The sequence below is a fragment of the Lynx rufus genome, unplaced genomic scaffold (assembly GCF_022079265.1).
Source record: "Lynx rufus isolate CCGP_SWC_20201006 ecotype Redwood Valley unplaced genomic scaffold, mLynRuf1.p SCAF_15, whole genome shotgun sequence".
In the NCBI taxonomy this organism is placed as follows: Eukaryota; Metazoa; Chordata; class Mammalia; order Carnivora; family Felidae; genus Lynx; species Lynx rufus.
Window position 1 is genome coordinate 52,847,981 of NW_025814829.1, and position 229,889 is coordinate 53,077,869.

At 42.1% G+C, this 229,889-nt stretch overlaps 3 protein-coding genes across 4 annotated transcripts; 2 read left to right on the forward strand and 1 right to left on the reverse strand.

The window, feature by feature from the left end:
• Positions 1–208: 208 nt before the first annotated feature.
• Positions 209–49,075, forward strand: GPR161 (G protein-coupled receptor 161). The gene is made up of 7 exons (XM_047077333.1): positions 209–317; positions 468–594; positions 27,603–28,020; positions 37,803–38,527; positions 43,450–43,554; positions 45,834–45,953; positions 47,777–49,075. The coding sequence occupies exons 2-7, from the start codon at positions 579–581 to the stop codon at positions 48,040–48,042; spliced, it is 1,650 nt and encodes a 549-aa protein (XP_046933289.1). The 5' UTR covers positions 209–317; positions 468–578; the 3' UTR covers positions 48,043–49,075.
• A 6,405-nt stretch (positions 49,076–55,480) lies between these two features.
• DCAF6 (DDB1 and CUL4 associated factor 6) lies at positions 55,481–189,916 on the reverse strand. 2 transcript variants are annotated; one of them, XM_047077056.1, is made up of 20 exons: positions 189,591–189,916; positions 173,827–173,888; positions 165,270–165,362; positions 155,474–155,659; positions 144,249–144,362; positions 143,482–143,617; positions 140,670–140,884; positions 134,863–134,956; positions 133,462–133,581; positions 130,904–131,164; positions 111,798–111,857; positions 97,348–97,465; positions 92,804–92,916; positions 89,929–90,015; positions 89,381–89,708; positions 67,888–68,026; positions 66,032–66,188; positions 65,307–65,395; positions 63,096–63,201; positions 55,481–55,941 (listed from the first exon to the last, which is right to left on the reverse strand). In XM_047077056.1, the coding sequence occupies exons 1-20, from the start codon at positions 189,685–189,687 to the stop codon at positions 55,877–55,879; spliced, it is 2,640 nt and encodes an 879-aa protein (XP_046933012.1). In that variant the 5' UTR covers positions 189,688–189,916; the 3' UTR covers positions 55,481–55,876. The 2 variants fall into 2 exon arrangements, with proteins under 2 accessions (XP_046933012.1, XP_046933013.1); XM_047077057.1 differs by lacking the exon at positions 111,798–111,857.
• Positions 189,917–190,565: 649 nt separating this feature from the next.
• On the forward strand, positions 190,566–220,447 carry MPC2 (mitochondrial pyruvate carrier 2). Its single transcript, XM_047077058.1, has 5 exons — positions 190,566–190,865; positions 204,906–204,946; positions 215,490–215,574; positions 216,056–216,167; positions 220,253–220,447. Exons 1-5 carry the CDS (start codon positions 190,757–190,759, stop codon positions 220,287–220,289), a joined length of 384 nt encoding a protein of 127 aa, XP_046933014.1. The 5' UTR covers positions 190,566–190,756; the 3' UTR covers positions 220,290–220,447.
• Positions 220,448–229,889: the final 9,442 nt, after the last annotated feature.

Genomic DNA, 229,889 nt, shown 5'->3' on the forward strand with positions numbered 1-229,889 from the left:
ACACAGCCACGGGCTCTCCATCCACCTTTCTTTAACTGGGATTTGTGTCACCCCTTTCTGTCACTTCTCCCACAGCTCCCCTCTTGTTCTGTTCCACACCTATCTTATTTTGTAGTTGTAAGCTGTTTATAAGCACGATCGTATACACTTTTTTAAAATTTCATTCACTTAACAGCCCTGTGAAGTGCTATCAGCCCATTTTATAGGTGGAGAAACAGACTCGAGAGAGCTAAGTACTTGGCCCAGCAATAAGGAGCCAGAATCAAACTCAGGTTTTTTGACTTGGCGGTACTTTTAACGTCGACTCCGTCATCCAGGTGGGTCCTCGAACTCAGGACTTCTCCCTGTCCCAAAGCTCCACCGCCACGGCGAGGAGATGAGGGACCCCCTCAAAGAGAGACCCGCTTGGCATTTTAGGAGCTAAATCCACGACCTCATGTACTCCTATCCTTCTCTTTGCGTTGCAGCCCTGCATGGTGGGAGTATCAGAGACGAAGGAGGACCGTGTCGTCAGAGGGGTTGAGCTCTTTGTTTGGGTTCCGTGAAAGACAGAATGGGCTGAACCGGAACTGACCTACATGTCCGCCAAAGGAGGTACGGTTCTGTAGTATAAACTCTGCTGCGGGCTGGGCCAGTCAGGAGGCCTGCCTGTAGAGGAGGGCAGGCAGGCAGGCGGGCTGGTGGGGGGCACGCCTCCCTGGGAAGAGACAGCTCCAGCCCCTTGTTGCTTGACCTGAATGTTGGGGGGGAAGCTGTAAATTGTTATGGAAAAGGATCTCATGCTTTTAAAGCTAGTAACGAATTCAAACCCCTTTTCAAAATACGCAGGGCAAGCAGATTATAGGTGCCGGCTGGTCGTTGCCTGCAGACTGCCAGCCGACAGCCTCTGGGTTGGACCTTAGGAAGAAGTTGCTGTCATTCTAAGAAGTGATGAAGCGTGGCTGGAGTGGGGGGGGGGGGGGGTGGTGTCTTCTAGCTGTTTTCCTTTGAGAACCAAAAAAAGAAACGACAACAGAACTGGAGGTAGCCAGCAGTGCTGGCTGGAGTTCGGAGGGAGGACTGACTTAATGACTCAGCCCCTCATTCGTTCAGCCAGTGTCAGTCTCCTTGGAGTCTAGTCTTACGCCAAGAGAATGCTTGCAACTTGCTCGCTACCTGTATCTGTGGCCAGTTATGGGCGCAGCAGGCGTTCAGGGCAGATGCGTTCGGGGAAGCTGGGAGCCTAAAGGAAGGCGTTTTCTCTGTGATGGGGGGTAAGACATGAAGGGGGCACGTTCGGTGGTGTGTGTGTGTGTTTTTCACTCAAGTAACCGGTGAGAGAGCCCTGGATCCAGAGCACAATCTGAAGTCAGCCTGCAACTTACAAACCGGCGTCCCTGGGTGAATAATAGAAAGCATATCGGGGCGCCTGGGTGGCTCCGTCGGTTGCGCGTCCGACTTCGGCTCAGGTTACGATCTCGCGGTCCGGGAGTTCGAGCCCCGCCTCGGGCTCTGGGCTGATGGCTCGGAGCCTGGAGCCTGCTTCCCATTCTGTGTCTCCCTCTCTCTCTGCCCCTCACCCGTTCATGCTCTGTCTCTCTCTGTCCCAAAAATAAATAAACGTTGAAAAAAAAAAAAATTTAAAAAAAAATTTTTTTTTAAAAATAGAAAGCATATCTAGAGTGTGGTAGCTTTTTCATAAACATGAGTCATTATGAAAGATTTTTTAAAATACAGACATGTATAGGAAAATAAAATACAGGACGTGTATAGGAAAATAAAGTTCCCTCCACTCCCTCTCCTCACCTCAGAGGTAACCACCGCAAATGTATTATTTTCTAGGCCTTCTTCAGGGCCTAAGTCTATGCCCTCCGAGTCTGGAAATCCGGGTGAATATGCAATATTGTTTATTGATACTTATATATTTTTTTAAGTTTATTTATTTTGAGAGACAGAGAGCAGGAGAGACGGAGAGGGAGAGAGAATCCCAGGCGGGCTCGAGGCAGGGATCGGACTCATGAACTGTCAGACTGTGGCCTGAGCCGAACCGAGAGTCAGACGCTTAACTGACTGAGCTACCCAGGCGCCCCCCACGCATGTCTGTCCCCGAGTGCAGCGTGAGCCCCACCCCCCGCCCCCCACTTCCTGGAGGGAGCTCGGTCCCTCCCGGCTGGGTCCCGGGCACGCACCAGGGGTTGTACAAGGGGGCTGCGGGCAGCGCTGGAGAAATGGGGCCGGCCGGGAGAAGGGCCTGTCAAAGCCTCTGGCCGCAGGGCAGGGATGCCACCCCCAAGATCTTGTGTACACGGGAGTATTTCTGGATAAAACCTATTCCTACAAGTGAAGCTGGTGAAAGTATGTTACTTTATTTTTTTTTTAAGTTGTTTTTTTTTTTAATGTTTATTTATTTTTGGGACAGAGAGAGACAGAGCATGAACGGGGGAGGGGCAGAGAGAGAGGGAGACACAGAATTGGAAGCAGGCTCCAGGCTCTGAGCCATCAGCCCAGAGCCCGACACAGGGCTCGAACTCACGGACCGCGAGATCGTGACCTGGCTGAAGTCGGACGCTTAACCGACTGAGCCACCCAGGCGCCCCGAAAGTATGTTACTTTAAACATTTATTTAAGCAAAATTCCCTTTGTTTATTGGGATCTGGAGATGGTGCAGACAAGAGATTGAATTTATTTACTAACTTTTAGGTTTACTCGTTTGGGGATGGGTAGTATTTGGGGTACTGTATTTGGGGATAGGTAGTATTTCTAAAGCACGACATTCAAAGGGTATAAAAGGTAATATCTCCTTCCTATCTCAGCCCTCTCTTTCCCTATTTTGGATATAATGAATTTTGCCAGTTTTTGTGTATTCATCTAGAGTTAGCCTATGCATCTGTAGGCAAATAAAATGTGTCTTCTGTTTTCTCCCTCTAAAAGAAAAAAATACGGTAGCATACAATATACCCTATTCTGTTTATGGACTGAAAACAAAGCAGAACAAAACCTATGTCTTCGAGATCATTCCGTACCAAAGTTCTGTGCATTTTAGGTTTTCCCAAGCTTACACTGAAAAAAAGCTTAGTCAATTTACACTCCTTCAAACTGCCCATGAAATCCTTTTCAGTTTTTCTGTTGAATTGTTTGTGATCGCATCAGTTTTTGAGGCTGTCTCTAAATCCTGGACTTTCTTTTCTTGTTAATAAATCAGATATTTTGCCTTTTATGTTTTCCTCCCTAGCTTTACTTAACTGTACCTTTGTGCAGAAGCGATAATTTTTGACATGATTGGGTATGAATCGCTTTTCTGTGACCCCCCCCAAGTTTTTTGTTTTGCTTAGGAAGTCCTCTCCAATCGCAAGACTAACTTCTTACGTTTTCTCTTTCCTCTCTGTTCTCTTTGCTTTTTTTTTTTCTCATTTAACACTATTTTAAAGTATTGTGTCTTTCCTATTCCCTTTTTTTCAGGTTCCCTCCTCACTGACACCAGGGAAGACAGGGTTTGAATTTGCCTGTGAGCCTCGTTGGCCAATGTGGCATCCCTCTTGTCTTTCGTTTTTAGAGGGATTATTTTCATCGAGCGTGAAGGACGAGCTCTTCACTAGGCGGGGGAAGAGGGAGAATGGGCATTCCGACAGCGGACACGTTTCCGTGCAAAATCAGGGGAGTGAGGTACAGCAGTGGGTATATTTGGAGAACCGGGAGCGAGCGATTCAGGAGGGCCGCAGTGGAGGGCGTGTCCGTGATAGGTTCTGCCGGTGGCCCAGCCTGGCATGGCGTGACCAGGCTGGTTAGGAGTCAGCCGGTCCAGCAACACTGGAGGGTGGGAAGGAGATGAGATAGAAATGTCCGGTAGTCATCGAGGGCAAAGATAGCGAGGCCCTGGGCCGGGGTAATGACAGTGGCCGATGAAGTTGTGAGTCAGAATTTAGGGAGGCACTAGGTGTCCGTGACGGGGAACGGAAGTGACCAGCACGCGTTGCTTTACATACGGCATCTCACTGACACCTAGCAAGCCCGTATAAAAGAAGATCCAAGGCTCAGAAATGTTCATGAATCTCCCCCAGGTCCCCTGGCTCGTGTCAGTCGGGGCCTTAGCCCCATCAGGACTACCTAGCAAGAGTACTCTCTGATGCCCTGGGTTTCTGTCTCGAGTGCTTGGGGTGGGTGGTGATGTTTTTTTCTAGGGTAGTGAAAAACACGGGGAATAGCATATTGAGATGGTAGAAATGCTAGGAGCAGAGAGGACGAATTCCATTTTGCACATGTTCTAGCTGAGGTGCCTGGGTGTGGCAGGAAGGGAGTATGGGAGGAAAGTATGGGAGGAAACACCTACTAGGCGGGTGGATATGAATCTGGAGCTCTGAAGAGCGATATAGATGGAGATTTCGGAGTCATCCCTGTTTACGGGGGTATAGAGAGCGCGTACAGAGAGAGAGGAGGTCTCAGGCGGGACTCTTCCTTCTACAAGTGGTGGAAAATCCAGTTCACACTGGCTTAAGCAGAAAGGAAAGTTATTGGCTCACATCACCAAAAAGCTCAAGAGTGGGGGCGCCTGGCTGGCTCAGTTGGTCGAGCATCTGACCCTTGATTTTGGCGCAGGTCATGATCCCGGGGTTGTGGGATTGAGCCCCATGTTGGGCTCCCTGCTGAGCGTGGAGTCTGCTTCGGGTTCTGTCTCTCTCTCTGTCCTCCCCTGCCCTCAAAACAAACAAACAAACTTAAAAAAAGCTCCAGAGTGTATCTGACTTCAGGCCTGGGTTCCAGGTTCAAATGATTTCATCAGGACTCACTTTCTTACCTGCTCTGGTCTCAGGCTCCCCACTCATGAAGGCTAGGGGGTGATGCCAGTGCGAATCCCGCGGGAGAGGGGAGCCGTCTGTCTCCCAGCTACCCCACCACCAGGCCCGTACGTCTCACAAACCGAGTCATAAAGTGGGTCAGAGGGGTTTGGAATGTGCTGATGGGCGAGGCATAAATCATGTGTCACGTCCATGAAGACACATGAACTCCGGGTCTGGAAAGGGTGACTCTGCAGAGGAAACTCAGGGGCAACCCCCGGAGCAAAGGAAGCAGTTGATTTCCTCTACAGACGGAGAAGGAGTGGCCCCTGGGCAGTAGTAGTGACACGGGCAGGGCGACTGCAGGTCAGTAAGCCTGGAAAGGAATGGAAGGAGGGAGAAGCAGGAGAGAGCTGCGGCGGGGGGAGGGGGGCGTCTCAGAGGAAAATGACTTAGTCGAAGGCATCAGGTGCTGGGGGAGTTCAAGGAAGGACCCGTTGGATTTGGCGAGGAGGTCATCCTTGTCCAAAGCAAGACAGTCATTTATTTTTGTATTTTATTTTTATTTTTGAGACAGAGAGAGAGAGAGAGAGAGAGAGAGAGAGTGAGTGGGGGAGGGGCAGAGAGAGAGAGAGAGAGAGGGAGACACAGACTCTGAAGCAGGCTCCAGGCTCTGAGCTGTCAGCACAGAGCCCAAGCAGGGCTCGAACTCCAGAATGGCGAGATTCCATGACCTAGGCAGAAGTCAGACGCTCAACTGACTGACTGAGCCACCCAGGCGCCCCAAGACAGTCATTTATTTTACACTTGACTGCGCCTGCCTTCTAGAGGATTCCTATTCCTGCCTGTCTCCTGCACTCCCCACCCAGTCCCGGGACGGCCAGGAAGGGCAGAGGTGTGGTGAGGGCAGTCGGGACATCCGGGCTCTGCCAGTAATTACATATGTGACTGAGCTTTGGTTTCATCGTCTGTAAGATAACACGGCTGTGCCGGGTTGCTCCTGTGGCCGCTCCTAGCTCTGAAAGGTTGGAGATAAACGCATCTGCTCATTTCAGACCGCTTCGTTACCATAACCCTTGTCCAAGCCTTCACCTGTTACTTGGGCTAACTGGTGTCCCTGCCTCTGCGCTCGCCCTACATCTGTTCTTTACCCTGTAGCAAGGGTGGTCCTTTAAAACAGGTCGGTCACATCCCTCCAGGGGCCTCCGTCACACATGGGCTCTCATCCATAGTCCTCACCACGGCCACGGAGTCCTCAGTAGTCTGCCCCTTACTGGGAAGTCTGCATGCCTTAAAGCTCATTCCGCCTCAGGGCCTTTGCACAGGCTCTTCCCTAGCCTGAAATTCCTTTGCACTGTTTTCTGTTCTGATCAGATGTCACCTGGAGAGACTTTCTGACTACCCACTCCCAGCCCACTCACCCATTCTTTCTTCTTTCCCCTGGTAGCTTTCTTCATAGCACCTGGCACCATCTGGAATTATTTTGTATATTCATTGTCTATTTGTTTACTGTTTGTGTCCCCTTCCCTGTGAAGCTCGCACAAAGCTATACCCCACACAAAGCTCCAGGAGAGGAGAGATTTTGGTACCTTGCTCTGTGCTGTGTCCCAGTGCTGTGTCCCAGCTTGGCACAGAGTAGGTATTCAGGAAACCTTCTTAGGGGTGGCTGAGTGAGGGCTGGGAAGGGGGAAGCAGGGAGTGCCCAGGAACCAGCAGCAGCGTGGTAAGGGTGGGAGGGGACATCCTTTATTCAGCAGGGCTATCTGTGACGGCATGTGTCTCAGATATGGTCAGCAGAAAAAAAGGATTCAGAAGTGATACTACTAAAACATGTAAAAATAGGGGCACCTGGGTGGCTCAGTCAGTTCAGGGTCTGACTTCAGCTCAGGTCACGATCTTGCTGTTTCCGAGTTCGAGCCCCGCGTCGGGCTCTGTGCTACAGCTCGGAGCCCGGATCCTGCTTCGGGTTCGGTGTCTCCCTCTCTCTCTGCCCCTCCCCTGCTCACGCTCTGTCTCCCTCAAAAATAAGTAAACATCAAAAATTTTTTTTACACGTTCAGAAATAACATTCTCAATTTTAGCGGTATGAGTTTAGCTAGTGTGCTGGGCTCCGGGAGGATTACGAATAAAACAAATGATCGAGAGTAAAAACCAATTAACATGATAACCATTGTTTCTCTTGTGATGGAAGTAATCTTACCCTTATTCCCTGCATAGTTTTCATCTCTTCTTCTTGGAGCACACACGTGTGTGTGTGTGTGTGTGTGTGTGTGTGTGTGTGTGTTTTAGGGAGAGAGTTGTTTTATTTTCCTTCGATCTGTTCGTCAAGTACATGCAGTAAACCCAAAGTACTGTGGTGGAACAGGATTTCTCAGGCTCCGTGCTGTCGACGTCTTGGGCTGGGTAATTCTTTATTGTGGGGGCTGTCCTCTGCATCAGGGGGTCTTCAGCAGTGTCCTTGGCCTTACATGCCAGAGCTGTCCCCTGAGATGTGACACCCAAAAATGTCCCTGGGCATTTCCAGAGACTCCTCCCTGGGGTGGGAGGGGAGGCAGAGCGCCCTTCCTTTGAGAAACACTGATGTAAAATATTGGGGTAGTGATTGCGTTTGATTGTTACCTAGAGTCTTCTGTGTGGGCATTTTCAGACCTTCCCCAGCCATCCTGACACTCCCTTAAAAAAATGAGATTTTCTCTTTCAGGGTAGGGTGCTGCGCATGGAACCTCAGCTGAGGGCCCGCCACCCCGACTCAGCCGGGGCACTCGCATTGCTAGTCACTGAAGCGACTCCGGCTGGGCGGGAGCCCCCCTTCTGCAGTGATGGAGCAGTCAGGTTCAAGTCCTGAAGCCCTGAGCACCGTCCCCGTGGAGCCCCAGCCATTTCCATTTGCAGTGCATCCTTTCTCCTGTGTGTCATCCACTTAAGTGGTCAAGTGAAATGTCTTAGGCGGTCCTTAAAATTTGAAAGGGAGAGAAAAGAATGGAGTCTTCTTTTCGTATTTTAAGTAGCGTAAACATTTTTTGAGTTTTATTCCCTGACAGCCAGGCCACTACCTGCTTTTGCATGTTTCCACGTACATTGCTTTTTCCTGGTACAAAATGACCCCCCACAATAAGTCCAGTGACTATCCGTCACCACACACAGTTACTCACTATATTCCCTATGCTGCACATTACATCTCTGTGACTTACTTCTTCTATGACTAGAAGTTTGTGCCCCTTAATCCCCTTCGCCTGTTTTGCCGGCCCCTCCAGCCTCCCTGCCCTGATAACCCACGGTTTCCCGGTTTCCCGTCTGAGTCTGTTTCTGCTTCGTGGGTGTGTGTTGTTTTGCTTTTAGATTGCACGTAGAAGTGAAGTTCTGTGACATTTTCTTTCTCTGACTTACTTCATGTAGCGTAATGCCCTCTGGGTCCATCCATGTTGTCTCAAATGGCAAGACGTCATTCTTTTTTAAAAAAAAAATTTTTTTTAACGTTTATTTATTTTTGAGACAGAGAGAAACAGAGCATGAATGGGGGAGGGTCAGAGAGAGAGGGAGACACAGAATCCGAAACAGGCTCCAGGCTCTGAGCTGACAGCACAGAGCCCATTTCGGGGCTCGAACTCACGGAGCGCGAGATCGTGACCTGAGCCGAAGTCAGACGCTTAACCAACTGAGCCACCCAGGTGCCCCAGATGTCATTCTTTTTTATGGCGGAGCACTCTTCCGTTATTTCTGCGTGTGCTGTATCTTCCTTACCCCATTCATCGGTGGGTGGCCGCTTGGGCGCTTCTGTATCTTGCCTCTTGCAAATAATGCTACAGTCAACGTAAAGGTGTGCAGTTCTCTTTGAATTGGTGTTTTCATCTTCTTCAGATAAATGCCCAAAAGTGGAATTGCTGGATCATGTAGTAGTGCAATTTTTATTTTTTGAGGACCCCCCCCCCCCACTGCTGCCCCATACTGTTTTCCATAGTGGCCGCATCAGTTCATATTCCCACCACCAGGGTGCGAGGTTTCCCGTATTTCCACATTCCTCGCCAGCGCCTGTTTTTGTCTTCTTTTTTTTTTTTTTTAATTTTTTTTCAATGTTTATTTATTTTTGGGACAGAGAGAGACAGAGCATGAACGGGGGAGGGGCAGAGAGAGAGGGAGACACAGAATCGGAAACAGGCTCCAGGCTCTGAGCCATCAGCCCAGAGCCTGACGCGGGGCTCGAACTCACAGACCGCGAGATCGTGACCTGGCCGAAGTCGGACGCTTAACCGACTGCGCCACCCAGGCGCCCCTGTTTTTGTCTTCTTGATACTAACCGTTCTGACGGGTGTGAGGTGATCGCTCCTTGTGGTTTTGATTTGCTCTGATGCTGAGTGACGCTGAGCATCTTTTCACATGCCTCTTGCCGTCCGGATGTCATCTGCAGAATAATGTCTACTCGAGTCCTTTGCCCGTTTTTTAATCAGGCTGTTTGGTTTTTTGACGTTAAGGTGTGTCTGTGTATTTCGGATATGAACCCCTTAATGATTTGCAACTAGGATTGCTGTGGGTTGCCTTGTTGATGGTTTCCTTCCCTGTGCAGAAGCTTTTTAGTGTGATGTAGCCCCATGTAGTAAACTTTAGTTGTTCTTGCCTGAGGTGACTGGTTTAGGAAGATACTGCTTATTATATGTAGGGGATGAATCACTGGATTCTACTCCTGAAATCATTATTGCACTATATGCTAACTAACTTGGATGTAAATTAAAAAATTAATAAATTATGGGGCGCCTGAGTGGCTCAGCCGGTTGAGCGTCCGACTTCGTTCGGCTCACGTCATGATCTCACGGTTCGTGAGTTCGAGCCCCCACGTCGGGCTCTGGGCTAACAGCTCAGAGCCTGGAGCCCTCTTCAGATTCTGTGTCTCCCTCTGTCTGCCCCTCCGCTGCTTGCACTCTGTCTCTCGCATTGTCTCAAAAGTAAATAAACATTAAAAAAAAAAATTAAAAAAAAAAAGATACTGCTTAGACTAGCGTGAAAGAACTTACTGCCTGTGTTTCCTTCTAAGAGTTTTACATTTCAGTTTTAGGTTTCGGTTCTTACATTTATGTCCTTAATCCGTTTCGAGTTCATTTTTGTGTATGGTGTAGGCAAGTGGTCCAGTTTCCTTCTTCTGCATGTCGTGGTCCAGTTTCCCCAACACCATTTGTTGAAGATTCCACTGGATATTCTTGTCTACTTTGTCGACGATTACTCGACCGTACAGTTGTGGGTCCATTTCTGGGTTTGCTATTCTGTTCCATTGATCTCTGTATCTGTTTTCATACCAGTACCATACTATTTTGATTACTACAACTTTATAGTATAGTGTGAAGTCAGGGAGGGTGATACCTTCGGCTTTCTTCTTTCTCAAGATTTCTTTGGCTATTAGGGGTATTTTGTGGCCCCATACAAATTTTAGGATTTGTTGTTTTAGTTCTGTGAAAGATGACATTGCTTTTTTTTCTTTTTCTGTAGTATTTAGATGGAGATTGCATTGAATCTCTAGATTGTTTGGGTGGCATGGACGTTTTAACGGTGTTTAACAATGGAAGTGTTAATTCTTCCAGTCCACGAGCATGGTACATTTCTACATTTATTTGTGTCATCTGAAGATTATTCTTTCATCAGTGTTTTATCGTTTTCAGGGTAAAAGGTCTTTCAGCTCCTTGGTTAAATTTATTCTGAGGTATTTTATTGTTTTTGATGCAATTATAAATGGGATTTTGTTTTTAAATGTTTTATTTATTTTTGAGAGAGAGAGAGAGTGCAAGCAGGGGAGGGGCAGAGAGAGAGAGGGAGACCCAGAATCCAAAGCAGGCTTCAGGCTCTGAGCTGTCAGCACAGAGCCTGACGTGGGGCTCAAACCCACGAACTGTGAGATCATGACCCGAGCCGAAGTCGGACGCTCAACCGACTGAGCCACTCAGGCGTCCCTAAATGGGATTTTTAAAAAATTTCCCTCTTTGATAACTCATTATTAGTGTATAGAAATGCACCTGACTTCTGTATGTTTATTTGTATCCTGCGAATTTACTGAATTTATTAGTTTTAATATTTTTTTTAAACATTTATTTATTTTTGAGACAGAGAGAGAGAGAGAGAGAGAGCATGAACAGGGGAGGGTCAGAGAAAGAGGGAGACATAGAATCTGAAACAGGCTCCAGGCTCTGAGCTGTCAGCACAGAGCCCGACGCGGGGCTCGAACCCATGGACTGCGAGATCATGACTTGAGCCGAAGTCGGATGCTTAACCGACTGAGCCACCCAGGCGCCCCTAGTTTTTTGGTGGAGGGGTGCCTGGGTGGCTCAGTCGGTTAAGCATCTGACTTTGGCTCAGGTCAGGATCTCATGGTTTGTGAATTCAAGCCCTGCATCAGGCTCTGCGCTGATAGCTCAGAGCCTGCTTGGGCTTCTCTCTCTCTCCCTCTCTCTGCCCTTCCCTGACTTGTGCTTTCTCTCTCTTTCTCAAAATAAACAAATAAACTTAAAAAAATATTTTTTTTGGTGGAGACTTAAGAGCTTTCCATATATAGTATCATGTCATCTGCTAATAGTGACGGTTTTACTTTTTCCTTTTTAATTTGAATGCCTTTTATTTCTTTCCATTGCCTAGCTGCTGTGGCTAGGTCATACATTCCTCTGGACGATCACATTGTAGGTTAATTCTACTGTCTCTTTTCTCATGGAGAATTTCAGGCTCAGAGAGGTTAGGAGACATGCACAAGGTCATGTGAAATTCAAACCTAGGTTTCGTCAGGATTCCAGAAACGATTTTTTCTATTGAATATCAGATCGAAGTAGATATTAAAGAGTAGGGGGCGTATAAAATATTTTCTCCCACATGCAAAGTGCTGTTGGGAATACAAAGGGGAAACTGAAGAAGAATTAATAAGCTTCCTGGAGGAGGAAGTCTCCTTACCTAAAATGAAAACTCGTGCTAAGACATGCATGTCTGAGAGGATAACGAACATGTAAAAGGAAAACTTGACATGGTAAGAGGTAGGAAGGGTCACTGTGAGGGTGGAATGTTCCAGAAAGTTTTTTTCAGAATTTTGCTCTTGATGAGATGGACCTTGAGCTAGATGTTATTCACGTAAGTGGCAGTGAGGAGGTCAGGGGCCTGGAATGGGTTACGGTAGTTATCTCCAAGCTTTTCCAGGGTGCGTGGATCCACCTCCTCTGCCCCCACCTAAAAAAAAAAAAAAGTTTATTATTTTGAGAGAGAGGGAGAGAGAATCCCACTGACCCAGGGCTCGATCCCAAGAACTGTGAGATCTTGACCTGAGCTGAAATCAAGAGTCAGACGCCTGAGCCACCCAGGAGCCCCGATCTGCCTCCCCTTTTAATATCACTTCAGCTGGAGAACACGTGTTGCTTCAAATACAAAAAGTTGCTTTGAATCAATAACTGTGTGAAAACGACTTTTAATTGTATTGACCACAGTAGCACCTATAGACATTTGAAGAATAATAGTTCACGTGTGTGCGAGACATTATTTATTTGGTCCACAGTTAACTGCCACCTGCAGTTTGGGAATTCATGACTTAGAGGATGTGTGGCCAAGAACAAGTAACACTCTGCCTTGTTTTACAGGCCCGTGCAGATATCTTCTGCACATGTACCTTAGTCTCTTCAAAAAGTTCCTACTTTCTAGGCGTGGCCTTTTGGAAATTGTTAGACGTCCAGTATACATTTAACTGCTATATCCAGCTTTCTGGTGGCATAAAATTCAATGGGGCTCAACAACCTTAGCTTTTAAATTCAGCAGTTTCCCTCTTACTACTTAAAAAATACTAAAATTAGATACCGAGCTCTGAGCTGTTTCAGGGGTCCCTGTTTTTCTGGAACATGCTACAGTTACCTAAGCCATATACATACAGTTCTTATGTTACTTACACGGCAGAGTGTTGAGAAGTAGAAAATCACCTGTCCCCAAAGGCACAGGAGGAAATGACGTATATGTATGACAGAGGCCATAGTTGGAGATCTTTGCACTGACGCGCTCCCCCGAGATGTTATTTGCTCTTGCAGAATATTCGCAGACTTTTCATAAGCTAGACGAGGAAAACTGTAGTTAAGTATACTTTGTGTAGGAAAAGGGGAAGCAGAAAGTTGAAAAAAGTTGCAGAGAAAGTGTAAGAAGGAAGTAGAGAATTTAAAGGCGCATCGGGTGTGAGAGGATGTACCCTTACCTCATCTAACTGGAGGGAATCACTGTATCTCTGATCCTGCGTCGATGGCTCACGGTGGAAATTCACCTGCTGAGTAACCGGGCGAGCGTAACAGTCTTCCCGGAGGTTTCAGAAGAAGGCAGTTGCATTACAATTGATCTCTAAGGTCTTTTCCAAATCAAAATTCCATTTATCTTGGTACTTAACGGCCTTGAGCCATCGTCATGAAAATTACTATGTTTCGTATCCTTTGTTTTAAAATATACAGAAACGTATGCTAGATTTTCACAATTTTGCTTAAAGGTTTAAAATAAAGAGTTTTGCTATTTTAAGGTGAAAAAAAACCCCACCAATTCATAAAACTCAGCTATCCAACATGAGGCATTTCCAAGGATGAGCTCAGCTTTTAGTGCCCTTTTGGAAGAGAACTTTTTAGTGGAGACCCTCTCTTCCTACTGCTTAGAGTCTTTGATTCTGTGTAGAGTTACCATGGAAAAGGGCGAACGAGTTAGGATCACTGTGGGGCCGAGGGGGAGGGGACGGGGCAGGTGGGAGAAGAAGACGGACAGATGGACAAAGACCCCACGGCACCAGTTCTTACCAGCAATCGGATTGCACCATAACATTCACGCACAGCAGGGTTTGCCTTCCTCTACGTCTCTCTTCTCACCTTTGACCTACGTGTCAAGTTGGCGTTGCTCTACGTGGCGTGCAGGGGAGACTGTACTACAAGGACTTAACCAAAAAGTGGTCGACTGGCATGCCTGGGCACGGAGGCCTCGCAGTTCGGGATGTGGTTTGGGCCACAAACTGATTGCATTGGGACTTCCAGCTACCTGGTCAGAAGGTGGCTGCCTCACTTGTGAGCATCGGGTTTGAGTTCCAGTAGGGAGGGAGGGGAAAGGAAAAAGAGCGGGAGCCATAGCTGGGTCTGTCCCCCAGGAAGTGGATAGCCTTTGGCCACGTTGTAGACATTTGTTGATTGAAACTGGGTCTGATGGCCGCTCAGGCTCTGTACAGGGAGTTTGTTTTCGTGGGCACGTTTAGTGCCCCGTGTCAAGTGAGAGTTGTGTTGAGAGGGGAAAGGGGGTATCGACTGGATAATGAACAGTGGCTGCTGTGTCTGCAGAGCCAGAAATGCCTGCTATGCCAGGATGCCCAGTGTCCCGTGGCTCATTCATATGTTCAGTTATTTATCACGTATATTGTGTACCTGTTCGTTGTCAGTCACTGTTCTGGGTGGCAGTGAAGAAATTTGTAGGCCAGAATTCCTTGCACTCGTGGAGCATACGGTTTCATGGGAGAGAAAGGCATTAACAGATTAACGAGTATGTACATGTGCACTAAGGAGAAAAAGTAAGGAAGAGAATGGGGCCACAGAGTATGGGAGAGGGGTATGAAAGGTAGTGTGGGGGTGGGAATGCCATGCCTAAAAGGTGATTTAAGTTAAGACTTAGACTGGGAGAGCAACCTACAAAGAACTCTGGGCTGAGGGCATTCCGGGCATAGAAAGCAGCAAGTACAAAGGCCCTGAGGTAGATGCATGCTTGATGTGTCTGTGAAATAGTGAGGAAGCCAGTGTGGTTGCAGTGGGTGTAAAAAGCGATTTTTATTATGAGGTTGGAGCAGTAAGGGAGAGCCAGATCACGTAGGAAACTGCGGGGCATGTTCTGAGTGATCTGGGGATCCTTTTTGGGGTTCTGAGTAAAGCCGTGGCTTGTTCATTTGTTCTGACCTCTGTTTGAACAGGCTCATCTGGGGACTGTGTTGAGAATGGGGGCAGTGGCAGACGCAGGTAGGCCAGCGAGGAAGCTATTTTAGTAATCCCGAGAAGATACAACAAAGCCTGGGCCGGAGTGATGGTAGCAGCGGTAGTCAGACATAGTTGAATTCTAGAAACATTTCAAAATTAGAGCCCGTAGATTTGTTCATGAACCAGATAGGAGAAGCGAGAGAAGGTGAGGAGTCAGGAGAGACTCCCAGGTTTAGGGCCTGGGAGGATGGGGGAACCATGACAGGAGATGAGGAAGAATGTGGAACCGGCAGGCCTGAGAGATCTGAAGTCCGGTTTCGGACGTGCTAGGCTTGCCGTGTCCGTGACGTCCGACTGGAGCCGTCGAGTAGCCAGTTGGGTGTATTGAGTCGGGAGCTCTGGGGAGTGGCATTGGCGCCTCTCTGCCCGAGCAGGGGATCGTGACCAGACCCTTGGCCCAGCACAGCCACCTTTGGCCTCAGCATCAGGTAAGAGGAGCAGCCTCGGGTGTCCTGACCTGGGGTGACCCAGCTTCGCCTCCCGGAGCTGCCGGGATCCCAGCTCCAGGCAGGGTGGCCGTGGGCCGGTGCCGTGGAGGCTTTCCCGAGCCTGCCCTGGAAAAGCTGGCGTGTCTGCCCTTGTTTCCCGCCCCCTCCGGGGAATCTTGTGGTGCAGGCCCGGGTGGCCGGTGGTCTGGCAGAGGAGAGACAGCTGCCTTGTGTACAGCTGGGCGTCTCTCTGGTCGGGTCGTGCTCCACCTTCAGGCTGCTGAATGTTTTGCCCAGAGCTGTGGTGAAACCGCTGCTGCTTCCTCTCCCTAAAGCGCTTTTCTCTCGGGACCTAGGACTCTCCCCTGGTGAGTTGTCTTCGTCGCGGCTTCACCTGGTTGTTGGCCAACTTTCCGGGAGGCTGCGATGGACCGTCCCCCGTCCGTGTTGACCGGGAGATGCTGGCGGCGTTCGGGGTTGCCGACGGCGGCCCGGGAGGGAGGCCAGTGGCCCTTTGAAAGAACTCAGCTGACAGTGTGTGGCTCCGAGTCCAAGTTGGCTTAGAACGCGGTGTGCCTCACAGTCTCCAACGTGCGCAACCCAGACGGCCGCAGAGGGGTCTGAGGAGCACGAAGCTGAGTTTTGTTTCACCGTGTGCTCTGGGGAGGGTGCAGCGCGATGGGCGCGTGCCTTTACTGCATCCGGCCGCGGAAGTGGCCGCCGGAAGTGGCCGCCGGGGCGAGGAGCTCGTGAGGAGTCACCCGCCCACGCCCCACACGGCCCGTGCCCCCTGCTGTCTGGAGGCTACTCTGGACGCCGCCTACGGCCCTCCTCCTCGTCACCGTCATCATCACCGGGTGAAGATAGCCGCTGCCTCCTTCGCTCGTGACTCTCCACACCCTGTGGGGAGAGGAGTTCAAGAGAAGGTTCTTCCGTGTCTTTATTGTGCTAAGTACATCTCCCATGCACGTGCCGTCGTGGCCATTTTCAAGTGCGCGATTGAGCGGTATTGACTGCCAGTCACGGTGGGCACCCGTTCCTGCCACCCGTCCCCAGAACGCTCCTCATCTTGTAAAACTAACCCCATTCACCAGCTTCCTCCCTCCCCCGGCTCCTGGCATCCGCCATTCTGCCCTCTGCCTGTAATTGCAACTACTGCGAGCACCTCGTGTAAGTGGAACCATGCGTATTTGCCCTTGCGTGACTGACTGGCTTCTTTCACTCAGCAGAGGGCCCTCCAGGTTCCCCCGTGCGGGAGCCTGTGTCAGAGCCTCCTTCGGGAGGCTAACAGTCCATCATGTGGGTATACCCACATGGGCTTACCCATGTGGGTTGCTTGTCAAGTCATCAGTCAGGGCCGACTTGGGCTGCTTCACGTTTTAGCTGGTGTGCATCATGCTGCTAGGAACACAGGTGTACGAGTATCTCTTCGAGACCTTGCTTTTTTTAATTTTTTTTTTAGCATTTATTTATTTTTGAGAAGAGAGAGACAGAGCATATGCGGGGGAGGAGAGAGAAAGAAGGAGACACAGAATCTGAAACGGGCTCCAGGTTCTGAGCCGTCAGCACAGAGCCCCGCGCGGGGCTCGAACTCAGGGACCGCGAGATCATGACCTGAGCGGAAGTCGGACGCTTAACCGACCGAGCCACCCAGGCGCCCTGAGACCTTGCTTTTAATTATTTGAGGTTTATCACCAGAAGCGGGACTGCTGGATTGTATGATAATTCCATATTTAACTTTTTGAGAAAACTTCATGCTGTTTTCCACAGTGGCTTTATCAATTTTTTTAAAGTTTTATTATTTATTTTTGAGAGAGAGCGAGCGCACAAGCAGGGGAGGGCCAGAGAGAGAGACACACACACACACAGAATCCAAAGCAGGCTCCAGGCTCCAAGCTGTCAGCACAGAGCCTGACGCGGGGCTCGAACTCACGAACCGCGAGGTCATGCCCTGAGCTGAAGTTGGTCGCTTAACCAACTGAGCCACCCAGGCACCCCTATCATTTTACATTCCCACCAGTGGTGCAGAAGGGCTCTAATTTCTCCATGTCCTCACCCAGACTTGTTATTTTCTGTTTTTGGGTTTTTTTCCCCCTTATAGTAGCCATTTTATGAGTATGAGATGGTATCTCCTTGTAGTTTTATTTACTCTTCCTGATGCTCAGTGGTGCTGAGCATCTTTCATGTGCCTGTTGGCCATTTATATATCTTCTTTGGACATGGGATGTTTTTGGTTGTGGCTGAATTTTAGGAGTTCTTAATATAGTCTAGATGTTAATCCCTAATCAGATACGTGATTTGCGAATGTTTTGTCTCATTCCGTGGGTTGCCTTTTTATTTTGTGGACAGTATCCTTGGATGTACAGATTTTTAAATCGTCATGAAGTCCAGTTTGTCTGTTTTTTTCTTTCTTTTTTTAATGTTTATTTATTTTTGAGACAGAGAGAGACACAGCATGGATGGGGGAGGGGCAGAGAGAGAGAGGGAGACACAGAATCTGAAGCAGGCTCCAGGCTCTGAGCGGTCAGCACAGAGCCCGACGTGGGGCTTAAACTCACGGACTGTGAGATCATGACCTGAGCCGAAGTCGGATGCTTAACCGACTGAGCCACCCAGGCGCCCCTGTTTTTTTCTTTCTGCCTGTGCCTTTGATGTCGCATCTGAGAAATCATTGCCAAATTCCATGTCGTGACTTGGTATATTTTTTGTTTGTTCTTTAGGCTTCAGTCTCCCGCTGCCCCATTTACCTGTTTGTTTCCTTTCCTCTTTCAGTAAAGTTATTAGACCAGTAGATCAGGAACATATCTTAGATTTAGTACATCTTTATTCATCCGTACCACAAACGGGGAGAGCATTCCGTGTAGAGGACAGGCAGAAGCAAAGAGGATGGGAAACGAGAGCACACAGCATAGCTGGCTGGAACGGAAGGCCCGTGAAGGGGTTGGTGGGTCAGAAATCTGGAATGTAGATGAGGCCACGCCATGCCGAAGCTTCTCCTGTGCTAAGTGGCTGGATGGAAGACAGTCTCACACCACAGGACCAAGTTTACTACTTACTGTTCTCTTGAACTAGGCCCTTAACCTTTCTGAGCCTCAGTTTCCCCATTTTATCTATTTAACAAATACTGATGTGGTTCCGGACACTATTCTAAGCACCGTACAAATATTAACTCATTGACTTCTCCCACCAAGCTTGTGAGGCAGATGCCTGAGCAAGAGTATTATCCCCATTTTACAGAAGGGGAAGCCGGTGCCCAGAGAGTTTAAGTAACATGTCAAGGTCACGGAGCCAGTAAGTAGTGGAGCTGGGATTTGAACCCAGGCCCTCTAGTTCCAGAGTTCATGCTTTTAACCATATGTTTCGCTGCCTCTCTGAAATGGGGAGAAGAGTAATTCCTCCCTCTAAAAGTTACCCAGGAGATCTAAAGAGATGATGCAGGTGAGGATACATTGTATGTTGCACAGGGTTTTGCAAACACTATTTATTATTAGTTAAAAATAAGCAACACTCTGGGAATGGATGTGATTCTCAAGGGTATTGGGAGAAAGGGACGGATCAAGGACCAAGCCTCGGGGAAGGTCTATGCTGAGGAACAAGAAATTGGTTTTGGAAAGACATCAGGCAGACTCATCGTTGACCCCTGTGGACAGGATCATAGTCGGTGAAGAACCCCAGCTCCAGCCTTCCAGTCTCTATAGAAGGCTGTTGTGAAGGACAGTGAGGTGCTCAGGGGGATAATGTCCATGCAGAGGGGACCAAAGCCAGGTCTTTCCCGCTGGCAAACCCAGAGCTCGGTCGGGGACTGAGAACGTAAGGTCGTTTGGGGTTCTGACTGTAGCTTTTTTTTCCCCCTTCTGCTGGTGCAGAAAAAGGGCTCGTGCATTTTCCCAAGCAGACCACAGCTCAGGCCTGCTCTACATGCGAAGTGAGAGATGTTGAACCAGGACATTCCTGGGTTTGTGGTGCCCTTGTGGGGACAAGGGCCGAGTGCCCTGTGCGTGGTAATAAGACTCTGGGCTGGCTGTGCGGGCATCCCTGTCCCCACAGAGGCCAAGTTGCTGCACCTGCCGTGTTTGGGACACTTTTCATGTGAGTGCCAGGGAGGGGAGGAGGAGACCCCGGGATCTTGTGATGTCTCTCTGGCTCTCAGCGAGGTGTGTGGTCTGGTTTATAGGTTGGAGGGGTGGGGGCTTACTGTCTATCTCAGTTACTTTGTGCACCACAAGGTAGTTATTAGAACCTTCTTCCCGTCTCCCCCTCCGGCTGGTGATTGATGTGTAAAAAGCGCTGGGAGGTGCTGATCTGAAGAGCCCCTGAGAGAGCTGCCGAAATAGCACGACAGTGACCTCGCCTGGGCTTGTTTGAAGTGGTGTTTAGGAAATACTCCTTTGTTGTTGTTTTTTAAAATTTTTTTGATGTTTGTTTATTTCTGAGAGAGAGAGAAACAGAGCGTGGGCGGGGGAGGGGCAGAGAGGGAGGGAGACACAGCATCCGAAGCCGGCTCTGAGCTCCCCTGAGCCGTCAGCACCGACCCCGACGCGGCTCGAACTCGCAACCCGTGAGCTCATGACCCGAGGCGGAGTTGGGCGCTCAATCCACTGAGCCCCCCCGGTGCCCCAGCATTGAATTTCTTTAGGAGAGGGCATCTGGCGGTCCCAGCTTCCAGGGTGCTCAGGCTCTTCATAAAGGTGGGTGGCTGTGGAGGAGAGCGGGAACCACTCCCGCTCGGGTATATTTAAGAATGTCAGAAGAGAACCTTCTGCCTTATGCTGAAAGAAACTATCTTTCTAGAGAAGACTTCTGGGGAGGACGGATGTGTCTTGTCATGTCCAGCAGCCCCTTGTTAGACAGGTGTCAAGAGAACCGCCACCTTCCGATCACCATGGTCTCCCAGCACCCACCTGAGCCTGGGCCCGTTGTCTGCGGGCTCTCGGGTGTCCCTTTGGTGGCCTCACTTCTAAGCGGCGCTGGGGGGGGGGGGGCAGGGAAGGCCTCCCTTTCTTTGTAGCGGCTTGTGGACTAGGCCACAGATCTCCTGATCCCAAAGAGGCGGCATGCTGGGGTGCCCTACAACAGTCCACGGCACCGGTGGCCGCGGGGCTGCAGCAGGAAGGAAAGGATAAGGTGTTAAGAAGGAGGCTGAGGTAGGCAGAGCTGTGCCTGAGGAGTCGGCCTAACCTTGAAGAAGAGAAGGTTCCTGGTACCGATGTCCAAAAAGGTGGGGGTCTTGCCATTTTGTGTGCGGATCATGTCGGATCAGAGTATTAGTTGGGATTCTCGAAGTTGCAGGTGTCAGAAACCCAGCCCACTTAGCCTCACGGGAGGAGAAAGGGCACCCGAGGGAAGGAGAGGATTTGGAATCTCAGGTTACTGGGCCAGCACGCGTGGCCGGGCTCACGGCGTTCTCTCCCCCCCCTTCCCCGTGCCTCCCTCTCTTGCTGTCATTCCCTCAGCTCTGCTCACGGTGCCACACGCGGCCGCCACCGCAGCCGCCCCGGCCCGCGTTCTGTCAGCCTCCCAACCCGTGGGAGCGAGTCTGTCCTTGAGCTGTTCCAGCCAGAGTCCTGGGCCACGTGGCCGTGGCCAAAACGTGCAGGAAGGGTCCTTTCCCACAGTGAAATCGGCAAGCTCCTCGGGCGCTCCCACGAGCGCGCGGCCAGACCTCGCTCGTCCACATGCTGCTCCGGGCGCTTGGTAGAAATCGGCGGAAACTCGCCCGGACCTCGCCGTAACCGTGAGGAAGATCGTCTTCTTATAGATGAGGAACAGAAGTCGACTGAGCTCATGAGCCTAAGAAGTAGAGTTGCCGGGCTTCAAACCCAGGCAGTTTGGCTTAGTGTCTATACACTTGACCCCCAGGCCACGTCGTCTTTTTCTGGCAAGTTCAGGGCGACTGCAGTCTGGGCAGGAAGGACGCCCACTGCAAGTTGATGAAAATCAAGAGTTCTAGGTAAGAAACTGAGGGGAGACCGTCAACCTCCTAACTTGCACTGGGGCGCCTGGGTGGCTCAGTCGGTTGGGCATCCGACTTCGGCTCAGGTCATGATCTCACCGCTCATGAGTTCGAGCCCCGCGTCGGGCTCTGTGCTGACAGCTCGCGGAGCCTGGAGCCCGCTTCGGATTCCGTCTCCATCTCTGTGCCCCTCCCCTGCTCGCACTCTGCTCTCTCTCACTCTCTCTCTCTCTCTAATATAAAAAATGAAACATAAAAAAATTTAAATATCCAAATTTGCACAAACAAGAGAGAACCCACCCTTACATTGTAGTAATTCTGTTTTTGCAAATCAAGGTACTTCTAGAATTCCTTCGTGGAAATTACCATGCAAACCAGTTTATAAAACACAATAGATACCTGACTCAGTATTCTGTGAGGTTGCCTTGTTGTTGTTTTTTAATATTTTTCACATTTATTTTGAGAGAGAGAACGAGTGCGTGCACAAGTGGGGGAAGGGCAGAGAGAGAGGGAGACACAGAATCTGAAGTGGGTTCCAGGCTCCGAGCTGTCAGCACAGAGCCCGACGTGGGGCTCCAACCCACGAGCAGTGAGATCATGACCTGAGCCGAAGTCGGACAGTTAACCGACTGAGCCGCCCAGATTTGGTTGCCTTGTGTTTAAAAAAAAACTTTTTTTTTTTAGTGTTTATTTATTATTGACAGAGAGAGAGAGACAGAGCGTGAGTAGGAGAGGGGCAGAGAGATGGAGGGAGACACAGAATCCGAAACAGGTTCCAGGCTCCGAGCTGTCAGCACAGAGCCCGACGGGGGGCTCGAACTCACAGACCGTGAGATCATGACCTGAGCTGAAGTCGGAACGCTCAACCGACTGAGCCACCCAGGCGCCCCCCGGTTGCCTGTTTTTTAAGCCGAAATGACACTGATCGCTCGCCTCAGTGTCAAGATCTGGCTTTGAATGACCCGAAGCCGTTGCCAGCAGTCTAGTCCACTAGGCCGTTCACCGTCCCCGGGAATGGCCAAGAGGACCGAGGCGGTTCCGAAGGAGGAAGGGCCGTGCCGCACTGAGCCACGGCGGAGGAGACAGGTGAGCCTTCCCTGGTGACCTGAGAGGGCGAGCTCTCAGCCCGGAGTAACCTCTGACAGGTTTGATAGAACCCCAGTCACGTGACGCTCGGGCTGTCTCTGGGAGTCGCAGCACAGGGCAGGACACAGGGAGTGTGGGAGTGCTGATGCCCCCGTGGGTCTGGCGGCAGAGGGGCCCCGCAGAGCCGAAATGTGAGTCACACGCGCATTTCCTTCCATTCCATGGGCCCCGGCTTGTCAGGCCCTGGGTAAGCCGGCTGCCTGCCAGGACGCCCTCTCTCTGGGTCGTGAAAGGTGCCCCCCTGGGAGATTTGCCGGGGCTTGTGCCTCCCCACTGCGGCTTGGGCCCCGCAGCCCTTCTCTGGGCCTCTGGTTCACTAGTGAGCCAGCCTGGGGCCACTGGGGGGGAACAAGGGCAAGTGGAACTTCATTCGCTTCTTCCCTTATCTTTTGGATCGGAACTTTTGCGTCCTGTTTTTATGCTTTTAGTGGTTACCTTCGCATTGTTGGCACTCGTATTTGACCTAACGATAACAGAACTTCAGCAGCTAGTCATTCGTGTACCGACAATGATGGAGTTTCCCTACCATGTGCCAGGCACTTGTCCGGGTGCTGGGGAGACAGCCGGAACCAAAATTTCCGCCCCGAGTACCTACCCACCTGGACTATTTCTACTCTAACCATGCCTTTAAGAGCTTCCATTTTGCTTTGTATTTTCATTTCAGCCTGTTTTCAAATTAGCTGTTTGTATAAGATTTATTGTTGCTGTTTGACTTTTTAAATTAAAAAAAAAATTTTTTTTTTTTTTGCAGTTGTTATTTAGATTTAGCCGTATAGTTACCAGTTTCTTTTCTAACAGTTAGTTGCTTCTTGCGCCCTGCCCCTTAGTTTTGGATTTGGGTTCCTTCATGAAATGTGTCTTTAAGTGGATCTTTCAGTCAGGGACTATTAGTAAACATTCAGGTTTTGTTTGCTTCAAAGTAGATTGTGCCCTCTCTTGCATGATAATGTAGAACTTTAGCACAAGAGTTCTTTTCCTCAGCACTTTACAGAGAGCGTTTCATGGTTTTCTGGCCTCTATTTTCTGTTTTCTTCAAAAGAAGAGGCTGCTGTTTATCTAGTTGGTATTCTTTAAATTTTTTCAATGTTTATTTTTGAGAGAGAGAGAGACCAAATGCAAGCAGGGGAGGGGCAGAGGGAGAGAGGGAGACACAGAATCCGAAACAGGCTCCAGGCTCTGAGCTGTCAGCACAGAGCCGGACGTAGGACCCGAACTCTGGAACGGCGAGATCATGATCCTGGGCGAAGTTGGACGCTTAACAGACTGAGCCACGCAGGTGCCCCTAATTGTTTGCTTTTACTGTTTTTCTCTGTATCTTGGTGTTTGACATTTTTCATTGTGATGTGCCTTGTGCAGACTTTTGTCTGATTTACTCTTGGAATTTGATATGCCCTTTCATTCTGAGGACTTGTATGTTTCTTTAACCCTAGAAAATGTTCAGTCATATCTTTAAATACTGTGTAGACCCAACCCACTGTAAATTGGATGCTTTTGACTCAAGTAACGGAAGCCTCAATGAAAATAGGTCTCAAAGTCATTTTAAGAAATATGTTATTTCACATTAAGTAGATTAAGATATAGTATTAAAATGTGTATTTCACATAACAAGAGGCCAGGATGCAGTGACTTGAGCATCTGTTAATCCAGCAGCCCAAGGATCCAGCTCTCTGCTGACTTAGCATCTAAGGATGCCAAGATGGCTGCCTTTGCCCTGTCTGTGCCTTCTTTGCCGTTAGGGCCATTAGGAAAAGATTTTTCTTCCCAATGTCTTTGTGAGATCAAAGCAGCTTTTCCTAGATATCCCCTTCTCCACCCTGTTTATCCCCAGACATCTCTTTCCGACTTCTTTGCCAGAATTGCAAGGAGAAAGGACACAGTGATTACTTTAGACTTACCGGGATCTAGCTCCCCAAACTGGGGATGGGATCAACCTTCAGAGTCACTGGGAGAAGGATTGGACACCAAAACGAAGTAAGAGGTCTGCCAGTCAGGAGAAAAACCAGAGTGATTGTTGGGTAGGCACCCAGCAGTGTTTGCCACCCGTGTTCTCGTTAATGTCTCTTGCTGCCACTTCTGTTGAACATGTGTTGTATCTTTTTATCCTGTCCTTCATGAATCTTGACTTTTATTTCCTATTTTCAGTTTCTTAATCTTTTGATTGCATTCTGGGTAATTTCCTCAGAGCTGTCTTCTAGTTTACTATCTTTCTCTTTAGCTAAATCTGCTGTGCAGCATGACCATTGAGTTTTCAATGTTAACAACTAAAATTTTAATTTCTGTAATTTCTGTTTGGTTCTGTTTCATGTCTTATTCTTTCATTATGGTTCTTACCTCTTTTCTTTTTAAAGATTTTAATTGTGTGTATAGTCTCGTTCATCTTTTTCTATTAATTTAAGTTCTTGGAATGTCAATTCTGTTTTTGTATGTTTGTTTGTTTTGTTGACGCTCCCTCATTGTGAATTGTATGCACTCACTTTCACTGAGTGTTTATTTTGAGAATGTGGAAATTCACTACAGAGCCATTTTATATTTACTTCTACAGCATTAATTAAAAAAAATTTTTTTTAACGTTTAGTTATTTTTGAGACCGAGCATGAACGGGGGAGGGTCAGAGAGAGAGGGAGACACAGAATCTGAAACAGGCTACATGCATATGTAGCTTTGTTAGATATCGCTACCTTCCCCTCCACTGGGCTTTGCCCCTTTGCACGCACATCTGGAACAGAGGGGAATGCCCCTCTCCCCGCAGCCTCGCCACCAGAACGTGAAAGGAAAGAAACGGTGTCTTTGTGTAGTTTTGTGTGCATTTCTCTTATTTTCATTGCAACTGGGCATCTTTTCGTACGTTTGAGTACGATTGGTCTATCGCTTCCTGTGAACCATTTACGTCTTTTCATGCCCAGTTTTATTGAGATATAAATTGACACATTAACATCGTGAACGTCTATGGTATACAACTTAACGATCTGAGGATGTATGTGCTGTGAAATGCCCACAAAAGTCTAGTTAACACTGAACTCCTCAGAGAGCTCCATGTTTCTGTTTATATCTTTTGCTCACGTTTCTGGTTTTTCACCTTTTCTATTTTTTTGGCATTATTTGTAAATTAGAATGATTAGTCCTTTCTCTGTGACAGAAGTGATATTTTCTCCCAGTTCATTTGTCTAATGACTCGAAGTCTGTTTTCTTTACCACCATGTTATCCCTTGTACAGTTAAGAATAATAAGCTTATGTAGGACTTTGGTTTCGAGACATCAATCAATAATTTACTTATAAGAGTTAACAAACATCCAGTTGGTTAAGTGTCTGACTTTGGCCCAGGTCACGATCTCACGGTTTGTGAGTTTGAGCCCCAGATCGGGCTCTCTGCTGTCAGCACAGAGCCCGCTTCCCATCCTCTGTCCTCCTCTCTCTCTCTGCCCCTCCCCTGCTCATGCTTTCTTTATCTCAAAAATAAATAATAAACATTAAAAAAAAAGGAGTTGGGGTGCCTGGGTGGCTCAGTCGGTTGGGCATCCAACTTTGGCTCAGGTTCGCGATCTCATAGCTCATGGGTTCGAGCCCTGCGCTGGGCTCTGTGCTGACAGCTCAGAGCCTGGATCCTTCTTCGGATTCTGTGTCTCCTTCTGTCTCTGCCTCTCCTCCCTCCTCTCTCAAAAATGGATAAACGTTAAAAAAAAAATTAAAAAAAAAACAAAAGAATTATCTGGTGCCGCTCCAGCCAGCAGGCCTCGGGTTTGTGGTTCTGACCCACCGCCGTCAGGCTCACTGAAAAGGGAAGCTTTCTAGCCAGCACTTAGGACTGCTGGAAAGAGAAGAAAGGCTGCCTCTTCTGCTGGAAACAGAAGAAGGGCCCCCTCCCTGTGGCCAGAGGTGTTTGGACAGAGGCGTCGGTCCCGGCGGCTGCGGGGAAGGCTCTGTGCTGTGTGTGGGCAGTTCAGGCCCCAGGGTCCTTGTCGTCTGGCTCATGGAAAGGAAATCTTTCCTTCTGGTGTCTTCTGTTTGTTGGGATCCAGAGCCGCTGGAGGAAGTGATCTGTGGGATTTTCTGGCTGATCAGAGTAGATGGCAGTTTTGGGGAAACAGGCATCTGTAGGATTTAATGTTCACCTGTTAACCTTGAGCTTTAGCCGAGATTCTGAGCCGGTGTCTCGGAGCAGGGACTGTGCCTTGTAGAGCATGGTGTCTGTGGGCCGGGAGCTCAAACTGTGCCTGCACCTACCTATTTATAATTGGTGCTTGGCTCCTTGCCCTCCTTCACCACCGCTCACAAGAAGAGTGATGCTGTCTCAATATGAGTTGTGCTTGTTGAAACCCTGCTCGGGGAACTCAGAATAGTTCCTATGATAATCTTTTTCAAAAAGTGTTCAGTTGTTTATTTTGGGAGAGAGACAACCCATGTGTGTGAGCAGGGCAGGGTCAGAGCGAGAGGGAGAAAGAATCTTTTCTTTTTAATGTTTATTTTTGCTCGTGCAAGCGGGGAGGGCAGAGAGGGCGACAGAGGATCTGAAACGGGCTCTGTGCTGACAGCCCAGAGCCCAACGTGGGGCTTGAACTCACGGACCGAACGATCGTGACCTGAGCCGAAGCAGGATGCTCAACTGACTGAGCCACCCAGGTGCCCCAGCGAGAGAGAGAATCTTAAGCAGGCTCCGCGTGCGGCAGGGAGCCCCCGTGCGGGTCTCGACGTGGGTCTCAATCCCTCAACTGTGAGATCACGACCTGAGCCGAGATCAAGAGTTAGACGCTCAACTGACTGAGCCCCCCCGCGCGCCCTCCTGTGATAATCTTATTGTCAGACGTTAGTGGGCACGCGAATCAGCTGGGGTGAGAATGCAGATTCTGATTCAGGAAGTCAGAGGCGTGCCTGAGCCGTGGGCTGCCGTGATGCCGGTGCTGCGGTTCAGGGACCTCCCTGAGTTGCGGGGGCCCCGAAGCAGCAGTCCACAGCGCGTTTGAAACAGAATCACCTGTCCCCTGCTCGTTTCAAACGCAGACTCCTAGGTTGGACCTCGGGTCTCTGGGACCAGCCTGTCTCGGCTGGGGCCTGAGGATCGGCTCTCTGGCTGGCGCCGCTTCCTAAGTGACGTCACAGGTTTTGAACCGCTGGCCCTGGGGAAAACGAATAGGATGGTTTAGGTTGGACGAGCCCATCGTTCAAGGAGGCAGACACGTGGAGCCGCACGGAAAGTCGGTTGTAGAAAGCAGGCCGGTGGGGAAGACTGGCTGAGAGCCTCGGGACTGGCAGGAGAACGGGGGCCTCTGCTGCTCTTCTCTCCAGTGCGTAGGATGCGATTTGACGAGTCTTTCCCCGTCCCCTGGTCTCACCTTCTTTTTCTAGTCGTCCGGCATGCTCTGCCCACCGCACGCCGAGGTGCCCTGACCATGAGCCTCAACTCCTCCCTCGGCCACGGGAAGGAGCTGAGTAACCTCACAGAGGAGGAGGGTGGCGGAGAGGGGGTCGTCGTCACCAGCTTCGTTGCCATCATCATCATCACCGTGTTCGTCTGCCTGGGCAACCTGGTCATCGTGGTCACCTTGTACAAGAAGTCCTACCTCCTCACCCTCAGCAACAAGTTCGTCTTCAGCCTGACCCTGTCCAACTTCCTGCTGTCCGTGCTGGTGCTGCCTTTCGTGGCCACCAGCTCCATCCGGAGGGAATGGATCTTCGGCGTGGTCTGGTGCAACTTCTCCGCCCTTCTGTACCTGCTGATCAGCTCGGCCAGCATGCTCACGCTGGGGGTCATAGCTGTCGACCGGTAAGCTTGCCGCAGACGTCGAGAATGGAAGAGTTAAGGAGCGTGTGCAGAGCGGGAACGGGAGACATCATCTCGTTTTAGCTCCTTGGGAGGATGTCAGGGGCCTCTGCCGGGGAGGGTGAGAAAGCCTCTTCCATCCCTTCAACCAGAGCATCTCTGATTTCAGCTGACCGACACTGCATATAGGTTTAGTCTTTAAAAGAAGTTCCATTGCTTACAAAGAAAGTTCTTGAAATCTCTGGCCCGCGCTTTAAGGATGAGAAAAAGAAGCCGGGGAGGGTGATGCGTCAGAGATGTTGGTTTCCCAGAGGGCTGCCTGCCGTCTGCTGCTTTGGTTGGGCCCCGGGATTCATCTTGCTTATTAGGATTTTGCTCTGATGGTCAGTCCGTTCACCACAGGCCAGTGTGTGACTTCAGAGAGAGAGTAGATTCGGCTTGCGGGACGGGGGAGGAAGCTAGCAATGGAGTCAGAGGAGACTGGCCAGGGTTCTGGTCACTTGGTGACACAGTCCCTGAGCTCCCTCGGGGACCGTCAGTATTTTAGCGGACGAGTGGTAGCTGGATGGTCCATTCTGAGCTCAGGCCTCCTCTAGGCCCAAGGCCGAACCCTGTCGGCTCTCGGCGGCCGTGGGGGATGTAAAATGAAGGAAGCGACTGGTCAGAACTAATCAGTTGGCTTCTCTGAATATCTTTTTTTCTCCAGTAATGTAAATGTTACAGAAAATGTAAAGAATAAAATAAGAAATGTCCACAGTCTCACCACTGTTTCGTTTTTAGTATATTTGCCCCCAGTAATTTTTGGTTGCATACAGTACATTTTTTTTTTTACAGTACATTTTTTAAATAGGCTTTATGGCCCATGTGGTTTTTGTGAGCTGCTTTTTTACTTAACAAGTGATGGGGAGCATTTCCTTCCTCCGGCGGTTGTCACGTGCCCTTTAAGAACATGATTTTTTTTTTTCAATATATGAAGTTTATTGTCAAATTGGTTTCCATACAACACCCAGTGCTCATCCCAAAAGGTGCCCTCCTCAATACCCATCACCCACCCTCCCCTCCCTCCCACCCCCCATCAACCCTCAGTTTGTTCTCAGTTTTTAACAGTCTCTTATGCTTTCGCTCTCTCCCACTTTCATTTTTTTTCCCTTCCCCTCCCCCATGGGTTTCTCTTAAGTTTCTCAGGATCCACATAAGAGTGAAACCATATGGTATCTGTCTTTCTCTGTATGGCTTATTTCACTTAGCATCACACTCTCCAGTTCCATCCACGTTGCTACAAAGGGCCATATTTCGTTCTTTCTCATTGCCACGTAGTACTCCATTGTGTATATAAACCACAATTTCTTTATCCATTCATCAGTTGATGGACATTTAGGCTCTTTCCATAATTTGGCTCTTGTTGAGAGTGTTGCTATAAACATTGGGGTACAAGTGCCCCTATGCATCAGCACTCCTGTATCCCTTGGGTAAATTCCTAGCAGTGCTATTGCTGGGTCATAGGGTAGGTCTGTTTTTAATTTTCTGAGGAACCTCCACACTGTTTTCCAGAGCGGCTGCACCAATTTGCATTCCCACCAACAGTGCAAGAGGGTTCCCGTTTCTCCACATCCTCGCCAGCATCTGTAGTCTCCTGATTTGTTCATTTTGGCCACTCTGACTGGCGTGAGGTGATATCTGAGTGCGGTTTTGATTTGTATTTCCCTGATGAGGAGCGATGTTGAGCATCTTTTCATGTGCCTGTTGGTCATCTGGATGTCTTCTTTAGAGAAGTGTCTATTCATGTTTTCTGCCCATTTCTTCACTGGGTTAATTGTTTTTTGGGTAGAGTTTGGTGAGCTCTTTATAGATTTTGGATACTAGCTCTTTGTCTGATATGTCATTTGCAAATATCTTTTCCCATTCTGTTGGTTGCCTTTTAGTTTTGTTTGTTGTTTCCTTTGCTGTGCAGAAGCTTTTTATCTTCATAAGGTCCCAGTAGTTCATTTTTGCTTTTAATTCCCTTGCCTTTGGGGATGTGTCAAGTAAGAAATTGCTACGGCTGAGGTCACAGAGGTCTTTTCCTGCTTTCTCCTCTAGGGTTTTGATGGTTTCCTGTCTCACATTCAGGTCCTTTATCCATTTTGAGTTTATTTTTGTGAATAGTGTGAGAAAGTGGTCTAGTTTCAATCTTCTGCATGTTGCTGTCCAGTTCTCCCAGCACCATTTGTTAAGGAGACTTTTTTTCATTGGATGTTCTTTCCTGCTTTGTCAAAGATGAGTTGGCCATACGTTTGTGGGTCTAGTTCTGGGGTTTCTATTCTATTCCATTGGTCTATGTGTCTGTTTTTGTGCCAATACCATGCTGTCTTGATGATTACAGCTTTGTAGTAGAGGCTAAAGTCTGGGATTGTGATGCCTCCTGCTTTGGTCTTCTTCTTCAAAATTACTTTGGCTATTCAGGGCCTTTTGTGGTTCCATATGAATTTTAGGATTGCTTGTTCTAGTTTCGAGAAGAATGCTGGTGCAATTTTGATTGGGATTGCATTGAATGTGTAGATAGCTTTGGGTAGTATTGACATTTTGACAATATTTATTCTTCCAATCCATGAGCACGGAATGTTTTTCCATTTTTTTATATCTTCTTCAGTTTCCTTCCTAAGCTTTCTATAGTTTTCAGCATACAGATCTTTTACATCTTTGGTTAGATTTATTCCTAGGTATTTTATGCTTCTTGGTGCAATTATGAATGGAATCAGTTTCTTTATTTGTCTTTCTGTTGCTTCATTATTAGTGTATAAGAATGCAACTGATTTCTGTACATTGATTTTGTATCCTGCAACTTTGCTAAATTCATGTATCAGAAGAACATGATTTTTAATGGTTCCATATTGTGCCATCCCGTGGAGGTAGAATTTATTTTTACAGTCCCTTTGTAGCTTCCTACTTGGAGGAACATGTGTGTGGTGAAATTGTGGTTTTGGTAAGAAGAAACACACATTCGCGATTCTTCGTGTGTAAAAGGCAGGTTGTTTTCCAGAAGACTGGATAGACTTTTACTCCAGTAGCTGTTCATTGGCATCCTATCAAGACTGATTATGTAACAGTAAAAAAAGTAATTGGGGGACGCCTGGGTGGCTTAGTTGGTTGAGCATCGGACTTCGGCCCAGGTCATGATCTCACGACCTGTGAGTTCGAGCCCCGCATCAGGCTCTGTGCCGACAGCTCGGAGCCTGCTTCAGATTCTGTGTCTCCCTCTCTCTCTGCCCCTCCCCGCTCATGCTCTGTCTCTCTCTGTGTCAAAATAAATAAAACATTAAAAAAAAAAAGTAATTTGAACTTTGTTGGCAGTGGGGAGACATGGGATCTTGCCATTGTTCCAATTTCCATGTTTTTAAAAAATTGTTGATTTTTTAAATGTTTATTTGTGAGAGAGAGAAAAATCCTAAGTAGGCTCTGGGCCGGCAGCACGGAGCCTAATTTGGGGCTTGAACTCACCAACCAACTGTGAGATCATGCCCTGAGACAAAATCAAGAGTTTTAACGGACTGAGCCACCCTGGCGCCCCCAAATTACTGTTCTTTGAATTTCCTTTCCTGGGCCCTGGGTCCTGTGGGACATGGGGTGAGGGCAAACCCTAGAGGAGAGATGAGGATTTTTTTTTAAGTTTATTTATTTAGAGGGAGAGAGAGCAGGGGAGGGGCAGAGACAGAGGGAGAGAGAATCATAAGTAGGCTTCATGGTGTCAGTGCAGAGCCCAAGGTGGGGCTGGATCTCAGGAACCGTGCGAACCAAGAGCTGAACCCGTTGCTTAAGGGGCTGAGCTTAAGCCCCCTGGGGAACTGGTTTTTAAGTGCCTCTCTTGGAGCCATCTGTATATGGATGTTGGGAAATCGTACCCGCTGGGCAGGGGCAGGTGGGGGAGACTCAGTTGCTCGCTGAGATTTAGGGTTCCCAGCAAGCATGACAGCTCCTCCAGTCATGCTGTCAGACGGCACCATCCCAGAGAGGGGTGACCTCTTTTGGTGCCTTATTCTCTCCTGTGGGGGTGCTGGCCGGATGGCTATGTAGGAAGGGCTCTGGGCCTGGTCCTTAGGGCGGCAGGATACCAGTGGGCACAGCACACAGACCTTGCCCACGTGTTTACACATAGGCGGCAGAGGCCTGCCAGCGAGGGTGGGTGTGGACACAAAGCATAGGGAACTAGCGCGGCCCAGTCCTGCTTGGGGTGGCAGGGCCTGGAGGGCTCCCCGGAAGAGGTGCCACTTGAGTAAGTCCTAACCGCGAGTAGGATGGCACAGGCCTGGAAGAGCTGGGAAAGACCCTTCGATGGAAGGAACAGCCTCCAGCAGGTAGTGCGGGGAATGCATGACTAAGATGAACAGATGAGCAGAGGAACTCACAGCGGAGGGGAGGGGAAGGACCATGGAGTATGCGGTAGTGCTGGGCGGGGCCTCAAGCGGGGAGGAGGAGCCCGGGGCCGTGCAGGGGAGGTGTGGGCGTGCATCCTATGTGGCTGGAGACCCTCTCCGGCTGTTGGTGGTGGCTGGAAACACGGTGACACACACGTGTCACATTTACCCGCTGGAGCTTTGATCCACACGGCCTGACTCCACACCACCCCGTGACAGAGCCGGTCCAGAAGGGACCTGTGCTTCCCCTTGGTGACCGTTACCTCCCCACCACGAGGTGCAGCCAGGCAGGGTCTTGGCCGGTTCTGGTGATTACAGCGTACCGACCGCTGTCATCGTGTTTTCAAGTAACTTGGTGGCAGATGCAATTTACTTTTTATTGGTCATTTATTATTGGTCATGTGGCATAAAGATACAAATTGACTGGGCCAGTTTACGTGATCTGGCCCTTCTAAGTGACATAATATACTCCTTCTGCCTGCTTCATTTTAGTACATTAATTTTACTCTATCTTGCTAATTTTGGAGGTCACATATTTGTCCCAGTCTATTGGAAACCTAGAGATGCAACTCTGTGTGTGTGTGCGTGTGTGAGAGAAAGAGAGAGAGAGGCGTGGAGGGGGAGGGAGGGAGGATGAGGGAGAGAGAAAAAACAGCAATAGGACAGGAGGGAAGAAGAACAGAGAACAGGACTAGAGGAGAGAGCTGGAAACGTCTCTAAGAAAGTGGAAGGGGGTGGGGGGACGCCTGGGTGGTTCAGTCAGTTAAGCGTCCGACTTCGGCTCAGGTCATGATCCCGTGGCTTGTGAGTTCGAGCCCTGAGTTGGGCTCTGTGATGACAGCTCGGAGCCTGGATCCCGCTTCGGATTCTGTGTCTCCCTCTCTCTCTGCCCCTCCCCCACTTGTGCTCTGTCTCTGTCTCTCAAAAATGAATAAATGTTAAAAAAGAAAAAAAAAAAAAGAAAAGTGGAAGCAGAGAACCCGCCGGGGCAGGTGTCGTGACCTCCACTGAAAGGGGTTGCTCTTAATACACAGTCCTCCCAGCAAATCCTTGCAACTGGGGGCTGGCTCCCATTCTGCAGGTGAGCAGAGTGAGGCTTTGTGAACCTGCCCAAGCTCACGTGGCTGGTAGACAGCTCGTCGGGTTCCCAGGAGGCGAAGGCGGGACTCAGAGCAGACTGCAGAGGGAGCCACCCATCAAGTCCAGCAACCGGCTAGTTTGGCCGAGGGTTTCTCAAGCTGGCACTGCTGACGTTGTGGGTTGGGTCACACTTTGTGGGGATGGGGGGCCGCCCTGGGCAGCATCCCTGGCCTCTGCTCACTAGATGCCGGTGGCTCCTCCCCAGTCGTCACCACCCAGAATGTCTCCAGACATCGCCACGCGTCCCCGGGGGGACACGTCGTCCCCACCGAGAACCCCAGCTAGAGAACTCCGCAAACTAAGTTGGCAGATGAGCCAAAAGAGAACAGACCGCGTAAGAAGAATGGCTGACTGGAGGGAGATTCGGTGGGAATGTCGGTGTCCGAAACCGGCCACATGGGGAACGTCATGTGACCCGGGGAGAACTGTATCCCGAGTGAGGGTGTGACATGGTCGCTTAACCCGGCAGCTCATCGGGTTTTCGCGGCACGTGCGGGTGGACGCGGCCCCGGCTCCGAAAACGGGGTTCGGTGAGGGAAAGCGGCTGGCTCTGGGGGGCGGGTGGTTACGGTGCAGGGTCACCAGTGCCACCGGGAGAGCATCCGTCCGTGGTAGCGCACTGTCCCCGAGGTGGCTGGAGTCGGCCTCGGCTCCATCCTGTTTGCAGTGGAGGCGTCTTAGCCACACGGACCGACGTCGCTATCTTAGGGGCCGGTCTTGCAGCAGGACAGCTAAGTGAGCTTAGCTTAGCTAAGCTAAGGGCTAAGGAGCCCCTGTGTGCGTAATGAGTTTTCGGTTACACGAGATGTCGTGGGAGGCTCTTCTGGGACCTGGGGTCGTGCTTGGGCTCATGCCTGAAAATGAGCTGCTGGGGAAAAGACAGAGCTTCAGAAGCCAGTTAAGAGCACGGAAGGCAAAAGAAGCCCCTCTGTTCGGTCCTCTAGTGACGTGCAGGGACACAGGGAGCTGCTGTCATTCTGTATTTTCCTTTGAACCTGCAGCAGGCCTCAGTGAGGCTAAGTTTAAAACATGAGGTTTCAAATCTACAAAATCCGTGTCTTTCCTTGGGCAGATGGGGGATGTTCTGTATCTTGATAGAGCCGTAGATTTGTGCGTTTCATCGTATATAAGTTTTACAAAAAATGAAATGGAGGGTAACTGGGCAGCACCCTGGCCCGTGGCGGCCTCTCTGACTCTGGGAGACTGACCCCTCGGGAGCCGGCCTCCGGCCCCCAGCATCCCGGTGGGACTCGGGGCTCAGCTGGGAGAGGTTATGGTCACGTCCCACTGGAATTGCTCGTGGCCGGGACCTTAGTCAGCGGGTGAAACAAATCCCATTTATTATAGAAAAGGAGGAGTCTTGCCATAAAATAATAATAATACCTGGATGTTGAGAATAGCCAGAAGGATTACGTGTGGAGGACCGCTTATTAATTGTAATTATTTTTACAACCGCCAGAACAGGGCTGGTCAAAGGAGCCTGGGGCAGTTAACATTCCCTGGCCCGGCTTTGCTGCGCTGCTGCCCCTGGGGTGTCTTGAGGTCAGAGCGCCTGCACACGGTTTAAAAGGGCAGAGAAAAATAGAAATCTCTGCCTTGTTTCTTTTTAAGAGTGAAGGAAACCTCCTAGGCAGCCCTCAATCCCACCCTAGCAGACCCCCTCACGTTTCGTTGGCTGGGATGGTGCCACACAGGTCAGTGTCTTGGCCATGACTTGGCAAGAGGCAGGAGACCACCAGAATGGCCCGATTCATCTCTCGGGACTCAGAAGGGCCCAGTGTCCCCATTCAGTCATAGCAGTTGGGAGCAGCACGAACGATCTGGGTTCCCGTTTTCAGGAAGGAAGGGGGAAAGGTCGGTGGACAGGCAGAGACCAAGCTCCACCCCCGCCATGTGAAGAGGAGGCACGACGCAGGCCTTTCCCTCAGTCTGGCCCCCGAGTTCTTGGGGCCAGGGCTTCTGTGCTTCCCACGTTACAGATGAAGGCCACCCAAGGTCACACAGCTTGTAGACGGGAGAGCTGCCCTCTGGACCCAGGGATCCTAGCTCCAAAGGCATGCCTCTTTCCCTGGGCTGCTCGGACTTTGCAAGATGCAAACCCAGGTACCAGCGTAAGACACTGATTGTTTCATCCCAGGCCACGTGCAATAATAGATAGCCGTGACCCATCCCAGGGTCCCCACGAGATCCTCTTTTCAGATCCCACACCCGGGGAGCGTGTAGCCGGACAGCAGCAGCCCCTGGCTCACCTCCGGTTAGGAAGGCCCTTCAGGGGCGCCTGGCTGGCTCAGTCGGTGGAGCATGCAACTCTTGATATCAGGGTTGTGAGTTCAAGTCTCATGTGGGGTGTAGAGATTATTTAAAAATCTTTTTTTTTTCATTTTATTTTTTAATGTTTATTTATTTTTGAGAGAGAGAGACAGAGCATGAGCAGGGCAGGGGCAGAGAGAGAGGGAGACACAGAATCTGAAGCAGGCTCCAGTCTCTGAGCTGAGAACACAGAGCCCGACACGGGGCTCGAACTCATGAACGGTGAGATCATGACCTGAGCTGACGTCGGACACCCAACCGACTTGAGTTACCCAGGTGCCCCCCAGTTGTTTTTTTTTTTTTTTTTTTTTTTTTAGAGAAGCAGGGACACCTGGGTGGCTCAGTGGGTTAAGCGTCCGACTTTGGCTCAGGTCATGATCTCACGGTACGTGGGTTCGAGCCCCGCGTCGGGCTCTGTGCTGACAGCTCGGAGCCTGGATCCTGCTTCGGATTCTGTGTCTCCCTCTCTCTCTGCCCCTCCCCTGCTCGCGTGCTCTTGCTCTCTCTCTCTCTCTCTCTCTCTCAAATATAAATAAACGTTTAAAAAAATTTTTAAAAAAGGGAAAGTCTTTCACAAAGGGTGTAGATGGGGGAAGCCTTCCCTCCAAGAGAGTGGGCAAGCAGCATGTGGCAGGCCGTGGGCCCTGTCCCTGCGCTGCTGGTGCCCCGGGGTGACTCAGGACGGGAGATGTGGGATCCTTGGCCCCGTTCGTTTTCTGCCATCCTGTCTGTACCAGGTGGCATCAGCATGGCCACCCCTGTCTTTTCCACAGGCTGCCCTCATGGGGAAACCCTAGTATTCATTAAACAGCGTTTCCTTTGGGTAAAATGTCTGGGTGGGGAGGGTGTGGTTTACTTTCAACCCCATGATCTAAATCCTCCCTGGCTTCCCCCCCCCTCCCCCGGCGCCTCCGTGCGGTGCTGAGCTCCGTGCAGGTTTCCCACGGGGCGGGCGCTGGCTCACACCTCCCCGCACCCGAGAGCTGCCTTCCTCCTCAGCGACTCCTGGGCCAGTGCCTCCGATCTCTTAAGACCTAGGTGTATGTGCATCTCCCGCAGGAAGCCTGGGCTGACCCGCCTTCTGGAACAGGTGCCCCGCCAGTGTGAACCTGGAGCCCTCCAGGCCTCCCTCCTCTGCTCAGGGCCGCGGGATTAAAAATCACCCCTGTTGTGTGGACTCCGGGACAAGACAGTTTGCGAGGAGTCGCTGGCGTGTCACTGGGGGCTGTGGGGCCAGATCGTCTGGGTTTACGTCTTGTCTCTTCCCCTTATCTTGGGCAGGCTGCTTATTCTTCCTCTGCCTTAGTGCCCTCGTGTGGAAAATGAGGGGGATGATAACACCCACCGCGTCAAGCAGTCGTTGGTGAGGATTCCATTTAGCTCTTACACCCCAGACTCATACTCTGCCCACGGGTCTGTCTCTCGCCACGTCTTCTCACTGCCTTTCCTGTACGTAGCACAGGCGTTCAGCAGGCCTTCAGTAAATGTCCATCGATTGAATGAACCCCCTAGTCCGTCAATTATTATTCTGGCTTTGTCATGACCCTCTGGAAACGAATCAATCTCAGGTTGATGTCAGCAACACAGAAGTGATCTGGCTTCATGCACGATGCCTTAGGACTCCTGTAGGTGCCCGAGATGACCCACAGCCCCGAAAATGATTGGGCTCTGGCATCGCGACTCGGAAACAGGACCGCCTGAGCCCTGGGTTCATCCTGGCCTCCAGCTCCTGGCCGATGACGGGTCGTACAAAGCGGGGTAACACGGCAGAGTCCGTGACTTGTCCGGGAAAAGTTGGGAGAAGGGACCGTCTTCAGAGCCCCGTGACTGGGTTGGATGGAGAAATTCAACAAAGCTCCCTACCTTGGAGAGCACGGGGTGCCCGTTCAGGTGCGTTTTCTCTATTTTGACTCCTCTCTCTCGCCCCCTCCGTCCTTTCCCTAGCTACTATGCTGTCCTGTACCCCATGGTGTACCCCATGAAGATCACGGGGAACCGCGCCGTGATGGCGCTTGTCTACATATGGCTTCACTCCCTCATCGGCTGCCTGCCGCCTCTCTTTGGTTGGTCGTCGGTGGAGTTTGACGAGTTCAAGTGGATGTGTGTGGCTGCGTGGCACCGGGAGCCCGGCTATACCGCCTTCTGGCAGATCTGGTGTGCCCTCTTCCCCTTTCTGGTCATGCTGGTGTGCTATGGCTTTATCTTCCGCGTGGCCAGGGTCAAGGCGCGCAAGGTGCACTGTGGCACCGTGGTCATCGTGGAGGAGGACCCCCAGAGGGATGGGAGGAAGAACTCCAGCACCTCCACCTCCTCGTCCGGCAGTAGGAGGAACGCCTTTCAGGGCGTGGTCTATTCGGCCAACCAGTGCAAAGCCCTCATCACCATCCTGGTGGTCGTCGGTGCCTTCATGGTCACCTGGGGCCCCTACATGGTTGTCATCACCTCTGAGGCCCTCTGGGGGAAGAACTACGTCTCCCCGACCCTGGAGACCTGGGCCACGTGGCTGTCCTTTACCAGCGCCATCTGCCACCCCCTGATCTATGGGCTCTGGAACAAGACGGTTCGCAAGGAGCTGCTGGGCATGTGCTTTGGGGATCGGTATTACCGGGAGCCGTTCGTGCAGCGGCAGAGGACTTCCAGGCTCTTCAGCATTTCCAACAGGATCACAGGTAACCTGGGGACTTGCGGGGAGGGGGAGGCCCACCTCGGGCGGGAGGCCCTCTGCCGTGTTGACGGGTGAGCTCTCAGACCGACGGCGGCCTCGAGGCTCCAAGCACGGTGTGCGTCGGGGGAGGAACGTCCCGGCGCGTCCCCCGTGATTCCCAGGCGGCTTTCGGCAGGGGACACCAGAGTTCAGAAGTCCGTTTTCGGCGTCCCCAGCCACGGCACGCTGGCCTTTCTACAGACGAAAGAACCCAAGCATTGGACCGGGCTCCCCTCTGCTGTTGGCCAGTCCCTTCGTGTCGGTGTTCTGTAAAGCAGAGTCCACCTTCAGGCACCCCCGCCCCTCCTCGGCTCCACCTCCCCGATCGTGCTCCTCCCCCCCATCGCGCTCTTCCCCCCTCCTATCGCGCTCCTCCCCCCTCCCATCGCGCTCCTCCTCCCTCCCTCGGCTCCTCCCCCCATCGCGCTCCTCCCCCCCATTGCGCTCCTCCCCCCCATCACGCTCCTCCCCCCCATCGCGCTCCTCCCCCCCATCGCGCTCTTCCCCCCTCCTATCGCTCTCTTCCCCCCTCCTATCGCGCTCCTCCCCCCTCCCATCGCGCTCCTCCCCCCTCCCATCGCGCTCCTCCCCCCTCCCATCCCGCTCCTCCCCCCTCCCATCCCGCTCCTCCCCCCTCCCATCCCGCTCCTCCCCCCTCCCATCCCACTCCTCCTCCCCTCCTCGGCTGCTCCTCCCTGATCGCGCTCCTCCTCGGGCCTCTCATGCTGGTCAGCGGTTTCCTCCTGCCGATGCCAGTAATTCACGTGTGTCAGCGCCAAACCCCAGCCCTCCGCCCTGCCGCCTTGAAATGGCACTGTCCCCTGTGTGTAAAGCTGCTCCATCCGGTAACTGATCTGGGAGCTAACAAGCTTCTGGAGGTGATCCTCTCACCTTTGGTGAGACCCAGAGGACTCGCTCTAGGCAGGGATAGATTTTTTTTTTTTTTTAACCCTTTTTATTTGGAAATAATTGTAGACTTGGAGAAGAGCTGGGAAGAGAGGACAGAGACTTCCCACCCACCCCGCTTCTCCTGGCGTTCACATCTGGCCGAATCATAGCAGTTACCAAACCAAGATACTAACATTGGGGCAGTGCTGTTAACTATGCACTGCTTGAGGCAGATTTCCCCTGTGTTCCCAGTCAGGTCCTTTTGCTGTTCCAGGATCCGGTTCGCGATCAGGTCATGGCTCCCTTTGTCTTCTTGAAGCTTTGACAAGTCTTTGCTCTTCCCCTGTCTTCTGTGACATTGGCACTTTTTTAGAGTACTGCTAAGGGGGTTTTTAGGATGCCCTTGGTTTGTGTTCAGCTGATGTGTTGTCAGGATTAGAATGAGGTTCTACGTCTTTGGCAGGAATGCTGGGGGAGGGGGGGTGCTGTGGTCTTCTCCGTGATCACATCAGGGGCACATATGTCATTATGTCTTATTACTGGTTTAGGTTGCCTTGACGTCTCGGTTGATGCCTTGGCTCAGGCTGCTATCACCAAACACCATAGACTAGGGGGCTTAAACCATAGACCTGTATTTCTCACATTTCGGGCGACTGGAAGTCTGAGATCAAGGTGCCACGTGGTTGGAGCCCGGTGAGACCACACTTCCTAGCTGTCCCCTTGCTGCGTCCTCACGTGGATATGGGGAGATGGGACAGGGCAAGCCCTGTGGTCTCTTCTTATGAGGCCCCCACCCTCATGACCTCATCTGCTCCGGATTACCTCCTGAAGTTCCTACTTCTGGATACCATCATACCGGGGTTAGGGCTTCAATGTATGAATTTTGGGGGGAACACACTGTGTCCGCACAGTTCACGAGGCATCTGCCAGGTTTCTCCGTCGTAAAGTCACTGTTTTTTCCACTGTAATTAAGAAATACACTGGGGGAGAGCCTTTGAGGCTCTGCAAATACCCTGTCTCTCCCTCAGCCTTCACCCACTACTCTTAGCATCCACTGGTGGATCTTGCCTCCAGCGGTTATTACCGTGTTGTTCTGATGGGGAAGTAGCCGGATTTTTAGGGCCATGTTTGAGGGAGATTATCACCCGGATGAGCCGTTGGAAGAGAGATTTGAGGGCTCTTGGATCGACTGGAAAAAGCTAGTTCAGGTTACAGTTCTCTTCTTTTTCTGGGTGACTTTGGGCAGCTCAGACCACTCGAGAGAAAGGTTCCTGTTCGTGGAATAGAGAGGCCTTCCACCTTCCCTCTCAAGAACGAATCCCCCGGGGTTGTGCGTACTCAGTGGTAGTATTGTTGGGAGATCTTTTCCACGAGGCAGTAAGAAACCAACATCACTGATTTATTTCGTGGGCTGATGGAGTGTTACTTCTTGAGAGAGGAAGGAAGTCGCGGACTTTTTCTTCTTCTTTTTCTCCTTTTTTTTTTTTTTTTTTTTTGTAAGTAGGCTCCATGCCCAACATGGTGCTTGAATTCATGACCCTGAGATCAAGAGAGGGAGTTTTCATTCTGAGCAGAGGAGGAGAAGAACCTTTCCGTATCCCAGTATTGTAACCACCGAAATGCCCATTGCCTGCCCCTGCAAGTCCCTGTTGCCAAGTACGACTTGTGAGCCAGGACTGCATTCACGGTCTGGCTTCATTTCTCTGAGTAACTTACTCAGATTTGGTAAAATCGCTCCTCTTTTAGGCAAAAAGTGTATGTTTTGCCCTCCATTGAAGTGAAGAGTGGGGAAAGAGAAAGAAAGAGGGAAGAGAATAGAGGAGGGAGAGGGTAGCCAGCACCAAAACAAACATCGGCTTTTGGCCAGCATTTTCCACGCAGGTCGCCTGTGGTGGTGCCGGCAGAGGCCGTGGGGCCGGGAGAACGCCGGGACGCCCGCTGTGGTTTGGTGGGCAGGTCCGTGGCAGCTGGTGGCCTCCTCCTCGCTGAGGGACGAGCAGTCTTGTGGGAGGCTTTTGGGTTACAGAGTGTGTGGGCCGATGGGCTCTATGTACTTGGCCTTCCCCAGCTCCTGAATGTTGGACAAGGAGCAGAACTCGGCCGCCCTCGCTCCACGCCCTTCTGGGCCGAAGAGGGAGGCCCGGCCTCCACCTCTGGGCCTCTGTCCCTCTGGCCGAGCCAGGGAGCGCGGACCCTCCTCTGACGCCCCCTGTGGGCCTGGCTTGCATCCGCCCAGACTCCTGAAAGCCAAATCCGCTTTCCGTCCCTGGAGCCTGCATTCTGGGCCACCTCCCTCACCTCCGGGAGTGCTGAGCTCGGTGGTAGCAGAGGGAAAGAGGGGGGTAAGACCCCTTCCAAAGGAGCAACAGAGGTCTGGAGGGTCTGTCTTGTTCCTCTCCGTTTGCGGGGCCACCTGGCTGCTGCTCGCTCGCAGGCGGTCAGCCCGGCCACGGCCACGGCCACGGCGGTCTGGCCCCCGTGACTCCTCACACTGCCGGAGACCAGGGCACGTTCCGGCTTTCACCACAGCCTCAGAGATGGTGTCCAAACCCCACCGCGGCCTCGGCCAGCCCACTTGGCAGTAGACTGTCCCCCACGGGCCCCTCCCCGAGCCAGGCTTCCCACGGAGACATGGCCACATTCTGAGGCTGGGGCCCTGGACCGGACGAGCATGTCTGGGCCCTTCCCTGGTGCCCCTCTCTACAGCAGCACCCAGCAGGGCCCTCTGCACCAGTGTGGTTCCCGAGTTCGTGAAGGGGTGGTCCTGAGAGAAGCCCCCGCCCCCCCCCCCCCCAGTCGTGTCCTCCTTAGCTCCAGCGAAGGCAAGAGAGCGCTTTCTCCATCACCTCGCACCCTCTGAAAACTCAGGACGGAAGTAAAGATCCGAGCCAGTAAAGATCCGAGCCATCTCCTGTCTGTAAGGGGACCGTGGGGGTGGGTAGCAGCGGTCTCTTCGGCCTGCTAGGCTGTAGGTGTTCCTCGCGTGGCCAGAGGACTTTGACTTTGTGTGCTGCCTTGTTAATTGCTAAGAGCTCCTTCTCGCGACCTCCGTGGTCTCCGGAGCGTCCGGCTCTTTTGTTCCTGGAGTCGTCATTCTCCCGGTGTTCTCTGGGGACCCGCGCAGAATTCTTTGTTTTCTTAAGCTCCCTCCACGGCCTCCGCTGAGATCCGTTTCTTTCCCTTCTTCCTCCGGTATTCCTTCTTCTCCTTCTCTCAAGCTGGGGCCTCTCCTGGAGTGTCCAGTGACGAGGCCCTGGGCGCGGGTGGAGGCCCCGCAACGGGAGCAGGAGGTGCTCGGCCCCCCGGGGAGGGTGGTCCCACTGTTACCTCCGCAGCCTGGCACCGTGCTCTCGCTTTCTCCGGCGATGCCTCGGCCCCGGCGAGGCGCCCGGGCTGGGCGGAGCCGGAGGAGGGGACCCGCCCCTGCCCAGAGACACTTTCCCTCCGGCCCCACCTGCCGCGGGGGCTCCTGGCCTCCGGTTCCTCAGCTTCCGGGCCCAGTGCGAGAACCGGCCTCCCCCCAGGCCTCCCCGGCCGCCGGCCTCCGCTCCCTGGGTCCGGCCCGCGGTCCTCGTCGGCACCTTCCCGTTGGCGGGCACTCTCTCCCGCTTGGCGCTTCACGCCTCCGGAACGCAGATTCCCCTCTGCCGCTCGGACCTCAGGAGGTCGCGGCGCGTCCACGTTGCGCGTTTAACCGGAAGATGGTCTCCCAAGACCGCTGCCTCGCGTTCTCCCTGCCACCCGCCTTGTTGGGGTGTGTCGTTGTTGGGAGAGCTTCCTCTTTGGGGGAGCCACGCCCCCGGGGCAGGAACGAGGGGCAGAGGGGGAGAGGGCGGCCGGGGGCTCCCCGTCTTGCGGTGGGTTGACGGCACGGCTTGCGAGTGACAGAGGGGACAGGAGAGCAGGAGGGGGGGCCGGTGGGGACCGCTGGAGTGGGAGGGACGGGGGCTGCCCTGGCGGGACCTGGACCGTGCTGACGGCGCCGACTCTGCCTTCCAGACCTGGGCCTGTCCCCACACCTCACGGCGCTCATGGCAGGCGGACAGCCCCTGGGGAACAGCAGCAGCACCGGGGACACCGGCTTCAGCTGCTCCCAGGACTCAGGTAAGCCTCCCGCGCGTCACATGCCCTGGGGCCCGCTTAGCAGCCGGTGGGAGGGACCTCCCCACGCAGGTGCCTTTCCAGTTGCGGCTTTCAGCTCGCCAGCGTCTCCGGGCCTCGGTTTCTGCCCGTATCAAACCGGGATTTCCGTTCCTCTTCTCTCCGCCACACGGGGTTGTTGTGAGATCCAAATGAAGCGAGCCCCTTTGAGAAGCTGAAGGCCGCGTGCCCGTGAGTTGTTACCCTGAGTGTGACTCCCTCGGCCGTCACGGGCTCTGGGGTCCAGCTGCCTGGTGTTCAGTGTCTCATTGGCCTTTTCTGAGCTGTGCCATCTGGGGCAAGTTGCTTAATCTCTAAGCCTTGGAGCACCCCAGCTGTGAACTGGGGGTAGCTGGCCCCCATCACGGCAGCTCCCCTGAGGCCACATCCCTGGCTCACCACCCTGGCCTGCTTTGTGCCCTGCCTTTGAAAAACTCGGTCTCCCCAAAGGGACACGTCCCCGGCACAGATGCTCCCCGTCCCCCGTGGCTGCCCCCAGGGGACCCTGCGGGCCGAGCTCCTCCTTCAGGAAGTCCGCCTAGCATGCCGCTGGGCACCTCACCAGGCCCTGGTGAGAGGCGGTGGGCAGAGGCGTCTGCTCCCCATCCTGGGGCTGTAGGGAGTGGGGCTGAGCTGGAAGGAGGTGCAGAGGGCTGGGCATTGGGGGGGGGGTGCTCCATCCCCGCTGCCCAGAGCTTGTGAAAACTCCTCTCTGCCTTGACCTGAGTCTCCCCCTACCTCAGCCTGGGACCTCGACGCTGGGGTGGGCCGTGGGCAGGGACCGAGACCAGGCCTTCTGGCGCGGACAGTTTTCCCCGGAGGCAGAATATTCCCTGAGAATGTTCTTTCACCCGTCAGCCAGCGGGTTGAACCACCGTCACACCGTCTCCTCTTGCCCTGCGTCCCTCGTGTGATTTGAAGGAAGGGAAGGTCTGTGGGTCACTCCCCAGGCTCTTTGCCCATTCGCAGACGACCAGCAGGGGTCCGGAGGCAGTGTGACATCCATTCATTCAACAAATGTTTATGTGCCCAGCCCTCGCTCTGGCCAGACTCTGTACTAGGTTCCAGAGATCCAGTGGTGAGCTGTACTCATGGAACTTTCTGTGGACCTGGGAAGACGGCCCGTCATCCCACGTGCTTTCAGTAATTCTGCTATTAAAGATTATAACTGGGAGGGCAGCTTTGGAAGGGAGAATTAGAGCAGCTTCTCGGAGAGTGGCATTGAACCCCGAAGAGCAAGGAGGTGGCCAGGCAGAAGGCATAGGCGTCGTAGCCGGAGGAGCATGGCCCGGGCCGTCACACGGACCCAAGCGTGCGTGACTTCCAGCCCCGCCGTTTATCGGCTATAGTCGTGCCTCCCCGATTAGCTCCTGCCGTGTGCCGAGCACTGTGCCACATATTTCCACGTCTCAGCTCACGGTCCTCAGCCAATCCGTGAGGTGGACCGAACTACCATCCCCGCGTCGCAGCCTTGAGGACGCTGAGGGATTCGGCACCTGCCCGAGATCCTAGGTCCTCGTGGAGCACGAACTGGTGCTCTGACTCCCAGGGAATGATCTTTCTGGAGGCCAGGCGGTGATGCCTCTGCGGCTTGCTCTGAAGCAGCAAGAGGACCCCGGGGCTGCCCTGTCTCCCTCATTTCCCCAGCACTGAGGCCTTGAAGGATTGAAAGCTGGAGACCGGGATGGAGCGAGGCTGGGGACGGTGTCAGGCCAGGGTCCCGGCTCAGCCCAGCCCTCTCTAGTATGACCCGCTGCCTCCCTGCCTTTGTTTCCCTGCTCTTTTAGGGGGTATATTTTTCAATTCTTTTTTGATCCTCAAAGAACTCTACCTTTTCCAGTTTGAAATGTTGATTTAGCACAACATATTTTAACAGTGACGGGAATTCAGACCGTAAGAAGGATCCTCAGAACACAGAGCTCCGAGGGCCCTGCCCCGCACTGAGCCCTGCCCCCGCCCCTCCCACCCAGGCCCGGCCGACTTCACACTGTGTGTGTGTGTGTGTGTGTGTGTGTGTGTGTGTGTGTGTGTGTGTGGCAGCCCCACGGGCCCGCTGTAGACTCCCCGGGATGACACCATGCACACGGTGTCCCTCGGGCACCTGCACATGCTGTGGGGCCATGGTCGCACCTGTTGGTGGGATTGAATATGTGGGGACGAGGAGGCGAGAGAGGTAGAGAAGGAGGCGGCGAGGAGGACCTCGCACCCCTGGTTCCGTGTGCACAATCCACCCTTGGTTTCAGGGACAGATGTGATGCTGCTCGAGGACTACACGTCGGATGACAACCCTCCCTCCCACTGTACTTGCCCCCCCAAGAGGAGGAGCTCGGTGACATTTGAGGATGAAGTGGAACAAATGAAAGGTTGGTCTGTGGCTCACTGCTTTGGGACAGCCCGAGGCGGGGCGGGGTGGGGCGGGGGGGGGGGGCAGCAGAGGGAAAGGATCGGGGAAGATTCCTTGGCTCAGCCCTGCTCGCACCCCCAGCGTTCCAGGGCTCCCCGCTGTGCCGGCCACCGTGACCGCTCCCGACCCTGACCCTGCCGGCCTCACTTGTCCCCGGGCCTCCCCTTGTTGGGGCATGCGGCCCCCGGGCTGGGAAGGTGGGGCTGTCGGACTCTAGATAGATGCGCACACGCACACACAGCCCCCATCCTGATTCCCGTCTCCTCCCTCGGGAAGCCGCCGGACTGGAGAAAACTTTCTGAGCCCTCCACAGTCTGTCCCCTTTGCCGACGCGGTGTGGGTATAAATTTGAACTTGTCCTCTCTGAGCCTCCGCTTCCTCACGGGGAAAATGGAAGCAGTGGCGCCACGAGTGCTCCCCCCTGAGCAGAGGCTGTCGCCTCGACCATCTGTCGTCCCTGGGGTCGATGAGGGCGTGTGAGCCTGTGAGGGGAGTGGGCTCCCGCATTTCGTCTCCCGCGTGTCCTTGTCGCCTCTGGGACGTAGGGTCTGGTTTCCCATACGGACAAGCGTGTTAGAAGAGCGACAGGGGACCATCCAGACCGCCCACGATGTAAGACCCTGTCCTCTGGATCCCCGCACGCGAGGGCGGCCGCCAGAACCACTGGGTGGGATGTGGGAGAGTCAGGGGATCGGGACAGCGGACTGTGGCCGTCGACGTGGGTCCCGTCAGAGCTTTAGGATCGTAGGGAATCCCACCTCTTCTCCTGCCCCCCTCCCTGACTCCTGCCCGACTGGGGCGGTCGCAGAGCTCAGGAGGCAGATGGGCCACTCTGCCGGCAGAGTAGACTCAGGAACAGAGGACGTCCTGCAGCCTCATGGGCTCTGTGATATGTTAGCCCAGAACCAAAGCATGAAGGACTCCCCCCCCCCCACCCCCAGACCGCCCAGCCCACGGGGGCCAGTCTGGCCCCTTCAGACCCACTTAGTGGGGATGGCGGTTCTGAGGGCCTGTCTGCCGGCAGGGAGGAACAGGGCCGCCCTCGGGTCGCAAGTGAGAGGGGCAGGGAGAGGCGACGTGTGCCCCCCCACTCTTTGCTTCATTCTTGTGTCCGGCTGCAGACTCCCTGAGACGGGGTGATGGGTGGATGTTGCCTCCTCTCCGGAAGAACATGAGGGGTAGGAGACACGCCGTCGGGAAAGCCGGCAGTGAGGGCAGTGGTGATGAGCGGCGCTGGGCGTGATGTTGCAGACTCACCTCTCCCTGTTTTTAGTTGTTGGGGGTCCTGATCCTGGGTGGGGCGCGCGGACCTCTGTGTTCCTTCCGACCCGAAGGCTCTGGGGGGTCTGAGCCTGTGTGGCCGGGAGAGAGCCCACGCTCAGGATCGTGGAAGCTTGTAGCGTAGACGTTGTGTGGTCCTCGGGAGCTGGAACACCAGAGAACTCGTTCAGAGATGGAGAATTTTGAATACCCTCACCCGGGAGTATTTATCAAGCCTTTCTTACGGGCCAGACCCGAACATCTCAGAAGGACCTGTTTACCGATCGCAGAAACCTCCTGGAGAGGAGCGCCGGGGCCTTCTCGCTACAGATGGGGAAGCGTCGGTTGGGATACTTCCAGGCGTCCCCTGCTAGTAAATGGGGAGTCGAGGATTTCGGCCCCGGGGGATCTGACCGCAAAAGCTACGCCCTCAACCCCCTCGGCGGTGAGGCGTCAGCCGGAATATTCCCGCTAGCCCTCGGTCCCAGCCCTCCGCTAACCGTGTCTCTGCTTCTCCCTCAGATGCTGCCAGGAACCCTATTTTGCACGTGAAAGCCGAAGTGCACGAGTCCCTGGACAGTTACGCAGCCAGCTTGGCCAGAGTCATCGAGGCCGAAGCCAAAATCAACCTGTTCGGGGAGGAGGCTTTGCCAGGGGTCCTGGCGGCCGCGCGGACCGTCCCGGGGGCCGGCTTCGGGGGCCGCCGAGGCAGCAGGACTCCGGCGAGTCAGAGGCTGCAGCTGCAGAGCATCGAAGAAGGGAACGTTTTAGCTGCGGAACAGAGATGAGAGCCCGGGGTGGACCGTCTGTCCCGCGGGGTCGCCCGGGGACAGAACACCTGAGGTGCGGCCAGCAGGAAACACCGAACGGAGTGTCTCGTGAGGCCGCGCGTGAGCTCGTTGGAGGTCCTGGCGATGGGACCAGCGGCGTCCGAGGCACGAAGGAAAGCGGACGGAGGTGTGGCCAGGACTTTCCGGGAGGTGGGGCGTAGAAGGGACTAGAGACCAGGGCTGGGAAGGAAACCACCAGGTGGCTGACTCCCTCTTCCTGACCTGGGCACCCGGCAGGGATCTCAGGAGGTGAGCCCTTCCCAGCGCGCTTCGGGGGACCGCATGTCCTAACCACATGAGACCAGCCCCCGGCGTCTGCGTGGTTGATGTGGCTCCCGTGGGACTGGGGTTCTGCACTGAATAGTCCCCAGAGGAGACCCTGGAGCAGGGCCGGTCAGATGGGAGTTCCCACACTTCCATCCCGGTTGTGACCTTGCAGCCCGCATGGAGCCACCTGCTGGTGCCAGTAGGGACGATCCACAGGCCCCCCCCTCCGCCCCGGGGCGCGGAAGCAGCAGGCCTGAGGCTGCTGTTGCTGAGAATGGGGGCCGTTCTGCCCGCCTCTCTATTGACTGATTCTTTCAAAAGAAGGGAAAAACCACTGTCAAAGCCACGAGGAAGGAGCAGGTGCCAGATGTTTCATTTCCAGAATTTAACAAAAATGCGTTCGGTTAGGACAGGCCATGCTCCTCCCAAGCCGGAATGGGGCTGTGGTGCCCAGCACGGCGGGGACACACAGACACCGTAGTCACATAGGACAGCCTCCTCTGACAGGCTGTGGTGGCCCCGTGACCAGTCAGAATTGCAGCTTCTAGCTGCACAGGGACAGTCCCCCCGCCCCATGCAACGGCTGCTGGTCCCCTGGCCCCGGGGCGTGAGGCAGGATGGAGTGCAGACGTCGCTGCACCTGTGCCCCTCGAAGCCGTCCATCCGGAAAGTGGGATAAAGGGGGCCGGAAGTGGGATTTGAATGGTCTCCAAGGTCATTTCCAGCTGTGATCTTTGACGTTCTCTATCTGTAGGTTAGAGGTGGGGGCCGGGGGGGGGGGGAAGTGGACCCTCCCACGGGCGCAGGCACATCTTTCCAGATGGTTTCTGATGGGTGTATGAAGCCCTGCGGGGCGGGCGCGGTGTGTGGGCTCGTCAGACCTGTTTCGAGCAGGGTCCTGAGCGACCACCCAGGTGTAGGCGGAGGAAGAGGTGGAAGGGGAGCGTCGGGAATGTGATTCGTCTGGTTAGAGCGCGCCCGCCTCCCCCTTCGATCTGGGACATTTGTTGACGTGCGGGCTGGCAGTAGTGCTGTGGTGACTTGGGAAGCCTTCGAACCGCCTGGGTCATCAGCCGAGTGCCAGACTTTCCCCGCCCTCGCAATTCTAGGCGGGCCGCAGGGGGCAGATTCGCGGAGATCCAGCCGCCCCAGGAAGCACACTCCGTTGTGGTGTTTTCTTTGGGGCCTAGCCAGCTCCTGGTGACGCATCGTCCTTTGTCCTTTGGCTGCGCGGTCCCCGGCGCGCAGGTTCCTAAAGCCCTCTCCCGAGGTGAGGGCTCGCTGCCTTCCTGGTGACCGAGCCCATCGGCAGTGCTCTGGGTCAGCAGGGTGCCGGGGCACCGGTCTAGGTTCTGGACGGGGTGGGAAGGAGCAGGTGGCTTTTCCAGAGGAGCGGAGGGCACATACGCCTGTGGGATCTGCCCAGACGTGCAGGTCACACGGACTCTGCTCCCACTACTGGGCGTCATTCCTGAATCTTAGGGCCTCTTACGTTTTCTGTGTGTCTTTTTTCCCACCCTTGTCTAGTAAGGGGACCGTGTTCCCGAGAAACCAGTGTGCACGGAGATGACCTTTAATCTCTAGGCCGGAATAACCTGGGATGGCTTGCCCACGAGGCCGTTTTGAGAGCAGCATGCCGGCTTGGAACCCAGGGGTTGAAGAGCGCTTCCCCTGGGCTGCGCTCGGCTGGGCTCGGCTGGGCTCTAAGGGAAGAGTCTTGGGACCCCAAGTCCCCGCTGGCGGATCCCAGACTGGCTGCGATTTGCTAGGGTTTCACCTGCGCCTGGCTTTACAGGGTCTGTTTCCATTTTTTCTGTTGACACTCCTAGGCACCGCGTACCTACTGTGTGCAAAGCACCAGGCTGGCCTCTGGGCGGTGCCTTTAAAGTGTCTTCCTTCACTCGTTATGATACAGGGAGAGACTCGGGTGATACCGAAGATAATGGCAAAGTCAAGTACTTATTCGTTCACCGGAGGGAGGTGGATATTTCCGGGTAGGGCAGCTGGGGATGGCTCCGTGAGGTGGGTGACGACCTCAGAGGACGCGTGGCAGCTAGAACCGTATTTTGCATATTCGGGGACCCAGAGATCTGGATCCAGCCTGAGTGAGAGCAAGAGCCGGTGAGGAAAGAGGTGGGCGAGGAGAGGAAAAGCCCACAATTTGCACACACTCTGGAGTTTCCGAGAGGCATTTTGGAGGACACCGGTTCTCGGTGCAGAAGGTCAAAACCCCAGCTGCCCCCACTCCCCCCGGGCCTGTCAGCGTCATACTGCTGTGTGGTGGCAGCTTGATACCTTCCTAGGGGACCACAGGGAGAGTGGCAGGGTGGACATTTGGGCACACAGTTGCTTAAAAACCTCACTCCCATGTCTTCCTGTTTAAGGCTGCTGTCCATCTCTGCCGCTTTCGTCGAGATTGTCATTTGACTGGGTCCCTGCGCTGTGCTGGGGACGCCAGGTCTGGGGGCTCTGGTGGCGCACGATACAGGGCACACCTAGGCCGCTCCCCCGGCCAGAGGCACGGAGCTCAGGCGCTTGGGGCCCTGGCCACTAGGTGGCAGCAGCGTGGCTGTGATGCCGCCCGCAGTTCTAGAAAACCCGAAGGGCAAAGCTGAAGGCTCGTCTGCTTCCAGCAGGGCCGGTGCTCAGAACGCTTCGTCCCCTGCCGCCCTCGGCCTTCAAGGCCCCCTGCTTCCCCGGTAGACCCTCCCGGGGCGGATCCTGCTTCTGCTCCGCTGTGTATGTTACCCGACGTTACCCGGTCGTGCAGGGGAGGTGGGCTCGCGGCTGTAAGACCAGGGCCCCCGGCGCTTTTTCCCCGTCCTCATGCCCGGGGCTGCCAAGTAGTCTGCATGGACCTGAGCCACCCGCGAGACTGACTCTGCATTCGTATGGGTCGAGGCCTTCGGGTGGGGCCGAAGAGGGAGGAGACGTGCTTTGATACGGGGAGATCTTGTAAGTCCGCTCGCACTTCACCCGCGAGCACGTGTCCATCCTGACGGCGTGGCCCTGAGACGCTTGCGCCTTTGAGTTCCGTCTCCGGAGGGACCGCAGGGCGTGCTCATGATGGTGGTCGGCCTTGAGCCCGGCTGCCTCCCGTCCGAGGCCCCGGGAGGGGGACGTGGCTGCCGATGGGTGAGGCGGGGCACCGGCGCGTAGCCGGTGGGTGACGCGCGTGGGCGCGCCCCGTCGCCCGTCGAGCTGCTGCGCCGGCGCTGCGGAGGCGCCCGGCTGAGGCTGTGGTGTGTGCCGCGTCCTGGGGGCCGAGCCCCCGCTGCCCCTCGCGAGCGGGCGTTCTTAGGCCCTTCGGTCTTTCCACGTCGCAGTTGTGATACTTCTCTGGGGGGACGCGGATTCCAGGTGGGTCCCCTCCCAGGTGACGGTGTGGATTGAAGCGCCCTGCACGGGACCGGGCGTGGCTGGTGCCTAGCCCTACGGTGACTTCCCAGTGACCGTGGGTGGGTGCGTCAGGCCGGTTTTACAGGGGCTTCTCCGGGACAGGAAGTGAGAATCTTGGCAACTGTGATCCTGGGCGGGAGGTGCTGGGGGCTGCTGCTGCGGGAATCATGTTGCGTACATAGCACAGGAGGGTCTTCTGGGAAGAGACACACGGTGAGGAAGGGGAAGGCAATGGACAGGAGGGAGGAGAGAGAGGCAGGTAGCATCTGGAACTCGAGTCTGAAAGGAGCAAAGTGAGCTTTTCTGTTGTAGAGTCCTGAACCACAGCACAAGCTCAGCCTTGACCTCCCTTACAGCTTGAGTCGTGACCTGGGCGCTAAGGACAGCTGTCTTGCAGTGACAGTGACTGCTTGGCCATGGGTCTTGGGCTCACAGGATCTTTGGTCCTCTAAGTCCCTGATGGGAGAGGTGGCCCAGGGACAGGAGTCCGTGCTACTATGCCAGGGGAATCCCGTGGGAGACAGAAGGGACCTCACCCTGAAGTAAAGGACAGTGGCTGTCGTATGTGACTACAAGAGGGGACAGAGTCTGACCCCCCCCTTCTGGGTTGGGGAGAGGGAACACAGAATCCAGGGAGCCCTAGGGAAGCCTAGGAATTGTCCGAGGTCCCAGAGTGCATTAAGCCAGAGTCTGGGTCAAATGCCAGGTCTTGGCCATGTCGCTGAGCGAAGGAGCCAGCTTTGCAGCTGGAGGAGGTTGGGGGGGGGGGCGTGAGGTGAGGTGGGGGGAGAAAGTAAAAGTCCTCGTTATCAGACTAGGCCAGCTGCCCTTAGAAGGTAGAAACCATTGTAAACCGAGGAGCTTGGGAGCCTGGAATACCGGCTCGCCAGACCTAAAAAAACCTGCGACCCAAGGAAAGTGGGTTCCTTCGAAAGATTTCAAAGCACAAACTCAAGTCTGCATAAGGTTACCAAGAGCACAGTTTTGCTTAATGATATTTCTAGAATATAATATGCAAAGCTGCGTTCATTTCCCTCAGAATTTTCCTGAATAGTATGAATAGCTTAGGAGTTCGAAGACATTTCTGTTTTTCCTTTTCACACCACCATTCTGAAACATCCCAAGTCCCGGGCAAGTGGCCACTCCCGATGAAGACAGCCCTGCGGAGGACGGGCAGCCTGGGCCTGCGTGGCCACAGAGTGTGGTGGAAAGAGCGGGTTTGCCTGGAAACAGGTCTGTCCCTCTGTGATGTGTGTGTGTTCTAGGAGGCGGAGCTGCGCCGTGTTCTGATAACGGACCCCCGGATGCAAAACTTGTTAAAAACCTTCAGAGCAAAACAAAAACAAAGCTAGTCCTGAAATAAATTGCACTTGAAGTTTTGGGATGATTTTTTTTTTTTTTAAGGTAAGAAAAACGTTTAGGGTTCTTATAAATCACAATATTTATAAACAAGTAAAAGTAGATTTAGAGTAGCTTTGTTTACCCAGTTGGTTAAATATCCGTTTCGGTACGTGTCTGTGGAGACCGTGGATCTGTACTTGGACTTCTGGGGCCGGGGACTTTCTGAGAGCCTCCACCGTTACCTACTGTGTGCAGCCACACCCCTGTCCGCAGCCTCCCTCCCCCGGGGCTCACGAGAGGAAGGAGACCGCACAGGAAGGGGCCGACTGCCGTAGGATTAGGAAGCGTCGACACCCCACGGTCACCTTGCTGCATCCATCCGTGTGCTTTTCATAAGTTCTTCAAGACGTCGTCTCTACACCCGATGTGGGGCTCAGACTCAAAATCCCAAGATCAAGAGTCACGTGCTCTACTGACCGAGCCGGCCGGAAGCCCCAGTGCAGGGTTCTTAAAGGAGGTTTGACGAACGGCCATGCGCCGTCTCTAAGCCTGTCCCGTAACCAGAGTCAGAGGGCGGCTGGCAGGTTGCCACTGAGACTCAGCAACCCCCAGGCACGGGACCTCCCACCTTCGCCCAGCTCCCTCACCTGCCACCACCGCAGCCTTAATCCTGTGTTGGAGCAGCACGTGGGCCCTGCGGACCGGGTCCCCAACATGCAGTGAGTCATGGAAGTGACCACGGAGGTGTCCCCTGTGCCTCCGTAGAATGTTTTCTCTTCGCGGCCTCCTTGACTGCTGGTCTGGCCCACCTGCTCCTTTGTAACATAAGGTACCAGATGCTGCAGAATTTAACAGGGTGGGGGGATAACTCCTTTGACAAGTACTGTTACATTTAAAAAGTTTGAAGGTTCCTAGCAAAAGTGAACAGGAAGTTCAGAGTTCCCATATGCCCCCTGCCCACCCCCCAGGCTCCCCTCCTACCGACAGTCTGTGCCAGAGTGGACAATTGCGATTTTATTTTCATTTTTTAAAATTTTATCGAGAGAGGGAGAGGGAAAGAGAGAGGATCTTACGCAGGTTCCACGCTCGGTACGGAGCCCGACGAGGGGCTCGATCCCATGACCCTGGGTCATGACCTGAGCTGAAGTCAAGGGTCGGTTGCTCAACTGACTGAGACACCCAGGCAGCCCTTGATTGTCTTCTATGCTCTTCCAGCCAAAGAGCTTCCTTGACCTCCCCCTCGAGCCTTCTAGTAGCCTCTGCCCCATGAGCCTTGCAGCACCTCTCTAGAGCATATCCGGCACGGTTTCGTTACAGTGCAAGGAACGACGTCGGTTTTTGTGCTTGTGGTAGTCACTTCAGTTGTTCTGTCAGGCCCTTCAACCTCCGTGGTTTCGTGTGGTCCCCACACAGCCCCTGGGACACAGGTGGTACCATAGGAATACGTCCATCTTACGGAGGAGGAGGCCAGCCCAGAGAAGTCAGATGGCTTAAACAGGTCACACAACTAATTGGGAATCAGAAGCGAAGACCTTTGTACTTCCCAGAAATCATGCAATTGTCCTGTTCGGCTACAGCTCGAATTCCTTTTCCCTTTACCATTCGCCACATCTCCTGACGTGAGAACGTGTCTGTCCCGTCCAGGGCAAGAGCTAGATGTTGAAGTCTACCTGAAGTTGCTGAGCCAGCAGAAGAGTTACTTTTCTTCCGTCCAAAAAGCCAGTCTGCCTTCTCTTGGTCGGTGTCCCTGGGCTTCCCGCCATCTTCTGCCGCCAGGCGAAGGGGCGATGCCTGGTCGCCGCGAGGGAGAGGGTGCTTCGCCCGCTACACCCGCGAGTCCATTCATGGCCCAGCCGGAGGAAGCGGCACGAAGGGGAGAGGAGGGAGGATGACAGCAGGGTGGCCTCTGCAGGGGTGGTTTCGGCTCAGAAGGTGCAGGCCTGGGTGGAGACGGCCTAAGGGGGGTGGAGTTGGACACCAGAGTTGAGGGGGACCCAGAATTACAAGACTGGACGGTCGACAGCTCGTGGCTGAAACCGAGAAGTTGGAGAGAAGAAGCCGGGGGGCCAGCGCTTTCGGGACGAGCTTGCGCTGGTCCGTCACATGAGCTACCCGTGATGCTCTGGGCCTGTTGCCGGCAGCCTAACTCCTGTACTTGGGTGAAGAGGGATCACGAACCATGAAAGATGGAGATTAGAGGTGAAGGTAACGTGCTCTGGAAGGAGAAATGAGAAAAGCTCCTCTATGTGATTCTAGCACACAGAAGTCACAACAGAAAAGGTTATCAGATCTAGAAAAGAATAGAGAAAGAGCCTTATGTTATAGAGAAGACTGGAGAATGTGGGTCGGGGTAGTAAGGCATTCAATGAAAAGTCAAATTCAGGACATCTTAAAACAACCAACTTCTTTTATTAGAAAGCAACAAACATGCAAATGGCAAGTGTAGAAATTTATCTGAACCAACATTTTCACTATAATGAAAATTACTCTCCACGTTGACCCAAGCTCTCCTATCCGAAGGTTAGGGAAAATATTGCACTTTGCATTTTCTAGCACTCCTCATACATGGCAAAAAGTTTTAAAAACATTTTGCTAGTTTTGTTTTACACGCTCTCCCAAATTCATGCACACAGTCATTCCAAACCAATGTCAGGTTATCCCCAAAAAAGGGAGAAACTCCAAAACACCATAACCTTAGAATTGCACTAAAGCTCCGTAAAGAGAAAATATAATCAATGTCTTATACAAATTTCAGACCATCTAAGTGCTTGCCAATAAGAGCTGGTTATTCCTCATCCTCATTTTCATTCTCCTGACCAGAACCTTCTGATCGGTCACCCTCCAGCCGGTCTGGAAAACACACAGAGGAGACGCACAAATAGAAACACTTTTAGAATTACGATTAAGATAATTTTCAATACCTTCTATTTGAAACCGATGAAAATGTATACATATGAACATATCATCGTGTAAACATCAGTTCACCTCCGTGTGTAGGGAAGCTATTTTTTGCCGCTAGAAGCAAATAAGAGAGTCCGGGAAACAGCACTATACCTTTGAACATGCATGTAATTCTAACCGTAATACAAATTAAAAAGAAAAACCCTAAGGATCCGGATATATCCCGGTCTACTGCGGAGTTTTCCAGATCGTGTTCCTTGGAGTCCAGGAGCCTAAGGAGGTGTCTCGTGACACCAGTAGACCGAGGGGGGCTGTGGGGGAACCCGGGGAACATTCCTAAGGATCTGTGTATTCTGTTGATAAAAAACATTTTTTCAGTTAAATATCTGCTATGTTCCAGGCGTCGTGCTAAGGATACAATGGTGACCAAAACAGACCCGCGGTCTCTGCCCTCGAGGGAATACGGGATGGTGAACTGGCGCGTGACACGGCCCGCTGTCCCCAACCGTCACGGTTTGCGCGTCTTGCTCCTCTGCTTGGGACCCTCGCCCCGTCCTGCAGCCGTAGAGCTTCTGCGCACCCACTCAGTGCGACCGTTATCCCGTGTGAAACGTTTCTGGGACTTTTCCAAACCCCCACTTGCAGAATGAGGAACTCCTTCCTCTACGTTCCATACTATCCCGTGTGTCCCGTATAAAGATGACCTAACTGCGGAGACAGGTCGTGTGTGTCTTCTTACAGACTAGACTTGAAGGGCTCTGAGCTCCTGGGAGGGTAGGAACTTTTTCTTTTTTCTTCTGTCCTCAGAGCCTGGTACAGCAATCCATGCATATAGGTTTTACTAGGATATGTTACGTTAGGTTATGTGAAGAAGGCCACTTTAAAAGCCCCTGTCACCACTAGCATGGAGCCCATTCTGTCACAGGAACACTCCCCCCAGGGCAGCGTGGAAAACACGGAGATCAGACGTGGGGGAGAGGTTCAGTCCCGGCTGTCAACAGCAAGGAGACTGAAGCCTGAGCTTTTACTTAGGACCTCCAGAGGTGTAAACTCTCCCACTGGGTCACTGGGTCCTAGGTCAACACCACCAAGAGCAGTGTACAGAGGGACTGTGTGCTTTCTGTCCAAGTGAATGAGACTAAATCCCCTCTGTGCTGACTCCATTTTGAAATCAAACTAATGAGATGATGTATATGATCTATAATCTGAACTACACAAGTTTTAGCTATTATTATATAGTACGTGTTCCATACACATTTGCAAAATAAATGAACCAAAATAAGGTTTGGATTGACCTTCGTGTATCAACCACTAAGGAATCCAAGCACAGTGGAAGAATTTCCGGTCAGTACTAACGAATGTTAGTATAAAAGAGATTATAATCTTTACATCGTGATACACTTTCACGAGGGAGCGAAACACGAAGTCGCTATCTGCCTCGGTAGATTGCCGTGAGTGGGAATCCTGGACACGGCTGACTATGTTCAACAAACCTATTCCTGTCCCACTGGAAGCACGAGGAAGGAGTGTCCGCCTGTTTCAAAGTGCGCCGGTTCTTACCCACATTCCTTTCGCTCGTCACACTATGCGTGAAGATGGGGAAACGGAGGGTCAACAAGAATTGTCACAGTCTTTAACTCAGGGAGTTTACGGTAGACAACAGACTTCTGCAGAGTCCAGAGCAAGCCGCAGAGTCAAGCGAGGGCCAAGAGAGTCTAGCACAGGCCAGCGAATGACTGAGCGTGGCTCCCGGAATGAGAAGAGGGCAGAACGGTGGTTCTTTTTTCAAGTCCATCACAGTCACTGCAGAGTCCTCTCTCAGAACATAAGCCCAATTTCTAAGAATAAAGGAAACCTTCTGTTCGTGAAGTCCCACCTCTCCGAGGCAGGGAAACCGCACCGCGGCTCAATGTTTACACCGACCTCTGGTTGGCAGTTACAGACCGGGGAGGCCTGACAAACCCTGTTCTTTGAAATGAAAACTGAAAATAATCGCTTCTAAATCCACTGTTTTTAAATGCAGACAGTACTGTGATAGGAAAAGGCAGGATAAAACGGTGGAGAGGGACAGGTTAGGTAGGACCCGGAGGCTCTGGGCAGGGAGGACCGAGTATTTTGGAACAGCGCTGGGAGTGTCTGACTACAGCCAACCCCCACAGGCACAAACAAGGTCCCTCTTAGGAATGTAACAAACGCCATCGGCTCCCCCTCAGGGCCCCCTCAGGAATTTGACAATCAAAATACCTAACTAGAAAAGCAAACCATAAAACGTGTGTTACAGGAGGGACAGTATGACTCCTCGTACAATGGAACCGAGTCAAGCAGGAACGGACGACCCAGCACCTAGAGCTGTCCAGCCAGTAAGGGTAGGACCTGAGAAGGAACAAGGGGGCGGGGAAGGGAGAGGCGACCAGAATCTTCCAGACAAAGGCCCTTGCCTACAGTCCCGGGCATTCGCTTTCAAATGTGCCCTGTCAAGAGAGCTTCATGCTCTTCTTCCTTCCTGCCCTTACACTCCGTAGACTTTGGCCTGCTGCTCCTTTTGTGTCGCCTCTAAGTTCTTCGAAGCGGCGAGACAAGGAACCCTGGGTACTGAGGTGAGAAATCCTGCAACGGTACCAAACTCTTTTTGTAAATAAGGTTTACGTTTGTGGGAAGTCTTTTTTATTCTTGTTAGGAATATTTCCTCAGGAAATTATTTTTGGTCGGGGAAATATGAAGAGATAGAGAGGAAAACAATTCCCCGAAGGAAACCTGTGTTCCACAAAAATATGTGCAGTTCTCCAGACCATCCTTCACAAAATTATTTATTTTTCTAAGAAAAAGAATAAATACGTGGCTTACTGTTAGAGATGTGACACTAGAAATTCATTCATTTATTCAACAGACATTTGATGAACAACGAATACGTGCCAGGCGCTGTTCTAGGAGTTAAATATCCAGCTATGAATAAGACAAACTAGGTCTCTGCTCTCAATGAGACCACTTCCTAAAGGGGAAAAGTCGGAAACAAGACAACCAACATTTTCCCCCTTTAATTTATAAGAAGGCAGCAGATACAGTAACGAAAAGTTGGGCTAAGTACTTGAGGAAAATAGGCAACGAACAGAGTGGGTGACTGAGAGGCAGGGCACGAGCGAGAAGGCACATGAAGCAACGTCACATTGGGTGCAGTGTCTACCGAGACTTTTCTAAGGAGGTGACGCTGGAGCTGAGGGCTCAACTGTATGTTCAGTTCAGGGCCAGAGTCCTTCAGGCAAAGGAAACGGTCAGTGAAAAGGTCCTAAATGTGCTAATAAGCTCGATCAGTCCGAGGAAAGAAGAGGCCGGCCGGCATGCTGAAACGCAGTGCGCTACGGGATAACTGGAATGACTGGAAGTCGCGGGCTGGCAAGGTTTAGATCATGTAGGACCTGGCAGACCAGGTCTTTTTTTTTTTAATAAAAATTTTTTAAAATCTTTATTTTTGAGAGAGCGAGTGAGCGCGAGAGAGCGCAAGTGGGGGAAGGGCAGAGAGAGAGGGAGACACAGAATCCAAAGCAGGCTCCAGGCTCTGAGCTGTCATCACAGAGCCCGAGGCGGGGCTCGAACTCACGAACCACGAGATCATGACCTGAGCTGCAATTGGACACTCAACCGACTGAGCCACCCAGGTGCCCCAGACCAGTCTTATTTTACGAGCAATGGGGATCCCCCAAGAATTTTAAGTGGGGTGACAGAGCCTAATTTATGTAAAAAAAGCGGCCAATAAACTGACTCGGGCAAATCCAGCCCATAGCCTATTTTTGCAAATAAACTTTTATTAAAACAGAGCCACGCCCATTCACCTACAGATTATGTGTGGCCACTTTTACACGACCACATCAGAGATGAGTAGCTACAACAGACACCAAGTGACCCACAAAGTCTATAATAGTTACTATTTTGCCATTTCAAGAAAAAATTTGCTGACCCACGTTTTAAAAAAGATCCCTCTGGCCACCCTATGGAAATCAGACCGTGTGAAGGCGGGGGTGGGAGCAGGGAGACCAAGAGTAGGTGAATATGGCTATATTCCGAAGTAAAGTTACAACTGCTGACGCAGTGAACCTGTGCATAGGACTTGGCAAGTGCCGTGAGCTCAGTCGAGGTCGGGCTCTGGCACCAACCACGGAGGGCACCATGGCCACCTAGAGCTCCGTGGGCCAAGGCCCAGAGGTATGAAGGGAAGTATGTCAAGTGATGCTTCAGGGTTTCCTAAGTCATGCTAACACATCTGGACTCTGTCCTGAGAACATGAGAGGCACATTTTAAGGAGAGGAGTAAATTACCAGATACTGAGACATTCCAGAAGAGGTTAGAATGGTCCAAACACACAATTACCATCTCTCCAAAGTCTGTCAAAACTCCCAGGGGTCTCAGAACCGCCTTTACGTCTCAAGAGGTGGCTGGCCTGCACTAGAAGTCTTTGTAGAGGCCGCTTTTAGGCAAACAGGCTCGAGCAATGGACTGTTTAAGGGGCCCACAGCGACCACCTGGCTGGATACAGACAGGCCCAGCAGGCGACCCACCTCAAAATAGCCAGAGGCCCTAAGTGACCCATGGGCTCCTTACAACCAGGCACAGCTACCAATAAAGGGAAAATTCCACGGCAGCCACACCTCCTCATCTCCTCCTTTAAAAACAGCCTCCACCCACTGCCTCCTTGCAGACAGCTTCTCCTCTGCCTGCCTGCCCCCGCTCCCCAGCCACATATTCAGTAAACCTCTATCTCCTTTGTTCTGCCTCAGGTGAACTGCACCCCCCCTGCCGCACCCCCCCCCCCGCTTCTACCCGTTGCCCCACATTTGGGGGCCCCCATCCCAAGCATACACCACATTCAGACACCACAGTCTTTACTGCTGTACTCACGGGAGTGATTTTGCATGCTGTTTTGAAAATGCAGAAGCTCAAACCCTATTCAGATCAAATGAGTGAGAATCTTCAAGGGGTAGGACCCAAGTATTTGTAGTTGACAAAGCTGCACCGGGGATCTGAAGTGCAGCCTTCGCTGAAGATCACAGCTCCGCCAGGAAGAGGCCGCCCAGTACCTGTTCCCTGGGCCTCCCAGGAAGCCTTGTGGAGTAATGGAGGGGCTGGACTATTCTGGAGCTAGCCTGGGCTTACTTGATCGCCGTCCATCACTAACTCTCCTTGAGTACCTGCGCACGCTCATGGTACTCCAAGAACTGGAGACAAGGAGCAAAGGAGAGGAAAGGGGGGAATAACTGACTCGTCAAGTAACCTGATGTCTTAAGGATAAAAACAACTCTCGGGAACATCTTTCTTTCCAGTCTTTTACATAAGAGAAGCAAGAGGGTGAGCTGACTAAACCAATTAGAAGGTGTTTTCGGTTGACGGCAAAAAGAACCGGAAGCAAAGGAATCTTCACAGTATGAGACATCTTCTCTAACACTCAAATCAAAGGAGGCCAGTAGTAGCTGTTGGCGAACAAACCACGTGAGCACCCGTACAAAACAGATTCTGCACAGACCAGAGAAGAATGTTTTCCACAGAAAAACTAAGGAAGAGCCCTTCGCCAGATAAACTCTTCAGAACAAGCAAGTTTTAAGAATCCTAATTGGCAAATGTTCTAGAAAAGCTGCCTTCTCAAGTCTGAAATCTAGATGAATTTTAAGGATTACTCACTGTTATTGAAGAAAATGGATCAAAAATCTTAGTCATTAATGTGATAATACAGGAGCCTAAAAGCTACTGCAAAAATATTTGGTTGGACTACTAACATTTTCTGTTTACGTTCCGTGTTTATTTTTTGTTTTGACCATTTGAAAATCTCATTCTTTCCTGGTAGTAGTTAATATTTACAATTTCATGATTTTCTCCCCATCTCGTATGAGTTTCTTTCAATTCTTTAGATGTGCTCCACACTCTTTCTCCTCCAGGACTTCGAAAAATGCTACATACCCTTTACTTTGCCTGGAATATTTGTCCCTACTCTCTCTGAGGAAGTGATATTTAATCCACCGCTTACAAAGACCTGAAGGATAAGCAAAATGATCCTAACGAAGAGTGAGGATGGGAGGGGGACAGCATGATGATAAAGATCCTGAGGTGGAAAAGAGTTTGACATGCCCCCAAATTCAAAAAGGGCCAGAGTGGATGGAATGGACACAGAAGGAGAAAATACTGTGAATGAGCCTGTAAAGAAGCTTGAGATCAGATCACCCGGGTGGCTGTGTGTCATATTTCTGATCTGAACGTATTCCTACAAGTGAACTTTCTAGGTCAAAGGGGAGTAAGGGCATGGAACTCAGTTTCACACCTAGGCTTCACCATTCATCAGCTGTATGAGCTGGGGCGAGCTATTACGAATAAATAACCCGACTTTCTAGAGGGTTGGAGCTCATTGGGAAACATCTGTGAAATGACTAGTATGGTGCCTGACACATTACAGGTACTCTAGAAACGATGGCCGCTGTTATTATTAATAGGTAATACCCAACATATGAAGACATTTAATTTGTGAAATCAGTGAAGAACAACAAACGCTGTCTCGTTTGATAAATGTACTTTGTTTACAATGGACACTGGATCTTTTCTACTGTTATGAACAGATTATATTCACTTCCTTCTTGAATATTAATTGTAATATATACGATTTTGTGTTTCTTTGGCATTGAACCTCACGGTTTATCATCGAAAACAAAAAGTATTTAAAAACCCATACTGAGGTATCTGTTTCGACCTTCACAGTAGCATGTAACACTTATTTTTGTCTGGGCTAGGAGTAATTTTGACCACATCTACCATGAAAGGGTACCTTACTGTAGAACATAGCGTAAGGTTTATGGTATGATCCTCCACCCTGAGAAGAGAAGCACAGCTGATAAAAGTTTTTAAGTGACTCTGTCTTTTCATTTGGACGCTTTTCAATAAATTTGGTTCATGAGGAAGTAAGTTGACGGTACTAAGATCCAGGGTTCACAGAACTCCTCGCTCAGGAATTACATTGCCCTCGTTTTGTGGTTAAAGGAAATTATACAAATCACTTTGAAGCAGATCTTAAACAATAGCATGTTTTTCAAATGTAACAATGGTTTGAATAATACAATGACAGTCCTTACCAGCTCTGATATGATTCAGTGAAGCCAACATCCTCAACATGAAAGAGGCTGGGACTGTGATGGTGTTTCTAGTCTCCTCCAGCATGAGTTCGTTTCGAGTTATAACCTGAGGCAAGTTAAACAACCAGGTCAGAAGCAATGAAGTAACTATATGTTCCCATGAAGATTAGGAGAACAGTAAAAAAATTAGCACGTCCTAAGAGGAATTACTTCATTCTTTCCATGTACGCTGTGTATATTTCCACCCTAAGGCTACTCGATGCCAGGTAATTAACTTGCAGTGAGGGAGTAACACCACAGAACGCTACTCTTTCAACTGGCAGCAAAGAGAAAGGTCACACTTTGAGGCTACTTAAAACATTCAAGAATTCAATGAATTTTTTCTTGTAACTTGTTTCCCCGAGCAGTCTACCTTGTGTCTGCTCATTATTTTCCCCTACGGCAGAGCTGATGCTCTTAGTGACGGAGGGGTGTGAAATTACTATCCCTGGGTCATTTGGATCTCTGGAGAAAACGTTACCTTGACTGAGGCAAAGTAATCTTGAAAAATAAAGTTTTAGATTAAGAGTTACCAATGAATTGTATCTTAAGTACCAAGAACAGGACTAAATGATTACCCATAAACACCTAGGAATCTACTATACAGTCATGAGCAAAGGGGGAAAAAGAAAGAGGGAACCGCAAAGCGTGTGGCAAAGGAAAAAAGAAAGAAAGGAAAGCAGGAGAGTAAGAGAAAGATGCTAATGTCATCAATGGTTCCCCAGTGATTTACACACTTTCAACTCATGGGGCCCCCCCAGGGCCCTTTATAATCTTGCCCCAGGGAGCTGCTTTCTTACCCACTCCCCCCTGGTTCGTTATTTACCTACCTTAGGACACCTTGGGACATGCTGATCCCTCATCTCAAGTACTCCTTAGCTCCCTGTCTGCCTGGTGAACTCTGTCCAATTTGTACTTCCTCTGCAAAGACCCCCCCATCCCATCTACCCCATGTATAAGCACCTCTGCTCCTTGTCACAGGCTTCCAGAACACTGTGTGTGCCTCCCTACATTCTGGCTGACTGTTCACAAGTCTGTCTTTCCCACCAGCCTAAAAGCTCTGAGGGAAGGTTTATTTTTTAAAATTCATGAGGGCTCCTGGGTGGCTCAGTCAGTTGGGCATCCGACTTTAGCTCAGGTCATGATCTCGCAAGTTTGTGGGTGCAAGGCCTGCGTTGGGCTCTGTGCGGACAGCTCAGAGCCTGGAGCTTGCTTCGGATTCTGTGTCTCCCTCTCCCTCTGCCCTCCCCGGCTTGCGCTCTGTCTCTCTCTCTCTCTCTCTCTCAAAAATAAACAACAAAAAAAAGTTAAAAAAAAACAAAAATAAAAGAATAAAATTCAGCACTGTGCCTGACATAGAAGTTATAAATGTCTACTAGAAAGCAGATGTGGGAACTGTGCCGTGAACTGTCAACCCTGGTCTAGAGCTCTGGCTTTCTAACTAACATTTCTCAGTAATGGACCCTCACTTTATGTTTTTAAGAGAACACAGCATCTACTTGAGCTGCATTCACAGAATGCAGAAACTCACAGAAACTCACCAGTTAAGTCAGGAGCTAACTGATTAATGCCATGGACCCTTATTTTCGTAAGAAATCTTCTATGAAAACCCACTAATAAAAACCCCAGCTAAAGTTAGGGAGGAAAAGCCCAGAATTCAGCGTTTGTGTCATCCACCTTCCCTCTTCTCATCCCACAAAAAACCTACAGCTTCACACAACCCAGTTTGAAAGCTGTTGGTTTAACAAGGAGCTGAAGAAATCTAAAATATAACAAAAAGGAAAAGATTCTCCAGTCATTTGTTCTGCTACTTATTTGGCTGTGATTATGGAGGGCAGCCAGAGTAAAACTATTTTCTTAAAAGGACAGAAGGTTTTTTAAATGACTCTTCATTGCAAAAGCACAGATAGTCAATCTGTTTTTCTTAAACTATAATACACTTAATCTGGTATTACCGATGATCAGTATTACAATTATCAAAATACTCTGATTTTTACTTCTCTATTATTATAGGCATGTTATTGTTTCTTTTTCTTAAAATTCGACCTCCTCTATTAAATAAACTTGTTTATGTTACCAACTAATAATGAGCTGATGGGAGTCTTCTTAAGAAAGCATTTCAGGAATAAAGTGACATACACTCATTATAATAAGTATAAGTAAAAAACTTACTTCATCAGCAAGTTTTCGGTTAAAAATCCTGGACTCTTCTAGTGGTGACCAGATCTTTATGTCATAATCTATGCCAGATGAGGCTAGAACTAGAAATAAAATGTGCATATTAATATAAAGCATAAAAACAAGCCATTAAGACATGCATATATGATGCATGTATATATATGCATGTATGTATATGCATATACACATATGTACATGTACAGCAAAACTGAGCTGGAATGGAAATTGTACTGATATATTTGTTAACTGAAAATATGATTTTGAAGATTTTCTAAAAGTTACCCTGGAATATAATTTTAAGACTATCTTGAAATCACTCAAATTTCTTTCTTTTCCATCGCTCTTTTATGAGAAACATGGGCAATGTCAAATGGAAGGCAAGAACAAGCCACGCTCTCTCGTTCTGGTACATTAACTTGGCCACGGGAAGACGAAAAAGGCTTGGAGATTGAGTTTGGGGAAGTAATGCAAAGTTCAGTCGGCCAAAGCTCTTGCAACTGATAATACTTAGAGGAAATATTAGCAGGATAAACTATCTCCCCATACTTTCTGCCAAAAGGAGGTTCTAAGTGTTTTTTGATTGAAACCCAATGAGAGTCATAACTGACTCTAGTGGCTGCCTTCTAGGATAATATGCATTATTTTTATATTAAAAACTAGCACAAAACTGGAGCTGATGTACAGATTTCTAGCCTTTGCCTTGTAAACGGCCATCTTACTTGGGTCAAACGGATGTGGCTGCAGGCAGTTTACCACATGATTATCAGCTTCCAGAAGCATTAAATGCTCAGCAGTGTGACGATCCCAGATGAAGATATGGCCACAATCAGAACCACTCATTACAAAATTAGCACCCCAGAAATTGGCTTCTTTTATCTAAGGGTTTAGAAAAAGGAAATTAGAAGAAAACTCAAATCAGAGTTATTAAAACAAAGACTTATTCTATTCTGCAACTGAAAATATTAGAAAAGAATAAAAAAATAGAAGAGAATCTTTGTCTTCTATTACTTTAAAAATGATACAGATTTTTCAGCAAGCATGATATGGCACTAAGTAATGAAAAGTTCCCCGTGAACACAGAGATTCTGCTCTGTTCAATGCTATATTTATAGGGCCTAAAACAGTACTTGGCGACACTAGGTGCTGAATTAGTAACTGCTAAATGAATGAATGGGATTTCTGGGACTGGGCAGTGTAATGGAAACTTCTATATATGTTGCTGACCTTTCCAAAAATGGTTTCCATTTTAGGTTTATAATAAAAACAGTTCATAGAAAAAAACGAATAGTTCCTTTTTCTATTTTGCTTTATGATAAAAGAACAAAAAGTACCAATCTTTTTATTAGCTATTCTCCCGCAACTGAGAAAGGATATAGCGTATTTACTTTTATGAAGCAACGAGACAAAGGAATAGGATATACTGGAATGGTTGTGACGCCATATGGATGATTTTGAATAAACCATCCAAAAATCTTTGTAGTTCAGGATTTTTTCGATCATTTCATCAGTAGCTGCCACTTTGCTATTTTTGCCAAAACAAAAGGGGAAGCCAGTTTTGTTGTTGCTTAGCGCTACTGTTATATTTACTTTTCTTTTTTTTTCATTCCTATCTCCAATGGTTTTCATCTAAAATTTTAACCACAAAGTATAAGAAATGTACATTGATCGCTTCTATTGATAATAAGCATTCAGTTTAGAATGATTAAATCGATACTACCAATGATACCTATAGAGAGAGCTAATTATTTCCCTACCCCAAATAACTTTTTTGTTAAGGAAGCTCTACACACAACGTGTGGCTTGAACTCAGGACACCAATATCAAGAGTCACACATTCTACTGGATGAGCAGGTATTCACACAACGTAACTTTTTGCCTTTACTCTGAAGAGTAGATTAAAACTAATTCTATAGGTACTTTTGGATAACTCAATGAATGTATGAGGACAACACTTTCTAAATATGAATGGTTCAGAGTTAACAGTTATGCTAATCATCTTGCAAGATCTTCTTAGTATGACACTGGGTATATAGACTTGTGGATTGTAAGACTTGCACAGATCTTAGAGATCATCTGGTCTATTCTTATTTCATAAAGGCGGACACTAAAGTCTAGAGAGACAAAGTGACTAAAGCAAATCTTCACTTGTCAATCTTAAGAGTTATAATTAAAGTCATTGGACTACATTTTGCAATGAGCCTGGATTTCATATATCTAAATCTTCCTCTCCAAACCAACAAAGGGTGCTAATACAAGCTAAAAACAAAAAAAAATCTACTAGGCCGGTAGACAGCAAGTGTGAGAAAGCAAGAAAGACACAACTGTTACTCGTACCAGCTAAAAAATTTTCAATTCTACAATATTTCCTCAGTAGGGCAGAATTTTCTTTAAACAGTAATGGTCTGGCAATATATTCTAGGACTAAAAGAACCATGTTTGGGTAAAGAGGTAACTGCTAAGGTACAATAATGCTATACAGGAAGCACACTGGCAACATAGGAAGATCATCGTTATGGAAAAAAATTCATGTTATGAATCTGCAATTTCTCCAAAGAGTGCCATGAGCATTTGGTACCATTGTCCTGGAGTTGCGATGGCCCTTATAAACCATCTTTACTAGTGGCCTTCTAATGTTCAAAGTATCCAATTCTTCCATTTCTTTCCTTTCTTTTCTCCGCCTGAAGAACTCCTGAATGCGGGCAACAGCAGAGCGTCTACGAATTACATATTAAAAGAAAAAACAAAAATAAATGAAAAAAAAAATCCACAGGCCACTACAGAGTAAAAACGAGGAACATTAAAATACGGTAAAGTCTAGAAAACATTTAAACTAAACATTATCTCAATAAGGCATCCCCAACCAAAGCATAAAAAGGCAAACACAACAGTGAGACTACATCAGACTAGTTGAGTTACTAAAAATATTTTAGTGAAAAGATCACTTAGAAATTTGGTACTGGTTGAGAGTAAAGGAAATCGCATGCGGCACACTGGTTTTTAAAGGGCTATTTTATAAAAACATAATATAGACAAAATTAATAGGCAATTTACTACAAATATAACAAATCCTATTCAGTATCATTTTTCTTCTCCATATTAGGAAATGTAAAGGCATAAAGAGAAACGAGGAGAAACAAAGGGTAACATATAATAGTGGGTAAACTTGTTTTGAGTGTTTGTTCACGATGTTCCCAGCAAAGAACAGACTAGTCAAGAAAAAGAGAACAGTAATATATATACAATAAAACAAGGACTTTCAGATGGATTCTATTCTATACGGAGTCCATATTATAGATTTGGAGCTAATGAGGCAGACTCTCCTCTCCTCAGAACTGAGTTGGTTACAGAGCTGGAGACTGAAGAATAATGGGTTCTCTTTAAGGCTAATTTAACTATTAGAAGAAACTTTTCCTAACATATGATATACTTAATAAGTTTGTTAGTTTTGTTATTCAAAACACTGTCTTTTGGAGCACCTGGGTGGCTTAGTCGGTTAAGCGTCTGACTTCAGCTCAGGCCATGATCTCGCAGTCCGTGGGTTCGAGCCCTGCATCAGGCTCTATGCTGACCAGCTCAGAGCCTAGAGCCTGCTTCAGATTCTCTGTCTCCCTCTCTCTCTGCCCCTCCCCAGCTTGCTCTCTGTCTCCCCATCTCTCTCAAAATCATTATATTTTGACATATAATAGACCAAAAAGTTCTACAAATCAGTAAGAAAAATGAACACTGCAACAGAAAAATAGGCAAAGGACAGGAGTAGGGAAACTACAGAAGAAATGAATAGTCAGCAAATGTACAAAAGGATACTGAGACTCACTTATAATAAGATAAAAATAAAAATAAATTGAGGGGCGCCTGGATGGCTCAGTTGGTTGGGTGTCCAACTTCAGCTGAGGTCATAATCTCCCAGTTTGTGGGTTCAAGCCCCACATCAGGCTCTGTGCTGACAGCTCAGAGCCTGGAGCCTGCTTCGGATTCTGTGTCTCCCCCTCTCTCTGCCCCTCCCCTGCTCACATTGTCTCTCTCTCTTTCTCTCTCAAAAATAAACAAGAAACATTAAAAAAACTGACTTCTTTGTACATCTACCAGATCAAAAAGATTTTAATGTCTATCAGACTGCCAGTACAGAAAACAAACGCTACTGGCAGGGGTCTGGAAGTGGTTCTATATAGCAAAAACAGAGTGAACTCCTTCACTGCAAATTTTTCATTGAAGAACACATACATGGGAAGGCATAAAATCCTAAGTGTGTAGCACAATGCATTTTCACAAATGAAACAAGCCCATGTAACCAGCACCAGAATGGAGCAACAGAGCATAACCAGAGTTCCAGATTTCTCCTAGTGCTTCATTCCCACCATCCCTCTGCCCTTAAAGGAAACCACTATTCTGACTTCGAACAGTATGAATTACCTCTGCACGTTTGTGAACACTAATTAAATGGAATCAGAGGAGATATATTCTTGTGTCTAGTTTCTTTAGCTCAACATTATGTTTGTAAGACTCATCCATGTTGTTTTACTTAGCTGTAGTAACTCATCCCCTTTGCTGTCGACTACTACTTTGTATAAATATATTATAACTTATGTATTCATTCAACTGTTGGCGGACACTGGGTTGTTCACAGTTTTTGATTACTGAGTTAGTGCTACCATCAGTGTCGGCTCATGTCCTCGGCAAACATATGTACCTATTTCTGCTGGGTATATATCTAGGCGTAAAAGGGCCGGACCGGAGCATGTGCATATGTTCACCTTTAATAGAAACTTTCAAACAATTTTCCAAAGTGGTTACACCAACTTATACTCCCACCAGCAATATACTGAGTTCCTGTTCACTACAAATTAAATAGTATCTATTAAAATTTTAAATGAATTTGCTTTGATGCAATTTTACTTTTAAAGAATGTATACTGTACAAAACTTAAGCAAATATACAAACATATATACATATATACATATATATGTGTAATATAAGTTTTTGCTGTACTACTTTGAGAAAGATTGGAAATAATCTAAATTTTATGTGGAAAGGATAGATTAAATAATGTTACATCCATACATTGGAATACTTACACCACCATTAAAAAAGATAAGGAAGATCCATAAAATAACCACATGAATAATGTTGGTATTATACTGCCAAAACTGTAACATAGGTTAATGAATAATTCTTAGAGAAAAAATTCTATATATGCATAGAAAGGGTCTAGAAAACGGACACCAAATTGTAACACGTTTTTAAAACAATTATGTAACAATTTTGTACTCCCACTTTTATAATAAAAAGGTATTTTCTTTTTCATAAAAGGATATACCATAAGTTATACAGGCTTATTTAGAAGTGCTTTAAAAACTTTATCCTATGCTTTGTATATCTAATAAAAGGGGGCACAGGGATACACATACATTTTAGAATCAGATATAATTAGAAACTTCCAGGCAAAAAGATGACATATTTAGCTTATTACGATTTTCTGATTGGGAGCTGATAATAAGAAGGGTTGAGAGTTCAAACGCTCTCAAAAAAACCCCACAATTAATATGTTGGATCTTTCTTTTTTCCTGAATTGGAAGAAAAGTCACTCTGAATCAGTTAAAAATATATGATTAGCAAAAAAACCAATAAAGAAAAAAACTCTTTTGCTAACAAAGCAGAATATCAGGTAGCAGAGGAAACAGCAATGACCTTGCCGACAAACCAAGGGCCTCAGAGCTATAAATGAAAAATAAATGATATGACAAATTATGAATTTAGATAGAAGCTCAAATTACTTAAAACAAAATGTGTGGGCAAAATTATAAAGCTAAATGATTAATGAAGTAGTAATAATAAAGAACTAGTGAAGACAGTACCAGGTCAAAAATGTTCATTTCATTTAAAAGTTAGCTCTAGAATATGGTCTAATTTACTGCTTAGTGTTTGTTTGATCTGACCATCCTGATTTCAAAATCTGGATGTCAAGTTATATGGTTTGTATTATATAGTTCTGATCTAAAATTAGGGCACCTGCCACCATGTCACCACAGGAAAACTATCTAAGAGAAAAAGCTTCAAGTGCAGAAATTTCAAATTAGAGAATAAAAAGTAACTGTGGGCGCCATATCTACATATACAATCAGGTAATGTCCAACTCAGCTGACATTTCTAAAGAAATGATCTTAGAATGAATACACTGAAACAACTTTCCTAGAGGATATTTCACAGGAAACACTGAAAAAATATTGGTCATTGAAAATAATTCATACTTTATTACTTTGCAAATTTGATCAAATGAAAATCAAAATGACACATACATATGAAGAACACCAATCAGCAAACAAGTATTTATTAAAAGCCTACCATTTGCAAAGTTGTTTGGGGGAATATCAGTTATTCTTTTATAAGAGCTTAGGCTAGTTTTGGAGCACAGTTTAAAAGTCATAAAAGGCATTATAAAGTTAAATAAGCATATACAATTTCAGAAGTGAACAATAAAATAATGAGTATAAATCCCAACCCAATGGGAAAAAAAATAAAGAAAAAGGCAAAACCAAAAAAAAAGGATAAAAAACTTAATTCCCAAAAAGGCAAGAAAGTAAAAAAATAAATAAATAAAACAGGATAATTAGAAGACGTTGGAAAGTTTAAATATAGCCATAATGATAGTAGATTTAAATGACTAAATTCACCAATGGAGAAGAAAGAGAATGTCTAGGATACACCTCAAGTATGAGGACAAGGAAAAGCTTCAAGTGAAAGGGTCTTACACAAATACTAATCAAATGAAAGGTGGCTTAGCTACATTAATATCAGACAAAACAGATGAGGATAAAAAGCATTAAGCATTAGATGAGGATAAAAAGCATTAAGAATAGAGACGATTACTAATACATAAGAAGTTCAATTTACCAGGAAGATGTAACAATTTAACATATATGCACTCAGTAGCCTCAAAAATGCATTTTAAAAGAAAATGACATAACTGCAAGGAGAATGAGACAAATCTTCCAATACAGTGAAGACTTTAACACACCTCTCTCGCTACTTTGTAAGTCAAGCTGACAAAAACACACCAACAGCAAAGATATAAATTTTAACACAATGAACAGTCTTGATCTAATGGTCACATATGAAATTCCACATTAAAAATTAGAGTAATATTCTCTTCAAGGGCCCATGAAAGATTTACGAATTTGACATGTACAAGGCCACAAAGGCAGTTTCTACAAATTTCAAAGAATGCATCTAACACCAACTACATTCTCTGATCACAAGTCAGATGTTAATGAAAAAAAGCTAAATTTTTACAACTTAATTTAGAAAAAAAAGAAAAAAAACTATAAAATAATCTCAAAGAAAATAGAAGAAAGGAAATGATAAAGAGAGAAAAAGGAGAAATAAAAAACAAAAAGAATAACAATATAGAGTTCCGCCATGATGATGAAGAAAAAATTAAGGGGGTTTAAATAAATAATGTTATGAATGAAAAGGTCATTATAACTCAAGACAGTAGAAATGAAATAGACAATAAATACTATAATAACAAATTTCCAACCTTAGATGAATTGACACATTTTTTAAAAACCTCTTAAAACTGACTAAAGAAGAAAGAGATCATGCAAATAGTCTACAGCTATTAAAGAAGTAAAATAATACTTAAAAACCATCTCCAAAAGAAAAAAACTAGGTCCAGCTGGTGTTATAGGTATAATCTACTAAACTTTTAAAGAAAAGATCATTCCAACCTTATACAAACTCTACCAGGGAAAGGAAAAATAGGAAACATTTTTCTACTTATGTTTAGTGTAACTTTTTACCAAAAATAGGATGAGGAAAATATAAGAAAAAAATTTCATTCCAAATATAGATACAAAAATCCTTCGCAAAATATCAGCAAATCAAATCCAACAATGTATCAGAAAGATAATACATCATGATCAAGTTAGGTTTATCCCAGGAATACAAAGATTGTTTAACTCAGTTCTGTATGTAAGGATCTTGAAAGTCCTTACTCCAAACTCACAAGTAAAAAGCTGAACAGACTGAAAAATCAACAACTCCTCTTGGATCTGTAAGAAAGGGGAGGACACAGGACAAACTGCTGTCCCTAACACTGGAGAGAAAAACAGACAACAGGGAGTCATAGCTTAGCAAAGAAGAGACTTGAAGGAAAGAACACCTGAACTGTGATTGAGGGACTGCTGGAGGCTCAGTGTGGACAGCTCTAAGAGTTAAAAACGCCAGGGGAACCCAGTCATAGGGTGCCCCCCACCCCCAATATTTTCAGATTTACCTCCAGGAGCCAGACCAGATTGCCACACTAAATACTGGAGAAAAATCCCCTTGAGTTTCTGGCAGGGAGAGGGTAAGAGGAAGTATTCTGAAATATGCCAGAGCATTCTCTTCTTCTTATAAGGTCTGCTCTTAGTTGGAAACTAGTTAACCAGAGTCCAATGTGCTGGGGTACTATCAGAGCCCAACTAACCTAGGGGAGGGAAATAGCCAACTACAGCTCTCTACAGGATGACCCTGGTCATCCTAGCCCACCTAAAGGGAAAGAAAAAAATAACCTAATGAACACTTGTAAAGTCCAGAGATGTATGTTCACTAAAAGACTGAGAACGAATCATAAGATTAAGAATGCTTCCTCTCCCCCACGCCTTACAACCACATTGCTAAAGGTTTACAGCAGTTCCTTTTACACAGAACGCTATACACATTTGAAGAGACAGAGAAAGCATCAGAACCGGACATGACAGGGATGTTGGAATTATCAGGCCAGGAATTTAAAACAATTATGATTAATTTGACTATAATTAATGAAGGGCTCTAATGGATTAGGTACACAACATGTGAGAACAGATGGCCAATGTAAGCAGAACGCTGGAAATCCTAAGAAAGAAGTAAAAAGAAATGCCGGAGATAAAACAAAGCACTGTAACAGAAATGAAGGATGCTTCTGATAGGTTTGTTAACAGACTGGACATGACTGAGAAAAATCCTTGACCTAGAGGATATATCAATAGAATCCTTGAAAACCAAAAAGCAAAGAAAACAAAGACTGGACAAAAACCCAAACAAACCAAATATTCAAGGACTGTGGGATAACTAAATAGGTATGACATAAGCATAATGGGAATACAAGAAGGTGGAGAAAAAAAAAAAGAAGAGAAATATTTGAAACAATAATGACTGAGAATTTCTACAAATTAATGTCAGACACCAAATCACAGATCCAGGAAGCCTAGAGAACACCAAGCAGGATAAACACCAAAACAAAACAAAACAAACACAAAAAAAGCAAACAGAAAAAAACAAAATCAAAAAAACCCAAAGCAAACCAAAACCAAAATCTTATACCTATGCATATCATTTTTAAAATACAGAAAATCAAAGATTAAAAAAAATCCTGGAGGAAGCCAGAGGGAAACAAACATCTTACCTAGAGAGGAAAAAAAATAAGAATCACATCCAATTTCTCCTCAGAAACTATGAAGCAATAAGGGAACAAAGTAAAATATTTAAAGCACTGACAGAAAAAAAAAAAAAAATCACCAACCTAGAATTCTATGCCCTGCAAAATGATCCTTCTCGTGAATGAGAAATAAAGACTTTCTTAAATAAAAGCAAAGTAATTTGTTGCCAGTAGACCTGCCTTGCAAAATTGTTATAGAGAAGAAAAAATATATAAATCAGACATATGGATCTATATAAACAAAGAACATCAAAGAAGGAATAAGTGAAGATTAAAAATAAGAACTTCATTTTTTTAATTAAAAATTTTTTTTAAATGTTTATTTACTTTTCAGACAGAGACAGATTGTAAGTGGGCAAGAGAGGGAGACACAGAATCCAAAGGAGGCTCCAGGCTCTGAGCTGTTAGTACAGAGCCTGATGTGGGGCTCAAACTCACAAACCATGATATCATGACCTGAGCCGAGGTCAGACGCTTAACCAACTGAACCACCCAAGTGCCCCTAAACTTTCATTTTTCTTACTCTTAGTTTATCTAATAGATAAGTTTCTTCAAAATAATAATAGCAATAATGTATTCCATTATGTATGTTGATGTAATATATCTTATGTGTATATATGCTTATGTATGCTTATATTAAAGTGAAATGAAAGGCAGCAATGATACAAGGGACACAAGAAGGAATCAGGATTTTGTTATCATATAATACTCACGCTACCTGTGAAGTGGTGTAGTATGATTTGAGAGTGGATTGGATTAGTTGCAAATGTACACAGCAATCTCTACGGCAACCACTAAAAAAGACTTAAAAAAGAATTGTAGCTGATATGTTAAGGAGAGAAAATGGAATCATATAACATGCTGAATTCAAACCACAAAAGGCAGAAAAAAAGGAAAAGACAAAAAATAGGAACAAAGAACAAATAGAAAACTATAATGAATATGGTAGACATTAATCCAATTATATCAATAGTCACCTTGAATGTCAATGTTCTAAATTACACCAATTAAAAAACAGATTATCAGAATGGATCAAAAAATATGACCCAGCTATCTGTTGTCTACAAGAAATCCACTTAAAAATAAATAAAGAAATCCATTTAAAAATAAATAATTAAAAAAATAAAGAGATTAAAAGTAAATAAATGTATGGAGAAAAATATCCCATGTTAAATACTAAACAAAAGAAAGCAAGATTAACTATATTTCTTTTGGACAGAGCAGACTTCAAAGTAAGCCAAGTTATCAGGGATAAAGAAGGGCATTAAATAACATCAAGGGAGTCAATTCTCCACGAACAATCTTCAATGTGTATGTGCTTACCTAGAGAGGGTCAAAACACATGAGGAAAAAACTGACAAATGCAAGGAGAAATAAACGAATCCACTACTATAGTCGGGAGACTTCAACACCCTTGTCTCAGAAAGGGGCAGATCCAGGAGGCAGACAGTAAAGCCACAGTTGCACTCAACACCACCACTGATCACCTGGATATAATGGACAACTACTGACTACTTCATGCAACAACAGCAGAATACACATTCTTCTCAAGTTGAACATACATCAATATACACTACATTCTGGGTCATAAGACACATGTTAAAGGCTGTTTAATATTAGAACATTTGTAAGTGTATTAGCTGGCTAAAGGAGAAAAAATAGAACTCAATAGATGAAGAGTTAGGTGACTGATTAAATCAATACTCGTTCATGATAAAAACTGTTAGTAAACTAGGACAGCCTAGGTAGGGAAGCCCCCTAACCTCATAGGAGGTATCTACAAAACCCCTGAAACACCAGTACAAATAAACTCATGTAGGCACTTTTTTCAAAATCAGGAGCAAGGTGTGATTCTTACTATCCTCATTAACCAATACCCAGTAAGCAATAAGAATGAAAAGGAGGAAAGAAAACTCCTTTTTGCAACGATATGACTGTCTACATAAAAAAGCTTAAAGGAATTTATATGCTAACTAATAAATATAACAGAAAAACACTTGGGTAGATATAAGATCATTATATAAATCAACTAAACACCAGCAACAAACTATCAACAGAGTATGAGTTTAAAAAAAAAAAGGGAGGCATAAGCTTAAAAAAAAATTCATTTACAATGGTAACAAAAATGAAAGTATCTATAAATAAGCTAAAAAACAATACGCAAAACTTGTTCATAGGAAATTATAACCTGTTATAACCTGGGGGCACCTGGGTGGCTCACTCAGTTAAGTGTCCGACTCATGATTTTGGCTCAGGTCATGATCTCATGGTTCATAGCTTCAAGCCCTGGTTCTCTATCTCCCTCTCTCTCTGTCCCTCCGCCATTCATGCTCATGTTCTCTCTTTCTCTCTAAGTAAACATAAAAAGATAATAATAACCTGTTACTGAAAGACATTTTTTAAACAGCCTAAATAAATGTAGAGATAACTTAATATTGAGAGGATAATTAATTCTCCAAATTTACTTCCAGGTTTATTACAACTATTATCATATTCTGATGACTCATAAGTAGAACTTAATATGTTGATCATAAAACAGACCAAAAGACAAAGAATAGCCAAGTCCCTTCTAAAGAAAAATAAAGAGAAGAGACTTGAAGAGACTTGGAAGACATTAAGATTAAAAAACTAGAGTAATTAAAGAGCGTGGTATTGATGGAGGGGCAAACAAATTGACCAATGGAACAAAACAGAAAGCCCAGATACAGACCTGTGTTTATCTGGAATTCTATAATATGACATAGGTAGGATAGCAGCTCCCTGGGGAAATTCAACATTTAACAAATGAACAGGGAAAATAGGGTTAACTAAATGGGCACACATATACATCATAAATAATCAGTTCCAGATGGATTAACACCTTAAATTGTCGAAAGAAAACTTTAAAAGAAAATTTTCAATTTTTTTGAATCCAGGGTAAGGATTTCTTAAACAAAAGGAAGTTATATGCATAAAGAAATGATACAATTCAACTTTATTAAAATTAAGAATGGTTTCTCAAGTCAGCTTAAAGTAAAAAATAAAAAATCACAAACCAGAAAAAATATTTACACACTTATAAATGATAGCAAATTAGTATCAAAAATATATAAAGAATTCCTTAATAAGTAATAAAAGCTAAGACAACACGGAAAAGAAAAACAACTCAATTAAAACAAACCAGTAGAGGGACACCCGGTTGGCTCAGTAGGTTAAGTGTTCAACTGTTGATTTTGGCTCAGGTCACGATCTCACATTGTGAGATCGAGCCCTGCGTCAGGCTCTGGCTGAGCATGGAGCCTGCTTGGGTCTCAGTCTCTCTCTCTCTCTCTGTCTCTCTCTGTCTTGGTCCCTCTCTCTCTCTCTCTCTTGGTCTCTCTCCCCTATGTCCTCCCCCCACCCACTCTCTCAAAATAAATAAATGAACATTAAAAAAAGAATAAAACAACCCCAGTAGAAAACCAGGTATGGCCAAAAAACAAACGAGAGATGCATAATCTCATTCTGTAAATACAGAAATGAAAATCAAGACCATGAGATAGCACTGTATACCAAATTTTGGTAACAGTAGCAAATTCAAAAAAAGTGACAAAACCAAGTTTATTTATTATTATTTTATTTTAGAGAGCAAGTGAGAGAGAGTGGGGCAGAAGGGTAGAGGAAGAGAGCGGGAGACAGAGAGTGGGGGAGAGAGGGAGAGAATCTTAAGTAGGCTCCATGCTCGGTGCAGAGCCTGGCATGGGGCTCAATCCCACGATCCTGGGATCATGACCTGAGCCCAAATCAAAAGTTGGATGCTCAACCGACTGAGCCACCCAGGGGCCCCTATTTATTTAAAGATTTTATTTTCAAGTAATTTCTACACCCAATGTGAGGCTTGAACTCACAACCCCGAGATCAAGAGTTGCACGCTCTACAGACTGAGCCAGCCAGGCACCCTAACAAAACCAAGTTTTAAAGAAGATGTGGATCAGTGTGATTACTTAGTGACCGCATTAACTTATACTCCCACGTTGGAAGACAATCTAACTTATAAAATCAAAGATTCCATTCCTAGGTATGTACCCCAGAAAAACCCAAGGAGACATATTTCAGAATGTTCAAACCAACACTGTCGTTAATAGCAAAACTGTAAACAACTGCCAGTTACCAGGAAAAGGGATAAATTATGGATTCTTAGATAGCAGAAAACAGACTGAGCATCAGCTACACATTACAACATGGGTGAATCTTAATATAATGTTGACTGAAAAAAATAGCAAGTCCTGGTCTCACATCTAGTATGATGTCCTTTTTTATAAAGTTTAAAAGTGGGTAAAACAATTTAAGTGATATATTATTTTGGCAGTTATGTTCAGGATAATTTTTTGTTCCGAAAGTAAGGCATGATCAACACAACATTCAGGAGAGTGGCTGCCACTGGTAAGGTGGGCAGGGGCACAGGATTGGGAGGTGTATGCATAGATCTAAGTTACTGGTGGTCTCTCAGTTCTTGGCTTGGGTGCTGGGTTTATTGAGATTCACTTACCATTAAATAAATGAAATAAAGAAAAGGAACTAAGCATAAGTCGACAATGACAGTGTGTCACAAACCAAGAATTAAAAAAAATACAATTCTCCCCTCCTTAGATTAGGTTAAAAGCCCTTAATAATGCCAGTGCCTATGCAAAACTCTATTGCCACAATTACTATTTTATAATTATTTGTATGTGTCTGTGTATCCCACTGAACCAAGAGCTAATGGAGGCTGTAATTTTCATTATCCTTAGATTACCAGCATCTACCACAGAGTTTGGTTCATACACGTTTATTGAATGGATAAAATAAACACAAAACTGATTCATTATAAAAACAAAAACACCTCAAGGTATCAGCCATTTATTTGGGAGACAGCATTTACTAGAAAAAAAATCTACATGGGGCGCCTGGGTGGCGCAGTCGGTTAAGCGTCCGACTTCAGCCAGGTCACGATCTCGCGCTCCGTGAGTTCGAGCCCCGCGTCGGGCTCTGGGCTGATGGCTCAGAGCCTGGAGCCTGTTTCCGATTCTGTGTCTCCCTCTCTCTCTGCCCCTCCCCCGTTCATGCTCTGTCTCTCTCTGTCACAAAAATAAATAAACGTTGAAAAAAAAAAAAAATCTACAATGAATCTAACACATAACTGACCTAAGAAAATAAAAACCTAGATTCCTGACTTTATATTTTGATTCCCTCCTCTTCCCCAAGAGTCTTATTTATTTATTTTAATGCTTATTTTTGAGAGAGAGAGAGAGAGAGAGAGAGAGAGAGAGAGCAGGGGAGGGGCAGAGACAGAGGGAGACAGGATCTGAGCATGCTCAGTGCTAACAGTGCAGAGCCTGATGCAGGGCTTGAAACCCACGAACCACAAGATCATGACCTGAGCTAAAGTCAGACATTTAACTGACTGAGCCACCCAGGCGCCCCTGTATTTTATTTTTAATACTGCATATTCTAGAAAACTATTTCTAAATGGTCAGTAAAATTCTTAAGGTAACTCCAAGTTTAAATTAGGAAGTTATAAAAATCTGAAATAGGGGCACCTGGGTGGCTCAGTCAGTTAAGCTTCCAACTTTGGCTCAGGTCGTGATCTCATAATTCGTGGGTTCGAGTCCCATGTAGGGCTCTGTGCTGGCAGTGTGGAGCTTGCTTGGGATTTTCTCTCTCTCTCTTTCGCTCCTCCCCCACTTGTGCTCTCTCTCTCAAAATAAATATATAAACTTACAAAAAAAATCAGAAATAGTCTGTAAGCCCTATTAAAAAAAATAAACAAGTTGACACATTTGGTAGTTAGAGGACTAGGCTAAAATATAAGGAGAAATTAAACAGAAACTAAAAATACAAAATGTGAATCACTTTGCCTATTATTTTCAATACGGTTTATCCTTTTACAAAACACTATCACAGATAGCTAGAGTGATACAATTGATATTACTGGTGTCATTAAAATGGTGTGTGGGGGAACAAAGAAATTTTAGGGTAGAAAAAATGGTTTAATCCAGATTAGGAGAGGATTAATTTATTTAACCTGGAATTAAATGACATGAGGAGTAATTCAGTTAGTCAAAGGAGGTTAATATAAAAGGATACTGTACTAAGGATAGAACGTGAGGACACGGTCAGATTATATAGCAGGTGAATTTTAAGTTAAACTATTGGAAGAAATTCTTTACTGTGCAGGTATGAAAGAGTCGTCTAGTCTAGGAATCTAATGAACTTGATACAATTTAGAATGTAAACTGGAAGAGCATTGTCCAAATTGTGGGATTTTTGTAGGTGTTCCACAAAAAGTGTTTGTGAAATGGGCAAAATAATGGATTAAGCAAAACTAAACAGGTTTCTTTGTTGTTAAGTCTTTGAAGAGGCTTTATGATGTTAGTTTCGTGAATCTAAAAAGATGTATACACAATGTAGTATTTCCCAAATTTTGTGACACCACTGTAGAGTATCAGGGCACTTGGGGCAACAAGAAAACAAAGCACACGCTGCCCAGAAGCTTCTGGAGGTTCCTCGTCCACCACATCAAGGAGCTGGAAGTGCTCCTGTGGTGCAGGAGATCTCGCTGTTCTCGGATTGCTCACGGTGTTTCCTCCCAGAAGCCCCAAGCCAAAGCCATTGTGGAAAGGGCAGCCCAGCCGGCCCCCAGAGTCACCAGCTCAATCCCAGGCTATACGGCGTGGAAAGTGAATACGACAGATGCTCATGTGCACATTTTCTTTGTGGTAAATACAACCTTGACCACTCTGGGGGCAGGAAAAAAAACAAAACAAAACAAAACAAAACAAAACATGGACACAATTTGCTTATGTGAGCTGTTGTGGGGGGGAGAGCGGGGGGAGAGGAATTGGGTTCTTTGCCTCAAACCGTATTAGTAAAGCTAAGGGACAGCAGGCCTGACACTGCTGACTTCAGAAGAGTCTGCTTCCAAGGCTGGCTCTTGGCTGATATCTGGGAACTTGACTTGTCCAACGCTGCCTGCAGTGTTCTGCCTGCCTGGGACACTGAAGCCTGATGGTTTGAAGGCTGATAGGCTTGCCTGGATGGTCTGTAATAAATAAAGTGAACACGTCCTTTCCTCTTGGGTCTGGAATTTAGGTAGTTGTGGTTGGTGTGGAGGGTGACCACATGACCACCCCCCAATAAAAATGGTTTCTGAATCTCACGCAGGTTTCTCTGGACAGAAACACTACACAAGCATTAATACACTTGATTACTGAAGGGAGAACATTCTAATGGCCCATGCTGGGATTGGGAAAATGTTGGAAGCTTATGCTTGGATTTGTCCAGACTCTGATGTGTCTTTTCTCTTGTCATAATTACAAATGAACCTAAATTCTGTGAGCCTTTCTAGGAAGTCATCAAATATGTGGGAAGGTTGTGGGACCTCTGAAACAATACAGTTGATGTTTGAACAATGTGGGGCTTAGGGACACTGACCCCCACTCCCATGGAGGTAAAAATCTGCATAAAGCTTTTGACTCTCCAAAAACTTTACTAATAGCCTACAGTTGATCAGAAGCCTTACTGATAACAGAAATAATAGAGCAACATATATTTTATGTTGTATGTATTATATATTGTATACCTAAACTAGAGAGAAGAAATGTTAAGGAAATCGTAAGGAATGTTAAGAGAATGAAAGTCAAAAATTTACACTGTTATTTATAAAAACATCTGCATATAAGTGGATCTGCACAGTTCAAAACTGTGTTGTTCAAGGGTTAACTGTAATTCATAGCTTTTCATTTATTTCAAGTTTAGGAAATCGGAGGAAGAAAACAACAAGCCAGATCATCTAAGGAAATATGAATAAAAACTTAGCTAGAATTTAGATAAAAAGGTGTCTTGTTTGCCCAACTCTTATTCACATATGCATGTATGTATTCTTATGCTGTCCTCAGACGTGCTTACTTCTTACACAGGGAAATATACACATACACATACACATACACGATAAAGTGTTATACAGACAGCATAACAGATGTATAAAGGGCACAGGGAGGAAATGTTCAGTCCTGCTTGGGACTATGAAAGGTACGGGGCCAGGAAAAGTTTCAACAAGAAGCAACTTAAGATGAATATTGAGATGAGGTGGCCGACATGATGGTGTCAGTGACAGGAGGGCATTTCAGGTAGAAGGCACACAGTGAATAAAGCAACAGAGGCATGAAGTGTACCCAGAGACGCTCCCAGTAGGTCTGCTGTAGTCTGCACAAATTCTGGCCACGGCCATGACAGAGAGCGCCCTGCAGGCCAGGCAGAGGAGCTGGAGTTTTCTATATTGCAGGCAACGGAAAGCCACTGAAAGTGGACGTGATGAGGACAGAGGCTGGAAGCAGCTGGAGGGCCATATGAATAGAAGACGAGGTGACAGGTGATGAAGTAATAGCAGCTGAGCGAAGAGTAAGGGATGATTACCATTTTATTTATTATTAAAAGAAACAGATTAAATGTGGCACCTATCATTCAGAATCTCAGCAGATTAGGGTTAAGACCTATTCACAAAACACTACAGGACAGTCCTTCACGTAGACTGGCTGTATGAGCAGAGCAGATCATAACGTGTGATAATTTTGTTTTTCTAATTTTATTTTTCTGATCTTATCTTAAGCAGAACTTTACATTCCTTGAGCATCCCCAACTGCTAAAGGGGAAGCAGACTAAATGTGTGCTCGATGTCAGGAAAAAACTACCTTGTAATTAGAAATTTCCTCCATACAGGAAAGAAAGAACAGAGGTAAAGAAGCTGTCTAATCTCATTAGCTCTGAGGGAAGGGAAGAGGCACATTTTCTTTTTTACCGTTGTTTATTAGTTCTTAATACTCTCCACTTCAATTTGTTAGCTTCTCTGTAACGTGTTTAAAGCAACATGGTACTTTTTAATTGCAATCTTCACTGTAAAAGCAGAAACTGGCCTTGAGTACTTGAGATGAAAGGTAGAAACCAGAAAATCAAAAAGCCCTTAAACAAATTCCATTTTATGTTTCATATTACCCCTTTGTTTTGGAAACTAATGAATGGTAAATAACAGACATGTGTCCCTAGAATTAGATACAAAGTTGATTTTGTCAGTAAACCAGGTTTGGGCTAGAAGAATAATAGGATTGAAGCTCACTTTAAAATTGTATTTAAAAATGTACCCCACTGTCTTCAAATTACAGAAGTGTCTGAGACTTAGATAGCATCTTGATGTGCGACATTAAGTTAGTAAAGCTATTTATTAATGAAACGGCTTTCTTTAAAAGTCAGAATTTTAAACCTATACATAGAATTGGACTCAAGTCCTTATTTTACTTCCTGATTTCAAGGGAAAGGAGTATATCTGAATAATAACAAAAAGTTGCTAAGGCTAATTGCTTTGCCAATCAAGTTTTTTAAAAAAAAGTAAGTTGCATCCTTTGACAAAATACCCAAAATGAGTAACCAATAACTTAGAGTACATCATTTTCAGATGATAGTTACTTTATCATGTGACACACTCGACGTGGGTATCAGTTACATCTGCACACAGGAAATTTCTCTTCATTCTATTCTCATGCAGTGCATGCAGCTAAATACAGTCTGTGAAAAGCAACCTGCTCACAAGGCTGAGCACTCAGAGTTCAGTAAGTTTGAAGAGGTATTAACTGTTAATAGGAAAGGTGGTTAGGTGTGGAAAAGGAGGACCTGGCAAATTCATCATAAAGAAAAAATAAATAATGAAGGAACATACTGAATTACCTCATTATTCTATCACCTATTGTTGTTCCTCTGATATTAAATCTAGTGAAGGGAACACAATAACTAAAGTCACTCACAAAGACTTCAAAGAACCAAATATTTAAAGCATTAATAAGGTCACCACTTCTACTGTTAATCACCTAGATCTAAGAAAACTTCTGTGTCTCCTCCTGATTTAAGGAATTATGTGAGATTATGTCCTTCAACTTAAAAGCATATGAGGAAATTAAGGAAACAGAGACACTCACTGAAGATAGATTGAAAGGAAGACTTGGCACTTAATCCCTTTTATCTTTAACTAGATTAGAACCTAACCCGTTGCAGAGTGTAGGGAACTGCAGGGACTCAAACCACCAATACCATCCACTGCTACACCTACATTATGCTCCCCAGGGCTATGCTGCTCTTTCAGAAAAAAATAATTAAGCCCTGAGCTGACTCATTTGTCCTAACCATAGACTCGATAACAAGCAAGCAAAGAATAACAGAGCTTTTCACTCTCTAGGAGTTCAGTTCTTTCTCTGTTACCTTTTTTCTCTCTGTAATTTTCTTTCACAAAGAATACACTTGAATCATTAGAAATACTGAGAGTGATTATAATGATGAGTAAAGAGATGGTGACAAATTTACAGGACACAAAGAATTCTGGCTTTAAAAATAAAGGCCATGTTCCCCAGGGTCCAGAATAGGTAAACGGAACCACATTTCTATGCATATGAAAAATACATTTTTAAAAAAGTGGTTAACAGGCCATACAAGGTTAATATTTTTAATAGTTACCAGAAAAATCTTTAGAGCATCTTAATTGAGTCTACAACGAAAAACGTCCAAGACTATGCAAGAACTTCTTCAGGAAGCTCACTCACACGCTTCCCAGAAAGCAAGAACCTCTCGGGTTTGGCAAGAAGAAAAGAGCTACCAGCCAGGCCATCATACCATTTATTGTAAGCTCCCTGGGGCACCGTGGAAAGTTTATGTGGAGGTCATATAAACAGAAAACCTGACCGTGATCCTTTCATTCCAAGGGCACGGGTTTCTATTTCTAAATACGGCGTATAATATCACTAAGGGATACGCATACTACTTTTATTATTTTTTAATCCCAAGATTGGAAAGTATATGTTTGATTAATTATTCTTTCTTTAATTTAGTTTCCATTTAATGTGCTGTGCTCTGGCCCTAGACAAAGTTAAACGGGACCAAATATGTGGTGATTTATAGAGATTTCATCGTTTTAAACTTCGGATATCTGCCAGTAGAGACATTTTACCACAGACTATAGTTGTGCTTCTCTAAGACCGATCTGCCAAAGAGCAGGAATTAGAAACTATGGCTCTTTGGCAAATCTGGCCAGTCGCCTGTTTTTGTAACAGCCTATAGGCAAAAAACAGTTTTTACATTCGTAAATGGTTATATTTTAAATGGTTATATAAGTACCTACACAGTAGCCTCCACTGTATCTCTTGGCCAGCAAAGCTTAAATATTTACTATCTGGTTTTTTAGGGAAAAGCTTACTGAGCTCTGCCATAGAGAGTCCCAGTTGTATTTGTACCGACACTAGCTATGGTTAATGGGCAGAGCATTCCATCTTAAAACATCTATGTTAGTGGTTAAGGCCTTTATTTTCTAAGGCATTTCCTTCTCATGCTTGATCTCAGTCCAAAAGTGAAAAGCTGGATCATATTTATCTAACCAAATTAAAAATGCAAGTCTTTATAATGAAATAGTTACTTTACATTGCAAAGAACTGCTTTGATATTTTTAATAATGTGCATCAAAAATGGCTTACTTATAAACTTTTTAGCTTTCATTTTAAAAATTAAATTTGGGGCAAAAGAAATTATGAGATCCACTACGTCATTCTTTATACACATTGAAGTACAGACCTAAGTATATACTTTTACCATTTTTAATTTTGGGGCCATTTCTTTACTCTAACCAAACTAACCCTGACTGGGCCTCTCAAGTGGCAGCAACGAGGGAACTCCGAGACGTGCGTTCCTTTAGTTGCGCATTTCATCAAAGTATGAAATGTATCCTTAGATTCTAAAAACCAAATAGTGTAATTTTTTACAAGAGAACTTTGAAATCTTTTGTCCCTTTGGAAACAGAAATTCTCAGAAATCATACGCCTACTTACAAGCTGGTAAACAGTTCTTTTCATGCTCTTAAGAAGTAAAGTATCTTAAACTTTCTCTCTTTAGCATAAACGTCAACATACCTATTCCTTCAATTTAGAAGATAAATGGGCAGTTGTCTTAAGGATGAAGAACCCTTAGCAAGGTGCAGCAATATTAAAAACATACTTTATGTAGGCAGTTCAAGATTTAATCGAGATGGTGCCAAGAAGTTAGGAACTATCAAAATTATTTAGATAAAAATCAGAAGGAAGATTTTTCACCATTTACAATTTTTGGTAAATAGGAATAATGCAGATTTCAAAGAAAAACTGATGTAGTTGTTAAACAGTCACTATAATCGCTTTAGTAATAAAGGAAATGAACTACAGTGTTACATACATACAAAGATGTGTGTACTACCAAGGGCTTAGTATATACATCTTTGTATGTATGTAACACTGTAGTTCATTTCCTTTATTAAAACTGTTTCCCTGCATTCTTATAAATGGCTTGTGGATTTGTCCTCTCTTCTTCAATAAGTTATTAAGTTTCTTAAAGAGTGAGAATTTATTATCCTTCTGTTACTCTTCGGTAAGTTCACTATTATGTCCAACAGAATAAAATAAAATATATGGGACAAACTAAGGCTATATACCTGAGCTGAACATACAGAACATTAAATAATATATAATAATAATTTTTAAAAATCAGGGAAGCCAATGCAGACCCAGAGGAGGTTTCTGATCTGGATCTAGCCTGAGAGTATGCACTGAAGACCTCCATGGAGTAGGGTCAGCTCCAGGCCGCTGTCCCTCATTTCCTTGCTCCCTCCAAATCCTCCTTTCTCCCTGATGCTCAACTACTGTGTTTAAAAAAGAAAAAAGAAAACTTTTTGGGTCTAAAATATACAAATCATCTGCTTAGCACTTCAGTTTCCTCAGCTATAAAGTCGGCTTGGTGTAAAAGTGTTATAATTAGCTTGGATAGAAGATGATAAATAATCACGATATTTTATAAGTGTCTAACATCTATTAAAAATACATAATTTCTTATTTAAGCAAATAAACCTGGTAAGTGATTTGGTGCATTTTACTAGAAAGTACACTTAAATTTTATTTTCAATTATGACCTTAGCATCATTTTTAGCTACATAAGAAGTACCAAAAAAAAAAAAAAAAAAGACATATGTTCACTTATGTAAATAGAAAGCCATAAGTGCATAAGCTTAAAATAATTATACAGACTCTAATTCTCCACCCTGGGTTTCAGAAACCATCAATTTGATTTTCAAACTGTGCTATGCTTGCTAACCTTACCTGTATTCAAGTGGTATTGATCTCCCTCTTGGGTATGGAAAGAAATGGGACTAAGTTTTACTTGTCTAAAACAGAGACTAAGAATGCTGAAGACTAATGTGCGGCCGGTAAAGAGAAGATGGTTGGTTAATTGCTAAGTACAAATATTGGGAGAGATCACTTCCTTTACATTTAAAAACAATGCCATTGCCAAGTAAACATTCTGATTAAACGTAACTAAAGGAACTGTCCTTTCATAGTCACAAAAGGTGGTTTCACTGAACTGGAAGCAGTACTGTTCCGGATTTCTGCTTGGCCTCTGTCAGTCTTTATCCCTAAAGCCATTCTTAGTGTAATTGTTTTTCAAGTCTGAGTAGCCACATAGAACATCCTGGTTGCTTAATACAGTTATTGTTTATTTAGTGCTTTCAAAGTGGATGGATCCTCTGACTAAATAATTGATGGATTTTTAAAACTTCTGATAACAATTCTAGATAATCATAACCTAATTTTATAGATAAGGAAACTGAACCTTAAAAATATATTAGGTAGTTTGAATGAGGAAATATAGCCAAGTGGTAAAACCAAGATTCAAACCCAAGTCATAATGCTCTTGATCATTAATTACCATGAAAGAATGGCAATGCTATATAATCTTTTCACTGTATTTTTCACTTGTCAGAAATGTCAGAATATTTTACAAACAGTAGTATAGTGAGCATAGAAATATGTGAAATGGTTCTTCATACCTGTGTAAGCTAGGAATTTAAAGATAAAATTTTATTCTCTGGAAAAGGACAGAGCTTATAATGAGATATGATAGCATTATCTGTGGAAATAGTTTTTAAAAAGTATGGAATGCAATATACTTCAAGAGATTTTATCTACTAAAAAATATAATACACCTGTATTGATCACACAAAATAAAAAATGGCAAAAGTATATGAACACGTGAGCGATTCTTCGTTGTAGTTGTAATATTTGTTATCTGGTATAATTTTTCATTTTCTAAATTGGGTTACCTAGTAGACATCAGAGAACAACATAATGTTCTCAAAAAGAGAACTACTATCACACGACCTTAAGCCAGGGTCAGTAGAAAAGCAGAAAAACCAAATGTGAAAAAAACAAAATAAAACAAAACTGATAAAGGCCAGGATGTCTACAGCTAAACATAGCTCTGACTTCATAAATAACCTGTTGGTCGTTCTCCACATTCCTTTCTCTTGACCTGTAAATTGAGGAGCAAGCCTCAGGCCTGGACATACAGAGCAACAAGACTTTATTCCCCTCTTAAGTACACTTTGTTCAAAGAATGTAATACGTAAAATCATTTACAGTTTAAAAAATTCTGAGAGTTTGTATGCCTGAGATACCCTTAGGGGAAGCAACTGTAAAAAATGGAGAGACTCCTTTATGTGACTTCAAACAAAGCCTTGCGAATTGTACTTTTTAGAGTTCATTTTAATGAAAAATCTACCAACCTGTCACCAGGTCCTGCGCGATACCTCGCACCTGGGATCAGGACTGGGTCGTCATCACTATCATCTGTGTCCTGGAGAGCAGAGTCCCTGGCTAATGTTTCCTCATGAGCCAAAGGCCCGATGGCTTCTGTTTGTGACTGAGGCTCCGGATTAGCGGTATTTTGATCGGTAGCACCTTCAGTGCTAGTTTGATCTGAAGTTCCTGGTTCCTTGCCTTGTTCAGACAAAGTAGATTCTTCTGGAACCCCACAAGAGCTATCAAGATTGAGGTCATTTCTTTCTCCTGAGCAGGAATCCAATGGCTCAGATGTGAACTTATCTGATTGTGCTGTTAGAAAATAAAGTAGAAACAGCTGGTCATGTTGGCAACATTATTTAATCTAGCCTTAAAGCTGGCAGGCATTTCCTAATGAGGAATTTCCCAATAGGGAGAGAAAAATTCCATAATACGCCTATTTGGAAATGGTCTCAGGAGAGAGTAACATAAATTACGCTTCTCATTTGCCCACATGAAGCAATTATCTAAAGAGAACAAGACAACTACTCACCTGTATCTACACGACTCTGAAGTGTGTTTTCTGCAGATGTACCTTCCTGACATGTTGTCGCATCCTCTGACGATTCTTCAAGAGCTTCTGGGAAATAAACCAAATTATCATTTTTTAAAATGTTTATTTATTTTGCGAGAGAGACAGAGCGCAAGCAGGGTAGACAGAAAGAGGAAGACACAGAATTCGAAGCAGGCTCCAGGCTCTGAACTGTCAGGACGGAGCCCGACACAGGGGTCGAACTCAGGAGCTGTGAGATCATGACCTGAGTCAAAGTCGGACACTCAACTGACTGAACCACCCAGGCACCCCACCAAATTATCATTAAATCCAAAATTCGTAATAAAATGAATACCAGCTGAATACTCTCGCTATCCTATATATAAGTAGCTCTTAATCCTTTTGGGATCATAGAATCTTCTGACACCCAGACATAACCTCCCCTCAGTACAATGCAAATGTCTATGTCCACACCAAACTCTACAAACACTGTCAAAGATGGATGAGCAATCCTGCCCACTGCCTCCTCCCAAAGCCCAGGCAAGGACCTTAAAATTTTTTTTTTTCAACGTTTATTTATTTTTGGGACAGAGAGAGACAGAGCATGAACGGGGGAGGGGCAGAGAGAGAGGGAGACACAGAATCGGAAACAGGCTCCAGGCTCCGAGCCATCAGCCCAGAGCCTGACGCGGGGCTCGAACTCACGGACCGCGAGATCGTGACCTGGCTGAAGTCGGACGCTTAACCGACTGCGCCACCCAGGCGCCCCAGGCAAGGACCTTAATAAACCCGCAGTGAAGAATTTCTGCTTGAGATAAGCCCTCACAACTGACATTACTTGATCTTGCCTTGTTTCTAAACTTCACAAAATCTAAACTTAAAACTGAGTATTTTTCTATCCCTTTACCATGCATTTAGTAGAATCTGAACTATCATGAACCCTACCATCAATTCTCTTTTGGCCACTGAAAATACTTATTTCTGGGATTTAACTCTAAGATCCATTAGGGATCAGTCTTTTTTGCTCCTAACCGCACATCTGCTTACTAGAGAGTTGTTTTACACATACTTAATTCTTGTAAACTCTGTTATATTGAGGCATCTATTCCTTTAATAAGAAGTGGAATTCATTTAGTCCTTCATTTACCAAGTATTTTTGGAAAATCTACTGTATGCCAGTCCTGGCCGTCATTCATTTCATGCCTTTTTTCTTTGATTAATGAGCTGATTTTTCTATGATGGCCCATCACCAGCTATATTTATTTTTTAATACTCTTGTTACTGTACCGGGCTAAATTTGTGAGCATTAGTTCCATCTGATTTTCACCAGCTTTATGAAATAGCATACAGTCAAAAATGGATGTATAAAAGAAAGCAAATAAGCAGTTGCTAGGGGTTAAGGGGGAAGGAGGAGGGGGGATGGGGTGTGACTGCTTAATGGCTATGGGATTTCCTTTAGAGAGGATAAGAAAATGTTTTAGAACTAGACAGATGCAATAGTTGCACAAAATTGTGAATGGTTACTGGATTGTGTACGTAATTTTTTTTTTTTTTAGATTTATTTATTTTTGAGAGACAGAGAGAGACAGAGCACAAGTGGGGGACGGGCAGAGAGAGAAGGAGACACAGAATCCGAAGCAGGCTCCAGGCTCTAAGCTGTCAGCACAGAGCCCAACGTGGGGCTCAAACTCACAAACCGCGAGATCATGACCTGAGCCAAAATCGGTCGCTTAACCGACTGAGCCACCCAGGCGCCCTTAATTTTTTTTTTTAATGTTTATTTATTTTTGAGAGAGAGAGAGAGAGAGAGAGAGAGAGAGAAAGAGAGAGAATGAGTGGGGGAGGGGCAGAGAGACAGGGAGACAAGAATCTGAAGCAGGCTTCCGGCTCTAAGATGTCAGCACAGAGCCCAATACGGGGCTTGAACACACAAACCATGTGATCATGACCTGAGCCAAAGTCGGATGTTTAACCGACTGAGCCACCCAGGCGTCACTAGAGCATGTACTTTAAAATGGTTAAATTTATGTTACGTGAATTTCACCTCATTAAAAAAAAAAGTGAGCAAAAATTATATGCTAACAAAAAAAAAAAGAGGGAGAGAGAGAGAGAGAGAGAGAGAGAGAGAGAGAGAGAAAGAAAATCTCCTGTAATCAAGGCTCTGGACTAGACACTAAATTTCACATAATGGTCATGTAAAATATTCTAGGAAAGCATTCTGAAAAATTCACAAATGGCATTTCTTGTATGAAACAGTTTTCACACATAACCCATTTAAATTTTATTCCTTTTTCCCCCTTCACAAGCCACCTATACTCTTTGAAAAAATCAAGGCAGATACTTTGGATTTCACTGCTAGGTATAAAAGTGGTCAAGATAATCCAAACTAACATTTACATCTCACATATTTTCAGTACAATGACCACCTGTCTTGGCCATTGTATCCACTGAGGGGAACTGTGCTTCACTGTGACTCCCTACCCTAAATGCTTAAGGCCTCAACCATTTGTATTTGCTATCTGTTTATCAACAGTAGTGGCTGGACTACTGAAGCAAAAGTAATTTATTAAAAACAAAAAACGGGCGCCTGGGTGGCTTAGTCACTTGAGTGTCCGACTCTTGATTTTGGCTCAGGTCACGATCCCACGGTTGTGGGATCAAGCCCCATGTCAGGTTCCACGCTGAGCTTAAGATTCTCTTTCTCCCTCCCTCTGCCCCTCTCCCCCACTCGAGCTCTCTACAAAATACTAACTAACTAACTAACTAACTAACCAACCAACCAACCAAGAAATAAAACTGCCGCACTGAAAGAACATAAAAGCAGGTGGACATTCAACACCGGGGTTTTATAATGACAACAGAAACAACACCTTACTTGTCTCGCTGTCTCCTGGTGGTAGCACAGAGCTCTGTGGGGTCAAGGATCCCTCCTGACCCTCAGATTTGCAGTGGCTCCCATTTCCTCTAGAACTTGAGGCAGTACTGCTCCTATTATCAAAACAAAACAAGCGGTTCCACCAGGAAGTTAATAAATATGAACTTTTAGGGTAATTTTTATATTTTACAACTAGAGAAACAAAAAATCCACACAACAAATAAAATATAGGACTTCTTATTTGAATACTACTTGTAAAACACCACTTTCAAAGATCAAGGTGATTATTCTAATCCTCCTTAACCTTAAAAAAGAGATTTAAAAATACAGAAGGACCACCTTTTCAAGGTTTTGATGCTTCTATTTATTTCTATACATTTGTATTGAATTTTAACTGAATTACATGGACTCTCTTCTTGTCCTCACCACAGATGGTTCACCACATCCAAATCCTTACTGATTTTACACACTTTGGTCTTTGAACCCCCCTATGCAGCTTGCTTCTACTTCTGGACTGTTGTTCACATATGGCAGGTGATTGAGCACCAGGGCTTGTAGAAAGTTCGGATAATGTTTTTTGTTAGTTTAATACCCACCTGACGATGACTAACAATTCTGTCGGCATTTTTGGCTAGGGCAGAATCCTAGATGGATTCAAATAAATAATTTTCAATGAATGTTCTGTGATAAATCACGGCATATGTGTAAGGTGGGGATTAGATGGGAAAGAAAATAGAGGAAAATGTAAAACAATCTAGGATTAAAATTAAATTCAGAGAAATGTAATAATTTCTTAGATTTAGAATAAATGTGAACAAGAAAAAAAAAACCCTGAGAGTTACAAGTAACTTAAAAACTGTTAATAACAGACAAATAGCAATGACTCAACAGACAATGCAAATTGTCACAGACTTTTTGCCAAGATTTTATAAAACCCCCTTTAGGCTACTTGCAGAAGTCAATTTGATTTTTTTAAAAGGGCACCCATGTATAATATGCTATTTTTAAGGAGAATGCATATCTACATGGGTATATATGCAGAAAAAAATTTCAGAAAGGATACGTACCAATGTTAAGTGTCATCTCAGTAGGATTATTGCAAGTGATTTTTTTTCACACTTTTCTCTAGATTCTGACTTTTTTTTTGCAATGAGCATGTTATTTCTTTTTAACCGGAAAGAAATATATAGCAATTTTGGTAAAGAGAAGCCAATGTGATATATAAATCTTTTTTTCCCCATTGAGAAAGCTATGATACAGGCATAAATAAAATGCTCAGTGTATTATAGTTATGAGAATTGAAACATTATGATACTGATGTAGGAAAACAGAGCCATTAGTGGAAAAGACAATGTAACCAAGTAAACATGTTTAGCATATGTTAATATGGCATTTTAAATCACAGAAAAAAGCATAAATTGCTCAATCAATGTAACAGGACAAAGGAAGAGTCATGTGGAAAAATCAAGCTATAGCTCTATGTCATACTTTATGGCAGAGTAAGTTGAAGAGGAATTAAGCACATATTTCTGATATGAAAATCACAGAAATGATAAGAGGAAAATAAGAAGAAACTTTCCCCCTAATCCTGGGAAGGACAGGCTTTTCTAAGCATGAGCTCACAGGCTGGAACCATAAAGCAAAACTGCCATAAGTAAACTGAAAGACAGACAACAAACTGGGGAAAATATTTGCAACAAATGAAAGACAAATGGTATCATCCTCACTCAATTCTATAATAAATAGGTAAATACTTTTATAAACAGTAAGAAAAAGATATGAACACTGTAGTAGGAAAACGGGCAAAGGCTAGGAAAGGCCAATTTACAAAGAAGGTAACTACAGACCCAGCACCCGGGCCTGTCGTGTGCTAGGCAACGTGCCAAGTACTATCTGCTTTTTCTGCGTGATCTCGTTAAATCTTCCCAATAAACCTCTAAAGTAGGTTCTAGTAGATATGCCTGTTTTCAGATAAAAAAACTGAGATTCAGAGAAGTTCAACAGCTTGTCAAGTTTAAGGTCTAAGCTCTTAGTCAGTGTGCTCTATTGCCTTATCTGTCATCAAAGAAACTAAAATAAAGGCAAGACCCCATACTGGCATATGAAAAAGAGATGAAAAAGACTGCATACATTTTGAATTTTCTTTTTATAATTTTTTTCTTTTTTCTTTCATGATCAGGAAAAAAACTAATTACTTTCTGATAAAGAAATAAGAAACTAGTGAATGAGAGAATTTCATGGTCAGATTTTAGAGAAGAAAAAGTAGCATTCAAAAGAAGAGTGGGACTAAGGATCTTTGCTAAAAAAATGCTCAGATGAGATTCTTTATAAAAAATCAGCCTTTTCGGTACAGAAACATGAGACTAGAACAAGAAAGACATAAAGCATAACAATCTTGTATGATCTTCAATTACATATTAAGAAAAAGGGCCACAGACATCATGATTATAAAAAGTTGAGTTCCAACACTAAGGCTCATAAAGAAGTTAGAAATTCTACTGACTGCACCTTCAAATATATATCTAGAATCCTGCTCTCAGCCTGGTCCAAGACACAGGTGCCTCTCACCTTTCTTACTGTTAGTCTTTTAACTGGCCACCTGGCTTCCACCTAGGGCCTATTCTCTACTCGGCAATCAGAGACATCCTTTATCCTTTTAAATATGCTCCTCACTTACCTGGGCTGACCTTCTTTGCTACTACTTTCTCCTTTGGTCCTCCACTTCAGCTACAGTGGTTTTCTTAAAGACCCTTGAACATTCGTGGTCTGTTCCTGCGTCAGAGCCTTTGGACTGGCTTTCTCTCTGCCTACAATGCTCTTCCTCCAGATGTATGCATGGCTCACTCCTTCTTACCCCTTTAAGTTTTTGTCCAAATGCCATCTACTCAATGATGCCTACCCTTACCCGAGGTCTCCCAAACATCCTTACCTGCTATATTTTCTTCCACAGCACTTAGTATTCTCTAACATACTATACAATTCATTTTATTTGCTCTATTTATTGTCTGTCTCCCCCATCTAGAATATAAGTTCCAATAGGGAGGGATTTTTTTGTCATTTTTTTTCCCCCTGATGTATTCCCAGTGTCTAGAATAGACTCTGGAACACAGAAGGATTTCAGTAACATCTGAAAATACTACTTAGAGATTTTAATGTAAATACATAGACACATAAACACAAATGGAAACCAGTGAACTGGAATAAATAAATAAATAAAATCACATATCAACATATAATTATATATTAATAAACAATATATAGCTATATGTTATGTATATATTATATGAGCATATAACATATAATAATAAACAGTGGAATATGTTAATATAATATTAATTATACAAAATAATTAATATATTGGTTATAAATGATTAATATAATTACTATATATTAATCATATAATTATATTACTATGTAATTATATATTAAGAAAGATTATATTATTGATATGTTAAATCATATTAATATAGAAATGGTAATAAATTTAAATGCAAAATTTTGGATACTATCTCAAGCAAAAGGCATGAGACAGACTAAAAGAATGTAAGAAGCTCACATAACCTGTTTTTAAGACATAAGATTTAACTAGATTAATGAGCCATAAATATAACCAGAAATGTCATTAAAGAGAACCTGATAGCCATCAAATAGAGTTCAACCTTACTAGTAATCAATTAAATAAAAATGACAATTATTTTAAAATCAAATATACAAATTAAAAATAAATTGCTATTGAACACTGGCCTCGGGGCAGCAAAATGTGAACTTTCATATGCTGCTGGGAGAAATGTAATGACAGAAGAGTCCTTTGAAAATAATTTGGCAGTATCTTTTGACTTAGATAGAGTTGACTTCTAAAAATACATCTCAAATCACTCTTGAAGATAGGAAAAAGCTTGTAAACAAAGATATTCATTATAAAAAAAAAAAGGTAAATTCACTGCCTGATTAAAGAAAAACGGTTAGGTAAACTCTGGAATATTACACAGTTTTCAGATTTACGAAAACTAAGTAGAAATGTGGGAATATTTATTATGGAGTTAAGCCAAATAAATGCAGGAGAGAACAGAATATGTACAGTATGATTCAAATTAACTTTAAAACTCAACCCCCAAATCACACATGCATACATATATGTACATATGTGTGTGGACACACACACCTACGCAAAGGACCAAGACTGAAAAAAAAACTCCAAAATGTTAGGTTTATTTTTTTTGCACTAATGGTCTATTGGTGATTATTTATTTTTCTATCTTTTGCATTCTCTATCAGAAGAAATATTCCAGGACCAACACCATCAGCATCACCTGGGAAATTTTTAGAAATGCAAACTGTCCGATCCCACCTCAAACTTAACTGAGAGTGGGGCCCAGTAATCTGTGTTTTAACAACCTCTCGAAGCGATCTGAACCACCCACCCTAAGTTGGAGAACCAATGCATTACAACTAAACAAAACACAAAGATGACGAAGTGCTAAAAATAGTATCTAATACAATCCTACAAAATGGCTAAGAACAGCTTTACAAAAATATTAACTTACCATTCATCTGTAAAGTTCAGTTTTATTGTGCTTGTAGTTGTTCCTTCTGTGCTGTAGTGCAAACTTAAAACTGGTTCACCTGTCCCTGGTTTGGGGCTCAGCTTTTCATTATTGTTATCTGAAAATTGTGTTTAAAACATTTGAAAAAGTCTCTGAAACCAATAAAAAGATGACATTTCCTAAAATTTATAAAACTTAAATTAGGCTGTCCTTGTCATAGTTCTTTCTCACATCTGTTACGGTTCTCACTTAAAGTTCAAAAGCAAGTGTTATAGAAACACTATTTCAAAGTGGCACTGCATCAAATTCTACTTCTGTGTACATGACTCCCTTCAATTCAGATGGAAATCACACACACTTGAGAGTCATATTTAGTCATTAGGAAATCAAAGAATATTAACAAGCAATGAGATATGTTATAAACTGGTACTTTCATGTAATGGAATGCTCACGACTTCATTCTTTAGTTGCTAGAGCATCACGATAAACTAACGTTGGCTCCTTCAGAAGCACTGAGAAGCAAGATGCCAGGCCTCTGAAAGCAGCTGTTCAGTAAAAACTCTGCTGCAACTAAAGGCTATCAAATTTTTTCTGTTCTTTCAAATTCACAGATTTATAATCTAGCAAGGGATTATAGCCTGCACTCTATTGGGAGGGGAGGAAAAGAAAATTTAATATGCTTTTGATATTTCTAAAACTCTCTTTGCTATAAGATCATATGGTTTTGGTATATTTCCTCTTCCTCTCCTGACTAATCTCAGGAATCTGTTTTCTAAACTATGGAAATCGTAATTTCACCTTAAGAATCTACAGGGGATGTCCATGATACATTATCTATCTCAACATATTAAATCTTTGTAAAATGGCAAATAAAATCAAGAAATTCTACACAAATTGATATAGACCACCCCAAAGTTATCCTTCCCCACCTCCCCAAAAGAGTACATGGATAGTCAAACACCAAATTAAATAAAGCTTAAAAATTTTTTCTTTTTATGATGATTAATAGCTTGAGGGAACATTAGCATGCATAGAAAATACAAACTGCTATATAATCAAACATGTAACATTTCTGCCAGTTGCTTGCAGAAAGAAAACTCTTCTGTGATATAACGGTTTTCTTGCTATCAGTTTAAGAACTGATACATTACTAATAGTAAGCCTTCTGTCTTGGAAAATAACAAAAGCAGTAACAACTTCATAAAACCAATATTATTCAGGCCCTTTGGTTATGACGTTCATTTTATACTGCAGTGAAAGACTTCTATCTTTCTGTATTCCTCTTGAAGACGCTAGAGCGCTTGTTAAAAGAGAATCCGACAGAACCTCTGCTCTAACTTTTATCCTATGAAATGGCAATTAACAAGATTTCCAATGGAGAACTATAGTAGAAGGGAAAAGGATTCTCTCCTAGGGATGAGAAATCAAGCTGGTAATAAAACTCAGGGCTTTCGGTTCTTGGGTCTTCACTTCTAACTCCTGAGAAATCCTCTCCTGTAATACTAATTGCTATTTGAAAATAACAGTGTCAGTAAATTATAAAGCTGGCTTCCCAAATGGTAAAAACACTTTGTTTCTGTACTACTGTTATGACTATGTCATTGCCATAGCCACTGGGAATAAATTAACAATCCAATACAACTTTCAAAGATTCAGTATTACATTCAGTGTTTTAAAGGAGGTATTTCATCAAATGGTATTCCAAGAAAATAACTGAATTAACAGATGTTTAGCTTGCATAAAATTATTAAGAATGGGACTTTTAAAACATCTGTCCTACCCTTGACCAACTTTGAGAAATTTGCTGGTAGTCATTTGTCCACACATAGTTTTCTCTTATTCTTAATTACTGAAATTAAATTTCCCTTATTCTTAGTTGCTGAAATTTTTGGCCCACTGCTGCCCAAATCACCATCATAATCCTTGATGAGGACAGACAGCTGCAAGATTGAATGATCCAGGAAACTAAGAGGCAGAGCTGGGCTGGTTCCTTTATTATCTGTCACAACACTTTATAAAGTGCTTTGCTATTTATTTTTCTTAAAAAAATTTTTTTGTAATTAATTTATTTTTTGAGAGACATAGAGAGACAGAGCACAAGTTGGGGAGGGGCAGAGAGAGAAGGAGACACAGAACCCAAAGCAGGCTCCAGGCTCTGAGCTGTCAGCACAGAGCCCAATGCGGGGCTCCAACTCATGAACCGTGAGATCATGACCTGAGCCAAAGTCAGACGCTTAACCGACTGAGCCACCCAGGCACCCCTATTTATTTTTCTGTTAAAAGTAAAGAAGGGATAGAAAACAAAAGGGGTGAGAGAATTACAGGACTGAATTTCTTACATCCACCTCACTTATAGCAACATAAGTTGTAAGAACCCATTTATACGCTGTATCAAAAATTTCCTTTTGTGTAAAATTAAAGAGACAGCTATAGAGACTTGCACTCTGTAATTGCAGGAATACGACCTCTGTCCAGAGGTCAGAATGGTGTGGAAAATATCTTATTTAAACTGCAGCACCCCACCCCCGCAAAGCAAGACGCTTCCTAAGGTAATATTAATTAAACCGTCTTCCTTACGGTGTCTACCACCATAAGTTATTATTTAATCTCTCATGAATACAATCTACATATAGTAAGTCACGTAAGACACAGTGGTATTCATTTAATTTATAAAATGACTATCATTGACAGAATTTGTTCACTGAGATTGTTAATGAACCCACCAGCCTGGGGTAAAATTGGGTCACCGCTGTATAAACAGAATGCATTCTTCTGTTAGCTACACAAACTTCAGACCCCTCAGTCTAGTTAACTCCTTACAGACTGCATGTAAATAACGAGTGCTTCTGGCAGAAACACCACCCAATGCATAACTAAGGCATTAATAAGAGTATCTACCCACAGTTTAGGATTCATTTCCTGGCTTGTTCCAATCTATTCCTACTTTAATACTCCTCTTCTTGATCATCTACACCCTACCAGGTTGAATTTTCTCAGAAATGTAGATCCCTGGCTTACTAGCGAATTAATTCACAATTCTTTTCTGATACAATACGTATTTTAAGCTACAAATGGAAAAATCCACTTTAAAACACTAAAAAATTAAATGTCTTATTTTTACTCTATTTGAAAAAATATTTGTAACCATTTATATCGGCAAACACAATCTAAAAACTTTATTATTCAGGGCGTCAGATTCTTGATCTTGGCTCAGGTCATAATCTCACAGTTCATGAGTTCGAGCCCCACATCGGGCTCTGTGCTGAGAGTACAGAGCCTGCTTGGGGTTCTCATTCTCTCTCTCTCTGCCCCTTCTCTGCTTTCTCCTTCTCTCTCTCAAAAATAAACACTGAAATAAATATATATATATATATATATATATATATATATATATATATACACACATATATATGTATATGTAACTAAAACTGTATTATTCAAAAATTCAAAACCTCACACAACAGACAGAAATATGTAACTAAGATATTTTTTGCTTAACAAGTAAAAGTTTTAATCTAAGAGCCCTTATGGTTAGAACTTCACCTAAACAAATGACTTTATATAAAAAGCACCATCACAATAACAACAAGAATTTCTTAAGCATTACTATGTCCCAGGAGACAGGTGTGTCCTGTATTAAACCTCCACTTTACAGATGGTGAAACAGGTGATTCTGAGCTAGATTTTTTTCTCTCGCCATCTAGGCTTCCTTCTACATGGAGTTCCTACTGACTATGCTGTCTTGGAAGTAACTTGAATACAAAATAGAAAATAAGATTGCTTAAATATTTTAGTTTAGAAATACCAATTGTTCGTGGTACTATTTCTCAGAAATGATGTGTAATCCATTTCAGCAATATTAATGTAACCGATAACGGTTCTGGTAACCCAAATTGTCACTTTGGCCTCAGAGTACTGGAAAATTATGCTGTATCTTCTGGTTAGGGTGCTTAGAGACTGGACTATTTCTCCTTCTCCTAAAAACATTATAGGAGAATAAAATTAATTAAACTGTGTGCTCTCAGCACAGGGGCAGTGTAGTGGGGGAAAAATCACTTTCAATTTGTTCAACACTGCTGAAGTTAGAGATGGCTATTTTATATTGCTTACTTAAGAATAATTATTAAAAACTGGTGACAGCAGCTTGCAGTGCTAAAAAGGCAAACTACCACCTGTTTTAAAAACACACGTTTCAAAAGCACAATAATAACCACATAAAAATCAAGACCACATACTGTAAAAGACTTCATTTTCGAGGTTACAAGTGAATAGTCAATAACGTGAAATTCTGGAGACCCAATTTTAAAGATCCTCTCCACACATGTTATAAGAGCCCTTTCAGGTTAGTTTATAGTGACTCAGAAAAAAACTTTAGAATGGTCTGGAATATAATTTGAAAGCAACTTCTCTGAATTTTATTTAATTAGATACTTCCAAGCCTTTCAGATATGAACCACAAACAATTTTGTTTTGGTAACACACATGTACTCAAACCATTTCATCTGTGCATGGACATTATGAAATTATATTCCTCTGTGGTTCTAAAAACACAGGCTCAGAGTCATGCCAAAAATTAAGTGTGCTGACAGTAGCACAAAATAGGCTATCTTGGTAACTAGGTTTATAGATCATCTAAATATTGATACAGATGTTTGAACTTTCAGCTAGGATATCCCTGGAGACCTATCCTATATGTAAATTTAAAGAGTAATCAAAATTAAGATAATTAATGAGGATATGGCCACAAAAATTTGTTTAGAATCATTATGCCCAACATTTCTCTGCTCCTGCGTCACTCTCGTAACTGTACGATCATACATTAATCCCCAGAGTAGCTTAGGTAAGCGGTGGATAATACAGAAATAGTATATTCTTTATGAAAAGTATTTTCTATTATGCAATGAACTAAAAAAAATTTTTTTTTCTGATGTTTACTTGTTTTTGAGAGAGAGAGAAACAGAGCGTGAGCAGGCGAGGGGGAGAGAGAGAAGGAGACACAGAACTAGAAGCAGGCTCCAGGCTCCGCGATGACAGCACAGAGCCCGATACGGGGCTCAAACTCATGAACTGTGAGATCATGACCTGAGTTGAACTTGGACTCTCAACTCACTGAGCCACCCAGGAGCCCCTGCAATGAACTTCTTGCCACTTCTCATTCCATTAAGTCAAATGTTAAAAAAATTAAAAAGATAAATAAATCTAAAAGGAAGCAAAACATATGGTGAAATTCTCTGAAAAAAATGTAGACACATCAATAAGGTTCAACTACCTTCTCAAATTTTGCTCCCAACTTACTTGACTTGCACAGAAGAGAAGGCAAATTTCTCAAATATAATTTTTAGAACAATTTGAAACACTTCCATTTTATAGCTCAGGAATCCGTAATTTTTCTGCAGACCTCAGACTACCGGATATCCAGTTCTTCCAATCATTTGCGTAAGAAGGCATATTCTGATTCAAAGTGGAGAAACTGCTTTTAGGAGTAGATTCTTCACAGAAAACACCTATCTACCATACAGATGACTGTGGGGCAAGGCATTTTATTCTAAAAATAAGTGTTCTCACTAGTGCGATCTGACATTACATACATAAATGATGTTCTGGAAGCCAAAACCAAAGAAAGCACAACTTTAAAACTGGTATTTCTTAGGAAATCTCTTCTGTAAAATCTTTTGGAAATAATATTCTAGTCAAAATATCTCCCTGACAATCAAAACTCAACCTCTATATCAATTATACTAATTTTAATCCAAGAACTTTTTTCATGACATAACACAGAAATGTAAATTGAATCTAAACATGAGTTTGGATACATGTAGGTTCACACTGTGCCTGGTTTCATATTCCCAGTGACGTTTACAATTTCTGGGCTGAAATGCAGCAGCTACCTAGGCTCTCTTTCCCCTGCTGCAGACCCGTGAGCCTTATAGCTCTCTGTTCATAAGAGTCCCTATTCCTATTTCACATTCAGTCTTGAGGAGAACACACAGGAAGGAAACAGGTAAAGATGCCACGCCATGTGGCACAAGAACCCTCCCCAAATCCTTACTCAGTATCTCTCTTTTCTGTTTCCCCGGGAATATTCTCTCTTAAAAAATCCAAACCCGCCTGTCACACAAAACAGATCAATATGTGACTTCCAGATGAAAATGAACAAACGAGGCAGACAGCTCAGAAGAACACTCTCTTTAACCATTTTCCCCTCCAGCTACTGTCTTCCTTGCTTATTGTCTTGAAATGCTTTTCTTGGGGCACCTTGGTGGCTCAGTCAGTTAAGTGTCCAACTCTTGATTTCGGCTCAGGTCATGATCTCAAAGGTTTGTGAGTTCGGAGCCCCGCATTGGCAGGCTCTGTGCAGAGCCTGCTTGGGATTCTTTCTTTCTCTGCCCCTCCCTGGTCTCTCTCTTTCTCAAAATAAACAAACAAAGAAACAAACAAACATTACAAAAATGTTTTTGAAATGCTTTTCTTATTTCTCATCTCCATTTCTTCACCCCCTGGTCTACCGTGGCCTCTGTCTCTACCAGCCTGTGAAACTGCTCTAATTTGATCAATCTCCTCCACACTGATTTAGTGGAGTATTTCTGGAAACCATTTACTTGACCTATCAGACACAGCTCTCCTGTATCTGAGAATTTCTCTTCTCTCAATCTCATGACACTGTACTGGTGGTCTACTCTACCTCTGACCTCTCTGGTTCCTTCTTCGTCTCTTGTATCTCCTCTAGCAAAATCTTTAATTCTGGAATTTTTCTGATTTTTTTCTGAGATGTTTTAGATACTGTATTTTCTCCCCTCACGTTTTATATTCATCTTTGTCAATTCATCTACTTCTATGGCTTCAATTATTATCTATATGCAGAAAATTCCCCATTTATTTCTCTAGCTCTGACATCTTTTCCTCCTTTTTTTTAAAAAAAGGGTTTTCTTTTTTTTTTTTTTAAAGTAGGTTTCAGGCCCAATGTGGGGCTTCAACTCACGACCCCGAGACCAAGAGTCACATGCTCTACTCACTGAGCCAGCCAGGCGACCCTCTAACACCTTTTCTAAGCCCCATATCCATGCAATCAACTGCCCAACAGCCTTTTCCAACAGACGTGGGTCTCTCACACGGAAAACTCAAAATCGACATATTCAAAAGCAAGTCTGTGATCCCCACCTCCTTCTACGCATCCCCTCCCATACCTTATTCCTTTTCCAGGGTTGCCTATTTAAGAATGTGTCTACCCACTTAACTGTGCTCAATCGAAACTTGGGAGTTAGCCTTACAGCAGCCAGAAATGTCATCTGTTAATCTCCATCAGTAACTCCCCCAAACAACCACAAATATGTGAAGACACATACTCTCATCCTGGTCCCTCCAACCAGCTTGCCATTACTAAACCACCCCCACAGAGAAATTCTAAAGTGGTTACTGCAGCTTATACTCTGGACTCCTCCTCAATCTTCTGCCTCATTCAACTATTATCAAATCCTGTTTATTCTATAGCCTAAATATTTCTTCAATCTCTTCATTCTCTCCCCAGACTTCTATCATCAATCGGGTCAAAATGTTAGTACCAGGAGAACTTCCTAAGTGATTCTGTCTCTAGTCAAATCTCCATACTCTATTCTGGACAAACCAGATGGATCAGTCCATACTCTCTATTTTAAATCCTTCCTTAGCTTCCTGCTGTTCTTAAAATAAAATCCCAAACCTTAAACTTCCCAAAGGTCCTTCTCAATCTGGGCCCCACCCATCTCTTGAAGCCAAGGAACACTGCAGCCACAGTGGGACGCTCATGTCATGCTAACGTGACTATCTCGGAGCCTCTGCATATGCTGTTCCTGCTTGCCTGTACTCACTCCCCTTCACCTAATTTACTCATACTCCTCTTTCAGACCTCAGCTTAAGTATCTCGTCCTCACGGATGCCGTATTTAGCCCCCTACCAGAAGACATGAAGACTCACTCTTACGTGTTCCCCAATGAACCCTGTTATTTCCTCTCTTATAACACTCACCACACTTAAGAGTTATCTTTTCATCATCTGTCTTTACTGTTAGATGAGGCAAAGCAGAGTAGTTGTGATCACAGATGGCAGAGTCAGGCTTAGTTCTGGATCACATCTATAACACTAAGACACACTTACAGTGGGTAACCTCAGACAAGTTTCTTAATCTCCCTGTGCCTCAGTTTCCTCATCTGGAAAATGAGCGTAACAGTACCTATGGTATAAGGTCGTGGTATGGATTAAGTAAATGAACAAATAAAAATTGCTCAAAGTAATGTCTGCCACAAAGAATATGCAATGTAAGTGTGTCTGCTATTGTTATTATTACAGTTAACCAACTCTATTATGATTATTAACACTGTTATTGCTAATCAACACTATGTTCCCAGCACAGGGAGCATGCATCCTAGTGTGAGCCCAGTACTTGCCCCAAGTAACCAGATAATTAAATATGAGTTGAATTAATGACACAGACATACAAATATGGCTCCATCACTTATATCACTTGTCCTTCTATATTTCTTGGGAGTCTTGGTTTCTTCATCAGTAAATAAGAATAACATTAGTACTTGTTGTATAAGAACACATGAGATAGTGCATGTAAAATTCTTAACACAATGCCAGTCACACACTAAAAACTCAATAAATGTCAGTTATTTTTATCATACACAGTTCTGAGTTAGAAAACAATTTAACTGGATATACAGACAGATACCGATTTGGTTAGCAGGAGAGGAGAACGAGTGAGCATACAAATATGCTCAAAATGAAATAGGGTTTAACTTTCAAAAGAACAAATGTGTATCACTAACACGAAGAATCTAGACTTAATAGTTGGGGAAAGGGAGACTAACTGCTCCCTTCTAAGCAACGAAGTGATAATTAATTTTTTGGAATATAAAAAATCTAGAAGGAACTCTAAGTTCACTAACATTTTTTTTTTTTTTAGAATTTAAGATACAGTATTTACAAATATACTCCAGTATGATGAATACTGAATTTGTACTTTCCATTACTGCAGCAGGCTTCAACAGTTAGATATTTATTTAACAAAAATTAGAACTGTCAAAGTACATTTAATGGAGATCTAAAATACTACTTGAAGTAATACTGTCATGAAATTACTAAAATGAAATTGTAATTTGGTGACAGTGTATGACCTTAAGGGAAGGCAAGACAGGTCCCATTTTCCCATTTCCCATCTACCCTAGTGGAGTCAGTCAGAGCTGTTTCACTGGTTCCTGGTAACCCACAAGTCTCATCCTCTAAGTGAACGTCTTATGGACATCAAAAGAAGTCTGCTTTTGTGCATATACACAGTGGAGAGTTAAAATTTGTATTTCTAAAGCTACAAATTGGTGTCTGGCAGGTGCACAATCGCCCACGGGCCTAAGTTTCAAACACAACAGCATTATCAACTTCCCAGATGATTGTCACTGTAATGGATATACAGCAACTTGCCTTAGTCACGGCCACACTTTAAAACCCAGGCAGAACAATTTTCTCATGCTCCGTCAAAAATTAAAAGTTAAGGTCATAGGTTTCTTCCATCGTTTTAAAAGGGGGATATCACTGGCCTAAATATTTTTAACAGAAAATAATGTGTTACTTTTAATAATGTAAGTAGGCACGAGAAATATATGCCAGAAGAGGATTATTTTCCTTATAACACAGTAGGCATTACATAATTAAAGATATAAATGAAAAGAAACACCAGAACTACTCATTAAAACGCTGTTCAAACTAAACACAATGCACAGGTACCATTGTGCTTACTCAAAAGGAGTTTCTAATTAGCACAGAGAGGCTGTCAATGTGTGTACAAAGCCCTCTATTTGCAGGATATTGGAAAGTATTTTACGATAGGATAAAAACAATATGCATGTTGTACACTTATTTCCTTGACATTTTGTTTCTTAGGAAAATATTTTGATAAAAGAAAAGAACTATTGAGGCAACCAGCAACCAGGCAGCTTGCATTGATGACTCTGAAGGTTTAGACTAAATATACTTTTATTTAAAAAATGTGCTTCTGTCAAAAATTCAAGATAAACAAAAACAGTGACCAACCAATGCAATAATGTGTATATAAACACTGAAAGAAAAAAAAAGTCTTTTAGTGAAGCAAATCCACTACAATTAAAAAAAAATTTTTTAAGACTTTAAGTAATCTCTGTCCAACATGGGGCTCAAACTCAGTACCCGCAAATCAAGAGTCCCATGCTCTACTGACTGAGCCAGTCAGGCACCCCAATTTTTAAATTTTTATTAGTAGCATTTTTCTCCTTGGTAATCCCCTCAAATAAAGAAATCTATGGACTACGGTGGGATATCACACAATAATGAGAAAGTACCTCAGGGCTTGTAAGATGAACATTGTCAAATAAGTATGAAACTGAATTATCAATTAAAAAAATGTAACAGCGTCTCTTTAAAAGTATGAATAAGAAACTTGAAACATGACTAAATAATCCTTAGAGATATATTCAGAAAGAAAACCTATGAACTTTACTTTTCCCGTTCTACAGGGTAAAGTGGAACACAAGAGTCTTGACAAAGATTAAAACGTGAAATAACAGCATTAAGGGGACATCAACTATTCCCTACACCTTTAACCTCTCGGACAAAGATTCTTTCTTATTTTATCAGCGTGCTCCATTTGGAAACCACAACCCCTGTCCCAGACATTACCTTTCCTCTACCTTTTCATTCTTAAATGAGCTTATGGAGAGAGTCATCTACGTGCTAACGTTTCCGCCTCCAAAAGAAAATCATTCTCCTCAAACCACTGCTGTCTGGCTTCTGCCCCCACCGCGCCACTCAAACTGCCAGGCCACGGCAACAACAGGTAAGCGGCCTGTGACCAAAGGCCAAAACCATCCCTCAGTCTTTGTCGGACGTGACATCGTTGCTTCACAGGTCACTGCTGGGCAGCTCCTCTTTGAACTTTGCTTCCCCACCCCCCAACCCCCCCCCCCCCAACTCGGCATCCTTTCTGCCCTGCCAGTTCCTCTGCTCATTCCTTTCCGGTCTCCTTGGCCGAATCCTCTCCTCTTGCTTGCTCTTGCAGGGTACACTCTCCCCTTTCACTTGACCCTCGTTTCCTCGACAGTCTCATCTACTACCATGGTTTCAACTGCTATCTGTAAACTGATGATTCCTAATTTTTATCTCCCCCTCAGACCTCTCCAGTGACTCCCAGACACATATATCCATCTGTCTGTCCGTAAGATTTCTCAATTTGGAGAGCTCAGTGTACTTAAACATATCAAGAAAATCTCATGTATCTTCTCCCCCTATAACCAGCTGTTTCTCCAGAAATCCCCATCTTGGTTGATGGTATCGCTCTCCATTATCCTATCAAGATACCTGGATATGGTTCTCTCATTCATTTTTAACCACTCAGTCTCAAGGTGCCATCAATTCTGTCTCTCAAATATTGACAAAATCTGTCCATTTTTCTCATTTCCTACCTCTAATTACCTTAGATTGGACCCCAGAGTGTCTCTCACCTGGACTATTACAACAGCCCCTCACATGGTCTTGCAGTTTTCAATCTTAACCCCTTCCAATCAACCATCTATAATCGTGCCAAAATCATCTTTCCAATACATAGATCTGGTTCTGCTTCTCCTAAGGCATCCCACTACTTAATAAAGTCATTTACTCACTCATTTAAGCAAATATTTATTGTTTACTGTATAACAGATATGGTATTAGGCATATCTGTATCATAGTGTATTAGAGTCGATGAAAACAACATTTAGAGAATACAGGGATGAAACAAATCCTCAAACTGTATGATTACAAATTGTGACAAATGCAATGAAGGAAAACAGGTCACAAAGAGAGTAAGAGGGGAGAATTACTTCAAATTAAAATGTCATATTATTTTTAAGAAAGGAATTTCTGAGATTTGATGGGTAGAAAGCTGCTGTAGGAGAAAAGGACTTTTGGTAGAGGAAATAGCATACATAAGAGTTTTGAGAGGGAAAGGAATAGAGAGTGCCAGAAGAACTAAAAGCAGACCTATCTGTCAAAAGCTTAGTAAGTGAGAGAAGGGTGGCCTGAGATAAGTTTGGGGAGACAGGGGCCGGGTCAAGTCCACGGTATGGACTTGGGTTGTTTTGAAGGGCAAAGGGACACAATTAAAAAGTTTTAGGTAGACGAAGGACATGATTAGATTTGTTTTTAAAAGTTGACTCTGGCTGTTGCTGGGAACAGGCTGCAGCCTGAGTGGGTGTGAGGAACCCAGCTGAGAGGTTATCGTATTAGTCCAGATGAGAAAGATCGTGGTGGGCAGTTTCTCTTAATGTTTACAGAAGTTATTTTTAGGTAATATAAGCCTGTAATGTAGAAGTCCCCAGTACTTTTTTAAATGACGTAATCCTGGGGCCCTTAGGTGGCTCGGTTGGTTAAGTGTCTGACTCGATTTCGGCTCAGGTCATGATCTCACGGTTCGGGAGATCAAGCCCCGCGTCCATGCTGACAGCACGGAGCCTGCTTGGGATTCTCTCTCCCCCTCTCTCTCTGCCCCTTCCCCCCTCCCGCATTCTCTCTCTAAAAAATAAATAAATAAACCTAAAAAAAAAAAAGGATGTAATCCTGCTAAACAAAAAGGCATGTAAAAAAAAAAAAAAGCTCAGGGTTTAATTCATTTGGATATACTGTTCATCATTAGAACATTTCTAATTACACAGTTCATTGATGATAGTCTAATACGATATAGCTTCTGCCAAACCTACTCAGTATTTGCCCTTTTATATAACACCTCTCCTTCTATGACTAACAGGCATATCATAGTTGACATGGCCAAAAAACAAAGAACCTCTTGATTTCTGCCTCAAGACTAACCTACCTTAGTTAAGTGGCATCATCATTCACCCAGGCACAGATGCCAAAAATCTGCGAGTTATCCTTTCTTCGTCTCTTTCTGCCATATTCCATATCATATGTAAATTAAGTACCAATTTAACTGAATAAAATATTCAATATAATCTATGGAAATTACTCTATGTGATTAACAGAATATGAATCTGGCCACAACTCTCTGGTAGTGATACACTATTTGCATTCATATATCCTTACAAAAAAGATTTTTGATTAGAGAGCAGATTTAAACAGTAGTACAATATACTATAACATGGTGATATAATTGTACTTTACCTTAAGGGAATTATTCTTCACTGTTAATACCTTTACAATAAATGCATACAGACAAAACATGCTTAATTTCTTAGTTCTCAAATTTCATTTACCAACTCATTCATCATTCATGCAGTCTCAAGAACAGAAACACCCACAGCAATAGTGGTCATCTCAGGTCTAGAAAGAATAATTTAAGATCAGAAGTAATTTGTTTTAAAATTAGTTTCTGAATATGTCTCCAGGAAGACTGCTAAAATCAGATCTGTTTCACACTAAACAGGTACTTCAATAATACTGAAGTTCCCAAATACCATTGGCAAATGAGGCACCCTATACGTGTCGACTTTCAGCCAACTAAGAGCTTATGGCCTTAGAGCTAAGTTATTTTTTCCCAATTTTTTGGAAACATATTTATAAAATATAGTAGAGAGATGATGCATCTGTCTTCTTAGAGAAAAGTATTATTTAAGTTATCCCGGACAACTTCACATCACTGGTTTCTACCAGCTGCATCACGATACATTTAGAATAACCCAGGGAATTCGGAGGTACAACAGTAAAGTTGCTTTCCCTAATTCTGAACGGCCTGTTTGTTTCGTTTTTAGAGTCTTTCTCTTTCCATCCTTCTTTTCAGCTTCCCCTTCTCATGGTCAGAATGTCTTCCTCTACCAATCCATCTCTGTGCTGTCCTTGATTGATGTGCTAGTAATAAAGCTTGAAAAATAGGTCACCTGGCTCATCAGGCTGTGCTCAGAGCTTTCGAGCTGATGTTATACTCTCCCACTTCACACGTGCCAAGTACCTGTGGACACTATTTTCCCTACAGAATGAGATCGTAATTGTATTCCTTACAGTTAAAGCTATCAGTAGTCTGACCACTGGATAAGTGACATATTACCACAGCTATTTGGTAATACAGAATATTAGTATGTTCAAATAACCTTTTCTAGGTCAGCCACTAGGTAATATGGTAACCTCACCCCACAGTTCTACACAGTTTTATGACACCTCAGCTTTTAAAGGTAGATATAGCTTATATCCATTACAATATTGTTATAAAAAGAGAATTTAAAGATGGCGTAAGGGGCCAAAGGTAGAAATAAACTGAGTTTATGTAGAAAATAATCCGCACAGGCCAAGGAGGACCTTTATGCACAATACCACGTAGGGCAATTTAGCCCACAAAATACTGACTGTTAGACCATAATCAAAACGAAATGCTACGAAAAAGTGAGAGAGAGAGAGCTTGGTTTATGCATCGCAATAAAACTATGGGTGGATGGGCATAGCGCATCTCCTGTTGCACGCACCCTGCTGCTCGTCAAGTGACATGGATCCGAGCTGTTTGTTAACCACAGAAGAAGGAGAATCTGAAACAAAAATGAGATTTCAACTTAAAAGTAAGCAGCAGAAAACTGCACAGCAATGTCATGATCAACTCTAAGCTTAAGAAACAAATGTATAAGGGCAGAGAACAGAAGTAAGTACTGTGGTATATTTCCCAAGCAGTGAGTAAGCGGGGCCATGTGCTTCAGACAGGTTATTCCACGCAAGCACTTAGCAAACTAAGAACGAGCTGAGAAAATATTCTTCTGCTTCCATGCATATACTTTTTGTCAAATTCACTTAGCACAGGCACAAGGTACAAGGTAGATAAAACAGAACTAGAGTCATCTCTTTCACTAGACGAAGACTCCTTCCCCTTCTTAAACCCCTTTCTGGCCCCTTACAGATGGCTTTCATTCTGGACTGGAGGATTCAAAGCATGAAATGAGATGCTCACTACACTCTGCTAGACGGTGGGTATTGCACCTTGAGCTGAAACAGGAGCTCAAGTGAAGACGTGAGACAAAGAAAATGGTTTGTAAGAGAAAACTTCAATGAAGTAATCGCCATGACAGAAACACAGATAATTTTAAAAACTCTAAGATATGTTGTGCATATTAAAACTGTAGTCTGTTGAAGCCTTAGTTTTTAGGGGCCTGGTGGGAAAAGGAAAAGAGAGGAAAGGAATAGGCTTGCCAGTCTGGGCTTCATGCTTTCCACCCCGGCTTCAAATAAAACATTTAATTTTTCATCCTTTTGATGCACTGAGTTTCTGTGTAAGAATTTGTTCTATAAATGGGTCCTATTGTTTGGAAAAGGCAGCATGATAAAATGGAAAGAGCATTGGTTTGGAGTTAGTGAGTTTTGATTCTAAACCTGGTTCTGACAATAATTAGCCGTGTGACATTTTTAGATCTAAGCTTCTTTCTTCCTGGCCATCCTAGGGACCTAGTAACTTAAGCAAGGCACCAGGGAATAGGAGGTGGCTACTAAGTCCTGGCTTGGGTTCCAGTGTCCCAATGGGGCTAGAATATGTGGATAATAAGCACAGCTCCCCCCAAAATGTAAGATTAATTCCTAGTTTCTAATATCCTGTGTTCCAGTACTTAGCAAATGTTAACGAGACAAAAACCTTGCACTTTTGGATAGTCACCAGTTTCTATTCATAATGGCATTTTATTCCCCAAAAGTAGATAAAATATCTTGAGTTGAGAGCGTCCTTAACTTAATAGCTAAGAAAAGTTTTTCAGTAGATCCTGATTGCTTCAATTTGTACATTGAACAGTCTAAATCTTGCCACTAGGACCACTTCTATCAACTTTAAATTGTCTACCTTCTGATACGTTTGCTCACAGACTTTTGTATTACTAGATTTGGATAACGCATGATCATCATCTGAATGATAGCTTTGGCTTATCCTTACTTATCACCTCTTCATCAGAACATTCAGTTCAACAAATCTGCACAACACAAAAAAGAAAGAAGAAATGATAGGATTTCAATCAGTTCCTGAATCTCTCCATGCTTTGCTTTCCTTTCTAAGGTTTCTTCTCATTTATCCATTTCAGGGATAGATACAACATTCCTACCTATGTTGTTTTTCAAGAACAGATAAGATGGCTTTTAGAAGACCAAAACTGTATTCCTTAAAGAAAAACTGAACAAAAATTTGAATCACAGTGAAGTATTAGAAAATCCTCCTAGAAAGCATTTCATGAAATATTTTTTGTTATATTTGTGTTTGTTCTACATTTCATTGTACTCTCATTTATAACTAAGAGCACTCAGAAAACTATCAACTCTCTAGGTAATCTTTTTTTCAAATATTAAATTTTTCCACAAACATTATGGAATGTACAAATCTTATGAAATAAAGACCATCTTATTTAATTTTATAGATAAAAATTTAGGAAAGAGTATGTCTCTAAAAAACCCATTAATGAAAGATCTAGAATGCTATTATCTCCTCAAAATTATATATTTTCAATCTCTTTAATGATTTAAGGTATTTAAAAAGTTTACATTAAAATAGTATTAAATGAAAAGGGTTTCCTCACTGGTTTTATATCTGTCACAATACTGTACGTAGCTGGGGAATTATTTGTTGTTCCTTCCATCTTGAAAAACCAATCTTTAAGAAGAAATCCTTCTTGATCATTGTTTTGTTCTATTTTCAATCTTGGGCACAATGCAGCTGTTTTTTGGAAGGATTATTTTCCTGGCACATAAACATGTGAAGTGACATGTTTTCATACCACTAGATATTCATAAATACAGTACCCATAACTTCTAACTTACAGAAGTGCTTCCAAATATTAACACAATAAAATTAGTTCAATGCTGATTGTGTCAGTATGTTTGCATGTTCTACCCCATTTGGCTGTGAAATAAATATCTTCCAGAAAGCACCCATTACATAATAAAAATCAGACTAGGGCGCCTGGGTGGCTCAGTCGGTTAAGCATTTGACTCTTGGTTTTGGCTCAGGTTATGATCTCACAATTTGTGAGTTCGAGCCCCACATGGGGCTCTGCGCTGATGGCGTGGAACCTGCTTAGGATTCTCTCTCTCTCCCCCCCCCCCGCCCCCCCGTCTTTCCTTCTGACCCTCCCATTGTGTGCTTGCTCTCTCTAAGATAAACTTTAAAAAAAAAATCAGATCATATGGTCTCATAATAATTTATTACAAAATGCAATATGGTTGGTTCGCTTATTGCAAGCGTTTAGAATTATTAGTTTTAAGGTAGAGATAAGCTTTAGGCTAAACTCATTCAGTGCTAAGCTCAAGGTGTCTCATGGCTAATTTCTGTGTATTTCCAAAAAATTTGTGTTTTGGTCTTGAAAAAACTCTTTAGCCCCTTGACATCAGAATTTTCTCCAGTGTAGACAAAAATAAGGAATTACAGTCTTTTAATAAGATTTTTATTTTATTTTATTTTTAAGTAGCTCCAAACCCAACATGGGGCTCGAACTCAAGACTCCAAGATCAAGAGTCGTATGCTCTACCCTCTGAGTCAGCCAGACTTCTGGGTTCAATTTTGGCTTTTCCACTCAGTAATACTGTAACCCTGGACAAGTCATTTAACGTCTCTATGTCTCAGTTTCTCCATCTGTAAAATGGGAATAATCACAGTATCTACCACATACTATTCTTATGAAGACTTAATGAGATGATCCATGTAAACTACTTAGATAGCACATAGGAAAGGGTCAATTAATGTTACTATTACTTGCCTCTTGTTCAGAAACATGATATTGAATGAAAAATAATGATAGGAAGCTGTTCTGAAAAATATGGAACGTGTTCCCATGACTGAAGTTCTAAGACATTCATCACTGGTGTGCCCAGATTCTGTCATTCAATGTAGCCACGGATGCTTATAGAACGAGACTGACATCATATCTGAGTTACTAACTACAGCTTATGCTATAAACAGTAAAACAAGGATCAAATGGATCCATCTGAGAAGTGCTACATGTGACTGTTGTCACGGACAGAGGGGACTAGATGTTGTGTAGAGCCTGCTTGCACAGGATCGGGTAAGTGCTGATTTTTTCCAATATGGCTCAGTTTTGAAAAGCCCTTTTTCAAAAATAATCACCAATATTGTATACCCTCTCGGGGTATAAAAATTACTTTTTTTCTTTTCCAATCAGCAAAACCGTGCCATAAAGTGAAAAAACAGTTCCTACCTGACCCCCTCTAGGCTGGCTCCATGCTCCAGTGGGGCTCTGTGGTGGTCGAGCCAGTACAGCAGACTCCACAGGGTGTTGTCACTCTGAGCAGGAGCCAGCAACCCATGACTTCAAAGGACCTGAAATGGAAAAAAAGAGTCGGGTTTAAAATCAGCAATATGCTGACTGTCTCTGCCATAGCTGTTTAGGGCATTCGTCTTTAGAGCTCATTCAAAACCCTGAATGCCGTCAACTGTGTATGGCTGTGATAGGAGGTAATTATGAGGTGGTAAGTGGAAGATATTATAATTAAGACAGCCCATTATTATGTGTACTGCTCTACTTAGGAATACAAAAATGTTATACCATGTTGTCTACCCCATACTTATGTCATCTCTGTAAATTACAGCAGAGCACACTATCTAAATAAATCAGTAATTGGGAAACTGAGACACAAAGCAGCCAAATGATCAGTCCGAGCTTATCTAGTCATAAGGCCAGGACAAGAATCCAACCAGTAATCTGATGAAGGCAAATTCACCTCTTTATGATTGAAAAAAAAAAAAAATCACTGAAAGCCTAGAAATAAGTTATGATGTATTTTTTAAAAGCCTAGGAAATAAAAGGCACTTTTTAGTTTAGAAAAGTCAAAATATTTTAAAGTAATATATTCTGACTTTGAAAAATGAAATTTTTAGAAATTAGCTATGATGGATCAATTAATGTCCACAATACACAGACAATATTGTACCTAATCATTAAGTTTAAGAACATGTTTTAATAATTGTTATTCAAGGGGCGCCTGGGTAGCTCAGTCGGTTAAGCGTCTGACTTAGGCTCAGGTCATGATCTCACAGTTCGTGAATTGGAGCCCCATGAATTCGGGCTCTGTGCTGACAGCTCGGAGCCTGGAGCCTGGAGCCTGCTTCGGATTCTGTGCTTCCCTCTCTCTCTGCTCCACCCCTGCTCACGTTGTGTGTGTGTGTGTGTGTGTGTGTGTGTGTGTGTGTGTGTGTGTGTGTCAAAAATGAATAAAATTATTTAAAATAAAATAACTGTCATTCAAATAAAATCTATCTCCTTGTTGAATTTCATAAATTGAATTCCTATTCTGTATTTTTATAATCTGTGTGTTCTAAAAGAATTCTGTATTAAGTTTATTCATTTTTCCTCATATCAAAAACTTACTACATGGACAGAACATACAGATTTTTATTAGTCATCCTCTGTAACAAACTATGCATTATTCAACTTTTCCTTATTTAATTACCAAAAAGTGTTCTTATGACATGTGAGGACAGAGTAAAAGTAGCATTATCAAATGAACACAGGGCATGTCAAGATTAGACTTATTAGGGTCTCAGATGTCTCATATGAATGCTATGATAAAAGCAGATGAGGGACGCCTGGGTGGCTTAGTTGGTTAAGCGTCCAAGTCTTGGTTTCGGCTCAGGTCATGATCTTGCAGTTTCATGAGTTCGAGCCCCACATCGGACTCTGCGCTGACAGCACGGAGCCTACTTGGGATGCTCTCTCCCTCTCTCTTTCTAACCCTCCCCCACTCATGCTGTCTGTCTCTCTTAAAATAAATAAACTTAAAAAAAAAGCAGGTGATACAGAGGAAGTATTTTACCTTATGGTGAAGGGAGCAATACACACTGACTGTTAGCCCTAAGGGTCTCTAATATTGACCATGTAAGACAGCCTCAGGGCCCAATAGGCTGTTAAAAAACAAAGTAGAGGGGCCTGGGTGGCTAGGTTGATTGAGCATCCAACTTCAGCGCAGGTCATGATCTCACGGTTGGTGGGTTCGAGCCCCACATTGGGCTTTGCGCTGGCAGCATGGAGCCTACTTCAGATTCTGTCTCCCTCTCTCTCTGCCCGCCCTTCCACTCGTGCATGCACTCTCTCTCTCTCTCTGTCTCCCAAAAATAAACATAAAAAAAAAAAAACTCAACAAAACACAACAAAGTAAAGATAACACATTTCTCAACCTCAAAATGGGCAAGATGTCTACTTTTTAAAGATTACCACAAATAGACGGATTACCAAACTAGATACTATTTAATAAGAAATCTCAGAGTTGGTAAACAGCATCTTATTTCAGAGACTACATAATCACTCTAAAGCTTATTGTTTTTAAAAAAAATCTGTTTCAATTCAAACTGGTAAGCTATAAATGAAAGGATGAATCTAAAAAATATTGTTCTAATGTCTACAATGTACATTTCTTTCCTGCTAATGTAGACAGTTTTATTTTATACTCAAACTCACTTTAATATTTGGTTTGTCACCTGCTAAATTTCAGTATTTTAAAAATATTTAAATATGTGTAGGAACACTTTAACTTCCTTATTGGTTTTTATGTTGCAAAATTTTTACTTTTGAAACACTTCAGCTAGAGTTTTATGCACAGCACAAAATCATAGCAAAATGTCTCATTATTAAATGTCATGACTGTCATTTAATCAAGTTTTCCAGTCAGTTTTAAGTACAGGAAAAAAAAAATGGTCAGAGACGTCTTTCCTTGGCTGATAACACTCAATTAAAAATGAGGCTCGGTGGGGCGCCTGGGTGGCGCAGTCGGTTAAGCGTCCGACCTCAGCCAGGTCACGATCTCGCGGTCCGTGAGTTCGAGCCCCGCGTCGGGCTCTGTGCTGACTGCTCGGAGCCTGGAGCCTGTTTCCGATTCTGTGTCTCCCTCTCTCTCTGCCCCTCCCCCGTTCATGCTCTGTCTCTTTCTGTCCCAAAAATAAATAAACGTTGAAAAAATAAAAAATAAAAAATAAAAAAAAAATGAGGCTCAGAATCTGTTCCAAACATCACACCTGTATTACAGTTATTTAAACCTATTTTATTTCACCATGGTATTATATAATGTGCTTCTGTTATCAGCACACGGTAGAACAGCTATTTATAAAGTGGAGGTTGCTAAGTTCTACCAATATATAAATGAATTCCAAGTAATTAAATCAGAGTTCTCAAAGTAACGAATACCCCACCTCTGCAGGGTGGCAAAACGAAGTAGTACATCAAAGTATCATAATCTCATTTGTGGGAGACCCCGGACACACTCTAGTCCCTAAACAAAGATTTGCACAGCACCTACTACGTAGCACTCTAGGACAGGATATATAATACCTATCATCCATCTTGAAAGAATTAAACTGGCAAACTGTTTTATGCTATATAATTCTTCCCACAAACATTTGTGGACTATCGTGAGCTTCCTGGCCATGAAAGAACTGGGCCATCAAAATGCTCAAAGAAAGAGAGAGTGGCACGGATTATCACGGTCATAAAACTCCCATGAGTTTTCTAGCACAAGACTCTTCTGGCAGGAGACTGTAGAGTATTTTTGTTGTCCTATACATCAGAGAGTTGATTATGTACACAAGGAATAAGTAGGCAGATACTGAAAACTTGCAAATAATCACAGAAGAGGATGACGGAGTCAGCAGGCTAGCTGGCCAAACGACACCGTAATTCTAAAATCTAGCACTACTACTTTCCCAGGAATACTGGCTAATGTTCAAAGGAGAAACAACAGAAGAAGAAGAGGAAGGGCTAGGGGCCAATAAACACAGGTATCATTTCAGCATGTATGAAATTTCAATAGAAATGTCAAAGCAGGCGCTGAATTCACTAGGTTATTAGAAAGTAGCTCATTAGCGTACAAGTAATATACATCTGCCCCTTTGCAGAAATGTCACAAACCAAATAACGGATTATTCTACATTCAGCTCTCCGGCCAACACCGCTGCCGCCCGTGTTCCTCTAGCCGCGACGGGGAGCGCCGGATGCGACAAAGGCGGGGAGAAGCCGTAAGCGCCATCAGCTCTTTCTGAAGGGCAGGGCAGCGTCTTGTTACACAGCAGCAGTGTTAAGACACCGACTCTACCAGCCGCTCGAGGACACTTGACATTAATAACCTGAGGCACGAGGGTCCTGGGAAGAGCCCTCGTGAGAAGACTGACCGGGAGGAGGCTGCTGGGCGCGCGCAGCCAGCTCTTGCTGCCTCTGCTGTTCGGCCCTCTTAAGCCTCAGTTGTTGCAGGCGCTTACGGAGCAAAGCTATCTCAGGCCCCCTTAAAAATTCTGACACAGATAGGAAAAAAAAAAACAAGGTGAAAAGATAGTAATAAGAGAGGAAATGGTAAGAATCGGTTACATATTAAAGAGAGAAGGGTATAAAGAAAACACGTCTCATGGAGGAATATTAAAAACAAATTACTCACGAGAAAGAAATTACTGATCATCACATTAGGAGATACACTATACACACTTACGTATTCAAATGCGTCTATTTAACCACAATGAAATGAATTACACACATACAGTCTCGAAGGATATTTAAGTAACTAAATAGAATGAAAATAAAGTCTTCCGTAAGCAAAACATTTTAAAATATTCTTTTCGTCACTAATTTCATCTTTCTATAACAAAATGATACTACGAAAAATTAGTAACTATCAGTTATCTAATCTATATACAAAATTGCTAACTTCGATCAGATAATAAGGAAAATTCAATTAAAATTATGAAAAAGTTATGTATTTGTAAACAGTTCTTGGAATTTATTAATGGAGGGCTCTTTAAAAAGTCAAAGTTACATAGTTTTCAGCTGAATAGAATTGTCATTCACTTTTTTTTACCTAAAAAATATTTATATAATCTTCAATATTTTCTTAAAGCAGCAGTCATAGATAAAAGTAGAAATATAACATAGAATTGTGCAGATACATTTGAGTGCCTACTATGTATGAGGCATCGTTTTAGGCTCGGGAGAGAAATAAAACACTGAACAAAATAGTCCCTACTCATGTGGAGTGTATGTTCCGAAAGGAAGAAAGACATCAGTGAACTCACATCACACACATATATGTAATATACACAGGTGCTCGTGTAAAGCAGGGACAATTGCTGTGAAGTAAATTGGACAGGGAAGATGAGGGGAACAGAGACAGCGGAGGAGGGGTTGTTTTCCGTATGATCACCGAGGGAGGCTTCTCTCATAAGATGATTTTTGAACAGAGACCTCAAGGACTGAGGCAGGAAACCACATGGGTGCCTGGAGGAAACGTTCCAGGTGGAGGGAAGAGCAAGTGCAAATGCTCAGAGGAGGAGGTGTGTCTGGGTGGGGGACATATCACAGGCAATGGCAGAAGAATTTACTGATAGTTTAGATGCAGAATGATCCCCAAATTCTGGGCCTACGTAACAAGAAAAAGAAGAGTTTGTCATTTACTGTGACGGGGAAAAATGGAGCAGCAGGTAGTAGCAGAGGGAAGAGGAGAACTAACAGATAGCTCAGTGGAGAACTTGAGTAGGGACTGACTGTAACACTCTAGAATTCACTAATAAATTGGATGTCGCTGGTGATGTGACTTGAAGCTACTGCAAGTGCAAGTGAGAATAAAAGAAGTCTAAGAACTGAACTCTGGGACACTGCAGCGTTTAATAGAAAGGAGAAGCCGTGAGTAGGAAGGAGAAGCCAGTGAGGAGGTTGGAGGGAGCAGCTGTGTCAAATGCTGCTAATATGACAAAAAAGACACCTAGAATTAACCACTGGCTTTTGCACCTTGGAAGTCATTCATGATCTTGACAAGCTATTTCAGCAGAAATCACAGGGGCCAAAACGCGACTGGAACAGGTTCCAGAGAAAGAGGAGGTAATGGAGTAGAGACACAAGGCACACATATACTCTTTCCAGATGATTTGCTGCTAACAGGGAACAGAGAGATTGGACGATGGCTGGGGGGGTGGGGGGGGGGGAATAAAGAGCCCAGGGAAGTTTGTTTAGTTTGGGAAATAACACATATGTCTGTGTGCTGATGAGCAATGTTTAACTGAGGGAAGGAAGAAAGAGGACGCATGAAGAGAAGGGGGCAAATGCAAGAATGCTGTCCCCGAGCAGCCCCAAGAGACGAGCTGCAGTGGTAAGCAGAGGAAGCGGCTCTAAATAGGTCCAGAACGACTTCAGCACAACCGAAGGCAAGGCAGAGACGCAAGGGCTGCTGACCTGATGGTGGCAGCACAAAGAATTCTGTGTCTCTTGTTGACGCTGGCAGCAAATTACACAAACCACCCGACGACTTCTAGCCTCGTTTACCTGGAGTATAAAGGTGCAAATTTGGTTGTTTCCTGAATCAATCGTGCCAGAGATATTAACATCTTGTTACCAAGTTCTCTACTTATAAAGAATTTTATTCAGTCAGCCGACTGGCAGTTAAGATTTAGCAAACAATTCAAGTATCATCACAGTCTCCCAATGCTAGGTTCTTCCTAGGAAATTTTCTAGCACTGAGCAGGACGGTATTCACTGACGAATAAATTGGGATGCTCAGTGGCACAGTGCCTTCTTTTTAGGTACAGCATATACCGCATTTATTGATGGCATAACAGCAATGCTTTAAGCAATATAAAGAATTACTGTGCACCCATAACGTTTGTTATTTTACAATTCAAAACAATTTACCATGAAGAGACTATGTATACGTCAAGCTTTGCTAAGAGAACAAAAACCACAAAAAAATTCACCTGACTTCATCATCATTTCAAACCCTCTCTCTGGAGCTGCCAAGTGTTTCATGGGGATAGGAGAGTCTCCATCTAGATCCACTATGCGATGTAACATATAAACAGCGGGCTCTAAGTGCAAGCCCTGATGCTCTATAACTCGGAAAATCAACATTTAGTTAGGATAACGTCCCGAACTATTTATTCAATGCTTCCGGTGCTTTTTAAAGAAGAATTTGCTTCTTTACTTTTAAGGCTGGTATTGTGGCTTCCCCCAAGCCCCCGGCTTAAGACAAAAAAAATGAAGCTAGGTACAGAAGTTGCCACAGCTAACTAGGAATGGCAAATATTAAATTAAAAGTTCCAAACAGACTAAGCAGACTAAACAACCAGACTAAACAACAGTCTTGTTAGCAGGTAAGATACATACACATTATGTCCTTTAAAAAACACATAAACATATAATTTATAATGCGAATAAATGCACTGAGAATTAGTTTTTGTTGACATGAACCAAAATGGAAAGTGAATATAATGAATACTTTGGGGTTGAATTTTAAAAGCAACAAAAAAACCCTCAACAATGTGTCAGGAATTGCTTATGGGAAATCCGTACCTCCATCTCCTGAAACGACCTGCCCACTGCCTGTTTTCCGCTGAAGGACTCTGGGCTAATCTCCCCAGTGACGTAGTTCCCACTGAAATGGAAGAACAGTAAACTACAGCTGACCCGACAAAGGTCCCCTCAGCTCTAACCTCATGTCCTGCCTCCAATACGTAGGTTCTTTTGTCCTGGACACTGCATTACTTCTCCATCTAATTCGGTGGAACCTAATCTGCCTGCCGTGGCTCTGTCCTCCACCCCACCTTGCTTCTTGGCCAGGTGATCCTTGTGCATTTTTTCCCTAGAACTGTCACTCCTTTACTGACTTCCAAGTTCCTTTGGTCTCTTCTTTGGTCTCCCCAAAGTGACCATTAACCTAATATTTCCACTTGCTTCTAATCTATATACTGTCTCTACCTCGACTGAGTAGACTCTGGTCTCCTTTAAGGAAGCTGTAATCTGGATATTTGGGCTTTGAAAGATTTGCTTTGCTATGCTGTACAACAGAGCAACTGCTGTTCCCGGTAATTTTTCTACAGAGCTCAATTTAACTGTAAAGATTTTGAACAGACCCAAATAAATGTGTAAATCTGGACAGTTATTTGTAAATAAGCAGGAATTCACACATAAGGCATATCATATATTAAGTAAACGAAATTCTCATTGTCTGAGTGGTCCATTTAATTAGAAGTACACGGATCCCTTTGGTGACTCACTTCTCAAGGTGAGACCTCTATGTACTGACAACCCCATTCAATCCAAAGAAACGGCCTTCTCGATACATATTCTTTTATCTAAATTAAAATAAAAACATTTGGGGGCACGTGGGTGGCTCAGTCTGCTAAGTGTCTGACTCTTGGTTTCGGCTCGCAGTTTGTGAGCTTGAGCCTCATGTCACGCTCTGCGCTGACAGTGTGGAGCCTGCTTGGGATTCTGTCTCTTCCTCTCTCTTTGCCTCTCCCCTGCTCACGTACACTCTCTCTCTTTCTCTCTCAAAAATGAAAATGAAAAATAAAACCATTCTCAGAAAAAGAAACAAGTCATAAATCAATCCAAAATGAACAAAATAATTACAAATTTTCTTCTTCTTTTTTTAAAGTAATCTCTATGCCCAACATGGGGCTTGAACTCACAACCCCAAGGATCAAGAGTTGCATGCTCCACTGACTGAGCCAGCTAGGTGCCCCAAAATAATTACAAATTTTAATAAGTGATGGAGTGCCTGGGTGGCCTGGTTAAGCATCCGACTTCGGCTCAGGTCATGATCTCGCAGTCCGTGAGTTCAAGCCCCGCGCTGGGCTCTGTGCTGACAGCTCAGAGCCTGGAGCCTGCTTCAGATCTTTGTCGCCCTTTCTCTCTCTCTGCCCCTCCCCCGTTCACACTCTGTCTCTCAAAAATAAGTAAATGTTAAAAAAAAATTTTTTTTTAATTTTAATAAGTGCTTATCACAAAGTAAACAGGGCTATATAAAAAACATTTTAGTAAAGAAAGATGAATCTAGCTACGGTAAGAATGAAAGACCTCCTTTAAGTGACACTTGAACTAAGACACAAGGAAAAAGAAGTTGGCTACAATAAGCAGGGATGGAGGGGGGAAGCTTCTCGGTAAGAGAACAATAAGTACAAAGGCTCAGAATCAGAAACAAAGAGGCAGAAGAGAACCTGCCTGGCACATTCAAGGAAATAAAGGAAACCAATGCAGGTAGAGCATAATGATCCCTGGGAATTAAGAAAGTGATATGAAATGAGGTTGAAGAGGGGGGCAAAACCCAGACCATGTCGGTTCTTACAGACCCACGGTATAAGAAACTTTCAGTTTTCTTTTTTTTTTTAATTTTTTTTTTTCAACGTTTATTTATTTTTGGGACAGAGAGAGACAGAGCATGAACGGGGGAGGGGCAGAGAGAGAGGGAGACACAGAATCGGAAACAGGCTCCAGGCTCTGAGCCATCAGCCCAGAGCCCGACGCGGGGCTCGAACTCACGGACCGCGAGATCGTGACCTGGCTGAAGTCGGACGTTTAACCGACTGCGCCACCCAGGCGCCCCGAAACTTTCAGTTTTCTTAAAGTTAGACTTCTAAGTGCAATTAGAAGTCTTTGAGGGGTTTAAACAGCAAAGTTACATAATCTGATTTAATACTATAAAATACTCATCCTGGCTGCTGTATGGAGAATAAATGATAAGGGAGTGAGGGCAGATACAGGAGATCAATTAGCAGACAAGAAATGATGGTGAGATGTAAGAAGTAGAAGTTATTTTAGACACAAACCAACAGGACTTGCTGACGGACTGAGCGTGGGACATGTAGGAAAGCAAGGAATCAAGAATAACACAGACGTTGTTAAAATAAGCAAACGGGGCAGGTGGTTTTAAATTTACTAAAATATAAAATGGCTAATATGGAAGAGATTGGCAGACAGGAAGGACAGGAGGTTAAATTAAGTTTTAGTTTGGACGTGTTAAGCTTAAGATATCCAAAGACAACTAAAAAGAAGGGTCAAATAAGCATTTGGACATAGGACTTTGTAACTCAAAGCAGAGATCAGATTGTCGGCATACATTTAGAAATCTTCAACTCAGAGAAGCTATTAAAAGTCACGTGAGGGGCACCTGGGTGGCTCGGTCAGTTAAGCGACCAACTCTTGATTTTGGCTCAGGTCACAATCCCAAGGTTATGGGATCGAGCCTCGTGTTGGGCTCCATGCTGGGCATGGAGCCTGCTTAAGATTCTCTCTTTCAATCTCTCTCTCTCCCTCCTCCCTCGGCCCCTCCTGCAAGCTTTCTCTCTCAAATTAAAAAATTAAAAAATAATTTTTAGAAGCTATGTGAATTGATGCAACAACCCCCCACGGATACAGAATAGAGCAAAGAGCACGGACTAAGGATTTCTACTAAAATATTCAGAAGTGTAATAGAACAAGAAATATCAACAATGATTACTGAAAACCAGCTACAGTTGATAATAAGAATAAATAAGCAAAGTGGTATCAGATGCCAAGAAAAGAAAGTGTTTTCAGAAAGGAGTGACAGACTATGTTAAATGCAAATGGACTTAAAAACCTGGTAAGATACCAACAGAGAGGGATAAAATTTGGCAAATTTGGCGAAACATAAGTCACTGGTGACTGACAAAAAGTTTCAGTGGAAACGGAGTTGAAAGGCAGACAGGAGTTGGTTGATAAACACATGGAAGATGTAAGAAAATGGAGACGGTATATGCGAGCAACTCTTTTGAAGACTCTAATTATACAAGAAGCAAAGACACAAGTCTGGGGGAGAACGTGGGATAATTAAGGGAAGATTTTTTTAAGACAGGAGATAATAACAGCTCACGTCTGAGGTGGAAAAGGACCAATGCAACAGAAAAGGCAATAATAATGACGCTGGAGAAGAAGCAAAGTCCCTGAGAATTTGGAAAGGGATGGGAACTGCACTGTCTAGCCTTTGACAGGAACAGACACACTTCTTCTCAAAATGTGTCTGCTTCTATCACAGATGCTAGAATGTCAGGAGATTCGAAAGTAGGAAAAAGTGCCCCCCATACCGCCCCACTGTGAATGAGAAGGTTATCAGCTTGGGGATAGGATGAGGGTAAAAGGGGAGTGCTAAAATTCTGGGAGACAAGAAGGTGTCAAATAAACACTCTGGCTAGTTGTTGAGCAGCAGTGTTGAAAGACTGTTCTGACACGGCACGGAGCACCCAGTGAAATGTGTGGTTGTGACCTTCTTCACTACGACGCAGTGACTCAATTGCGGACTAAGAGAAGGCAAATAATTAGGTTCACAGATGGCATTTTGCCAGGCAAGTTTTCATGTTCCCGTCGTTCCTTTCCTTCCCCCCAGCAAACGTGACAGAGGAAATACAAGGGGCATAAAGCAAACATTCACACAAAGTGGATCCACAGCAAAGGAGGAAGCACACTTTCCATTCCATGTCTATGCGAGGCCGTAGAGGCACGCCTTGAAGATACTGCGGGTTTGGTTCCAAGGCACCGCAATAAAGCAAATATCCAATAAGGCAAGTCAACTGAATTGTTTGGTTTCCTAGTGCATATAAAAGTTACCTTTACGCTATTCTGTAGTCCATTAAGTGCGCAACTGCATGATGTCTAAAAAACAATATACATACCTTAACTAAAAATCACTTTATTGCTCAAAAATAAAAATAAAAAAGTAGCCATCATCTGAACGTGCAGCGAGTCACAATCTTTTCGCCGGTGGAGAGTCTTGCCTGGATGCTGACGGCTGCCGACTGACCAGGCTGTTGAAGGGCGGGATAGCTGTGGCGTCGGCTCTCTTCTTTCACTAATGGTTTCTTCGTAGCAGCTATTTTACAGCATTTTACCCACAGCTGAACTTTGAAACTTCAAGTCTATCCCTCAGACCCTGCCACTGCTTTATCAACTAAGTTTATGTAATATTCTAAGTACTTTGTTGTCATTTCCACAATCTTCACAGCATCTTCACCAGGAGTACATTCCATCTCTGGAAACCACTTTCTTTGTTCATCCATGAGAAGCAACTCCTCATCCCGTCAGGTTTGATGCTGAGATTGCAGCAATCCAGTCCCATCTTCGGGCTTCGCTTCTCATTCCAGTTCTCGTACTGTTTCCACCACACCTGCAGTCACTTCCTCCACTGAAGTCTGCAACCCCTCCAAGTCACCCATGAGGGCTGGAATCAACTTCTGCCAAATTCCTATTCAGGTTGATATTTTGACCTCTTCCCATGAATCATGATATTCTTTTTATTTATTTTTTAATTTTTTTAAATGTTTACTTATTTTTGAGAGAGTGCAAGTGGGGGAGGGGTGGAGAGAGAGGGGGACAGAGGATCTGAAGCAGGCTCTGCACCGACAGCGGTGAGCCCGATATGGGGCTTGAACTCATGAACCTCAAGATCATGACCCGAGAAGAAGTCAGGTGGTTAACAGACTGAGCCACCCAGGTGCCCCATGAATCATGATATTCTTAATGGCATCTTGAATGGGGAATCCTTCCCAGAATGTTTTCGATTTACTTTGCCCAGATCCATCGGAGGAATCACTATCTATGGCAGCTAGCCTTACAAAAGGTGTTTCTTAAATAAGAAGACTTGAAAGTCAAAATGACTCCTTGATCCAAGGGCTGCAGAATGGACGCTGTGTTAGCAGCATAAAAACATAAATCTTGTTGTACATCTCCATCAGAGCTCTAGGGTAACCTGACACATTGTACATGAACAGGAATATTTTGAAAAGAATCTTTTTTTCTGAGCAGCAGGTCTCAACGGTGGGCTTAATATTCAGCAAACCATGCATCCAGGCTTGTTCCATTTCTAGAGCACAGGCAGAGTAGATTTAGAATAAATCTTAAGGGCCCTCGGATTTTCAGAATAGGAAATGCTAGCTTCAAAACTTTTCTCCTGCATGGCTCGGAGCCTGGAGCCTGTTTCCGATTCTGTGTCTCCCTCTCTCTCTGCCCCTCCCCCGTTCATGCTCTGTCTCTCTCTGTCCCAAAAATAAATAAAAACGTTGAAAAAAAAAAATTAAAAAAAAAAAAACTTTTCTCCTGCAGCTTCCTCACCTCTCTGGGCCTTCACAGAACTGAAGAGAGTGAGGGCCTTGCCCTGGATTAGGCTTTGGCTTAAGGGAATGTTGTGGCTATGCAGACCACTAAAACTTTCTCCGAATCAGCGATACGCCTGTTGTGCTTTCTTTATCATTTGTGTGTTCGCTGGAGTAGCACTGTTAACCTCCTTCAAGAACTTCTGTATATTCGCAACTTGGCTAACCGTTTGGCACAAGAAGCCTAGCTTTCTGCCTGCCTATCTAGGCTTCTAACGTGCCTTCCTCACTGAGCTTAACCATGTCTAGTTTTTTATTTAAAGTGAGAGGTATGCGACTCTTCCTTTCACTTGAACACTTAGAAGCCACTTTAGGGTTATTAACTGGCCTAATCTCAATACTGTTGTGTCTCAGGAAATAGGGAGGCCCAAGAAGAGAGAAAGAGAGAGCGGAACAGTTGTTTGGAAGAGCAGTCAGAACATTCGCACATTTACCGAGCAAGCTCCCTGCCGTGTGTGGGTGGCGTCTGTGGTGCCCCAAATCAATGACACTAGTCACATCAAAGATCGCTAATCACAGATCACCATAACAAATATGATAATAGTGACTAGGTCTGAAATACTGTGAGAATTACCAAAATGTGACACAGACACGAAGTGAGCAAACACTGTTGGGAAAATAGTGCCAACAGACTAGCTCCACGCAGGGTTGCCACAAACCTTCGATGTGTAAAAAACACAATATACGCAAAGCACAACAAACTAAAGGACAATAAAAGAAAGTATGTTTGTCATAAAAATCATGGCTCTGAGATGACACTCTGCCCTATTCCTAGTATCCATAAACCTATCTGAACCTAGAAGTGCAGAAGAGACGGGGGGGGGGGGGGGGGAGAGGCCGAGGCGGGGGGGAATGAAGCAAAACAGAAAAACTCATTAAGCCCTTATTGTTAAAGTAAGGGATAATCAAAGCTTGCTATCAAAACAATTCCAGGCATAATCTTTAGATGTTACATCTAACATCAAATCATTTTCTTCAACAGCTATACTATCTTCACAACATGGAAATATTCCAATGTTCCATAGTGCAGTCAACCAAAATTCTTTTGAGACTCTACCAGTTAAAACTATTTCCTTACATCTTTAAAAAAAACTACAGGCAAAGGTGCCAATTAATGATCAAAACAATGATCACATGATCATCACAAATGTTTTTCTATTTTGATGATTCAAATTGCTACTTAATACTTACATTAAATATTGAAAGGGATTTAGCAATCTGAAATGCAATATTAACTGTGTTAAATATCTGTAACAAAAAAAGAAAAATGAAACTCCAAACTAAGTACTTTACTCAGAAGTGTGTTTAAAAACCAGTGGAGTTAGAATTCAGTGGAACATGAATATAAGCCGGGGAATGTTCTTGCTCAGTTTTCCTGATAACTTATAACTGATCAGAATCTTTAAGAATATTTCCAAGATTGCTATTACTTTTTTTTTTTATTTTTTTTTACCAACTTTACCTGCTCTGACAAACTTTGGACTGATTCTGTCCCTACTTCGCAAACACTCCAAAATATTTTATTTTCCCATAAGCTGAAATGTTAACTATGTCATTTAGAGAGCAGAAAACCTGATTTTATAGCTCTGCTTTAGCTTATTATTACAAATTGTCCACAAGTGTTAATAGTTACATAACTGACTCTAGCTTCTATTTCCACAGAAACTGGAAATGAATGACCAAAATAAGACATACTGATAAAAAAAAATGCCTGCTATAAAACACCCCATATTTGGTGATCTAGTATCAGATTTCAGAGTGGCAAGAATAAAGTGACAGCTTGTGGCAGTTAAGCTGTTAGAAAATTTTTATAGGTTTTAGCTTAGGCCTGCCAGCTGTATCACTAGTTGCTAATTTTTATTATGTGTCAAGTAAAATGCTTCTTCAGAAGAACCCAAAGAAAAACACGAATAAAATCTTAGTGTTCATTATAATTAAATGTACACAGTTAAAATGCCAAGTAAATTATATCTGCTAAAAATTACTGTTATAAATACTAGTACATTCATAGTTGAGGGAAAAAAAAGTTGAACATGAGGTGTTTTAATACTGAGAGGAAAAAAGTATTTTAGCAGAATTTAGGAATTGACATTTTCCCACTAACATCAAGTACCAAGAAGACAAGGACTTGTTAAAACAATTCTCTTTCATGTAAATATAGGACAAATAATTCTTTTGGTAAGTTGTATATGTTGTTGACAAGAGATGTTACCAAATGCACCACACAGAATGTATTAAAAGTATTTCCAGATTTAAAGAAAAATAATAAGAAATATAAATGCATTAGAACTAATAATAATTAGGGCTATATTTTCATGATCACTTTAAAACAGACTTATAACCAAATAAGTCTAGAAATACATTTTGGTCTATAACGGTATATAAAAGTAATCTTAAAGTCAACTGCATTAAACTATGTCAAAACACTATCTGCCAGTACCCATATATTTTAAAGAACTGTCTTAGGTAAACTGAAGATTCCTGATAATTGTTAAATTCATTCAAGTTAGGCACACTTGAAGCTTGTGTTTATGTTACATGTTCACGTATTACATGTCATTTTGATCATTTATTCTGGCAAGAATGAGTTCATGTGATTTAGTATCTTTCACATCAGCCCATAAAGAAGTTTTCATTATCAGAAATCATCAGATGAACCGCAGCCTATTTAATGAGTAGCATCCTCACCAGACTGATGATGTGTATGGCGTCCAGATGCCTCAACAGCCTGCCTTTGTTCGTTGTCTGGAGAAGACAGCAAAGAAGTAGAATGAGGGCTTTCTGTAGAAGATGATGTCGAATGAGCCTGAGCTGACGCTGTAGAGGATGTCGAAGGCTGAAGAAGCTGTTCGGCTGAAGGATCTACTTCCATTGCAGTTTCACCCACTTCCAAATCAGAACTCGATGGGACCGCAGGAAGAGGAGAAACATCTGACTGGCTCGTTCCACCTTCAAAGAACACATGTTAATGCAAATTCAAATACTAACTGCTTTCCAAAACCAACTACTCTAAAGAGATACGTTAAAGAAATACGTGTGTACTGGGGCGCCTGGGTGGTTCGGTCGGTTGAGCGTCTGACTTCACCTCAGGTCATGATCTCATAGCTCGTGAGTTTGAGCCCCACGTCGGGCTCTGTGCTGACGGCTCAGAGTCTGCAGCCTGCTTCGGATTCTGTCTCCCTCTCTCTCTGCCCCTCTCCCCACACTCGCTCACTCTCTCTCTCTCAAAAATAAACATTAAAAAAAATTAAAAACAAACAAGAAATACATGTGTACTTGCACGTGCATGTACATACACACAGATTTGTATAATTTCAGGATATCAAATGCACCCAGTGGTGGTCTGATCCATTTAACCATATAAGCTGATCAAGAGGGGGGAACATCTATCTACAGAACATTTTTGTTAAAATAATCCACCTTTCAAGCTCAATATGGTACCTTCGTTTATACAAAGCTAAATAATAGCTTGTGAAATGCCTATAAATAACATCTAGTCTCTTTAATTTAAAGATGATGATTCTGACTTAATGACTGGATAATAGGAGAGTGGATTTTATTAATATCTTTCCATTCTACAACATAATGTATTTGAAATATTTAAGAAAAATATTATTGGGAAGAGTAAAGTTACAAATAGGTCAAAATAAGGTTAAGTTTCTGATTCCTACATCATTCGCAATGTGTTAACCATTAAACTAACATGACTCAGTCATGATTTAAAAAGACTTGAGTGTCTACTATGTGCTATGCTAGGCTTTGTGCTATCTGCAAAGGAATAATTAGGAATAATCAATAAACATTAACAATTTTCCCCAAGCCTAGATGTTATTAAAAGATGGAAAGGACTAATCAAGTTCATATCTTGCAAGATGCAACTGCCACAGAATATGAAACTTTTTCTTTTAATGACCATGGTTTAAATAATTCTTATTTTATTTTTTTTAAATTTTTTTTTCAACTTTTTTATTTATTTTTGGGACAGAGAGAGACAGAGCATGAACGGGGGAGGGGCAGAGAGAGAGGGAGACACAGAATCGGAAACAGGCTCCAGGCTCTGAGCCATTAGCCCAGAGCCTGACGCGGGGCTCGAACTCACGGACCGTGAGATCGTGACCTGGCTGAAGTCGGACGCTTAACCGACTGCGCCACCCAGGCGCCCCAATAATTCTTATTTTAAATTTAAGCACAAATATAATAACTCTTAAGCAAATCCCCAGCCTAAGGAATTTTTTAAAAAGTTAATTGAGATGCAGGAGTTAACATGAATCATTTATGGATAAAAATCAATATAACTTTTTATTTTGGTGTTTTAACAACTTAGGAGTTAACATTCATACTCCTCATTTTTTGACAGAGAGAAGTAACTTGCCAAAGACCCCAACGCCAGAAAGTAGTGAACCAAGATATGAAAACGGGTCAGCTAGCACCAGAAACAGCACTTAGAAACCAATGCCTAGGTAACCAAAAGGAGAAACTATTCCATTATATAAACCTTCTTTATCTACAGAGTTTTATATATTTCCATTTTCAGAATGCATACAAAAGGGACTTCAAAGGGGACGATCAGACGTCCTTACCTTTTTTTTTTGAGAAAAGCAAAAACAAGGGCTAGGCCTACAACATGAAGGGACAAATTATACTCAGAACCCTTGGTCCTCTACTGCTTCACAGAATACAGTTAAGAAATGTGTGATGATTATAGATTATTACATATATTATATATAAAATGGTATAAAATGGATGATATAAATAATACAGACATCAAGGGCACCAAGTCAGTTAACGTCTGGCTCTTGATTTTGATTCAGGTCACGATCTTAAGGTTCATGAGCCCCGCATCAGTTTCTGCACTGACAGCGTGGAGACTGCTTGGGATTCTCTCTCTCTGCCCCTCCTCCTCTCTCAAAAATAAACAAACTTAAAAAAAAGCAAACAAATATCGGGACACCTGGGTGGCTCAGTCAGTTTAGAGTCCGACTTCAGCTCAGGTCATGATCTCACGGTTCGTAGGTTTGAGCCCCGCATCGGGCTCTGTGCTGATAGCTGGGGGCCTGGATCCTGCTTCAGATTCTGTGTCTCCCTCGCTCTCTGCCCCTCCTCCACTCACACCCTGTCTTTCTCTCTCTCAAAAATAAACATTAAAAAAAAAAAAAAAAATATATATATATATATATATATATATATATATCAATAAAACAGCTTTTGCCAGCTTTTGGCTGACTTTAATTAACAAGAAAAATTACCTCTGGGTCGAGATCTTCCTCGTCCTCTATTGCTTTGTGCAACTTCACTTGCTTCTTCAAACCACCTTGATAACATGTCAGACATTCTCTGCATCAATGACACATTGGGACTCTGCTCACCTATTACAATACAGGTCTAATCAGTGAATTCAGTAATAAGTCAGGATCTTTCATTAATGCAAAAATCTAGATTTTTAAGGCCTTTAAAATGAAAACAATTTAAAAAAAAAAGAATCAAACTGCCTAAATAAATTACATGCATGTATATGAATCTCTTAGAGCTATCATTACATTTCATAGTAAATGTTTATATAAGTCACTCTCTGTATTCTGAGTTCCTCAAGAATAGAATTTATATTTCCTACATCTTTGTCTATTCTTAGGTACCGTCACATCTCCCATCCTGACCTCAACCCACATCTTTAGTTCGAAGAGTGCACAGCCAGGAAGTGCTCATGAATTGTAAACTGACTGATTATAAGAAAGGCTTGTCCTCTCACTTACATTTCCTTAAACTGAATTTATTTTCATCATACTGTAAGCATATTCCATATATTCAAAATTAACAAAAACCAAAAGCTGCTGTATTTGTCTCTTCCCTCTCCTTCTTTCCTCCTTCAAATATATGAGTTTTCTCTTAAGGAAATTACCAAATTAAGTATGACATCAAATTAAAACTGATAATTTTATTCTACAATCATATAATTTAAAATGCGCATCATTTGTTCTTGAATTTTCTGTGAAAACTTGATACTTTATTGCCTTTATGTAATGTAGCTTTATATTTAAGTATATATTATAAGATGGTACCAATGAAAATATATTGGGGAATAAACATGTTTTTGATCTTAACAGAATTCAGAAGTCATCAGAATAAGATTTTGGCTACAGACCAATCAGTAAAATACACACAGATTAATTCTATTTTAAAAGTGTGCCATCTTAAAGCTCCCAAGGTAATTTCTTATGCTCTGTCAAAGGCATTTGATAAAAAGGGGAAAAAAAGATTTTATCTGCTATTATAAAACTCTTGGGTTGGAAACTGAGAGTTTTTGTTTCTCTTTACACCTAATAAAAAGGCAAAAATCAAGAAGTTTGATAATACCTAATGTTTTATATGGCAATGACTACTCCTACTTCTAGAAGGAAGGTAAAATAGTGGATTAATTTTGGAGGGTAACTTGATAGCTATCAAAATACAAATGCACTTATCCAGTGACCCAGTTGCTCATTCCACTTTTAGGGATTTATCCTCAGATACACTTGCATGAGTACGTTAAGATATATGTACAAGGACATTCATTGCAGCATCACTTACACTAGCAAAAAAAAAAAAAAAAAAAAGTTAAAAGATTATTTTTTCAATACCATATTAGAAAAGCCTAACCAAAGTATAGTTACCATCCCGTTCTCGTTCACTCTCAGGCCTTGCTCGGGGTCCAGTATCTGACCAATCACCACGAAGTCTTAAACGCTTCACAGGAGGCTGTCGTAACTAAAAGACGAAGACGAAACTCATTTGCTCAACTCTTAAAGCACGCTTTAAGTCTAACGGATTCTTTCCATGTCCTTGCTTTCTTTACTGAGGATGCAAATGAGATGCTACGTCAAAATATGAAAGCTCTTATAAGGACGAGATCTACTGATGGTACAGCTTACACTTATCATCTTCACCCTAAAGAGTCTGAACACAACTTTGAAATCATGTGTAGGTGACTTCTACTCCCACCTGTATCACTTACCAGCTGACCACAGGGAAGTTATCTAATCACACTGAGCCTGAGTTTTCTATTACGATGATACATGTAGTGTAGGTCAAGTACCTACATATCTGACAAGAGGAATGATCACTATTTGATTATCATTGACAGTTTAGTCTCCGATTCCCCCCAGCATCTACTGCAACCCTTCATGACTCACCTCAGGGTCTCTACTCTACCTTGTTTCCCTCGTTCTTGGCTAATACCTCTTCCTCCAACTTCAGAGAAAATACAGTCAGTCCTGCAGAAGTGACATCAATTTCCTCAGCTGCATTCTACAAACTTATCTATAATCTGCAACTTCCTAATTTCTTCTAACCTTTCTCCGAAGATGTATCATTTATTTTGTTAAGGCTTAATCTCTCCCATCTGTGCTTTTACATTTTGTTCCTTCAAACTCCTCAAGCACCTTGCTTCAATAATTACTCCTTCCCATACCTGCATCCATTTCCTCATTTCTTCCTTACGATATGCTAAAGGTTTTTACCATTTTTAATACACAAAACACCTCAATTTTATGTGTTTAGTCAGCTATACTCTTTCCCCATGTTTTCTGAAGCTTTACTGTCAAGCTTCTTGAAAAAGGTCTATATTTATTCCTTTATGTACCACTCCTCCTTCACTTCACCGTTACCTTACGCTCCCATCTTTCCACTGAATTCATTCTCACCAATGTCATCAACGGGTGATTAATTGCTCAGTTCACTGATCAATGACAAAATGATCAACAATCAACTACCAATTCAAATGGCACATTGCCCAACTTATTTTGATGTCTATAGCACTTGACACTCTTGATTATTCTCTGTAACTTTTATATTTTTAACATTTGTGATTGAGATATAACACATACACCATAATACCCACCCTTTGAAAGTATGTAAGTCAGTGGTGCATATGCTCAGAGCTGTGTAACCGCTTGTATCACCACTAATTCCAGAACATTTTCATCACCTCAAAGAGAAATCCTATAGCTACGAGCAGCTACTCCCAATTTCTCCTTCGACTCAGTTCCTGGAGACCACCAATCTACTTTCTGGCTCTCTAGATATGCCCACTCTGGACATTTCAGACAAATAGAAGCAGATGTGGCCCTTTCTGTCTGCCTTCTTTCACTTAGCATAATATTTTCGAAGTTCATCCATGTTGCCCCATGTATCAGTATTTCATTCCTTTTTACGGATCAGTAATAGTCCATGATTTGGATATACCATGTTTTGTTTATTCATTCATCAGTCGATGCACATTGAGTTGTTTCCACTTTTTTGGCTACCGTGAATAATATTGCTGTGAACATATGTGCAAGTTTTTGGGGGGACATATGTCTTCAATTCTCTTCAGTATATATCTGGGAGTGGAATTGCTGGGTCACATGATAATTCTATGTTTAACTTTTGAGGAACTGCCCAACTGTTTTCCAAAGCAGCTGCACCATTTTACATTCCTATCAGCAACGTGTGAAAGCTCCAATTTCTTCCTGTCTTCATCAACACCGTTACTGACTTTTTTATTTTAGCCAAACTGGTGAGTACGAAGTGGTACCTCACTGTGGTTTTGATATATTTTGGATACTAGATTCTAAATCATTAGTAAAATATAGGATATATACAGATTCTAAATCATAAATCAAATATATGTTATACAAACATTTTCTCCCATTTTGTGGGTCATTCCCTTTATTTTTATTTTTTTAACAAAACATTCACTGATATTTTCCCTGATAATTAAGCAGATTTGGATAGAAACATGGTGACAACTTAGCTGTAAATTTTCTGTTTTCTCCTGGAAACCATTCTGAGCAATAAGGAGGTTGGGGGAAAAAATATCTCAACACCCTCAGCAAAGAAGACAGAAAAATAAAAACCCTCACAAATTCCGTAAGTAGGTAAATATGGCAAAGAGCAACAGAGGATAGAAAATCTACACAGGAAGCCACAAGTACGACACAGAATAACCAGAAGATTAGAGAAAGCCTAGTGTGGTAGCTGTCCAAAATCTTAGACTAAAATCATTTCCAGAAACAGAGGGCCTCACTCTATGTGAACTATATTTAGAATAGAATGGAGCCCTGCTCCATGGTTAGGGGAAGAAACTTTATATTATACAAGCAAAGAACTGGTTGTTATAACCTCAGCAACTATTTCTGGAACAAGACATTCAAGTTAAAAACAGTCCCAAGTTTGACTTTTTGAGATATGCAAAATAATCTCGTCAAGAATACCGAAAGTGGTACAAGCATTAATTCAGTTATTCAAAGAAGATTTTCCTGAGCATGTTTTATGTGTCAGGCACTACTCTAGATAGTGGGAAAAGATCAATGGATAAACTATACAAAAATCCCAACATCACAGAACTTATAGGCTACTGGAGTAGAAAAACAATACATGATTACAAAAAAAAAAAGTAAAATATACAAAGAAAGTGCTGAGTGTTATGGGGAAAAAATTAAGTAGACAAAGGAGATAGGCAGTACCAGAAAGTTAAAGGCTGTGATTATCTGGGAAGACCATTTCATGCCTGGAAAACACAAAAGCCATAAGGTAAAGCACATCTGGGCTGCCTGAGTAAGTAAGTAGACGTGGTCAGAGAAGAGTAAAATAGAAGTACTGAGAGAACAGCAGCAATAACAAGAACTACATGAGACAAGGTCTTGAAGCCACTGTAGAAACCTTAGTTTTGCTTTAAATGATATGGGCAGCCACCTGTAGTACTGATCCGAAGAGCAGCATAATTTGACTCGGTTTTAAAGGATCACTTTGGCTGCTACGTAGCTAAAGGACTATGGGGGCAGAGGAGTCAAAGCAGGGGGACTGGTTAAAAGCTACCATAATAATCTAGGAGAGATGGTTGATGCCTTGGATCAGGGCAGTAGCGGGAGTCAGAATGGGAAGCTGTACTACAGATCTGGGGTATGTATTTTAGGGACAAATCATGGGGACCAGGAGAACATTAGAGACTGGGTTCAACAAAGTAGTCCAATAATGGGGTGGGGCAAATAGGAAAATGTCAAAAAGATATTAGAGGAAAAGGAAAAGACAGAAAAGACAATAAAAAGAAAAAAGGAACACAAAAAATAAGAAAAATGAGAAGTAAAAAAATTGAACTAGACAATGAAAAAAATAAAAGAGAAATTATTAGAGGATATAAAGAAATGAAAAGAAGCCCCCACAAATTAAGAAAATTTAAAAATACCACTGAAACACAAGAAAAAATCATTATGTGAAACTTTTATTCATATTTTAAAACCCTACTCAATCATTTCTTACATTTCCAATCAAAATACATTATTCCTTCCTTTGGTCTACTCATATAGAACATAATTTCTTCTTTTTTTTTTAAGTTTATTTATTTTGAGAGCAAGCGCACATGCGTACATGGGCAGGGGAGAGGCAGAGAGAGAGAGGAAGAAAGAGAATCCCAAGCAGGCTCTGTGCTGATGTGGGGCTCGATCCCACGACCCTGGATTCACGACCTGAGTGGAAATCAAGAGCCGGACACTTAACTGACTGAGCCACCCAGGCGCCCCAGAACATAACTCTTATTTAGAATTCTATTAAGTTTTATATATTCATTTATTTATATCTCTATTCCCACCAAACTGTAAATTCCTGAGGGAGAGGCTATGTCTTTGTCACAGTCATCCCAGATTTTCTAAAGTTTAGTATAGGACCTAGTGCACAGTAGGCACGTGTCAAGGATTTAGGATAAAACACTGAAGAACAGATGTTGAGCTTAAGAAGGAGACAGACTACCAACTTCTATATACACCTGTCAATTATTTGGTTTATTATGCAAGCATGATTTAGTTTTGTAATTTTAATCCATTTTCAGAATTATTTTTCTTAATTCAACAAAGAACACTGAGAAAACCACATTCACTGTTCACGACTCAGCCTCGTTCACCCCGATTATGTAAACATATTGTGTTTACATATGTAAACACATAAGTATTCTATGGTACAAAAGCTGGCTGGCCCACTTCAAATGTTTCTGCATTCCAACTTTCATTATGTAACAGTCAGGAAGTTGGAATGTAACTTCATTCACTAAAACACGCATCTCAAGAGAAAATTACCCAGCAGCAACAAAATAACAGAGCAGATCTCATGTTTTCAATCAGGCCAATAAAGTCAAAAACAGCTTTCATTAGCCATCATACCCCTTTCTCTGTCAATTTCCTAATTCATTTAAATACACCGACACTTTCAAAAGCCCAAAATAGATTTATAAAGTTATCCTGATTTTTTCCTAATTTTATAGCCCTCTAAACCCGCAACCATAAGTACTGGATTTAGTTTTGCATCTCACAGGAATTACAAAATTGTTGTTCCTTAATACCTTTAAAATACATTCACTGATAGGAGTTGGTCCAATACCAAAAAGTCACTGATAATTAATAAAGCAACAGTTAATTTCAAAAACATTTACAAGCCAAGTGATTAAACATAGGACATTAAAAAAAAAAAAGCCAAAGTGAAAAATATGTTGGGAAAAGAAGTTTAATAGGTTAAAACAAACATTTTTGTATTGCTGTATATTGCCAAAGATACATTTTTTCTGGTTTTTGCCTTTTATAAATAAGATGGTTTGCTATTTTATTTTTTTAAAGATTTTATTTTTAAAAATTCTCTACATCCAATGTGGAACTTGAACCCACGACCCTAAGATCAAGAGTCACATGCTCTAAATGACTGAGCCAGCCAGGCACCCTAATGGTTCACTATTGTAGAGTCATTTTAGTGGCAGCAATTCTGTCACTTAGTTTTCAATATAGAATATTGTACGTGTATAGGTATATATGTAACAGATATAAAATGTGATATATAAACTCCAATAAGACTAAATGTTTTCGTTCACCAATAGGAGTTAACCAAATACCATTTTCCATTCATATGTGGTCAGCAATCCCCTCCTCCCCCGATTGTGTGTGTGCGTGTATTTTAGCTTGCCTTTTTCTCATTCGCTCAGATGTGTTCTGTAAAATAAACCCACGGATGTATGCCACTCGTTCATAATTGTGAAAGAGAGGCACCATCAGGAGAGAAGGGGATTGCTGTCCACATGTGAATAGAAAATGGTAACAGATACAACTCCTATTGGTGTATGAACAGAAACATTTAGTCTCTTGGGAATTTACACCTCCCATTTTTTATTATTTTAATCGCTTTTCCCGCAACTGTTAGAACTGTTGATATTTCTTGCTTGCCCTGTGCCTCCACAAAGTTAAAGAAACATTTTGCTATTAAAAATTTTCTCTTTAAAAATGTTTCACAATACTTTTTTCTAGTCAGCCCCTGTTCTTCCAGGTATATTCCAAGTCCTCTTTCAAAACTTCGACTACAAATGTCTTGCGAATCAATTCTATTTTTTGAAGGCCTACAGGCCCCAGGAGTCACTGAGTCAGTGTCTTCTGAACTGAATGAAGAACATGGTTTTGAGTAAGCTTACCTCTTCTCTTCTTTCTTCTGCAGAAGGAGTTTTAAGTTCTCGTGCTGTATCATCTTTCGGGTCAAAAAGATATATATAATCTGAAGAGTAACTAACGAGAATCTCTTGGCCATCTTCGCTGTAACACAGAGATGTCACCCTGCAGGACTTATTATTAAGATGGGAAGGGATAAAACGGGCAACCATTCCAGTAGTTCCTCGACCTGCATAATTCCCTAAATAAGAAAATAGGAAGTTGTATAATTTTTTTAAGAAAAACATTTTAAAAACTCTTAATCTGAATTATGAGATATGTGATTTAATGTAACAATATAAAATCCAAACTATCCTGTTCTATTTCTAGAAGAGGCTCTTTTCTCAATAGTCTGATTTTATAACAAAATAATAAAGAATACAGCATAAAGTCTACATATCTTTTAAAAAATTTCCTGAGTTGCTGGAATTCCAGATTACATAAAGCATTTAATTAGAAATATGAGTTATTTAATCAGTTAAAATGATTTATGATTTAGGGGCACCTGGGTATCTCAGTCGGTTAAGAGTCCGACTTGATTTCAGCTCAGGTAACGATCTCACAGTTCTGGAGTCTGAGCCCTGAGTTGGTCTCTGTGCTGACTGACGGCATACAGCCTGCCTGGGATTCTCTCTCTCCCCCTCCCCCACTCGCACTTTCATTCTTTCTCAAAAGTAAACATTTAAAAAAGATAGCAAATAAAAATTTTTTTTAATTTACATTCACTTTTCTTCTTTTCCTTTCCTTCCCTCCTTCCCCTTCCTTTCCTCTCTTCCCTCCCTTTTCTTCCTTCCCTTGCTTCTCTTCCCTTCCCTCCCTTTGCTTCCCCTTCCTGTCCCTCCCTCTCCTTCCTTCCCTCTCTTTTCTTCCTTCCCTCTCTTCCCTTTCCTTCCTTCCTTTCTCCTCTCTTTCCCATCCCTTCCCTCTGCTTCGCTTCACTTCCCTTCCGTCCCTTCCTTCCCTCTTTCTTTCCCTTCCCTTCCTCCTCCCCTCTCTTCTCCTCTCCCCTCCCCTCTCCTTTTTTCTTTTCTTCTCTTTCTTTTCTTTCTTTCAGTAATCTCTACATCCAACATGGGGCTCAAACTCATGATCCTGAGATCTCTTCCAACTGAGCCAGCCAGGCTCCCCTATGTTTTTAAAAGATTTTTGATTGTCCTGAAATTTTCCTCTTATAACATAACGAAGGGGGGGTAGTATTCCAACTTTAATTAATTTTGGTAGTCATCAACATAATACAGTATAATAGAGAAAGGGTCAACTGGCATTTTGTGCACTGGAGGTCTGGGAATGCTAAATTCTGAGAGTCCCATAAAACTGTACGATCACTGCACAAGGAGGCCTTGTTCTGCCGAAAATGTCAACCGTGTCCCATCTGTTGAGAAATAGTAAGTTAGCCTACAATTTCATATTATATTACTACTGTTCCCCCTAAAAGTGCATATCCAGATACACAAGACACCTCAATCACGGTTCCAAAACCAAACCAAACCCCACCTCGTCCTCCCATTTCCATAATCTACGTTCATTTTTACTGGACATAAATTGACCCTGAGCTTGACACTGTTAGTTTCTGGCCAAGTCCATTTTTATTTTGGGCAATACAAAATATGCGAATATATGTAAGTGTGTACATATGTTTGTATATTTGGTGGGTATGTGGGTATAAAATCCTGGCCTTCCCTTACTGAAAAATGCTGAAGAACGATGGCTTTCAGTTGGGTATTTCAGAAGTGGTTTGATCCCACAGTGGATGAGGAGCGAATGAGGAGTTTTAGATGGATTCAACAGCATAGCTAACAGTACTTTAGGCATAAACATATGCTATACAGTAACACAAAGCCAAGTCACTGTTCTTTCTAACTCTTCTGTCTCCTGCAAAGAGAAATTAGGAAAGCCAAGTGCCGGGGCACCTCGGTGGTTCAGTCAGTTGAGCATCCAACTCTATTTCGGCTCAGGTCATGATATCGGGGTCGTGGGATTGAGCCCTGCGTTGGGCTCCATGCTGAGCATGGAGCCTGCTTGGGATTCTCTCTCTCTCTCTTCTCTCTCTATCCCTCTGCCTCTCTCCCCTGTTTGCTCTTTCTCACTCTCTCTAAATTGAAATTAAAAAAAATTTTTTTAAAACAAGGAAGGCGAAGTGTTGTGGGCTGATAGTGTCCCCCACAAAATTCACGTCCACCCAGAACCTCAGAATGGTTCTAGAATATTTGGGATATTTGGAAATAGGGTCTTTGCAGATATAATTAGTAAGATGAGGTCATAACTAGATTAGAGTGGACCCTAGATCCAATATGTCCTCATACAAGGAGGAAAATGTGGATTCAGACACACATACGGGAGAATGGCATGTCAACACAGAAGCAGAGATTGAAATGAAACACTTAAAAGCCAAGATGAATAGCAATCACCAGAAGCCAGAAGTATGCAATAGATCCTCCCTGAGAGCCACCAGCAGAAAACCCTGTGAAACCCTGATTTTAGACATGTAGGCTCCAGAAACGTGAGAATCAATTTCTGTTCTCTTAAGCCACCCAACATGTGGCAATTCATTATGACAGTCATAGGAAACTAACATGTCAACTGTTACAACTTTTTAAGGTGACAAACTACAAAAGCATCACACTGATAGGGTCATAAAACCTTGGTAAAATGCTGTTTTTCTATGAATCCGTATTATTTAATTACATTGTGTTTACTTTTATGACAAACTAATGACATTTTAAAACTGCAAATATGTCCTATAGATTTATTCTTTGAACTGACAGAATCTTATATTTTCTCTAACATACAGCTGTTTACCTGTGGCTCTTGTGCCCAGCATTCGCCGATCATATATTCGTACTGAGCTATCTGAACAGCCGACAGCAAGATAATAAGGTATCGGTGGACAAATAGCTACCGAGGTGGCGGCACGTCGGCAGTTAATTAAAATATCCTATGAAAGAGAAAACACCAGCGTCACAGAGCTCTGCCACAGAGAGGATACTCTAAAGATTTAAAACACTTGAACATTAAAAATACTATCCTTTGAATTAGAAGAAAATAACCTTTCTTAAAAATCCTAAGCTAGGATGATAATGAGAAGGAAAACAACAACATGGTTTTCTTTTCATTTATTTTTCAGATATCTGTTAGTGTTTCTAACAAATTCAGCTGACGTGAGATCAAAATAGATATACGTGGTCAATATTCCTCCTCAGCAGTTTATCACTATAAGGAAAATTCCTTTTTTTTCTTTTTTTACAGCTTGCTACACAATTCCAAAATTGACTTCTAACACAACATTGTAAATTTTCCTTATAAACCAATCAAAAGAAAAATCATATGGAAAGATAAATTGGAGGTTAAAAAAGCAAATAATATTTGAGTAATGAAAATTACATTCTGAAAAAGAAAAAACAAAAATTACTCCAAAATACAAGACTAAAACTGAGTAATTATGTTAGGTCAGCAAGATTTAATGAAATTAAATACATCCACAATCTTAGAACCTAGAGATAACTTATTGTCCGATTTTAATTATAATGTTAATTTTTTTGTCACTTGTACAAAAATTTGATTCTTACATCTTTGCAATCTTCTTTCGTGCAGCTAGTTTTGATGCGTGTGTCAAACCACCTAACAGTTCCGTCTTCACCACAAGAGAGAAAAGTATACGGGTCATTGGGTACAGTCATAATCTGAAGGTGAAAACAAAAGTACAGGTAATGTTACTGAGCACTTGGATGGTTTTGAAAGACATCGCTACCGTTCCATAAAATAAAATGAAGAATAAATAATAAAGTAAAACTGTCTTCTTATTCACAGACGATCTGATCATGTAAGCAGAAAATCCTATGTAATCAATTTTTAAAAAATTTATTAGAATAAGCGAATGTAGCAAAGTTGCAGGATACAAGATCAACATGTAAAAATCAATGTCACGTCTCTATACCAGCAACAAAATCATCAGATACTGAAATTTTAAAAATAATATCATTTACAATAACATGAAAAATATGAACTACTTAAACATATGTAAGACACATGATACTGAAAATTATAAAACATTGCTGAGTAAAATTAAAGTCCTAAGTAAAGTAAGGGAGATGTATTGTGTTCATGGATTGGAAGATTTTTTTTTTTATTTTAGAGAGAGAGAGAGAGCACATGAGGTGGAGGAGAGGGGCAGAAGAAAAAACAGAGCGAATCTCAGGCTCCACGCTCAGCACAGGGCCCAGGGCTCAATCGCACAACCCTGAGATCATGACCTGAGCTGAAATCAGGAGCCAGACGTTCCACTAACTGAGTCACCCAGGAGCCCCTCAATTGTATTTTTTTTTAGTTTATTTATTTATTTTGGGAGTGTGCATGCGCACGAACGGGGGAGGGGCAGAGAGAGAGAGAGAGAGAGAGAGAGAGAATCCCAAGCAGGCTCCACACTATCAGCACAGAGCCCAATGCAGGGCTCCATCTCAGATCATGACCTGAGCCAAAAGCAAGAGTTGGATGCTTACCGACTAAGCCAACCAGGTGCCCCTCAACTGCATTTTTTATACACTACATTTAGAAATTAAAATCCTTGGGGCGCCTGGGTGGCGCAGTCGGTTAAGCGTCCGACTTCAGCCAGGTCACGATCTCGCGGCCCGTGAGTTCCAGCCCCGCGTCAGGCTCTGGGCTGATGGCTCAGAGCCTGGAGCCTGTTTCCGATTCTGTGTCTCCCTCTCTCTCTGCCCCTCCCCCGTTCATGCTCTGTCTCTCTCTGTCCCAAAAATAAATAAACGTTGAAAAAAAAAAATTTAAGAAATTAAAATCCTTAAAAAGATAACATTTATGACTGTACCAAAATATCAAATACTTAAAAAATTTAAGGAAATCTAGAGTAACACCACATAAAAATTGTAAAATATTGAGAGAAATTAGAAACCTTAATAAATGCAAAACTATATCATCTTCATTGATTAGAATATGTAATAATTGTTAAGATATTAGTTTACCCTGTATTTATTTTTAAATTCAGTATAATAACAATCCAACTTTCAGCAAATTGTTTTTTTGCTTTTTGTTTTTTTAGTTTATTTATTTTGAGACAGACAGACAGACAAAGAGAGCAAGCAGAGGAAGGGCAGAGAGCGAGCGGAACAGAGGATCTGAGGCCGGCTCTGCGCAGACAGCAGAGAGCCCACACAGGGCTCAAACTCACAAACCGTGAGATCATGACCTGAGCCAAAGTCACACACTTAACTGACTGAGGCACCCAGGTGTCCCAGCAAATTGTTTTTGTTGGAAACCAATATGCTGGTTTGAAAAGTTATACTGAAACACAAAGAATCTTGAAACCGTTGACTCTACTAGATACGAAGATTCATTACAAAGCTATTGCAATTAAAACAGTTTGGTATTTTAAAAAGTACAAATAGGCCAACGGTGCAAAATAGAGTACAGAAATGGATCTATCCACATAAGAACTCTTAATTTATTATTAATGGCACACTGAATAGCAACAGCAGGGAAAACAATCTTTACCATAAAAGATGGTGGGTAAAATCCATATGGAGAGTGATATCGGCAAAATTGCAAAACAGGATGCCTCAACTCATTCCCCTAGAGAAACACTGGCTTTTAATAACAATATAAAGTCAAAAAGCCTTTATGAGAATACCAAAGACCAGTTAAGAAAGCAATATACCAGGAAAGTTCAAAGCCAAGTACAGCCATAATGAAAGGAATAAGAAAAGCTTATTTCATTTCAATTCACACCAGAGCCTTCCCCAAGGCAGCACAGCACAAAACTGGGGGGGGGGGGGGGGCGGAGGGGGAGCGGGGCGGGTGGAAAGCCCAACTTGCAGCTTCTCCATTGGAAAGGAAAGAGAAGACTGGAATGTATGTCCAACATTCCAGCTTACAGGCAGGTGGAAGAGGGCTACCAAGGGACTAGTTTCTGTCTCTCCTGACTCAGCATTGATAAAACTTGAGAGAACAAAAGAGAGCACAGTGGCTTCCTTGCAGGATCACAGATGGAAAAGGGAGCAGAATGGAATGGAAAATTCCATCTCTCTGAATGGACCGGAGAAGATGCATCCTCATAAAAAGTTTAAGGGACCTCCAGAATCTCTAGCTGGGCTGACTGGTGAAGACCTTCCCTACACAAAACCCGTCTAAAAAGACCAGGAGAAGATGGCTATTTTTTCCAAAGCAAAAACCACAACAACAAAATAATGAGGCACACAAAGATACAGTGTAACAGCCCAAAGGAACAAAATAAATTTTCAGTAACTGACCCTAATGAGATGAAGATCTACGAACTGCCGAAGAAAAGAATTCAAATTAATCGTACTAAAGAAGCTCGCCAGTGAAGTAAAAACTGCAGAAAGAGGCAAATGGTAATTTTAGACATGAAGAATATAATAACATTTACCAATTTACTAGAGGTGATCAACATCAAGCTTGATCAAGCAGAAAGAAGAATCAACAAACCTGAAGACAACTCATTTGAAATTATTGTGTCAGAGGAACAAAAAGGAAGAATGAAGGAAAGTGAAGAAAACCCTAAAAGACTTCTAGAACACAACAAACTGAGCAATATATATGGAAGTTCCAGACGAAGAAAAGGGAGAAGCAGAGAGCTTGTTTGAAAAAATAATGGCTGTAAACTTTCCAAATCTTCCCAAAGAAAATGGACAGCCATACTCAAAAAGCTCAACGGACTCCAAGTACGATGAGCCCAAAGAGGCCACACTAAGACATATTATAGGCAACCTGTCGAAAGTCAAAGAGAGAATCTTGAAAGTAGCAAGGGAAATGTGAGTCATCACGTACAAAGGAGCTCCCATTATATCAGTGGATTTCTCAGCACAAACATCACAGGCCAGGAGGGAATGGGATAATATATTCAAAGTGCTGAAAGAAAAAGAATAACAACAACAACAACCACCACCACCAAAAAACCATGCAAACCAAGAATACTATATCCAGCAAAACAAAAGAAAGACCTTCCTGATAAACAAAAGCTGAGGGATTCAGTCCATCACCACAAGATCTGCTTTCCAAGAATGACTAAAGGGAGTCCTTCAAGTTAAAACAAAAAGTACCAGACAGCAAAACACACAAGCATAGAAAAACATAAAGGTTTGGGGGCACCTGAGTGGCTCAGTCAGTTGTGCGTCCGACTTCAGCTCAGGTCATGACCTCACGGTTTGTGGGTTCGAGCCCCGCGTCGGGCTCTGTGCCGACAGTGCCAAGCCTGCTCTGGGTTCTGTGTGTTTGTCTCTCTCTCTCTCTGCCCCTCCTCCACTTGTGCTTTCACTCTCTCTCTCAATAATAAGTATTAAAAAAAAATTTTTAATATAAAGGTCTCTGGGAAAGGTAAACAGACAACTACAGAAATCTTTATAAACATGATGTGTAAATCACTTTTAATTTGGGCATAGAGTTTAAAGGATAACAGTGTTAAAATTATTGTAACACTGGAGTCAATGAATACAACATACACAAAGATGTGATATGTGACAGTGAAAATAAAAGGGGGGAAGGAGGAACACCTAGGTGGTGGCTCAGTCCATTAAGCATCCAACTCTTTTTTTAAAAAAATTTTTTTTAACGTTTATTTATTTTTGAGACAGAGAGAGACAGAGCATGAACAGGGGAGGAGCAGAGACAGAGGGAGACACAGAATCTGAAACAGGCTCCAGGCTCTGAGCTGTCAGCACAGAGCCCGACGTGGGGCTCGAACTCATGGACCGTGAGATCATGACCTGAGCCGAAGTCGGACGCTTAACCGACCAAGCCACCCAGGCGCCCCACATCCAACTCTTGATGTTGGCTCAGGTCATGGCTCTTGATTCACAAGTTCAAGCCCCACACTGGGCTTGCACTGACAGCATGGATTGTGCTTTAGAGGTTCTGTCTCCCTTTCTCTCTGCCCCTCCCCAGCTCATGCTCTCTCTCTCCCTCAAAATAAATAAATGAACTTTAAAAAAATAAAATAAAGTGGGGGAAGGATGTAACGGAGTAATTTGTGTATGCGACTGAAGTTGTTACCAGTTTTTTTTTTAATTTTTTTCAGTGTTTATTTTTATTTTTTGAGAGAGAAAGAGAGAGAGAGAGAGAGAGAGAGAGACAGACAGACACAGAATCCGAAACAGGCTCCAGGCTCTGAGCTGTCAGCACAGAGCCCAATGTGGGGCTCGAACCCACAAGCTGTGAGATCATGACCTTAGCCGAAGACGCTTAACTGACTGAGCCACCCAGGCACCCCCAAGTTGTTACTAGTTTAAGATAAGTTGTTAAGTTGAAAAAAAAAAAAAAATTTAAAAAAAAAAAAAAAGGGGCGCCTGGGTGGCGCAGTCGGTTAAGCATCCGACTTCAGCCAGGTCACGATCTCGCGGTCCGTGAGTTCGAGCCCCGCGTCAGGCTCTGGGCTGATGGCTCAGAGCCTGGAGCCTGTTTCCGATTCTGTGTCTCCCTCTCTCTCTGCCCCTCCCCCGTTCATGCTCTGTCTCTCTCTGTCCCAAAAATAAATAAACGTTGAAAAAAAAAAAAATTAAAAAAAAAAAAAAGATAAGTTGTTATAACTTTAAAATGTCTTACATAATCCTTATTTTAACCACAATGAAAACATCTGTAGAAGATGCACAAAGGAAAGGAATCAAAGAATGTCAATACAAAAAAAAGAAAATCATTGAAAACATAAAAACAAGAGTAATAAAATCATTATAAGACACACAGAAAAAAATGGTAAAATGGTAATAGAAAGTACTTCCCTATCTGTACTTTAAGTAAATAGTACACTACCAAGTGGGAAGTTTATAGCAGTAAATACCTACATTAAAAAATAAGGAAGATCTCAACCAACAATTTACACTTCGAAGAACTAACAAAACAACAACAAATTAAACCCAAAGTTAGAAGAGGAAGGAAATAATAAAGACTATAGCAGAAATAAAGGAAATGAAAGATAGAAAATATCAATGAAACTAAGTTGGTTTTTTCATTTTGAAATATGAGAAATATTTATTTATTTTGAAATATTTATTTATTTTGAAAGTGAGAGAGAGAAAGAAAACACAAGAGGGGGAGGGGCAGAGAAAAAAATACCAAACAGGCTCCTGAATCTCATGAATCCTGAGATCATGACCTGAGCCGAAATCAACAGCTGGACGCTTAAATGACTGAGCCACCCAGGCATCCCTGAAAGTTGGTTTTTTAAAAAGATCTTCAATATTGACAACTCTTCCCTAGACTGAGAAAAAAAGAGAAAAGACTCAACAGAAATCAGAAATGAAAGAAGAGACATTACTAACTATGTCCCAGAAATAAAAAGCAACTTAAGAGACTTGTATGAATAATTATACAACAACACATGGAACAACCCGGAAGAAACGGATGCATTTCTAGCAACATACAACCTATCAAAACTAAATCATGAAGAAATAAACAATTTGAACAAACCTGTAAATAGTAAGGAGATAGATCAGTAATCAAAAACATGCCAACAAAGAAAAACCCAGAACCAGATGGCTTCACTGAGGAACTTTACCTACATTTAAGGAATTAACACCAGGGGGTGCCTGCGTGGCTCAGTGGTTGAGTGTCTGACTTCGGCCTAGGACATGATCTTGCCGTTCCCAAGTTTGAGTTCTGGGTCAGGCTCTGTGCTGATAGGTCAGAGCCTGGAGCCTGTTTTGGATTCTGTGTCTCCCTCTCTCTCTCTGCCCCTCCCCTGCTCATGCTCTGTTTCTCTCTCTCAAAAATAAACATAAGAAAGAAAGAAAGAAAGAAAGAAAGAAAGAAAGAAAGAAAGAAAAAAAGAAAGAAAAGGGAGGGAGGGAGGGAGGGAGGGAGGGAGGGAGGAAGGAAGGAAGGAAGGAAGGAAGGAAGGAAGGAAAGAAAGAAAGAAAGAAAGAAAGAAAGAAAGAAAGAAAAAGAATTAACACCAATCCTTTTCAAAAACTTCAAAAAAAAAAAAAAAAACAACTGAAGAAACAGGAACACTTCCAAATTCATTCTATGTGGATAGCTTTATTCTGATACCCAAACCAGACAAAGATACTAAAAGAAAATAAAACTATAGACTATATCCCTGATGAATACTTATATAAAACTCTTCACAGAATACAAAAAAAACAAAACAAAACAAAACAAAACAAAAAACACACGTTAAAAGGATTATTCATGCTTCGGATTCTGTGTCTCCCTCTCTCTCTGCCCCTCCCCGCTGACTCTGTCTTTCTCAAAAATAAGCATTAAAAAAATTTTTTTTAACAGGCAAAGGACTTCAATAGACATTTCTCCAAAGAAGATATACAAATGGCCAACAAACACAAAAAGGGATACTCAACATCACCAATTATTAAGGAAATGTAAATCAAAACCACAGTGAGGTATCTCCTCACAACCATTAAAATGGTCATCCCCTCAACAGGTTGAGCCTCAGACTTCAGCTCAGGTCATGATCTCAGGGTTCATGAGTTTGAGCCCCGCGTTGGACTCTGTGCTGACAGTTCAGAGCCTGGAGCCTGCTTCAGATTCTGTGTCCCCCTCTCTGTCTGCCCCTCCCCTGCTCATGCTCTATCTTACTGTCTCTCTCAAGAATAAACATTAAAAAAAATAAAAACAAAATAAAATGGTCACTCCTGGAAAAAAAACCCCAGAAAATAGAAAACAAGGATGTGGAAAAACTGGGACCCTTACGCACTGTTGTTGGGACTGTAAAATGGAACACCTTCTATGGAAAACAGTATGGAGGTTCCTTAAAAAATTAAAAGTAGATTTATCACATGACCCAGCAATCCCACCTCTGGGTATACACATCCAAAAAATTGAAAACAGAATCCCAAAGATATATTTGCACCCCTAGGTTCATTGCAGCATTATTCACAATAACCAAGGGGTGGAAGCAGCCCAAATGTCCACTGATGAGTAAATGAGGAAATGGACTGTATGCTACACACATACAATCAGAGAGGAATAAGCCTTAAAAAAGAAGGAAATCCTGCCATAGACTGATATGGATGAACCTTGCGAACACTATGCCAGTCACAAAAAGACAAAATACTGCATGATTCTGCTTACACAAGGTATCTAAAACTCAGAAACAGAAAGTAAAACGGAGGTTGTCAGGGGCTGGGGGAAAAGGGAATAGCAGAATTGTTCAATGGATAGAGTTTGGTTTAAAAAAAAATTGATGGGGCGCCTGGGTGGCGCAGTCGGTTAGGCGTCCGACTTCAGCCAGGTCACGATCTCGCGGTCCATGAGTTCGAGCCCCGCGTCGGGCTCTGGGCTGATGGCTCAGAGCCTGGAGCCTGTTTCCGATTCTGTGTCTCCCTCTCTCTCTGCCCCTCCCCCGTTCATGCTCTGTCTCTCTCTGTCGCAAAAATAAACGTTGAAAAAAAAAAAATTTAAAAAAAAATTGATTCCAACTACATTGTATATGCATTCAACAAAAACACCCTTGGCAAATGGATATATATATATATTATTCAAATGTCCTTAAAGGGAATGCCCCTTTGTATGCTGTTTGGGATTCTGATTTAATTTTCCAAGAAAATAAGTTACGTTAATATAAAAATCCATATGGAGAAAAAAAAGTTTACTCCCACTTCATGCTACCACAAAAATCAAATCCAGGTGAATTATAAGATCTAAATGCAAAGACAAAACAATAAACTTTAAAAAAAATTTTTTTTTAATGTTTACTTTTGAGAGACAGAGCATAAGCAGGGGAGAGGCGGAGACAGAAAGGGAAACACCAAATCCAAAGCAGGTTCCAGGCTCTGAGCTGTCAGCACAGAGCCCGATGAGGGGCTTGAACTCATGGACTGTGAGATCATGACCTGAGCCAAAGTCGGCGCTTAATCGACTGAGCCACCCAGGTGCCCCAAAACAATAAACTTTTAAAAAGGAAAATGGAAGAATATCTCCATAACCTCGAGACAGGAAAAAATATTCTGACCAGGATGCAGAAAGCACTAACTAATAATAAAGGAAAAGACTAATATATTAGACAATATTAAAAACATGTCTTCATCCAAAGACACCATTAGGGAGAGGTGGGGGGAGTGGGCACAATGGGTGATGGGCATTAAGGAGGGCACTTGTTGGGATGAGCACTGGGCGTTATACATAAGTGATGAATAAATCAATTAAACAAAACAAAACAAAGACACCATTAGGAAAGTGAAAATACAACCACAGAGTAGGAAAAGGCAGGTCTATATGCAGAAGACATTAAGAAACTCCTATAAATCAAAAAATAATGAAATAAGATGAAAAATCCAATAGAACGACTGGAATTTTGAACAGGCACTTGACACATGAAGAGATGATCAACTCCAGCAGTATCAACAGGGAAAGGCATTTGAAACATAAAATGACACTACACAAACTCCCAAAATGAGAAATTAATAATACCAAATGTTGGCAAAGATGAGCAACAATAGAAACTCTTGCATGCTATTGGCAGGAATATAAGTTGTTACGATTATTTTGCAAAATTATTTGGTAATATCTCTAAAACAAACAAATATGTGGCCATCTGGCTGGCTCAGTTGATTGTGCATCTGACTTTGGCTCAGGTCATAATCTCACAGTTTGTGAGTTTCAGCCCCACATTGGGCTCTCTGCTGTCAGTACAGAGCCTGCTTTGGATCTTCTGTCCCCCTTGCTCTCTGCCCCTTCCCCACTTGCACTCTCTCCCCAAAATAAATAAACATTTAAAATAAATAAATATCCTATGGCCAAGCAAGTCTACTTCTAAGTACATACCCAATGAAGTATATATGCATTTATGTACTTAAAATCATGTGAAGGAATGTTCTCCAAACTGGAAATCAAATTTAAAATTTTCATCAACATAACAATCCATCAATCATGGTACATTCACACAATGGAATACTACACAGCAATGAACAAATTATAGTTGTATCCAACATAGATGAATTTCACAAATTATTAAATATCGGAATGAGGGGGCTTTGGGGATACTTAATGCTTTCATATTTCTTAACTTAGATAGTTGCTACATGCATAGATTTACTTTATGATAATTTACCAAGCTATATACTTAGGATTTATATACTTTTCCTATGTGTTTTGTACTTCAATTAAAAAAAAAAAAGTTTAATGGTAGATGGAATAAGGTCAACATACATCTAATCAGAATTCCAGAAGAAAAAAACTCTCCATTTGGTAAAGAATAACTAAAGACCTATTGACTGCAAATTTCCCACATTTTTCTAGATGCCAGTTTCTCAGACCAAAACATCAGTAAATTCCAACTATGACAAATAAATAGGAAATCTAAATCTAAGAACATGGTGGTGACATTAATGACGGGAAAAACAGCAAAGAAAAATACAATTAAAAGCAGTCAAGGCAGAAAGACACATTAACTAAACAGAAATGACAATTAGACTGATGATTGAGTTCTCAACTTCAACAATGAAGTCAGAATACAGTAGAATATCATCTGAAACAAAATAACTATCAAACTAGAAGTCTATATCCAACAAAACTACCTGTGAAGAATTGGTATGAAAGTCTTCATTTTCTGGAAAAAGACGAAAAGGGAAGGAAGGAAGGAAAGAAAAGGATAATTGGAAACAAAAATTGTTTCTAATAACAAACCTGCACAAAAAGAAACTCATAAAGAATTTATTTTATATACACAATGACCCCACATGGAAAAATCTGTGGTGGAAGAGCCAAAGGTATTAGTAAACAAATACTAACTAACAAGACAATGATTAATATTTCATTCATGAGAGAAAAGATGTAACTAAATTCAGAACAATATAAACATATGAACTCAGACAAGGGATGAAGAGATTACAATGTTCCAAAGGGCTTTATTCAGAGAAGGGCAAAGGTATTTATTGATTTTAGACTTTGTTGCTAATTTTTAAAACGGGAATGTCTATTTTCCATGCAAGTAGCAGAAACAAAATAGAAAGCAAAATCCTCAATTTCAAAAGAAGAAAAAAGACGAGTGGGGAATGTATAGAGGAAAAAAAAACAGAAAGAGAAAGCAATTAATAAGATATATTAATAGATCCAAATATATCATTTTTCATAATAAATGTGAATTGACTAAAATCTCCAGTTCAAGGCCAAAATTGTGAGAATGGATGAGGAAATCAAATCTAGCTATATACTACTTCTTTAAGTACACACCAAAACATGAGGTTACCAGAGAACTGAAATTCAAATCACAGAAAAAGATACATCAAGTTAACACAAATAATGGGAAACCAATGAACGTTCTGATACAAAGAAATGACACAAAAAGATTTTAAAAGAGCATTCTGTAGAATAAGCAATTTTTCTGAACAAGTTAAGCTGTATACTTGAGTCTTAAATTCATTTCACCTCACTTAATTCAGGTGAGGGCTTGAGCTTATTAATGTCCTTTAGGAATCTGATTCTTTCGCCTAGTGTACTAGCATTCTTTCTGCCCCGGGAACATTTGGTAAGCATGCCATCAATGACTTTATGTAAGACACTGATAAAGTGTTTAAGACACTGAAGCCTAGTATACAAGTTTGTAGCACAGTAACAGAGAAGAATTTTTAAAGGCTGACATCTGTTTGCAATTACAAACCCTATTACTATTACATTTTATTTCTTTATTCACAAGGCTATCAACATACATGCTCTCAAGTACTTTACTGAAATCTAGGTAGTCTGTCACTAATTTCTGTTTCTACATATGCAAGAATGTATACATACACAAAATTACACATACATACATACTTACACAAAAGCACACACTTACATATGATCATATATATATATAATCACAGTAAAACTGTACCTCATAGGTAGTTCCATAATGGCACGTAAACTGGCATTGTCTGTTGGTTTCTGCATCTTGCTCAACATTGGTATAGAATATTACTCCATCCCCAGAGCAGGAAACAATCTGCTTATCGTTTGTGCATGGTAAGAACTTTGCACTAAATATATTCGCTCGGTGCCCTGAACGAACTGTTGTCAAAACCTAAAACAGAAAGACAAAGAAGTTCTTGGTAATTTATTATTTCTTAGAAAGTAACATTCAGGGGCGCCTGGGTGGCGCAGTCGGTTAAGCGTCCGACTTCAGCCAGGTCACGATCTCGCGGTCTGTGAGTTCGAGCCCCGCGTCAGGCTCTGGGCTGATGGCTCAGAGCCTGGAGCTTGTTTCCGATTCTGTGTCTCCCTCTCTCTCTGCCCCTCCCCTGTTCATGCTCTGTCTCTCTCTGTCCCAAAAATAAAATAAAAAAAAAAAAAAAAAGAAAGTAACATTCATATTTCATATAATCTTGGTCAGGAGTAAATTTTCATTAACATTCTTATCTCAATAAAAAAATGGTTATCTGAGGGGCGCCTGGGTAGCTCAGTCGGTTAAACGTCCGACTTCAGCGCAAGTTATGATCTCATGGTTCAAGTTCGAGCCCGACAACAGGGCTCCGTGCTGACAGCTCAAAGCCTGGAGTCTGCTTCAGATTGTGTCTCCCTCTCTCTCTGCCCATCCTCCCCTCACACTCTGTGGCTCGCTCTCTCTCAAAAATAAACAAACATTAAAAATTTTTTTCAAATTATAATTTGATTCCAAAAGATTATAATTTAAAAAAATCAGAATCTCAGATATTTTCTTTTTTTCTCTCTGATATATGAAGAAGTATCATCAACAGGAATACTACTGTGAAAATTAAATGTACATATTTCCACCTATTTGGTGTAGCTGCTCATTCATAAAATCTCAGTAAATTAAAAAAAAGGACCATTATATATAGAGACAGAGAAGATGATTTTTATTATTCTAAAAATATTTTCCTGTATTTTTCAGATAATCTTTCAACAAGTTACTTTTAGGATTAGAGAGAGGGTACAGGGGTGGGGAGAAAGGATCATCCTGACTTTTGAAACTGTTTACTAGATAATTTTTAAGCTATAAGGATAAAGCTTTCAGGATAAAGAAATAAAAGTAAACTGAATTTAAATGAATCATGAAATCAAAATAATGAAATGGTACAGATGAAACTACAGCAGAAGTCCCAACATCTAATTCCTTAATTATAAAGACTAAAATTCCTGTGACAGAAATGTGTTTGTTTTTTTTAAGAGAGAGAGAGAGAGAGAGAGAGAGAGAGAGAGCATGAGTAGGGGAGGAGCAGAGAGACAGGGAGACATAGACTCGGAAGCAGGCTCCAGGCTCTGAGCTGTCAGCAAAGAGTCTGACACGGGGCTCAAACCCACGAACCGTGAAATCATGACCTGAGCCAAAGTCAGACGCTCAACCGAGTGAGCCACCCAGGCGCTCCACAGAAATAAAGTTTTAAATAAATATTCAAATATTTGCAACATACACTGCAGATATATGACCAACTCTCCTAATAGTTCTTAAAAATTGAGACAAAGAAACTTAACAAAACCTGTTGTGTTTTTTTTTAATTTTTTTTTTTAACGTTTATTTATTTTTGAGACAGAGAGAGACAGCATGAACGGGGGAGAGTCAGAGAGAGGGAGACACAGAATCTGAAACAGGCTCCAGGCGCCAAGCTGTCAGCACAGAGTCCGACGCGGGGCTCGAACTCACGGACCGTGAGATCATGACCTGAGCCAAAGTCGGCCGCTTAACCGACTGAGCCACCCAGGCGCCCCAAAACCTGAGTTTTTTTAATTGAATGGGCAAAAGATCCAAATAGATAGTTCACTGAATGGTATACAAATAGCCCTTAAGAACGTGAGAAAAGGGGCGCCTGGGTGGCTCGGTCGGTTAAGCGTCCGACTTCGGCTCAGGTCATGATCTCACGGTCCGTGAGTTCGAGCCCCGTGTCGGGCTCTGTGCTGACAGCTCAGAGCCTGGAGCCTGCTTCCGATTCTGTGTCTCCCTCTCTCTCTGCCCCTCCCCGTTCATGCTCTGTCTCTCTCTGTCTCAAAAATAAATAAACGTTAAAAAAAAAAGAACGTGAGAAAAGGGGCACCTGAGGGGCTCAGTCGGTTAAGCTTCCGACTTCAGCTCAGGTCATGATCTCGTAGTCCATGAGTTCGAGCCCTGCGTCGAGCTCTGTGCTGACAGCTCAGAGCCTGGAGCCTGTTTTGGATTCTGTGTCTCCCTCTCTCTCTGCCCCTCCCCGTTCATGCTCTGTCTCTCTCTGTCTTAAAAAATAAATAAACATTAAAAAAAAAAAGAATGTAAGAAAACACCCAACTTTGTTCATAAGGAAAATGCAAACCAAAGCTACTAACAAACTAATTCTCACTTTTCAGATTGGCAAAAATTCCCAAGTTTGACAACACACTATGTAAGCGAGCCTACGGGGAACAGGCTCTCCGGCATTTCTGTGGGAGAACCACATGGTACAAGACCAACGGGGAGGAATTGAGCAGTTACCTCTCAAAACCATACATGTGTTTACACTTTGACCAGACAAGTCCATTTCTAGGAATTTACCTTAAGATACACCTCCAACAATGCAAGAAAAAATGCACAAAATTATGTACTGAGCTAGTCACAACAGCAAAATACAGGAGACTTATTAAATGAGTTACGGTACATCCCAACAATGTACGCACAATGAGAATCTAGTGCAATGTGAGTATCTGGTGTGCTTTAAAAAATGTGTTGAAAAATATAACAGCATGTCAAAACATAGACACAAAGTTGGCTTTAAATGTCCCACCGAACAAACTGAGGCAATTCAAGCATCAAAAAGTGTATCGGTGTATCAGCCACCTGGGTGGCTCATTCAGTTAAGCGTCCAACTTTGCCTCTGGTCATGATCTCACAGTTAGTGGGTTAGAGCCCCACGCACTGTCAGTGCAGAGCCTGCTTGAGATTCTCTTTCTCCCTCTTTGCCCCTCCCCTGCTTACATGCTCTATCAAAATAAATGAATAAACTTAAAAGAAAACTGTATCAGTAATAGATTATAATATATTGAATTTTTAAAAGTCTGTAATCCCTTGGGACACTTTGGTGGCTCAGTCGGTTAAGTATCCAACTCTTAGTTTTGGCTCAGGTCATGACCTCACGGTTCATGGGTTCAAGCCCTGAATTGGGCTCTGTGCTGACAGTGGGGGGCCTCCTTGGGATTCTCTCCCTCTCTCTCTGCCCTCCCCTATTCTCTCTCAAAATAAATAAATAAACTTTAAAAATCTATTATCCTAAAAGTGATTTTTCAAAAAAATGCTAGGGACAAAGGAAATGCTCTTATTACAGAAAAATGTCAATTGAAAAATGTAGAAGGAATGACAATTAAAAATCACTATTTTGTAACTACATTTTAACAACTGATTAAGGCAAGAATCAACACTAAAATCACTCTAAGACTGTTATGAAAGAGAATATTCACACAGTTTCAAAATACCACTTCACAAACATCTTATTAATTACAAAAGGTCAGCATACCTGCAAAATGGAAAGATCAAACTTATCACCAATAAGAGGACAGACTAATATCATGTACCACACAATGTTATTTGTGGAGAATTTTTAGCTAAAATGTTTAATTTTAATCTACCCATAAAGAAAACATCAGACAAATGGTTGTAAAGGAGACTGAGCAAATACAAGGACTAAATGAAAAGACGGATGGAGCTTGGGTTGAAGGAGGAATGGCAGTGACAGAATGTGATGAAAAACGAGGAAAGGTGAGTACAGACCATATGTACATATGTGCATGCGTAATGTAGAAAATCATATATGTATCATATATATAATAGCATACAGTCGATTCTCATCATTCCTGATAGTTATGTTTTATAAAGTCAGCACAAATACTGAATTAATAAGCACTGAAATACTGCTCCTAGGGAAACACATGGTTAGGTTCCTTTGAGCCTCTGGCCACAACGTTTTTCTCAATCAATACATAGCCTTGTTTTAATATTGTTTAATGTTTATTTATTTATTTTGAGAGAAAGAGGGTGTGTTAAGGGGAAGGGGCAGAGAAAGAGGGAGAGAGAGAATCCCACGCCATCAGCACAGAGCCCCGTGTTGGGCTTGATCCCCTGAACCATGATCATGACCTGAGCCGAAGTCAAGAATCAGATGCTTAAACTGAGCCTCCCAGGCGCCCCTACATAGCCTTGTTTTATATGTTTCTGTTTAAAGACCTCATTGGGGCACCTGGGTGGCTCAGCTGGTTAAGCATCCGACTTCGGCTCAGGTTGTGATTTCATGGTTTGTGGGTTTGCACCCCACGTCAGGCTCTGTGCTGACAGCTCGAAGCCTAGAGCCTGCTTCGGATTCTGTGTCTCCCTCTCTCTCTCTCTGTTCCTCCTCCACTCACACTCTGTCTCTGTCTGTAAAATAAACAAACATTAAAAAAAAATTAAAGACCTTATTTATTGTATACTGTTGATTCATTAGCATTGAACTCATAGCTAACAACATTATAATTCATGCCTACATGAAGCTTATTTAATATATGTTCTCCACAAGAAATATCCCAGGCTTCTTGTGCTTAGAAACACAAGATAATACTTCAGCATGATACCTAGGCTAGGGACATTTTAAACAGTGAAGTCATCATTGGGGTGCCTGTGTGGCTCAGGAGGTTAAGTGTCCGACTTTGGCTCATGGTTGATGAGTTCAAGCCCCATGTCGGGTTCTGCCCTGACAGAGCCTGGAGCCTGCTTCACATTCTCTGCTTTGGATTCAGTGTCTCCCTCTCTCTGCCCCTCTCCTGCTTGTGTGAGCGCACACGCACTCTCTTCCTCTTTCGTTCTCAAAAAAATAAACTTAAAAAAAATAGCGAAATCGCTAATAAAAAGGATAAAAATGGAAAAACATGACAAAATATATCACGAAAAGGACATAGCATGTTTATGGTATGAGACCTGAAATGAGTCAGAGTATGACCTTGTTTGATCTCTTTGGTATACATAAAACAATAGGATAATGTTCTTGTTCTTAGTAGATATATACCAAAGTATTCATGAAAGGCATAAGGCCTCCAACTTGTGCTCAAGTGCTTAAAAAAAAAATCTATTTGTGGATGCTCACTGTATTATTTTTTCAAATTTTCCCTACATTTTAAAATTTTAAAACGAAGTTAGGAAAATATATTTCAACTTTATATTGGGTTTGGTTTTAAGTGAGTATTTACTGTGTGACACTAACTGCCAAATTCTTAACAGAGAGTACCACACCAAATCGTAACATAAATCTGTAATGAATATTAGCAGCTATTTACCTCAACCAATTTGAATATTTAAATCACCTCATTTTATTTAAGACCTAGGTTATAAGGTTATGGCCAAAATAAGAATTTACTGAGAACCATAAATTACTACGCAGTAAGTCTTACATATATAATGCACATCTAATTAGGGTCAAAGAAAAAAAGGGGGGTGTTTTTTGCACCTCCATCAATCAAAGCCAATGGAGAACAAAATTTGTCTGTTAAATGCCTTCAAAATCTTTCATTCCTCTCTCTAAGAGTAAGACACTAAGATCTGATAGATTAAGGTAAAAAAAAAAAATAACAGAGAAAATAATTAATGTAAATCTTTTAAACAAGATAGGTATGACAGCCTTTAACTCTGTCAGGTATTTCAGCATGGCTTACCAAGTAGCTAAATATATAAAAGTCACTACATACGGTGTATGTATTGGTTTCTTCATCTGATAGGCCTCTGGCTTTGCTTTAGTCACATTCAGCAGACATCATTCTAACAATTCATGATTTATGCATGGCTTATGCACAGCTTCAGAAACAAAAGCACCAGATACACAAATACATGTATTGACATGTCACATATTGTTCGTAAACTGAGATGGATTTTATTAAATCAAGATTTATTTTTTTAAGATTATAAATTTTTTAATGTTTATTTATTTTTGAGAGAGAGAGAGAACAAGCAGGGGAGGGGCAGAGAGAGAGGGTGGCAGAGAATCTGAAGTGGGCTCTGCACTGATAGCAGGGAGACTGATGCGGGGCTCAAACTCACAAACTGCAAAATCATGACCTGAGCTGAAGTCAGACACTTAACTGACAGAGTCACCCAGGGAGCTGGCTGAAACCAAATCAAGAAAAATTTTGCATACGTGGTACACTCAGGATTTCTTTTATATTAGGTGTTACAAGGCTACCTTCCTTCGGTTTTTGAGGTGTGGCAGGAGGGGTGTCCCAGCATACTTTGGAGGGTCTGCTATAGGAATCCATATCTGATTTGGGTCCTAAGCTTTGTTTCTGTCTACCTTGACCTTCGAGGCCATCAAGATTAAAGTTTATATATGCCTGGACTAACAAATATCTTCAGGGAGAAAGTGGCTCTCATGCTCACTTCTCTGGATTCACTTTTCCCTACATTTTGGACTGATAATCCCTTACTATCAAGGCAGTTCTTTGTTACTTTCGGGACAATTTTTTTTCTTTACAATAATTTTTAAAGTCTTTAATCAAGAATATTTTAGTTGTTTTCAATGGGAGGATGGGTTCAAGTAAATTAGACTATAATTATTGGAAAAAGAAACGTCTCCATTTTATACATTTGACACAGATGACACATACAACTAAGAAGTTACCATCAATAAGGTATGCCTCCAAACTCTTACTCTGTAAAAAAATAAACATTTCAAAATTCTATTTGCATTAATCTTTCCATGATTAATGAGGTCATCTTTCCACGAGGTCTTTCCATGACCTCAAAAATAAAGTCAAACTCTAAGAACAGATAATATTTGACTCAGGATCAAAAAACGTTATTTTGGGCACCTGGGTGGCTCATTCAGTTAAGCATCAGACTCTTGATTTAGGGTCAGGCCAGGATCTCATGGTTCGTAAGATCGAGCCCCATGTGGGGCTCTGTGCTGACAATACGGAGCCTGCTTGGGATTCTCTCCCTCCTCCTTGGCCCCTCCTCTGCTCACGCACTCTCTAAACAGATAAATAAACACATATTAAAAACTGTCTATTTTCCTATGTAATTAATCATCTATGTTTATATATTTTTTTACTATTTCGATCTGATAGCAAATTTGGATCTATGAAGACCACTACATGAAAAAAATAAAGTCTTGTTATGTTTAAACTTTTTAAAAGTATTATCTGATTAATCATTTCTTAAACTGGCAACAAGAAGGAGTAAGCACTTTTTAAATATACATATTCTATTGGGAACCATGCCATCAAAGTGAATGTCCTCTTTCCAAAAATAAGCAAATAAAGAAGAAACAAGACCTTCTAAAAATTATTCCATTGAGTATGGTGACAAAATAATCGAAAGCAATGACTTGGAGAGAGAGGTGAACACCTATGTGCATAATAGTACCATTATTCACAATATCACAATGGTAGAAGTAACACAAGTGTCCACTGAAAGATGAATGGATAAACAAAATGTGGTATGTACATACAATAGAATATTCAGGCTTAAAAAAGAAAATCTTGACACACGCTGGAACATGTTTGAACGTTAAAGACATCATGCTAAGTGAAATATGCAGTAATAAAAAGACAAATATCATATAAACACTTATATGAGGTATCTGAAGTAGTCACATTCATAGAGACAAAAAGGAGAATGGTGGTTGCCAAGGACTGGAGGGAGGAGGGAAGAAAAAGGAGTTCTTGTTTAATGGGTACAGAGTTTCAGTTTTGCAAGATGAAAATAGTTCTGTAGCCTGATGTGCTGACAACATCAACAATGTAAATATACTTAATGTCACCGAACACAAACATTAAAAATGATTAAGATAGTTAATATTACGTTATGTGTATTTTAATACAATTAAAAAAAAGTGAAGCTCTGCATCTTTTCAAAAACAAAAAGATTATTCCATTGGTGTTTAGACAACTACTATGAATACTATTAGCATTAAAATTCTGAGAGTGATGGGTCAAAAAGCATTCCAAACATACATCATTACATCATTCCAGGAAATTTCCTCTATTGTAACAAAAAGGTTATCCTAGTACAATATAATGATTTATAAGAAATATACCTTTGGGGGTGCTTGGGTGGCTCAGTTGGTTAAGCATCTGACTCTTGATTTCAGCTCAGGTCATGATCTCATGGTTCATGGTATGGAGCCCGAGCCCTACATCGGGTCCTCTACTCACAGCACAGAGCCTGCTTCGGATTCTCTGTCTCTCTGCCCCTCCCCACCGCCCCCACCCCCCGCCCCCCACTCAAAACAAACGAACATTTAAAAAATAAATAAATAAATCTTTGGTCATTCAGATGACCAAAATCTATTTCTCTGATATATCTGGTCTTGCTCAATGGTTTTTGAAAATGCTTCAGAGACATAAAGGTGACATGGGTGTCTTGTTATCAATGGAGGTGACTTTTGGAATCCTCCAGAGAGTGGCAACTGGTTGCAAGAAAGGGCAATCGTAAGATTAGAGAGCTGCAACTTGGGAGTGGTGAGGGGCTGGAGGTTGACTCAGTCAGTGATCAAAGACAATCAGTCAGGACCATGGACTATGTAATGAAGCCTCCATAAAAACCCAAGAAGACAGCTTTTTGGCCTTTTTCAGAGGGCCTCCACATTTGGGAGATCAGAATGCTTCAACATGCCACTGAGCCAGGCCCCAAGCTCCACACTGGAATTGGGTCTAGGCACCTTAAAAGACCTAGTAATTGCAGACCTAAAACAAGTAGGATTTGAAAATCTCAAGTTTCCCTCTGCTAAGTCAGGACAATTAAGCTATTTCTGAAACAAAATTATGACCTGTCTCTTAATCAAGAATATCTTCAATATGAACTTCATTCAGACTGAAGGACCACAAACATTTATTAGAATATCTTAACTGTTCAAATGTGGAAAAACAAGAAATATGTGAATAATGTATTCTTAAGGTTCCTACTATTTTATTTAAAAAAATTTTTTTAATGTTTATTTATTCTTGAGAGAGAGAGAGAAAGAGACAGACAGGCAGACAGACTATTTGTGGGGGAGGGGCAGAGCAAGAGAGAGACGCAGAATCTGAAGCAGGCTCCAGGCTCTGAGCTGTCAGCAGAGAAACTGAAGCAGGCTTCAAACTCAAGAGCCGTGAGATATGACCTGAACCGAAGTTAGGTGCTTAACCGACTAAGCCACCCAGGCACCCCAGGTTGCTACCATTTTAAATGAGTGTTTGGTCTGACAATCTACCAAGTTCTCACTGATACAAAAATAGGTGTATGGTTTCTCCATATAGAGAGAAGAGCCACTAAAAATGAGAAATAATCCTAAAACTCAATATTATATGCCAGTTTACGGTAGTAGATATCATGAAGCATTTCACTGGAACCTAAATACTGTTTTTTCAAACTGATAATATCTTAAACCACTTGGCTGAAGGGTAGATTTTTTGAGCATGAAAGAAAAAAAAAAAAATCACATTGTCCTTTTCCCCCCAAAGAATGGTTTATTGAGATAATGTTACTTTTGGCAATTTTACCCAGGTGGATACAGCGAAGCATATTCAAATTTGCTGGAGTCAAAAGCCCAGTGAAATCTAATGTTTCCCTAAGAAGACTAAGGGATATTCATATAATAACTTCCAAATTATATAACTAACTGTAGCAAAATAAGGATATTTTGTTACAAATGGCCATTCCATAATCATTTACAGTTTCTTAATTTTTAGCTTAATTTTTCTCATGAAATGATAGATTTTTTAAACCACTTTACCTTTCTGCTGTAAGGATTACTAATTACTAACTTGGTGTCATCTGAGCCAGATAAAATATATTCTCCAGTCTCATTCCAACAGATTGTATTAACCTAAAAAGAAAACAAAATGTAAATTTAAGCAAACTGGACATAAAAACAAGTATGTCATCTTTCAGTTAACTGACGGTTCAAAATTTATTATCACTAATAAAGTTGCATCTATGATAAGCAGTATTTACCACTTTACCTATTGAAAATACAGCTGTTTAGTAAATACAACGTTCTGTAAATTCACAACGAAATGACTGAGTCTTTAAATTTTATTGTTTAAATTTATTTTAATTGATTCATTTTGTACCCAGAAACATAAAACCAGGCCACCTTAAAAAAAAAAAAATTAAAAGAACTTACTCAGAGCTATAGTAATCAAGGCTGTGTGGTACTGTCATGATCACAAATTTAAATCAATGGAATGGAATTGGGAGTCCAGAAATAAACCTGTACATTTATGGCCAAGTAATTTTTGACAAGGGATCTAAGACCATTCTAAGGAAAAAGAATATTTTTTCAACAAATAGTGCTGAGACAACTGGATATACGCAAGGAAAGGAACACCACATACAGAAATTAACTGAAAATGCTAAAAAAAAAACCCTAAATGTAAGAGCCCAAACTATAAAACTTAGAAGGAAACACAGGTATCAATCTTTATGAAAATTAAAACCACAATGAATTACCACTTCCCGCCCAGAAGGATGGCTATAATGATTAAAAAAAAAAAAAAATGACACAAAAAAGTTAGCTATGTTGTCAAGAAATTGGAATCCTTATACATTGTTGGTAGGAATGCAAAATTGTGCTGCTATTTAAACAGATTGGCAGTTCCTCAAAAACTGAAACAGAGCGACCCTATGACCCAGCAATTCTACAAGGATATACCCAAGAGAATTGAAAACATGGACCAAACAAAAACGTGTACACAAAAACCAGAGCTGCATTACTCCTAAGAGCCAAATAGCGAAGCAACCCCAACATTTATGAAAGAATGGATAAACAAAATGTCACTATCCATTTGCTCCTAACAAAATACGCATACAAGGAAATACTCAGCAGCAACATGAAGCAGCGACACAAGCTGCAACATGGATACACTTTGAAGACATTATGCTGAGTGAAGGAAGCCAATCTGAAAGGTCACATATTATATGATTCCATTTATTTCAAAATTCTAAAACAGGCATATCTGTAGAGACAGAAAGTAGATTAGTGATTGCCAACAGCTAGGTGGAGGGGGAATGGGAGGGAATGATAACTGCTATGTACTTTCTTTGTCAGGTGGTGAAAATATACTGGAATTAGCGGTGGACGGTACAACTTTATGAACATACTAAAAAAAACCCTGAATTACACACTTAAAGTGGGTGAATTGTATGGTATATGAACTGTATCTAAATAAAAAAAAAATAGATTCCACTTTCAGTCAAGACAGAATAACACCGACCAAATTTACTATAACATCTGCAACAAATAAAAAACAGCAGAATACACATCCCCCTTTTTTTTAGAGACAGAGAGACAGAAAGAAAGAGAGAAAGCAAGCAGGGGAGAGGGGCAGAGGGAAAGAGAAAGAGAATTCTAAGCAGGTGCCACACCCAGCATGCAGCCCGACATGGGGCTCAGTCCCATGACCCTGAGATCATGACCTGAACCGAAATCAAGAGTTGGACACTCAACTAACTGAACCACCCAGGTGCCCCTACACCTTCTTCTTAAGTACACAAAAATCTATTTACCAATACAGAAAATACTTATGGGCCATAAAACAAATCTTAATATTTTTAAAAGATTTCAACTAAATACAGAGTATGTTTTCTGACCAAAATGGAACTAAATGAAAACCATTAACACAAAGAAATATTTGGAAACTACAAAATAACAGATGCTCAAAATAGAAATTACCTAATAAATTAGAAGGTATTTTGAACTGAATGAAAATGAAAGCACAACATATCTCATCTTATGGGTTGCAACTAAATCTGTATTTAGAAGTAAACTTATAACACTAAAATACCTATATTAGAAAAGATAAAGGTCCCCTATCAGTGACCTCAACTTCTATTAAAAAAAATTATAAAAAGAACAAGTAAAACCCAAAGTCAGCATCAGATTACAAATAATGAGTATCAGAGCAGGAATCAATGAAACCACAGAAAACAGGAAAAAAAAAAAAAAAAAAAGAAACATACACGAAAACACTAGAAGCTGATTCTCTGACAAGACAAATAAAATTAATGAACATGTCAGACTAATCAAGAAAAAAAGGGGGGGGTCAGGGTAACATATTATCAATATGAGAAATGAGAAAGGTGATATCCATCACTAACTACATATTCTACAAATACCTAAACATTAAGGGAACACTATGGTCAACTTTATGCCATTAATGCAACAACATAGATGAAATTGACAAACTCCTTGAAACACACATACTAAACAAAATTCACTCAAAATATAATCTATTTTTATTAGGGGATTATAGTTAGAGTTTTCCACAAAGAAAACTCAAGGCCCAGATGGCTTTACTGGTGAATTCTGCCAAACATTTAAAAATAATTAAGTAATGAGAATTCTGTACCAAGTCTTCAGAATATTAAAAAGACAATATAAGTACTGGAACTAATAAGTGAGTTTAGAAAGTTTGTGCAATACAGACAAATATGCAAAAACAGGACAGAGAATTAAAACAACAACATGGTATCACTAGATTTCTACTAGAATGTCTAAATGTTTTTTTAAATTACTATACCAGATGTAAAGGAGAAACAGACGAAAAAACAGCAGACTTCAATAACCCATTTTCAACAATGGATAAATCATACAGACAGAAAATCAATAAGAAAACATTAGAATTGAACTACACTTTAGATCAAGATTTAGACATACACAGAATAGTTCATCAAACAGCAGAACAGACATTCCTCTCAAGTGCACACAGAACATTCTCCAGGATAAATCATGCTAAATCACAAAACAAATATTAGCAAATTTTAAAAGAGTTAAGGCATACTAAGTATCTTTCTGACCAAAATGGTGAAAACTAGAAATTAAACAGAAGGAAAACTGGAAATTTCACCAACATATCGAAATTAAATAATACACTCTTGGACAACTAATGGGTCAAAAAAAAAATATCTTGAAATAAGCAAAAATGGAAATAAAACACATGGGATGCTGCAAACACAGTTCTAAGCAGGAATTTTATAGCAATAAATGCCTATGTAAGAAAAAAGAAAGATCACAAAAAAGCAACAGAACTTAACACATTAAGGAAATAGAAAAAGAAAAACAAACTAAACCCGAAGTTAGCAGAAGAAAGGAGACAACAAAGATCAGAGCATAAATAAATGAAATAAAGAATACAGAAACAATAAAAAAGATCAATAAGACTAACAGTTGGTTTTTTGAAAAGAAAAAAAATGACAACCCTTTAACTAGACTAGCAAGGAAAAAAGAGAGAAGATCCAAATAAATAAAATTATAAAAGAGATTACAAATGATACCACAGAAATACAAAGGACTGTAAGAGAACACAGTCTCTTACACACCAACAAACTAGACAACTTACTTTTTAGTATAACCTACCTAACCTGAATCATGAAAAAATAAAAATTCTGAATTGGCCACTAACAAGTAAGGGGACTGAATTAGTACTCAAAAACCTTTAAAAAAAAAAAAAAAAAAGGAGCGTGTAGGTGGCTCATTCGGTTGAACTCCTGATTTTGGATCAGGTCATTATCTCACAGTTCGAGAGTCTGAGCCCCATACCGGGCTCTGCACTGACAGAGAGCCTGCTTGAAATTCTTGCTCTCTCAACAATAAATATTAGAGTGAGAGTGAGTGAGAGAGAGAGAGAGAGAGAGAGAGAGAGAGAGAGAGAAGCCCAGGATCAAATGGCCTCAGGGGCTTTAAATATTTACCAAACATTTAAAGAATAAACACCAATCCTTCTCAAACTCTTCCAAAAAACTGAAGAGGAGGGTACATGCCCAAATTCATTTTCTGAGGCAAGCATTACCCTAACACCAAAGCCAGATAAGGTATTACAACAGAAGGAAACTACATGCCAATATTCCTGATGAATGTACATATAAATATTCTCAACGAAATACTAGCAAATCCAATTTAGCAGCACATTAAAAGGATCATACAGCATGACTAAGTGGGATGTAGCCCTGAGATACAAGGATGGCTCAGTATACACAAATCAATAAATGTGATATACCACATTAATATAATGAATGATAAAAATCATATGATCACCTCAATATATATAGAAAAAACATCTGACAAAATTCAACATCTTTCACAATAAAAATTCTCAACAAACTAAATATAGAAGGAATATTATCTCACCAATTTAAAGGCTGTATATGACAAACCCACAGTTAACATCATACTCAATGGTGAACAGCTGAAAGCTTTTCCTCTGAGATTAGGAACAAGAGAAGGGTAACTACTCTCATCACTTTTAATTAACATAGTACTGGAGTCGTGACCAGAACAATTAGGCAAGAGAAAGAATAAAAGGCATCCAAATTGAAAATGATGAAGTAAAATGGTGTCTGCTGGCAGATGAAATGATCTTTATACATAGAAAACCCTGAAGATTCCACCAACAAACTGTTAGCACTAATAAATGAATTTAGTAGTTTCAAGATATAGAATCAACAAACAAATACCACTCACATATCTACATACTAACAATCAACTATTTAATGCCAAGTTACAATAGCATCGAAAACAATAAAATACTTAGGAATAAATTTAACCAAAGAGGTAAAAGATCTGTACACTGAGATCTACACAATATTGATGAAAGACAATGAAGAAGACACAAATAAATAGAAAGATATGCTGAGTTCATGTACTGGAAGTCTTAATTTTATCAAAATGTCCATACTACCCAAAGCCATCTATAGACTCAGGGCAATCTCTATTAAAATTCCAATGGCATTTTTCACACAAAGAGAAAAAACAAACCTAAAGTTGTATGGAACCACAGAGAAAGAAAAACAAAGCTGGAGGCATCACACTTCTGACTTAAACTATATTACAAAGTTACAGTAATCAAAATAATATGGTATTGGCATAAAAACAGACACACAGACCAATGCAACAGACTATAGAGCCCAAAAAACCCATACATATGTGGTCAATTAATTTACAACAAAGGATCCAAGAATATTCAATGGAGAAAGGACAGTCTTTTCAATAAATGGTTTTGGGAAAACTGGATGTTCACATACAAAATAAAAAAAATTAACTTGAAATGGATAAGACAAAAATAAAGAAATAAATAAAAGCAAAAAAAAAAAAAAAGAAAAAGAAATGGATAAGACTTATAAACATAAGACCTGAAGAAAAACAGTGAAAAACTCCTTGACCTGGGTAGTCATTTTTTTAGATATGACACCAAAAGCACAAGCAACAAAAGCAAAAATCAACGAGTGGGACTAAATCAAATTCAGAAGCTTCTGCACAGCAACAGAAATCAACAAAATGAACAGGAACCCTAGAGAACTGGAGAAAATATATGCAAACCATAATTTGACAAGGGGCTAATATCTAAAATATATAAGGAGCTCATATAATCAGTTAACAATAACAACAAAAAACCCAAATAATCTGATTTTTAAGGGCAAAGAATCTAAATAGACATTTTCCAAAGATATACAAATGGCCAAAAAAATATATGAAAGGCTACTCAACATCACTAATCATGAGGGAAATGCAAATCAAAACAGTAGTGAGAGATCAGCTCATGCATACCAGAATGGCTATTATCAAACACAGACAGGAAATATCAAGTCCTGGTAATACGTAGAGCTAAATGAAATGTGGAGGTAAGCTTTACAGTTATATGGAGTAAGAGTTCTGAGTAAAAGGCATAAAACATACAAGGCAGAGGCAGACTTGGCGTATTCGAGGAACAGCAAAGAGATGAGTGTGACTAGAACAAATATGCGTAACAGAGACCACAGTACAGGATGAAACTGGAGAGAGCCGCTTGCGCCAAATCACAGGGCCTGGAAGCAACAAGGCCTTGGCATTGACTAGAAGTACGCTGGAAATCGACTGGAGAGTTTTGAGCAGTTGAGTATTATGAACAGATGATACATCACATAATTTTCTTTATAAATTTTCTTTCTACCCTCTCCTTATTTTGAAGGATATAACAGAAACTCAGAAAAGTACATATACATGTAAGACTTATAACACTGTTTACCGCATTTTGACTTTAAGAATACATAGACAAATAATACAAGATAACCAGGACTACAGCATAAAGGGTACATACAACCAATATGACAATATAAAAGCATACAAGCTGACAGAGGTGTGAAACAGAGATAAAAAGGTGGAGAGAAGGGGTGCCTGGCTGGCTCAGTCCATAGAGCATTCAACTCTTGATCTCGGGGTTCTGAGTTTAAGCCCCATGCTGGGTATAGAGATTACTTAAAAATAAAATCTTAAACAAAAAAGGTGGAGGGAAGGATGAAAGAATTAAAAGTCTCTACCTTACAGAATGGAAATTCAAGAGATACCGTCTATAAATGACAGAAAAACAAAAGGATGTTTATGTATGTTGTTTAGTGTAGAGACTAAGAACAGTAATATAAAAATTCTGAGAAGCCTACATCTTAGAAAGTGAGAGAGTTCTATAAATGAGTTAAATTCTCTATCATGGCAGGAACTCAGTAGATGATGTTTGAAGTTGCCAATTCAAAAAAGATCAATGTAAGAGTATTACATGGAGATACAAAAGAAATCATCAGAAGATCTGAAATGAAAAATGATTCAAAGAGGTTGTTTTTGGAAAAAAGGATAGGAATGAGGGAGAGTGAGACACATCTGTTACTTTTTGTTATGATCCATTTGAACCATGCACATATATTATTTTGGTCCGCTCCCTCCAAAAATGGTTTTTAGCTTTAAAATAAATACATATACCTGAACTGTATTTATAGCATAATTATAATTCCGTAATTGCGCACTGGAAATACAAAGTATATAAAAACAAGTTAAATGACACCACAAGAAACCAAACTAGTATCTGGAATGTGTGACAGTCTATAGGAAAACTGACTTACACTCTGTAACAAGTCAATGGCAGGAACAAAGAAGGGGAAGCCTGCTCCACTTTAATAGTGATTTGAGAGGCAGGGCACTTATGATGAGCACTGGGTGTTGTATGTAAGTAATGAATCACTAATAAATGCTACTCCTGAAACTAATATTACACTGTATGTTAACTAACTGGAATTTAAATAAAAACTAGAAAAAAGAAGACGCATGGCAATCAAGGAATAAACTTTGCCTGGAACCTCTTTTGAACAAACAACTATAAAAAGACATTTTAAATAATAAGAGAAATTTAATTATGGACTGTATATCAGATGATACCAAAAATATACTGTCAATCTTGTTAAATTACATAATAGCATTTTGGTTACATAAGAAAATGTCCATTGCTTTTTGGCTACACACAGGAGTGAAATGACATAATATCTAGGGTATTATGATATTCTGAGAAAAATGAAATGGAAAATATGTCCCAATATTTAAAAAAAATTTTTTTTTAATGTTTATTTTTGAGGGATAGAGCGAGCGAGCGAGCATGGGAGGAGCAAAGAGAAAGGGAGACACAGAATCTGAAGCAGGTTCCAGGCTCTGAGCTGTCAGCACAGAGCCCGATGCGGGGTTCGAACCCACAAATTGTTAAGATAACGACCTGAGCCAAAGTCGGACGCTTAACCGACTGAGCCACCCAGGCGCCCCAAACATGTCCCAATCTTGATAATTGCTAAATCCACCTGATGAGTATATGAAAAAGCATTGCCTGAAATTTTCAGAACAGAAATTAAAAGGAAAAGGATTCTGTTTTGGCCCTGTTAAATCTGGCATGCCCATTAGACATGCAACCAGTAGAGAGCTGGATAGGTGAATCTGGAGTTTGGGGAAGAAATAGAGAGCTGGAAGTCATGGTTTTTTAGCCGTGGGACCGGATAGCATGTCTCAGAAAGGTGAAGAGAAAAGAGGGTGGGAGGAGCCAGGACAAAGTCCCAGTACATCCAACAACTGAAGGTCAAGAAGCGGAGGAGTCAGCTAGAGGACAGAGAAGACGCAGTGAGTCAATGAGATACAGAGAGAACCAAGAGAGTGTGGTGTTAGCAGAAACCAAGAGAAAAAATATTTCAAAAAAGAACATGTGTTCAATTAATGTCTAAATTTCCTGAGAAGTAACCACTAGTAATCATTAGTGACCTTCACAAAAGCAGTACCGTTGAGTGAGAGGGAAGCCTTTTGATAATATTAGAAAACTCATCTGTACTCTTAAAAATCTCCCACATACTTTTCTAAAATCAAAATAAACTTTATGTTTTAACGTCAAACTTCATTCTCCCATTTTTTATTACAGTTATTCATAATCTCTTCAAAGAGGATGGGGCATTTCATCAAATATTGAGCACTTGGTATTAAGGTCCTTCATAGTGGAGAATTAATTATTACTTACACAGCCATCATGCACATTCAGGGTTGCTTCAAGTTTCAATCTTTGGATAAATTCTCTTCTTCCTGTTTAAAAAAAACAAACTAAATAAGTTATAAGTCATTCTTGATGAAGAAAGTATAACAAAGAAGTTAAGAGCCCAGGATCCCGCATGAGGCAGCTCTAACTTCAACTCCCACTTAGAAGCTGAGTGATACCACCTCAGCCCTCATTCCCTCATTAAGTAGTTCCTGCCTACCTGATGTTGTTATTGCAAGGATAAAACGGTTCAAAGATAGAAAGGGCTTAGCACAGTGGCTGGACCACAGTAATCATTCACATATATATTCAACCAATATATTGAGTACTCATTCCATTCCAGGTGGTGTTCTAGGAGCTAGGAGTACAGTGGTGAAATAAAAAAGAAAAAGAACTCTGCACTCTAATGAGCTTATTGAAAGACAATAAACAACACGTCACCTGATGAAAGTGTCAAATGGAAAAATAGAGAAAGAGGATAGGACTAGAGGTGGGGGATAGGGTTTTGAACCTTAAATAGGTGGGCAAACAGTGTTTTGTTAGATACTACCTACTTTTAAACACATCTCAATTTCAGAAATGTTAAAATATTTTAAAGTTCATTTTACAATGAAATGTACCAGCAAAAAAATAAAATAAAATCAGTCTAAATGTCCATCAATAGCAGAATTATAATACTGCAAAAATAGAAATCACTTTGAAAATGAGAAATGTTTCCCTTTAAAAAATGAATCATCTTTATCAAAGAAAGACCAAAAAGCTTCATGTTTATTCAGGAGCTGTAATGAAAAGAAGCTGAATATATGACAAAGAACGATAATTAGCTAAGTAAATCAGGCTGATGAGATCTCAAATAAAATTAAATTTGACTATGCTCTCTGTACACTGTCACCAGGGACAGATTTCTCTACACTTTCTTGCCATTCGATGTAAATATGAAGATCTTCTTGAGAATGAACTATTTTCTTTCTTTGTGCTTGCTTATAACTGGTAAGATGACTAGGTAAAGGATGAACATGTGGGTTAAAGAATTTTTCTTTTTTTCTTTTTTTATGTGGGGGGAATGTTCTATGGTTCTAAACATTGGAATAAGACAACCTACAGAAATTCAGTATTTTCATGAATTGGTTGTACTTTATATAATTAACTTTTCAATCTGATTTTCAGTTTTAAAAAGACGCTAACTGTACTAAATAGATAACATTAAAAAAAAAAATTTCCGCCCTTCAGCCAACAGCAGGCTTGGCAATCCTACTGAGTTATAATTAAGAGTTAAGATCGTATTATCAACATGACAACAATTAAAATTCATTAAAATACAAGGACGAGGGGGAGGAGAAGGAGAAGAGAGGAGAAGAGAGGAGAAGGAAGAAGAACCAAAAATTTTTCTTGAAAATTTTTAAAATCTAGGTTTGAAAACACAGCTGTAGCCATCTCTGCCTAGAGAAAATGGTGGTAGGACATGAGAGAACAGAAGACAAGGTGAGTTCTTCGAGCAAGAACTCTTACGTATGAAACCTGCACATAAAAACATGCACTGAGACTTGACAGTTAAATAGCTCCCCAATGATTTCTGTATGTGACTTTGGAGATCAAAATGACTGTATTGTCCACATACCTCATTAAATGTGCTTCCCGAAACAACTAACATAAACCTCCTCTACCCTTTACTAATTAAATGTACTACCAAAAAATAGGAGCTGACAGATGCCCTAAAATAAGAATCGTAAGGTTAAAAAGCTGAGCCCCCTCAATTAAAATAAAAATAAACTCATACCTGTCGTCAAGAACTATGAAGTCTAAACTACTCGCAAGCTAACAAGTACCTGCCACCATCTCATGAATCTGGCAGAAGACACAAGACTCCTAAGTCAGAAGCAAAGGATTTTTCTCCTTAATCAATGCAAGCTTCAAGTTCACATAGGCTCCTTGTCCCCCAGTTCCCACAGGGCAATGCGGAGCAGCCTAGGTAAGTACTGGATATGCTGGGGGTTTGAATCAGAGCTGGAGAACCCTGAACTGAGGAAACCCAAATCTTACAAAAGATCAAGCAAACTTGTCTGACCTTTTTCCCAAAGAGTGACATTATCTGCATTATACTGGGCAATAAATAAATCTGCCCTCTGCTCCAGAGAGAGATATTATAACTTCCAAAGCTGTTCCTTGTATATACATTATTGAAAAGATAGTCCAGAACAAAGCAGCCAGTGCCTCTGCTCACAAATGTGCAGAAATGCAAGACGCATGGAGAATTGTCTCCCAACAATTACACACTTGTTACGGATGAATTTACCTACTGCTGTGCCTTCCTACTCATGTCTTTCTTGCAACCCATGCTGCCTCTCACAATTCCATCACTGCTTTGACATTCTATTCTTTATTAACAGACCATAAGCTCAATAAAAAGAGAAACACTCTTGATCACCCGGGTACCCTAAGTGCCTAGAACAGTACAGAGGACAAAATAGGCATTTAATATACATTTGCTAAATCAGTGAATAAGCAAATAGGATCATGATACTCGCTCTGTTCTATAATATGTCTTCTGTTGGGTGAACATCTTTCAATGACAATAAATATACAGCTACTGCTCTTTTTATAAGAGCTATTGCTCATTTTGAATGGTTATATAACTTACTAAACAGCTTTGCAACTTACTTATTCACATACCTATCTCCCTTAGTAGACCGTGAGATGCTTGAAATAAGTGTTAGACCAGGTTTAAATACCTACTTGGAACATACTATGAATAAGCTGGGCAAAACCTAACTTCTCAGAGCCTTAGTTTACGTTACATTTGTAGAAGTTTTACATTTGATGGGTACACATTTATTGTCAGGAGCAAATTAATTAGCATTCTCAAAACTTGTGGACCTGCTGATATGCTCTACACTTAAAATGAGTTCTCTCCCTATACACAGGTGGGATTGTTCCAAGTTAATACTGCCTGAAAAGAGAGAAAATCATTTTTCAAAAATGACCTCATTTAGGAGTTGAGGTAAGTTCAGCTGATTAAAGAAAAACAGTAAGGCTGGTGATACTGAACAGCAGAGATGGAAAAGCATTTTAACAAAATTTTTCACTTTACTTCATTCTATTGTCCCTTTGAACTACTTTGTCTTTAAAGCCAGACTTCCTGGTCATCTCCACATGCCGCCTTCCCTAGCTCACTGTCAGCTCTTCTTTCCCCTGCACTGTCCCTTGCCCCCTCCTCTCCATTGGTTTTGTTCTTAGAAATCATAGGTCATCAGTAAATCCAGTGGGCCCTTTTAAGACACATTTTTCATGACCTCATAGTATTATCTGTCACAGCTGACGCCATCTTCTTGAAATAATCTTCTTCTTTGGTCCCCATGGCATCTTACCAGATAACCAGGAGAACTGAAAATCAAAGGGTGACAAAACTCCTTTGAGGTGAGACAGAACACAGAACGGTTTCATCTTGGACAGAGCACAGGACAAAGAGGCAGCTGCCATCAAAGTGCAGAAGGAGAACACTGTGAGATGCAAACAAATGCTTTAAGGCCAACGGTGGGCTAACAAGATGGCTGAATCTCTGAGATCCTAGACACAGGCAAAGTCCTCATTCGGTCACCGGCTCTTTTCTGTTAGCTTCCACCAAGAACTTGCAAGAAACACTGGAAACAGGGCAGGAGACCAGAAAGAGTCCCTCTCTGGCAGGACACAGGCATGAAACCCCACTCACGTTTCAGGCCATTCTCTCAGGGGAAACAAAAGCTGCAAGCCACTGCAGAAACCCAAGCTAAAAATGGCCTCAGTAAATGTCTACTACTGGTGAGAGAGGCAGGAAACCCTCACCATCATTTCAGGCAAAGGGCAACTGCCCTGAGAAAAGGATAAAAGCAGACACTGCCTATCCTTCAGGGAAGGGCAGGAAACCCCCTCCCATCTGATAAATAATCAATACGAAGTGTGGTGGCACTGAAATGTGTCAACTCACACTGAACTACCTTCCCAGAATCCCTTCCCTGTAGATGTTGCCTTAGGATGAATCACCAGCCATTTTTGCACAAGACTGATGAATGAAGTACAATTACAGCCATACTGACTTTGCACTCAGAAGGTTGGAGCAAAGCTCATGCTGCTTATACGTGTTGTTGTGTATCTGCTAGCTCACCTTCTTGGAATGAGCAGCAACTAGGCCTAGGAGTGTATGTAATAATAAGTTTATGTAAGTTTATGTAATAATATTCTAAATACTTGGTTGTCATTTCAACAATCTCCACAGCACCTTCACCGGCAGATTCCATCTCAAGAAACAGTTTCTTTGCTCACCCATAAGAAGCAACTCCTCATCCACTCAAATCCTGTGATTGCAACAATTCATCCTATCTTCAGGCTCCACTTATTCTAGTTCTCTTGCTATTTCCACCACATCTGCAATTACTTTCTCCACTGAAGTGTTTAACCCCTCCAAGTCATCCATAAGGATTAGAATCAACTTGTGCCAAACTCCTGTTCATGTTGATATTTTGATCCCTTCCCATAAATCAAAAATTCTTAATTTTTTCAAAAATTCTTAATGGCATCTAAAATAGGGAATCCATTCCAGAAGATTCTCAATTTACTTTGCCCAGATCCAACAGAGGAATCACAATCTACGGCAACTATGGCCTTACAAAATGCAACTCTTAAATAGTAAGACATGAAAGTCAAAATGACTCCTGGATCTAAGGGCTTAAAATGGATGTTGTGTTAGCAGGCATGAAAACACTCATCAGAACTCTTGAATGACCAGGTGCATTGTCAATGAGCAGAACTATTTTGAAAGGTATCTTTTTTTTCTGAGCAATAGGTCTCAACAGTGGGCTTAAAACATTCAGTAACCATATTGTAAACGGAATGCTATCATTCAGGCTGAAGCACAGATAAAGTAGACTTAACACAATCTTTAGGGGCCTAAGATTTTCAAAATGGTAAATGAGCACTGGCTTCAACTTAAAGTCACCAGCTGTATTAGCCCCTAACAAGATAGTCACCCTGTCCTTTGAAGCCTTAAAGCCAGGTATTGACTTCTCCTCTTTAAATATGAAAGTCCTGGATGGCATCTTCTTATAGAAAACTATTCAATAGAAGGCTGTTTTATCTACACTGAGAGTCTGTTATTTACTATAGCCACCATCGTGCTAGAACTTCTGGATAACATGCTGCAGTTTCTACATCGGCACTTGCCACATCACCCTGCACTTGTATGCTATGGCGATGGCATCTTTCTCTTAAACCTCATGAACAAAAACTCTGTTAGCTTCAAACTTTTCTTTTTCAGGTTTCTTACCTCCCTCACCCCTTACGCAGTTGAAGAGAAGAATGTTATTAGGGCCTTGCTCTGAATTAGGATTTGGCTTAAGGGAAAGTTGCGACTGTTTCATCTTCAATGCTGATCACTAAAACTTTCCCCATATCAGCAATAAGGCTGTTTCACTTTCTTATCCATCACGTGTTCACTGGAATATCACTTTTAATTTCCTCCAAGAAATTTTCTTTTGCATTCACAACTTAGCTACTGTTTGGCACAAAAAGGCCACTTTTCAGCCTGTTTTCTTTTTTTTTTTTTAATTTTTTTTAACGTTTATTTATTTTTGAGACAGAGAGAGACCAAGCATGAACGGGGGAGGGTCAGAGAGGGAGACACAGAATCCGAAACAGGCTCCAGTCTCCGAGCTGTCAGCACAGAGCCCGACGCGGGGCTCGAACTCACGGACCGCGAGATCGTGACCTGAGTGGAAGTCGGACGCTTAACCGACTGAGCCACCCAGGCACCCCTCTAGCTTTTAATTTAAAGTGAAATATGCAGGCGCTCCTGGGTGGCTCAGTTGGTTAAGTGCCGACTTCGACTCAGGTCACGATCTCACAGTTCCTGGGTTCCAGCCCCACATCGGGCTCTGTGCTGACAGCTCAGAGCCTGGAGCCTGCTTTGGATTCTGTGTCTCCCTCTCTCTCTCTGCCCCTCCCCCACTCACGCTCTGTGTCTCTCTCTCTCTCTCAAAAATAAACATTTAAAAAAAAAGTAGATACACAACTCTTTCTTTCACTTGAAAGGAACATGGCAGAATTATTAATTGGCCTGATTTCAATATTGTTCTCAGGGAGTAGGTAGACCCAAAAAGAGGGAGACACAGGGAAAGCTGGTCAGTGGAACAGTCACAACACACACAACACTTATCGATTAAGTCCACTGTCTTATATGGGCACAGTTTGTGGGGCCCCAAAACAATGACAATATTAACATCAAAGATTACTGATCACAGATCAATGTAACAATGATAATAATGAAAAAAGTTTGAAATATTGTAAGAATTACAAATTCTTACAAATTCTGTGTCACAAAATGTGACACAGAGACACAAAGTGAGCAAATGCTATTGGAAAACAGGTGCTCCATGCAGGGTTGCCACAAACTTTCAATCTGTAAAAAACGCAGTATCTGCAAAGTGCAGTAAAATGAAGCACAATAAAACAAGATATGCCTGTACTGGAAGTTTTAGCCAATGTGATATTGCAAGAAAAAAAAAAAAAAAAAGACATACATATTGGAAAGGAAGAAATAAAACAGACCCAATTGGAAGATGACATGATTTTGCACGTAAAAAGTTCCCAAGATTATACCCCCCCAAAATCCTAGAACTATAAGTGAGTTCAGCAAGATCACAGGGTACAAGATCTGCAGATACACAAAGTTGCATTTTTATATATTAACAATGAACGTGTGAAAGTTGAACTTAAAACACAAAACCATTTGTAATTGCTCCAAAAAAAATTAAATATTTAGACATAAATATAAAAAATAAATATAATGTATCCTGATCATTACAAAACGCTGATGAAAGACACCAACAACTTAAACAGAGTGTACCATGTTTATGGATCAGAAGAATCAACACAGTGAAAGACGTCAGTTCTTCCCTAATTGATATATAAATCTAATGCAATTCCTATCAAAATCTCAGTAATTTGGGGTATGGACAAGCTTGTCCTACGATTCATATGGAAAGGCACAAGATATAGAATAGCCAAAACAATTTTGAAAAAGACAAACTAAGGAGGGAAAAGATCACTCAATTTGATGTTAAAACTTACTATATAGCTACAATAAGCAAGACAGTGTGGTATTATTTACAGAAGAACACACACACAGATCAGTGACAGAGAACAAAGAACACAGAACCAGGTCCACATAAAATGCCCGACTGATTTCTAAAATAAAGGCGCAAAAGTAACTGAATGGGGAAATACAGCCTTTTCAACAAATGGTGCTAGATCAAGATGACATCCACAGACACAAAAATGAACTTCATGCTAAACCACACACATCATACAAAACTTAACACAAAATGGACCCCAGACAAATACAATTTTAGGAAAAAAACCTAGGAGACAATCTTTAGGACCTAGGGATAGGTTAAGAGTTCTCAGACAGGATACCAAAAGCATAATCCATAAAAGGAAAAATTGATAAATTGGACCTCACTGAAGTTAAAAACCTTTATTCTGCAGAAGACCCTACAAAAAGAATGAAAAAACAAGCTATAGACTGGGAGAAAATATATGCAAACTGCACACCTGACAAAAGACTAGTACCTAAATTATATAAATAAATCCCAAAACTCAACAGTAAAAAACAATTAATAAACCAAACAAAAAATGAGCAAAAAAACATAAAGGGACATTTCACTGAAAATATAAAGATGGCAAATAAGTACGTAAAAAGATGCTCAAAATTAGCCATTAGAGAAATGTAAATTAAAACCATGAGTTATCACTATATAATTAGAAATAAAAATAGTGATAACACTCCTGCTGGTGATGATGCAGAGCTGATGGGAATGGAAAATAGTATAGTAATACCTGAAAGAGTATAGCAGTTGCTTACAAAATTAAACAATGTGCTTACCATACAATCCAGTAATTGCAATTCTTAGACATTTATCCCCAAAAGATGAAAACTTATGTTTATATGAAACTGCATGTTCATAACAGTTTTATACTTAACAGTCAAAAACGGAAACAATCCAAATATCTTCAACAGGTAAATGGTTAAATAACCATATAACCATATCACGAAATACTAATAAACAGTAAAAACAAATAAACTATTAATACAACAATTTAGATGAATGTTAAGGGAAATACACTGAGTGAAAAAAGCCAGTCTCGAAAGATTACATGCTGTTTTTTATGTTAACATACATGTTATTTATATAATACAAATAACAATTTAATATAAATAACAATTTTTGAATTGACAAAATTATAGAGATGAAAAGCAGATTACTAGTTGCCAGAGGTTAGCAGTAGGGAGAAAGGGATATAGCAGTGACTATAAAAGGATATCACAAAGGAACGTTGTCATGGAATTATTCCCTATCTTAATTGTGGTGGTGACCATGTTAATCTATTAAAATTAATTAAAATTAATGTTCAAAATGCACAGAATACATACACACACACAAATAAGTACACATATAATTGGGGAAATCTGAATAAGGTTCATGGCTTTATCTATCTATGTCAATTTCCTAGTTGTGATATTATCATATAGTTGTATAAGATGTTACCATTCATTGGCAGTATTGGTTGAAGGGTATATGAGATCTCCCCAAATTATTTCTAACAATTGTATATGAACCTACAACTGCCTCAAAATAAAAAGTTAAGGAAAGTACCAAGTTAAAAAAAAAAAAAAGAAAAGTTAAAAAACAAACAAACAAACAAACAAACAAACAAAACCTTCCCACAGAGAGAACTCCAAGCTCTGAGGTCTTCAACAATGAAATCTATCAAACGTTCAAGAAAAAGGTAATTTCAATTCTATATAACCTCTTTAGAAAAAGAGAATACATTCAACTCATTTATAAGGCCAACATTATCCTTATACCAAAACAAGTAAAAATATAACTATAAGCTATAATTATAAGCTTGTAACTTATAAGAAAACTATAAGCTAAATTTTATGAGCATAGACACAAAATTCCTACCAAAACTCAAGCCAGCAACATATAAAGGATAATTTATCATAACCAAGTAGGACTAGCCCAGGAATTGAATATTAGTTCAACATTAAAAAAATCATTTAATATGCTAATATACCAAATTAACAGAATCAATGAAAGAGAAATCATATAATCAACTTAAGAGATATAGGAAAAAAACCTTGACAAAATTCAACAGCCAGTCATGACAAACATTCTCAGCAACCTAAGAAGAGAAGGACATTTCTTCAAAGAGTGTCTACAAAAAACATATGGTCAGTAAGATACTTAATAGTGAAAATCTGAAATGTTTTCCAAGATGAGGAATGAGGCAAGGATGTCTACTCTCAGTACTTCCATTCAGATTCTATTGCAATCCTGGCCAGTGCAATTAAGTAAGAAAAAGGAAAAAAAGAAGAAAAAAGGAATACAGGTGAAAAAGGAAGAAATAAAACTGTTTTAATATGCAGAGACATAATCCTCTATGTAAAAATCCTACAAATTTGGAAAAAAAAATTATAGGAAGTAATTGGGGCACTTGGCTGGCTCAGTTGCTAGAGCACGTGAATCCTGATTTGGGTTGGGGCTGTAAATTCAAGCCCCAAGTTAAGGGTGGAGTTTAATTTAATAAAAAAAAAGAAGAAGAAGAAGAGGGGGAGGAATGAGTAGGTCTAGTAAAGTTGGTAGGATGCAAGGCCAATAAAAAAAAAAAATCAACTGCATTTCAATATGTCCATGATGAACGACTGGATACTGAAATTAAAAATTAATACCATTTAAAATAGTATTTAAAACATTATGTTACAGGGATAAATATAACAAAAATATGTGTAAAATTGTGCACTGAAAAATAGAAAACATTAAAGAAATGAAAGAAAACCTAAATAACTGGAGACAAAAAGGACTATCATGGATTGAACATTCAATATTGTAAAGACTACAGTTCTCTCTAAAATAACATATAGATTCAATATGATACCAGGCAAAACCCCAATAGTTTTTGTAGAAACTGACAAACTGATTCAAAATTTATATGGGAATGAGGAGCACCTGATTAAGCACCTGAAGCTTAATCTGTAGAGCATGTGACTCTTGATCTCAGGGTCATGAGTTCAAGCTCCACAATGGGGGGTAGAGTTTACTTAAAAAAAAAAAAATTATATGAGCATGAAGAGAACCCAAAATAGCCAAAATAATTTTGTATGAAAAGAACTAAGTTCAAAATATTGCCCTGGCTGATTTCAATATTCACTATAAAGACATGATGTACTGCTATAAAGACAGCTAGATCGATGGAACATCACAGAGAAATGAATTTACATATATGGCCAACTAATTCTCAACAAATGGGAAAGACTGTCTTTTCACAGATGATGCCGGAACAACTGCGCATTCATACAAAGAAATGAAAGTGGACCCTTACCTCACAGCGCAGATAAAAATTAACTCAAAATTGTTCACAGACCTAAATATAAGAATTAAAAAGAGAAAACTTCTAGGAAAAAAAATGTATAAATCTTTGTGATGTTGGATTAGGTAAAGATTCTTAAATAGGACACAGAAAGCATGAAGTATAAAAGACCCTGTTAGGAAAAAGAAAAGAGAAGACAAACTGGGAGAAAAATATTTGCAAAATACGTATCTGATTAAGAACTTGTATCAAGACTATACAGAGAATTCTTACAATAGTAAGAAGGTAAATCTGAACATTTAACCAAAGTATACAGATGGCAAATAAGCCATGAAAAGATACTCAACATCATTAATCATTAGGAATAAATCAAATGCAAATTAAAATGATAACGATACCATTATACCTACATACCTAGAGAGGCTAAAATTAGGAAGACTCCCAATGCCAAGTGCTGTGGGAATGCAGCATGGTACAACTATTTTGGAAAGCAGTCTGGCAATTTCTTGCAAAGTTAAATACACTTACACAACTCAGCAATCCTATTGCAGGTTACTACCCAAGAAATAAGGATTTAAAAGGGTCCTACTCTAGTTATTTTTCCCAAGGAGTAAACAAGGTTTCATCATTTATATATTCTTTATTAGCCATGAGCAGTGTTAAAAGAATTTTTTTTAATCTGCTGCAAGTACTTGAAACCCACCCACCCTAACCTTGACATCAATGACACTCAATTACAATTATTAAAAATATAAACCATTTAGTAAAGTTTTGCAAACCTCAAGCCAAGATGTATCAGTAAATATTCTACCACATCAACACCACAATTTCTAGCATGATACAGAACAGAAAATAGTAAGGCTAACCACCACTTGGAGAATCTTTTATTTTAATTGCATGTGTATACCACAAGTTGCCATGTAAATGTATTTTTACTGTGGATCATGGTCAAACATTTTAGAAACACTGACCTAGAACATGCCTATAATACAAACTCTGTGCTACCAGCAGCTCCTATCCCTTCTAAGCATTCTCATCCTATACCCAGGAAGAATGAAATCCACAGTAGAGCCATTCAAATCTGTCTGCAGCTGCTATGATTGATATGTCTTTGGTGGTCTTATCTTCAGGAATCATCAGCACATTCTATTACATGCATTTGTCATATTTGACAGTCATTTTTCACCACTAAAATCAGACATCTTTCAATTTGCATTGAGGTTTCAAAACTAAAGAGACAAAATACGAAGATTCCACTAACTTTTCCCCAGTAGCTAACAAGGAAGCAAAAGTCAGAATTTATTGACTCATATAACATATTGTAACTTGGCAATACATTATGAAGAACTGGGTAACGCAGATGTATTCAGAATATGCTAAAGAAGAATCTAAATGCAAAAATTATCCATTTCAATATATATGACTCCAATGATATTCCAAAAACACAGATTTCCTAATCCCCTCACAAATAGAAATTTCAAACTCCACTATAAAGTTGTCATAGGAAGGTACCGGGGTGGCTCAGTTGGCTGAGCGTCTGACTTTGGCTCAGGTCATGATCTGAGGTCTGAAGTTCCTGAGTTCGAGCCCCACATCAGGCCTGCTGCTGTCAGCATGGAGCCTGCTTCCGATCCTCTGTCCCCCTCTCTCTGCCCCTCCCCTGCTTGTGCTCTCTTTTTCTCTCTCAAAAATAAACCTTTAAAAACAAACAAAGTTGTCATTTGCTGCCTGCTATAGTCTGAATGGTTGGGTCTCTTCAAGATTCCTATGTTGAAATCCTAACCCCTAAAGTGATTAGCATTAGGAGGTGGGATCTTGGAGAGGTGATCAGATTAGGATTAGTGCCCTTCTAAAAGAGACCCTGCTTCTGCCCAGTGTGGTTACAATGAAAAGAATGCTATATGAATCAGGAAGCAGGCCCTCCTTAGCAGACTGAGATCATGATGTAGGCATCCTACTCTCGGCCTTCCAGCCTCCAACGCTGTGAGACATAAATTTCTGTTGTTTATAAAGCTACTTAGTTTATGTTATTTTGTCAGAGCAGCCTAAACTGACCAAGACACTGCCTAATCATAGCTTAAGCATTTTATATGAAACATACTATACATTATGGCACACAACTCCCTTGAAAAGTTCTTTCACTCTTTTGTCAATTAAAGTAGAAAGGTTAGAAAGTAAAAATTCAAATGTGGACAAGTCCATTTAAAATGAGAGAAATATGAATAGAAAGAGGAAATGTACAGAAATGATAGCTTCTTTTATAAGCAATGTTTATCTTTATAACGCTATGTGTGTATATATATAAAACTTGTGACCAATAAGTTATCACAATAATCACTGAATCCCAAAAGCACTACCGTATCTTGAGAAACAAACATTTAAATCTACAGGTGTTTCTGACTCTGGACTTTGTAAATCACTCTTTAAAAAAAATAAATCCTACACTGACATTTAGATCAGGCCCATAAAGATGACAATAGCTGGCCTGGCCTCTGAATCCCGATGAAATCTTGTGAATTTCGGGGTTAAGTGAACATATGTATTTTTCACCTAAATAACATATAACAAATTATTTATCTTCATTCCCACAATATAAAAAGATGTTTTATGAACTGCAGTTTTCTTTGGTAGGAGGAAAATAAGTAATTAATCAAATTTAAAATCACCTACAAAGCCTGGAAAAACACAGACTATGGTGAAATAATTTGAAATGTAAACATTACAAGAAAAATCTGTCAATTCTATCTGTGAATTATTTATTTAGCAGTAATTCATTATGAAAAATACAAATAATGGAAATAAACTGGAAAAATAACCTACAATACTATAAACAATCAAAATGTTTGAAGTCTCAAAAAGAAAAAAGTTGAGAGAGAGAGAGAGAGAGAGAGAGAGAAAAACGAGAGAGGGAGGGCAGAGAGGAGAGAGAGAACCCAAGCAGGCTCCGAGCTGTCAGCACACAGCTCACAAACCGTAAGATAATGACCTTTGCCGAAACCAAGAGTTGGACACCTAACCTTAACCCAGGTACCCCCACCTTCTACATTCTTTAACTTAGGCTTTATAAAGACTTTGTAGGAGTACTTCAAAATATTATTTTTAAGAAACTCATTAATTCAGTCACTACTAATGAGGATTTTACTATTTCCTGAATGCTATGCCAAGATTTAGCACTGGGGTATAGAAGAATTACATAAACGGTGTAAAGAAGGTCTACTGAGACCAAGAAATTACTTTACAAGTCATTTTCAAATACTTAGAAAACCACATTTAAAGGATGCTGTTCAAGAATATGCTATTTATAAAGCATATGTTATTATCACATTTAAAATATTATTTAAGATAAGGAACTGCCTATATATATATACACTGATATCTGAAAATCTATGATTTGGAATTTCTACTTAAGTCGTGGATTCTTGCTTTTCAATTCCCCTCTACCCAATGCAAATTCTGTTCCCATTAGGGAGTTACAGGAGGAGGGGAAAAAGGAAATGTATAGATTCATATTTTAACTGACTGTCATAGATACAGCTGAACGAACTGAACCAAAAGAAAACATGAATACATAAACCTATATAGATCAGTACTTAAACAGTCCAAGTAATACAGGACCAAACAAATTTATTCCCGCAGAACGCAGTGTTAAAGTTTGTTTTATCAAGCTAAAATTAAGTTCTTTTTCAACAAATAAATATTAAAATACTGCACATCTTTTTAGGTTAATGATTAAAAAACACACTGTCTACTGTGTTTAATTTTAAGACAATCACCACTCTAGGTCCCTATCCTACAACAAATGCACAACAAGCAAGTACAAGGATATTCACTGCGGCGCTTTTGTAACAGCCGAGGTTCATTTCCAGAGGAAAGGTCTGAGTGGATTACAGTACCATCATACAGTTAAATACTATGCAATAGTTTAAAAGACTGAATAGGTCTATTTTTACTGCCTGGAAAGATCTCCAAGAGGGAGTGTAGAAAAAGCAAATTGCAAAACAATGTTTACAAGATGACACCATATATGCAGGATTCAAACACACACACACACACACACACACACACACACCACACAAAACTATAGCATTTCCATATGTACATAAGCGCTTGCAAAAATGCAAAGAAAAAAGTCTGCAGGAATATTCAAGAAACAGATAACTGTCACCTCTAAGAGTGTGAGAGTGTGTGTGTATGTGTGTGTGTGTGAACCTGGAATGGGAGGGAATCAGGAATTTCTGTTTCATTTTTATTAAGTCTGTACAAGAATGTACTCAGATGTCACTTGAAACACTAAATAACAAGAATGAAAAAAAAAAAAGCTTGCTCAGTGCTCTCAAATAATTTACAAACCAGAACCGTTAGGTGTAAGATTTCATTTTCCAAAAGATGATTTGAAGGCAACACCAAATGCCATCACCGAATACTTGCCTGGCAAAAAGTGACAAAACCGGAAAGAAAAAAAGTTTTAGATGATGTCTTATCTTCAAATAAAAAAAAAGACTAACACGTGCTGCAAGACTGCAGAAGAAAAAAGCCCCTTCCTAGAAATACGTCCACCTTACTGGACTTTTTCAGCTAGCTCGGCTTGACCCAGAATCCTCACAAAACCACAAAACGAAAAAAGCGGCATGCTGTTCCCTCAAGTATTGAAGGTTGTTTTTAGAAAGCTTAACTAAGAAACAGTAAATGCCAAGTGTGTTTTACAGGGGTGGGAATAGGAACGTGAAACCCTACACCTCCTTAAAGCGGTCAAAACGAACTGAACAGCACACAGTGGAACAGGGAAAGCGCGCGGGGGTGGGGAGAGCTCAGCTATCACTTTTAGGTTTTGGCTCCGAGCCGCAGGACAGTTTACGCGGAGTCCGTCTGGAGCGTGAAGTCCCCGAAGGTGGTCACCGCCGACACCCAAACCCTCCGAGGACTGGAAGGGAGAAGGCTGTCAACAAAAACTTAGTCCTTCGGCGGAGCGGGGAGAGCGCTGGGGAAGAGCACAAGCGCCAACTTTGGCTCGAAACGAAGCAGCTCCGGGAGGTTCGGCAAATCTTCTCCCCAATCCCACTCCACAAGCGACCCCCAACACCTTTCCGGGCCAGTGCCGTCTGCCCCCCCCCCATTAAGCCCCCCGAGGAAAACCCAACAAGGGCGGCGGCTGGCAGCATGCAAAGGGGGACTTGGCCGTGGGAGGACACCGGCAAGGGGTCCGTCGGCCAACGTCCACCCAGCACCCCAGAGTCTCCGGGGCGCCCCTGCCGAGGCGCTGTCCCACCTCCAACAGCCCCGGCGGCGCGGCCCCCTCCCCCACCTCTGGGCGGCGACCTCAGCGCCTCCGCCCCCGGGCCCCCGCTCACCCAGGTAGCGGCTCCGCAGCCGGGACGGGTCCTCCAGCCCGAGGGACCTTTTCCTCACGTCCCACAACAGGTGTGGGCAGGAGCCACCCCGAGACATGGCTCTGCCGGGCCGGGGTAGGAGGGGAGACCACCGCGTGGGGGAGGGGAGGAGGGGGAGGGGACACGCGGATCAACACCCGAGCCGCACCAGCACCATCCGCGCGCCGGGCCTCGCGAGCGCAGCGAGTTAGATGGCGGCGGCGCCCTCGCCCCCGAAGCCCGGCCGCGCCCGGGCCGGAGCTCGCCTCATACTCTCCTCCTCAGACTACCCAGAACATCCAGAGATCAGCAACAGTCCCCTCCCTCGGCCCCCCTCCAACAGGAGGAGGCGGAGGCGGCCGCGACTCCTCCCTCTCCTCGTTCTCAACACCCTCCCCTCCAAGCCTTTCTCGCGAGATGACGACCACCCCCGGGACTGAGGCCCGTGTGCGCCACGGCTGCCCTCACCCTAGGAAAATGGGTTCGGGGCCCTGCAGCCAAATCCTTGACTCTTATGGAAAAGTGAGGAATTGAGAGAGAAGAAGATGAGATGTGAAGGGTCTCAGTCACGAGTCTCATTCCAAACGAAGCAAGAGCATTGTGCGGCGTCATCTTTAGTCGGGGCACTGAAGGCCCAAAAAGCCCATTTTAACTACGGGCCTTCTTAATCAGAGTGAAAGGGGACTAGAGCCGGTGCAGCTTCACTTTCCCTTCTCCAACATGGCCTCGAGGGCAGGAAGGAGAAATTAGAGGTTCGCGCTGGGCCCCGCCCGCACCGTGGGGCAGGCCAATCACAGTGGGCAGCTCGGCTTGCGCAAGCGCGCTGCCGCCAGGGCGCTGGGTTGGTTTGGTGAGGCAGTCCTTCTGGCACCTGTTGCCATGACTCCTCCTCCTTCCCGCGCCCGGGGGGAAGGTAGGCGGACCCGGGGCGGGCCGTCGCAAAGCCTCCGCCCCCTTGGTCTTTTCTGGGCCCCGGCCACTCGGCGGTTCGCAGCGGGGCAGGCGGAGCTGCGGGAAGGGCACGCTAGGGGAGAGGAGGACGCGAGGAGCTGTGGCAGGAGAAAGTGACGAGTGCCCTTCGTTGTCATCCAGGGAGGAGCACGCGGCCACTGCCCCACTCGGCCGCCCACGACCACTCGTCCGCAGAGATGTCAGCCGCTGGCGTCCGGGGCCTTCGGGCCACCTACCACCGCGTCCTCGATAAAGTGGAGCTCATGCTGCCGGAGAAATTGAGGCCGATTTACAACCACCCAGCAGGTAATAGATCCAGAATAGCTCTCTCCGAGACCTTCCCTCCTTCTTCCTCGAAAATAGACCTTTAGAGGCCACGGACACCCTGCCGCTGGAGGCATCACCCACAGCCCCCAATCTCTTCCCTTCGAGAGAATCGGTCTCACTTTTCCATCCTCCTTGCTTTTTGCTTTCTCTCTATCCACGTCTTTCCTAAGTCTGTGATTTTCGAGTCAGCGCCCTTCGCGACCTTTCTTGCACCCCATCCCTTAGGCGCGTCCCAAACCCGGACCGGGCCTCTGGATTTTATCCTTCTCCATTTCCGCAGCCACGAGTCGGTGTGGGCCTCCACGAAAATTCTCATTCACTCCTCTTTCCCTCCAAGAGTAGCGGTAGATTGACCCACGCGGAGCAGAGCCGGCTTGTCGCACTGAAGGGTTTGGAGTAAAGGTCACACTTCCTTCAGCTCCCGCCGGCAGAGGCCTGCAGATGCGTTACCCGGGTTTCAGAGTCGGTGTCCTACCACGTCGCATAGGTTCAGTTTAAGTCTGTCCTTACACGTGAAATTACTGAGCAAGCTCTCCCTAGACTTTTTCGTGTGCACATTCCCGGATTTAAGTCTGCTGTGCCTCTTCCTGTAGGTGTGACCTTGGGCGAAATCCTAGATATTTTAATTTCTGTAAAATCTGCTTAGTGTAAGAATTAACGATAACACATGTGTTTCATTCTTCATAAATGCCTCGCACATGTTGGCTCTCACTTGTCCTGTTGGAAAAAAAGTGTTCCTGTGGTTGAAAACAAAGAATTCTTTAAGAAACTGAAAGATGCTGATCCTTCCAACTCTTGAAGATCTGGAATTTTGTTACCTCTTCTATAAAGTGGGCAGTAATAATACTTGACTGGGAACTAAAACTGGAGATGCTGAGGTCTCTTTCAAGCCTAAGATTTAGCAAATGAGAAAATGTGTCGTAAATTGAGTGCAACCCAAAAGTGATCCTTTTTTCCTTCATAGTTAAATATCTCTCTGCAGTTGGTATCATTAGGAAAGTTGTCTTTTCCCCTCGTATTTGAACTAGGAAGCCTGTCTCTGGAGTCTGAGATGATTACTGGCTCTGATTTCCAGTTGGATAATGGAATGAATAGTATAATAATGTTAGTGTACTTTAGTATACTGAAGTATGAAGTAAATATTATGCGTTAGTATATGATTTACTGCAGTAATGATACCCGTTATAACATTGATCTTTAAGGAGAGCTTAAGGAGAATTCTTTCAGAAGTTTATTTAGCTTATTTGCCTTTTAGTTTTTTTAATACTCAATTTTTTTGGAATTGTGCTGTGTTTTGTGACAAAGGTTTTCGGGTGGGAGGGTTGAGCAATGCTTCTGTAGTAATCCAGGCTTTAAAGTCAACTGAATTCTATGGCGTCAACTCGGACTCTCTTAAGCTTTGTATTTGGGCTGTAGGATAAGGGCAGGGTAGAGGAGGAGCAATCTAATACAGTGGAAGGTAGTTTTATAGTGATCTTTTCCAGGGCCTTGGCTTTAGCACACTTATAATTACCGCTTAAAATACTTTAGTCATCTTTCAGAATCAGGAGACATTACCTTTTCATTTGTAGACTGTGCATCTCATGTTGATATTCTTGGATTAGTTCAGTTACTGTCACCTCTTTTTCAGTGTGAGGGAAGGAGAATAGGCTCTGAAGCCAGACGCAGGTAGGTTTAAAGCTTGGCCGTGTGACCTTGACCTTAAAGCCCCGAAGCCTTATTTTTCTGATTGATAAAATGGGGATGATAATTCTCATTTAAGGATTGTTGTGAAAATTAAATGATATAATGGCTATAAAACGTTTAGCAAAATGTTTACATTTAGACTCTCAACAAGTGTTAGTTCCCTCCCATCTAAGCTTTTAACCAATACGTGCAATAAGAATATGTACGTCTGTTGGGCGCTTGGGTGGCTCAGTCCGTTAAGCGTCCAACTTTGGCTCAGGTCATGATCTCCAAGTCCATGAGTTCCATCCAGCCCTGTGTTGGGCTCTGTGTTGGCAGCTCAGAGCCTGGAGCCTGCTTCGGATTCTGTCTGCCCCTGCCCCCCCCACTCAAAAATAAACATTATATTAAAAAAAAAGAATACCTATCACTGCAAAATCATTGGTGATTAAAAAGTTGTAGGCACACAAATGTAGAAATGGAGAAGCATGAAAAATAGAACTCTTGATTCGTTAGTACTGAGTAAAATCTGAGGCAACTTTGATTACTGCTCCAAGAATTATCAGAGTGAATATTCACGTTTTTTGTGTGTGCTGTTTTGCATAATAGCGTGTTATTGAATCCTCATTTAAATGTTAGACTAAAATCACACACTGGAGGTTTTTACAATGATATGCAAGGCTAGGATATTAACAGTTGGATAGCATACATTGTGGATTCTAACGTTTTGAAATTTAATTTTATCACTGGCACAGAGTCCAGATAGTAACAAGAACATGTCTTTATATAGATTTATATTAGAGTGACAATATGGTCGTATGTATTATATATCATTATATCGCAATGATATATAGTATAGTTAGACCTGCGGCCTTCATCATTCTCTTATGTGTTCTTCCTAGCACAATGTGATCTACCTCCATAGAGTAAGAATAGAGTTCTAACCAAATGTGTGTTTTAGCAAGGTCAGTTCTCATAAGGTATGTTCCTCTTTGCCACCACCTCCTGACTATGAAAGTATGTGACTCTACACCAGCCAGCTGCATAGCCCTACTCCAGGTATTTGTCAGAGAAATAACCTTGAAATCATGCTGCCCCATGTTTACTTAAAAGTTTAGCTGAGGGGGAAAAAACCATTATTAGTGAAGGAGTGTCATTTGTATTTATGAGTTCCAAAATAAGATGAATTGTCCCAAGCTACGTACAAAATGAAACATTGGAATGTAGAAGAAAACAATACAACTTCTATTAAAGCTTTCTATTATTTCATCCTTTTAAAATGTCTATTCTCCACACATCTTATATAAAAATATGTCAGTATAGATGTATATAGTTATGCATAGAAGACAACTGAGCTCTGTGGAGTCAACATACGTACATATATGCATGTATGTAAGTTACATATATTCTCATAAATACATACAATCTATATGTAGGGGATGTGTGCTCAAAAAATTTTGTTTTTTAATGATAGGGACATATGTTTGAAAGTAGTTAGGAGACCACAGCCCTAAAGAACCCAAAAATTATCCTAAAAGGTGGTCTAAAGGTACAAACTCCCAGTTATAAAATAAATACGTTTTGGGGAGATAATCTACAACAGGTGATTATAGTTAACAATACTGTGTTATATATTTGAAAGCTGCTAAAAGAATAGATCTTAAAAATTCTTCCGACAAGAAAAAAATCGTAGCTAAGTGAGGCAGTGGATGTCAACTAAGCTTATTGTGTAGTAATTTGCAGTATAAACGTTATGTTGTGCATCTTAAACTAATACAATGCTATGTGCCAATTATATCTCAGTAAAACTTGGGGAAAATAAAATAATAATAACAAAAATAAAAACTATGCTCCAACAAAGTCAGCCCATAAAACAGGTATTTGAACTGTTATCATTTTGTGTATCTCCCCGTAGCTTTCTTTGCTTTTCTTGAGTTACATTTTGGCTTAAGTGGAAGAACTTTTGAAAAAATAGTTGTGTGAAATCTGTTGCAATGCCTAGTGTGCTGCAGCTGCAAATATCTTGCTCTGCATTCCATGATATTCTCCACATGAAGTCTCACAGGGAAAGTGACTTTAACATCTTAGTAACAATAATATTTGTATTTTTCCCAGGTAAGAGACTTCCTTTTTCCTTTTTATCTTAGAGACCTAAATACGTTTTAAAATAAAAACATACTAAACAACGAACCCATGTTAGCAGTATCCATAAGGGGCTATCTTTATCATAAAAATTAAAAATTAGGTATTAAAGGAAATGTTATTTTAATTTGTGTAAGTGCATTTCTTTATTTTGACAGAGAGAGCGCACGAGTGGGGGAGGGGCAGAGAGAGAGAGAGATAGGAAGAGAGAGAATCCCAAGCAGGCTCCTCATTGTCACCCTAGGGCCCGGCATGGGGCTCGATCTCATCAACCTTAAGATCATGACCTGAGCCGAAATCAAGAGTCAGATGCTTAACCAACTGAGCCACCCAGGCGCCCCTAAGAGAAGTGGTGTTATACTTGATAGTTTAATACAACTTAGTTCAGAGTATGTATTATTACATGTAAATAAAGCCAAACGTGAATCAAATAGTGTAGATGCCCACAAAGTAATGAATCAACAATTTTTTTAGCATTTCTGTTAGAACAATTTATTTTCTTGCTACAGTTATCTGAAGAATATTAATGCCAGTCTAGGATAGATATTTAGATATCTAGATGATATTGTGTGTATTTGTCTTATATATAATATATAGTTATATTCTTAAATATATATCTAATATATATTATGTTTATATACACATTAAATATGTGGATGTATATATTATTTTTTACAGTAATAATCTCTGTTACCCTTAAAATTAAAGAATGAGAACCAAAATGGCAAGTTGGGATTTCAAATACAACTGTAAGATATTGACGAAGAATAGGATATCTTTAAACCAGTAGCTACCAAGTAAGTTGAATGTTTCAGTATTTATTGAGGGCCTGCTGTAAATTAGGCACTGCTCTGGCACTTGGGGTATGTTAGTGAATAAAATAAAAAACGCTACCCACAGAGATTTTATATTCTCAGGAGAAATCATGAAAGGAAAACAATCCTTGCTGTAGTCGTTCGTTTGACACTTTAACACAACTTTTGTCCACACACCTGATTTTAACGAAAGCAAGACTATTTACGCCTTACCTAGTTTGATTCAACAGAGAGATCAAAGGAGAAGCAAGCCCTGAGGAAAGCTAGAAATACTTTGATTCCTCCAAGTCATGTGAGAATATTAATTTTGGTTATAAGAGGGTATGAGAATGTTCAAGGCATGGTATGACATAGGAGAAAGAAGTGGACCAGTTCTGCTCCCTGCTCTATCTGGAACTACCAGCGTATAAGACAAATCACGTGACATCTAAATGTCTTTTCTGTTTCACCTATTAAAATAAGGGAGCTTGGGGGCGCCTGGGTGGCTCAGTTAGTTAAGTATCTGACTCGATTTCAGCTCAGGTCATGATTTCGAGGTTCATGAGATCAAGCCCCGCGTCAGGCTCTGCACTGACAGCATGGAGCCTGCTTTGGATTCTCTCCCCCTCCCCCCCCCCCCCCCCCCCCGCCTTTCCCCTGCTCACGCACGCACGTGCTCAGAATAAGTAAATGTAAAACGAATAAAGTAAGGTGGCTTGGATTTTCTTTCTGGTCCTTTTTAGCTGTAATAATCTACAATTTGGTATTTTTACTGGAGCATTCCTTCATTTCAGAGCTTTCAAGAAACTCAGATTTCATTGGGGAAAACTATGTGATTATTGTTAAGTTAGGATTTAGAGAGGTTTTTAATCCTTGCTGTGCTATGTACTTTACACAGCTAATTTTATGTCTCCGGGTTTCGTTGACCTGATTTATAAGAGGAGTGCCTGAACTAGATGATTTCAACTATCTTTTTAAATCTAAAAGTCATTGATTTCTTTGCAACTGAACAAATAATGTAAACTTAAAATATATTAACCCTAAAATGCATGTTAACTATTTTAGCTAGTTTTTTTCACCTGTTATTTTACTTTGGCACTTGCACCAAAGCCTGTTTTCAATCAGCATTTTATTTTATTTTATTATTTTATTTTTATTTTACTTTATATAGAGAAGGTATTTTTATTTTTTCTTTTTTTTAATTTTAGTTAACATACAGTGCAACAATATTGATTTCAGGAATAGAATTCAATGATTTATCACTTGCATGCAACACCCAGAGCTCATCACAAGTACCCTTCTTAGTACCCACCACCCATCTAGCCCATCTCCCACCCATCTCCCTCCATCAACCCTCAGTTCATTCCCTTATGGTTAAGAGTCTCTTGTGGTTTGTTTCCCTCTGTTCTTTTTCCCTCCCTTCCCATATGTTCATCTGTTTTGTCTCTTAAATTCCACATGAGTGAAATCATATGGTATTTGTCTTTTTCTGATTGACTTATTTTGCTTAGCATAATACATTCTAGCTCCATCCACGTCATTGCAAATGGCAAGATTTCATTATTTTTGATGGCCAAGTTTGTGTGTGTGTGTGTGTGTGTGTATGTGTTTATGTGTATGTATATATGTATATATATATACCACATTTTCTTTATCCATCTGTCGATGAACATTAGGGCTCTCTGCCTAGTTTGGTATTGTTGATGATGCTGCTATAAACATTGGGATGCATGTACCCCCTTCAAATCTGCATTTTTGTATCCTTTGGGCAAATCTTCAACAGTACAATTGCTGGATCATAGGGTACTTCTATTTTTAGTTTCTTGAAGAATCTCCATACTGTTTTCCAGAGTGACTGCACGGTTTGCATTCTCACAAACGGTGTAAAAGCGTTCCCCTTTCTCCGCATCCTCTCCCAACACCTGTTGTTTCTTGTGTTGTTAACTTTAGCCATTCTGACAGGTATGAGGGGGTATCTCATTGTGGTTTTGATTTATATTTCCCTGATGATGAGTGATGTTGAGGATCTTTTCATGTGTCTGTTAGCCATCTGGATGTCTTTGCAATCGCCATTGTAAAAATTATTATATACCCTTTATATTCTGTGTGCTATTTGAGTGATGGCTGTTGCCAAGGCCTTAAGGAAGATATAAAGTTTATATGGATCTAAAATGGTGGCCCAGTGTGAAATCAGAGCTAGCTTTAATACAAATAAAATGAGCGATTTTTGATAGTACATATCTTTGTCAAAGAGTAACCTTTACAAATTCTAAGGATTTGTAAGTAGTTGGTCACATGAGGGCAAATTTGCTTAATATAAGGAACTTAGAAGAATGTTGAGGAATGTTGCAAAGCAGCAAACCATAGAGAAATGATGTGAAAGGGACAGGAAAAGGTAGTGAAAACATTGAATAAGAACCTTTATTTTTCACATTGGGACATAGAGAGCATCTCAATTCAATATTTGTATCTGTGTATCTTTGCATGTGTGTAAAGTTATTTATTCCAAGAAGGAAGGTTTTCCTAGGGAGAATTATACATAAAATAAATGACACACTTTCTGGGTAGAGTTTATATCATATTTCATTAACAGTAATTCCTCTCAGATAAGGAAATTAGGAAGTAAATTTATGTCATTAGTTTATTAACAGGTTCATCAAAATTTATCAAGACAACTAGATTTATTGTTTGAAAATATGTCTCTTTTTTTATTTTTTATTTTTATTTTTCTTAATTCATTTTTTTATTTTATTTTATTTTTTTTTTTTAATTTTTTTTTTCAACGTTTATTTTTGGGACAGAGAGAGACAGAGCATGAACGGGGGAGGGGCAGAGAGAGAGGGAGACACAGAATCAGAAACAGGCTCCAGGCTCTGAGCCATCAGCCCAGAGCCCGACGCGGGGCTCGAACTCACGGACCGCGAGATCGTGACCTGGCTGAAGTCGGACGCTTAACCGACTGCGCCACCCAGGCGCCCCTTAATTCATTTTTTTAAATTTACATTCAAGTTAGTGAGCATATAGTGCTTTAATGATTTCAGGAGTAGATTCCAGTGATTCATCCCCTATGTATAACACCCAGTACTCACCCCAACAAATGTCCTCCGTAATGCCCCTTACCCATTTAGCCCATCCCCCCCCCCACAACCCCTCCAAGCAACCCTGTTTGTTCTCTGTATTTAAGAGTCTCTTATGTCCCCCTCCTTGTTGTTATATTATTTTTGCTTCCCTTCCCTTGTGTTCATCTGTTTTGTATCTTAAGTTCCACATATGAGTGAAGTCATATATTTGACTTTCTCTAATTTTGCTTAGTTTAGCATGATACCCTCTAGTTCCATTCATGTAGTTGCAAATAGCAAGATTTCATTCTTTTTGATTGCTGAGGAATACTCCATTGTGTAGATATACCACATCTTCTTTATCCATTCATCCATCGATGGACATTTGGGCGCTTTCCATATTTTGGCTGTTGTCGATTGTGTCCCTTTGAAACAGCACACCTATATCCCTTGGATAAATACCTAGTAGTGCAATTCCTGGGCCATAGAGTAGTTCTGTTTTTAATTTTTTAAGGAACCTCCATACTGTCTTCCAGAGTGGCCACACCAGTTTGCATTCCCACCAGCAGTGCAAAAGAGATCCTCTTTCTCCACATCCTTGCCAACATCTATCTGTTGCTTGAGTTGTTAATTTTAGCCATTCTGACAGGTGTGAGGTGGTATCTCATTGTGGTTTTGATTTGTATTTCCCTGATGATGAGTGATGGTTGAACATTTTTTCATGTGTCTGTTAGCCATCTGATGTCTTCTTTGGAGAAGTGTCTATTCATGACTTTTGTCCATTTCTTCACTGGATTATTTGTCTTTTGGGTGTTGAGTTTGATAAGTTCTTTATAGATTTTGAACCCTTTATCTGATATGTCATTTGCAAATATCTTCCCCCATTCCGTCGGTTGCCTTTTAATTTTGCTGATTCTGAAAACGTATGTCTCACATATTTGGTTATGCTATTCCCTTGCAGAATTTCTCAAATTCCTCTGTGAAAGTTTGAACCTTAAAAAAAATCGATTTCACTTTTAAAATGAGACAAGGCCAGGGGCATCTGACTCTTGGTTTCAGTTCAGGTCATGATCTCACAGCTTCGTAGGTTCGAGTGCCTCATCGGGCTCTGCACTGACAGTGCAGAGGCTGCTTGGGATTCTCTCTCTCGCTAGCTCTCTCTGCCCGCCCCACTCGTGCTCACTCACTCACACTCTCTCTGAAAATAAATAAATAGGTAAACTTTAAAAAAATAAAATGAGACAAACCCATACTCTCAAAGAGAAAATGACCATTATTCTCTGTATTTCTTTGTTATACTTGCAAATAGTCATAGTTTTAAATATAAAATGTATATGGGTTTTTTTTAATGCTTAATATTTCCAAATTGTCAGCATTTGAGGCCTTTTTTAATTTCCAACCAGTGAACTTCTACTTAAATTGTTACTTAATTGTATTACTTATTAGTTAATTCTTTGTCAAAAAGAATGTACATTTATATTTGGTGGGGACACATTTCCCTCATCTTGGACTCCAAATTAAATTTCATAAGAGGTGATTTTTATTCAGGATATTTTCAGCAGTTCAAATTTTCTACCTATTCAAATTTTTCATTCATTGTAATGAATGTTAGCTAGATACTCTGTTTATATTTCTGATTGTCTTGATTTTAAGGTGTTATATCCCTGCAGGTATCATAATTATATAATCATCTCATTTTTAAAAAATATTTGTGTATCTACTTATTTATTTTGAAAGAGAGAGTGAGTGGGGCACCTGGGTGGCTCAGTCGGTTAAGCGGCCGACTTCGGCTCAGGTCATAATTTCACGGTCCATGAGTTTGAGCCCCGCGTCGGGCTCTGTGCTGACAGCTCGGAGCCCGGAGCCTGTTTCCGATTCTGTGTCTCCCTCTCTCTGCCCCTCCCCCATTCGTGCTCTGTCTCTCTCTGTCTCAAAAATAAATAAACATTAAAAAATTAAAAAAAAAAGAGAGAGAGAGAGTGAGTGAGTACAGGCAAGCACACAGGCAGAGAGAGGGGGAGATAGAATCCCAAGCAGGCAGCAAGGAGCCTGACTGGAGGGATCCCATGAACCACAAGATCATGACCTGAGCCAAAACCAGGAGTCTGCTCAACCGACTGAGCCACCCAGGTGCCCCTGACCCAGCTCTTCACACAAGAGAGCATAAAAAAAAATAAGATAATTAGGGTTTGTTTTTTTTAATGTTTATTTACTCTGAGGGAGAGAGGGAGAGCTTGCCCACAAGCTGGGGAGCCGTTTTCGGATTCTCTGTCTGCCTCTCCCCAACTTACACGCTCACGAGTACTCTCGCTTGCTCAAAATAAATGAATTCTTTAGAAAAAAGAATTGTTAGGGGCACCTGGGTGGCTCAGTCAGTTGAGCGTCAGACTTCAGCGTGGGTTATGATCTCACGGTTTGTGAGTCCGAGCCCCTCATGGGGCCCAGCTGCTGTCAGCTCAGAGCCCACTTGAGATCCTCTGCCCCCTTCTCTCTGTGGCCTCCTGCTCACGCTCTCTCAAGAATAAATCAAACGTTAAGAAAAACGGTTGACTGAAGGAAGTCTTGTTATATATATTGTTTAAAAAGGAATAGCTGTGTCATCGTATAGAAAGACCATGTTTATAGAAAGACAATATGACATGTTCTCACTGTTTGATACCTATTTCCAAATGCTTTGTTTTGTCAAAACTTGGTGCTTTACAAATGTTGGAGTGAGTAGGAATGTTTCCTCATTACCATTTCCACTGTCGATTGTGGTTTTCAGGAAGACAGCCTCTGGTACCTGAATTCATACGTGTCTAAATTTACTTATTTACTCATAAGGTACAAAATGATTAGCTAAGATAAAATGGAAAAGTGAACTGAAATAAGTTTTCTTTAAGACGTTTCGTTCGTCCATTTTATGGACACAGGTTTTGTTAAGCCCCTATTTTGCTTTTCTTAACAACGAAGAAAACACTATCTGTTTGCATTTGTACACATCCAACTCTGATTCTTTGTGTCACCTGTCCGCATCCTCTGATATCTCAGAAATATGAGAAATTTAGAATGTCTTATAACACCTATTTGCTAGTGATATTTTTTAATTCAGTGCTTAGCAGTTGTGAAAATAATGGAGGGCTTGTTTTGTATTTTAAAAGTATTCCCTAAAATAGTCGTACCTCTCTTGGTCTAGGTTGTAGCAGCCACAGTTTCATGTTTGAAGTTTTTTTTCTTTGGTTTGGTTGTAAAGGATAGGAGCGGTTAATATTTTAAAATTCTCATCCGGCTTGGGGCAGTTGAGTAAATTAGTTACCAAGCAAACACTTACTGAAAAGCCTGACTGTTTGTTAACTCTGAAGGATCAAATATTTAAGCTCATAAAGAAACCAGAACCTAGAGGCGTTATTCAGGAAACAATTTTTAAGGTGGCAGAGGAGGAAGCATCAGTTTTGAAATAGAAGGAAGGAGTTGGCTGAGAAGTTCAAAGCCAGAGACCAAAACATTGTGCTGACTTACACTTGTGTGCTGAAGGCAAGCTTCATGCAGGGAATAAAAAAGCAACATAGTGATTGATATTGCATATGACTTAGAGACTTTGTATGTGACAAAAATAAACCCAGTGTGCTCTGATGGGAATCTCAGACGCTCAAACTAAATAAAATAACTAGAGAGTTTGAAAAGACTGACTTATAGGATCGGTACATTATGCCATCAGACTTACGGGAAGAACTTTCAGGAGCCAGATAGAGGAGTGTGATGGTCTAAGAGCAGAGTAACTAGTGAGTGAAGATCTGGTACAGCCCTGATGTAATGGAACTTGATGTCCCTGGGGATGAGTAAATAGCAGATTCTGCCCTTGAGGATGAAGCGGTTAGGATCAGACCAAAAGTTTGAGTATGTGTGATTGACACCTGTCCCGGATATGGTTAATCCCATTCAGTTCTGCTCACAAAGACTATTCGTTAAGGAAAACCAAGAAATAAGCCTTGCCTTCACCCTGTCTCGTGAAAGTGACAGATGCATAAACAGATCATTTTAATTGTTCAGTGCAGAAAACGATAGAGCAGTATACGGGCCGCTCAGTATAACCTGGAGATGTTAAAGAGGGCTTCCTTGAGGAGGTGCAATCTGTAAGTTTTTGAACGACGTTGGGAGTTAGCCAGATGAAGACAAGGCCGAATATGGGGCTAGTGGAAGCATAAGCTAAGGTTTAGAGCCAGTAAACAGCATGAAACTAGTTGTGTGTTTGCCTAGCTTGTTCTATCGACATGTGGGGGGGCTAGCTGATTATGTGCTGTGAGAGACTGTCCTGTTTGTTGGAGGACGTTTAACAGCCTGCCTGGCCTCTACCCAGCAGGTATCAGTAGCAGCAGTATCACCACCACGACAGTTGTGACAACTAAAAATGTCCTGGGACATTGCAAATGTCCCCCCTGGGGGGACAGAATCACCCCTGGTGGAGAACCAGTGACCTGAGCTAAAATGTAATTAAGTCAGGACTGGAAATTTATATTCTTAAACTCTGTGCCTTCATGTTTTCTTTTCTATTTCCTTAGTTCCTTTAAATTTATTTTAAAATCCCAACATCGAAAGAAAATTGTTTCCAATTCTTGTTCAAGATACAGAGGAGAGGATCATTATGCAGCTAGAGTTCTAGGGGTAATGGGAGTTGCGATCAGAACAGTACAAAGCTGAGGGAACCGGATAAAAGATAAGTACAGTAACCCAGAAATTGAATATGTAGAGATTTTCAGCCAGTTACAAGAACGTCAACATTTAGAACTCCCTCTCCCTCTCTCTCTGCCCCTGCCCCCGCTCACTCACACCCTCTCTCTCTTAAAAATAAATAAATTAAAAAATAAATAAATAAAATAAATAAATAAATAAATAAAATTAATTAATTAAGTAAATTAAATAAAATTAATTAAATAAATAAATTAAATAAATAAATTTAAAAAATAAACTTTGCTGTTTAGAACTCCTAAATAAAGTTTAGAACTCCTCAATAAATAGCTTTAATTCTCAACAGCCGTTTCAGCATTGTGTCCAGATTGGCAGTACAATTTAAATTATGGAAAACTTGAGGGATGCCTGGGTGGCTCAGTCAGTTAAGCGACTGACTCTTTTTTTTTTTTTTTTAACGTTTATTTATTTTTGAGAGAAAGAGCGTGAGCCGGAGAGGGACAGAGAGAGGGGGAGACACAGAATGCGAAGCTGGCTCCAGGCTCCGAGCTGTCAGCACCGAGCCTAGCCACCCACTCTTGATTTCAGCTCGGCTCATGATCTCATTCATGGGAGTGAACCCTGTGTCGGGCTCTGTGCTGACAGCACAGAGCCTGCTTGGATTTCTCTAATTCCCTCCCTCTCTCTCTCTGCCCCTCCCCTGCTCACACCTGCTCTCTCTCTCTCAAAATAAATAAATTTTTAAAAATATGGAAAAGCTGAAAGTACATAGGAAAACATGAAAATGACTAGCTGTCACATGAAGGTGAGAAAATGCAGTTTAGCATTATAATCATTCTGGCCCACGAGGAAAGACAGACTCTGAGCCATGTACTTCTAGAATTTGAAGAATCGTTGGTCTAAAGTTAGCATCCGGGTCCTTTGAAGATTGAGAAAATGAGACTTCGATTGTGGAAAGATTTTAGGACTAGATGTAAATAGTCTAGAAGATCAGCAAACTTACTTTAAAAACTCTTCAAAGGATAAGCCAGGCTTATCAATACGCAAGTGTCGGAATGATAAAAACAGCTGCTGATTTTAATGAATTTTTCAGTTGTTTGCATATAGGCACGTGTATTACATATACCCGTATTTATCAAAGTTAAAGTCTAAACTCTGGTTAATATAAACTGTTTCCAGTTGTGCTGGCTCTTTATTCAACAGCCGTTAGGTGGTAGGGATACAAGTACGAATACGATTTAGCCACTAGCTTCAAGGAGGTCATAATTTTTACAGGTAAATAGATCTACCACTAACTACAGTTGTATATTTAAAGGACACTATGATAGATTTATAAATCTCTTTGTATTAAAATCACGTTGAATTAATGAATTTTACTATAAGCACAATGAATTCGTTTGAGAGGGATAAAAGGTGATTAAGGACCAGGGGCACCTGGGTGGCTCAGTTGGCCGACTTTGGATCAGGTCACGATCTCACAGTAGTTCACGAGTTCGAGGCGCACCATCTGGCACGCTGCTGTCGGAGTGGAGCCGGCTTCAAGTCCTCTTTCCCCCTGTCTCTCTGCCCCCCCCTCCCCCACTCATGCACATGCACTCTCTCTCTCTCTAAAATAAATAATATTAAAAAAAAAATTTAAGTCATGTATAAAATAGTTGGGTTATTTCTAAATTTTTCTTTTCTTTTTTTTCCAGGTCCCAAAACAGTTTTTTTCTGGGCTCCAATTATGAAATGGGTAAGTCCTGAGTTTTGCAGAAGGTACTGAAAAAAAATATTCTTTAAAAGGAACTTATTAACTTGAAGTCACTTTTATGAAGAATGTTCTTTTTTAAATGTTCATGGTCTAGGGGCACCTGGATGGTCCAGTCAGTTAAGCCTCCAACTTAGGCTCAGGTCATGATCTCGCAGTTCGTGAGTTCGAGCCCCGCGTCGGGCTCTGTGCTGACAGCTCAGAGCCTGGAGCCTGCTTGGGATTCTGTGTCTCCCTCTCTCTCTGCCCCTCCCGTGCTCACACTGTGTCTCTCTCAAAAAAAAAAAAAAAAAAAATTAAAAAAAAATTAAAGGGGCGCCTGGGTGGCGCAGTTGGTTAAGCGTTCGACTTCAGCCAGGTCACGATCTCGCGGTCCGTGAGTTCGAGCCCCGCGTCGGGCTCTGGGCTGATGGCTCAGAGCCTGGAGCCTGCTTCCGATTCTGTGTCTCCCTCTCTCTCTGCCCCTCCCCCGTTCATGCTCTGTCTCTCTCTGTCCCAAAAATAAATAAATGTTGAAAAAAAAAATTAAAAAAAAAAATTAAATGTTCATGGTCTGTCTGGAGATGATTTCATGCAAATAATCTTAGATGTGTCATTTTTACTGCATAAAGCATACTACCTACTTGAGTTCTGAGCTTTTTAGATAAGAGGCCTTCTAGGAACATATTTGTTATCAAAAAGCTTATATAATTGTGGGCCCTAGAAACTCGAAACTTCATTCTAAGATTTTATGACTAAGTAAAATGAACTAATCAGAACCCCCCAAATTAATTTTTATTATTAATTTAGTATATGAACTGACGATACCAACACCAAAGTACAGGCAAGGAAAGTTTAGTCTCAAAAAGTAGAAAAAATTATCCTACGTATCATACGTATCATACGTATTTGGTACATGGTAGAATCCAGAACTTCTGACTCCCAAGACCAGTGCTTTTTACCTGAGGCCAGAGTTTTCATTCCCGAAGTTCTCCTTTAGCTGAAAATGAAAAGAGACGGCCATGGAAATAATAAAGCAAATCACTGATTTTTATGTTGAAAGGGCCGGTTTTGGCCTACAGCAGTGCTTCTCAGTGTCATCCCTAGACCTGTAGTATTGGCCCTGCCCAGCAACTTGTTAGAAATGCAGATTTTAGGGGTGCCTAAAATCAGACTTCGGCTCAGGTCATGATTCCCCTTCACCCCCTCTTTGTGGGGCGGACTCTGCTGACAGCTCGGAGCCTGGAGCCTGCTTCGCGTTCTGTGTCTCTGTCTCCCTCTGCCCCTCCCCTGCTTGCACTCTGTCTCTCTCTCTCTCTCAAAAATAAATAAACATTAAATTTCTTTTTTAAGAAAGAAATGCAGATTTGGGGGCTCCGTCACAGATTTGCTAAATCTGAAACTCTGGGGATGGAGTCACTAGTAATTTTGCCCTCTAAGTGATACTGATACCTTCTAAAATGTGAAAAGTACTAGTCTGTAGGCTTTTTGTTCTTTTCATTGTGGCAAACGACACATAAAATTTGCCATCTTAACGATTCTCTTAGTGTCAAGCACATCCGTTCATTTGTTGATGGACACTTGAGTTGCTTCCGCCTTTTGGCTACGGTGGATGATGCTGCCGTGGACAATGGCATACAATATCCGGTCCAGTTCTTTGGGGTATGTACCCAGAAGTGGAATTGTTGGATCAATATTATTTTAAGCAACTGCCGTACTATATTCCCCAGCGGCTGCACTGTTTTTACATTCCCACCAGCAGCTCACAAGGATTCCAATTCCTCCACGTCTAGCCTGCCAACACTTGTTACTTTTGTTGTTGTTGTTGCTTTATAATAGCCATCTTCATGGGTGGAAAGTGATAGCTCGTTGTGGGTTTGATTTGCATTTTCAAGTGTGATTAGTTATGCTGAGACTCTTTTCATGTGTTTATGGACTATTTGTATATCTTTGGAGAAATGTCTATTCAAGCCCTCTGTCCATTTTTTAATCAAGTTTTTTTTTTGTTGAGTTGTAGGCTATTTTAATTTTCTTAAATGTAATGTTTTAAATCGTTAGAACACGGGGCGCCTGGGCGGGTCAGTCGGATAAGCGTCTGCCTTTGGCTCAGTTCATGATCTTGCCGTGAGTTCGAACCCCGCGTCGGGCTCTGTGCTGACAGCTCACAGCCTGGAACCTGTTTTGGATTCTTGTCTCCCTCTCTCTCTGCCCCTCCTCAGCTCGCGCTCTGTCTCTCTCGGTCTTTCTCTCAAAAATAAATATTAAAAAATTTTTAAAAATTGTTAGAACAATTTCAGAAACTCAGCTATACATCTAAGTAGTTGAGAATGTTAGAATTGGCTGTCCCTTAATCTTATGGCCTTAGGTAAATTAAATCTGTCATTTTGTCCCCTTATTTATAAAATGACTAGAGTAGGTTAGTGTTTCTGAGCTGCATTTTATACAGAACTACAGAGCAGTTCTTTTTTTAATTATTTGTATTGTTAAAAAACAAAATTCAACCAAGTAAGCTTGAGGGGTTTTATTAAATGATTCATGGATGAGACAGCATCCCATTTAGCGAATGAATAGAGAGGGAGACTCCCCAGGGCTACAGAAAGAGTAAAGTTTTTAAAGGCAGGACAAAGAAGTCATAAACAGGAAAAAAAAAGATTATCTCCAGGTGAGGTCACCTTCACTTGGGGACAAAAGAGTCTTAGTAGGCGAATTATTTTTTGGGGATGGGGAGAGGGCCTATGCTGGAGAGTACCTCATTGGTGCTGACCAGAAAATTCCTAACTGACTAGTTAAGACAACCTTTCTGGGGGAGGTTGAAAGTGCAGTTACATTAGGTATTAGTGTCTTGGCCTAAGTGATGCCATTTTGGGCCTGTGGTTGTCTTTTTAACGGTATTTTGCAAAACCCTCCCATCAATTAAAAAAAAAAAAAAGTTTTAGGGGCACCTGGGTGGCCCAGTCGGTTAAGCTTCCAGCTTCGGCCTCAGGTCATGATCTCTCAGTTCCTGGGTTCGAGCCCCACATCGGGCTCTGTGCTGACAGCTCAGAGCCTGGAGCCTGCTTGGGATTCTGTGTCTCCCTCTCTCTCTGCCCCTCCCCCACTCACTCTGTCTCACTCTCAAAAATAAACAAACATTAAAAAAATTGTTTTTAAGTTTTAATAGGTCATCTTTAATGCTTCTGCTCACTCTAACCGTTAAAAACTAGCTTTATGGTCCGAGAGTTCTGTGTCAGCTCAGCCATCTGTCTTGCGTTGTTTCTTACACAGACGCAGCATGTTCGTTTTCCTGTTTCACACTGTTTACAGCCTTTACCTCTTGTGTGTGTTCACAGACACTCAGGGAAAGATACAGGATGTTACCAGGAAGTGCAGCTGCTATTCACGGGGCCAAAAAGCAAAGCACAAATAATGGGTAGTTATGTTCAGAACTACTACAAAGTTCATAGAGGGAGGGGAAAATGATACTGCTTTTTATCACCCATGTCTTTAGAGCCTTTTTCAGAATAAGTGCCAGTCACTAAGTTGTAGATAATGGTGCCTTAACTTCATCTGCTTCCCCAGCACTTCATTCTGATTTTCTTCCTGACTTGATACGTAATTACTAAGTAGTTTTCACTCACTTGCAACTTACTAAAGACCAGAATTATGTACATTTACTGATGTTTTTCCCACAGAACGATCTTTTTTTTTTCTCCTTTTCATGTGACTTAGTTAAACAGACATTTGATCTATGTTTTTGTTGCCCTGTAACTGAGTGCGATTCATCAACGTAACTGTATGCTAAATCCTGTTACAAGCCTACGTGTATTCCCCGGAGGGCTAATTGAGGTTTGGTAATCCACCTCCGTCTATGTGTATACCCCACTTCCTCATTAAGCAAGTGAAAATTGTTCATTCGTGTCCCCATTCCTGTTTGGTAGAACTCCATGAGTAGGGCAGGCTCGGGGCGCCTGGGTGGCTCAGTCAGTTAAGCATCCGACTCTTGATTTAGGTTCAGGTCTTGATCTCACGGTTCATGAGTTCAAACCGCACGTCGGGCTGTGTACTGAAAACGCAGAGCCTGCGTGGGAAATAAATAAATAAATAAACCTTTTTTTTAAATATAGGACAGACTCCTCACAAGAGACTCAGGACAAGAATTCGAGGGTCCAGACTGAATTTTTTTTAAATATTTATTTATTTTTGAGAGAGAGTGAGACAGAGTGAGCAGGGGAGGGGCAGAGAGAGAGGGAGACACAGAATCCGAAGCAGGCTCCAGGCTCCGAGCTGTCAGCACAGAGCCAGATGGGGGGCTCGAACCCACGAACGGTGAGACTTGTGACCTGAGCTGAAGTCAGATGCTTAACCCACTGAGCCACCCAGGCGCCCCCAGGCTGAATTTTAATGTAGACTTTTATAGCAAAGGCTGTCTTGTAAGCTGTCTTACTAATATTTGTAAACATGCATTCACATGAATTACTTTCCTTAATAAAATGGGATTCAGAATCCTAAGGACATGATTGAAATTATTCTACAATAACCATTAAGGATAAGATTTGCTTTTATTGTTCATTCAGCCTCACACATAATTTTGTGTCCGGTTTGAATAAATATATGAATATATGAATATATTGAATATATATTGAATGTATTGAATATATGTTAATTCCCGTGTCTAGCATGGAATTCCAGATGCTTTTTAAATGGTAATGGAGACTGTAGCAGTGTAGTTGCTGTGAGATAATGGACAAAATACGCAATGAAGAACAGCAGAGCCAGGGCAGGCCCTGCTTCAGTTTCCCATAATGCAATTTTTATGAGCTGTGCAAATGGTTAATGTAAATGCTGATACCTGCAGAGCAGAAATAGAACAGTTGAGGGTGAGACAGGCTAAAATGTCAGTAGAACAAGTTACAAAACAACAACAACAACAACACTTGAAATTTTTGGTGACTGACACTAATGGTCCCTTTGTAGGAAACCCTGTTAGTGTGATGTGTGATATGTGAACGTCCTCTTTTTTATTTTTTTTAATGTTAAAACGGGTTGTCTGTTAATCAAAATGCAGATCAAAGCAAAAACACCATTCAAAACTAGTACGATACTAAAAAAAACACTAATGGAAAGTGTATTATTATTTTCTATCTCTTCTGTGTCAGCACTGAAAATTATATAGTAACTGTATGTCTATAAAGTGTAATTGATTGTTTAACAATTCTTTCTAGCACCATTATTGAAAGAGTAAGAATGATTGACCCTATTTATTATAAATTTGGGTGTACTTTTGACTTCAAGTTTGTCACAACATAGAAGTTTATAGGATTTTATCAATAGCTTTGGTGTTTCTTCTGAAACATCGACAAAGGGTTTGAACAAAGTTTTGAAACATTGACAATATGATATACACCAAGTGCCTTGTGGGCGCTCTATCTCCTTTAAAAATATCTATTTTAAGTTCATGTTGAAATCATACATAGTCTTCTGATGACAGCATAGCAGCAGATGATAATAATTCATCTATGGTAGCCTGTCCATGACACATAACCGTTACTACTCCAGGGGACATATGTTCTGTATTAAGAATTTCAGACTATACTTTCAGACATTTAACTATAGTGGAATCCTTCTTAACTACTTTTGTTGAGAGCAAATAATTAATCATTGAGATCAAAATGGATAATCCTAAAAAACAATGCTGGGGTGCCTGGGTGGCTCAGTCGGTTAAGCATAAGACTTCGGCTCATCGTGATCTCACAGCTCGTGAGTTCGAGCCCCACGTCAGGCTCTGTGCTGACAGATCGGAGCCTGGAGCCTGCTTCGGGTTCTGTGTCTCCCTCTCTCTCTGCCCCTCCCCTGCTTACACTCTGTCTCTCTAAAATGAATAAACATTTAAAAAAAAAACAATAGTTATATATCTTAAATATTTTCTTTTAACTTAAGAGACACTCATTTGCCAGTCATCTATAGGGCTAAAGCTTTTCTTTGTGTATGGATCCACTCATTTCCACATGTTCTGTTTTAGATGAATTATGCGGTAATGCATCCTGTATAATTTCCATTTTAGGGGCGCCTGGCTGGTTCAGTTGGAAGAGCATGCGACTCTTGATCTCACGGTAGTGAGTTTGAGCCCCAGGGTGGGGGTAGAGATAATTTAAACAAAAAAAAAAAGTTTTTAAGAAGTTTCTACTTTAGTTTTGTTTAAAGCAAAGCAAGTTCACAGACACTTTTCATAATAGCATAAGAACAGAAATCTGCTGGATTTTATGGCTTTCCCACCCAGTCTTTTTATATCTGTCTTGTTCTCACCGCATTTGACCGCAGGCTTCAGCAACTTGCCTTTATTCAGTCTTTCCAGAGCAGTCACTTAGTTTTCATGAAAATGACAACCTCTTTTGTATTTCATGTGATTCCCTGATAGTTCATTAAATTATGTAGGTTACATTAGGTTTAAGGACAAAGTTGACAAAAGTTCAGTTCAACTGGTGGGAGCAAAAATTCATGAATGCAATACAGAATGAAAAACCATGAGTATCCAGCATGCCTTTGGACCTCTGTTAGCTTGTTTACAGAAGGAATGGAGATCATTGGCTAGCCTGGGAAACTATTCTGTGAAGGTCACTTAAGAGAGCTTTTATCTTTGTTCATAGTCTTTTTGTACAAACAGGGTTATTATACTTAACTCTCAAATAATAGACCATTTTGTGTAGCTAATTTTTTTTATTTCCTCTTCTCCTTAAGAATAAATTAAGCTATTTTAAGATTATCCGTGCAGATTTTTTTTTTTCAACGTTTATTTATTTTTGGGACAGAGACAGACAGAGCATGAACGGGGGAGGGGCAGAGAGACAGGGAGACACAGAATCGGAAACAGGCTCCAGGCTCTGAGCCATCAGCCCAGAGCCTGACACGGGGCTCGAACTCACGGAGCGCGAGATCGTGACCTGGCTGAAGTCGGACGCTTAACCGACTGCGCCACCCAGGCGCCCCTATCCGTGCAGATTTTTAATACCTGTTTGTTTGCTTTTCCAGCTGGGACTATTTATGTAGATTAATTAATGGCTTAAAAATCTTGAGGGCTTTGCTGTCTCTAAGCATTTGGGAATTGGAATATTCTATAGTGGTATCTCATTTTTTTAACTCCTCTAAAAGCGTCCTAAGACTTTTTTTTTTTTTTTAAATAGAGGAGAAAATATTGAAGGAAAGAAAGAAAAAAGGTTTTTATACCATCTGAGGAATATCTACCCCACCCAGTGGAGATAATCAGATGCCAAAAAAAAACCGTAGTCCTGGGCTTTAGATAATTTGAAGAGCATTTTTTAACTAATGGAAACAGGGAGCTGACTTGAGTCCACTAAATGCCAAACTGTATTCGATTATCTGATACGTGGTCTCGTAATTTGATCTTCACCAGAAAAAAATCTGAGAAGCAAATATTACTAAATATTATTACCATCTTCCAGGTAAGGGTACTAAGGTTCAAAGAGCTAGATGACTGAATATACCATCGTGGTAAGGGGCACAATCAAGACTTGAAACCCCAGGTCTGTTTGACTCCAAAGCCTATGCACTTACACACTTACATGACCACCTTTAAAATAGTCGCTGTAGATCTAACCTGGTATTTTCTTTGTATGTTGGAGAATATTTTCCACAATCTTGTTGTTTTTCTAAACACTCTCTGAATAAAATCTATGTAGTTCTATTATTTGAATAAGCTTCATAATAAAGATGAAAACGAGTACAGACCTGCTGCCTCCTAGCCTAAGGCTAGTAATGCAGGAAAGGACAGAAAACTAACATTCCTTTTTCTCTGTTACTCTACAGACAAAAGCTATCTGTTCTTGTTGTTAATAATAGTATTTACCAGGCACCTGTGCATATTATCTCGTTTAATCATGTATCATTTTTGCAAGGGTAGCTACTGGTTTTCTCATTTTATACATGAGGAATTTAAGACAAAGTGTTATGTAATCTGACCAAAGTCACACAGCTAGTAAGTGATGGAGAATAGATTCACAGTGAGATTTTCTTTTTTTTTTTCTTTTTTTAAATGTTTATTTATTGAGAGAGAGAACGAGTGCAGGGGAGGGGCAGGGAGAAGGGGAGAGACAGAATCCCAAGTTGGCTCCGCGCCCTCAGGGCGGAGCCCAATGCGGGGCTCAATCCCAACAACCATGAGATCAGATCCATGAGAGATCATGACCTGAGCCGAAATCCAGAGTCCTAAAGCTCAACTAACTGAGCCACCTAGGCTCCCCACAGTGAGATTTTCTAAGCTAATTTACATAAGCTTAGAATGATGTAGAAGTACAAAGAGAGCTCAAGACCTTTGTGGGAGAGAATAATTCCTACGGTGTCCCAGAAAAATAAAGGGTATACTGTGAGCATAAATAAATCATGACCACTGACTTCTTCTAAAAGAAGATGCTAGAATGTAGCCTATAGTGTTCATAGATCTGTGCAGCAAGCCTCAGTGTGATACGTGGACCCAGTAGGTCAATAGCAGAAATCAACCCCTTTGTTTCCCATTTCAAAGGCAGTATTCCACCCCGTAGAAGTAGAACAAATATGAAATGGAAAAAATGCACATGGGGACCTAGAAGAAGAATGGAGGAAGGATGATTAGGAAGCATTTGGGAGAAAAATCACAGGACTGTGGGTGAAAGTTAACAAGAGGCAAAATCGCATTAGCCATGATTTATCTGGTTGTACCCCTGCTTACCCACTTGCCCCCTTTTAAATCAGAATCGTTGCCTTCTTGACCTACTGACTTTATTAATTCAAAACCCTTTGTACTTGACTTAAATTTGTGTATAAATTCACAAGTATGTCTGTGTTCTGTTTAGGAGCAAAGTCCTTTGCTGATTTATATTTTCCATGTGAGAGCATCTTTCAGAAACTCCATAAAACCTAAAAATAATTTCTTAAAGACATATTCTTTAATGACATCTAGGATTTGATTTAAAGTACTTAAAGGATAGGAGTGCCTGGGGTGGCTCAGCCAGTTAAGTCCAACTTCAGCTCAGGTCATGATCTCATGGTTTGTGGGTTCGAGCCCTTTGTCAGGCTCTGTGCTGACAGTTCAGAGCCTGGATCCTGCTTCGGATTCTGTGTCTCCCTCTCTCTCTGCCCTGCCCCTGCTCATGCTCTGTCTCTCTCCTTCAAAAATAAACATTTAAAAAATAAATAAAATAAAATAAAATAAAATACTTAACGAATTAAAGGGAAGAGGGGAGGTGAAGCAAATGTGGCAGAATTTTTTAACAGCTTTTAGGCATCCACCACACCAGTGGTTTCCAACATGTATGAAGAATATATAATTTTGGGGGCGCCCGGGTGGCTCAATGGGTTGAACATCTGACTTCAGCTCAGGTCATGATTTTGCAGTTCAGGAGTTCAAGCCCCCATCGGGCTGGCCGCGATCAGCACAGAGCCTGCTTCGGATCCTCTGTCCCCTTCTCTCTCTGACCCTCCCCCATGCTCGTTTTTCCTCTCTCTCTCAAAAATGAATAAACATTTTCTTAAAAAAAGGAATATATAACTATGGGATATCTGGGTGGTCAGGTCAGCCAGTTAAGCATCCATCCAATTCTTGATTTCAGTTGAAGCTACAAGCCCACAGTCATGAGATCAAGCCCTGTATCAGGCTCTGTATGCTGAGTGCAGAACCCTCTTGGGATTCTAATCTCTCTTGCCCTCTCCCTTTGCCCCTCCCCCACTCATGCAAATTTTTTGAGAGCCAAAAAAAAAAATATGTGTATATATATATGTGTATATATATATATAATTTCATATGTGGAAAAAAGTATTATTTGTTAGAATACACACACGCAGGGGCACCTGAGTGTCTCAGTTGGTTAAGAGACTGACTTCTGCTCAGGTCATGATCTCACGGTTCACGAGTTCACGCCCTGTATCCGGCCCAATGCTGACAGCTCAGAGACGGGAACCTGCTTCAGATTCTGTGTCTCCCTCTCTTTTTTCCCCTCCACCGCTCATGCTCTGTCTCTCTCCTCCCTCTCTCTCTCTTAATAACTTTCAAACATAGTTACTTTTTTAACGAAATTAAAAAAGAATACGCACACACTACTAATTTTCAAATATATGAGGCCACTTGATGTGGTTAACAAGACACAAATGCAAAAAGCAGCCCTGAACTCATTGTAGTTTTTGGTGATGTATATATTTTCTTAATGCGCGGATACTAAAATCATAGCTACTATCATGTGGAAATCTCTGAAACTTTATGTGTTATTTAAAATGAAGAATTATTGGGGCGCCTGGGTGGCTCAGTCGGTTGAGCGTCCGACTTCAGCCCAGGTCACAATCTCACGGTCCGTGGGTTCGAGCCCCGCGTCGGGCTCTGGGCTGACGTCTCAGAGCCTGGAGCCTGCTTCCGATTCTGTGTCTCCCTCTCTCTCTGTCCCTCCCCCGTTCATGCTCTGTCTCTCTCTGTCTCAAAAATAAATAAACATTTAAAAAAATAAATAAATAAAAAATAAATAAAATGAAGAAATAATACTGCACACTCATGAGGCTGTTTTTCTTGCTGTGTGTTAATGTGTCTCTCCAGGGCCTCGTGTGTGCTGGGCTGGCTGACATGGCCAGACCTGCAGAGAAACTCAGCACAGCTCAGTCTGCTGTTCTCATGGCTACAGGTAAATTAAATGAGTATTTTCCCTGTTCCATTTAGGGCATTCAGTATTTTTGTTTTTGTCTTACATCAATTTATTTAACGGTTTAATGTTTGAAACGCACATGCACTCACACACAAAGGAATTAACAGTGTTCTCGTTGGGCAATTAATTATTCGATAAGAGGGTTACTGTGAATAAGTATCTGTGTGGGTTTTTGGTTTGTTTGTTTGTTTGTTTTACCACGAACATATTTTTGTAAGTAGGAAAAAAAGTTAGTTAATATTCATTTGCCCTGTAAAGATTCCCTGTTGATGTAAGAACTGCATATTTTGTGTAACACTGAATTATAGCAACTTTATTAAAGACTCAAAGCACAGCTTTTCTTTTATCCTGCTTTATGTTGTCATGATCTTATAGTTATGTTGCTCTAATACAGAATGTTCAAAAGATATTGCAGCAGTACCTGTGCTTTAAAAAAAAAAAAAATCTTTTGTTTCAACAGGGTTTATTTGGTCAAGATACTCACTTGTAATTATTCCAAAAAACTGGAGTCTGTTTGCTGTTAATTTCTTCGTGGGGGCAGCAGGGGCCTCTCAGCTCTTTCGTATTTGGAGGTAAGCCCACCAAAGGTGTAAAAAGAGAAATCTGCCTCAGAAGCCACCCAGATGGCAGTGCATTTTTTTTTTTTTAAGATTCATGTATGATGTTAAGATGGAATAGGCCTGAAGCAGAAATTTCTAGAAAAATCTGGGGGTTTAAGTTCAAAGTGTTAAGCAGTATGTTTGCTACATAGGTTTCAAATCTGACTGTGTATTATCTAGAAATACAGCCCATTCACAGAATCTGTCTTAAGACAACAGACATGATTTACGAAATACTAAGTAATTTTCTCCATGAACGTTTTAAACGCTCGCTTTCAATTATAGATAATAAAATGGGTGTGGTTATGTAGTGGTTGGAAATGATGTTTGGCGTGAGGCTACGGGTCTTGTCAAAAAGTATCCTATGAATATTTTTAAAACTGTTTGTAGGCGTCCCACATTTTCGTTTCACTCCACTTCATTGTGCTTCAGAGATGTTGCGCTTTTTACATATGGAAGGTTTGTGGCAACCCCGCGTCGAGCAAGTCTGTCGACACCATTTTCCCAACAGCATTTCTCCCTTCATGTCTGTGTGCCACATTTTGGTCATTCTCACAATCTTGTGGTGGTGCTCTGTGGTCAGTGATCTTTGATTTTACTGCTGTCGTTGTTTGGGGGTCCACGAGTCACGTCCAAATGAGGCCGTGAGCTTCACTGATGAACGTTGTGTGTTCTAACTGCACCGACTGGGCCATTCCCCCATCTCCCTCCCTCTGCTCAGATCTCCCTATTCCCTGAGACGCAACAATAGTAAAAATAGGCCAATTAATAAGCCTACAGTTTGCCTCTAAGTGTTCAAGTGAAAGGCAACAGATGCACATCTCTCACTTTAAGTCAAAAGCTAGAAATAAGTAAGCTTAGTGAGGAAGGCAGGCTGAAAGCCGACGCGATAGGCCGAAAGGTAGGCCTCTTGTGCCGAATATTTAGCTACGCTGTGAATGCGGAGGGAAAGTTCCGGAAGGAAATCAAAAGTGCTACTTCAGTGAACGCACGATCGATAAGAAAGCTTAACAGCCTCATCGCTGATGCGGAGAACGTTTTAGTGGTCTGGACAGAAGATCAAACGGCCACAACATTCCCTGTAGCCAAGGCCCGATCCAGAGCAAGGCCCTCGCTCTCTTCAGTTCTCTGAAAGGCTCAGAGAGGTGAGGAAGCTGCAGAAGAAAAGTCTGAAGCCAGCAGAGGTCGGTTCCTGTGGGTCAAGGAAAGAAGCCGTCTCCGCCACATACAGCGCAAGGTGGGGCAGCAGGTGCTGGCGGACAAGCCGCAGCCAGTTACCCAGCAGATGGAGCAAGATGACGACGAAGGTGGTGACGACGGTAAACAGCACATCTTTAATGTGGGTGACACAGCCTCCTACTGGAAGAAGATGCCTTCCGGGACTTTCACAGTTACGGAGAAGTCCGATATCTGGCTTCAAAGCTTCGGAGGACAGGCTGACTCTCTTGTTAGGGGCTAATGCAGCCGGTGACTTTAAGTTGAAGCCAGTGCTCATGCACCATTCCGAAAATCCTGAGGACCTTAAGAATAATGCTCAGTCTCTTCTGCCTGTGCCCTAGAAATGGAACAAAGCCTGGGTGACAGCACCTCGATTTACAACGTGGTTCACTGAATATTAAGCCCACTGTGGAGACCTGCCGCTCAGAATAAAAGATTCTTTTCAACATATTCCTGTTCATGTACAATGTATCCGGTTACCCTAGAGCTCCGATTGAGATGTACAACAAGATTCATGTGTTTATGCCTGCTAACACAACATCCATTCTGCAGCCCCTGGATCAAGGAGTCATTTTGATTTTCAAGTCTTCTTATTTAAGAACTATCTTTTGTAAGGCCATAGCTGCCATAGAGAGTGATTCCTCCGATGGATCTGGGCAAAGTAAATCGAAAACCTGGAAAGGATTCACCATCCTGGTACCGTTAAGAATAGTCATGATTCATGGAAAGGTCAAAATATCAACATGAATAAGAGGTTGGAAGAAGTCCATTTCAATCCTCGTGGATAACTTGGAGGGGTTGCAGACTTCAGTGGAGGAAGTGACTGTAAATGTGGTGGAAACAGCAAGAGAACTAGAATGAGAAGCGAAGCCTGAAGATGGGACTGAATTGTTGCAATCACAGGGTTGAATGGATGAGGAGTTGCTTCTTATGGATGAGCAAAGAAAGCATTTCTTGAGATGGAATCTGCTGGTGAAGGTGCTGTGGAGATTGTTGAAATGACAACAAAGTACAGTATTTAGAATATTACATAAACTTAGCTGATAAAGCGGTGGCAGGGTTTAAGAGGATAGACTCCAGTTTTGAAAGAAGTTCCACTGTGGGTGCTATCGAATGGCATCATATGCCCCAGGGAAATCATTTGTGAAAGAGTCAGTTGACGTGGCAACTTCGTTGTTGTCCTGTTTTAAGAAAACACAGCCACCCCAACCTTCCGCAGCCACCACCCGGGTCAGTCAGCAGTCATCAGCGTTGATGCAAGACCCTCCACCAGCAAAGAGATTACGACTTGCTGAAAACATAGATGATGGTTAGCGTTTTTTTAAGCGATGTTTTTAAATCAAGGTATGTACTTTTTTTCCTAGACCTACTGAGATTGCATACTTAATAGAATACAGCATAGCGTAAATGTCACTTTTATATGAACTGGGAAGCTAAAATATTCATTTGAAGATTCATTCACAAAATACTCATTATCGTGGTGGTCTGGAGCTGAGCCCACTATGTCTGCGAAGCTTGTCTGTACTCAGTAGTTAATATTGTCACTGACTGGTTCACACTCTGCCTCGAGCTCATCGTAGATGAAGGCTCCGGCTTCGCTTGAACCACAGAACCTTCCTAAATTGCAAAACAGTGCTCTTTGGCTAAAAAAAATTAAATGATCTCCATAATAAAGAAATGGACAATATTCAGTTATAATTTGCCTTCCTTTCAGAAGGCGTTCTGTCCTTCATTTTTTTTCATCTTTGGTATCCTAGCTTGACACGTGAATCCTTTCATTATCCTCTAGCACAGAATGGATGGATGATGAATCACTCACTCGTTCTACCGCACATCCGACAAGCATTTTTAGAGCTTACTTGTACCGATACAAACTTTAGTCTGTACGGTGACTTTCTTCACGAGTATTTTTCTCATCCACCGTTGCATTTTAACCTTATATTAAGCCATAATGGGAGGGCTGCAAACACACTGAATGCAACATTTGGAATTATTATCTCTAAAGTGGAAACACAGATACAGTTTGACAAAAGGATTTTTGGCACTGTTTTCAGTCACAACAGTAGATTGGGAGATTTAGTTCAAAATATAAGTGTTGGACTCTGGAGCATTTAGACAGGCACCATGGAATATTTGAAATCAGAACCATTAGAGAAATCTGGGATTCTGGTAGACTTCGTGGAAAAAGTTACTTCTTGTGCTCTATTCTCCACCCTTATAATCTGGGACAGAATAGTAAATGAAGCTCTGGGTGTTGTAGAAGGGAAAGACTCTGACTTGGTGGTTAATTCTTCTTTGGATTAATGAGAATTGAAGAAATAGGCCTTAGCTTTACTATTCTGTTAACCCAGTGTCTACAAACTGCTAAAAACTCAGTAGCCTGTCAGCATCACAAAAGTCTATTTTATTTTTTAAAAAGTATATTTTATTTTTAGTGCTTAGGATCTCATTCCCAATTTATTTTATTCTTAGGAAAGATGTTCCATGATTATAAAGTTCCAGATGACCACATGTTGCTAAATTTTATTTGTATGTTCACATGTTTGTTACACTGTTATAATTCAAGAATGAAAATACCAAAATAAGACTTTTGTACAGGAAGCTGTTTGTCAGTTATGTTGTTGAAACTTTTTGGCAGTTGGAAGCCAGATGCAAATAAAATCCTTAGGTCACTTTCCCTTCTGCCTGTTTCACCCACAAGCCCCTGAGAAGATTGTAGCTAAAACGATACAGCCTCTTGACTAGTGAGAAAGGAGACAGGGAATATGCTTCCCATTCCCTTCTTATTACATAGTTATCTATGGTGATGCATAATTATTCTTTTTCTGTTTCCTTTATAGATATAACCAAGAACTAAAAGCTAAAGCAAACAACTAAGAGTTCCTGACCACCCGAACAATCTAGATGTGGACATATAACCACTGGGACTAATTTGATTTATTATTTGGTTATTGATGAGGTGATATTAACTGTGCTAATGTTTGGAAGCCATAAAAAAAAAAAGACTGTAAACTGGGGGCTGATACTCAATTTCACAGAAAAATAAAACAAACTTTTAATAACAGTGTTTCTTTGTATATGACTTAAGGAATGTATCTATGGCTATTAGTAACATTTTTTTTCTACTCTCTGCCACAAATAAATCATACTTGCTCCTACATACCCTTGGCTTTCTTCTGTACTACTCAACCAGAGAGAGTTGAAAGGTTAAATTATCTCTTTTACAGGGAAGGGTGGTGAAATAGCTAGAAGTAAAAGGAAATAGAGCTAAAGAGAGTGAGAAATGGGTAGTGGAATGCTAGCAATTCTTGTATGGCTACAGAGTAACAAAAGATTTCTCAGTTATTGAATTACAGTCAATAATTGATAGACTGTGGCCAAAAAGGCTCTCCAGTCCTAAATTGGAATCCCAGCTCTATGGTTTATAATCTATGACTTTGGGCAAATCAAAGTGCCTAGTAGAATGCCTGGAACATAAGTTGGCTTTCTTTTTTAAAATTTTTTTAAGTTTACTTATTTATTTAGAGAGAGAGAGAGCGCGTACAGACCAGCGGGGGAGGGGCAGAGAGCAGAGAGCGAGAATCCCAAGCAGGCACCACGCCGTCAGTGCTCCAGCTCCTGAACCACGAGATCATGACCTGAGCCAAGATCAAGACGCTTAACCCACTGCGCCGCCCAGGCGCCCCAAGTCAGCTTTGTGTAAACATGTGTGACCTTTGTCCCCATTTTGAAGAGAGAGACTGGACATAGACTACTCCGTGCTAGAAATATGATCAATATCCTATTTGATTGGAGCTCCAGTTTGGAGTACTGAGCTTCCTTCTGAAAATCCTACTAGAGCCCGTCCTGGGCAGAACTGTAGTCAAAGGAATCAGCAAAGCAAGTTATTTCTAAGTTTGAAGAAGCAATGACAAAAAGAACTTTTTATTCATTTTTTTTAATGTTTATTTTTGAGAGTGCGTGCGCACGCACAAGTGGGGGCGGGGCAGAGAGGAGAGACAGAATCCCGAGCGGGCTCCACACCATGGATTCGCCCATGAACCACCAGATCATGACCTGAGTCGAAGTTGGACGCTTAACCGACTGAGCCACCCCAGTGCCCCAAGAACTTTTTAAATAATGTATTTAACTGATCGAGGCAATTATCGGTGAAAACCTTGCACTTTTTAATCACTTATCCCTCCACCTTCGAGGAGGAAGGATTAGAGAATTTGACACAGAAGTAAAGAGGTCCTGAAGAGTCCAATTTCTTTTTTTAATGTTTATTTTTGAGAGAGCGCATGAGCAGGGGAGGGTCAGAGAGAGAGAGAGGGAGACACAGAACCCGAAGCAAGCTATCAGCACAGAGCCCGGCTCAGGGCTCGAACTCCCAAACCGTGAGATCATGACCTGAGCCAAAGTTGGACGCTTAACTGACTGAGCCACCCGGGTGCCCCATTATTGCTTTCTTTGTATAAACCATGCTGTTTGAATTAGTTTGGCATGTGTAAGCATGTGTGTATGTGTTTCCTAGGGTTAAACCTTTAAGAAAAACATCTATTACGAAATATGGCATAGACACAAAAAAGTTTATTAAAATATATATGTTGAAGTGATGTTTCTTTTCATTAAAACCTGCTCTTTCCTAACTGGGTTCTTCTAAGCCCCACTTCGTCAAATTCATTGTAGCATTTAGATACAATCACAGTTATCTTCCTGTTGGTTCTCAGAAGTTCCATGGACAGACCATCAGCTCATCCTTTTATTTATGCCCCAGAACTCTCATCCATCCCATTATTGAATCCTAAAAATTAAGAGAGTCTAGTTAACTCTTGCTGACATTGGAAACACGTAGTCCACTGGCCAGTTTCACAACTATTTTCGAAAATCTAGGAGAATTTATATACCAGAAGTCCTCACTACCAATGTAGGCACTGAGCTCCGTAGAAGTGCTTTTCACAGTGGTGCAAATCACTTGATCAGTCCTGTTGAGTTGAATTCTACATCAAAATTTCTAACTGGTCCTCAGAACTTCATTAGGTGAGTTCCCAGGGTGTTTCAGCTCAACTCTGCTACATATTAACTGTGAAACCTTATTAACCTTTGTGTCTGGGCTTTAGTATATATCCAAGAGTGAAATGGGGTGAGGAGAGTATTTGCTTGATAAGATTGTTGTAAAGCGCAATCAAAATAACGTTTTAACACAAAATTAAGTGTAGTAAGTTTCAGAAAACGGTAAGCTTATTAATTGAAGGTAGACCCCAAAAGTACTTTCTTAGACCAAAGTATACCTACAAAAAGGGTGGACCATGTTACCCCTGTTTGCACACCTTCTGGGGTAGTGACTATTGGAATTTCTAAGACTTCCACAGGTTAAAGCAGAAAACAAGCTGCTTGGGGTGGGGGCGCGGGGGACCCAGAGGCAGGGTGGAACATACTCAAGATAAATTCTTTAACCTAATCTTCTTGTGGTTGGCATTCATTTCAAAGCAACATTGACTCATTTCTGCCTAGTAAACAGCTTGTCTCTCTTTAAAGTTGTTCAAACAATCAGGAAAGGTTGGCCTGACCTGGGAGCCCAGGTTCCTCTCCATGAAGCAAAACAGGAGCTTGTTTACATAATGAAACACAAATAGAAAACACTGATGTTAACACGGCTTCCTCCCTAAGGGGTCTGTTTAATTATATGAGGTATGATTCTAATTATATTAAGACCGGTTTCCACAACTGACATCAGAAAATGTTCTCGACAGACATAATTAAAGGAATCTCTTCCTCCGTTAAGACAACTGTGTTTTACAACTTTTTGGAGCACACAATAAATTCAGTTAGAGGGCTGGGCTTTACTTGAGAATGATTCCTTTTTCAGTTCAACTTTCTTAAATTCAAGTTTTACATATGTGTCACTAAATGTTAAGTGTAGTTATGACATACGTAAGAACAGCTAGGAAATCAAAACATGATGTAAGCTGTTGGAAAATATGCCACCCACTTAAAAGATTTTGCCGGTGTCCTATTGGATTGAGAAACCCAAATCCAATGCCAACGTCGGGCCACAAGTTACCTTTGGGGTAAATGAGGTCAGAAGCGTGCACTTAACCGATCAAAAAAGACGGGTACGTAATTCTTCACACAAAAATCTGCCTCACAGAAATGCCTGAAGAGTAAGTACTGAATGCATTGTAACTGGTAAATTTCATAGTCTTGGTAAATCATAATCAATAACCAAATTGGGTGTTTGCTTAGTCTGGAGATCCGTGGCTTTATAATAACCACCTACAAACTATTGCCTAATTTCAACCACCCTCCACAAGGTCAGAGAAAGAGACATGAAAACTACTCGGGGGTCATATCAGTCTCCCTGACCCTTGCCCCACTTGTCCTACCTGCCAACCGGAAAGAGCCAGTCCCTACAGGAGGTCACTGGGACTGGTGGGGGAGGGGAGGGCAGGGCCAGCCAATCAGGAGCAGGGTCAGTGAGCTGGGAAACAATGACCTTCTGATGAGGGTGTGGCCTGGAAAACGGCTTTTAGACAAAACTGTCATTTTGTGGGTCAGCTCTAAGGGGACACAGCCCTTCTGCTGGCTTCAGAATAATGTCGCCCAGACCCCTTTCCTGTTTAAAGCACCCCCGAAAGATCTAGTACCTGATCCAGGCCCTGGCTTCTCCTCAGCCTTGGAGGAAGAAGAGGTATGTGGCATGTCAGTAGAAAGAACGGTTGCAGAGGTAAAGGTGAAGGCTGCCCTCTGGGAAGACAGATATTGGAGCTTAGAGGAAAGTGGGGAATCCTTGGGCTAGGAATCCCAGATAGGTATGTAGGTAGGTAGGTAGATAGATGATAGATAGATAGATAGATAGATAGATAGATAGATAGATAGATAGATAGATAGATAGATAATCATGATGTATATATCTCTGTCAGGCTTTTAAGTAAGGTTAGAAACTTGAAGTCTTGGGGCGCCTGGGTGGCTCAGTCGGTTAAGCGGCCGACTTCGGCTCAGGTCATGATCTCACGGTCCATGAGTTCGAGCCCCGCGTCGGGCTCTGTGCTGACGGCTCAGAGCCTGGAGCCTGTTTCAGATTCTGTGTCTCCCTCTCTCTGACCCTCCCCTGTTCATGCTCTGTCTCTCACTGTCTCAAAAATAAATAAAACGTCAAAAAAAATTTAAAAAAAAAAGAAACTTGAAGTCTTAAATGTGGCCTCATCCTGTTTATCCTGGGTGCAGGCTGTCTTTACCTCCTACAACCGCTCACCCGATAGCCTCCTCACATAGCAAGTGCCTACCGTGTAAGGGGGGGGGGGTGGTAGGAAGATGCTCTGGAAGAAACAGGGACGTGTAGACCAGGGTCTCTAAAACAGAGGAGTTTACAATGCACAGGAAGACATAAAGAGAGCAATAGATAAGTAAGGATATTTAAATAGGAAATAAGGCACATTTAATACATTTATAGACTCTAAGTGCCCTAATAGCACAGAGGACAAGTTGCCTTGGCTAGAGTGGTCTGGCAAGCTTTCCTCACGATATTATCCCTTGAAGTTCAGAATATCTCCTCTTTGGAGTCTTGTAAAACCTGGTTTTACAGAGTGGTGAAAAACTGGATGAAAGCTGAAATCTATAGAAGTTTCTAGAGGATGTATTTAGAGAAACCATCATGGATATAACCGATCTTTAATTTCATTTTCATTTGTGGATACTGCTGAGTTTTGTGTAGAACGGAACTGCGCACTCCTTTCTTTCACGAAACTCTTTCTCGGTATGTCTTTGGGGGTCTCAACCGCCTGCTTGCTCTTTCAGTCTTGGGGGCGTGGGGGAGGGGGGGAGATGGGTGATGGGCATTGAGGAGGGCACTTGTCGGGATGAGCACTGGGTGTTGTATGTAAGCCAATTTGATAATAAATTATATTAAAAAACAAAAACAAAAAAATACACAAATGGGATGTAGCAGGTGTGATAGAAACAACATGGACATTTAAATCCCAGAGACCTGGGCTTTCCAGCAGTGTGGACCAAGGCAAATGAATCTCTCTGAACTTCAGTTTCTGTATCTATAAATGGGAGTGGGGCCTACCCCACAGTGCTGTTTTTTTTTTTTTTTTTCAACGTTTATTTATTTTTGGGACAGAGAGAGACAGAGCATGAGCGGGGGAGGGGCAGAGAGAGAGGGAGACACAGAATCGGAAACAGGCTCCAGGCTCTGAGCCATCAGCCCAGAGCCCGACGCGGGGCTCGAACTCACGGACCGCGAGATCGTGACCTGGCTGAAGTCGGACGCTTAACCGACTGCGCCACCCAGGCGCCCCCACAGTGCTGTTTTGAGGCAACCTATCAATATGTTAAAATGTGGTATGCGTCACAAAGTAAATATTAATCTAAGCCTTCTAAATTAGAAATTGTCTGTTGTCTTCTTATGAATGTTCCCAAGAAAAACTCTCAGGGATTCATTTGAGATGTCTTTGCCTCTTCAGCCCACGGACAAATCATTTTCTTATTCCGTTTTTCCTCATACGTTTGTCATTTTCGTGGCCAAATGAATCTAATTTCTTGCCTGGTAATCATAAACCTAAAAAAACCTGCCCAAGTCCTCAAATCAACTTATTTAAAACAATGGAATCTTAGCAATCATCTTTCCATTAAAGATAAGATTCACTACAGTCTGGAAGGCAAGGCAGCTGTGCCCCTCGCGAGGAAGTCCAGCACTTTCCAAGTTTGCTCAGTTGGAGACTTTACACTGTTTAAAAAAATTTTTTTTTAATTTTTTTTTTCAACGTTTATTTATTTTTGGGACAGAGAGAGACAGAGCATGAACGGGGGAGGGGCAGAGAGAGAGGGAGACACAGAATCGGAAACAGGCTCCAGGCTCTGAGCCATCAGCACAGAGCCCGACGCGGGGCTCGAACTCACGGACCGCGAGATCGTGACCTGGCTGAAGTCGGACGCTTAACCGACTGCGCCACCCAGGCGCCCCTAAAAAATTTTTTAATGTATGTATGTATGTATTTATTTATTTATTTATTTATTTTTATTGTTTTATTTATTTTTGAGACAGAGACAGAGCATGAGCAGGGGAAGGGCAGAGAGAGAGGAAGACACAGAATCCGAAGCAGGCTCCAGGCTCTGAGCTGTCAGCACAGAGCCCGATACGGGGCTCGAGCCCATGAACCGTGAGATCATGACCTGAGCCGGTCGGACGCTTAACCGACTGAGCCACCCGGGCACCCCATAAAAATGTTTTTTAAGAGATAACATGGAATTTGCGGTAAATCTAGTTTTCGTACCATGTGCCCATGCATTTGATTTTGTTAAAATTCTATGTATAGCAAATTCTTCTGAAATTTCGTTATTATTTTAGTCAATGAAGACATTTTAAGATCCTGATTCTGTCATTCAGTTCATTGGCTCTCTCTCCAATTACATCTTTAAAGATGTCCTCTAGCGTGCCCGTAGAGGCTCCCCTCTGAATGGACAGACACTACAACACAAATCAGTGTCCTTTCGGTAGGACTGTTAACTGCATTACCAGAGAACTATGTGTTTATCACTCCTAAAATTTTGTGCCTTACCCATAAGGATGTGAGAAATTTGGCCATTAAAATCTTGTTAAAGTCAAGATATACTTTATCTACAGCTTTCTCTTGACTTAAAAATTCAGCAACTTCAAAAAAGGAAAGAACTGGGGTGCCTGGGTGGCGCAGTCGGTTAAGCGTCTGACTTCAGCCAGGTCACGATCTCGCGGTCCGTGGGTTCGAGCCCCGCGTCGGGCTCTGGGCTGACGGCTCAGAGCCTGGAGCCTGTTTCCGATTCTGTGTCTCCCTCTCTCTCTGCCCCTCCCCTGTTCATGCTCTGTCTCTCTCTGTCCCAAAAATAAATAAAAAACGTTGAAAAAAAAAATTTAAAAAAAAAAAAAAAGGAAAGAACTTTGCTCTTGGCTCTGAATCCATTTTGACTCCTTTTAAATCCCTCTTGCTTATCTACGTGCTCACGTATTAACAAATATTTGGATTATCACAAATATGCCAGCTCTCTCACACACGGTAGAATTGCACTTCACTTATTTGAAATCGTGTTCTCATAATTTTCTTTGGCCAAGGTCATGTGAGTGGAAGGAGAAATATATTACTTCTGGGAGGACACTTTAAGAATGAATCTGTCCCTTTAATCCTTTCTTCCCACTGTCTTGGCATCCAGAATGTCCCAGCCCGGATCCCATAGTGAAGGCATCACTAGAGGAAAGCCTCAGATGACCTACAAAAGATACGTAGCACAAGCAAGAAATGAGCAGGAAATAGCCCTTCTTTACTTGCGATTTTGGAGTGTTTGTTAACGAAGCATGACCTAGCTTATACTGACTGATACATTATATTTACAGTCTATGTTTTCTGTAGCCTCATCTTTTTTTTTTAATTTTTTAATGTTTATTTATTTTTGAGAGAGAGAGCACAAGCAGAGAGGGGCAGAGAGAGAGAGAGAGAGAGAGAGAGAGAGAGAGAAAGCACAGCATCTGAAGCAGATTCCAGACTGCAAGCTGTCAGCGCAGAGCCCGACATGGGGCTCAAACCCACAAACTGTGAGATGGTGACCTGAGCCGAAGTCAGATGTTCAATCGGCTGAGCTACCCAGGGGCCCCTGTAGCCTCATCTTTTGAAATTCAGAAGAGAATGTGCCCACCTCCAGTTTTCCAGCTCCTCTCTTGTTCTTGAGATTACATCTGTCCAGTATTTCAGTATTTGTGTTTATAGGCTATCTGGGGCTGGCTCCTTGAATTTATTTAAAATGACTAGGTGCTTGGGGTGCTTGGGTGGCTCAGTTGGTTGGTCGTCCGAGTTCAGCTAGAGTCATGATCTCACAGTTCGTGGGTATGAGTTCCACATGGGGCCCTGAGCTGACCGCTCAGAGCCTGGAGCCTACTTCGGATTCTGTGTCTGTCTCTCTCTCTCTCTCTACCCCTCCCCTGCTCATATTCTGTCTCTGTCTCTGTCTCTCAAAAATAAATAAACATTAAAAAAAATTTTTTTTAATGCCTGGGTGCTTTATCACTACCTTCTTAGCTTGGAGTTCAATTCTTTCTTAGCAATATTTGTTACACTTTTCAATTCTCTGTAGTGAAGAAGGCAGAAGCTTTGCCCTTCTTCCTCTTTTAAAGATTTCTTTGCTTTTAATAAAGCTTAAAACTCCCTCTAAGTTTTCTTAAGCATTTTTCCTAAGTCTCAGTTTATTCTGGGAATTCAGTCTTCTCCCACCCTCTTGTAAGTTCATATAACACTTATCAAATTCACTATCTGAAATTATTTGACTTAATGTGATCTACTAATTGTTCCTGGTACATGCTGTGGTTTTTATTGAATGTTTTAATTTTTTAACCCTATTTACACATTTCTGTATCTCTCTTCATTTCTTAACAATTGAGTTTGACTTTTCCTTTTAAAGGTCATTCAATACCTAATATTTAGTGCTCAGTTTAAGAGGTTTTCCAGACACTTTAAAGTTTGCTAAAAATACTAATATGAACTGTCTTGGGGCACCTGGGCGGCTCGGTCAGTTAAACATCCAGCTTCAGCTCAGGTCATGATCTCATGGTTTATGAGTTGGAGCCACATTGGGCTCTCTGCTGTCAGTGCAAAGCCTGCTTCAGATCCTCTGTCCCCCTCTCCTTCTTCTCCTCCCCCCGCTCACTCATGTGCAAACGTGCACATTCTCTCACACACTCTCTCTCTCAAAAAAATAAACTTAAAAAAAAAACTGTCTCACTTTTCCTTCTAATCCTCTCACGTACCCCAATATGACCTATGTATGTCTGGTTGAAATTACTAATCAGTTCCTCCCTGATGGTGAGTAACAGTTGCTTTTTTTTTTCCCCCGTCTTTTTTTTTTTTTTTTAAGCTCTTTTATTTTTCTGTATCACTTATTCCAGGAACTTGGATTGCTCTGAAAAAAGGTTGGGTATGCTTTTCTCGTCAGCATGGTAGAGCATGATTTTTACAACATCCAGGCATGAACATTTAATTGGCCCCAACAGCTAAAGGAAGGCCTTGGGAAATTCTGGTTTTCTTAGAACTAACCGGGCAATGGATTGAAATTTCAACATTTCCTTTTACTTACAGTTTAAAACCTTGTGCGTGTGTGTGTGCGCGCGCACACACACACACACACACACAGCCTTGAATTCCGTTCCTCTGTTTATTTACGACTGTGCCTTAAATACACTTGATCTCTTGCTTGTATGTAATACTTTGCCGCTCACCTTTGTATAAATATCCACCCACAAAACCCACGTCTACACTTTTTAATTCTCAAAAAGGAGAGAGAAAAGATGAGAGAATGAAAGGGAGGGAGAGAGCAGGATGACCCATGGGGACAGAAGGACAAGGGGTGTAGACTGAGTGAAAAGTGCCGCTGGCCCCTCTGCAACACGACTCGCACACTGACCAGCTCATCCCTTCATGAAAACGGATGGACTCATTTGGCTGCCCTCTTTCACTCCATCCTGTTTGCAATGGT

Excerpts from the sequence above, each read along its gene's own strand:
- GPR161 (XM_047077333.1), top strand. Across the intron at positions 43,555-45,833 it reads CAGCTGCTCCCAGGACTCAG|GGACAGATGTGATGCTGCTC; the intron begins GTAAGCCTCCCG and ends CCTTGGTTTCAG. Across the intron at positions 45,954-47,776 it reads TGAAGTGGAACAAATGAAAG|ATGCTGCCAGGAACCCTATT; the intron begins GTTGGTCTGTGG and ends CTTCTCCCTCAG.
- DCAF6 (XM_047077056.1), bottom strand. The coding sequence starts at position 189,687 with ATGTCTCGGGGTGGCTCCTGCCCACACCTGTTGTGGGACGTGAGGAAA. Across the intron at positions 134,957-140,669 it reads CAGAAGAAAGAAGAGAAGAG|TTACGACAGCCTCCTGTGAA; the intron begins GTAAGCTTACTC and ends TTCGTCTTTTAG. Across the intron at positions 89,709-89,928 it reads TCAGAGTCGTGTAGATACAG|CACAATCAGATAAGTTCACA; the intron begins GTGAGTAGTTGT and ends ATTTTCTAACAG.
- MPC2 (XM_047077058.1), top strand. The coding sequence starts at position 190,757 with ATGTCAGCCGCTGGCGTCCGGGGCCTTCGGGCCACCTACCACCGCGTC. Across the intron at positions 190,866-204,905 it reads GATTTACAACCACCCAGCAG|GTCCCAAAACAGTTTTTTTC; the intron begins GTAATAGATCCA and ends TTTTTTTTCCAG. Across the intron at positions 215,575-216,055 it reads TGCTGTTCTCATGGCTACAG|GGTTTATTTGGTCAAGATAC; the intron begins GTAAATTAAATG and ends TTGTTTCAACAG.